We start from the raw sequence: 284,547 nt of genomic DNA, 5'->3' as shown, positions 1-284,547 counted from the left end.
ACTAATACAGTTATGTAAACTTTAAAAATAAAATAAAATTAAAAAAAAAATAAAAAATAAAATAAAAGCAAAGAAGAGTCACCAGTGGGTTGAAACAGGGTAGGGCCACGTAAGGTGACTTGCATTTCTAACGGATCATCCAGAGTTAAGAGACTATCCTGGTGGTTTGAGCCAGAGATGGGTGACTTGGACCAAAACAGCAGCAGAGATGGAGGGAAATTATTTGATCCCATGTGCATAACTAGGAACCCACTCCAGTGTTCTTGCCTGGAGAATCCCAGGGATGGGGGAGCCTGGTAGGCTGCCGTCCATGGGGTCACACACAGTCGGACACGACTGAAGTGACTTAGCAACAGCAGCAGCATAACTAGGGGCAGAGTCAACAGACCCTGCTGATGAGTGGGATTTAGGGAAAGAAAAGGGCAAGACAGGAGGCAGAGTGGTTCCTGGGTGTGGCAAATGGAGAAGGAGCATAATTAGTATCTTAATTGCTATTGATCATCAGCTGCTGGGAAGAGTCAGGAGTGAAGTGTGGCTGGAGGAGTGGCAGGGGAGAGAAAAGCTTCCAGCCAGTTCTGAAAACACATGAAAAGCCCCTCTGTAGTCCAGAGTTCCCTGAACACACAGGCGCCTGCTTTTCTGTCCTCTCCCTTCTCATCTTGATGCAGCCCCTCCCTTCCCTTTCGAGGGGTGGAGGGGGAGACCAGTTTCCAGTGGCCAAACTTTCCTAATTACCTTCACAGCAGCTCTCGGGTCCCTGGGTGACTCTCCTGAAAAAGAGAAATCGCCTCTGGATGCGGGCCCCAAGCAGGGAGCAGGCCTGCGATTGGCCCAAGATAATTGGGCTGTTGTCTGGGTCTCGGGGAAAGGTCTGTTTGGGAACATTAGCTGAGGCCGCGGGCGTCTTGCTGGGCTGGGGCGTGCAGAGAGGCAGAAAGAACCAAGTGGGGGAATGTTCTGGTCATCAGAAACGCTGCTGGGGCCCAGGGCCGCCTCGGGTCCACTAGGGGTGGGGGTGGGGGAGGACTGAACCACCAGCCCTGCTCAGGGCTACAGCATCCTCTCTGGTCCCTTCTCTGGACAGGCATGTTCCACTTCTCTGTTGGCTCTTCAGGGGTGTAGTGGACAAAGCATTGTTTTCCCAGAAGCGCTAAAAGACCTGGGATTCCCCACCTGCTGCTCAATCCAATTCACTCTCCAGAACCCTCATTTTCTCACCTGTAAACTGGAGATGCGGATGCTACATTACTGGTTTTGGTCAAGGATTAAAGGAAAATGCTATGGTTTTTCCAGTAGTCATGTACGGATGTGAGAGTTGAACCATAAAGAAGGCTGAGCACTGAAGAACTGATGCTGTCAAATTATGATGCTGGAGAAGACTCTTGAGAGTCCCTTGGACTGCAAGGAGATCCAACCAGTCAATCCTAAAGGAAATCAACCCTGAATATTCATTGGAAGGACTGATGCTGACGCTGAAGCTCCAATACTTTGGCCACCTGATGCAAAGAACTGTCTCATTGGAAAAGACCCCAATGCTGGGAAAGACTGAAGGCAAAAGGAGAAGGGGGTGTCAGAGGATGAGATGGTTGGACAGCATCACCAACTCCATGGACATGAGTTTGAGCAAACTCCGGGAGATGGTAAAGGACAGGGAAGCCTGGCATGCTGCAGTCTAGGGGGTCTAAGAGTCAGGCAGAACTTAGCGACTGAACAACACAAGGGAAATGATGAATGTGAAAGTGTCCAGAAGAGTCTCTGGGATGTCCCATAAATATTACTTCCTCCACTCTCTACTTTTGATGGAGCCACTCTTTTTTTTTTAACATTTATACATGTTTATTTATTTGGCTTCGTCAGGTCTGAGACACAGCACACAGGATCCACAGTTGCCACATCTGAAATCTGGTTCCCTGTACGTGTGCATGGAACCACTCAGTTGTGTCCAACTCTTTGCAACCCAGTGGACTGTAGCCCACCAGGCCCCTCTATCCATGGGATTCCCCACAGAAGAATGGAGTCAGTTGCCATTTCCTACTCCAAGGCCCTACTCCAGGGAATCTTCCCGGCCCAGGGATTGAACCCATATTTCCTGTGTCTCCTGCATTGACAGGCAGATTCTTTACCACTGAGCCTCCTAGTTCCCTGACCAGGGATCAAACCCTGACCCCCTGCACTGGGAACGTAGAATCTTAGCCACTGGACCACCAGGGAATCCCCTGATGGAGCCACTCTTAAGATGCCTTCTTTGTCCCAGCACCCAGCCCAAACCACAGGAACCCCCAGGCTCTTCCTGGATCTCAGTGAGATTTCTCTCCCCTGCCCTGAGCCCTGCCACCTGCCACCAGTTCTTGGCCAAACTTCCGTATTGCCTCCCAGCTCCTACTGAAGCCCCCTGACAGGTGATGCACCAGGGACCCTAACAGGTCCCTGTTAGAACAATACCTAACATCACTCTGTGTTTACAAGGCACCAGACACTGTGTTGGGCCTTTCCCAGGTGCTACCGCAGGAGGCAAAAGCTATTGCCACCCCCCGTTTCAGCAGTGGGTACAGGAAATCTGCCATAACCCTCCAGAAAGCCAGAGATGTTTGTTCCTTGGTGTTCTCTCTCCTCTCAGCAGCCTACACATCCTCCCTGGGTATCCCAAGGCACCATCCACATCCCAGTCTCAGCCACCATCCATCTCCCAACCAAACTCATGGGGCTCTTTGAGATTCAGAGATCCTTCTTTCTCATTGGTTCACTTCTTCCTTATTAAACCCAGCTCTGCCACCCTTTACCGGAGAGCATGCCCAGAGGCCCCTCTGGTTTAAAGATGAGATCATCATCAAAATGGCCTAATTGCACCCTGGGGAGCAAGCGTGGAGTCTGATCACTGGCTTGCTCCTTACTGAGGAGTGGTAAGTAACTCGTCATTGGAAAAGACCCTGATGCTGGGAAAGATTGAGGGCAGGAGGAGAAGGGAACGACAGAGGATGAGATGATTGGATGGCATCACTGACTCAATGGATAGGAGTTTGCGAAAACTCTGGGAGATGGTGATGGACAAGGAGGCCTGGCATGCTGCAGTCCGTGGGGTCGCAGAGTCAGACTCAACTGAGCAACTGAACATCAACAAGTAACTCATAGATTTCTTCCAGAGTCCCTGCTCCTGTAGAGTCTGGAGAAGGACTCCTTGTCCACTCCAGAAGAGGCAGATCCTCCAAACTCTCTCCCACTTGAAGAGCCCATTGTGCTTTGTCAACCCATTCATGTTGGCTCCAACATGGCATGTTTGAGTGAGTTTGCAGCCCATCTCTCAACCAACCAGAACACCCATGCACTCTCGCGAGAGGACACCTCACCATCCTCACGCACTGCAACTGGCTGAGACATTAACAAATTTCAGAAAAAAATGGGTTCTATGCAGATCCAAGTTTCAATGGGAAGGTCATCTCAGCAGCAGTGTCAAATGAGAGATGAATGAAGTGTTTTCCCTGGAAGTGAGTCTGAATCATAGGGAAAATCAGAAGACAGAACCAAAGTGATGTATCCACCAGTTCATCTGAGATCAAAGTGAGCTCCAAACCAAAGCAGTCTGAGCTGGATTACTGGGGAAACAACAGAAACCAGAGTCCACGGTGGGTCACATGAACAGCTCTGAGAGGTATTTAGGTGGGGAGCAGTACCCATCACTCGCCGTGGTGTTGCTCCGTGTTACTCCACGACCTCACCTTGGCAGCCTGAGATCAGCCATGCTGGGAGTATATACACCACAGTAATTGACAACCTCTACAAATCAGAATTTTGATTAGTTTTGTTTTGGTTTTTGGTTTTGTTTTTTGCAAGAAGCTGGTTGTTAAAGTTTACCAGCACACCAGTGGTAGCATGGCAGAGTGGTTAAGATCACAGGGGTTGTAACCAGACAGACTGGGAAACCTGAGTATGTTATTTAACCTTACTGAGCCTTGATTTTGTAATCTGTAAAAAGGATTGGGTCACTTTAAAGGAATTCATCAGATTAAATGTTCTCCTTGTACAAGACATGGAAGAACTCTTAATGTCCATCAACAGAGAAATGGATAAAAAAGATGTAGTACATATAAACCATGGAATATTACTCAGCCATTAAAAAGAATGAAATAATGCCATGTGTGGCAACACACTGGAGACTGTCGCAGAGTGAAATAAATCAGACAGAGAAGGAGAAATATCACATGACATCCCTTATATGTGGAATCAAAAAAGAAATGGTACAAATGAACTTATCTACAAAATAGAAACAGATTCACAGACTTAGAGAATGAACTTACGATTGCTGAGGGGAAGCATGGGGGGACGGGATAGTTGGGGAGTTTGGGATCAACATGTAGACAGTGCTACATTTAAAATGGACAACCAACAAGTACTTACTGTGTAGCACATAGAACTCTGCTCAATGTTATGTGAGCAGAGTTATGTATGTAACTCAGAGTTATGTATCTGGGAGGGGAGCTTAGGAGAGAATGGATGCCTGTATATGTATGGCTGAGTCCCTTCTCTGAGTCCACCTGAAACCATCATGACATTGTTAATCAGCTATACCCTAATACAAAATAAAAAGTTTTAAAAAATAAAATAAATGTTCTCCTTATACAAAGCACTCAGTCAATGTCAGGCAGTCAGGAAACCCTCTCTGATCATTGTATCACAAATGCCATGCTCCTGGGCTACTGCAACAGAGTTAAAGGCTTCTTTTCCCGTGTTGCCTCCCACGGTCATGCCTGACCAGGTTAAAGAAGACAGGCAGCTCAGAAACCATAGAAAGCTGAATACACAGAGATGGTTTCAGAGGGGCCAGAGTCGAGAGGAAAATGTCTATGTCTCACCTCTGCCAGCTTAACTTTTTTGGGTGTTTGTTTCCAAAAAGGATAGAGTTAGGAAAGCCAAATCATTCTAGGAGAATTTTTCAATAATTGCCTTTTTTTCCTTCAGATGTTCAGAGGTGATCTCCACCACCGTCAAGATCCAGATAAAAAGGAAGTCGAGTGTCTCAGTGCAGAGCCCGGCCTGCCTCATGAACAAGGAGGTTATAATGAGAAGACAGCTGTCTCTAAGAAAAGCTAGTCCACCGTTTTCACGTCCAATCTTTACGGATCAGGCCCGTGTGGCGGAGGTTGAATCACTGTCTCTGAAAACAAATGCAAAAACCTTTCAAGTTCATTCAAAGTCATTACAGCACTTTCCAGAATTGAATCCATTACCGTAACCTCCGTGGGTGTGTAAAATATGAAATTACCAGCACCCTCACATAGCCAGAGAATGGGCAAATTAGCAGAAACTGATTATGGAAGCTTTGGGAGCAGCCCCTGGTGTATTAAGTGTCTCGATGACAAACAGCAATATATTATTTGTGACATTTTGTTTGATGAAATTGTCTTGAGCGCTAATGGGGCTTCACTTTGCTGATCACAGATTCTGCCGTCTAACAAACTGACATGGGGGCTGAGCTTACCATGTTGCGACTGATGAAAACAAGAGAGCGCCATGGTGGTGATATGTCCAATATCCATTTTGTGTGACAGTCAGGATGGGAATGGAGTCATTCCAAACAAGCTGAGCATGGTTTCTCCTCCCTCCACCCCGTGGGTCCTACTTTCAGAGCAGACTATCATTTAAACTTTTTTGCCCTGCTCCTCACTCCCTTCTCACACCCTATTCTTTGCTTCTCTTCCCTCTTTTTATATTATGGATCCACTTCTGAGCCAACTTTGTTAACAGGCAAGATCAAGGTACCCTAAAAGATAAGTCAGCCCAACGCGGTCCTTTCTCCTAGCTCCTGGTTTCTGGTTTATGTTTATATATATATAATTTTAATTGTTTTGAACTAATTTATTTATTTTAGCTGTGTTGGATCTTCTTTGCTGTGCAGGCTTCTCACTGCACTGGCCTCTCTTTTGCAGAGCACAGGCTCTAGGGCGTGATGGCTCAGTAGTTACAGCTCATGGGCTCAGTAGTTGTGGCTCCTGGGCTCTAGGGCACAGGCTTGATGGTGTGGCACACAGGCTTTGTTGATCTGTGATATTTGGGATCTTCCTGGATCAGGGATCGAACCCGTGTCCCCTGCAATGGTAGGCAGATTCTTTACCACAGAGCCACCAGGAAAACCCCTGGCTTATGTGTTGATTTGAATCAAAGCTAGTTGGTCTTTGCTGGGAACGGAGAAGGAAAAACAGCAGTCAGATGAAGCATTCCAACATTCCAACACTAGCTTGCTGAGACCTCTTGGGATGTCTTCCTGGCTCACAATAATGTACCCTCTGGAAAGAGGTGCGACTCTGTGACCTCCCCTTCTGCCAACTTGCTGCTGCTAAGTCACTTCAGTCGTGTCCAACTCTGTGTGACCCCATAGACGGCAGCCCACCAGGCTCCCCGTCCCTGGGATTCTCCAGGCAAGAACAGTGGAGTGGGTTGCCATTTCCTTCTCCAACTTAGCCATGACTGAAAGACACCAGGCATGAGCACCTGAGCAAAGCTGGGCCCTTTGGTTCCCTTCTAGGACTTCGCTACTTGGAAGGCTAAGTAGGGGCTGTACATCTCTGAAGCTGAGTCATGGCACTCCGGGCTTCCCTGGTAGCTCAGCTGGTAAAGAATCCACCTGCAATGCAGGAGACCCCAGTTCAATTTCTGGGTTGGGAAAATCTGCTGAAGAAGGGATAGGGCTTCCCTGGTGGCTCAACTGGTAAAGAATCTGCCTGCAATGTGGGAGACCTGGGTTTGATCCCTGGGTTGGGAAGATCTCCTGGAGAAGGGAATGGCTACCCACTCCAGTATTCTGGCCTGGAGAATTCCATGGACTGTATAGTCCATGGCACCACAAAGACTCGGACACAACTGAGCGACTTTCACTCACTCACTCATGGCACTCTAAGAGAAGCATCATGGAATCTTGAGCTTAGGTCATGTGGCACACCTGGTTGGCTTGTGTGAGCTTAGTTCCTGAATCAGGGATTGAACCTGGACCCCCAGCAGTGAAAGCACCAAGTCCCAAACTCTGGACCACCAGAGAATTCTCAGTTCTTGCCTTTATTGATTCTTTGTTATCTACTACTTTCTGGGGTTCCTTATGTTATCACCTAGTTCCTCCTCAATAAAACCCCTCTTTTTTAACTGTTTGCTACAGTTCATTTCTGTTGATTATAAACCAAATAGCTTTAATACAGTAAATACAGAGAAGGTATAAACAATCAAATTGGACTGAGCAATATGGCCAGTGATTTCCACACTGTTTATATGGTCAGTGCAAAAGAGTCTGGGCTTTCAAATCAGACCCAGGTTTGATTCTAGTTTGACTGCCTGTTGGCTGAATATTAGAGTCGGTTCCCTCATGTCTCTATGCCTCAATTTCTTCATCTGTAAAATGGGGATAAAACTGCTAAGCTCTTGGGGCTAATGTCTTTTAATTGAAGTATAGTTGATTTACAATGTTTCTGGTGTACAGCAAAGTGATTCCATTTGTTGTTTAAAGGTGCAGGAAAATGGTACCTAACAGACCCCTCCTCTTAGAAAGGTTAGTCCTCCAGAGAATAGCATGATCCATACTGAGAAAGCTGACATGTTCCCCTAACCACTGGCGTGTCCCTTTAGAAAGACATCTGGGCACCTTCGAGCAGGAACGAAAAGCAGAAAGAGCTCAGGTAATGAAACTCAAACCACTACACACGTTCAGAGCCATCAATGACCACCTGAAACCTACATGTCTAGCCTCCCCATCTCTCCAACTTCCACCATACCCTGGAATTCAGCCACATAAAAGCAATACTCCCAGTTCCCTGGTATGCAAGGTGTGGGTTAAGTTAGAACACATGAACATTCTTCCATCAATATTTTAAACTTGGGACATGAAGACATTATGTGAGAGAAACCAGACACAAAGGGACAAGCATATGATCCTATTTGTATGAAATGTCTGTAGACACAGAAAATAGAATTGAGGTTGCCAGGCTGGAGGGAGGAGGGAATGGGCTTCTTTCTGGGGTGATAAAAATGTTCTGGAATTAGATAGTGATGATGGTTGAACAACTGTGTGAATGTACTAAAAACCACAGAAGTCATGCTTTAAAGGAGTGATTTTTTTTTTTTTTTTTTTTTTTTTTTTGGTGGTGACACGCAGCCTGTGGGATCTTAGTTCCCGGACCAGAGATCGAATCCACACTCCCTGCAATAAAAGCTTAACCACCGGACTGTTGGGAAGTCACTTTAACAGGGTGAATTTGATGATATCTGAATTATATCCCAATTTTTAAAATTAGGAAAATAGTGGAAAATGGAAAAGAAGAAGGAAGAAAAAAGTAGAAGAAAGAAAGGGTTGGATTTAGGTTCTTGGGGTGGTGGTAGTCTTGTAATCCCATGTACAGTATACTAGCAGGCTCCTCTGTCCATGGGATTTCCCAGGCAAGAATACTGGAGCGGATTGCCATTTCCTTCTCCAGGGGATATTCCCAACCCAGGGATCAAACCTGCGTCTCCTGCATTGCAAGCAAATTCTTTACCACTGAGCCACCAGGGAAGCTTCTTAGGCTCTTGAGAGTGGGAGAGAACTGTTGGAGTTAACTTTTAGGGAAAGTCAGAGTTGATAAGGGTGGTGGTTCAGTTCAGTTCAGTCATTCAATCGTGTCCGACTTTGTGCAACCCCATGGACTGCAGCACGCCAAGCTTCCCTGTCCATCACCAACTCCCGGAGCTTGCTCAAACTCATGTCCATTGAGTCAGTGATGCCATCCAACCATCTTATCTTCTGTCGTCCCCTTCTCCTCCTACCTTCAATCTTTCCCAGCATCAGAGTCTTTTCTAATGAGTCAGCTCTTCGCATCAGGTGGCCACAGTATTGGGTGGTGGTTAAGAGTGTGAATTCTGAAGTCCTACTGCCTGGGTTCAAGTCCCAGCTCCTTTGCTTACCAGCCATGCATTTGGGACAGGTCACTTTACCTTCTTCAGCCTCACTCCCCTGGAAGTAAAATAGAAATGATTTGGCAACAGTTGGGAGGATGAAACTAGATAATCCATGTAAAGTGCCTAGCGCAGTACTTGGCACATACTCAGGGCTTCAGTAAATATTTGTTTGTTTCCTTAGAAAAGGAGGAAATCATTGAGTTGAAGGGAGAAGAGAAGTGAGGTAGAAGAAAAGAAGAGGGAAGATGAGTTGGGAAGCAGGAGGGGAGGAGGTTGGGGCTCTCTCTGAGGGATAGAGAAAGTCTGGGGAAGAAGCTTGCTCGGAGAAACAGACTGGTGCCTGCAAGAGAGATCAGGGCAGCCCCAGTCCAGACACGGCAGTCAGAGCTCTCACCTTCCTGCTCCTGCTTGAATGAGATGCTCAAAACCCAGCCCTCGAGCAAGGACCCTAGCCCTCCAACCTCAGCTCATGTTTTCCAGACTGCTTGCGGGGCCCTGGTGAAGCAGGAACACAGAATGTCTGTCCTCTCCCTCTCCTAAGGTAAAGCTGGGTTGGAGGTGGGAACAGGAGAAGATGGCAGGGTTTACTGAGCTCTCACCAGCCCGGGTGCCTTTCCATGCATGACCTTGGGGTTCAGTTTTCCTTTCCTTTCGATATCATGAGAATGCATTACATCTCAGCCTTCCGTGTCCCCAAATCGACCCTGTGATGCAGGTATAGCCACCTCCATTCTATGGAAAAGGAAACTGGGACTCCGGAAGATGAAAGAGCTTTATCGATTCCTTCACTCATCCATTCAATCCATTCAACAATATTTATTGAGCACCTGCCTCATGCCAGACAATGTCTCCAGGGCTGTGGCTGCAGCAGAGAAAAGACAGAGTAGTTTACATTCTCCCAGAGGAAAAGAGACAAGAAGCAGGAGATAAATCACTGAACACAATGATTACAGATGGTGCCAACTTGGGGAAGGAAGGAGAGAGACAGGAGCACCGCTTTTACTAGGGTAGCTTCTCGGAGGAGGTGACATGAAAGGGTGAGATCTGAAGGTGAAACAGAGCTGGGGTGTCCAGATCATGGGGAAGAGCATTCTGGCAAGTGCAAAGGCCCTGAGGCAGAACCAGCTCACCTTGCATGATACAAATGGCACAGTACAAAAGCCAGCACTGTGTTTAACTCTGAAGTAAAGTGAACTGAAGTCGCTCAGTTGTGTCCAACTCTTTGCAACCCCATGGACTGTAGCCCATCAGGTTCCTCCATCCATGGGATTGTCCAGGCAAGAGTGCTGGAGTGGGGTGCCACTGCCTTCTCCAGGGGATCTTCCCCACCCAGAGATCAAACCTGGGTCTCCAGCACTGCGGGCAGACTCTCTACCATCTGAGCTACCAGGGAATCCCTGTTTAACTCATAGCAGGTACACAAATGGTATTTAATAAATATTCATCACTCACCGTTCATCTCAAAGGTTTTTGCAGCTTTCAAACCCATAAAACCAAAAGCAGCAAAGGTCTTCTTTCCATCTGTATGCTCGGGACCTGGCATAAAGTGGAGACCTCTTACCAAATGGCTTGATAAGGAGTCTGTGTCATTGGCTACTCTGTTCTTGCTAAATTTAGATGTCAAGGAGACCCAAATTCAAACCCCAACTCTGCCTGTCAGTGCCTGTGTGATTCAGGCCTGTCAGTGCCTGTGATTCAGGCCTTATCCAAGCCTCAGTCCCCTCACCTGTGAAATGGGCATGAAATTGTTGTAGGAAGGGGGAACCCCTTCCAGAGCCCCAGACCTGGCTCTTGTCTAACACTTGAAAATGAACTGTCCAAGGAGACTCTCCTGCTGACAAAGGAAGAGACTTTATTGCGAAGGGGTGCCCAGGTGGAGAGCAGGAGGGTAAAGGAAACCAAGAGAACTTCTCTGCCACATGGCTTGCAGTCTCGGGTTTTATGGTGATGGGATTAGTTTCTGGGTTGTCTTTGGCCAATCATTCTGACTCAGGGTCCCTCCTGGCAATGCATGCATTGCTCAGCCAAGATGGATGCCAGCAAGAAGGATTCTGGGAGGTGGTAGGACACGTGGCATCTCCTTTGGGCCTTTCCTGAACTCTGCCGGTTGGTGGTGGCTTGTTAGTTCCGTGTTCCTTACTGGGATCTCTTGTCATAAAATAATTCACACAAATGGTTACTACAGTGCCTGGCCAGGGTGGGCGGTTTCAGTCAGGGTGCTTCACCTAACACAATGGATACTTCCCCATGATTTCGTTGTTAGCACAAAATGAGAAAATGTATGTAAATCCCAAACAAGATGCCTGGTCTATGATAAGACTTTTTCGGTCATGAGATTTTTCTGACTTTAGCCAATCCACACTGAGCTCTTTATTCTGAGCCTACATTAATTCCCTCTCCTGTGTTGTCTTTGAATCCTCACATGAGACCATTAAGGGAGGTAGTGTTTTTGCCCCACTTTGCAGGAAAAGGAAGCTATGCCCAGAGAGGTTAAGGAACTTGCCTAAAATCACACAGCAGTCAACAGCTAATAAGCAGGATCTGACTTCAAATTCACCCCATTACCCTTCCTTTTCCTTATAAAGAGTAGCAGGGGTGCATTCTGTGAGATATTTATTTTTAGCAAGTTATTATTTTCCCCACCCCATCACCTCCATGAAATCTGTCAAGCTGCTTGTTTCATGATAGATTCTGCTATGAATTTACTCACCAAAAATGCATGCACATATACACACTCTCACTTTCTGTCTTGCTGGCTGCGTGTGTGCTAAGTCTCTTCAGTCATGTCCAACTCTCTGTGACCCTATGGACTGAAACCCACCAGGCTCCTCTGTCCATAGGATTCTCTAGGCAAGAATGCTGGAGCAGGTTGCCATGCCCTCTTCCAGGGGATCTTCCCAACCCAGGGATCAAACCCAGGTCTCACTACATTTCCCGCATTGGCCAGCAGGTTTTGTGTGTGTGTGTGTGTGTGTGTGTGTGTTTTGTTTTTTTTTTTTTAACCACTAGCGCTACCTGGAAAGACCTCTCTTGGAGGAATCCTTAATTTCTGATAAGGCAGTTGCACCTGGCTTCCACCCACTGTCCCCCCCGCTTCTCTGCAGACGCCTCCATGCTGATCTAGTTAATAGGCCCTGCTGCCCCTTTCTGACCTGCTCCTTCAAAGCCAACAAGTACTCCCAAAGCATCCAATCATCGCTTCCCCCACCTCTTGCACCGTGGGGAGTGTCTCAGAAGGAAGCTGGAGCAGAAGAATGAGCTTCTAGGGGAGCAGGACAGACTTCCGCGGATCAGAGGGGAGCGACTTGGCTGCTCCTGGCTTTGTTAACATAATGAGGGGATAACCTGGTATTTAAATCGCAGCCCAAGTGGTAAATCTGCATTGTCAGCCTTCAACGTGATTTACAAAATAATTTTAAAATGCATGAACCTTCTTCTTGATAAAGCAGAAGGGGGCGGGGGGTGCTATGGTAGCTTCTAAATATTTTATCTCCCAAGGTGAGCTGTTTGCCTTGTGGCCATCACTCATGCAGCTAGCAAGGGGGGCTTGAAGTGTGTGAGCTTCTGAAGACCCTCCTTCATCAAGTTCATTGCCATCAATTGAGTAGGGGGAGGGTATGGGCAGTTTATGTCGCCTCTGGTCCTTGGAATCATGCTTTGGCTTGTCATCTTTCTGGAAAATGGCTGCTTGCAGGCATCCCCAGCAGACTAAAGGTGCTTCACTCATTAGGACCTAGCCAAAGATCGCTGATTTTGAGGGTCTACCTGGGCAAGGATGTCTGGAAGGCTAAGGGGAACCTGCAGGGCAGATGCGGGGTGGGGGGGTTGCCACTTAGACGAGCACTTTGGAGAACAGGTAGGGAAAAGAGCAGCCTCTTCAGCATCTTTGCAACCTGGAAGATGACCAGGGTGAGAAGCAAGGACAAAGATTCCTTCAAACTGGGGAGAGAAGAAATGCTTCTTGAAATAAGTAGCTGCTGTTTTGTTTTCTTGTATCACTAACTTCTTAGTCAAAGCAATGGTCCTGTGCATATCCCTGAAGCTAAATGTTGTCCCACACCGATTCTGAGCAGGACTCCCAAAGCCATCTTTGTCTGTGGGACTCAAGTGAGAGCTCTTATAGGCCGATGGGGTGGGAGAGGTTCAGGAAGAAAGAGAACCGGGTGTGGCTTTCTTGACATAAGAGAACCTTTTTTTTTTTTTGCCATGTGGTTTGTGAGATCTTAGTTCCCCCACCAGGGAGTGAACCTGGGCCCTTGGCACTGACAGTGGGAAGTCCTAACTACCAGGGAAGCCCCAAGACAAGGCATTTTTGACCTAAACCATTTTCTGATCTAAGCCTGGTCTCAATGCTTGCCCTTGAACAGGTCTCAGTAATTAATGATCTTAAGGGAACAAAAGGATTCAGGAACAAAGAAAAAGCAATTAAGAAACAACAGTTCCCAGATAAAACAGAGTCCTAGTTCCTCCTCAAGGGAAATACATTACAATCCAATACAAATCTTTGGGTTCCATAAGAACTAAGGCCCCTACCCAGGTGCAGGTAACTTCAGGCTGAGATCCCAGGTTGATCAAAACCTCAGTACTGATGGTGTTGACCTTTTCTGACCTTCGTGACTTGAATCAACTAAAGCTTGGATTCTGTCAACCTTTGCCCTAATTCTAGGCTGAATTTTCCTCTGCCCAAGCCCCTACATAAATATGCATGTACCCTTAGCTTCTGCGTGTGTGCTCAGTTGCTTCAGTCATGACCCCATGACCCCACCCCTCTTTGTGACCCCATGGACCTGGCAGGCACCTCTGTCCATGGGATTTTTATAGGCAAGAATACTGGAGGGCCATTCCCTTATCCAAGGGATCTTCCTGACCCAGGGATCAAACCTGAGTCTCCTGCGTCTCTTGCATTGGCAAGAGATTCTTTACCATGGTGGCACCTTTAGCTTAAAAATTCCCCAATTTTGCCATTCAGGAAGATACTGCTTTGGGAAAGATCCCCAGTGTTCCCCTTATTCACTGCAAGTGATCAATCTTTTCCATTTCCTTTTTCCTTTTCCTTTTCTTTGGCTGACTGTGTCTTTTGACTCAATACCCACAAAGAAGTGAACACAGTTTTCAGGTAACACCCTGTTACGTGGACATCAACCCATCACCTTGGATCTGGCTTCTTCCTGTCACTGGAAGAGAAGTTGTGGCTGGGCAATGGGCCATGGAGGAACGGAATCAGAATATCTGGGAAGACAAGCCCAGGAACCAACAGTTTCTGCAGTGGTTCTCATGCACACTAAAATTTTAGAACTTCTGAGCTACAGAGCTTCTGAAGAACACTAGAGCTTCTGAAGAACTGTGTCTGGACATTAGAATTTGTAAAGGGCAAGTTTTAAAAAGTACTGATGCTCCAGATCCCAGCCCCCAGAAATCCTGATTTAATCGATGCTCCATGTCGCTTGGATGTGAAGAGCTTTAAAAGCTGCCCCCAGCTGAGGTGCAACCAAGGTTGACCTCTATGGAAGCAGAGGAACTTTAGGCTCTTACATTCCCCTAAATTCGTGTCTGCATTCAACTTGAACTCTAAGTAATGGCATGCTCCCCACTTTACCTGGTTGTTCATCCCTTGACTGATTGTCTGATTGTGAGACTTTATACCTCCAACTGAGCTGAAACGTCACCTCAATTCCACTTGCTGATCCTAACCGCCTTGAGATCAGTCATCTCAAAGGACAAACTCTAGAGTTGATGAAATTCACATTTGCTGAAATTGATGAGGTTGCACTCACTTTTCCTTGTTAAATTTCCTCTCTCAGGGCCCTCACCTCTTTCCCACCCTCTAATCCCACCTGGAAGCCAGGGTCCTAATCTCTCTCCCTCCATGAAAACACTCTCAAGGAAAGTGTCAGAGATGAGTCAACTGCACCTTAACATGAAGGAGTTGTTGGAGGGGTGAGTGTTACATGTCAGTGACCTGGCGCCAGCTGGTTCTACTCATGTAGGATCTTGGATGTGACCCATTCACTCCCTGGGCTTCCGAGTTTCCGACCTTAAAACAAGGAAGGGTTCATCTAGATTCATCTTTGGCTCCTGCAATCCAATCTGGGAAAGGTGGGAATAATGGCTGATGTAGATGACCGATAGAAAGAGAATGATGGGGGTAGGTGTGGGGGAGAAGGAATGAGACAAGAAGGGAAGGAGGAAAGGAAGGTAAGAGACAAGGAAGGAAGGGAAGGAGAGTCAAACAGGAGATGAAGGATGGGAGGGAGGGAGAGAAGCAGAAAATGGGAGGAGGGAGGAAGGAAAGGAGAGAAGGAGGAAGGAAGAAGGAAAGAAGAGAAGGAGGGAAGGGAGGGAGGTAGGGAGAGGAAGAGGGAAGGGAGAAAGGAAGGATGGACCCCTGGAGTCCTTTGAGAACTTTCTAAGGCATCAAGTAAAATATTTTGAAACTGTAGACAGCACGACTCTTTATATAGTTACTTATTACACGGTGCTGGTGTGCTGTTTGAATCACAAATTGCATGCTAATGGTCTAATTCATAAACCATTGACATTCTTTATGAGTCCTTAGCATTCAGAAATGAAGAATTTGTGTGCAAAATGTAATTTGCATTGCAAAATCCAATAATTTAGTTTCTCATATTCATTAATGCCTAAAACCACAACACATAACTTATCCCATTCCAACTCCCTCTTTAGGACGCTGGGAAAAGAAGTGGTTCAGCCAAGATCTCAAGTACTGCCTTTTAGGGCCAAGTAGGGAACAGCTCTGAGAATCATCACCAGGGGCAGCCATGCTTTCCTTAAAGAGTGGACCCTGGAGGAGTCGGCACACTAAGAAAATAGAGCTAGGAGAGCCTCTTCAGCACATGCTTGTTTCAACCTCGCAACTGAAGAAACCCCATCTGAGACTTGCCCGGCTCAGATAGTAAAGAATCTGCCTGCAATGCAGAAGACCCAGGTTCGATCCCTGGGTTGGGAAGATCCCCTGGAGAAGGGCATGGCAACCCACTCCAGTATTCTTACCTGGAGAATTCCAGGGACAGAGCAGCCTGATGGGCTACAGTCCAGAGGATCGTGAGTGGGACACAATTTATCAACTACAATAACAATGAAAAGGAACCACATGAGTGTCATTCAAAGCTGTATTCCCAGCACCCAACCTACACATGATACATGCTTGAGAAATAACCCCCATTCATTCAGCAGATGTGCTCTGAACACGGACAGTGTGACGGGCTACCTCCAAAGCAGTGAAGATGCAGTGAAGAACAACACAGATCAAGCTCCTACCTCTGTGGGGCTTCCATTAGAGTGGAAGAAACAGGCAACAAACAAGTAAAGCCCACATAAATGAATGCAAGCAAAGAAGCTCAAATAGTGATAAGAGCTGATAAAACGGGCTTCCCGGATGGTTCAGTGTTAAAGAGTCAGCCTGCCAATGCAGGAGACTCGGGTTCTCCCATAGGAGATGCACGTTTGATCTCTGAGTCAGGAAGATCCCCTGGAGGAGGAAATGGCAACCTGTTCCAGTGTTCTTGGTGGGAAAATCCCATGAACAGAGGAACCTGGCAGGTTACAGTCCGTGGGGTCTCAAAGAGTCAGACATAACTGAGGGACTAAACAAGAGCTGATAAAATAAGGTGATGAGATGGAGAGTGGTAGGGATGGGCTATTTAGATTAGGCGCTCAGGTTTGTCCTCTCTGACAGTGGAGGCAACATTTAAGCTGAGATCTGGACCAACAAGAGGCAGCCACGGGAAGATGTGGAGGCAAAGCTGTGGAAAGAGGGCGCAGCAAGTGCAAAGGTCCTGAGACAGAAACATGTCTCTGTGTGTTCATAAAAGATGAGTGAAGACCCAAATGGATGGAGTATTGTAACCGAGTAGGTTAGGCGGTCAGAGTAGCACTGGGAGTGGATTATGTAGGGCCTCCCAGGCCCCTGGTCAGGAGTTAGGAATTTATCCTAAGTGTGACAAGAAACTCTGGAATGTATTAAGTGGCACAATCTGGTCCTTAGCTCTAAAGACGCCACTGGGATGCTTCATGGAAAATTGAATGGTTGAATGAATGGGGGTACAAAATATCTCCTCTGTGCACCTGGGAGGGTGATGCCCACCCTTGAGAAGGACGAAGTCAAACATTTCAGAAACCCAGCATGACCCCTGCTATGATGGCATCTGGCCAGGAGAGCCACTGCCCCACCTGGCACCCAGCTCCTCAGTGTGAAGCCAGGAGTGACTCTCGTTCCAAAATTCACTCAACATTCGCCTCCTCCCATCTCTGCACACTCTACAGCCTTGTGAGACCAAGTCATTCATCAGCAAATCTAAAATATTTACTAGGCATATTTTAAAGGCCAAAGTGCTACATCACTGAGCTCTGCCCAGAAGGGGACAAGCCTTTGCGTTGCCAATGACCAGGATGAGGACGTGCCAGATGAAATTGCAGACAATTAATCTGAACAAATGGAACTCTCTTCAAAGGGAACTGAAGGATTCACTTAGGTGCCAGAGACAAACCAGCCTATAATGACCACCATTAAAATTTAATGCAATTTGCTTATTTTGAGAAAATGAAATTCCTCACGTCCTTTATGGCCATCACTTATCCTGCAGAGGAAACGTGAGAGACAGTAGGACTCCTCTGAGGGCAAATCTTGAACCAAATTCTTCAAGGAGGGTCTCTCCAGAGGCATCGACATTGGTAGATGTTCATCCAACGCTACTTTTTCTCGGGGAGAGGTGAAATAAAATGTGTAAGTCCTTGGTGGAGGTGTTGGAGGAAGAGACACTGGTGGGCAAGGTACACAAGGTGGTGAGTGTTGCTGACCTCGAGCAAAGTCTCTAGTCTTCTCTAAGTCTCAGGATCCTTATTTATCAAAATGAGGTGAGAGGAAAATCTGTTCTGTGGGGTTGTGGTGAGGACTGAACAGGATGGCACATGCAACAGGCTGAGTACTGTGCTTGGCACCTGGTCTCATTGGATCCACATAACCATCGTCATGGTTACACTGGATCCACGTAACCATCATCATAGCCAGTGGTGGTTGGGGTGCCATTGTTACGGATGTACTACCTAGAGAGCAGCTATGGGGCTTTGGGCAAATCTCCTAATCTTCCCATAAAATAGGGATACAATTGTCTCTTCCCTACGGAGTTCTTGGGAAGATTAGACAAGGCAACATATGCCAATACTTAAGACCGAATACAACTCCAGCTGTTCCCATCATTATCACCATCTTCATCATCTTCAGAGACTGACTTCATCCTCATTCGGGAGTCATCTTGGAACTGAGGCTGGTGCTCAGATGTTGTCAGAGTGGAATCAGGCAGTCGGAAGTCTCAGCATCCAGGTGTCTGCTTTCCCTAATCCCTATGCTTCTCCATACCTCAGTGCCCCCAGTCGATATATCAGCAGTCATATTGGACCCACAATTTTCATTAGCACTGTTTTCAAACAAAATGCAAGCATGGATACTAAGGACCTTTGTTGTTGTTTAGTTGCTAAGTTGTGTCCAACCCTTGCGACCCCCTGGACTGTAACCCACCAGGCTCCTCTGTTCATGGGATTCTCCAGGCAAGAATACTGGAGTGTATTACCATTTCCTTCTCCAGGGGATATTCCTGACCCAGGGATCAAAGCCATGTCTCCTGCATTGGCAGGAGGATTCTTTACCCCTGAGCCATCAGGAAAGCCCACCTAAGGCACTAGAAAGGTTTAAAAAAAAAAAAAACTCTCTATAAATATAAGGTGTGGATGGTTATTATTTATTAAGTAAAGAGGAAGATTTTTTTTTTTGCTATTATTTTGATTCTTCCAGCCCTGAGATAGCAGATAAATCAGAGCAACATCAAGTCAGAGTGAAACATGGGTTTCCAAAATCCAGGGAACCAAGTTTCATGGGGACTTTTTTTTTTCTTTTGGCAATCTTTGCTGAAAGACATTTGAAGTGAAGTTAATAATTGAAATGTAATGAATAATTGCAGTTTGGGGTCCATAGCACAATCATAATTGCCAGTTTATTACTTTTTTAATATATTTGCCGAGTATTAATAATATTGAAATAATGCAAGAAGATCATGGGGAAAAAATGAAATATATCATTTGTCAAGGAAAAAGGATTTCCAAACTGTAGGCACTGCTCTTATGAGTTCTGTGATGAATGCGGCAGGACGCCGAATCCTTCATCATAGAGACATCACCTGCAAATTTGGGTTCCTGCAGAATTCTCATCAAGTCAAATCAAGGTGAAGATCCAGAAGGTTCCTTGTGTAGACAGCCCTGCCATCTTTTATGTGCTTCTAGTGGTGGGGAGGGTGTTGATTATGGTGCCATAGAAAGTCCCTGAGAGAGGAAGAGCCCTGGCTCTTTGCTCTTGGACAAGTCCCTCCCCCAAAACAGGTCTTCCTGGAAAGTGGATAAACAGCATGTAAAGTGGAAAGCAAAAACAGAAAAATAGGATAAAGGGATTAGGAACTTCTCTGCTGATCCAGGGATTAAGAACCTACTTGCCCACACAGGGGACATGGGTTCGGTCCTTGGTCCAGGAAGATCCTGCAGGCCTCGAGGCAACTAAGCCCGTGCATCACAACTACTGAGCCTGCACCCTGGAGCCCACGCTCTGCAACCCAGAGAGAAGCCCCCACAAGGAGAAGCCCACGCACCGCAACTAGAGGGTAACCCACACACAGCAGCGAAGACCAAGCATAGTCAAAAATAAGTAAATAGCAAATTTTAAAATGACACAGCTTGGAATAAGATCCTGGATCCCAACTCTGTTATCTCTAAGAACCCATTTTATTATGAACCCATTTTATTATTTTTCACACACACACACCCCACCCCCCACCCCTGCCCAGGGACTGCCTGTTTTGAAAGTTCTTCATATACTAATTTGAACTTGACTCAACCCACAAATTATACTTTGCCCACCTGAGGTGAGGAGCTGACTCATTGGGAAAGACCCTGATGCTGGAAAGATTGGGGGCAGGAGGAGAAGTGGGCCACAGAGGATGAGATGGTTGGATGGCATCATCGACTCAATGGACATGAGTTTGAGCAAACTCCAGGAGATGGTGAAGGACAGGGAAGCCTGGCATGCTGCCAGGCCCATGAAGTAACAAAGAGTTGGACATGACTTAGCAACTGAACAATGACAATTCACAAAGGCTTGTCTCTGCTAGAGGAGCAGTAGAGGGAATATGCATCCTCATCTGTCAAGTGAGCAGGTTGATTTGGGCAGAGGCATCTCAGCACTGGAAAACCATGGCTAACGATGGGGAGGTCACAGCTAGTTTATTACTACAATCAGCTGAAGTGATGATGTCTGCAAATGAGGCTCTAAAACAAGTGAGAGTGGATTTGAAGATCTCTCTGACAAAGCCATTCCCACTTCTTTATGTACAGACATTTTACCTTTTATCTGCTATATGTCTAAGGCACTTTTGATATGCCCAGCACCCAGGAAGGAGATGGGCTTACAGCTGAGGTTCCTAGGACCACCACCATTCCTGGTCTGTGTCTTCCATCCTCTGCTGCTGCTGCTGCTGCGAAGTCGCTTCAGTCGTGTCCGACTCTGTGCGACCCCATAGACGGCAGCCCACCAGGCTCCCCCATCCCTAGGATTCTCCAGGCAAGAATTCTGGAGTGGGTTGCCATTTCCTTCTCCGATGCATGAAAGTGAAAAGTGAAAGTAAAGTCGCTCAGTCATGTCCGATTCTTTGCCACCCCATGGACTGCACCCACCAGGCTCCTCCGTCCATGGGATTTTCCAGGCAAAGTACTGGAGTGGGGTGCCATTGCCTAAAGGGTTGCCATCCTCAGCCTATAGTAAAAGGCAGTACACTGGGTCTGGAGGGTGGGATCACAGCCCCAGTAAGCCTGAAGGATAGAGCCTTGAGCCAAAGAGGATTATTCTCCAGTCTTAAGATTTCATGGAATTTGTCTCATAGTTTGGACTCCCTTGAAATCTTGTTTTGCTTTTTTTCTTATTTTCTATTTCTCTCTTTGAGAATAGAAATGTCTGTCCCACACTTGTCCCAGCATTTCTTATGATGAGCTCTGCACATAAGTTAAATAAGCAGGGTGACAATATACAGCCTTCATGTACTCCTTTCCCAATTTGGAACCAGTCTGTTGTTCCATGTTCAGTTCTAACTGTTGCTTCTTGCATACAGATTTCTCAGGGGGCAGGTAAGGTGGTCTGGTAGTCCCATCTCTTGAAGAATTTCCCAGTTTGTTGGGATCCACACAGTCAAAGGCTTTGGCATTGTCAGTAAAGCAGAAATAGATGTTTTTCTGGAACTCTTGATTTTTCTATGATCCAACGGATGTTGGCAATTTATTTGATCTCTGGTTCCTCTGCCTTTTCTAAATTCAGCTTGAACATCTGGAAGTTCTCGGTTCATGTACTGTTGAAGCCTGGCTTGGAGAATTTTGAGCATTGCTTTGCTAGCGTGTGAGATGAGTGCAATTGTGCAGTAGTCTGAACATTCTTTGGCATTGCCAAGTTCTAGCACCATGGATTAGTTTTGCCTCTTCTCGTAATTCATGTAAATAAAATGATACAAGTTTGTCATGCTGTCATGTCTGAATAATTTGTTCTTTTTATTGCTGTAGAGTATTCCATGATATGATTATACTAAAAATAATTTAACCATTCTCCTGTTAATGGCCACTTGAGCTATTTCTAAGGTTCTTGTTGTTGCCGTTGTTGTTACCCTAAAGAAGATGTGGTACACATGTACAATGGAATATTACTCACCCACCATTGTGTTTTAGAAGCTCATCATTTGTTGGATTTCACATGGCTCATGCTAGAGAGCAATTTGTCTCAGGATGACTCAGACCTGGTGTCTCTCCTATCTCTAATTGAGGTGATGCTTAGATGAGATTTAGGATTTTAGACTTGAAAGTTGATGTTGGGATGAGTTAAGATTTGGGAGCTGTTGGGATGTAATGAATATGTTTTGCAGGTGAGAAAGACATGAATCAGGAGGAACAGGAGTGGAATGCCATAGACTACATATTTATAGCCCCACCACCACCACCAAATGATACCAAAAGCTCAGCTTCTCTGTACACCAGTGTGGAACTGAATCTCAGAGACGGCTTTGGGTGAAGTAGAAAAGGGGCGCTTTATTACTTTGCCAGGCAAAAGGGAACGCAGTGGGCTCATGCCCTCAAAATTGTGTCTCCCAACTTGGAGAAGATAGTGAGAAGTCTTAAAGTAATGATTCAAAGAGCGCATGATCATGTCGTGGACATTCTTCTGATGAGTTGGTGGTGAGGTAAGTAGGAGTCAGCATCATCAACCTTCAGGTCCAACTGTTGGTCCGGGGTCTACATGCCTACGGGCAGTCATACCATCATTAATCTTTAACTTCTCCCACCTGGAGGGCATTTCAGTATCTGAAAAACAGCTCAAAGATACTGTTGTGGGTATCAGTCGATGGGGAAACAGGACCCTGCCCTAAGGTTGCTCTTGACCATTTCTCCCTGGTCTCACATCCCCTCCCTTCCCTAACTAACAACTGCTTGAATCTGCCCAGTAGAACTCAAGGAAGGCCATGGAGGCTGAATGAAGGCTGCTTAGCAAACGAAGCAATGGACAAAGAATTAATCTCAAAAATATACAAGCAACTCCTGCAGCTCAATTCCAGAAAAATAAAAGACCCAATCAAAAAGTGGGCCAAAGAACTAAATAGACATTTCTCCAAAGAAGACATACAGATGGCTAACAAACACATGAAAAGATGCTCAACATCACTCATTATCAGAGAAATGCAAATCAAAACCACAGTGAAGTACCATCTCATGCTGGTCAGAATGGCTGTTATCAAAAAGTCTACAAGCAATAAATGCTGGAGAGGGTGTGGAAAAAAGGGAACCCTCTTACACTGTTGGTGGGAATGCAAACTAGTACAGCCACTATGGAGAACAGTGTGGAGATTCCTTAAAAAACTGGAACTAGATCTGCCTTATGACCCAGAAATCCCACTGCTGGGCATACACACCGAGGAAACCAGAATCGAAAGAGACATGTGTACCCCAATGTTCATCACAGCACTGTTTATAATAGCCAGGACATGGAAGCAACCTAGATGTCTATCAGCAGACAAATGGATAAGAAAGCTGTGGTACATATACACAATGGAGTATTACTCAGCCATTAAAAATAACACATTTGAATCAGTTCTAATGAGGTGGATGAAACTGGAGCCAATTATACAGAGTGAAGTAAGCCAGAAAGAAAAACACCAATACAGTATACTAATGCATATATATGGAATTTAAAAAGAAGCTAACGATAACCCTGTATGCCAGACAGCAAAAGAGACACAGATGTATTGAACAGTCTTTTGGACTCTGTGGGAGAGGGCAAGGGCAGGATGCTATGGGAAAATGGCATTGAAACATGTAAAATATCATATGTGAAACGAATCACCAGTCCAGTTTTGATGCATGATACAGGATGCTCGGGGCTGGTTCACTGGGATGACCCAGAGGGATGGGATGGGGAGGGAGGTGGGAGGGGGGTTCAGGATGGGGAACACATGTACACTCACGGTGGATTCAAGTCAATGTATGGCAAAACCAATACAATATTGTAAAGTAAAATAAATAAATTAATTAATTTAAAAAATAATAAAATTTAAAAAAAAAATAGGGGACACAGAAAGGCTTTGTGCCCAGGAGACTCGCTGAGTCCTGATGGGTATCACAAATTCATATGCTGAAATTCTAACTCCCAGGGTGATGGTGTGTGGAGGTGGGGCCTTTGGAAGGTGATTAGGTCATGAGTGTGTGGCCTTCATGAATGCAATTAGTACTTTGATTTAAAAAAAAAAAAAAAAAGACCCCAGAGAGCTCCTTGTCCCCTTCTGCCTTGGGAGGACTCAGAGAAGACAACTGTCTATGAACCAGGAAGCAGACCCCCATCAGACCCCAAATTTGCTGGCATCTTGACCTTGGACTTCCAGCCTCTAGAACTATGAGAAAGAAATGTTTGTTGTTTATACCCACCTGGTGCCTCAGATGGTAAAGAATCTGCCTGCAATTTGGGAGACTGGGGTTTGATCCCTGGGTTGGGAATTTCCCTGGAGAAGGGAATGGCAATCCAGCCCAGTTTTCTTGCCTGGAGAATCCCCATGGACAGAGTAGCCTGGCGGGCTACAGTCCATGGGATCACAAAGAGTTGGACACAACTGAGTGACTAACACTTTCACTTTTTCATATATATCTCCCTGCAGTACAGGAGACCTGGGTTCGATCCTGGGTTGGGAAGATCCTCTGGAAAACAGAATGGCAACCCACTCCAGTACTCTTGCCTGGAGAATTCCATGAACAGAGGAAACTGGTGGATTACAGTCCTTGCACAAAGAGTTGGACACGACTGAGCAACTAACACACACTATGTCTTACACAAACATGGTAATATAGGTGCTCAAATATAATCTGGTTTTTTTTTCCACCAGTTCTTTTCTATCCCAGGAACTTCTTTTCATGACAGCAAAGCCCTGCAGAAGTTTTCCATTGTATTGGTTTACTATTAATAATTCACCATTGACATCCCCACGGCTATCAAAAAGTAGCAGGAAAAAGAACATGAAAGCTTTTCTGTGTACTTACAGGGAACAATCTTTACGATCAGTTGTTAAGTGTAAAAAGCAAGGTTAGAACAATGTTTACTTTGCTCCCATTTGTGTAAAAATAAAAAGAAAGGAAAAGTAAGGTGGAGTAGGAAGAATATATAAACACACCTGCTCTGGAGAACCTAAAGGGACAGTGCTGGGTGGTTTCTGGGAGAAGCCCCAGTGGGCAGGGACCTGAGGCTGGAGAGAGACCACACACTACAGACACGAGTCTATCTTCTGAATTTGGGGCCATATGATTGTATTAACCCAGACAAGACACATGTGTGTTGCGTTTTTCATGTTTTATACACTTCACTGTGTATGAGTAAGGTTTGGGGTCTGTTAGGATATAATGATCAGAGAAGGCGATGGCATCCCACTCCAGTACTCTTGCCTGGAAAATCCCTTGGACAGAGGAGCCTGGTGGGCTGCAGTCCATGGGGTCGCGAAGAGTCGGACACGACTGAGCGACTTCACTTTCACTTTTCACTTTCATGCATTGGAGAAGGAAATGGCAACCCACTCCAGTGTTCTTGCCTGGAGAATCCCAGGGACGGGGGAGCCTGGTGGACTGCCGTCTATGGGGTCGCACAGAGTCGGACACGACTGAAGTGACTTAGCAGCAGCAGGATATAATGAATGTATTCCAAGTATGAGAAAGACGTGAATCTGGGGGACCAGGAACGAATGCTATAGATTAGATGTTTGTCTATAGCCCTTTAGGTTCTCCAGAGCATATATGTTTATATATTCTTCCTACTCCACCTTTCTTTTTCTTTCTTTTTATTTTTACACAAATGGGAGCAAAGTAAACACTGTTTTAACCTTGTTTTTTACATATAACAACTGATCTTAAAGATTGTTCCCTGTCAGACAAAATCCACCCAGTGCTTACTGACCACTCAGTGTATAAAAACATCATTTTAGACAGGGTGCTCAGGGCTGGTGCACTGGGATGACCCTGAGGGATGGGATGCGGAGGGAGGTGGGAGGGAGGGTGAAGATGGGAACACATATACACCCATGGCTGATTCATGTCAATGTATGGCAAAAACCACCACAATATAGTAAAGTAAACAGCCTCCAATTAAAATAAATTTTTTTTAAAGAAACATATTTTAGATGACACAAACGAGCTTATCTATTAATATGAAACAGACTCACGGGCATAGAGAAGACTTGTGGTTGCCTGGGTGGGGGGGGTGTGGGGAGGGATGGATTGGGTGTTTGGGGTTAGCAGATACAAACTATTGTATATAGAATGGATAAACAACAAGGGCCAATTGTATAGCCCAGGGAACTACATTTGTGCTGAGTCGCTCAGTCGTGTCCAGCTCTTTGTGGCCCCACTAGACTGTAGCCCGGCAGGCTCCCCTGTCCATGGGATTGTCCAGGCAAGCGTACTGGAGTGGGTTGCCATTTCCTTCTCCAGCGGGGAACTACATTCAATACCCTCTAATAAGCCATAATGGAAAAGAAAAATAAACTTTTTTTTTCTATTTCTACCTATTCTCCTTTTTTTAAAATTCTCATCAACTTCTACCATCTTCAAAAGATGATTCTGGTGACTATTCAAAAGATGACTGGTTGACTATAATTATTCAAAATAAGTATGTAAAAGCAGCAAAATATATCATTTTAATATAATAGAGAAATTTGTGCTATATTTAAATCATACCATTTATATCATATGTATTTGAGACTTAAAAATATATCCCCCCCAAAAAAAATATTACCCCAGTCACTGTATCCCCACTCCCCAACCAAACCTAGAATATAATGAAGGGCTCAATAAATATTTATTGACTAATTTAATCCCTGGATAGATTAATATGTTGATTACTAAAATACCATATTTGTGAGTTGCTATTTTTTCCACCGTTACTTCCATTCTCTTTAAACTTGGAGGTTTCGTCACCATCTGGCTGTCATCTGTGTGAACAATATGGGGGGGATGAACAAAGGTTTGAGATCCCTGAGCCATTTTTGCTCAGGCGGTCCAGGGTTCCAGGACAGTATCTGAAAGACACGAGAATCAGGAGTCTTTTCCCTTGTGGGATGCTTGGGGAGGAGGGGAGGGGAGGTGGGGGCGTGGCTGGGGAAGAGGATGGGGTGAGGCTGGGGGTGCTGTACAGTAGGACCTTGCTGGTTATCTATTTTATATATATGTAATGTGGATATGTTAATCCCAAGCTCCTCATTTATCCTTCTCCCCTTTCCCCTTTGGTAACCACATTTCATTTCTGTTTTGCGTGTAAAGTTTATTTGCATCATTTTATTTAGATTCCACATACAAGTGATAACATATTTGTCTTTCTTTGGCTGGCTTACTTCGTTTTGTATGATAATCTCTAGGTCCATTCACGTCACTGAAAATGGCATTGTTTCATTCTTTTCGGTGGCTGAGTCATATTCCATTGTATAAAATTCACCCACTTCTTACTGACCACTTGGGATGCCTCATCATTGCACTGGGTACCAGGAACCAGTGACAAGCAAACGGGACACAGCTCCTGCCCCCTTGGTGCTGACAGTCTGGCAAGAGAGATGAGCATGAACCAAAGGATCAGCAAACTGAATGGAAAAGCACTCCAGCGTCAAGTTCTACAGGAGCGAGGTGTACTACGCTGCAGGGGCTGATAATGGGGGATTTGATCTCACAGGAGGAGTTGGGGAAGGCTTCCCTGGGGGTGATGTTTGAACCAAGATCTGAAGATTAATTAAGAATTATTCAGGTGGAAAAGGGAAGCAGCCAGTGGCCTGAGGCAACTCGACAAAGAACCGAAGGAAGTCCCAAGTTGCTGGAGAGAGGCTGTGTAGGGGAGTGCAGTGGGGAGGTGAGGCCACGAGATAAGTATGGACCAGGCCTCTGCAGAGTCTAACGACAGTAATGACCACAGTTATGATGGCAGCGATCATATATTAGTCACTTGCTGTATGCCAAACACTGTGCCAGCCATGTCACTCATCTAAACTCCTAATAACATAAAAATAGTGTTACTCTTGCCTGGAAAATCCCGTGGACAGAGGAGCCTGGTAGGCTGCAGTCCATGGGGTCGCTAGGAGTCGGACACGACTGAACGACTTCACTTTCGCTTTTCACTTTCATGCATTGGAGAAGGACATGGCAACCCACTCCAGTGTTCTTGCCTGGAGAATCCCAGGGACGGGGGAGCCTGGTGGGCTGCCGTCCATTAGGTCGCACAGAGTCGGACACGACTGAAGCGACTTAGCAGCAGCAGCCTCAGTGTTACTATTATCTCCTCTCTACCAGTGAGGAACCAGGCTAAAGAGAGGTGTTGTGCTCCAGGGTTCATTGCCACACTCTTTACAATAACCAAGACATGGAATAAAGAACATAAAGTGTCTACCAACAGATGAATGAATAAAGATATGATACAAACATATAATGGAATATTACTCAGCCACATAAAAGAATGAGATTTTCAGCAACACAGACGGACTTAGAGATTATCAGACTGGGTGAAGTAAGTCAGACAGAGAAAGACAAATACCGTATGATATCACTTATATGTACACACAGACACACACACACATGAAATCTACAAGATGACACAGATGAACCCAGCTATGAAACAGAAACACACTCACAGACTTAGAGAATGAACTTCCGGTTGCCGGAGGGGAAGGATGGGAGGAAGGAATAGTTAGGGAGTTTGGGATGGACACACACACACACTGCTTAATTTAAAACGGATAATCAATAAGGTCCCACTGTGTAGCACAGGAAACTCTGCTCAATGCTATATGGCAGCCTAGATGAGAGGTGAGTCTGGGGGGAGAATGGATACATGTAATAATATATTAATGGCTGAGTCCTTTTGTGTCCACCTGAAACTATCAAAACATTGTTCACTGGCTATAGTCCAATACAAAATGAAAAGTTTAAAACAATAAAAAAAAATTTTTAAAGCAAAATTTACACTCCATGGGGGGAAAAAAAGTGCTGTGGTGTACGAAGAACTTGAACCGGTTATGTCTAGTGCAAAAGTCCTTGCAGTCTTGGACTCAGAAGGCCATATCATTTGTCACCCAAATAGGAACAGCGATCATTATCAATAATGCCAAGAACACAGACATAAACGAAGACCGTCCCAGGCCATACTAGAAAATATCTCAAGATAAAGAAAATGAAAGGACTTTGTAAACAATCCCGTCTTGTAAGAGACAAGAGACTTTATTACGCGGAGCGTGGGGTTCAGGGAGGGAAAACTTAGAGTCACCAGAAGATGATTTCTTGAACCAGTTCTTCCCTCTGCTACAACAGGAGACCCTGTTCTACTCTGGTCCCACCTCTGAAATATCCTTGACATTTCAAAAAAAAAAAATTCTGTGTCAGTTTTATTAATGTTGTAAAATATAAATTAAAAATGTGACAAATGAATGAGAAACAGCAGTCTGTTTTAATGAAAATTTCATACTCTCCATCAATAAATCATAGATCAGAGAGAACCCAACATGGGCCACAATATTTCTTGCCTGTCAGGGTAGGGGTTACTGGAGTTTACTAATGTTAACCTGGCAGGATTCCACTTGGGGACTGGGAATCGCTTGTCCCAGGAGGATGGGAAGCCGGCCCCCTCCCACCCCCTGCACCTCAGTGCCCCTGGTCCAGACTCTGTTCCAACTTGAGGACCTGTTCCCCAAGTTTTCATCCAGAACCTCTACTAATATTTTGTCTTTTCTTTTTTGAAGTCTTATAAAACATGCTTTGGGCTTCCCTGGTGGCTCAGCAGTAAAGAATCCGCTTGTAAGGCAGGAGACACAGGAGACAGGGGTTCGATCCCTGGGTCAGGAAGATCCTCTGGAGGAGAGCATGACGACCCACTCCTGTATTCTCACCTGGAGAATCCCATGGACAAAGGAGCCTTGCAGGCTACAGTCCATACAGTCGCAGAGCTGGACACGACTGAAGCAACTTAACACGCACTTGGAGGGTCTTTAGTTGCGGCGTTTGGTATCTCTAGCTCTGGTGTGTGGGATCTAATTCCTTGATCCCAGGAATAGAACTTGGAGCCCCTACACTGAGAGCACAGAGTCCTAGCCACTGCACCACCAGGGACGTCCCCATCCAAGCTAGCTTTTAATCCCAAAGTTGGCTCCTGCCTTCAACCCCATCTTGGAAAACCTTCATATTTGATCTGGGGTTTACAAAGAATTGAGTCAAGGAGTTCCCTGGTGGTCCAGTGCTTAAGAATCCGCCTGCCAATGCAGAGGACACAGGTTCAATTCCCGGTCTTAGACGTGACCACGGGCCATTAAGCCTGTACGCCACAATCACGGAGCCGGCCCTCTAGAATTCATGAGCTGCAACAAGAGAAGCCACCACAATGCAACGAACAGTGGCCTCCACTCAGCGCAACTAGAATAAGTCCACTGGCAGCAACCAAGACTCAGAGCAGCCAAAAATAAATAATAAATAAAATTTTTAAAAACTCAATTAAAAAAAAAAGGCAACAAATGGAGTCAATTCACTGTGTTCCGAATTAGCTGTTGGAAAACTTTAAGTATACAAGAATGATTTGGGGAAAGCAGGGCAGCTGAAAATGCAGATTCCTGGGCCAAAGTCTTATAAATGCTGATTCCCTGGGTTGGGGGAGTGGGGACCAGGAGTGTGCCTTAGACACAAGCATTCCACTGGGTCTAATGAAGGTCATTTGAAGACCATGCTTTCAGAAGCTCTAAGCTGAACAAGCCTTGGCGGGAGCATGAAGTCTGAAACCTGGGTGGGCGGGGGGGGTGCTTGAGAAAACTGGGATATTTCCCAACAGAACCACCTCAGTCTCAGCTCTCCAGTCTTCCTCGACTCTTTCCTCCTTCTACGCCCGAGTTGAGCAAACCTCGTCTTCCGAGGCCAGATTGAAATGCCAGAATGTATGGAGATTAATCACAGAATAATACAAACTGCCGCTTATCATCTCCCATATATTTGACATAATTACCCTACAAGCAACATGAAAATGTTATACTGTAATAACTCCCAGGCAGAAGAAAAAGCAGTGTTGCTGATAACATGAAAATAGAGAAGACAGAATAGAGCCCTTCGAAAACTTTTAATTAATTTTCTCCCCTTTCAGCATAATTGATGTCAATTCAGGCTTCAGAGTTTTCAAAGAGCTTGGCCTCGGAGCAAAGGAATTTAGGGCTGGTGGAGGCTAGCTACAGAGCAAAGTTGGGTCCTCCTGCATTTCTGCATCTTTTTAAATTATTCTATTGAAGGATAGTTGATTTGTGATGTTGTGTGATGTTGTGTTAATTTCTGCTATATAGCAAAGGGATTCAGCTATATGTAAATATACATTCTTTTTCATATTATTTTCTATTCTGGTTTATCACAGGATATTGATATAGTTCCCTGTGCTATATAGTAGGACCTTGTTGTTCATCCATCCTATATATAATAGCTTGCATCTTCTAACTCCAAACTCCTAATTGACCCCTCCCCACCCTCCCCCAACTTGGCGCTCACAATCTGTTCTCTATGCCTGTGAGTCTGTTTCTGTTTGAACATTCGTTTGTCTTGTACTGTAGATTCCACATATAAGTGATGTCATATGGCATATGTCTTTGTCTGACGTACTTCACTTAATATGATAATCTCTAGGTCCATCCATGCTGCTTGCAAATGGCATTATTTCATTTTTTATGACTGAGAAATATCCCACTAAGGGCTTCCCTGTTGGCTCAGCGGTAAAGACTCTGCCTGCCAAAGCAGGAGACATGGGTTTGATCCCTGGGTTGGGAAGATCCCCTGGAGAAGGAAACGTCAACCCACTCCAGTATTCTTGGCTGGAGAATTCCATGGACAGAGAAACCTGGCAGGCTACAGTTCATGGGGTTGCAAAGAGTCTGACATGACTTAGCGACTAAACAGCAACAACAATATATGCTGGTAAAGAATCCACCTGCAATGCGGGGGACCTGGCTTCGATTCCTGGGTTGGGAAGATACCCTGGAGAAGGACATGGCAACCCACTCCCATATTCTTGCCTGGAGAATTCCATGGACAGAGGAGCCTGGCTGTCTACAGTCCATGGAGTCATAAAGAGTAGGACAGGACTGAGTGACTAACACTTTCATTTTCTGTGCATATAAAGAGGAAAAACACACAGGTCTCCTCATTGAAGGAATTCTTCGTCTTCTGGGAAGCAGTCATGATTACAGAGCAATGCAGGAACCTGACATGATGGAGGCGTGTCCTGGGTACCATAGGAGTAAAGAAAGCAAAACGTGAGGCTTCCTGGGGAAGTTGGGAGGGGCTTCCTGGAGGGGGTGGTGTTGAGTGGGGTCTTAATGGACACATAGGAGTTCATCAGTTTGCTTCAAGAAAGTGCAGTGATATTACAGGGGGACCACATACGAGATGGAGGGGTCAGTAGGCGACAAGCCTGTTAAGACAAGGAAGGCTAGATCATGAAACGCACAGAGGCAGACCCTGCTGCTGAGTTTAGATTCTATCCTACGGGCCACTGGCCTATAATAACTGTTTTGCATACCAGGATCCTGTTTCAATGTTCAGAAATTTCACGGCAGTAGTTTCATTGCAAATTGTCTGAGAAAACATATCACAGCAAAAGTTATGGTAAGCTCAGTGATGCATTTAAATTAATTTGTACTTTGATCAGCCCAATCAAATCTACAGACGTTTGAAAAATAGCTGTACCCAGCAAAACATACGCTGTTCTCCTCGTAGCTATAAATAAAATATGACTGGGTCTATTCTACTCAGTAACCCTTCTCCCCAGCATCTTACATGGTGAGACTCAGCACTGAAGTACTACAATCTCTGCGTTATGTCTTTCTACGTGGTACCCACGTGTGGACTGCTTCTATCAGATGCTTCTCTCTTTTATTTAATTAGGCCTGTTCTGCACCTTTTCTCTTCTTTATAATTGCTTTCTGCTTTCTTTCATGTTCTTTCTGGATAATCTGTTGTCAAATTGCACTCTGAGGTGTTCATCTAAATCAGTGGTTCTCCAACTTTCCTGCTCATCAGCATCCCCAGAGGGCTGGTTAAAACACAGAGAGCCCAAACTTCCCTGGTGGTCCAGTGGTTAAGAATCTGGCTGCCAATGCAGGGGACACGGGTTCAATCCCTGGTCCAGGAAGATTTCATAAGACTCAGGGCAACTAAGCCTGTGCACCACAGCTTCCTTAAGCCCTGGAGACCTAGAGCCCACGTTCTGCAACAAGAGAAAGAAAATGAAAGTGTTAGTCACTCAGTTGAGTCCAACTCTTTGCAACCCCATAGACTGTAGCCCTTCAGGCTCCTCTGTCCATGGGGTTCTCTAGGCAAGAATACTGGAATGGGTTGTCATTCTCTTCTCTATGGGATCTTTGTGACCCAGGGATCAAACCCAGGTCTCCTGCATTGGAGGCAGATTCTTTTACCAACTGAGCCACCAGGGAAGCCCAAATGGCTACACCCCAATACAAGATAAAAAGCTAAATGTTTGTTTTTAATTTAATATAGAAAATTAATTAATTAATTTTTAAAAATACAGATTGCTGGGCCCATGCCAGAGTTCCTAGTTCAGTGGACTGGGACCTGAAAATGAGCATTTCTAACAAATTCCCAGGTGATACCGATGCCACTGGTCCTGGGGCCATTTATTTACATTATTTCTCTTCTACTTTATTATCAGCCTGCCTATGGTTTCATGGATTTCTGACATAGTTTTATCTTCTTAAAATTTTCAAACTCTTGATTTCCTAAGGAAACACTCAAAAAATATGAAATAAACGGGTTAAAAAATAAATGTCAGGCAGTACATACAATCCTTTTAAGAGTTTTACATCTGCTTGATGTTTTAGATGGATGGTACATATCCCTAAGAATTATAATGTTGCAGAAACCAGCACCCAAGAAACCAAGCCCCACACCAGAGAGTTGGAGAACTCAGGTTTATTGTGCTGGCGGGCCCAGAGGAATTACCACTCCAAGCTCTGAGCCCCAAACAAAGGGGTTACAGAGTTTTTATAGACAGACTATAGTGGGAAACACTAGCTGCTAATAGGCTGGTTTAAACTAAGGGGTTTCACTAGCAGGAACAGAGCTTAAGATGGGGAGGGGGATGCCTGAGCTTTACACAGACAGGCATGATTAAGCAGGATTGCAGGAGTTAGGCAACTGCAAAGAGCAAGACAAGGGTGAGTGAGATAAGCTCCAGTTCCTAATATTAGTGTAAGTCCCCACTTTCCGAGACTACATGACCTACGTGATCTAGACTTTGCAAGGAGCAAGCTGAGTTACAGAGGCAGAAGGAGCAGGGGGTTATGTAAAATTTTAACTTTTCCTCTTCAGTAGGAATCCTTAACTCATTTCAAACTAGGTAAATAAATGCTTCTAATTGTATTACCTCTGTCTCCGGTCAGTATATGGAAACATATACATCTATTAAGAGCCAAAGTTTTCCTCTGATCACTCTGTGTTTATATATTCATTATGGGAAAATGAATACACAATGACCAGACCATATTTAAAAGATTTTTCTGCTCTACTCAGCTCTCTGTAATGATCTATATGGGAAAAGAATCTTAAAAAAGAGAGCGGATATATGTATATGCATAACTGATTCACTTTGCCGTATACCTGAAAACTAATACAATATTGTAAATCAAATACACTCCAATAACAGGACTTCCCGGTGGTCCAGTGGTTAAGACTCTATGCTTCCAGTGCAGGGGGCACTAGTTCGATCCCTGGTGAGGGTACTAAGATCCCACGTGCCAAACAATGGGGCCAAAAAAAAAAAAACCCTATAATAAAAATTAAAAATACAATAAATAGAGTTCTGACCCGCAGTCTACAGCAACCAGCCCTGGAAACCATTCCATTATCTACACTAATCTGGCCAGGAAGCCAGCCTGCTCTCTATATAAGTACATACATTCTGTAGGTCAGGCTGCAGGAAGTTGGAGCACTATCTCTAGCAGCCAGTCCAGAAAGGCAAAACTTTGTAATGGCCTCAAATGATCAGGAGTTGATTAACAACTGACATCTTCCCTAATTGTTGTCCATTCTGGAAACATGGGACTAACCAGAGAAAGTTAGATACACCCCTAACCATCCACATAAGATGCCCTACTTTTTAAGAATTTTTAAAAATATTTATTTATTTGGCCGCTCCAGGTCTTAGCTGCAGAACTGGGGATCTTAGTCGGGGCATGTGGGATCTAGATCCCTGACTAGGGATCATGAAGGAGGAAACAGACAGAACAGGCTCCATCTTGAAAACAGGACTCCATCTTGGGCTGGACTGTGGACTTTGAGCTATACGCCCAGTATCTGCGGAAACAACATACCAACTGGAAAACCAGACCCTCCCAGATAGAAGAGTCCCAGGGCTCGTACGTACCTAGACCCTCCAGTTGCCTAACGTGAAAGTAAAAGTGAAGTTGCTCAGTCATGTCTGACTCTTTGCGACCCCATGGACTGTAACCTACCAGGCTCCTCAGTCCACGGAATTTTCCAGGCAAGAGTACTGGAATGGGTTGCCATTTCTTTCTCCAGGGAATCTTCCCAACCCAGGGATTGAACCCAGGTCTCCTGCACTGCAGGCAGACACTTTACCGTCTGAGCCACCAGGGAAGCCAGTTACCTAAAAGAATACCCTAATTATCTGTGTAATCAAATAGAATCATACATTCTATTATGCGTATTGGGGTATGACCACAGGCCTATTGATAATTGTCCACTGTTAACTACCTAGGCTTAAGGCATATGAATCACAGGTCAACTTTGATTGTATCTTTCTTTTCCTTTGCTCAGACTAGTTTCAGGGAATTTAGGGAGATGGGTTTGAACACGAACACTTAGGGTATATAAGGTTTTCACAAAAATTGGTCAGGGTCCTTGGCTAAGAGGAGACTCTGCCTTGGGCCCGCCGGTGTAATAAACTGCACTCCACTATCTGCATTGTCCTTCTGAGTGAGTTTGTTTCCCGGAACGTGTGGCTACAACAATCAAATCCCAGACCCCCTGCATTGGGAGCCTGGAGTCTTGGCCGCTGGAAGACCAGAGAAGTCCCAGTGCCTCACTTCCAAGCAGCTCATCCCCAGCCTCCCCATGCCAACAGCCTCCAACCTGGGCACATCTGAAGCCTCCCCCTTTTCCTCCTACAAAGCTTTCCCACTCCTCTGCCTGCCTTTGAGCCTCTGCCAAAACACAAGGGAGTCAGCCTCCATCACTTGTGTTTTGTCAAGCTCCGAATAAATAGCCTTTTCTTGTTCTCATCTGGCTGGTCTTTGTTTATTTCCTGTTAGCTGGAGGAGTTGAAGGAAAACCACAGTCAACTGAACCCTGGGGGAAAGTGTTAGCTGCTAAGACATGTCTGACTCTTTGCGACCCCAGGGACTGTAACCTGCCAGGCTCCTCTGTCCCTGGAATTCTCCAGGCAAGAATACTGGAGCAGGGAGCCATTCTCTTCTGCAGGGAATCTTTCCAACTCTGGGATGAACCTGGGTCTCCTGTATTGCAGGCAGATTCTTTACCATCTGAGCCACCAGAGAAGCCCTTAGGCATGTGGGGGGTGGTGTCTCTAAAAAGCATTTCATGAAAAGAGTTAGACTTGTAAGACCCATGAGGGTATTTTTCCAGACTATACAATAGTGTTTTCGGGCCCTTCTTTGTAATTTATGTTAAAGGATCATGTGGCCTCAGGGATGGCAACCATGACTGTAGGCAAGGGGAAGCCCTCTAGGAATTTTTGAGCTGAGACATGTATGATCGGTGAGTTGAAAGCACCATCTTAGCTGTGTGGAGGATGAAGAATAAGGAAGAACAGGATGAGTCAACCAGGGTTTCTTAAAGGAAACAGAACTAGAATTCTAGATGAATCCTGTATCCAGGGCACCTTTCCCTGTCCTGACAGGCATTCCCATTGTCCTTGGAGAGCCAAGCTTTCATTCCTGATCAGAAAGGGTGGGGTCATTGTCTCCCCAGGCTTTCCCATTGTCTTCTTAGGGTCTTGAGTGAAGCTACATGCAGCCCCAGGCCACAGTCATGGTTATTTAATTAGCAGGGTAGATTTGCAACAGGAAGCCAGGGGCATATTCACAGCTGAGAATCCCCTCTTAATTGCTGGGTATGGGATACGCATCATTCCTTTGATGGGAGTGAGGCTTGCTCTTTTGACCTCCAACATCCTGCCTCGCTGGGGCCCTGGAAGTGATTCCAGGCTTGGTGATTGGAAACCCAGGAATAAGACTCCCTAACATTTGGCGAGACTTTTTAAATTTCATGAGAATGGGAAATGCACACTTCACACTCTCAGAGACGCTGCAAGCAAGACCCCCCAGAAAACCCTGCATATAACTGCATCTGCGTGCGTGCTCAGTCGTTTCCGACTCTGCAACACCATGGACTGTGGCCCGCCAAGTTCCTCTGTCCATGGGTTTCTCCAGGAAACAATACTGGGGTGGGTTGCCGTTTTAACCCTGATTTCCCAGTAAGGTCAGATGTCCCCAAGTTTGATCCAAGCCTCAGCGCTTAGCAATGGCAAGATCCTGAGGGTGCAAGCGCCTCACCCCTCCACCCCTCCACTTCCTCATTTATAAGATGTTGCAACGTGAACATCTGCCTCTCAGAGAGAGACGGTGGATCTGAAGGACTTGGTGGCCTGGCCCACAGCAGATGCTGATGACACACACGTCTCCAGTTCTAGGTGACACTTTATGGCATCCCGCAGTTGAAGTCAGCAATTCCCAAATGCCAGCCCCTCGGGCACAAGAAGATCCACAGCAGCTCTTCATGACCTTTTATTTACCATCACCTCCCCCAAAGAGTCTTCTAGACTTCTTTTCTTAATTGCCACCCCACCTGTGAAATTTTAATAGCACAGATACGCTGTACATTTATGGACTATTGTTCTTTGGAGAGTCAAAAGGCATGAATTTTTTCACCTTTAAGAGCCAATTTTTCTCAGCAGAGATGAAATCTTACATGCATTTTTGACTCTTCTCCCCAGTCAGAGGGAAGTTAGCAAAGATTCACTGTTATCGATACATGTGCAAAGAATATACGCACATGTATGGATGATGGTAGCTTTATTTTAATTAACAGATATGTTAGGGGAAGCACACTGATTGAAACCGCCCACCCTGGCCAGGCATCATAGTAACCATTTGCATGAGTTGTTTTATTTATCGGGAGATCCTGATAAGGAATACGGAACTAAGCCACCACCAACCAGAAGAGTTCGGGAAAGGTCGAAAGGAGACACCGGTTGTCCGTCCACTTCCCAGAATCCCTCTCCCTAGCATCCAACTTGGCTGAGCGATGCGTGCGCCACCAGAAAAGACTCTGAATTAGAATGATTGGCCAAAGACCACCCGGAAACTAATCCCATCACCATAAAACCCAAGACTGCGAGCCACATGGCAGAGCAGTTCTCCTGGGTTCCCTTACCTTACTGCTCTCCACCCAGTTGCCCTTTCCCAATAAAATCTCTTGCTTTGTCAGCACATGAGTCTCCTTGGACAATTCATTTCCGAGTGTTAGACAAGAGCCCAGTTTCGGGCCCTGGATGGGGTCCCCCTTCCTGCAACAGATATGACAATGTAAAATATTTACATTTTACATAGTAGAGGAGCCAGTGTTAAATAAAGCACCTCCTAAACTTTAAAATTAAAAAATGTCCATTTTCGCTCATGCTAAGACTGCATGGGGACTTCCCTGGTGGTCCAGAAGTTAAGACTCCAAAGCAGGGGGCCCAGGGTCCATCCTGATCTGGAAATGAGATCCCACTTGCTGCAACTGAAGATTCCGTGTGCCACAAATAAGACCCAGCACAGCCACATAAATACATATTTTTTTAAAAAAGAAGTTACATACTGTATGACTCCACTCATGTCATCGTCCCTAAATGTCAAAACTCTGGTGATGGAAAATGTGACCAACATGGGGCAGTGGTGGATATGCGACTCGAAAAATGTAGCACAAGGGCGTTTGTTTGTGACCGGGGGAAAGTTCTGCATCTTTATTATAGTGGGGATGCAGGAATCTATATGGAGGAGAAAACTGCATAGAACTATACATTAGGGGCTTCCTTGGTGGCTCAGACAGTAAAGAATCTGCCTCCTACACAGGAGACCCAGGTTCAATCTCTGGATCAGAAAGATCCCTTAGAGAAGGGAATGGCAACCTACTCTGGTATTCTTACCAGGAGAATTCCATGGATAGAGGAGCCTGGTGGGCTACAGTTCATGGAGTCACAAAGAATTGGACAGGACTGTGTGACTAACCGGAGAAGGCAATGGCAACCCACTCCAGTACTTTTGCCTGGAAAATCCCATGGATGGAGGAGCCTGGTAGCCTGTAGTCCAGGGGGTCGCTAAGAGTTGGACCCAACTGAGCAACTTCACTTTCACTTTTCACTTTCCTGCATTGGAGAAGGAAATGGCAACCCACTCCAGTGTTCTTGCCTGGAGAATCCCAGGGACAGGGGAGCCTGGTGGGCTGCCGTCTATGGGGTCGCACAGAGTCGGACACGACTGAAGCGACTTAGCAGCAGCAGCAGCGTGACTAACAGTTTCACACACACATACACACACGTGCGCGTGCAGAAATGAAGTCTGTACTCCCTCTTGCATTGCACCAATGTCAACTTCCCAAGCTTAACATTGCACCCCCATAACAGGGTGTCAGCCCTGGGGTTCACGGGACTCTGTGCACTATTTTTGCAACTTCCTGTGAATCTATAATCATTTAAAAATACAAAGTAAAAGCCCCAGCAAAAGACAATGGCCGTTGCACCAGGCTTCTCTGGAGTTCTCCAACTCTGAGACTTGAAGGGGAATCCTTGCTGGATAAGCACCAGCCCCTGCCCTTTCTGCAGCCCCAAGTCAAGGCTGACACAGCTCTCAGCCAGCTGTGCTGTGAGTCCAAAGCGCCTTTGATCCCTCCCTCTCCATCTCTCATCACTTAACACTGCCTGTTTCACGCTCCCTGACTGATCTCCATCGTTTCATCCGGGCCCTTTGATGACTTAGCTCTGGCCACTCGCTAATCCAGCCAAGCTTCCTGCCTCCCACCAGGTTTTCTTCCATCTTCTCATCATCTCCTTTGTTGCTGGCCCTTTGCTGGGCTGAGAGGCCATGACCAAAATGCCAGGAGACTGAGGAACTACTGACCACAGCTGGGGCCTCCCTCTGGCCTGAGGAACACTAAGCTGACCCCAGGACTTTGGCTCACCAATTTCGCATTCCCAACCAAGACTTATGATTTAATGGGCATTATTTCATAATACTTTGAAATCGGAGTGCTGGGAAAATCCAGAAACAGGTGGTTCCTTCTGTGGGTACTTGCGGCCAGAGAACTCATTCAGGAGCACTACAGAGGCTGCTGAGTTTAAAGAATCAGGAGGTGGGGATTCACACAGTCGCATCACCATTTGCCAACAAGTGGTTACCTCTCCTGGAGACAGAAATAACTCGTTCTGGACCTACAGATGTGCTCCAAGCTGATGATAAGACAAAGGTGGGAAAGGGATCTGCAAACAGGACAGCACTTTGCTAATCAAATTTATAAGTTACTACTCTAGCGACTTCCTTGGTGGTCCAGTGGCTAAGACTCTGTGCTCCCAGTTCAGGGGGCCTGGGTTCAGTCCCTGGTCAGGGAACTAGATCCCGCATGCTGCCACTAAAAGAACCCACATGCCACAAGGAAAGATCCAAGATGCCATGTCCTGCAATTAAGACCTGGAACAGCCAAATTTCTTTAAATATAAAAAATAAAAGTTAGTACCCTAGTTTCATCTTTCTCTTCTGAGAACATTTTTTTGCAGTTGCCTCACTGGCGGTTCCATCAATGTCTTTCTGTCATTAGACAAATCGAAGATGTCCCATCTAAAGGCAAGGAAGCTGGAGAATCTACAAGCTCCACCCTGTTGTAGGTTGAGAGATGCTCCCAGGGACCCTAATCCCCCTATGCTTACAGCCTAACCCAGGTATTAGGCAAGCAGACGTCTGAGGACAAAGAGAGGGTCATGGATACTAGATACAGAAAACCATCGGTCCATAAAGAAATGGTGACAGCCGAAAGGAGACGAGTGGGCACTGACGGTCTCTGCTGTAAACACAATATTCCACAGAGTGCTGTTCTACGTGGCCTCCCCAGTGGCTCAGCAGTGAGGCATCCATCTGCAATGCAGGAGACAAGGGAGACTTGGGTTTGACCCCTGGATCAGGAAGATTCCCTGGAGGAGGAAATGGCAACCCACTCCAGTATTCTTGCGCGGACAATCCCAGGGACAGAGAAGCCTGGTAGGCTACAGTTCATGGGGTCCCAAAGAGTCAGACACAGCTGAGTGACTGAGCAGGACCACAACTGTTCTATGTATCTAGTGCTGCCTAAAAAACCACCCCGAAACAGAGCGATCTATCACCACAACCGCGTTTGTTTTGCCCGTGAATCTCCAAGTCGGCAGGGCTGGGTGCAGAGGACCAGTCACTGCTCCACTCAGCCTCAGCTGGTGGTACAGCTTGGAGGGTGGGATTTGGAATCCTCTGAACGGTCACTCCATCACACGTCCAGGGGTTGATGCTGGCTGTCGCCGGGACTGCAGCGGGAACCAGAGCTGGCATACTGCAGATGCTCCCTCCACGTGGCTGCCTGGGCTTCCTCGCAACATGGCAGCTCAGTTTCAAGGGCACAGAGAAGCCGGGAAAGGGGAAACCGCGCAGAAACCGCGCAGAAACCGCAGTCTTTTATGACCGAGCCTCAGAACTCATGCAACAGTACTTCTCCTGCCTGTTGGTTGAGAGCAAGTCATGAGGCTAGCCCGTATTTAAGAGAAGAGGGGGACTCCCTGGTGGGCCAGTGATTGAGCATCCACCTTCCAATGTTGGGGATCAACATTTGATCCCTGGTCTGGAAGCTAAGATCCCACCTGCTGCAGAGCAACTAAGCCCACATCACAGCTAAAGAGAGCCCGAGCACTGCAATTAAGACCCAGCACAGCGGCCGAAACTTTTTTTTTTATTTAAGAGAAAAGGAATTAGATTTCACACTTTCAGAGACTCTGCAGACGTATTTTAGAACCACCACACTGTACGCTTCCATTCCGTTTTACAAACACAGAGCATTTCCTCTCTGTCAAGCATTTTGCTGGATACCAAGGTGACAGAAATGGACAATCCATTTCGAAAAGAGATTTTAAAAAGAATTCTGGAGTCTGAGTGTTTAGGCTCATTGCCGCACTTATCTCAATAGTAGTTTTATAATTTGCATGAATTTTTGATTAATGCTGATTTCTTCAGAAATGATTCAGAAATACGTACGTTGTTCGAGAATGCTTTTGTGCTCAGGGCCAACACTTACGGTGGGGCAGGTTGAGCACGGCACAAAAGCACCTTCGCCCTCCCCAAGGAACCAAGGTCGGGAAGAAATCCAAGTTACACCTGCTCATCAGACTGCGCCCTGCTGCTGGGCTGGTTCATAAAAGGGTGTTTTCTGGTTCCATGTGCTAAGCCATTCACCCCTACCTGGAGGGGGCATCTTTTATTTATTTACTCAAAGGTAGCAAAAATAGAACATAAATGACAGAAGCAATATTATAAAAAATTTAATAAAGATTTTTTAAAAAGAAATGTGTCCAAATATTAATAGATGTCATCACTGCATGGTGAACTATCAGATCAGATCAGTCCCTCAGTGGTGTCCGACTCTTTGTGACCCCATGAATCACAGCACGCCAGGCCTCCCTGTCCATCACCAACTCCTGGAGTTCACTGAGACTCACATCCATCAAGTCAGTGATGCCATCCAGCCATCTCATCCTCTGTTGTCCCCTTCTCCTCCTGCCCCCAATCCCTCCCAGCATCAGAGTCTTTTCCAATGAGTCAACTCTTCGCATGAGGTAGCCAAAGTACTGGAGTTTCAGCTTTAGCATCATTCCTTCCAAAGAAATCCCAGGGCTAATCTCCTTCAGAATGGACTGGTTGGATCTCCTTGCAGTCCAAGGGACTCTCAAGAGTCTTCTCCAACACCACAGTTCAAAAGCATCAATTCTTCGGCGCTCAGCCTTCTTCACAGTCCAACTCTCACGTCCATACATGACCACAGGAAAAACCATAGCCTTGACTAGATGGACCTTTGTTGGTAAAGTAATGTCTCTGCTTTTGAATATGCTATCTAGGTGGTGAACTATACGAGGCTTTTATTCAGTTTCTGTTGCTTATGTGTATTTTTCAAATTTTCTATAATGAACACATACTATTGTTGTGAAGAAAAAAGTAATAATAAATTCTTAAAGTCATCTGACAAGACCCATTCAACTGTACCTGTCAAAGTGTCCAGGGAATGGGGCAGAAAAACCCCCTTGAACTTGGATCTGACCCGAGACCCTAGTTTGTGACACTGAAAACACTATCTTTTTTCTCTGGAAAAGTTTCTTCATCTTAGTTTCTTCATCTGTGAATGGGTGAACAACACTCCCCATCTTGGGTATTTTTGGGGACTCCCAAAATCTCAAAAGAGATCTCAGAAGTGAGTGAGCTTTGGAAGCCATAAGATGCTCTACAAATAGGAAGAACTGCTACTGCTGCTAAGTCGCTTCAGTCGTGTCTGACTCTGTGCGACCCCATAGACGGCAGCCCAGCAGGCTCCCCCGTCCCTGGGATTCTCCAGGCAAGAACACTGGAGTGGGTTGCCATTTCCTTCTCCAAAGCAGGAAAGTGAAAAGTGAAAGTGAAGTTGCTCAGTTGGGTCCAACTCTTAGCGACCCCCTGGACTGCACCCTACCAGGCTCCTCCACCCATGGGATTTTCCAGGCAAAGTACTGGAGTGGGGTGCCATTGCCTTCAACCCAAATACCCTCAAAGCAAAGGGTAGGTCCAGCAGGGGCCCACAAGGATCAGAACTAGAGTGAGGCAGCAAGCCACTGGCCCTGGGTGCAAAATCTAAGACCACCTCCACGACTCGCTCATCTGGATAAATAACGCAGCCGTGTCCTGCTCTTTTTAAAACAACTTTAAACTTTTTATTTTGTATTGGACTATAGCCAATTCACAACGCTGTGATAGTTTCAGGTAGACAGCAAAGGGACTCAGCCGGACATATACACGTATCCATTCTCCCCCACGCTCCCTTCCATCCAGACTGGCACAGAGCGTTGAGCAGAGTTCCCTGTGCTATACAGCACGTCCTTGTTGGCTGTCCATTTTAAACACAACAGTGTGTACATGTCCATCCCAAACTCCCTAACTACCCCTTCTCCCATCCGAACTTCCTCCATAAGTTCGTTCTCTGTTTATGAGCCTCTTTCTGTTTCGTAAGTTCATTTGTATCATTTCTTTTGAGAGTCCACTTTTAAGGGATGTCATACGATATTTCTCCTTCTCTGACTTACTTCACTACTGTGACAATATCTAAGTCCATCCATGTTGCAGCAAATGACATTATTTCATTCTTTTTAATGGCTGAGTGATATTCCATTTTATGTATGTACCATATCTTCTTTATCCTTTCCTCTGTCAGTGGACATCTTAGGTTGCTTCCATGTCTTGGCTACACCGCAATGAACATTGGATGCACTGCTTTTTTAAGCCTCCAAACAGCCATGGTGAACAGAATAGCAACATCTGTAAATGAAGACAGGATCTGACTTAGCACCTCCACCAGCCTCCCTCTCCTCACCCTGGTCTCGACCCTGAGACCTGGACTCCAGAGCAGAAGTGATTGGAGGTTTAGCGTCCAGGAGGGCAATGGCCTGAACTCCAGGTTATCCTTCTGGTTTGGAGGTCGAGCCTGGACTAGGGTCCAAGCCTTTAAGCAGGAGTATTTTCCATCATGCCAGGTGGTACCCCCCCCACCCCGCCAGGTTGCTTTATGGAAGATGTGTGTATTGGGTGTGTCCCCTGTCTCCACCATCTATGCTAAAATCAACCTGAACAAGCAGGTGGTTTTCTCCAGAAAAGCCAGGAGGTTTAAGGAACAGCTTTAACACTGACCCTGTTTCTCCACATTCTCATCCACATTTTGAGAACTTGGTGTTTCAATCCAAAGCTGAGCTTGAAAAGACTGAAGCCCCCTTCAGTAGAAATAGCAGGCCCTAAGACTGCTTCACAGGAATCCTTTCTCCAGGATGATGAAAGATGCATTGGAGAGGGTTTCCATCCTTGACTTGCTCCCTTAGTGGAGGGTCAGGCCCTGCAAACAGCTGTTGCTGAGTTGCCTGCAGAAGCTGCCTGCAGCTGAACGGAGAAGGCAGCTGAACCGAGGAGTCTACATCCCAGCTTCTCTTGCCCTTCATCACAGTGCTTGTCTCCATCTGTAATTACATGTGTGACATTTGATTAATATCTGTCTCCCCACCCCGCCCCAAGCCCAGGCTTTCAGCAGGCCGGGATCTGCCTGCCTCCTGCTCACTGCTCCTCTCCCAGGGGGAGCATGGAGTAAGGCTCCTGGACATATTTGCTGAATGTATGAATCATGGAGTTAATTAAACCCATGAACTAAGGCAAAGTCCAAGGTCTGGAAATGAGTAGAATACTAAGAACAGCAACCCCGATTTACACTTTCAAATGAGAAGCCCGGTCTGAAGCTCTGTGCGGCAGAGACGCATGTAATCGCCACAACTCTCTCGAAGGCAGGTACCACTGGGAGCCCTGCCTGTCTTAGGGCTGAGGAAGTGGAGACATGAGAGGCTTAAGCCGTTGGCCCTTCACACTCTGCGGTCCCTCCCCGGCCACAGAGTCCAAGCAGAAAGGTGATGCTCATGGCAGGTGAAGAGAGGGAGATGGGGGTAGCAGACCACACCCTGATCTGCCTTCTTCTGGGCTTGTCCCTCCTTCCTCCCCCCAGTCCCTCCTTCTTGATGAGTCTGGTGGTCTCTGCTGGTTGTGCCCCATTGGAGCTGGGGCACAGACAAAGCAGGCCTCTCCGCTCTCACACCACACTGACCCTCTGAGCATCTCAAGGAGTCCAGAGGTTTACACCACCCTCTAGATACAGACTCTCCAAAGCACTGGACCGAGTAGTTCTCACCAGGATCAACTGTGCCCCCACCCCCAGGGGACATCTGGCAATGTCTGGAGACATTTGTGATCGTCATGCCTGAGAAAGGGATGTAATTGACATCTCCTGGGTAGAGTCCTAGACAGCATATTTAAAAGCAGAGACATTACTTTGCCAACAAAAGTCCATCTAGTCAAAGGTATGGTTTTTCCAGTAGTCATGTATGGATGTGAGACTGGACTACAAAGAAAGCTGAGTGCCAAAGAATTGATACTTTTGAACTGTGGTGTTGGAGAAGACTCTTGAGAGTCCCTTGGACTGCAAGGAGATCCAACCAGTCCATCCTAAAGGAAATCAGTCCTGAATATTCATTGGAAGGACTGATGTTGAAGCTGAAACTCCAATACTTTGGCCACCTGATGCAAAGAGCTGACTCATTTGAAATGATCCTGATGCTGGGAAAGATTGAAGGGGCCGGGTGACAGAGGATGAGATGGTTGGATGGCATCACCGACTCAATGGACATGAGTTTGAGTAACTCCGGGAGTTGGTGATGGACAGGGAAGCCTGGCGTGCTGCAGTCCATGGGGTCGCAAAGAGTCGGACACGACTGAGCGACTGAACTGAACTGAACTGGGTAGAGTCCAGAGACTGGACTCCACCCCATCAATGCACAGGGTGGCCCCCACAACACACAGTGACCTGACATCAGACATCACTAAGGCTGAGGCTGGGAAGTCCTAGCCAATCTGACCCTCTGTGCTGAGAAGTATTCCCAGGAATTCCCTAGCAATCCAGTGGTTGGGACTCTGTACTCCCAGTGCAGGGAGCATGGTAGTCCCTGGTGGGGGAACTCAGATTCCACAGGCAGCACAACACAGCCAAAAATAATAATAACCTGGAAAGCAATGTGCACATGTGTGTGCTGTCGTGTCTGACTCTGCGAACCCATGGACTGTAGCCCGCCAGGCTTCTCTGTCCATGGGATTCTCCAGGCAAGAATGCTGGAGTGGGTTACCAGAGGATCTACCTGACCCAGGGATTGAATCTGCATCTCTTGCATTGGCAAGTGGGCTCTTTTTAAAAAAAAAATTTATTATTTATTTGGCTGCTCCAGGTCCTACTTGCGGCACACAGGATCTTTAGCTGTGTCCTGCAAATTCTTACTTGTGGCATGTGGGATCTAGTTTCCTGACCAGGGGTTGAACCCAGGCCCCCTAGCTTTGGGAGCTCAGTGTCTTAGCTACTGTACCAACCCGGGAAGTCCTAGAGGGTGGATTCTTTACTACTGCACCACCTGGGAAGCCCTTTCAAAGCAATGCATAATTAAAAAAAAAAAAAGGATTCCCAGCTGCCTCCTGGGTGGGTCCACTTGGACGTCCCCCAGGGTCTCAGTGTCCTCCAGAACGAAGTCATACTTTGCATCCCTCCTCCAGCATCACCAGTCGGCTGGCCTTCCGGCATTTTCCAGTTCTGGAAACGCCAGTTCCACTCGCATTACTATCCCACCTGGGAAACTGTTATCACCTGGGCACTTCAGGCACCCACCCACTTCAGTAACCCCATCACCTAAACGCCAGCTCTGAATTCTTGCCTTCCCATCACCTCCGCCCCACCTGAGCCCCCACGCTCCCTGCACCGACCAGCCTCTCTGTTGGCCTTGATCCCTGCAGCTTCACCACCACCCACTCTAGCCCATCACCCACGCAATGAGCAGAGAGATCCTTCTCGAGCCTGAAAGTGTCACCTCTGGGACGTCCCTGGAGGTTCGGGGGTGAAGACTCTACATTTCCATGCAGGGAGCACGGGTTCAATCCCTGGTCGGGGAACAGAGTTCCCATATGCCCCACGACTCGGCTGAAATATAAAAAATAAAAGCATCACCTCCTCCAGAAAAATCCCCATTTAATACAGGATTTCCTTCTGGAGTGATAATAATGTTCTAGAATGAGATGGTGATGCTTGTTTAACATTGTGAAGATGCTAAATGCCACTGAATTGTGTGTTTTAAAATGTTTAAACTTTACTCTGTAGATATTTTGGACCACAATTTCTTAAAAACTGCCCCCTTGACCTCTGGGCTCCTCTTTGTGGCTTCCACAGTCTGGCCTCTGCCTCTCCCTCTAGCCTTCTTACTTGCTAAGGACTCAGATCAGTCACTGGGCTTTGCTGGGGACTGGAGCAGGGCGCGGGGAGAAGTAGAGATGCCTGAGATCTTGCAAGCGGAAATAGTGAAGCAGTGAGATTAAGAAAGCAAATTAGACTTCCCTGGTGGTCCAGTGGTTAGCACTTTATGTTCCCACTGCTGAGGGCCCGGGTTCAATCCCCAGTCGGGGAACTAAGATTCCACAAGTGGTGTAGTGCAGCCAAAAAAGAATAATAAAGTAAATGAAAAAAATTTAATTAAAAAAAATGTAGAAACTTCCCTGGGAGCCCAGCAGTTAAGAATTCACCTGTTGATGCAGGGGACACAGGTTTGATCCCACAGGCCAAAGGGCATCTAAGCCTGAGACTAGAGCGTAGCCCCTGCTCAAAGACCACAAGAGAGAAAAAAAAAAAATGATGCCTGCTGGTTTTAGATGCTGCTTTTGGTGTTATGAAGCAACAAAGAAACAGGCAGCTGGTCAGCCAGCCTCAACCCGTGTGCCAGACCCACCTCTCACCAGAGGTGTGTGCTTGGGCCATCATTTCCCCTCTGGAAGCCTCAGTCCAACTTCCCTAGTGGCTCAGATGGTAAAGAATCTGCTGCAACCCGGAAGACCTGGGTTCAATCCCTGGGTCAGGAAGATCCCCTGGAGAAGGAAATGGCTACCCACTCCAGTGTTCTTGCCTGGAGAATTCCATGGACAGAGGAGCCTGGCGGGCTACAGTCCACGGGGTCACAAAGAGTCAGACGCTACTGAGTGACTTCACTTTAGCCTCAGTCTGCTCGTCACGGAGGAGAGAAAAACAGCACATGCCTCACAGGTGTCTTTGGACAGAAGAAGAGAAAGTACGCTCAGCAAGTGACAAGCACTTACTAGTGTAGCTGCGGTTACTATTCTGATGTGTTTTTTAAAGTACGGATTTGGCTACACTAGGCCTTAGCTGCAGCATGTAAATCTCTAGTTGCAGCACGTGGGATCTAGTTCCCCAACCCGAGATGGAACCCCAGCCCCCTTGCACTGGAAGTGCGGAGTCTTAGCCACTGGACCACTAGGGAAGTCCCTATTCTGATTTTTCAGAACAACCCTGGTTATAGGGCCTGTATTCATTTCCCAAGACCACCATGACAAATGACCCGAAACTGGGCACCTAAAAACAACAGAAATTTATTCTCTCACAATTCTAGAGGCCAGAAGTCTAAGACCAAGGTACCAGAGGACTTCCCTGGCGGCCCAACTTTCACTGCCAGGGCCCAGCCTCAGTCCCTGATGGGGGAACTAAGATCCTGCAAGCTGAGTGGCATGGCCAAAAAAAAAATTTTTTATGAAAAAAAATAATAAGATCAAAGGTCAGGAGGGCCACGCTCCGTCTGAAGACTCCAGGGCAGGATCCTTCTTCTCGTCTCCGGGGGCTCCAGGTGTGCTTTGGCTTACGGCAGCATCGCTCTGTAAGCCGGGTCCCCTCTCTGTGTGTCGGTGGCTTCCTCTGGCTTCTTACGCCTGCCAGTGCAGGAGACAAAACAGACTTGGGTTTGACCCCCAGGCTGGGAAGATCTGCTGGAGGAGGAAATGGCAACCCACTCCAGTATACTTGCCTGGAGAATCCCATAGACCTGGTGGGCTACAGTCCACAGTGTCTCATAGAGTCGGAGATGACTGAAGTGACTCAGCACACACACACATGGCTTCTTATAAAGACACCAGTTCCTGGATTTACCCTGGTACAGTGTGACCTTGTCTTAACTAATTACACCTCCAAAGATTCTCTTTCCAGATGAGGTCGTGTTCACAGGTACTGAGTTACGAGTTTTGGAGTATACCCCTGAGCCCACCTGTGTGTGTGCACACATGTGCCTGTTCACCTCCCATTCTTTTTTGACCTCATGGACCATAGTCCACCAGGCTCCTCGGTCCACGGGATTGCCCAGGCAAGAAAACTGGAGTGGGTTGCCATTTTCTCCTCCAGGGGATCTTCCCGAGCCAGGGATCGAACCTGCATCTCCTGCATTGGCGGGCAGGCTCTTTACCACCGAGCCACTTGGAAAGCCCTTGAACCCACAGCAGTCCCTTTGCAAGTAGGCGACTACCTGAACACACACGTCCCCTCTCAGGGCCTCACGGGTGAAAGGTGAAGGTCAGGTGTGGACATCAGGCCATCTAGGACTGACGCCAGCTGGTTCCATGGTGCAGAATCAGGACCACGTCCTCGGTGAGGAGGAAAACCGACAGCTGGCTCCAGGCATCACAGGTGAGGCCTCAGCTCACCACTCGGGCTCCCCCAGGCTGCTGCTTCCACGCAAGGACTCAACCACCCAGGGAGGCGCAGGAGGGAGCAAGCCCCACAAAGGAGCAGGGAGGCAGGGGACACGGGAACTCAGCTCTCCCAGCGCATAAATATTGTATTAGTCATCCCAGGTTTGTTCCTCCTCTGGGGCTCTGAGTATTCCATTAAATTAAGCATTTCTAATTGAGGAAATAGAAAGGAACACGGAACAAATGCCAGTGTTCTGAGAAAATCCCCATATCCTCCTGACGGGGAGAGGTCTGCTCCCCAAGCTGTGGTTGGAATACAGGCAACTTAACCTCTTGCTGATGAAAGGGCAGGATCTCCAGGGACAGCTGCATCAGGTGCCCTGGGGCAGGAGGATCCTCAGACCCCAAGGAGGGTGGAGGCGAGGCAGAAGCCCGTGGCTCGGTTGAGTGATCAGAGCAGCAGTTTTGGGTCTCAGTCCCGGCCCATGACCTTGGAGCGTCCTTGGCCTCGCTGAGCCTCTGCTGGTGTGCATCTGACGGTGGGAACCACAGAGGACGCCCCCCACCCCCACCCGCCTGCCCCTTGCAGGACAGCGGCAGGGGTCAGATGGGAGCCAGGAATTTAGGAAACTCTCAAATGCTCCCAGGTGTAAGTCAGTCATGTCTGCTGGGTGACCTACCTTCAACGGTGCTCCCAGGAAGTTTCCAGAAGAGGCCAGAACAGATGACCCGCGATTGGGCCCAGCGCGGACGCCTCCTACGGACAATCGGGGACATCTGAGCAGCCGGGAGGCTATGTGCTCCCTCTCCACCGGCCAGTCCTCCTGAGAAAACCTCAGACCTGCCGGGGAGGTGAGAAATCGAGACCCGAACACGAGAAGGGACTTTCCCAAGTCACCTGTCCAGGAAGCAAAAGAGCGCATTCCCAGGAGCACGGCGGCCCAGGCACAGCCCGCAGCCTCTCGCTGCCTGAATCACGCTTTCTCCCCGCCAGCCTCAGCCCCACTTACAGAGTCTCTTGTCCCCTGGCTGGACCCCTGCTTATGAGAGAGGGTGACAGGGTAACGGCCGCCAGAGAGCCAGTAGAATAGGGGATGCCATTTCCCTAGGCGGGACTTCCTCGACCCAAAAGTCACATCCACACCTAGGGTTTCGCAGGACCTCGTGACAACCTGTTTGGCTGACTGGTGTGTTCCCAGTGCCTGGCTGAGGACTTGGCATGAAACAGCTCTCAGGAGAAATTTGTGGGATTGAACTGGATGAAATGGGCTTGGGGAGGATGATCGGTGTGCCCATTTTATAGACAAGAAGACTGAGGCCCAGAGGGAGCCAGGGACTTCCCCAAAACCACGCCCCTGAGCTGGAAGAGGTACATCGGCTGTTCCTGGCCTTTCTCAGACCTGATATTTCACAGCTCCCCAGTCTCAGCTGGGCTTCCTGAACCTCCCTAAGCCTCTTCCTGTTTTTCCCTCTTCTTTCTCTCTGGACTTGGCTCCTTCATTCTCTGTCTGTCTCTGCCTTCAGTCCACTCCTCTCTGTCTCTCTCTCCATGCCTGCATGTTCAGCGTTGTCTGACTCTGTGCGACCCCATGGACTGCAGCCCTCCAGGCTCCTCTGTCCTTGGAATTTCCCAGGCAAGAATACTGGAGTGGGTTGCCATTTCCTTCTCCAGGGGATGTTCCGACCCGGGGATGAACCTTCCTCTCTCACACCTCCTGCATTGGCAGCAGGTTCTTTACCACCGCACCACCTGGGAAGGCCCCTCTCTGTCACTACCTCTGTCTTTATCTCTTTAAAGGTGTCGATATGTTTCTCTGAGCCTCGTGTCTGTGTGTACGTGTCCATCTGTCATTCTGTCCTCTCTCCCTCTCCCTTCCCCTATCCTCCAGATGCTCCAGGAGTGGGGGTTGGGGGTCCCCAGTTGTAAATATTTGGGGAAGTTCAGGCTTCCCAGGTGGCACTAGTGGTAAAGAACCTGCCTGCCAACGCAAGAGATATGAGAGATGCAGGTTCAACCCCTGGGTCGGGAAGATCCCCTGGAGGAAGGCATGGCAACCCACTCCAGTATTCTTGCCTGGAGATTCTGATTGACAGTGGAGCCTGGTGGGCTACAGCCCATGGCCCGGTTGACACAACTGAGCAACTAACACTTTCACATTCACTTCATAAGTGAGTGAAAAAGTGAATGAAGAATATGAGTGAATCACTACATATTGATAAATGATGAACATATCTGTGAATGGCTGGATGGAGGGTGGACAGTGAGTCAACAAATGAGCGGATGAATGAATGAATGAACTTTCTCACCAGGCAGAGCCATCCTGAGTGGGGAGTGGATCAGTTTCATGGACCATTCACATCAGAGGGTCCAGCCAGGTCTGGACTGAAGGACACAGGTCCAGGCAGAGCTGCCTCTGCAAAGGGGAGGCAAGTACTTCCTCCCCCTCTTGTCCTATTTACTTTTCTGACAGTAAAAGCCCCCTCCCCTCAACCCCCAAAGCCCACCCTGAGTCCAAGCCCCGCCTCCCCCCGGTCCGAACACCCTCATCGCCCCAGATGATGGGAGAAGCCCCTCCTCCGTCTGCTCTCCACCCCCCAGACCAAAGGAGCTTCTGCAGGGGTTCTCACCCCACCCCTGCACAGCACAGTCACCTGGGGAACTTTTTTTTAAATACCAGTGCCTGGGCCCACTTTCGAAGTTTGGATTCCTTTGGGTTCAGTTGTTAGAAGTTTGGTTTTATTTTAAAGCCCCTGAATGATGCGAATGTGAAGCCTGTACTGAGAACCACTGGCTTAGAGCCGACGCACCTCTGCCGCCCAGACAGCAATGGAGGGACTTTCCTGGTGGTCCAGCGGTTAAGACTCTGCACTTCCCCTGCAGGGGGCACAGGTTTGATCCCTGGTCAGGGAACTAAGACCCTGCATGCTGCACTGTGTGGCCAAAACATTGAAAATATATTCAAAATAGGGAAGGAATGAAATGGAATGGGGTGCAATAGGACAGAATCCCAAACACAGCTCAACCATGAAGAACCTCCTTACCATGGACCAGAGGGAACCCCTAGCCCTGTTCCTCTGCCTCCTCCTCACCTTTTCACCTCCTACCGCCATCCCCCAACACGCCTTCCTTCCCTCCCTCAAACACCTAAGCCTGTTTCCCACCTCAGGGCCTTTGCACGTGCTGACACCTGCCTGGTCGGCTGTTTCCCACATGGAGGGGCTCCTCATCTGAGCCTCTGCACAAATGCCACCTCCTCCCAGAGGCCCTTCATACTGGTTCACACGTGCTCCATCGGTTTCCATGTAACACCAGGGATCTTGTCATCCATGCCCACGGAAGTGTTTTCAGACCTCAGCACAGTTTTCAGCATGTAACAGTTGTTTGGTAAGTATTTACTGAATGAATGAAATTCTTTACAGCTGTGTCAATGGCACCCCACTCCAGTACTCCTGCCTGGAAAATCCCATGGACCGAGGAGCCTGGTGGGCTGCAGTCCATGGGGTCGCTAAGAGTCAGACACAACTGAGCGACTTCACCTTGACTTTTCACTTGCATGCATTGGAGAAGGAAATGGCAACCCACTCCAGTGTTCTTGCCTGGAGAATCCCAGGGACGGGGGAGCCTGGTGGGCTGCCGTCTATGGGGTCACACAGAGTAGGACTCAACTGAAGCGACTTAGCAGCAGCAGCAGTCAGTTCTTTGAAAACACAGGTGCTCTCTCTTTATAATTATTTCTTTTCATTCCCACAGCCGGGTTTCTCACACTTGGCGCTTTGACAGGTGGGACTAGATCTTTCTTTTGGGGGGGACGCGGGGGGACGTCTCATGCCCTGTGGAAGTTGATCAGCGGCCCTGACCTCTGCCCACCGGAGGCCAGTAGCACCCGTCCCCAGTAACCACAACCAGAAATGTCTCCAGATAACCCCAAACGCCCCAAGTGGAGAGGGAGCGGCGAATCGCCCCCAGTGAAGAACCCCTGCCCTGAGTGTTTAACCCACTGAAAGGCTGAGAACAAATGGCTTTGGTCTGATTTGAACATCAAAGCCAGCCTCTGGTGCAGTTCCCCCATGTGACCAGAAGGTGGCAGCAGAGACCGCCATCTCACCATCACAGTTTGCTCCCGCTTTGTGAAAACTTTTTCATCTTTCTCCCCAGACTAGAAACTGATTTGGGGAAAAGCACTCACCCACTGCCACGAGGACTTGTGACCAATCCACTTTATTTGCACTTTTTCAGACTAGACAGAAAGGGAAGCAGCAGCAATGATTTGAATCCAGAAGTGTGCTGGAATCAGGTAGATGTGAATTTCAGTCCCAAATGTACCCCCTTTCTCTCCTTAGTTTGGGGGCTTCCCTGGAAGCTCAGCTGGTAAAGAATCCACCTGCAACGCAGGAGACCCCAGTTTGATTCCTGGGTTGGGAAGATCCACTGGAGAAGGAATAGGCTACCCACTCCAGTATTCTTGGGCTTCCCTGGTGGCTAGGAAGACCTGGGTTCGATCCCTGGATTGGGAGGATCCCCTGGAGGAAGGAAAGGTGACCCACTCCAGTATTCTGGCCTGGAGAATTCCATAGACTGTATAGTCCATGAGGTCGCAACGAGTCGGACACGACTGAGTGACCTTCACTCTCTCCTAGCTTAGTCCATCTGTACCTCAGTTCTGACCTGTACGCACTTTGCACACCTCCATAGTCATCACCATCAGCCATATATTTCACCTGCCTCTGTCCTCAACCATGTGGCAACTCAGGGAGCAAGGGCTCACTCTGGTGGGGTCACCGCCCCTGGTTCCTAGCATAAACGGCTGGCCCTCAGAGGTTTGTTGAACGACTGATGGATGGGTTCACTGGACGATGCAGGGGCAGAGTAAGCAATGACTCAATGGGTGTCAGCCGTGACGATGACCATGCCCTACTAAGGATGCCCTTCTTCACGATGATGGCCATGCCACAGTGAGGGGAGGACGTCATAGTGAAGGCAGTGACGTGGCAAAAGTAGTGATGTCATGGTAGAGTGATGTCATGGAAGAGTGATGTCATGGTAGAGTGATGTCATGGAAGAGTGATGTCATGGTGAGGATGATGATGTTATGCAGTTGATCTTAATGTTCTCATCTTACATCCACACCAGTGGTCCCCAAACCTGAACCATCAGCCCTTCCTGAGGAGTTTCTTTAACAGGTATTTTACTTTGTTTTTAGCCATGCCATGCAGCAGGTGGGATCTTAGTTCCAAGACCAGGGATCGAACCCGCACCCCCTGCATTGGAAGCAGAGTCTTAACCACTGGACCACCAGGGAAGTCCCTCCTGGGGAGTTTCTTAAACCTGTAGCTCCCCGGCCCTCTGCACATCTCATGACTCAGAATCTTACAGGAGCGGGTTCTCAACCTTAGCTGATGTTGAGTCATCAGAAGAGGTCTTAACAATTATCAGCACCTAAGCTGCCCCACTGGAGACCATCAGAGCAGAGGTTCAGCCCCGGCATCAGGCCTCGTGATTCTAATGGGCAGCAAGGCGACAGCCAGCCCTGACACTTAACAAACTCCCCAGTTCAGTGTGATACAAAGGGTGGTCCCAGGCCAGGAGTGTCTGCAGCACCTGGAAACTGCTTAGAAATGAGCCCCACCCAGACCCACCGACTCAGAGACCCCCTGAGTCAGGAAGACCCCCTGAAGGAGGGCATGGCAAGTGGGTCTGGACTCCCGGTGGACTGACATGTGAGCAGCACTGCCCCGGGGGAGTTCAGACACAAAGCCACTCTGGGGACCCCCATCCCCACGGGCCAGAATATCAGGAGGAGAGAGGAATGGAATTTTCTGGAGGAGGGAGGAAGAGTTAAGATTAGTCCCCAGAGATCGCCCTAGCCATTGACCAACTCCTCGGGGACCTCCCAACTCCCTATTCTAGACTGAACCTCCCCATCACACGAGAAAATGCCAAACTACAGTGATTTTCACCCCAAAAGAGCCGAGTCTTCTCTGAAGAGCGTTCAGTGCCAATGGGGCCACGGAGGTGGGCACAAGTCCCCAGGCAGACCCACCGGGGCCACACCAAGGAAACGCCTTCCACCTCCAGTCACAGAACTGCGATGGGGTGTTGTTTTTTCACAGAAGAAGAGTTGTCATATGTCCCCACGACCTGGCCTGTGACGGCAGACCTCCCGTGTTTGCAGAAGCAGCTCACAACCCCCACTGCTCTAGAGGAGACTGTGTGTGTACGCAGTGTGTGCATGTGTGCATGTGTGTTTAGTCACTTCAGTCGTGTCTGACTCTGCAACCCCACGGACTGCAGCCCACCAGGCTCCTCTGGCCATGGGATTCTCCAGGCAAGAACACTGGAGCGGGTTGCCATGCCCTCCTCCAGGGGATCTTCCTGACTCAGGGGTGGAACCCAGGTCTCCCAAATTGCAGGCAGGAGAATCATCGTACCAATGAAGCCTGTTCTGCTGAAGGCTCGGGATGGGACCAGGTGAGCATGAGCCTGGCTGGGGCAGGTGAGGCAGGACACATCCACCGCCTGGCTGTTGAGGAGCCCACGTCTCTGCGGTCTTCCCCCTGGTTCCCCACGGGACCTCCTGCCTGGCCCCAGGTCACGGGGAAGCCTGAAGCCCAGTGTCTGAGGTGCAGCCGCCTCCACACGCAGGATCCAGGTCGCAGCCAGTCAGCCAGAACCACCCGGAGAAGCTACGATGTCGGAGAATATGCCTCTAGCTTGCGGTGTGTTTTTCCAACACTTACCTAACCTCTCAGGTCCTCCATTTCCTTAACAGAGAGACTCATCCAAAGGGCACGTGTGAGGATGCAGTGAAGCCAGAGGAAGTGCACGGAGGCTACAGTGATGCAGGGGGTGCTTTTTGTGGTTTCACGGGTTCTGGCTCCTCCAGGCCACAGACACACAGGTGCCTGGACACAGCATCCCCCACACCAGGTAGCGCTAACACGACCGCCAGGCCCGGAGCTCAGCCCACAGCGGGCTCTCTGGTGGTGGCCTCAGACCAAGGGGAAGCCGCAGCCCACCAGGATGGTGTCCCTGAGCACCGGCCCCTCCAGTCCAAGCCGCTCCCTCCACCCTTGAGCCAGAGCCCGCCCGCGTTCAGATGGCCTGGTCCTGCCGCCGTCTCAGGCTGAGCACACGGGCCGCCGCCAGGAAGGTGGCCCCAGCAAGCAGCTCGGCAACGCAGCTGACCCAGCCCAGGGCCAGGGACCAGCCGAAGCGGATGTCCACCTGGTCCAGCAGCGTCTTCTCCTGCAGGAGACACAGCGCCTCCTGGAAGGCGGCGGCCGAGTAGGCGATGTAGACGCTGATGCCGGCGAGGGTCACCAGGGCTGCAGTGGACAGAGGAAAGCTGGTGGACCCCACACACACCCAGCACCACCCCTCCTTCCCTCTGCTGCCTGTCCTCTGTCCCATCCCCTCCTGCCCCTGGTAGCTCCTCCCCATCCATCTTTCACGCGCTCGCGTGTGTCCCCTCTGTCGAGGGGATTCTCCAGGCAAGAATCCTGGAGTGGGTTGCCATGCCCTCCTCCAGGGGATCTTCCCAACCCAGGGATTGAACCTGCATCTCCCCCAAATTGGCAGGCGGATTCTTTACCACTGAGCCCCCTGGGAAGCCCCCATCCATCTCAGCTCGTGTCAATTCCTGGATGCCCTCCCCCCAACCCCAGAGCTGGCCAAACCACCCCCTCCCACGGTTTCACAGCGTCTCACAGCGCTCCATCACTACCCAGGTCAGAACTGGAATTTTGCAACTGTTTGTGAACCAGCTAATGTCCGTCTGCCCCAGTGTGAGTCCCAAGGGGTCCGCCCTGGATTCCCCAGCACCCAGAACAGCACCCTGCACACGGTTGGTCCCCATCCCTGTGTGATTAGGGCCCAATGTCCAGTCTAGTAGTCGACGGTCCCGGGTGGCTATTTAAACACATTAACCCCAATCTACATCTCAGCTCCACGTTGGCACCTGCCACGTGTCAAGTGCTCATTGCCTGGTCTCGTGGCAAATCAGAGATGAAGACTTCTCCTGGGAAGGTGCTGTTTGGAGAATTCATCACTGGGCAAATTGTTAATGCCGATATTCTTAGTAATATTACAGTGGATGGGATTCTCACCTCCAGGCGCCACTTTGCCGTTCCCTCCATGGATTCCGAGTGTCATCCCTGCTCTTGTTTTGTGTTGTTTCTGTGACTGTGCAGGGTGTTTAGTTGCAGCATGTGGGGTCTAGTTCCCTGAGCAGGGGCAGAAGGCGGGTCCCTGCACAGAGAGCATGAAGTCTTAGCCACTGGACCACCAGGGAAGTCCCTGTTCTTGTTCTTTTTTAAGGACCATTTCAAATGACCCAGGAAAATTCCCCAATGGCCCAGTGGTTAGGACTCCACACCTTCACTGCCAAGGGCTCAGATTCAATCCTTCGTCAGGGAACTAAGACCCCACAAGCCATGCAGCGTGGCCAGTAAATAAGTAAATAAGCAGGAGGCTATAAAACTACCGGAGAAGGCAGTGGCACCCCACTCCAGTACTCTTGCCTGGAGAATCCCATGGATGGAGGAGCCTGGTGGGCTGCAGTCCATGGGGTCGCTAAGTGTCGGACACGATTGAGCGACTTCACTTTGACTTTTCACTTTCATACATTGGAGAAGGAAATGGCAACCCACTCCAGTGTTCTTGCCTGGAGAATCCCAGGGACGGGGGAGCCTGGTGGGCTGACGTCTATGGGGTCGCACAGAGTCGGACACGACTGTAGCAACTTAGCAGCAGCAGCAGCAAGTGCTAGATCCCATCTTTGAAACCCAGCCATTGCCTGACTTGCCTGATTTTAATCAATCAAAGTAAAGCAATGTGTCAGGATGGCAGGGGTGCATGAGACGGCAAGGGTCTCCCGCCAGCCCGTGACCCTGACCCTGAAGCTCTCGGGACTCGGCTTCTTTTATGAAACAATGAAGACGATTCTCAGAACCTGCTCTCATTCCCAGGCTTCTCTCCTGGGACCACAGACCCAGGGACCCTGGACAGGAAACCCGTTCACCCCTTCCAGCTAGGAGATCACAGTGGGGCAAACCGAGCCCCAGAGGCGATGCGGTCTCCCCTACCCTCCTTCCTTCTGGGGGACCTTGCACGGCCCCTCCTGGCACCCGGAGCCCCATGCCAGGCAGGCACCTACCTCCAAAGAAGAAGAGGGTCCCCGTGAGCAGGAGGAGGCAGGAGGCTCGCAGGAGGAAGCTCAGAAAGCCCATCATACCCCCGAAAACCATGAGGATCAGGCTGAGCGGCAGCAGAATCACGAACGTCCCATGCATGGCTTAGGGGAGACAGAAGGAGGCAGTTACTAACATCCTTCAGTCAATCAACAAACACCTACTGAGCACTTCCTGTGACCAGCACCCAAACGCCGGGGGGAGGCGGGGAAATCGCCACTAGTACTGCCGATAATGGTGATGATCTGGGCTTCCTGGTGGCTCAGGGGTAAAGAATCTGCCTGCTAACACAGGAGACACAGGTTTGATCCCTGATCTGGGAAGATCCCACATGCCACAGAGCAACTAAGCCCATGCACTATAACTACTGAGCCTGTGCTCTGGAGCCTAGAAGCTGCAACTACTGAAGCCCGTGCTCTGAAACAAGAGAAGCCCTGGAACCACCACTAGAGAAAAGTCTGAGCAGCAACGAACCCAGCACAGCCTAAATAAATAAACAAAATTATAAAAAATAGCCATGATAATAATATGATTAATGTGCTGTGCTAAGTCACTTCAGTCGTGTCTGACCCTATGAACTGTAGCCCGCCAGGCTCCTCTGTCCACGGGATTCTCCAGGCAAGAATACTGGAGTGGGTTCCCGTGCCCTCCTCCATGGCATCTCCTGACCCAAGGATCGAACCTGCGTCTCTTATGTCTCCTGCAGTGACGGGCGGGTTCTTTACCACTAGAGCCGCCTGGGGAGCCATTAATATGATTAATAGCCACGGTTATCGAAGCTCAGTTATGCCAGGCCTTGTGCTGCGTAAGTACCATCTCGTTTAAATCCCATGCACCCTATAAGTAAGTATTGTCCTTGTTCATTCGCTTATTCACTCAGCACATGTGTATCGAGTACGTGCTGGGTGCCAGGCTCTGTCCCTAGATTGGCAGATGCATAGGCAAATTCACCAAGGCTCCTGCCGTGTGGGGTCAGCAGTGAACAAGTAAGTGATGAAGTTGAGAAATGGTGACAAATGCACGGGGAAGGGCGTGAACAACGCCGAGAAGCGGGCAGGGCAGTGGCTCTACTGAGGAAAGACCTGAAGGAGGTGAGGGAGGCAGCCGTGCGGGAGGGGCAAGAACTGAGGGATGACAGGGGAGGATGGAGCAGGCGGGGAGTCAGAGATGGGAGGGGGTGTGCCCAGTGGGGCTTCCTCCGGGAGAGCCAGCGAGGGTGGCTGGGGGGAGGGAGAGTGAGGATGTGGGGAGGGGAGATCGTTCACAGCAGGTCGCGTGGGGCTCAGGGCTCCGGAGCCATCACGAAGACTTTTCATTTCTCTCCGAATGAGAGGGCTTCCCTGGTGGCTCAGATGGTAAAGAATCTGCCTGCAACGCGGGAGACCTGGGTTCGATCCCTGGGCTGGGAAGATCCGCTGGAGGAGAGCATGGCAACCCACTCTAGTATTCTTGCCTGGAAAATCCCCACGGACAGAGAAGCCTGGCGGGCTGCAGTCCATGGGGCCACAGAGAGCTGGACAGGACTGAGCAACTAAGCGCAGCCCTATTTAAGATGGAGGCCACCAGACTGTCTTGAGGCATGAGAGACACGGACGTTAACTTCACTTTCTACAGGTCGCTCTGGTTGCTATATTGCGAGTGGCCAGCAGAGGGGTGTAGTGGGCTGAAAGAAGGCTCCCAAGTTCATGTCCAGACTTCTTTTCTTGGGCTCCAAAATCACTGCAGACGGTGACGGCAGCCGTGAACTTAAGACACTTTCTCCTTGGAGGAAACGCTATGACCAACCTAGACAGCGTATTAAAAAGCAGAGACATCACTTTGCTGACAAAGGCCCGTCTAGTCAAGGCTATGGTTTTTCCAGTAGTCATGTATGGATTTGAGGGTTGGACCAGCAGGGAACACCGCCAGAGAAGATGCAGGAGTTCACATCTGGAAGGGTCTGCCCCAGCCATGACCCACTCCCTTCCCAGCCACTGGAGGCTGAAGAGTGACAGGTGGTGGGGCGGGGAGGGGGAGGGTTGAGCAGGAGAGAGGAGGGGGAAGCCAGAGAAAGAACCACTCAGAAAAGTGCCACCAGCATCCATCCCCTCCCCCTTCTGTCCCCAAACTCCATGTCTTTTGTGAGTCGCTTCATTCCTCAGAAGCTCCGTTTTCACGTCTCTGACCTGGAGGTCATGAGATCCGGTTTGCTGTGTTACCATAAGGACAATGTATGTGGAGGAAATGGAGAGGCCCATAGAGCCCAGATTAAATCAACCATGACCCCACCAACCATAAAGATGATGAAGGTAAGCATCCGGTCTGCCTTCCCCTGTGATCACACCCCTTGGTCTGCAAGCCCCTAAATGCCAGCAGCCTTGGCAAGTCAAGGAGACGAGGCTCATCTCCTTCCTGGGGCTGTCACAGGACAAAACGTGATTCCAGGGCACGGGGACCTGGCGTCTTTCCTCCTTTGCTCCCTCCCTCTTTTCCTTCCTTTCTTTCTCAAGGCAAGATCTTGGGCAAGGAAGCACAACAGCTGGTGTGAAAACCGGGTTCTGTTAAGATCTGTCGGCTGCACAGCATTGCCTCCAGACGCTGGCTGAGAACTGAAATCATTTCTCATTTAGAAATTAATGAGGTTTCCCGGAGTTGGTTCATCCCCGCAGCCCCACGTGTGAGCTCCCCAGACACGCGGCCGGCTGAGTTCCTGTACATGTTCAATTAAATATCTGGACAAGAACAGTGCTCCCCCTGGGAGAGTTCTAACATTTCCTGCTGAAATTTGGTTTAGTACTTTTTTTTTTATGTGCCTTGGTCTTTTGTTAGTTTTTTTTATTTTCATGACTGCTGTCTGGGGACATAAATATTGATTCTGAGTTCTGTTCCACTTGGAAAGGTCCCCAACTCCAGGTACATCTCATTCAGAAACGAATGTCTAAGGGCCCCATAGAGCCTGGGCATCAGCAGGGGACAAGGTCTCTAACCTCACGGAGATCACAGTCCAGGAAGGAGACAGACTCTCAGGAAAATAAAGGGGATGATTACAGACCGAGTGTCACAAAGGACATGAGCGTGATGATGTGGAAAAAAACAAGGTGGCCACTTCTATAGCTGAGATGGCTGTTTTAATTTCCTAAAGCTGACATCATAAATTACTACAAACTAGGTATCAGGTATGGATGTGAGAGTTGGACCATAAAGAAAACTGAGCACTGAAGAACTGATGCTTTCAAACTGGGGTACTGGAGAAACTCTTGAGAGTCCCTTGGACAGCAAGGAAATCCAACCAGTCAATCCTAAGGGAAATCAACCCTGAATATTCATTGGAAGGATTGAAGCTGAAGCTCCAATGCTTTGGCCACCTGATGCGAAGAGCTGATTTGTTGGAACAGACCCTGATGCTGGGAAAGATTGAAGGCAAAAGGAGAAGGGGGCGGCAGGGGGTGAGATGGTTAGATAGCATCACAGACTAACTGGCTATGAGTTTGAGAAAACTCTGGGAGAGAGTGAAGGACAGAGGAGCCTGGCGTGCTGCAGTCCATGGGGTCAAAAAGAGGCAGACTTGACTTAGCAACTGAGCGACAACAGCAGATGTCTTAAAAGCAGGAGGAATTTATTCTCTCACGTCAAGGTGTCAGCAGGAACTTGGTCCCTGCAGAGGCTCCAGGGAAGACTCCTTCCTGCCTCTTCCAACCTCTGGTGGTTGCTGGCAAGGCTTGGCATTCCTTGGCTGGTGGCAGCATCCTTCTGATGTCCACCTCCATCTTCCTATGATTGTCTCTCCTCTTCGATTCTCCTTTTCTTACGAGGACACTTGTCATAGGATGTAAGTTAGTCCACAGTGATCTTGAGAGCTTTAACTAAATTGGCAAAGATATTTTTTTCCAAATCAGATCCCATTCCCAGGTACTAGGATCTGTGAGGACATGGTCACATTTTTCTGGAGGGTGATACCCTTCAATCCACTACAGCGTTGGGACTTCCCCAGCAGTCCAGTGGCTAAGACCCTGCCCTTCACGCAGGAGCCTGAGTTTGATCCCTGGCCTAGGAAATAAGATTCCACATGCTGCGTGGCAAAAACAAAAGAATCAATGAACCCAATCCAATTCAGGGTTTACAGTAGGAGCACAACCCAGGAGAGCTAAGATTACCATCTAGAATTAATCATGGGCTTTCCTGGTGACTCAGTGGTAAAGAGTCTACCTGCCAATGAAGGAGACACAGACATGATCCCTGGACCAGGAAGATCCCACGTGCCATGGACCAGCTACAGCCTGGGAGCCTCAACTACTGAAGCCCGAGAACCCTAGAGCCTGTGCTCCACAACAAGAGAAGGCACCGCAATGAGAAGCCCTCGTGCCGAAACTAGAGCAAAGCCCTGAGCAGCACTGGAGACCCAGAAGAGCCATAAATAAATACAATTACTTAAAATAATACTAATAATCGTGTTGGCGATCAGGAAGACGACGAAGGTGCAGTCCCAGTCCTCCAAGGAGCCACATTCTGGTGACAACAGATTCGAAAATTCACAAAAAATATAAAAATCCACTTCCTTACCAGGTATAATAGGATTGAATGTCTCTGAGGATCTCGTGGAGTCTCCAAGTCACACTGACAAGGTTTGAAACTAAAGATAGTGATGTTTTCCCCTTTGGGAAATGGTTCCTGAGACTTTCTTCTTTTGCTAGCACTTCTGATGTTGTTGGAGAATGATACCGCTCTGCTCTTTTAGCTTCTCTGATGGCTCAGTGGTTTAAAAAAAAAAAAAATCTGCCTGCAATGCAGGAGACGCAGGCTAGACCCTTGGGTTGGGAAAATTCCCTGGAGAAGGGCATGGCAACCCACTCCAGTAATCTTGCCTGGAGAATCCCATGGATAGAGCAGCCTGGTGGGCTACAGTCCATAGGTCACAGAGTCGGACATGACTGAGCACACACGCAACTCTCTGCTCTCTGTAACAAAAAGACTATTACTTCGTTAACTACCCTGGGGCTTTCTGACCTCACAAGCATTCCGGAAGCCTGCTGTGCCCATCAAGCTATTCTTTGAACAGTGCGATAATGGATCATTCACGCAGTTATTCTTGGCATGAACATCTTGGCTTTTCTCTGGGTTTGCTTTTCCTTTGCAACAAAGCATTTCTGAATCAAAAAAATCTCTGGCACCTGGGTACCTATTTGCTCTTGATGAAAAAATGACCTGTCAACATTATTAGTATTATTAATTCTACATGGTAATCTTAGTTCTCAAGTGTTGAGCTCCTACTGCAGGCAGTGGAGAAGATCGGGGCTCTGAACCCAAGAAACAGGCTAGGAATTTTACTTCCGGTCTCAGCACACTCACATTATACTGAAATTACCCTTGGTGTAGCATCATTCTAAGAGAGTAGAAACTGCCTGTGTTCAAATCCCAGATCAACCAGTTACTGTCCAAACTTTGGTCACGTACCCAACCTCTCCATGCCTTGGTTTCCTTGTTTGAAAAGTGAGGATAAATCACAGTACCTGTCTCATGGGACTGTTGTGGAGATTAAATGGATGGAAACACGTGAAGACCTCAGGACAGGGTCTGGCACACAGCACCTGCTCTGTAAGCACTGACTGTTATTTTTACTGCTCTTCAACCACTCCACAGAAAGGGGCCCCACCTCCCTTTACTGCATGCCCCTGTTTTATTTCCTTTGTTACAGCTACTACTGTTTGAAACCATTTTATGTTTATTTATTCCCTGCTCACCTGGTGTTTATTATCTGCCTCCTGCACTAGACATGAAGCTGTATGTGGCAAGCACCCCACCAGTCTCACCATGCTTTATCCCCAGCATTAAGTAAAAAAAAAAAGGAGTTTGCAATGATTAGCCCCATTTTAGGGCAGGAGGAAAAGGGGACGACAGAGGATGAGATGGTTGGATGGCATCATGGACTCAGTGGACATGAGCTTGAGCAAACTCTGGGAGATAGTGAAGGACAGCGAAGGCTGGCGTGCTGCAGTCCAGGGGGTCACAAGAGTCAGACACAACTTTGCAACTGAACAACAACGCCCCATTTTACAGATGAGAAGCCTGAGGCCCAGGGAGGTAACATGACTTAACGCAGGAGAAGGAGACCGCAACTCCCCTCCTGTTTTGGGTAACCTAAGCTGGATGCTTTACCATCTCTGAGCGACTAAAACAACTATGCTGGAAGCTTTGCTTTTATGACCTCATTTCATCTCAGAGCAGCCCACTTATTTTTTAAATTTATTTTTCAGTGAAAGTGAAAAGTGAAGTCGCTCGGTCGTGTCCGACTCTTTGCGAGTCCATGGACTGCAGCCCACCAGGCTCCTCAGTCCATGGAATTCTCCAAGCAAGAGTACTGGAGTGGGTTGCCATGTAACATTAATTACTGCTGTACAGGAAAGTGACTCAGTTATCATATATATATGTTCTTTTTCATATTCTTTTCCATTATAGTTTATCACAGGATATGGAATATAGTTCCCTGTGCTATACAGCAGAACCTTGTTGTTTATAAAACAGCCCATTTATGGAAGCAGATGACTAGCCAGAAGTTACAGAACTGGTCAGGGGGACCTTATCTATGATGAGGTTGACCCCACCCCATCTTGTTGAGAGAGGCACATGACTCAGCCTGACCAATCAGCACACTCCTTGCCCTCGGCCATATTGATTGGCTCAGTCCTAGGCATGTGATCCTACCTGATCCAATGAGAGACCTACCAGGAGTTGCAGAATGATTGGGCAACAGTCTCCTATTTTGGTTGCTGAGACTGGAGAGGATTTAGTTGAAAGCAGAATCCCAAGGCAAAGCCCAGAGAGAAAAAGAAAGAAATTGTGTTTAACTCTTTAGGTCCTGGGGTGCTTGAGCTTTTCAGCTCCATGGACCAGGAATTCCGTGTTTTGTTTCAACTAGTATGATTTGGGAGCTTTCCCGGTGGCTCAGAGATAAAGAATCTACCTGCAACACAGGAGCTGCAGGAGATGCGAATTCGATCCCTGGGTGGGGAAGATCCCTGGAGGAGGGCATGGCAACCCCCTCCAGTATTCTTGCCTGGAGAATCCCATGGACAGAGGAGCCTGGTGGGGTACAGTCCATAGGATCACAAAGAGTCAGACACAACTGAAGCGACTTAGCATGCACGGACAGTATGATTTGAGTTTCCATCACTTTCAAAAGGCTGATACAGCTAGCCTGAGTGGCTCTAAACTGTGGCTCTTTTATCTAAACTGTGCTGGGACTTCCCTGGCAGTCCAGTGGTTGAGACATTGAGCCTCCAATGCAAAGGGCGAAGGTTCAATCCCTGGTCAGGGAACTGATATCCCACATGCCATGCAGCAGGGCCAAGAAAATATTTTTAAAATATAAAAGTAATAATAATAAACTGTGCTGAATTTGAAGACTGCCTCTCTCTGCCAAAAAGAATCCCAGTCCCTAGCCAGGGAACCAAACCCTTGACATCCCCAGAGCTAATCAAGAAGATAAAATATCCAAGCAAGGTGGAGTTTTACTGGGTACAGAAGCAAGCTGCCCGCATGGGTTTTCTTGGAGGAAAAATCAGTGGTTCTTCCCATCCACCCTCAGGAGGGGCTCTGTCTAGAAGGCTGCCTCACAGAGCATGCAGCTTGTCACTTGGCTTCTGTCCTCTGTGACTCTTCTGCAGGTCCAGAAAGGAACACAGCCTCTTTGTGCAATAAAAGAACTTGGCCAACATCAAAACTCTTTCTGGGGATAAAGAGATTCTGGGAAAAAGCTGTCTCTGGGGGTGATTTTCAGTGAGCACGAGGTCTGAAGGGCCAGCCTCCTCTCTGATGATACAATGGTACTAAGAGCAGCTAACACTCAGGGTACACTTACAGGGCCAGACACTGCGTGAGGCTCTGGAAATACACTCTCTCTTTTCACCCTCGACTGTTCTTATAAGGAGAGATGAGAGTTATTTTCAATTTGCCCATGAGGGAACTGAGACTCAGAGAGGTAGAGGAATTTGCCCAAAACCATCATGTATGGATGTGAGAGTTGGACCATAAAGCAGGCTGAGCACCGAAGAATAGATGCTTTCAAATTGTGGTGCTGGAGAGGACTCCTGAGAGTCCCTTGGACAGCAAGGAGATGAAACCAGGCAATTCTAAAGGAAATCAACCCTGATTATTCATTGGAAGGACTGATGCTGAAGCTGAAGCTCCACTGCTTTGACCACCTGATGTGAAGAGCTGACTCATTGGAAAAGACCCTGATGCTGGGAGAGATCAAGGGCAGGAGGAGAAGGGGTGACAGAGAATGAGATGGTTAGATGGCTTCCCCGAGTCAATGGACATGAGTTTGAGCAAACTCTGGGAGATACCGAAGGACAGGGAAGCCTGGCGTGGTGCAGGCCATGGAGTCACAAAGAGTCAACACGACTGAGTGACTAAACAGCAACAACATGCCTGGTTGGTGGTGAAGCCGGGGCTTAGACCTGGGGCAGAGGGTGAACAGAGGTGCAGACTGTGGACGTGGGTTTTGCCTGTTTCTCAAAACCCTGGACCATGCAGGGCTGCTGCATTAACAAGCTTCACGAAGAGGCCAGACCAGTGCTGACTGCTTAGCCATCCAGTGTACCCACTTATGTGATAAGTAGGCTGAAGGCCAGCATGCAGCCCAGCAAAGGGCCACAGATGTGACTGCGTCTAAAAGAGGCTGGAAGGAACGGTACAGAGGACTAGTGTTTACTGATCACTCAGTACGTGTCGAGCATGTTTACATCAAATCATTCTTTGATGCAACAGGGAGATCACACAACAACAGGCACTAAGCCAGGTGCCAGTAAATGTCCATCTTTTCATCCAGTTAGTTCGTGGAATCCTGACCCCACACCCCTTTAGGGTTTTGTTATCTCGTTTGGATAAATATGGAAGCTGAGGCTCAGAGAGGTTAAGACACCAACCCCGGGATCACAGAGGGGTCCTGGTAAAGGTCTAAGCTGGGCTTTGACTTCCAGCCCTCAGTTTACAGGCAAAAATTCTTGATTATTCTCCCCCCCAACCCCCGCCATGGGAAAACCCTCTTGTTTACTTGATTAAACAAATAAACAAAAATAAGCTGGGGCTTCCCTGCTGGTCCAGCGGCTAAGACTCTGCACTCCCAATGCAGGGGGCCGGGGTTTGATCCCTGGTCGGGGAACTAGATCCTGCATGCCACAACTAAAAAGATCCCTCATGCCACAACAAAGACCCAAATCCTGTGTGTCGCGACTAAGACCAGGCACAGCCAAATAAATACATTTTTAAGTTTTAAATAAATAAATAAGCTGCATAGGCACAATTTTCACGTGCAAAGGGACACCCAACTTTGTTTTAAGGCTGTAGTAACTGATACAGCAACTCCTGGTTACATTCTCCAGCCTTCTCTGTGGACCAGTGTGATCCATTCAGAAGCCTGCCTGCTAGCTAACACATAACAGGAGTTTTTGAACGGGAATTCCTAATGATGCTTGAAATGCTCTGAGAACACCCAGAGGTCTTCCTGGTGCAACTTGGAGCTGATGAGAGAGTTCGTGAGATCCCTTCCTTTCCTCCATGCCCACCCCCCTCAGTTTCTAAGCACCTAGCGGATATTCCCTTCAGTGGGACTTCAGGCAGTGGTGTGCAGGTGGTGGTTTAGTCGCTAAGTCATGTCTGACTCTTGTGACTCTATGGACCGTAGCCTGCCAGGCTCCTCTGTCCATGGAATTCTCCAGGCAAGAATACGGGAGTGGGCTGCCATTTCCTTCTCCAGGGCATCTTCCCAACCCAGGAATCGAACCTGGGTCTCCCGCATTACAGGCACGTTCTTTACCAACTGGGCTACAAGGGCAGCCCGTGGTGTGCTGGAGCTGGATTATATCAGAGTTGTTCTATTGCTAAGTCCTGTCCTACTCTTTGTGACCCCAGGGACTGAAGCACACCAGGCTCCTCTGTCCTCCACCATCTCCCAGAGTTTGCTCCAATTCACGTCCATTAAATCAGTCAACTGTTAAGTTTTCAGGAATACGCGGAACCAGTGGACGTCATGTTGACAGCTTGAAATTGACCGCAGTGGGAATATTTACTCCACAGAGGTTGGCAAATGCCACAAATCAAGATGCTCCCCTCCCCCAGAGAGCCAATTGTTAAGCATTTTCCAGCACACCAGTGGACTTCAGAGAAGCAGTCTGGTACTCATGTACTCATTTATTCATTCAACAAACATGGATTGAGTTCCACCTCTAAAAAATAGTTTAAATTCACTCTCACACCTGCTTAGCCAACCTTGGCTCATGGGCTACTCTGTGCCAATGCTGTGTGTGCTAAATCACTTCAGTCACGTCCGACTCTGCAATCCTATGGACTGTAGCCCGCCCAGCTCCTCTGTCCATGAGATTCTCCAGCCAAGAGTACTGGAGTGGGTTGTCATGCCCTCCTCCAGGGGATCTTCCCCAACCAGGGATCAAACCTGCATCTCCTGCATTGGCAAGCAGGTTCTTTACTGCTAGCGCCACCTGGGAAGCCCAGGCTCTGTGCTAAATACTAAATATTCTGTGCTAAATTCCAGCTGTGGCAAGAGAGACATGGTCCCTGCTGGCATGGAGCTTGTTTAGTGAGGGGGTCAGCTTTTAACTCTAAAAATGTCACACAACCTGTACTGTGAGTAGGAACTGACTAAGTCAAGCTGGCAGGATGGGAGCAGGGAGACTCTGAGTGGAGGCAATGGCGTGTGCAAAGTCCCTGTGGTGGGAGGAAATGTGCCACCTTCCAGGAACTGGTGCCAACACAGCCGGAGAGGAAAGAGAAAAGGGGAGAGTGGAGCTGAAGAGGGGCCCTGGCAGCCCTAGTGGGCCATGCCAAGGACTTGTCTTTATTCTAAGAGTCCCATCCCCAACCCTCAGTAAGTCTATCAAAAGCTGCCCATACTTTTCAAGGTCTATGGAACTCAGCTCTCATTTCCTCATCATTTACTTTGTATGGCACCTCTCTCTCTAGGCGTGTTTCCTCTTTGGAAAAGTAAAGATTAAGATGGAGATGACAAGAACTTTGTAGGAAGGCTGTGAGGATTAAATGAAGGCTGAAATGGAGTTCAGCTCCAGGTCTGGCCGCTGGTGAACTGAACTATGGCTCTGATTTTCCCTCCTCCCTCCAGTGTTTATTCAGCCCCTTTGCTTTCCCGAATTCTGTCCTCAAATCCTGCCGGCTTTTCTGACTTCGGAGCACCGTGCCAGGCACTGGGAAGTCAGCCAGGAACAACAGACACAAGGCCCCTGGGAATGGGGAGCTGTCCTTGGACTCCTGGTTTTCCTCTCTTGGATCGTTCAGCCAATATTTACTGCATCCTTGGTGCTGCCAAGCGCTTGTCCTCAACAGCGAGGATGCAGTGACGGCTGACCATGGGGTGTGCCAGTCAGCTCCCCAGGCTGGTTAAGGTGTCTCCTCAGGCTCCGAGTCCCCCTCCCCCGTGCTGCTTGCCACTCTGAAATGGAACTGCGCACTTCCCCCTCGGTGTCGCCAGCTAGCCTCTGCGCCCCGAGCGCTAGGCCTGGGGCTTGGAGCTCAGCACCCCGCTGCCCCGCGCACCGAAAGCCTGCAGCCAACGTTTGTCGAATGAATCCCCAACCACACAACTTCACCCGTGGAGCCAGAGGGTCCCACCTCCTTCTCCTATACCCCTTCCCCCGCTCCTGCCCGTGTCAGAGGCCACCTCGGTGGCCCTCTCCTCTGCAGGGCCCCCGCCCCCTGTTTGGATAAAAGCTCCCAAACTGGCGTCCAGCCCCGGGTTCCGCCCCCCATCTCACCCTCCCCGAACTCACTGAGAAGTTGCCGGCTCGAGTCACTGACGGTCACGTTCTCCTGCCAGAAGGGGTTCATCAGCGGCGCGCACGGGCTCTGGACTGGGGGAGGGGGGGCAGAGGAATCGGTGGGCGTAGGGGCTGGGGGGGATCCCCGGGGGTTCAGACCCAGCCCGCGCCTTCGTCCCCACTTCCCTCCTGGATGTCCCACCCGGGGGGTGTAGGGTCGCGGAGCAGCGGTGGGCTGAGCGGGGCACCTCTTTATAGGGGTGATGGCAGCCCCAGGACCCTGGGCCACCTCCCGTCCGGCTCCGGACCTCGCGTTTCACGGGCTCCGGGGCTTGAGAGCGGAGTGCGCGCAAAGCAACAGGTCCGGCCACCGCCCGGGCTCCCCGGGTGCCCCCTTACCCCGGCAGGTCCGCCAGAGCCCGGAGTGCGAGCTCAGAGGCTCGAGCTGGCTGCGGTTGGCGGCCCCCGCCGGGCCCCGCGCCCCCGGGCCGCCCTGCTCCAGGCGCTCGGTGTCGATGATGTACCAGAAGTCGGTGCCGATGGCCGCCGCCAGGAGCACGAAGCTGAGCGCCCCGGTCAGCGCCGCCGCGCCGGCCAGCGCGCCCAGGTGCACCCGCATCGCTGAGCCGCGACCCTGGCCGCCGCCCACAGTTCCCAGTGCCCGCAGCTCGCGCGCCCCTGTTCTGGGAACCAGAACTGGGTCCTCGGGACCTCGATCCCCGCCTCCGCCCCTGGCTCCGCCCCTCAGCCCCTCACCTGCAGGCTGGGACCTGCACCGCCTCCCCGCTCAGACCCCATCACGATCTAAAAACCCCACCTCGATCAACACTGGCAGCCCAGAGCACCCTTTCGCTCCCGCTCCTCAATTGCTCGCAGACCCTCCTCCCACCTATCCACTCCTGCACTCCGCGCTCATCCCAGCTGTTCCCCGCTCTGCCGGGCCTCGCCGTTCCTCCCAGCCCCGCCCCGCGACCCCACCGCCCACCCCCAGCTCAGGGAGTCTGCCCTCCGACGCCCTTCCCGCAGCTTTGAGCTCAGTGGACGCGCGCTCCTCCTCTGTGCACAGCGCCCAAGCGCCCCGCACAGAGAAATGGGCAGGATGGTACAGAGCGGAGGGCGGTCTTCCCACAAAGGGGGTGAGGGGGTGGGGTAGGGGCGGGGGGATTAGGAAGGACAGCTAGCACCTGTCCTGTTTCCAGGTCATCCTCAATAGCCTCTCCCTCCAGCTTCAACCACCCTTTCTCCAAAATCTCCCCTTTCAGTTGATTTTTCTAGGCTCGCTACAGAGAAAAAAGACAGATCAGGTTTTTATATAAAAATTCTTTAATGGATAATCAACAAGGTCCAACTGCATAGTAAGAGGAATTATATTCCGTATTATCCTATGATAAACCACAATGAAAAATAATTAAAGAAGAATGTGTGTGTGTGTGTAACTGAATCATTTTGCTGTAGAGCAGAAATTAAGAAAACATTGTACATAGAAGCAGCAGGCGAATGGATAAAGAAGTTTGGTATATATATGAATAATGGAATATTACTAAGCCATGAAAAGGAATGCATTTGAGTCAGTTCTAATGAGGTGGATGAACCTAGAGCCTATAATACAGAGTGAAGTAAGTCAGGGAGAAAAACAAATATCATATATTAATGCATATATATGGAATCTAGAAAGATGGTACTGATGAACCTATTTGCAAGGCAGCAGTGTCCATGGGGTGGCAAAGAGTTGGACAGACTGAGTGACTAACAGTGGAGACAAAGACATAGAGAACAGACTTGGACACAGTGGGGGAAGGAGAGAGTGGGACGAATTGAGAGAGTAGCATGGAAACATATATTTATACATTTCCAAATGCAAAATTAGAAAGCCAGTGGAAATTTGCTCTGTGATGCAGGGAGCTCAAATCCTGTGCTCTGTGACAACCTTGAGGGGTGGGATGGGGTGGGAGGTGGGAGGGAGGTTCATGAGGGAGGGGACATATGTATCCCTGTGGTTAATCCATGTTGATGTATGGTAGAAACCAATGCAATATTGTAAAGCAACTAGACTCCAATTAGAAATAAATAAAATTTTTAAAAGACCACATTGTAAATCAACTATCCGTCAATAAAAGAGAGTCTGGTTTCTAGTCTAGGCTCCTGGTCAGTTTTGAAAAGACTAAGTGAAATGTTGTAATTTACATTTTTTTAAAATCTCTCTTCCTCCCGATTTTATTGTGGAGCAGAGACTGTCGGGAGACAGCACAGGAAGCAAGGAAGCCAGTTAGGAGCAACTTAACAACAGAAGCACAAGAGATGTTTGGATGGTCAGGCCACAGTGGTGGTGGCCGGGAGTAGGTGGAGAAGTGAATAGATTATCTTTTTAATTGAGAGGGGTTGACTTGATAGGATGTGGTGATAGACTAAGGCTGACAACTACTCTTTCCCTTGTTTAATCCTCTCTTACCAACACCATCCTACTCTTCATCACTAGCGTCCTCATCTCCATCAGCAGCAGCAGCACCCTGAACAGAGCCATCACCAGCAAGAACGCATGCTCCCCTTGATTTTACCACCCCGTTCTGCTCTAGAACCCCTTCAACCACCATCTGAGTAAGACTGATATCTCCCGTAACCATCCCCTTAGTTATCCCAGGTGGCACAGTGATAAAGAATCTGCCTGCCAATGAAGGAGAGGCATGAGACACGGGTTCGATCCCTGGGTCGGAAGCATCCCCTGAAGAAGGAAGGCAATCCGCTCCAGTATTCTTGCTTGGAAAATTCCACGGACAGAGGAACCAGGTGGGCCACAGTCCATGGAGTCACAGAGTTGGCCATGACTGAGCATGAACGCACGCAGTTAACCGTCCCCACTAAAGAGTTTGCCTTCCACTCTATCATGTTACTATCGTTATCTTCAATTACACCATCATCCAAACAGTCCTCAACTGTTCCATCGACATTTGGGAGCCTAACTGAAGGTACAATTCAATGAGGTGGGTCCCAGGACCCCCTAATAACGTCTTTAAGGTTTAATCTCTTCTCTCTCCATTCCTCTACATCTCTCCGTTGTTTGTCCTCTCCCGGCTTTGTTCTTACTCAGATTCTCATTGGTTGGAACCCCAGGAGCTACTTTTTTCATCACTTAGCAATCCCAACAAAAAGAACAAATGTCTTTCTCAGTGGTGCAAGTCAGATTTCCAGGATTCCCATCTCTGACCCAATCTCTAGGAATGACAGGAGTAGAAGGCACCGCCTGGCCAAGCCTGGATCAGTCACCCGCCTGCTCCTGAAACCAAGGGAGGGTGAATCGGTCCCATCATCACCATTTGAGTTAAGAGACGTCCTGGCTGCCAGATGTAGCAAATAAAAACAGAGGTGCCCAGTTAGTTACATCTGAGGCCTTCCCAGGGGCACTAGAGATAAAGAATCCACCTGCCAATGCAGGAGACTTAAGAGATGCAGGTTCGATCTCTGAGTCAGGAAGATGCCCTGGAGGAGGAAATGACAACCCACTCTGTAGTATTCTTGCCTGGAGAATCCTACAGACAGAGGAGCCTGGCAGGTTGCAGTCCATGGGGCCACAAAGAGCCTGACACGACTGAGCACACACACACACACATACACACACACACACACACACACACACACACACACACACAGAGTTACATTTGAATTTCAGATGAATAATAAAATTTTAGTATAAATATGCTCCATGCAGTATGTGGGAGACACTTATATTTTTAAATTGTCGTTGGACTTCCCTGGTGGTCCAGGGGAAAAGAATCCACCTGCCGATGTAGGGGACACAGGTTCAATCCCTGGTCCAGGAAGATCCCACATGCCATGGGGCAACTAAGCCTGAGAGCCATGACTGCTGAAGCCTGCAAGCCCTGGAGCCTGTGCTTCACAAGAGAAGGCACAGTCGTGAGAAGCCCATGCCCTGCAACTAGAGGGTAGCTGCACCCACCACAATTAGAGAAAGCCTGTGTGCAGCAATGAAGACTCAGTGAAGCCATTAATTAATTATTTTAAAAGGAAAATTAAACTGTTGTTGCTGTTTAATCTGAAGTTCAAACTTAACTGAGCATCCTGTCTTTTCTCTGGCAAATGTGGCTGGCTCCCCAAGGGACAGTGAAAGTCACTCAGTCATGTCCAATTCTTTGCGACCCCATGGACTACACAGTCCATGGGATTCTCCAGGCCAGAATACTGGAGTGTCCCCAAAGGACAACCAAGGAGCTATGACCACAGCCAGGAGAAGGGGCGGGGGCAGGGTGGATGATATCCCCTCCGCCTGGTGCAGGCACTTTCCTTCACTGGGTCCCACGTCCCTCATCCCCATAAGGAGACCTTCTTCCATGCCCCATTGCAAAGACAACCTTGTAGGCTTTGATCATTCTATTTTTTCCTGAGGATTTTGATAGAATCTACCTGAATCATGCTCAGTCACTGTAAAATGAACAGAAAGTAATGTTTTTCAATGAATCTGGGGCAGGGGAGGGGGCACATCAAACAACGGATGCTATGACTACTCAGCCAGTCAACTAAAGAGGCAGGATAAAACCGGAAGGCTTCCGAGGCAGAAACCAAACAAAGCACCACCTTTAGGATTAAAGCCACATGCTGAACCCCGAGCTGGTAGAGAAGGGCTTTGCACAGGGGTTCAGGAGGCTGGTCTTGAGTCTTAAATCTGCGTGAGCCCTGAGAAGTTGCCTCTCTGAGCTTCAGTTTGTGTTGTTGTTTTTTTTTTCCCAGCTATAAAAAGCGGGTAATCGTACCCACCAGTCCCAGGAGGGCACTACGAGGGTGTCAGGATGGTGGGTGTAAAAATACTTTGTGACCAGGTTTCCAGTTAAGAATGCGCCTGCCAACCCAGGGGACAAGGGTTCAATGCCTGGTCTGGGAAGATCTCACCTGCCTGGGGGCAACTAACACAACTACTAAAGCCCGTGCACCCTAGAGCCCGTGCTCCGCAAGGAGAGAAGCCACTGCAACGAGAAACGGGCGCACTGCAGCTAGAGGGTAGCCCCTGCCGCCGCAACTAGAGAAAGCCCACGAAGCAATGAAGCAATGAAAACCCAGTGTGGCCGAAAATGAATGAACGAGAGAAAGAAAGTCTGTTTTTAAAATTTTTTAAAAAGTACTTTGTGACTTAGGCAGAGTCATGCCAATATTATTATTAGAAGAAGTGAGAGACACTTTGAGAAGCGGGGAGGAGTGCGTTTCAGAGATGCAAGGAACAAATATTTAAAAGAAAGAGAAGGGAAGGAGGGAGGAAGTCAGGATCCTGGAAAGAAGGGTTTCCTTTCATTATGAAGCATCGAGTGTCATGGGAAAGCCGATATTTTTTTAATCGGTGAGCTCTGGATTTGTGCAAGTGTGTAGCCCTGAGGCCCTGCCAGCCTCGCCAGCCTCACACACCTGGACCTCGAACACATGAGGTTCGTTCCTGCCTCTGAGACTTCGCACATGCTGTTCCCTTTAACTGAAATACTCTTATCCCCACTTTTTAAAAAATATCTCAACTTAAAAATTACCTCTTTGGAAGTGAAAGTGTTAGTCGCTCAGCTGTGTCCAACTCTTGGCCACCCCATGGATTGTAGCCCGCCAGGCTTCTCTGTCCATGGAAATCTCCAGGCAAGAATACTGGAGTGGGCTGCCATTCCCTTCTCCAGGGGATCTTCCCGACCCAGGGACTGAACCCAAGTCTCCTGCATTGCAGGCAGATTCTTTACCATCTGAGCCACCGGGGAAACCTCCTCTTTGGAAAGGGCTTACCTAATCCCCAACTTAGGTTAAAAGCTCTCGGGATATGATGATTTATGATGATTTAGGTAGGGTTAATGCCCATCATAGCTCCTTAGGTTCTCAACCACTTAGTGCATTTCTACAGCACCCACTACACACACCTGTGTCTTTCCACGAATGGACTTCTCTCCCCAGGTAAGAAGGCTGGAACTGATGGAGGGCGAAGACCCCCCAGAACACCAAGCATGAAAAAAGTTGGAAGATAAACAGCCTCAGCTATCTCCCTCCTTCAGGGAGGGAAAAGCTCTGAGGCCTGTCCTACTCCACCCCCCAGAGTTTCCCAGTGGGAGTGAACCCCAGCTGCCCACGGCAGCGAACTCTTAACTCTTCAATTGATAGCCTTCCTTCTTCATCTTAATTCCCTACTCTTGTACTAGTATGTCCTAGGATCACCCACCCCAATAAAATCGCTAGTCTTAAATCCTTATCTCAGAGTCTACTTCAAAAGAAACCCACACTAAAACACATGATATCTTGGCAACAACACTGTCCCCATAGTAATTAATGGTTTTTGAGCAATGAAGTTGTTTTCTACCATCTGTTCCTTTGGATATTCAGACAGGATGGTAGATACTATAGGATGGCTCATTCAACACCAATCTGATCCATCTGCCCCTTCACTTCTCTAGGTACCTTCTAGCCAGTGGTGGCCACGTGACAGACATAATCCTAACCAATGACTTAGAAGCAGAGTCTGTTGGGAAACAAAAAAAAAGACCAGGCCCTGGGAGGAGAAGGCTTTTGATCCACTTGGGATAAAGATGTAATGTCTGGAAGCACAACAGCCATCTTGCAACCATGAGGTTAAACCTCCTAGTGAGTGGCGAAAACAAAAGATACAGAGTCTGAGGCTCTGATAGCATCACTGAACAGCTGCCCCATCCTTGAATTGCCTACCTCAGGAATTCTTATTAGAAGATAAAACTAAGCCCCCATTTGTTTAAGCCACCCTCTCAGGATTGTCTGTGTTTGCAGATGAATTCCTTGTGAACCTCTGCAGACACAGATGGTGTTGGTCCTATCCCAAGTACATAACTGGCTTTTAGGTTAGTGCATGATACACAGTAGATGTGTAACAAAGATTTGTTGATTCAATAAATGAAAAGTCTTCCCAAAAGTCTCTTCTTGCAAGCACAGAGCTTATTTTGTGTGGCAAACTCATAAGGAACCAACTCAAAGTTATAGACATATAGCCAAGATATCGGTACGGTTATTAAGATCACCACACTAGAAGGAAATGGCCTCTGTCTATTAAGTCTCATGAGGTCATGATGTTGTTAGGAGTCATTTGACTCCATGGACCTGACCTGTGCATAACTGTTTAAGTTTAAAGCCTCCATCTGTCCACTAGAAACTTCTGGAGGGGCTGGCTGCCACTCTTCAAATCCTATATGATGTAATTAATTTTGAATGAAAAGGGATCAGTAATGCACTGGTCTAATTTTCCAAACACATGTCTGGCATGATACCAAGAGATGAAGGCTAAGCAGCCCTTTTTTCATTTCAGGGAATCTCTTCCCAAATTGGAATAAAAATCCCTCAACCAGAGAGAAACCGCTTCTGGGAGCAACGTGGTAGGGAAAGAGCTAGGACCATGAGCCAGTGCGCCTGGATTCTAGCACCACCACGAGCCTGCTGAGAGATCTGGACTGGTTGCTTCCCCTCTCTAAGCCTCAGTTTCCTCATCTGTAAAAGGGGCTAGCACAAGTGCTCTTCTGGGACTCTATTCCTGCAACAGCTTATATGCGGCATCGCTACAATGTGGAAGGCATCACAGTGCACGCATGCATGCTTGTGTGCTCGCTCAGTCATGTCTGAGTCTTTGCAACCCCATGGACTGTAGCCCACCAGGCTCCTCTCTCCATGAGACTTCCCAGGCAAGAATACTGGAGTGGGTTAACATTTCCTTCTCCAGGGGATCTTCCTGACCCGGGGATCGAACCCAAGTCCCTTGCATCTTTTGCACTGGCAAGTGGATCATTTACCACTGTGCTACCTGGGCAGCCCATGTATATAAGCAACCTTCTCCAGTATTCTTGCTGGGAAATCCCATGGACAGAGGAGCCTGGCAGGTTATAATCTATGGGGTTGCAAAGAGTTGGGCATGACTTAGCAACTAAACCACAAGTAGATATACAAATTTGTAAAAGCCGGACTTGCCTAGGCTTGAACAAAAGGAATTTTCCAGGCAATAATACATTTTAGGCATTCTAAAGCTGAACTGCAAGACACCTGGCTATACTTTCCACCCTGTTCCCCAGACCAACACCTAACATGCGACGTGGGGGGAAGAAACTGGGTAGCTGATGTCCACAGGCACTCCAGGCCACTTGTCCCTGCAATTCCTCATCACTGAGACAGAAATAGTAGGTTAGCTAGAAGCTTCAACAGTTCAGCTGAGGGGACTTCCCTGGCAGTCCAAGACTTTTCCATCCAATGCAGGGGGTGCAGGTCCAAGTCCCTGGTCTGGAAGCTAAGATTCCCACATGCCTCGTGGCCAAAAAAACCCCAAACCATAAAACAGAAGCAATATGGTAACAAATTCAATAAAGACTTGACTGAAGATCCTGTGTGACTCAACTGAGACCCAGTGCAACCTAATAAATAAATATTTCCAAAAATAAAGCAAGCAGGGGACTTCGCTGGTGGTAACTCAGCCGGTAACGAATCCACCTATTCAATAAAGACAATGATACACACACACACAAAAAGTCTTTAAAAAAATAATAATAATAAAGTGAGCACATTAAGGGACTTCCCTGGTGGTCCATCGGCTAAGACTCCACATTCCCAATACAGGGTTACATCCCTGTTCAGGTGACTAGACTTTACATGCTGCCACGAGGACCGAAGATCCCATGTGACTCAACTAAGACCAGTGCAACCTAATAAATAAATATTTCCAAAAAAAAAAAAAAGCAAGCAGGGGACTTCCCTGGTGGTAGCTCAGCTGGTAAAGAATCCACTTGCAATGCAGGAGACCCCAGTTCGATTCCTGGGCCAGGAAGATCCACTGGAGAAGGGATAGGCTACCCACTACAGTATTCTTGGGCTTCCCTTGTGGCTCAGCTGGTAAAGAATCTGCCCCAATGCGGGAGATCTGGGTTCAATCCCTGGGTTGGGAAGATCCCCTGGAGAAGGGAAAGGCTACCCACTCCAGTGTTCTAGCCTGGAGAATTCCATGGACTGTATACGGAGCGACTTGCACTTTCCCGGGTGGTAGAGTGGATAAGAATCCGCCTTGCAATGCTGTGGGCACGGGTACGAGCCCTCCTTCAGGAAGATCTCACATGCCTCAGAGCAACTGAAGTCCATGGGCCACAACTACTGAGCCTGCACTGTAGACAGCCCACCAGCCGCAACTACTGGGACCACGTGCTGCCCACTGCTGAAGCCCACGGGCTAGAGACTGCGCCCTGCGGCAAGCGGAGCCCCTGCAGTGAGAAGCCGCGCGCTCTGCGCAACGAAGAGCGGCCCCCTTGCTCACCGCCGCTGAAGCGAGTCCGTGCACGGGAATGAAAACCCGGCGCAAACAAAATTAATTAATTTTTTTTTTAGGTAAGCACAATTCTCTTTTCTCCCTCCCTCCTTCCATTCTTCCCTCTGGCCCTGGGGTTTTGTTGAGAAACACCTTTCCATTGTTAAGAAATCTCTCTTTTCTACAACAACCTAGGGAAATGAGATGTCTAGACACAGGCCAGACGAGCCTGGCCTTACCCAACCTCGGCTATGACTTAAAGTCTGAATAGAATCCCCCAGAGAATGTGTAGACAGGGACTCCTGGGATGGGCTGGACCGGGGAGGTGTGGAAATGTTCAATATAAAAACCGTGTGTAACTTTTTTTTCTTCTTGGGGAAAAGGGGGGAAATTAAAGTTGTGTATTATCCAAGAGCTGGAGAAACCTCTATGAACCTGCCATGTGCGTTTCTCATTTTTTTTCTATGAATAAAATCAGGATAGTAGCATTGATTAAGCTTTCTCCAGGGGCAGGGCCCTGCTCTAAGAGTTTTACATGCTTTGCCCCAGTTGTCACGGAGGTTCTATGAGGTAGGTGCTGTACCATCCACTGTTAACAGGCAGGAAAATCGAGACAAAGAGAGGTGAAGCAATAAAATGATAAACAGAGCCAGGATGGTGGACAAAAAGCACAAGCTTTGAGGGCAGACCACCAGGAGTTCTTTTCTTTTTCTCTAACTTTATGTATTCTTTGTGCAGGTAATATCAACACAAGTTGTGAAATACACAGGTTTTAAAATGCAAAAGATATAGGGACTTCCCTGGCGGTCCAGTGGCTAAGACTCCACGCTCACAATGCCGGGGGCTTGGGTTCGATTCCTCGTCAGAGAACCAGATCCCACATGCATGCACGCATCCCTAAATTGTGTCTGACTCTTTGCAACCCTACGGACTGTAGCCCACGAGGCTCCTGTCCATGGGATTTTCCAGGCAAGGACACTGAAGTGGGTTGCCATTTCCTTTGCCAGGGGATCTTCCCCACCCGGGGATCGAACCCTGTGCTGGCAGGCAGATTCTTTACTACTGAGCCACCTGGGCTTCCCCTAGTGCCCATAAGCCTCACCTGAGAGTTTGCATGCTGCAACTAAAGATCCCACATGCCGCAACGAAGATCAACGATTCAAGTGCCACGGTAAGACGTGGGGCAGCTTTTAATTCAAATGTTATAGAATGCCATATCCGAAAAATCTCCTTCCCTCTCCTCATTCCAATCACCAGGTTCCCTTCCCCGGAGGGAATCACACTTAGCAATTTTTTTGTATGTTCCCGGAGATGTACTGTGCAAGCAAATACGGTTTTGGACACATGTTTACATGTGTGTGTCTCTGCACGCCATTTCATTTTGCACAAACTTGCAGTCTACTCTCTACCTTGCTTTGTTAATTTAACCGGTTATCTCACAGGTCATGCATCAGTCAAGGGTGGGTTCTAACTTATCACGTGCATAGCTCTGAGAAGATATTTAACTAGTTCTTCCTGAAATAACACAGGTAAAAACATTTAGCTGGAGCCTTACCCATAGTAAGCGCTCATGATATATAAGACCTAATTATTAGAATTTTAATCATGCTACATGCAGCATTTTCTCTTCAACTGTCATTACATCATTCAGTTGGACATCATTTGCAAACATATAAACCTCAATCTGCACCTTGCACTAGATAGAAAAATTAATTCCAAAGGGCTCATAGGCCTAAGTGCAAAAACTAAAGCTATAAAACTACTGGGGACTTCCCTGGTGGTCCAGTGGTTGAGAACCCACCTTCCAATGCAGGGGACGTGGGTTTGACCCCTGGTTGGGGAACTAAGCTCTCACACGCCACAGGGCATCTACTGAACCCATGTCCTGTGACAAGGGTCTTGAGTGCTGTAACTGAGCCCCGACACAGCCAAAAATAAATAAATATTTAAAAAAATAGAGGAGGACATAGGAAGAAATCCTTGTGGCCTTGGAGTAAGCAAGATTTCCTAGGCAAACACAAAGAACACAATTCACAAAAGAAAGAAGTGATGGTCCCCAGTGAGCCCACCTTCATGTAATTCCCATCTTTGTGACTGTGAGTGAGACATGGGACTTGTGTCTAACCAGCAGAATGCAGCAAAGGTGGCAGGATGTCATTTCTCTGGTTATAAGAGACTGTGATGATCTGCTGGCATGCTTTCTCCATTTGCCTTCTCAACCTGCACACTTCATGTTGCAAAGGCCAGCATGGCCAGCAGCTATACATGGCCCTCCAACTAGTGAGGAAATGAGACCCTTAGCAAACAGCTCTGGAGGAATTCAGTCCTGCCAACAACCCGAGTGAGCTTGGAATCAGATCCTATCTCAGTGGAGCTTTCAAATGAGACCCCAGCCCCAGTCAACAGCTTGACTGTAGGCTTACAAAAGACTGAAGCAGGACTTCCCTGGTGGTCCAGTGGTTGAGAATCCACCTGTCAATGCAGGGGACACGGGTTCAACCCCTGGTCAGGGAAGATGCCACATGCCACAGGGCAACTAAACCCATGCATGACATTTACTGAGCCCAAGCTCCAGAGCCCATGTGCCCTGGAGCCTGTGCCCTGAAAGAAGAGGAGCCAATGCAATAAGAAGCCTGCACCCTGCAACTAGAGAGTAGCCCTCACTCACTGCAACTAGAGAAAGCCCAAGTGCAACAACAAAGACCTAGAACAGCTAAAATAAATTAAAAGAAAAAAAAAAAAAAGACTAAAGCAGAGGCCCTAACCTATCTACGCCTGGGCTCCTGATCCACAGAAATGGTGAGATAATAGAGATATGCTCTTTAAGCCACTAAATTGGTGGTGATTTGTTACATGGCAACAGATAACTAATACAACTGGCAAGTTTCTGAAGAGCAGTCAGGGGCTGTGTGTTGAGGACCTTAATGAGGGCATACTCCTGATCCTGAATTTCCACTTTGAAAAATAGAGAAGCAATTGCTCCAAAAGGTACATTCAAAGATGCTCATCACAGAGTTCCCTAGTCTGAGAAAAGTATCTGATGTTTCATGAGGACCTGCTGTTACAGAGTCCAGGCTCACTCTGTTTGCCACATGACAGGCCAATTAACCAAGAGATGAGGTGTTGAGGCAAGGAAAACGACTTTATTCAGAAAGCCTGCTGACGGGGAAGATGGAAGACTAATGTCTCAAAATAACCATCTTACAGGGTCTGGATGCCATTCATCTTGCAAATGTGAATGGCATTCACATTCACATTCACATAGGCCATTCCTAGAATGGCCAGTCTCAGGGAGGGGATGTGTTGATTTCTTCCTTCCTGTAGCCATCCACAGGTGGACAGGGTCCCAGACAAAGGCATTTTGGTTTAACCTTCAGGGGTCGCACAGAGTCGGACATGACTGAAGTGACTTAGCAGTCAGGCAGAGAGGCAGGGTTCCCTGAGGCAGGCTGTTATGTATGGACAGTATACTTTCAGTGAACAGAAGCAAAGGTTAAAGTAAAAGAGACAGTTCCAACATAGAGTCAGTTCTTCTCTGTGACACCACTACGATATGCCAGGCACTCTGTATGTTTTACTTACTTAAGTCTCCCAACAGTCTTACTCTTACAACATTATACCTGCTTTGAAAGTGAAAGTGTTAGTCACTCAGTTGTGTCCAACTCTTTGTGACCCATGGACTGTAGCCCACCAGGCTCCTCTGTCCATGGAATTCTCCAGGCAAGAATACTGGAGTGGGTAGCCATTCCCTTCTCCAGGGGATCTTCCCAACCCAAGGATCGAACCTGGGTCTCCTGCACTGCAGACAGATTCTTTACTGTCTGAGTCACCAAGTCAGAACACACCTAGTTTACATACTAGCAAATTAAGTCTCCAAGAGATGAAGCAACTTACCAGAAACGAATCAGATAATGTTCATCAAATTCTTAGCACTGTGTCTGGCCAAAGGGTAAGTGCTCAATAAATCTCATACTGTTTATCCTCATTCAGTTTCAAGTTGCAGAAACCTAACTTAAAGAAGTCTAAACTCAGGGACTTTCCTGGTGGTCCAGTGGCTAAGACTCCAAGCTCCCAATGCAGGGGACCTGGGTTTAACCCCTGGTTGGGGAACTAGATCCCATTTGCTGCAACTAAGACCTGGCACAGCCAAAGTAATTAATTAAAATAAATATTTAAAAATATTTTTTTAAATAAGAATCTAAGCTCAAAAGAGCTCATATAATTGGGGAGGTCTGGGTGCTTAGCTCCAGCCATGGCTGTATCCAGGAGCTGGAAGGATCTCTATCAGCAGGACTCTGTCTTTACCAATCTATGAGCTCTGCTTGCTTCTGTTTTTCAGGCTCTGTCCACATGCTTCCTCCTGGCCTGGCAACCCTAGGAGAACAAAAGCATCCATCTCCCCAAATCCACAGGCTAATCTAAAAGGAGAATCTGATTGGCCTGATTACATCACCAGGAGGCTGGCGCTCTATGACTGGCCATCCTGGGTCTCATGACCATCTTCCAGGGACAGGAGTGTCATGGTTAACGGTCCCACCCAGAACCCAGGTCCACAGAGTGATTTAAGGCAGGCATGTTGGGGACAGAATGAGCATAGCTACCTCCATTTAGCAATTATGACTCCCTGCTTTGGGCCTCACGTCCTTCCCATTATGTACGCCTCATCTCCCACCTCCCCACTTTAACCTTTTCACACTTCACACTGTCGGCTGGCCTGAAAAACACCTCCTCTGCCTGACAGTATGCAGTGAAGAAGCGGCTCATAAAAGAGCCTTGGTGAAGGGAAGCTGACTGGACGCAAAGGTCAGAGCAGGTGGGGTTGACGTGCCCGCTCGTCCTTGCACATCGGGGCTCCAGGGCTACGAGCATTGTCAGCGAGCTCAGGAGAGGGTCTCTAGAAGGCTGAGGGTCTTCTCCGTGTCCCTGCTATTGTTATTTAGTCACCAATCCTGTCCGACTCTTTGCGACCCCATGGACTGCAGCCCCGCAGGCTCCTCTGTCCCTGGGATTCTCCAGGCAAGAATACTGGAGTGGGTTGCCATTTCCTTCTCCAGGGGATCTTCCAGATCCAGGGATCGAACTTGAGTCTTTTGGGTCTCCTGCATTGGCAGGTAGATTCTTGACTGCTGAGCCACCAGAGAAGCCCTTTCCATGTCCCTACCCAGATGATTAACAAAACGACCACAAATCAGTAAATACTGAGTGCTTGCTGTGTCCCAGGCCCTGTGAGAAATACTGTACCCACATTGACTCCATCCTCACAAAAATCCTATGAGGAATGTGCTAGCATTATTCCCACTTTACAGATAGAGAAACTGAGGCACACAGAGGAAGTGATGTAATTTGCCCAGAACCAACACTCCTAACCCTGCAATCCTGCTGCAAAGAGAAGTGAGGTGTTCAGAGCCCACTAGAAAGACCCCCATATCCCCCAAAAAGCTCTACTTTAAGTCAGGAATATTTTCATAGGCATTACCAATGATGCTCCTTTCTGACTCATGATAGAGGGCCAAGGGGAGGGGGTTCCCTGTCTGACCCTGGACACCATGTCCTAACACATGATTGTAGGTAAGGAAGATGCTAAATGGGATGCTTGCTCCTTGGAAGAAAAGCTATGACAAACCAAGACAGCGGATTAAAAAGCAGAAACATCACTTTGCCGACAAAAGCCTGCATAGTCAAAGCCATGGTTTTTCCAGAAGTATGGATGTGAGAGTTGGACCATAAAGAAGGCTGAGAACTGATGCCGAAGAACTGATGCTTTCAAATTGTGGTGTTGGGGAAGGCTCTTGAGAGTCCCTTGGACAGCAAGGAGATGAGACCAGTCCATCCTGAAGGAAATCAACCCTGAATATTCACCGGAAGGACTGATGCCGATGCTGACGCTCCAAGACTTTGGCCACCTGATGTGGAGAGACGACTCAATGTAAGATATCCTGACACTGGAAAAGATTGAGGGCAGGAGAAGAAGGGGGCAACAGAGAATGGGATGATTGGATGGCATCACTGAGTCAATGGACATGAGTTTGAGCAAACTCTGGGAGATGGTGAAGGACAGGGAAGCCTAGCATGCTGCCGTCCATGGGGTCGCAAAGAGTCAGACACGACTGAATGACTGAAAAACAAAATCTGCACTGAACTCAAAGGCACCCTGCTCTCTGCTTGCCAAGACACTTCATGGCAGAAGGGCTTCTGGGGCCATGATGAGAGTTCCTTGGTGGAGATCTGGATGAGAATGTTGTAGAAAAAAACAGAAATGAGTGAACAGCCTTTGGCATATGCCAGCCAAACAGGCCTGCAGGAGTTAAACACCATTGGCGGCCACTGCTGCTAAGTCGCTTCAGTCATGTAGTCTTTAGCTATCGCTACTAATGAAGGCTTGCAGCTAGACTTGTCCTTCACAAAACTAAACAAAGCTAATTACTCTCAGACACCGTGTGAACTGTGCTCTGCACCCGGCATTGTTCACCTCCTACACTCTCTGGCAGCATTCTGCATTTCAAAAAGAAGGTCAAGGGCCGATAACTTCAGGGACACTAGACCCAGCTGCTCAGCCACCTGATGCCAGCTTTGACAGTAAATTTGCAGAAGAAAAGAAATGCAAGAGCTTCATTCCCAGAAGCCCCGGCTATAAAACCTCTCCCTACTTCCCACCGAGAGGGGCACAGTTCTTGAGGCAATAGCCTCCTCTAGTCCCTCTTTGCCTGGCAAAGAATGAAGCTACTCTTTGCTCGTCCCCCCGAACCTCTGCCTCCCTTTTGCTTTTGGGCATCAGTGCACAGCGGGCCAAGATTTTGGCAGCAAACCCTGCTGTTGTTGTATCCTGTGAGAAGCCACAAAGGCAAAAGAGTGGGCTTGGCTGTTTGCCAATAAAATGTGCCAATAAAACATTATTCACAAAAGCCAGGCTGGATTTGGCCTGAGACCAGAGTTCTATGTGAACTGTTCAGGGACTGAAGAGAGACAATTGTATTTATTGAGCAAATACTATAAACCATGGACCAAACTGGGCTGTTCCCTTTAATCCCTGGAACCACTCTGTCATGTGGAGGCGCTCCTTAACCCCATTTTACAGATGGAAGAAACTGAGGCTCTGAGACATAACTTGCCCACATTCACATAGCTTGTTAGCAAAAGAGGACTTGAATCCAAGACTTCAAAGCCTGGGCCTTGGGGCCCACATGGCACTGCCTCCCCTGGGGATGGCTGTTGATTCTGAAACCACGTACAAGCCCCTGTGTCCTTGTCTTTTGAAGTAAAGTGCTGACTTGAGAGTTAATGACTGGGAAACATGAAAAGGTAAGGAACAAAGACTTGCTGTTGGGGCTGGGGCACTGGTAACAGTTTAGACTCTAATGCTGCCCCTTAGCCGAATCACAGAACTCCCAGTTCCCCAAAAGCTACAGATAAAGGCCTCACACACATTCCTGAGTTGCTTTTGCAGGAAGCTGACCCCCTCCAGATGGAAACTGCTGACCACAAGAACACAGACCCTAGACTGGTTGCAACCAGAAGGCTGATGAGGCTTGAAGCTTCACCTTGATGCCAACCAATCTGAGAGATGTCCACAGGCTGATCACACCCTGCTCCTTGAATGCTACAAAACTCCTCACTCCCCACTCCAGGGTAGGTCACATGGTCTTCAGGGCTTTAGCCCGCTGTGGCCTCTTTTGCCAGCCAAAGCAATGAAAGCTACTCTTAGAATTCTACTACACCCAAAATTCTTGTCTCCACGTTTATTTTTTTAACTATTATTTATTTTTGGCTGTGCTGGGTCTTCATTGCTGTGCATGGGCTTTCTCTAGCTGCAGTGAGTGAGGGCTACTTTTCATTGCAGTGCACAGGCTTCTCACTGCGGTGACTTCCCTTGTTGCGGAGCACGGGCTCTGGGGCACGTGGACTTCAGTAGTTGAGGCTCTTAGGATTTATATCATGGGCTCTGCAGTTGTGGCTTAGGGCCTCAGCTGCCCCAAAGTATGTGGAATCTTCCCGGACCAGGGATCGAACGCGCGTCTCCTGCACTGACAGGTGAATTCTTTACCACTGAGCCACCAGGAAAGTCCCTGTCTCTGAGTTTCTATTTTGGCACTAGGGAACGGAGGCTAAGTTTGGGCAACAGTTCCCATACCCAGTTCCAGGTCTCTTGTGGGTGCCCCCCTCCCCACAGCATCCCAGCCTCTGGATCCAACTTAATCCCAGACAACGTGCAGCACCTCCTGCTTGCCTTCCCCTCCTGCTTGCCTTCCTGCCAGCCCACCTTCCCAGAACCACCCCCGCCTCCCTGACTCTCTTGTTCTTTCCTTCTCCACTGAGCTCAGCGCTGCCCTGAACTGCAACACATTTTCTCAACTGGGAACGAAGAAATCGAAATTTTTGTTTTTGTGCAGAAGCTGCCCTTTTCAACTGTGGCTAAAATTCCCCCACAGAACAGGAAGAATAGCCACGGTCACACCAAACGTCAATACTTATTGAGCTGGCACCATGGCCAGAAGCTGGCTGGAGAGAGGAGGGGCAGACCACAGCGCAGCCTCCTCTAGGAGCTGACAGAAGGAAGCCCAGGGCCCCCTGTGGGAGCACAGAGTCCCCTTAACTCAGCCCAGTGAGGGGATGGGGAGGGATGGAGAGCTCCAAGGATGAGGAGGTACTAATTAACGGCCAAGGTGCAAGGGAGGGCATTCTGGGTACCCAGAGTGAGAGCATGGTCTTTGCAAAACCACCAGCACCCTGATATGCCTGGCACACCCGGAGTGGGAAGGGACTCTCGGTGAGCATCTGGGGTTTGAGGCTGCCCAGCACCATTCTCCTTCAGGCAATGGTACCCTAGCTTTTCTTAGGGGAACTAACTGCTCCGTTGCGCAGCCCTAGGGGACTGTCAATCAAGGTGCCCTGTTTACTCACGGCAAGGTAGACCAATTAGATGCTCCTCTTTCCAAAATATGCATTATGAAGAGAGGACTCAATGAAGGAAAGTCCTTGAGGCTACAATTACCCCATTTCTAAGGTAAGGCCTTGAGCCAGGACCCTTTGCTTCAGTTCTAAATTTCCTGAGCTCTCTGGATCCTGTCCCTCTGAAGGGCTGGCTTTCCCAACTTTTCCATTTGTTTGATGCTAGAGTCCCCAAGCACATGGTCACACTTTTTAGTGTATTTTTGCCATTGCTGGTTTCCAGGGCTTCCAATCAAGCCATCAAAAGAGGTATAGGGCTGGGACTTCCCTGGCAGTCCAAAGGTTAAGACTCCATGCTTTCAATGCAGGGGGGTTGGTGGGGCGGGTAATGGGTGCGATCCTTGGTCAGGGAATTGGGATTTCCCATTCTGCTTGGCACAGCCCAAAATTTTAAAAATAAAAAAGAAGAGGTACAGGAATATGGGCTTTCCAAGTGGCTCAATGGTAAAGAATCTGCCTGCCAAGGCAGGAGATGCGGGTTTGATCCCTGGGTTGGGAAGATCCCTTGGGGAAGGAAATGGCAACCCACTCCAGTATTCTTGCCTGAGAAATCCCATGGACAAAAGAGCCTGGTGGGCGAGAGTCCACAGGGCTGCAAAGAGTCGGACATAACCAAGCACACGCACACACACATAAGGCTATGCAGGGTCAGATGCTCTAGGAAAGCAGCAGAGTGGATTAGACATTGGAGGAGTGAGTCTGTCGTCAGAAGATCATCTTGGATTATCTCTTAGGGCCCTAGATCCAAAGGTTCTTGTAAGAAGAAGAGAAGATGTAGACACAGTAGAGAAGACCACGCAAAGATGGAGGCGGGGACTGGAGTCTACAAGGCAAGGAACACCCAGGGCTGTCAGCTGGAAGACAAGCGTGCAGTAGACCTTTCCCAGGGGCCTTCAGCGGGAGCCTGGCCCTGCCAACACCTTGCTTCTGGGCTTCTAGCCTCTGGAACTGAGAAAAAGAGAGAGAGAGAGAGAGTGAGAGAGAGAGTATGTGTATATGTGTGTGTGTGTGTGTGTGTGTGTCTGTGCCTCTGGAACTGAGAAAGAGAGAGAGCATGCATATGTGTGTGTGTGTGTGTGTGCGCGCGTGTGCGTGTGCGCGTCTCTGGAACTGAGAGAGAGAGAGAGCGTGCGTATGTGTGTATATGTGTATGCGTGTGTGTGTGTGTGTGTTTAGTCAGTAAGTCATGTACGACTCCTGCAACCCCATGGACTATAGCCCACCAGGCTCCTCTGTCCATGGGATTTCCCAGGCAAGAATACCAGAGTGGGTTGACATTTCCTCCTCCAGGGGATCTTCCTGACCCAGGGATTGAACCCGGGTCTCCTTCATTGACAGGCGGGTTCTTTACTGCTGACCCAGTGGGGAAGCCCAATCATGAGAGAAACTCCTTCTGTTGTTCTAAGCCGCCTAGTTTGTGCTCCTTTCTTACAACGGCCCTAGGAGACTCCTGCACTTGTCTCAAGGCAAGAGAAAGACTGTGCCGTGACTTCTGCCCTAGGGTTCCCTGTGGGATCGGGCTGAGGCTGGCCTTCCGCCTGACCTCTCTCTCCTGCTGGTATTCTCGCCTTCCTTGTCCTGTCTCCCTCACTCCCTTCCCAATTTCTCCCGGAAACACTTCCTTGATAAATCACTTGCCCGTGAATTCTCATCTCTGGGGCTGCTTCTGGGAGAACATGATCTAAGTGGGGGAGGAGGGGCAAGGACAATATTGGCCCTGAGGCTGCCTGACTCCAGAAAGCTGGAAGCACAGCTTAGAAGATTCCCTTGACTTTTCCAAACCACTTTTCAGGGTCGGACTGAAATGAGCAGGACCCTGTGGTCCTTGCCCTGCCCTCCCCCATACCATGCCCTCTGCCTGCCTTCTGTCTGTGCAAAAACTTTAATCAAAGAATAAGTTTAATCAGAGAAGTGAGAAATGCTGAAAAAACGGAAACAATCAAAATAAAAAAGGAAACCAAATAATAATGATGTAGTCATTAAACATAGGGACCTTTAGTTCTTTCTCAAGGGCTACTGATAATCTGAGCCACATCCTGCGAGTTGTCTTATAGATACTAAACACCAGGTGGAGAAGTTAACGACATGGTGACCAGACTGTACCCAGGACATGAGCTGCCACAATTCTGAGAACTGACCACAAAGAAAGGGGAACAAATGGACTCTGGAACTGAAAATTAACTGTACCTAAAACCACCAAGATGATGCCGGTCAGACCACCGATGACCAATCTGAAGATGACTGTCAGATTCTGCATGTAGTCCCCCAGCCCTGACTTCTGTCTATAAAAGTTCATGCCCCACTGGTTGCCAGGGGAGGGAAAGTCAGCCTTTGGACAGATGTCTACCACCCTCTGCGTCCCCATCCAGTGGCCAGCATCTGAAATAAAGCCTTTCCACCAACCTGGCCTGTTTATTGGCTTTTGAATGGTAAGCAGCCAGACTCCACACACTTTTCGGTAATAAGACCCATCTGGGCCAGCCCCCTAGGAACTGAGTGACTGTGCATCTCCCAGCCTCAGTTTGCTGGTCTGCAAAATGGGGCCAGTCTTGGTGTCTCCCTCTTAAGGCAGCTTGGAGAATAGGAGATGATGCATGTAAGCATGCAGCAAGCCTCTGAGCCAGGGTGCTGTGTTCTGCACTGCTTCGTGGGTCCAGGGTGGGTGTGGCCAGCCAAGTGCGAGTTCCCAGGCAAGGGCACCCTCATCCGAGGCAGGGCTCTTAAAGGAGGCCCTGGAAGACATGGACCTTCCACGAGCCCTCTGCCACTCTGTATTGATTAGATCTGGTTCGCTAAATTTTCCGAGATAAAAGGATCTGATGATGGTGAGCCATATGATCAAAGCGGCTCTGTGAGATCTAAAGGCTCACGGAGTGTCGTCAGCTAAAAAAGAGAAATTTCGAGTTGGAGAAAGGTGGGGGGGAAAAGATGACAAAGGCTGGGAACAGAATCAAAGGGATCCATCTGCAACCTGACTCTCCAACAACTCTCTACTCCTGTTCTGGGGGCAGGGGTGCCTACATGAGGGTGGCAGGGGGGAGCACTGCAGGGGATAAGGCATTAAATCAGCCTGTTCTGGCCCACCCAGAAGGAAGCCAACGCTCAGCGTGGTCACCCAAAGTCTCACAGGTGGGAGCCGAAGTCTCATAGGTCTCCTGGAGTGCAGAGCCCAGAATCTCGACCCCTGCCTCCCTTAAGCTGCCTGAGACCCCTCCTGACCCCAATTCCGTGTTTTTCCTCCTCTCCAGCCTATTCCCTATCCGCCAAGTCCAGCATTTCAAACCACAACACGTTCTAGGAAGTCCTTACTAAATACAGCCACAGCCCCCAGAGGACTCTCAGACAAGAGAGACTTCCTTGGTGGTCCAGTAAGTAAGACTTTGCCTTCCAACACAGGAGGTGCTTGTTCAATATCGGGTTAGGAGTCTAAGAACTCACATGCCTCAGGGCCAAAAAACCAAACGTAACACAGAAGTGATATTGCTACAAATTCAATAAAGACTTTTAAACGGTCCACATTTTAAAAAAAAAAAATCTCAAAAAAAAAAACAACAAGAGAGCCTCTCTCTCTATGAGAGGAGTCCTGGGCATCCATCAAAGTCACCTGAATGTCGAGACCGTGACTGCCCACCTGTGCATCAGATTTCAAGGCACTGGGAGAAAAAGGAACTATAGCTTAGATGGAGAGGTCCCTGGGGCTATGGATTGGGGGTAGGGGGAGCAGTTTTCAGGGGACGTACTGAATCTAAATCTCTGTAACTTTCCATTCAATTTTGCTGTGAACTGCTCCAAAAAAAATAACATTTATTAATATTCTTCATGTTTTAAGAAAAGAAGGATGGAAAGGAGGGAAAGAAAAGGAAAGGAATGGATGCTAGGCCCATGACTTAACCCCCCTGACCTCTTTGTAAAATGGAAACAATACTTCTCTCACAGAGTTGTGAGAATTAAAAGCGATTAAAAAATAAAAAGTGATATGGCTGGCACAGCCTCCATTGGTTCAGGAATTACTAACCAGGACATGGCTTCGAGTTCCAGATTTGCTGCCCCTAACATAGCTAGCAAAGATCAATTCCTGCCCAAACTTGAAGGAAATAGATATATGTTAAATAAGATGAAGTAGGAGCCAGAGAGGAGACCCACCAAAAGAGGCTGTTGGGGCAGAGACAGTTGAAAAGCAGCTCTAGGGTCTCCCTGGTGGTCCAGTGGTTAAGAATCCACCTGCCAATGCAGGGGACACAGGTTTGATCCCTAGCCCGGCAAGATCCCACAAGCCACGCAGCAACTAAGCCTGTGCACCATAACTACTAAGCCTGAACTCCAAGAGCCCGTGCTCTAAAACAAGAGAAGCTACTGCAATGAGAAGCCCGTTTACCAGAACAAGAGAGTAGCCCCCCATGCACTGCAACTCGAGAAAGCCCACGTGCAGCAATGAAGACCCAGTGCAGATGAAAATAAGTAAATAAAATGTTAAAATTATAAGCAAAAGAAAAGCAGCTACAAGATAATTTTTTAAAGGGAGGAAGGAAGAAAGGAAAGAAAGAAGCTAATTCTTCCCTGGGTGGGGGGGGATGGTATATTAGTTCCCCTCATCCCCCAATACTGCCCCCGCTCTTCAGAGGATGTACCCCACTAACTAGACCCCACTGATTCCACTGCTTTGCTACTACAATAAGGGCCAAGATACAGCGATCAGATACCTCGTGAGGAGACAGCCATAATCAGAAGAGGGAGGGAGCCTTGCAGGGAAGAGAAGGTGCCATTCAAGGTCTTCCCCCAACATCCTGGGTCTGGGGTAATCTGGGGAAAAAAGGAAACAGAGCAGGCATGTGACACTTGGAAATATTCATTACTCTCCCAAAGCCAGACACGGGAAGAGAACAGGGTGACTTCTTAAGCTGATCTCAAAAAGGGAACATTTTGATCCACTCCGACTGGGATTTTCTTTTCCCTGCCACACACAGGGAGTCATTGGGATGTCAGAGGGCAGCTTCTCTGAAGCTACATCCTCCCCATGACACATGGGGGCAACAGAGCCTCCGGAGGCGCTCTGAAGGTCTCCAGCCTCTTGTTCATCCTGCAAAGAGCCCCTTATCGCGCCCCATGTACTCAGGATAACAATGAGGCAGGCAGGCCTGGCCCTGCTGTCTCGCATCTTACATTCTAGTGCAAGAGACAGATGATAAACAAGAAGAAATTAAATAGCAGGTCATTCTGGAGCACCACAGGCTTAGGAAGAAAATAAAACAGGTGTGCAACAGAGATAATTGAGTGGATGGTTGGTGTTGTTTAGCTGCTCAGTTGTGTCCAACTCTTTGCGACCCCATACACTGTAGCCCGCCAGGGCTGTCAGAGGACCCCATGGCTGTCCTCTGTCCATGGGATTCTCCAGGCAAGAATACTGGAGTGGGTTGCCATTTCTTCCTCCAGAGGACCTTCCTGACCCAGGGATTGAACCCACATCTCCCGAGTCTCCTGCATCGGCAGGTGGAATCTTTACTACCGAGCCACCTGGGAATATGGAACTGAAGGTTAATTGTACTTAAAATGATCAAGATGATGCTGGTCAGACCACCACAGAACCAATTTCAAGATGACTGTCAGAGCTCACTGTGCTGTCTCTACAAGTAACCCCTCCCTCTGTCTATAAAAGCTCTTGCCCACTGGTTGTTGGGGGTGTTGGGGCGGGGGCGGGGGGTGTCAGCCTTTGGACAGGTGTCTGCCCTCCTCCCGGTTGCTAGTATCCAAAATAAAGCAAACTTTCCTTTCCACCAACCTGGCCTCTTTATTAGCTGTTGAGTGGCGAGCAGCCAGACCCCCACTTTTGGTTACAGGAGGGCGCTGATGGGCACAGGGTTTGTTTGAGGGTGATGATCCCATTCTGGAATTAGACAGTGGTACTGGCTGTGCAATGCTGTGAATACACAAAATCCACCCATTTTTACACTTTAAAATAGTGACTTTGATGGCATATAAGTTATCTCTTGGGCTTCCCAGGTGGCTCAGTGGTAAAGAATCTGCCTGCCAACCAAGCAGGAGACACGAGTTCAATCCCCAGGTCAGGAAGATTCCCTGGAGAAGGAGATGGCAACCCACTCCAATATTCTTGCCTGGAGAATCGATGGACAGAGGAGCCTGGTGGGCTACGGTCCATGGGGTCGCAGAGTTGGACACGACTGAGCGACCGAGCAGCAGAAGCAGCAGCCTGTTATACCCTGGTTCATTCTAGCTGCTATCATGGCACACTTCAGCCTGGGCAGCTTATAAACAACAGGAATTTCCTCCTCACTGCTCTGGAGGCTGGAAGTCTGAGATCAATGTGCCCGTCTGGTCAGGTCAGTGTGGACTCTGTGTCTATCTTATATCTCAACTGTCTTTTCCCCAAGGGTTTCAACATCCATTGATGGTTCTCATCTGATCGGTCATTATCAAGGTGATTTTAAGAGTGATTTTCTATTACTATTCATCCTTCCATCCACAGTTTCTCACTGAAGCTTTCCATCCATGCCCTCCTTTTTAAAAAGTCTTTGAGGACTTCCCTGGCGGCTCAGAGGGTAAAGCGTCTGCCTTCAATGTGGGAGACCTGGGTTCGATCCCTGGGTGGGGAAGATCCCCTGGAGAAGGAAATGGCAACCCACTCCAGTACTCTTGCCTGGAAAACCCCATGGATGGAGAAGCCTGGTGGACTACAGTCCATGGAGCCACAAAGAGTCAGACATGACTGAGCAACTTCACTTTAGCTATTTATTGTATAGTATCCAGTTTTAAAAAATAATAATAAAAAAAGTTTAAAAATAAAAAGTCTTTTAGTTTCATTATGAATTCATGGATTTTTTTTAAATATTTATTTATTTTGGCTGTGCTGGGTCCTAATTGTGGCATGCAGGATCTTTAGTTGCAGCACAAGGGATCTTTTTTCTTTTCTTTTTTTTTTCAGTTTCAGCATACAAACTCTTAGTTGTGACATGTGGAAACTCGTTTCCTGACCAGGGATAAAACCTGGGCCCCCTGCATTGGGATCAAGGAGTCTTGGCCACTGGACCACTAGGGAAGTTCATTCATGGATTTTTTTTTTGTTTGTTTTACTAAAGTAAAACTCATATAAAATACATCATTCTAAAGTGTAACATTTAGGGACTTATGTGAACCCTGGCCCAGTGATTTAATCTGCTTTGCAATGCAGGGGACGAAAGTTCGATCCCTGGTCCGTTAACTAACATCCCACGTGCCTCGGAGCTACTACACCGGAGAGCCGCAACCACTGAGACCGCACACTAAATTAGAGAGTCTGTGCCCCACAACAAAAGATCCCACGTGCCGCAACTAAGCCCTGATGCAGCCAAATAAATTTAAAAAAATAATAAAGTGTACAGTTCAGTGGCATTTAGTACATCTACAATGTTGTATAGTCACTCTATCTGGTTTCAAGCCATTTTCATCACTCCCAAAGGAGTGACCCATCAAGCAGTCTCTCTCCACTTTTTCACTCTCTCCTGTCTGCCTGCTGTCTCTGTGGATTTGCCTTTTCTGGATGTTTCATTACACGTGGAATCTTACCGTGTGTGTGCGGTCTTTTGCGTCTGCCACAGTTCACTGAGGGTCACTGTCCATCCACATCGTAACACGTATCAACGCTTCCATTTTAAGGCTGGATAATTTCCCCACTATATGGAGAGACCACATTTTATTTTTCTATTTTTCAGTCGATGGACACATAGGCTGTTTCTTTTTGCTACTATGAATAGCGATTTACCAACACTTGTGTCCAAGCATTGGCCAGAATGTATCACGCCAGGAGGGCCTTCACCACAATCATGGTGGCACCCTGATCTCAGACTGCCAGCCTCCAGAGTGGCCATTGTTTATAAACCACCCAGTGTACAGTATGCTGTTATGCAGTTTCAACAGACTGAGACACTTTTGTTTGAGTACCTATTTACACGGATTGCTTTTATTCAGTGTGTCGTGTTTTGTTCTCGCCAATATATATTCGCAGAGGCTCCTGTGCTCAGTCGCTCAGTCATGTCTGTTTCCACGTTCTGTTTCACTCCTTCTCACAGTAGCACTTCAAGGTAGGTGGTGTTATCATCAGTACTTGAGAACTTAGAAACTTAAGTTTCAAAGAAGTAACTTGCCCGAGTGCCTAGCATGTGAAAAGCTCTCCACCATCAGGCATCAAATGAGTGTCTATGATTACTCAGTGGCCCAGCTGGGATTTGAACCCAGCTCATTGCACACCAAGGTCAGCTAGGTGCCTCCCTACACAGAGCCAGGAGCCAGAGAGGCATTCCTGTGCCTGTGTAGCAGCTGCTGCCAGAAGCTGGTGGGAGGTGGGGTGGGGCTGGGGACAGAATTATAATCACCTGCTCTCAGCAGATCCAGGGGAAGAGCTGTCTCTCCAGGAGGACAAAATCTAGGGCCGATGGGGAAAATGCAGCAAGCGTTTGGTAAATGCACGACCTTTGGAAAAGTGGCGACTCTGAATATCCAGGCTAACAATGATCACCTAATAGCAATTTCCTGCAAGCCGGTTTCTTTCTACACATCTGGCAGTCTGTCCGCTTTCCTCCGTTGCATACATGATCTGTCATTAGTCCAGGCAGCACGGGTGATGTGCGATCCAGGATATGGGAGTTAGCACAGTAACCCTTGCATCGCCAAGCCTAGGGGAGCCTCTCAAAGGAAAAGACGTGCCTGGGATGCCAGAAAGGGCTTTTCACTCTAAGGCTCCATCCAACAGACTCACAGGGTTGTTTCGCAAACCTGAGTCTGCACCCCAGCTCTGCCACTCAGTGACCGGCACTTTGAGCAAGGCACCTCACCTGTCTGAGCTTCAGGGGTGGTTGTGTGTGTAACTGAGACTCAGGTGCCTGGGGGGCCACCTCTCCCTAACCTGCAAAGCTCTGCAAAGAAGGGCAGCGTTTCCTTCTCCCCTACTCTGAGCATTGGTAGCTGTGTTACAAGTGAAAGTAAAAGTGTTAGTCACTCTGTGATGTCTGACTCTGAGATACTATGAACTGTAGCCCACCAGGCTCCTCTGTCCATGGGATTTTCCAGGCAAGAATACTGGAGGGGGTTGCCATTCTCTTCTCCAGTGGATCTCTCCAACCCAGGGATTGAACCCCAGTCTCCTGCATTACCGGCAGATTCTTTACTGTCTGAGCCACCAGGGAAGCACTGTGTTGCAAACTACCCCCAAATATAGTGGCATGATGCCCCCAGGGGTCCCCAACCTGCAGGATCTAATCCCTGACACTGAGATGGAGTTGATGTAATAATAACAGACATAAATGCATATTAAATATCACGTGCTTGAATCATCCCAAAACCATCCTCCCAGTCCATGGAAAAATTGCCTTCCATGAAACCAGTCCCTGGTGCCAAAAAGGTTGAGGACCACATAGACCATAAGAACATTTCTGCTATGTTTACGGATTTTGTGGGTCAGGATTTGAACACAGCAACATGGGGCTGGCTTTTCTCTGCCCCGCGATGTCGAGCAAGAGGATCCCGATAGCTGAGGTGACTCATAGCTGGGAGCTGAAAAACAAGGTCTTCAAGCATCCTTTCTAAGACATTTCCCACTGGGAGTCAAATTATGCCCCACCACCGTCCCCCGCCGCTCAAAGATGTGTTCAAGTCCTAGCCCCAAACCTGTGAATGTGACTGTATTTGTTAATAGGGTCTTTGAAGGGTGAGCAAGTAATTATGAAGTCATACTGAATTTTGCTGTTGTTGTTTAGTTGCTCAGTCCTGTCTGACTCTTTGTGACCCCATGGAGGTAGCCTGCCAGGCTCCTCTATCCATTGGATTCTCCAGGCAAGAATACTGGAGTGGGTTGCCATTTCCTTCTCCAGGGGATCGTCCCAACCCAGAGACTGAACCCATGTCTCCTGCATTGACAGGCGGGTTCTTTGCCACTGAGCCACCAGGGAAGCCTGGTAATGAATTAGGAGGCCCTGATCCAACAACTGGTGTCCTCAGAGAAGAGATGTGGAATAGACACATGGGGAATATGGCCATGTGAAGATAGAAGAAACTGTGTCATTGCATCTGCAAGTCAGAGGTCACCAGGAGTCACTAGAAGCTGGGAGAGAGTCAAGAAAGGCATTATGGACTGAATGTGTCCCCCCAAGTTCGTATGTGGAAGCCCTAACCCCCAATGTGGCTGTATTTGGAGATGGGACCTCTAAGGAGGCAATTAAGGTTAAATGAGGTCATAAGGATGGGGCCCTGATTTCATAGGATTAGTGTCCTTATAAGAAGAGACAGCAGGACTTCCCCAGTGGTCCAGTGGTGAAGACTTCAGCTTCCAATGCAGGGGGTTGTGGGTTCGATCTTTGGTTGGGGAGCTAAGATGACACATGCCTTGTGGCCAAAAACCCCAAACATAACACAGATAAAAATGGCCCACATCAAAAAAACAAAACTAGAAGAAGAGAGACACCAGAGAGCATTCTCCTTCTCTCTCTCCTCACACACTCAAGAAGTCACATGAGGACGCAGTGAGAAAGTGGCTGCCTGCAGCCCAAGGGGAGATTCCTCACCAGAACCCAGCCACGCTGGCACCTGCATCTTGGACTTCTGGCCTCCAGAGCTGTTAGAAAACAGATTTCTGTTGTTTAAGCCACTCAATCTATGCTATTTTGTTATGGCAGTTCAAGCTAATACAGGAGGATTCTTCTCAATAGCCTTCAGGGAGAACTCAGCCCTACTGACACCTTGATTTTGGACTTCTGGCCCCCAGGACTGTGAGAAAATAGATTCATTTTGTTTTAAGCCATGAAATTTGTGAAAATTTGTTACAGCAGCCATAAATATTAATAATTTCCATTTGCAGGGCCTGGCCGGACGGTGAACAATCAATCAAGCTGAACCTATTCACCAAAGGGTCTCACCCACCCCCCTAATGTGCCTGGTGTTAGGCAGAATGAACTACATACAATATAAGAAATAATATAGTAGACCTTTGTACAATGCAGGGGTTGGGGGGCACCGATCCTCTGCACAATCAAAAATTCAAATATAACTTTACAGTCTGCAGATTCAAACAACCATGGATTGTGTCACATCACAGTACTTATTTAGTGGAAAAAAATGCTTCTATAAGTTGACATATGATGTACAGTTCAAACCCATGTTCAAGGATCAACTGTAATAGTCTAAAAGTACCGTGGCTATATATTGAGTGCTCACAGCATGCAAAGGACGATGCTAACTGCTTTACAAGCATCATCCAATTTTTCCCATGCAGATATGGACAAATTTGGTATGAGTTGCTGATGAAAACTAGCAGCTGCTCCTGCTGACAAGGCACTTCAACCTGGTTGGGGGAGTCACAAGCCCTCTGATGGGGAGACCAGAGAGGACTGGGCAGGCCCACAGACTCATCAACATGAACTGGCAGAGGAGGAATCAGGGAAGGCTGCCAGAAAGAGGTGACCCGCAAGCAGGGTTGCCACTCTGCCATAACTTAGTGTAGGGAGGGCCCTCAGGGCAGATCTGTTTTGGGCTTCATGAATGAGGAAGGGACAAAGTATCAGGGATCAAGGACTCCTCAGCTTCCTGCTTAAGAAAGGGTGCCAGAAACTGCTCTATAACACTTCCCCTTACATTCCACTGCCTTAATCCCATTGGTTTAACCCCATGACTTCACTCTACTGCAAGGGAGGCTGGGAAATAGTTTTTAATTTAGAGGACTTTCCTGGTGGTGCTAGTGGTTAAGACTCCATGTTTCCACTGCAGGGGGCACAGGTTCAATCCCTGGTTGGGGAACTAAGGTCCCCCATGCGGCCTGGTGTGGCCAAAAAAATAAAGGATGAGAAGAAAAAAATAACACACACACACACACAAACTGAGGGAGAGGCATGTGCCCAGCAAAATATTATACAACTATGGGAAAAAGATGAGAATGGATACTGTCCATGCCTTGGGGCACAAAGGTTAACAGGGTCCAGATAGAAGAGTTTGAACTTGACCCCGAGGATTGTTAGGAATCCTGCAATGACGGGAATTCCCTCAACATCACAGTGAGGGACCCAGACCCTCAGCGGCTCTCCAGCTCCCTGACACATCCCATCCCTCTTTCTTTCCCTCTTTCATTCGACAAATTGAACTTTCTGAGGAGTTCCAATGTGCCAAGAGTGCCTGGGTGGGGAGAGATGGTTATTTTAAATAGGATGGTCAGGGAAGATCTCGCTGAGAAGAGGATGCCTGATCACAAGCCCAAAGGAGGTGAGGGAATGGGGCAGGGCAGATGGGTGTCCTGGGGAGATGTACCCTTAGTGAGCAGAACAGTCAGCGCAAAGCACATGAAGGGGAACACAGCTGATCAGGGTGGCTAGAAGGGAGCACAGTTGGGTGTGAGATGGGATCTCTGCCCAAGGTAGGGGCCTCCAGGGGTTTCAACAGAGGACAGATGTAATCTGGCTTTTGTTTCTAGAAGATGACTCTGCCTGCGTTGGGGGCTTTCCAGTGACTCAGGCAGTAAAGAATCCACCTGCAATGCAGGAGACCCGGGTTCAATCCCTCAGTCAGGAAGATCCCCTGAAGAAGGGAATGTCAACCCACTCCAGTTTTCTTGCCTGGAGAATGGGGGGCTACACAGTCCATGGGGTCACACAGAATGGAACACGACTGAGTGGCTAACACTTCCACTTTCTGCCTGCTCTATTCTCACAAGTTTTTAAATAAAACAACAACTCCAGAGGTGTCTATGCCATCTTCCTCAGTGACCTTCCCTCTTTCATTCAGCAAATTGAACTTTTTGAGCAGCTCCAATGTGCCAGGAGTGCCTGGGTGCCAGGAGTGCCTGGGTGCCAGGAGTACCTGAGTGCCTTCCACCCAGACATTCCCTGAGAACAACCCAATCAAGACTAGAATGGGGTCTCAAGATGCACAGACAACTCTTCATGTACTGTTCCGGGGAGTTCAGGAAACAATCTGTTTCCTTTGAGAATATTTATGTTGTTTGGTCACCCTATTAACGCCACACCAGTTTTATCCATAAAACTTACGTTAATACTCCATAAGTGAAGTAAAAGTGTTAGTCGCTCAGTCGTGTCCGACTCTTTGCAACCCCATGAACTGTAACCCGCCAGACTCCTCTCTCCGTGGGATTTCCCAAGCAAGAATACTGGGGTGGGTTGCCATGCCCTGTTTCAGGAGATCTTCCCCACCCAGGGATGGAACCTGGGTCTCCTGCATTGCAGGCAGATTCTTTACCATCTGAGACATGGGGGAAGCTGAAGAATTACACGTGTGCACTCTTTACATCTGTGGTCCTATGTGCTTGGAAATTTACTGAATGTGCAACAGCTGAACCAGATTTCATTTCCTACTAGATGCCAATTAACACGGAGGTTCTTCACTCACCTGATATTGGAGACTTGATAAGTGGATGAATGAATGAAACGAGTACCAGCTATTATATTAATGAGTACTAAGAGCAAGATGACACCACACTTATGGCAGAACGAGAAGAAGAACTAAAGAGCCTCTTGATGAAAGTGAAAGAGGAGAGTGAAAAAGTTGGCTTAAAACTCAACATCCAGAAAACTAAGATCATGTCATCCGGTCCCATCACTTCATGGGAAATAGATGGGGAAACAGTGGAAACAGTGACAAGCAATTTTGGGGGCTCCAAAATCACTGCAGATGGTGACTGCAGCCATGAAATTAAAAGACACTTGCTCCTTGGAAGAAAAGTTATGACCAATCTAGACAGCATATTAAAAAGCAGAGACATTACTTTGCTAACAAAGGGCCGTCTAGTCAAGGCTATGGTTTTTCCAGTAGTTATGTATGGATGTGAGAGTTAGACTATAAAGAAAGCTGAGCGCCGAAGAATTGATGCTTTTGAACTGCGGTGTTGGAGAAGACTCTTGAGAGTCCCCTGGACTGCAAGGAGATCTAACTAGTCCATCCTAAAGGAGATCAGTCCTGAATATTTATTGGAAGGACTGATGCTGAAGCTGAAGCTCCAATACTTTGGCCACCTGATGCGAAGAACTGACTCATTGGAAAAGACCCTGATGCTGGCAAAGATCAAAGGCGGGAGGAGAAGGGGGTATGATAGAGGATGACATGGCTGGATGGCATCACCGACTCCATAGACATGAGTTTGAGTGAACTCCGGGAGTTGGTGATGGACAGGGAGGCCTGGCGCGCTGCAGTCCATGGGGTAACAAAGAGTCGGACACGACTGAGCTACTGAACTGAACTGAACAGCAAGGATAATTAACAAATACCTAGCACAGCGCAGGCTCTAGAGCAGTATTAGCCGGTTCGAATCCAAGCCTCGCCACTTAGCTGGGTGACCTTGAGCGAGTTACCTAACGGCTCCCGCACTCGCAGGTCCATCCCACCCAGGCCAGCCACCATCCCGCCAAACCCGGGCAGGTGAAAGCAAACCTGCGCAGGTGAAAAACGAGCTTCTTCCGGGCTGCCGCTGACAGCAACGCTGGCGCGCACGCGCGATTCGGCAGGTGGGCGTGGCCACGAAGCGACGCAAGGAAGACGGGTCGCGGGGCGGTGGGGCCGCGCCTGCGCAGGCCGCCCCGCTATGGCGGCCGCCTGAGCGCCGTGGTGAGAGGCTTGGGTGTGACTTCGGGCTGCGGCCGGCGGCGGGTAAGCCCTTTGGAGGAGCGGCGGCACGGGGAAGGATGCATGGGACCTCTCGGCACCGAACCTGGCCTTGAAGCGCGGGCTCCCCCAAGGACTTGAAGCCTGGGTCCCCAATCAGCCTCAGTTTCCCTAAGCGAGGATGTAGGGGATAGGAGTCCAAGCCTGCCTGTGGGTTTCCGTTTGGGGTCCAGGCAGCCCCCTGGGTTTCGGATTAGGAAGGGACGACGATGCTGGAGCTGTGACTCCTGATTGAGAGGGCATGCGTAGCCCGCCGGCTGGAGTCTTCGGAGGCGGCATGGCAGAGGGAACGAAGAGCCCCAAGGACCGAGGACCCTGGAGCCCCCGACTCTGACCCGCGCCGTGGCTGGGTCAAGTCTCAGGCCCCCAGCCCTGGGCCTCGGCTGCAGAATCGCGCCCAGCTCCCGGTCATTGATGACCCTGTGACACCTGGCAGAGAGAGCCTGGGAGGGAGGCAGGTGGTTCAACCCCCAGATCCCGGCAAACTGCTTTTAGCGGGCAGCCCTGGCAGGGTTAGGATGACAGCGTCGGCGTCTGGCCCCATAGCCTAGCAGAACCAACGACACGTGTCAGCAACTCCTGTGAGATGAATGTACAGCACGAAGGAGGGGGCGGAGGGCCCATCTGCATTTGGGTGTCCTTTCCCTCCTCCCCAGTCAGGAGAGGGGACTGAAGCCCATCCAGCCTCAGAATTCCCAGACCGACCATGAGTCAGCTGTTCCTCAGTAGAGAAACTGATTATTGCCTTTTCCCATCTTCCAGCACATCCTTTAGTTATTACTCTTATAAATGCTATAATGATGAAAGTGAAAGTGTGAGTCACTCAGTCCTATCTGACTCTTTGCAACCCCATGGACCATAGACCCTTCCAGGTTCCTCTGTCCATAGATTTCTCCAGGCAAGAATACTGGAGCACGTAGCCATTCCCTTCTCCAGGGGACCTTCCCGACCCAGGGACCAAACCCGCGTCTCTTCTCTCTCCTGCACTGGCAGGCAGGTTCTTTACCAGCTGAGGCACAGGGTAAGTTGAGCACTTACTATGTATTGAACCCTGAAAGTGATCGTTGTCTTATTTAATGCTCACGTAGACCCTGAGACGGGTCCAAGGTGCCCCTGTAATTCCCAGAGATCTGGTTCTAGGAAAACCCCCTTAAAGGGAATCCCCTTTACCTAGTACTCCATTGTAGAGTGTTTCCTGGAAGGCCGGGGCAGGTTGGATTTCAAAATAGAAATGTCAAGAAGTCTAGATCATACCACCTGAACGTGCCCGATCTCATCTGATCTCAGAAGCTAAGCAGGGTCGGGCCTGGTTAGTACTTGGACAGGAGAAATTTCAACTGCAGGTTAAGAATACAAGCTTATTTTTTTTGTCTATATTTACAAGTATTGGTGTATAACTGCAGTGTTAAATCTTTCAGTCCTCAGGGAGCCAAATCTGCCTTTAAAACGATTGATCATGGTTGATCTACACTGTGTTTAGACTGGATATTCTTCGTGGATCCATCCTAATTTTTCCAGTCCTCATTGTTTGAGGGCTTTTGCCTGTGAGGCAACAACCCTCCCCACCCACCCACCCCTAGCATTTCTCCTCCATCACTTTCATTGACACCGTGAAATCTTGCATCCATTTATCAGATTCACAGCTTCACCTCACAACCCACTTACTTTGTGCTGGCTTGTCGCATCAGATAGAAAAGCCAGCGTGGAGTGACTCTTTTATAGAAAACGTTTGTGTTGATACTCTTGCTTCCCCCTGGCAAGTGCATAAATGTAGGAACTCCGGTTATGTGGACTCAGTTTGTAGACTGTGGCTTATGACGATCCCATTTTCCAATTGAAGGAATGGAGGCTCAAGAGGTTTCATGACATTCATGGGGCACACTGCTAGTGCACACATCTACCCAGATGGGAGGGTCAGGGATTGTGGCAGGTTTGTGTCAAACACCTGAAACCAACCCCATGACAAGAAAATTGTGGGGTTTATTAACAATTGCTGTGCACCAAGGACTCTGCTCAGTGCTTGACACACAGCCTCCACATCCTGCTGCCCCCCAGCCCTGCGAGCTGAGACTAGCTGAAGAAACTGGTCCAGAGAGGTGAAGTAATTTTCTCAGGGTCAGTGAGGAGGTTGGAGACCAGATTTAGCACCCGCTCCGCCCAGCATCACAGCCCTAGGCTCTGTCTACATGCTGGTGCTGTTTGATGCTTTTTGATGAGGTGGAACATTTGAATGGAGGAAGAGCCTTCCTGTTTTTGTTTCTTTTCTTTTTTTGGCCATGCCTAATGGCATGTGGGATCTTAGTTCCCTGACCAGGGATCAAACTCACCCCCTGCATTAGAAGTGCAGAGTCTTAACCTCTGGACTGCCAGGGAAGTCCCAAGCCTTCCTGTTTTGTTTTGTTTTTCCCACATTTTAGAAAAGTTTATTTTTGTGTGTGTATGTTGGTTTCTGCCAAACATCAGCATGAATAAGCCACAGGTATACTTATGTCCCCTCCCTCTTGACGCTCCGTCCACCTCCCTCCCCATCCCTCTAGGTTGTTACAGAGCCCCAGTTTGAGCTCCCTGAGTCATACAGCAAATTCCCATCAGCTCTCTGTTTTACATATGATGATGTCACCCTTTCCTTCCTCCCCTACACGCCCCCCTCCACCATGTCCAGAAGTCTGTTCTCTATGTCTGTGTCTCCATTGCTTCCCTGCAAATAATTTCATCAGTACCATCTTTCTAGGTTCCATATATATGTGTTAGTATATAATATTTTTTTCCTGACTTAACTTCACTCTGTATAATAGGCTCTAGGTTCATCCACCTCATTAGAACTGACTCAAATGTGTTTATTTTTATGGCTGAGTAGTATTCCATTGGCTATATGTACCATAGCTTCTTTATCCATTCATCTGTCACTGGCCATCTAGGTTGCTTCCCTGTCCTGGCTACTGTAAATACTGCTGCAGTGAGCATTGGGGTACATGTGTCTTTTTCAGTTTTGGTTTCCTCAGTGTGTATGCCTAGGGGTGGGATTGCTGGGACATGTGGTGGTTTTATTTCTAGTTTTTTAAGGAATCTCCAAACTGTCTTCCATAGTCCAAGCCTTCCTGTTTTTAAACCATTTTGCCTCCAGCATGAGTTTCCAAATTTTAGTTACTTTAGTTATATTAGTTATTCATAATGTTTCAAAACCTATATATCACCTGTACAATGATTCCTTTAGTTGATTTTGCTTTAAATCCACTAACTTTTTTAAAGTTTAAAAAGACGATTTTAAAACAAATGATATGTGGGCAGCTGGAGTCAATTTCTAGGAAGAAAAAAGATTATAGGGAAAAAAACTACTAAATGTGATGTGTAAATTGTGATTAAATACTGCTTTAGGAAAAACTAGCTGCCAGAGACAATTGTCTAATGGAGAAAACGGACTGTGAACTGGGTTTTAAATGATATAAAGGAATCCTTAGTTATCTTAGGTCTGCTAATGGTCTTTAGGTTATGTAGGAGCATGTTCTTACAAGACAGAGATGCTGAAGAATTATTTAGAGTTAAAATGTTACGGTGTCTGGAAGGTGCTCAGTTCAGGGGAGAAAAAAAAACCTAGATTGATTGATCACATATGACAATGTGAATGATCATTGAATCTAAGCAGTGGGTATATGGCTGTTTATTACACTGTGCCCTCACCTTGCTAGTATTTGAAATTCTTCATAACGAAAAGATTGGAAAAAATAAAAAGGGTAGGAAAACTGTTTTCAGTATAAATGGAAATTTGGATCCCTTGCCATAAATAAAAGGTTACTATGAAAGTCAACACAGTGCAAGACAGAGTAACAGTTCTGTTTATTATCTTGCCAGGGCTGAGACTTTGACCTGCAGGATTATGAGAGGACTAAAAAGAGAAGCCTTTCTTCCAGGGTGACCGGGAGCGCTCTGCCCCCTGGGTGGGTCGTTCACCCCGCTTCCCCTGCCCCCCGGGAGCTGCTGTCTGAGGACTTGCTCTCGCCCCTCAGGTGCTGCCGTCCATGGTCACTGTGGAGCCCGGGCCATGGTCACTGGCTCCCGCACCGGCCATGGACGAGATCACCTTCAGAAGCGACACCGTGCTGTCAGACGTCCACCTGTACACCCCGAACCAGAGGCGCCTCATGGTGCGGCTGAACGGCATGGGGCAGCCGGGTAAGGAGCCCGCTGTGTTTTCTGCGTCCTCACAGAAAGGACGGGGAGGACTGGCTTGTCTGACTTGCCCTCGCACCACTTCTTCAGAGCCCCTGTCTCACGGAGCAAGCCCCTCAGCTTTCCTGAGCACCTGCTTTGTGGCAGGCCTGATGCGATGCTGGGAAAGTAGAAGGAATGGGCTGAACTCTGCCCTCGGGAGCCCACGGACCAGTCGGGGAGAGGTGGCCCTCTACCAGGCTGGCTCCACCTACCAGGGCTCCCTGGTTTTCTTCCCACACCCTCCCCCACTCCTCTAGCCCAAGGGATCTTTTCTTTCTTTCTTTTTAATATTTACTTTTATTTAATTATTTGGCTGCGCCAGGTCTAAGTTGCAGCACACAGGTTCTTTGCTCTTCTTTGCCATATGCGGGATCTAGTTCCCTGACCAGGGATCGAACCGGGACCCTCTGCACTCAGAGTGCAGAATCCTAGCCTCTGGATCACCGAGGAAGTGCCCCAGGGGATCTTTTGAAAAATGCAGATCACACCACCACCCAGATTCAGACCCTCCGGTGGCTTCCCGTGCTCTCAGAATGAAACCAGAGTCCTCACCTTGGCCTTTGAGGCCCGGCCCGACCCCTGCTCGAGTGCCCACACCTCCCTCTCCCGCCATCAGTACCCAGCAGCCACTTCCAGGTCCTTTCTGTCCCTCACACCAGGCACACACCTTCCTCTCTGAGCACCTTTGTGCCTGCTCTTCACTCTACCCAGAACGTGCTCCCCTCCCGGGACCTCCCTGGCCACCGTCCCCAGCTCCTGTCTCCCTGTGTTTGCTTATTGCTCTGTCACAAATAGTCACTCTCCCTTTCCCTCGTGTCCCCGTTTGGATTCCAGGATTCAGGAGACTGGCTCAGGACAGATGAGCTACTTGCCCCGGGGGTCAGACAGCAGGGGCGGGGAGGACTCTGGCCCAGGACTGCCCACTGAAGTCCTGGGACCCCCTCCCTCCAGCCTGGCACCGTACTCTTACCGAAACCTGTCCCGGTGACTCTCTGGGCCCCAGGTGGTAAGGGCCCCGGCATCCATGTCCCAGCCTGCAGACCTCAAGGCAGGACGGTACGGCAAGGAGGGCAGTGGCCCAGGGGTCGGGGAGACTGGATTTGGATCCTGCCTCAGCCATACCCACAGCTGTGTGACCTTGGTCAGCTCACGTAACCTCTGAGCCTCAGTTTCCACGTCTGTAAAACGGAGCGCCACTGTTGTGTTCACGGCTGCTGTGAGGAGTCAGTGAGAGCACGTGAGCTGAGTGCCTGCAGCGCAGGTCAGAACGCGGCTGCTCTCAGGGCCACAGCTTCACAGCCAAGGCACACGGGCCTTTTCTGCTGCCGTCACAATGTCTCCACCTGGTGTGAACATAGTTCCCTCTGCTGTGCAATAGGACCTTATTTGTCTCCTCCCCTCTCCCCCCACCCAGCCTTTAAAACTCTTTCCAGGTGGAAATTGAGGAAAAGAAATACAAAAGGAGACAGTGTAGAAATACTCTACTTGTGTGTTTCGCTTTCAGTCTTCCTGTCCCAGTTCAAGCTTCTATGGGACCGAGACTCTCAGACTGACTCGGGGGCCGAGGGTGGCGACCACACAGAGGGGACCCCTCCCGCCGGCGCCATCTGCAGCCGCATGGGGGCCTCCCTCCAGGCGGGGGCCAGCACCACCAGCCCAGAAGGGTTGGCGGCTCAGCTGGATGAGGATGGGGACTTGGACGTCGTGAGAAGACCCCGGGCTGCCTCCGCCTCCGAGCCACCGGGGCCTCCGAGAGACAAGGTACATCCCACCATTCTAACGCAGGAGGAAGACGACGTCCTGGGAGACGAAGCCCCAGAGAGCAGCCCCTACAATGTCATCAAAATAGGTAAATAAAGGGCCACTCACCTGCCGCCAGGGCAGCGCCACAGTGGGTCAGGGCACACGGCCCCCTGAGTGTGGGCCGGGTCAGTGGGACCCGCGCGTGGACACTGGAGCCCGCTGGGGAGCGTGCCAAAACGTGGTCTGATCCTCCTCCTACTCCAGGCTCCTCGGTAGCTCCCATTGCCCTCAGGACACAGTCCGTGTGCTCAGCTTAGCTCTGCCCACCTCCCCAGCCTCAGTTCCCACCACCACCCACTCTCTCACCTTCCCTGCGCTTCCTCACCTGCGTGCCTCTGCTCAAGCAAACCGCCATCCTGGAGGGCCTGCCCCTCCCCTGCTTCCCTGGCTGACACGTTCCAGTTGTCGTAGTCCGAGTCCCAGCTTGGCAGTCAGTTGTTATAGAAGCCTGCTGCCGCCGCTGCCACCTACATGACTGCCCGGCTGTGGGTTGGGGTTGTCGGTGGACCACTGGGCCAGCGGGGGCAGGCAGCAGGGAGCCCTGGCAGATTGCAGAGCCGATCGGGGCAGAGGAAGATGAAGAGGGAAGTAGGTCCATAGTTAACCTGGAGGAGCAGGTGGGCCGATCAGATGGCCCCGGGGGTGGGAGCTAGAAGCTGGGGGGGTGGTGTAGACACAGCGGCAGGAGAGGCGGGGCGGAAGGGGGTCTCAGCAGGCCCTCAGGCAGGGCCCAGAGCGTCCACACCTGCCCGGGGTTGGGTCAGAGGGCGTTGGCGGAGCAGGGATTTTGATTTCTGGAAATGCCAGGAGTGGAAAGCGGCCAGGACAGGAAGTAAGCCAGTAATATGAGGCACCTGTTGTGTCTTGATGTCCACCTTCATCACCTCTCGTGGGCTTCACAGCCTCTCCAGGGCGTGGTTCAGATGAGGAAGTGACAGGCTTGAGGCCGTGCCGTATGGGGCCAGTAAGGGAGGTTCTGAACCCATGTGGACCATCTCCACAGGCAGGGCTCCAGCCACCCCAGCCCTCTTCCTCTGTGGGGAGGAGCTCTGATTTGAATCTGTTCATTGAGATCCAGAGTCCAGGTGGTGCCTGAGGTCCCAGGTAAAGGCCTCCCTCGATACTGGCCCAGGTGGGGCCTGGGGTCCACTGGACTCGCTCAAAAACCCTAATAGAACAGCCACTCTGATTGATGGCAGCCTGGTCAGCAGCCCAGCAGACAGTGAGCGAGTTCCTGCAGGTCCCTGGCCGGCTGGGTCTGGATCCCCCGGTGGGGACCCTTCTCTGTCTTCTGTGGAGTATCTCTAGTCCCTGTGGCCTTCCCAGGGATGAGTATTCCCATTTCACACAGGAGGGAACTGAGGCTCAGAGAGGTTGAGGTACTTGCCCAGGTCACACAGCTAGTCAGTGGCAGAGCCTTGACTCACACCGGGTGTGTCCGACACCACCGCCCATGTTCCCTACCCACATCATGTGATCAGAACATTGGAAAGTTCTGTTGTCAAAAATCTAACATTACTCGTGGACCAGCTAGGAATTCACAGACACAAGGTTCCAAGTAAATTATGAGCATTTCCCCCATTTTATAGATAAAGAACTGGAACCCAAAGAGAATGCAGAAGAGGCAGGGCTGGAACTTGGGCTGTCGGATCTCGAGTCACTTGCCTTTTCCATTGTCCTATGACTCAGGCAAGTACTTTAACCTCAGAGCTCAGTTTCCTTTTCTGTGAAATGGGTATAATCTCCCCGGTTGTAAGGAACAGAGGGAGCTGGCCCACATTGAGCTCTTAGCACAGTGCCTGGCACATAGTAGGTGCTCAGTAAACATGAGCTGCTGTCAGCTTTCATTCCTGGGGACCAATCTGAGTGCGGAGGAGGGAGGCTGAGGAGGAGAGTCTGGGTTCCCACAAGTCTGGAGACTGTCCTGCCAGCCGGGAACCCCTCAGACACTGAGACTATTTGCCTCACCCCCTTTGCTAGCCCTGGGGTTTCTCATGGGGCTTCCTGGGTGGCTCAGTGGAAAGAATCTGCCTGCCAATGCAGGAGACTCGAGTTTGATCCCTGGCTCAGGAAGATCCCCTGGAGGAGGAAATGGCAACCTATTTCAGTATTCTTGCCTGGAAAATCCCATGGACAGAGGAACCTGGCAGGCAACAGTCCATGGGGTCACAAAGATTTGGACACAACTGAGGGACTGAGCACGCATGAAAGTTCCTCGGGCTGGGCTTTTATGCTCTTATGAGGCCACTGGCATTGTTTAAGTATAAACTGGCTTTCCCGTGAAGCAGGAGCTCCCCACCCTTGACCCTGGTTAGGGAGGCCTTTGAGCCCACAAATGAGGTGATGTTATTTCTGCATCTTGTGAAGGAGCAAACCATGGCTCTGGTGCTGAGGTAGTTGGTGACTCATGCCACCAGCCAGATCCGTGACCGAGCCTGGGTCACCCTCGGGTCTGTGAGCTCAGTCCACGTTCTCTCTCAAGGGAAGCCAAGCACCCCTTAAATGCAGCCGGAGGCAAAACTTAAGTCCACGGGACCTCTGGGAGAAAAGACCAGGCTCAGACTATTGAGATCCCCATGGGAGGGTGCCCCTGGCTTGGCCAGGCAGACTGGAAGGAGGCAAAGAAAGATGGGATGAGGCCTCTCTGTGGGGGGACCCGAGTCACGGCAGGGACAGTGGGCCAGGGACTGTGCAGGGGCCACAGAGACTGGGGAGGAGGTGGGGTGGGGTCTTTGGACTGAAGGTCCAAGGCAGCTGGAGAAGAGAGCCCCCTGGGGAAGGCCCCTTCTCACACACACACCCCTTCAGCCTCGCTGTTTCTTCTCCCACCCTTGCTTCCTGCTCCTGGTTTGATGTGAGTCAAGCTGCCCTGCTGTGCATGTGTCCTGGTATTTGATTTGCTGGCCGTCACCATCTCGCTTCAAGATGCAAGAGCCGGTTCTCCTCTAACAGGAAAAATGTTAGCCGTCACTCTTCTTGATCTCATAGTTCTGTGCCCCATCTCGACCCTGGTAACCGGCACTAGATTGTGTTCTGCGTTTGAGAGTACTTCAATGGAGGGTGGGGTATGTGTTTGTGGTTAAGTTGGGCCGAGTCCTCTTGTGACTGGTGTGTGCAGGCTTCAGTAATCTGAAGGAGAGGAATGCTCATCCCGCCCTGTAGGCTAGCGGATGGCCACGTGGCCTGTATTTCTGCTGCTGTTTAGAATGCCCGCCTCCAGCCCCCGTCCCACCATGTCGGCCACCTCCCCCATACCCCATCTGTGTTCTGTCCATCCCTGTTTTCACGGTGGCCCTTTCTCTCTTGGTTTCCACCCCCTCCAGAGCACACCATGGCCACCCCCCTGGAGGATGTTGGCAAGCAGGTGGGTAGGTCCCGTCCACTCCCCGCGGCCCTGCAGGGTCTCTTGATTGCCTCCAGTCACCCACTGTTTCTGCCCCCTCTCCCATCCAGGTGTGGCGGGGTGCCCTGCTCCTGGCAGACTACATCCTGTTCCAGCAAGACCTCTTCCAGGGTCGCACAGTGCTGGAGCTCGGGGCGGGCACTGGGCTGGCCAGCATCATCGCAGCCACTGTGGCGCAGACCGTGTATTGTACAGGTAATGCCCCGCCATCCCAGGCTGGGGAGCGCTCTCCCCCCAAGGGTGTGCTGACTGGGTACAAAAGGGAGGGAGGGAGACTGGGAATCTGACCTTGGCAGCTCTTGATTCTGCCCTCCTCCTGGGCTGGTTTTCTCCACCCTCCGCTGTTTTCCCAGCAATCCCAGGGTGCAGGACCAGCAGCTTGGCTGGTACCTGTGCTCACACCCCCTCAAGAGAGTAAACACCTCAGGAAATCAGGAAGAATGTGCCTCTAATAAGGCTTAAAGATGGGCTTCCCAGATGGCACTAGTGGTAAAGAACCCGCCTGCCAACACAGGACACATAAGAGACACAGGTTCAGTCCCTGGGTCGGGAAGAGCCCCTGGAGGGAGAGACCGGCAACCCACTCCAGTATTCTTTCCTAGAGAATCCCCACGGACAGAGGAGCCTGGTGGGCTACAGTTGCAGAGTTGGACATGACTGAAGTGACTTAGTATAAGGCTTCAATTCAGTTCAGTTCAGTCGCTCAGTCGTGTCCGACTCTTTGCGACCCCATGAACCGCAGCGCGCCAGGCCTCCCTGTCCATCACCAACTCCCAGAGCTTACCCAAACTCATGTCCATTGAGTCAGTGATACATCCATCTCATCCTCTGTTGTCCCCTTCTCCTGCCCTCAATCTTTCCCAGCATCAGGGTTTTTTCAAATTAGTCAGCTCTTCACGTCAGGTGGCCAAAGTATTGGAGTTTCAGCTTCAACATCAGTCCTTCCAATGAACACTCAGAACTGATCTCCTTCAGGATGGACTGGTTGGATCTCCTTGCAGTCCAAGGGACTCTCAAGAGTCTTCCTGCAACACCACATGCTTAAAGACAGTTTAGTATTTTTTTCCTGATTATGGAAGTCTTGCCTACTCTCTATGGAAAATTTGTAGAATAACAAATAAATTTCCTCATAATTTCACAATCCCCAGATAGTGTCAACAGTGTGCAGGTCACTGCACACCAGACATGGGAAACCTGGGGGGAATGAAGCAGATCAAGTCACTGTACAAGGGAAGCTTTGGAGTCTATTTTTTAACTGTGTCAGTTATTTTTTACAGTCTTTTCCTTTGTGTGTACGTACATGTTCCCATATAACTTAGATCAAACTATATATATTCAGTGCTTTATCCTGTCAAAAATGTCAGAAAATAGAAAGCACGTTTTCCATTGTCATTAAAGGGAAAAAGGGAAAGTGAAATCGCTCAGTCGTGTCCGACTCTTTGCGACCCCATGGACTGTAGCCTACAGGGTTCCTCCGTCCATGGGATTTTCCGGGCAAAGGTACTGGAGTGGGGTGCCATTTCCTTCTCTAGAGATCTTCCTGACCTAGGGATTGAACCCAAGTCTACCTGCATTGCAGGCAGACGTTTTACCCTCTGAGCCACTAGGGAAGCTCCTGAGTTACTTATAAATAACTTTTAATGACTGATTCATGTCAGTGTATGGCCAAAACCACTACAATATTGTAAAGAAATTAGCCTCCAATTTAAATAAATAAATTAATTTTTAAAAATTAACTTTTAATGATCAAACAGTATTTCATTTCTTTTCTCTTTTTTTTTTTAAACCACTCTCCTATTGCTAGATGTTTGGCTGTTTTCATTTGGTATGGTGTTTTTTGGGGTTTTTTTGGTTTTTTTTTGCTTTTCTTTTGCACTGCAACCAATACCTTTTTGCATCTTCGGTTGATAATCCTTAAACCAGATTCTTAGAAGTGAGTGGGACCTTTCTTAAGCTTTTGATGTAAGTGTGTTAGTCACTCAGTCGTGTCTGACTCTGCCACCCCGTGGACTATAGCCTACCAGGCTTCTCTGTCCATGGGATTCTCCAGACAAGAATATTGGAGTGGGTTGCCGTGCCCTCTTCCAGGGGATCTTCCCAACCTAGGGATCAAACCTGGGTCTCCTGCATTGCAAGCAGATTCTTTACCATCTGAGCCACCAGGGAAGCCTGTACTTACTGTACTTAATGATTGCTTTTTTAAAGTTCTATTTTGAAATAATACTAGATTCATACAAAAGTTGCTAGAACAGGACAGAAAGTGCCAGGCATCCTCCGCCCAGCTCCCACCATGATAACATCAGGGATCACACCCACAAACTGACCCAGGGCAGTACTACCAGCTACGCTCCATACTTGGCCAGCATGCTTTCTCAGGGACAGTCTACCAGTTTATAAGAAAGTAGGATCTCAGCAGGCGATTATTATTAATGTTATTATTTTTTAACTCTTTAATAGCCGCTAGGCAGAAAGTGGTGTCTGCTGACACGCTTTGTGTTTCATCAGATTCTTAGTTTATGTTCCTGTGGCGTCCGTCTTTTGCGTCTGAGCTGAGGAAGGGGAAGCCTGGGAGGCAGTTGTCCTGCTCAGATACCCTGCATCAGCCACTGGTCAGGAGTCTGCAGCGAGGCCACTCTGTGACTCCTTGACAATTGGGTGTAAATGGCCAGTGAACTTCAGAGTCAAGCCACCAAGCAGTGCCCGAGGGCTGTACTCACGCTTGGAGCCTGACACCAGCATCTCATCTCTTAGTAGTTATCTTCCCCTTGAGAGGGTGTGCATGCAGGCAGCATTTTGCAGTTAGTAAGGCCTTTTCTTGAGCACCGGCACCTGCAAGCTCACCGCGACACCAGGCAGCCTGTCACCATCCCCTCTTTCCAAACGGGAGGGGCTGAGGTCAGGTGGCTGGCCCACGGTCACCCAGGGAGCCGCCTTGGGGCCAACTGAGGGGTGGAGGGCAGAGGCAGCCCCAGGGCTCTGGGTCTCCCTCCCCCACTCAGCCAGCACTGCCCCTCTCGAATCTGCTTGGCATGTTAGAATCCCACAGCAGATGTTCTGACAAAAGTGCCATAAAGGCTTAAAAACTGCTGACCCAGTCCTGTGCTGCCAGGCACATGCCTCAGTGTTCTCTGCTCCCAGAGCCCCAGGAGCAGGGACAGGGCGTCCTGTGACCCCACCCCCACCACCCCGGGGCTCTGCATGGTCCCTGGGTTGAGACAGTGGTCCAGGCCCAGGCAGGTCTGGGGCGGGGACAGCGGGGGGTGCTCTGTGGTTGCAGGAAGCCCAGGAAAAAGAGTCACAAGGCTTCCGGTGCCCTCCACATGCTCACTCTCCTGATTGAAAGTTAATTTTGGCAAAGCACTGCCCTGGCCCCCATCCAGGGCTCACTGAGCTACAACTCAGTTTTGCTCATGTGGCGGGAAGCCTTGCCTGGTCAGAGCAGCAGGCAGTGGGGAGACGCGATGGTGGCAACAGTGAGTTGGGCCCCGCGGTGTGGCCGTCAGCCCGCTGACTCTGCTGTGTCCCCGCCAGTCACATCCAGACGCCCTCCTGGCTCATCCGTCTTCTGGGGCATCAAAGAGCAAGCCTCGATTTGGAGTCAGAGACGCTTGGGTTCAGACTTTCCTGATGGTCTAAGGATCCACTAAGGATCCTGCCAGTGCAGGGGACACGGGTTCGATCCCTGGTCCGGGAAGATCCCACGTGCCGCAGAGCAGCTAAGCCCCAGGCACCACAGCTACTGAGCCTGTGCTCTAGAGATACTTGGGTTCAACTCCCAGGTCTGGTTCCACCCAACCACATGACTCTGCCCCGGCCACTTTGTCTGTGACGGGACTGTGACGCCAGCTCAGAGTCGTTAGAAAGGTCAAGGGTGGACTCAAGAAGGGTATGCGTGTTTCATGAGCTCTGAAGATGCTGGGAGCTCTCATTCCTCCTTTCTGGAATGCAGAGTCTGCCCCACAAGGACAGTCTTCTCTAAGGAAGACATCATGAGAAGGAGCCTTAAAGTGAACATACTTCATTTTGGCATAAAACACATGGGAGGAACGTTGGTTTTCATTTTGCATGTCTCTGCCCCCGGGCCGTGGACAGGAGCTCTCTGCAGGCCAGAGCACGGAGGTGAAGGGCCGTCGCGGCCGGCGCTTCATGGCTGCCCTCTGTCTCCCCAGATGTCGGTGCAGACCTTTTGGCCATGTGCCAGCGAAACATCACCCTCAACAGCCACCTGCTCGCCTCTGGAGGTGAGGCCTGGTGGGTCCCCGCCCGGGAGAGGGGCTCCCCTGTCTGGCAGGTGGGACAGACACCCAGAACCGGGGCACTGGGAGGCGGGGTTCTGCCCGCACCCATGGACGCCCCAGACAGTGGAGGGAGCAGACGTCCTGGCCTCGTGTCCCTGCAGGTGTGCGATGGCTCTGTCCTTCCTCCTCTCTGCCCACGCCTCCGCTGCGGCCCACCACCGCCCTCTCTTCCCCGCAGGCCACAGGGCCCCCGCCAGGTCTCCCCAGCTCCTTGTCTGACCACTTCCCTCCCCACTGAGCATCTTCCAGGGGCAAAGTCTGAGCTCCTCCTCTGGCTCCAGACCCCCTGCTCTGGCCCAACCAGCTCCTGCCCACTGTCCTGACAGCCGCACCGTCCAGCCCCGCGCCCAGTGAGCCACAGACTCACCTCGCATGCCTTACCTTCTGCCCTGGTGGCCCCCAGCCCCATCGGGCTGACCACCCAAAAGAGGAAGCTGCTGATGAGGCACACCCCTCCCTCACACAGCCGGGGGGATTTACCAGACTCAGGCAGGGTCAGCCAGTCCCACAGGCTTCAGACCCTTCAGAGATTGCCCATTGCTCTTGGAGCAAAGACCCAGCTCCTTTGCTCTTCTGGATCCTGTGGGGTCTGGTTGCTGCCCATTGGCAGTCCCTACCCTACCTTCACTCCAGACATCCTGGCCTGGCTGGAGACTTGGTGCCCTCGGGGCCTTTGTTTGGCTCTTTCCTCCTGTCTGTGTCCCTTCCCTCTGCCTCCTGTCAGTTCCTAATCGGGCTCAGGCCTCCAGCAAGGTCACAGACACCCCTTTCACCCTGAGCCATTGTGTTTGGACATCTGTCCGTGTGACTAGTTGATAGGCATCTGCCATCGCATTACAGCTCCCACCCCTGAGGGCAGGGCCCCATCTGTGGTGGACCCTCTGTGTCATGTTTGCTGAGCGCCCAGGACAGAGCAGGCCTGGAAGGGAGGAGCATGCATAAAACACCTCCTTCTGGAAGCCCTCCCTGACGCCCCGTCCACACGAGAGCCCCTCTCCTCCCTTGCACCTGGCACGTCCTTTTCATATCAGCGTCTGCTGCCTGCCGGTCTCCTGGGACAGGGACGTGCCTCGTGAGACTGCTCCCTGGGCCAGCACCAGGCCTGACACTTAACGTGAAAAGCGCGGGATGGGGGACTTCCCTGATGGTCCAGTGGTTACTGCTCCACGCTTCTGCTGCTGGGGCCCCAAGTTCAGTCCTCAGTCAGGAAACCAAAATCCCACAAGCCACACAGCATGACCAAAAAAAAAAAAATAGTGGGACGGGTGGATCGTGAGGTGAAGTGTGAGGTTCATCTTCCCTAACTGTGCTCAGAGTTTGGGGGATTCCGCTTACATTTGTCTTGCAGGCGGTGTGGTTAAGGTCAAGGAACTGGACTGGCTGAGAGACGACCTCTGCACGGGTGCGTGGCCTCCTCACTCGGGCCCCCGTTCGTTCGTGGCTCCTCGCGCCACATTGAGGCTATCCGCCCTGTGGCCTTGACTGGCCAGCAGGGTTCTTTGTCCACTGGCTGATGAGCGACAGCTGCCCGCCTGGCTGCCACGTGCCAGGCGCCCCACACTCGTTCTGTCGTTCGGACTCACAGCATCACCGTCCCGTCTGTCCTGTAGTCTCCGGGTAACGGGGAAAGACGGGTGCTCAGAGAGGTGCGGTGCCTGCCCAGGGTCACAGGCACCGGCCGGGCAGGGTGGAAACCCAGGTCTGTGGGGCTCCAGGGTTGAGACCGTTTGCCTGCAGGAGTTGGCCCATGGGGGTTCAGGGTCCGCTGGGCGGGGGAGATTGCTAAATTTTGCTTTTTAAGTTTCTTATACAGACTAATTCACACTCACACCCTTGCTCTTTTTCTTTGTACAAGAACTTTTCCTGCCAGATGCGGGGTGAGGAAAACCATTGTTGTTGAGTGCTGCCAGCGCACTTAAGGCCCCTCAGTCTCCCTGACAGTCCTTGTCAGGCCCGTCCTAGCATGAACACCACAGCCCAGAGAGGTGAAGCGCTTTTCTCGGGGTCACACAGCAAGTCCGCGGGGCCAGGAATGCCATGGACGGAGGGGCAGCCCCTGTTCTGTTCAGGCTGCCGGCCGAGGCAGCAGGTCAGGCCCCTCGTGGCTGAGGCAGGCCCAGCAGAACCTCCTGATGGGATTCAGGGCTGCCCGGCAGTGCCCACTGCACCCAGCCTCACCCACCCCGGTTTCTTCTCCTAAAGCTTACTACAGTCCATCTCGGTGAGAACTGGTGGCCCACAGAGCAAGGGCTGAGCCCACGGTATCCTTCCGCTTTCACAGACCCCGAGGTCCCCTTCAGCTGGTCCGAGGAGGACATCTCCCACCTGTACGGCCACACCACCATCCTGCTGGCGGCCGAAGGTGAGGGCGCCTCTGCCTTACCGCATGTGGTCCTCAGGGGGTGGGCCTCAGGGGTGGCCTCCCACCACAGCTCCTGCCGCTTCCCTTCTGAGCTGTGACTGTTCACGTCCATACAGATTCTATCCCAGGGTCCTTGGGATCCGCTAAGGGATCCTTCTCCCTGACGTTTGCCTGTTTTCTTCCCCTCAGTGTTTTATGATGACGACCTAACTGATGCTGTGTTTAAAACCCTCTCCCGACTGGCCCACAAGCTCAAGAATGCCTGCACCGCCATCCTCTCGGTGGAGAAGAGGTGAGCTCCGCGCGGGCCAGGCCACCCTCACCTCCCAGATGAATCCATCCATGTCATCCTCGTCCCTTCCTCATCCACCGCCTGCTGTCCTTGACACACAGCCTCGTGTGACCCCCACTCACCAGCGTGTGTGCCGGCGCCGCCGCCCCCGCCGCACAGCCACAGGGAGGAAGCTGAGACCTCAGGGCTGGAGCTCTGGGGACCCGTCCAGGCCCCGCCGGGCAGTGGGCATCCCAGAGCCTGGATGCGTGGCCGCTGTGCTGGCCGAGACACTGCCCGTCTGTGCCCCGGGCCCCCGTCCGTGCTGGCTGCACTCTCAGCCCCTCCAGGGCATTTCCGCCGGGACGTCCTGACATGCTAGGGCTCCCGTTGCGGGAGTGACCCTCATGGTGGATGCAGCGCGGGGCCCGCTACACACATTTCCCTCTAATGCATAAGCTAGCCCACAGCTCTCCTGAAGGCGGTTTAGAATCAATAGCAAAAGTCAAAACCGAGCAGACCGACTGACCCAGCAGTTCAGCTCCTAGAACTGGCCCTGTGTCGGTGGTCGCGGCCGGTGCAGAGGCGTCCAGCCGGGCATGGCTGCTCCAGCAGCTCTTACCCCATGAGGCCCGGGGCGCCCGCCTGCTTGGTCCCCGTGACCTGTGGCACCTCGTGGACCTGATCACTTGGTTTGAACCTGGACACCTGCCCCTCCCCTCTGAGCCCCGTCCCGCGGGGGTAAGTGGAGGTGGTCACTGAGCCTCCTCCCCGGCTTCCTGCTCAGCACGCGGAGGCGCTCGCTTAAAATCCGGCGAGACAGAAGGGGCCGAAAGCTCCGGGGGTGACGGCGCACTCTCCGGTTGTGCACAGGCTGAACTTCACGCTGAGGCACCTGGACGTCACGTGCGAGGCCTACGACCACTTCCGCGGGTGGCTGCGGCGGCTGGAGGGGCTGGCGGGCGGGCGCCTGCGCTTCGCGGTGGAGCCGGTGGACGCCTCATTCCCGCAGCTCCTGGTGTACGAGCGCATCCAGCAGCTGGTAGGTGTGCACGCCGGCGCCGGGTCTGGGCGAGGCCGCGGGCCACGGGCGCAGGAGGCGATGAGCTAGCTTTCCGGGTCGGGCCCGGCCCGAGCTCTCCCAGTTGATCGCTGCACTGGGCCCTCCGGGTCTGGCGAGGGCCCGCTGGGTGAATGGTCACCCGGCTTTAGGGCACGTCCTTTCCCCGCAGGCCCTGCGGACTCCAGGGGAAGCTGGCAGGCGGGGCAGGGGGCGCTTGGTTGGGCTGAAGACCAGAGCTGACGGCCACGTCTTCACTGTGAAAGTGTGTGGCCTCGCGGGCTAGGGGGGCGGGTCTGATGGCCCAGGGCCCTTCTAACTGTGGCAGGCGGGGTCCTCACGTGGGCCTTTGAGCGGTCACCCTGATGACAGGCGCCAGGTGCTGTCTGGCTCCCGGCCCAGGCAAGGTGAGTTCCCGCGGGAAATGGCCTCTGTGTGTGCTCCATCCCTCAGTCATGTCTGACTCTGTGTGACCCCAAGGACTGTAACCCACCAGGCTCCTCTGTCCTTGGGATTCTCCAGGCGAGAATACTGGAGTGGGTAGCCTTTCCCTTCTCCAGCAGATATTCCTGACCCAGCGATCAAACCCAGGTCTCCCACATCGCAGGCAGATTCTTTACCAGGGAAGCCAGGGTTAACCCTATAGACATGTTGCTTCCTATGATGGTTTTAAAACAAGCACTGGGGGGAAGTTTGAAAAGTTTAAAATCCCCTTAAAAATCCCTTAAAATGCCCAGGAGCTGAATTCATAGAAGTCCCAAGGGCTTTCGTTCCCTTGGCCCCTTGTCTGCAGCCACTCTTTCTCTGGGCCTGTGAAGACCAGGCCTGGCTCCAGGAGGAGGGATCCTGCCCCCTCCGTCTGTCCCGCCAGCAACCACAGCGTTGGGCGCACTGCTCCCAGAAGCAGGAGCTGTGTGACCTGCTGCCATCCTGGCCCCGTAGACCATGGGCAGCCTCAGCTTCTCCGATCCGGGACTCAGCATGTAGCTCCTCCACGGAAGAGCCCAGAGCCATCCGAGGGGGCACCTGCTCCAATAGCTTCCATGCTGCCCAGTGTTCACGTCTTGTTGGGGCTTCTCTTTTGCCAATTTATACCCCTTTGTGAAACTAAAGTCTCGTTTGCTTACCTGGGAATCCGTCCCTCCGTTTGCTGCAGGAACTCTGGAAGATCTTTGTGGAACCAGTAACGGACCCCATCATGTCTGTAGACACAGCTTCTCAACCATTCTCGTGACATTTCTAATAAAATTGAAAGCTCACAAAGTCATGTGCTTGAGAATTTTATCATTGATTTTTTATCATTTAAAAAATATGGTAAATGGATCTTCTATGACCCAATACAGTTTTAACTCTTCATAACCAAAATCAGGGGTGTTTGGAGCAGACGTAAAAGCCACCGCCTGGCTGCCCAGGGTCCGGGCCCCCACAGCCATCTGCCTCGTGGGCGTCTCCCTTTCTCAGCCTGGGCTGGTCCCCCCTCCCCTCTTCTCTCTGCGTCACCTGCGTGGGTGTCTGTCTGTGTGGTCTTTAACCCACTTCCCTGGGCCTCTGCTGCATCTCGCCCCCTCACCTTGTCATCCCCGCTCCTCCCACCCCCTCTCTCCCTCCTTCACTCTCCTGCTTTCCAGTTTGAGTCCCATCTTCCCTCCCCGCGGTCCTCTCCCCCCACCCCGTCGATGTTCCTGCACACTGTCCACCCCCCCGCCTCGGGTGAGCACGGCCCCGCCCCAATGCCCCTCCAGCTCCAGCCCAGCCACCCCTGCCCATGTCACTGCCCCCCAAGCACAGGTCACATTTCTGTCCTGACACGGTGGTCCAGGCTTCTCAGGTCTCGATTTTCCCAACCACTCTAGTTAGTCAGCAGCCTGGTTAGACCAACCCATTTAATGGTTAAGAAGACTAAGGCTGTTGAAAGGGAAAAGTCTCCATGAAGTCAGAAACCTGTTTGTCTTACACACCAATACATTCCTGCCGTCTGACCCTGGCCCAAAGCAGGGGCTCAGTACGTTTTATGGAATTAATTGTTTAGAGGAATTGTTGCTTAGGATGGTGTTTTTCAGTTGTGGGTGCTCTTGCTTCCAGGGGCATTTGGCTAAGTTTGGAAACATTTTGGGTTGTCACACCTCGGGGAGATGGGTGCCCCCGGCCAAGGAGGCTGCTAAACATCCCATACCACAGGACAGCCGCCACAGCAAAGAACAGTCTAGCCCAAAAAATGGTAGTGGTGCCGAGGCGGAGAAACTGTGACCTGGAAGAAGAGGATCAGCTACTTGAGGAAAGAAAAATGGGCCTCGGTTGAACCTGCCATGAAGGCGACGCAGAAGAATGAGTCTCAGCCCTCCCCATGGGGAGTGGAAGGAGATGTACATGTACCATCTTTAAGTCTTACCAAGACCTTGAGAGACAGAAGGATCCCTATTTTAAATGTGAGAAATCTGAAGTTCACAGAGGTTAAGCAACTTGCCCACCACCACACAGCTACCATGTGGCAGAGTCAGGCTCCCAGCCCAGGCCTGAGCTCGCCCCTCATCCCCAGTGTGGTTCCCAGACCAGCAGCCCTGGCAGTGCCATCTCCTGGGAGCCTGTTAGACATGTAGCAGCAAGCCCAGCCCAGACCCGAGTCAGACGTGCATTGACAAGACCCCGGGCGATTTGTGAACACAGAGGTTTGAGAAGCCTTGCCTTTGAGATTTTCCCCTTTTTCAAGGATCCTATACACATAAAAAAAACTTCCCTGATTGTTAATCGGCTATACCCCGATACAAAATGTTTTGAATATTAAAAAAATTAAATTTTAAAAAATAAATTTAAAATTGTAAAAAAAATAAAACTTCCCTGATTGACTTGCCATAATCAAGCAGAGTAGCGGATCAAGACAGGATTCATTTATATTTTGATATGGATTTCTGATATAATTCCACAGTGGTAAGAGAACAGACTCTGTATAATTTCAATACCTTTAGACCAAGAAGTTTTTGCACCTTGTTTTATGTCCCTGAATATGTTCCAGTGTCTCCTGGTGTATAGTCTATGGGAACTTGAATTTGTATCTTACTGTTGTGTGAAAATTGTATAAATCTTAATTATGTTGAATTAGCTCATGGTGCTTTTCAGGTCTACTATATCCTTCTACTTTTCTGTCTATTCTAATAGTTTTTGAGAGTTTGATATTGAAACTCCAAGTAAAAGTCTTAATTTATCTATTTAAATAATTGTAATATATAGTGGAACTATATGTACCTTGAAGAGGAAATAACCTCTTGATGAAAGTGAAAGAGGAGAGTGAAAAGGCCAGCTTAAAACTCAGTCTTTAAAAAACTAAGATGATGGCATCCAGTCCCATCAACTCATGGTGACTAGAAGGGGAAAAGGTGGAAGCAGTGACAGATTATCTCTTCTTAGACTCTAAAATCACTGCAGATGGTGACTGCAGCCATGAAATCAGAAGACAGTTGCTTCTTGAAAGCTATGGCAAACCTAAAAAGCAAAGACATCACTTTGCTGACAAAGGTCCATGTAGTCAAAACTACGGTCTTTCCAGTTAGTCATGTATGGATGTGAGAGGTGGACCACAAAGAAGGCAGAGCATTGAAGAATTGATGCTTTGAAATTGTGGTGCTGGAGAAGACTCTTGAGAGTCCCTAGGACTGCAAGGAGATCCAACCAGTCCATCCTAAAGGAAATCAACAATGACTGTTCATTGGAAGGACTGATGCTGAAGCTGAAACTCCAATCTGTTGGCCACCTGATACAAAGAACTGACTCATTGGAAAAGACTTTGATGCTGGGAAAGATTGAGGGCAGAAGAGAATGACAGAGGATGAGATGGTTGGATGGCATCACCAATTCAATGGACATAAACTTGGGCAAACTCCAGGAGATGGTGAGGGATAGGGATGCCTGACATGCTGCCGTCCATGGGGTCGCAAAGAGTCGGACACAAATTGGTGATGGAACAATGACTTTCATCTTTTAAAAAAGGGAAAAGGGGGAAAAAAAGACAGGATTTATTAATAATAAGTGTTCAAAACAGAGCACCACCAGTGACTTTTCCAGCACTCCTGGGGACAAGCCTATCAAGGTAATTGACACCAAGTGATAGCGTTGTCATGCCTCTCACCTGGTGCATCAGGGGACATGCTTTTATGTGCAAACCACTCGGCCTGAAAGCTTCCTCTAAGTGGAGCCTGGAATTAATCTTGATTCACTATAATTCAAAGCATCATCAGATTATCATTCCTCAGAGTCAAAATGCACACATATCACCATGTTTTACAGCTTTGCTTGAACTTCTGGAAGTGCCTGTTTGGCAGTGATAGTTCAGAATCATCAGACCATCGAGATGTTGTACTAGGGTAGGGAATTCATCCAGGCCATTGGACTCAATTTTTTTTTTTGGACATATTCTAACATTTTCAGAAGATATACAGCCCAGGGAGGGGACTTGATGGTTCAGGCCTGCCTGGGAAATATTTGGTAAAACCAACAAACAGGAATTATATGGGCCCAGCACTTCTCAAATTCTATGCATGCGAATCACCCAGGGTTTTGACAGACACAGCTTCTCAGTCCCTAACAGGCTCCTAACAGGCTCCCAGGTGATGCTGGTGCTTCTGGTCAAGGGACCACAGGTCATCCCTTCTTGAGAGCACAGACTCTGGGGTCGGGCAGAACTGGGATCAGTCCTAGCTCTGCCATGGACCAGCCAGGTGACCTTGGACAAACGACCTAGTCTCTCTGAGCCTCAGCTTCCTCATCTGTAAAATGGTAAGACCCCCATCTTCATGGAGTTACTGCAAAGGTGATAATAGATAAGCCGAGGAAGACGCACCAGAAGTCCAGTGGCTGAGAATTCGCCTTGCAGTGCAGGAGACATACGTCCGATCTCTGGTCAGGGAACTAAGATCCCGCGTGTCCTGGAGCAGCTGAGCCCAAATGCCACAACTGCTGAGCCCGAGCGCCACAACTAGAGTTGCTCCCATATGATTCCGTTCCACGTGCCGCAACTGAGAGCTGACACCGTTGAATAAATAGTTAAATATATATTTTTTTAATTTTTTAAAAAAGATGAACCGGGGAAGTTTTCACTAGATGGCAGGTATTGGCCCAGTGCAGACTTGCTGGGGTGGGAGCATTTTCAGTTTGTACACTGTGGCCTGCATGATCTGGTCTGATTGTCCTCTTCTGCTGGATGGAATCACCGAGAGCCGTCTCTTCCTATCTGTGTCAGTAAGAGGGGTCCTGGGAATTCCCAGGTTGCCCAGTGGTTAGGACTCCCTGCTTTCACTGCCATGACCCGGGTTCAGTCCCTGGTGGGAGAATTAAGATCCTGAAAACCGAGCTGTGTGGCCAGGGAGAAAACAAAAAAAAATCCAGACACAATAGCTGGACAGAGAGCAAATCTGAAGAGTCACATTATACAGACCTGCCTAAAATCCCAGGCTCCATGTTACACACAAAAGTCACTTTGGAGGACTTGGGTGGCTTTAGAGGAGGAACAGGCAAGTCACCCTCGACACCGCTGGTAGGGGAACCTGCTTCCTGGGGAAACGATCTTGGGGTCCAGGTATCTCATACAGTAGCAGTGGCCCCCAAACTTTTTGGCACCCAGGGTCGGGTTTCATGGAACAAAATTTTTCCACATATTGAGGCAGTGGGCGAGGGGCGGGGGCTTAGATGGTTTGGGGATGAATCAAGTGCATGACATTTGTTGTGCACTTTATATTTCTATTATGATTACATCAGCTCCCCCTGAGGTCATCAGGCATTAGATCCCGGAGGTTGGAGACCCCCGTCATACAGGGTGGAGCTGAAGTGGGATGTCGTATCTGCCCATCTGTGGTGAGACCCTCATGTATGGGGCTGACCATGCACTGGCAGGCCGATCCTGGCCCTCTGTGACCCTGGCATAAAGCTCCTTACAGGAGCCCCAGCTCACTGGTCTCTATGTCAAGGTGACCCCTAGGCATCTGGGCGCTCAACTGCAGCAGCTGTCCAGGGCGCCCCGGCACTGATCTCCTGAGGAGATGACGGTGCTGCACATGCTGTGTTCCCTGCCCCGCAGCCTTCTAGAAAGCCACACAAGAGTGGTATTAGATCTCAGGAGTGTGACTACAGGGTCAAACCCACCTCAGCCACTAGACCAGCGCACGGGCTCAGGTGCTGAGCAGGCTGTCACCCCACAGATGAGGGAAGAGGCAGCAGTTCACCCCTGGTCCCAGCAAGAACCTGGGAGAGGCCCCTCATTCAGGGCCGTTTCCCATCTGGCATGGCGGTACAGTTCCCCAAAGCCGGTATCTGTCAGGACTTGTGGATCCGACCCTGATGAGTGATTCTGCCCCGAAACACTGGATGGTTTTGAAATCTGCGAACTTTCAAATTATGTTATGGTCTCGGTCTCGGTCTCTGTCTCTGTCTCTCTCTCTCTCGCTTCCCTGGTAGCTCAGCGGTAAAGAATCCACCTGCAATGCAGGAGACACAGTTTCGATTCCTGGGTTGGGAAGATCACCTGGAGGAGGGCATAGCAACCCACTCCAGACTTCTTGCCTGGAGAATCCCATGGACAGAGGAGCCTGGTGGGCTACATACAGTCCAAAGGGCTGCAAAGAGTCAGACACAACTGAACAAAAGCATGCACACACGCAAGGTCTGTCTACCAGCAGACTGAGAAATCAGCCTGATGGCTTTGTGCATTTTAACCCTCTGTTAAAACCACAGATTTCCTTGGTGGTCCAGTGGCTAAGACTTTGATTTCCCAATGCAGGGGCAGGGGAGCGCAGGTTTGATCCCTGGTTAGGGAGCTAAATCCCACATGCCGCAACTATGGGTCTGCATGCATAACAAAAGATCTAGCATGCTGCAACAAAGACCCAGCACAGCCAAATAAAATATTTCTAAAAAAAAAAAACCACAAAGGGCGAGGTCAGCCCCTCAGACTAAAAAGAGACCTGTGGGCTTGGGTGATGGAAGCAGCCCTAAATGCTCAGGCCTCTGTCCCCTCACAGGCACTCTTATCAAAACAATCTGGTACCTGGTGACTGTGATTTCTGTGCTGATCAGAAAATGTTGATGGATGATTGGAAAGAGCATAGGAATCAGAGAAAGACACAATCCCACCATTGATGATTATACGCATAGGAATAAACCAATGAAGTACAGTGGACAAATGAATTAATGGGAAAAAATCAGTCTCTGTTGATTGATAGATGCCTGATCCAAATGGGTCTTGAGTTTGTTTCCCATAGGGCAAGCTTGCTGACTTTAAGCAGCAGAGTTATAATGATTAAAATCTAACTTTATTCTTAAGCTGCCCTCTGTATTATGTGTGCGAGTGTGTGTTAGTCACTCAGTCATGTCTGACTCTTCGAGACCCCCATGAACTATAGCTCACCAGGCTCCTCTGTCCATGAAATTCTCCAGGCAGGAATACTGGAGTGGGTTGCCATTCCCTTCTCCAGGGGATCTTCCCAACCCAGATATGGAACCCAGGTCTCCCGCATTCCAGGCAGATTCTTTACGATCTGAGCCACCAGGGAAGCCTGTCCCATGTTGTAAAACCTTAATTAATTAGAACTCAACCCACTAAACTTGCTTCCCCATCACTTCCAAGGCTCAAGCCACTGGGAGTTAAGCATAATATGGGGACTTGAAAAAAGATCATAGCACAGAAGTCCCTAAACACCTGGGCAGGAAGGAGCCACCTAAAAAGATGGTGACCTCAGAGCATGAGAAAGCCTGAGCCAGGACTTCCCTGGTGGACCAGTGGTGAAGACTCCCCCTTCCAATGCAGGGGGCATGGGTTCAAGCCCTGGCATGGGAATTAAAATCCCCCATGCTGCCAGGTGCAGCCAAAATAAATAAAGAGAACTCTTTAAGTTTAAAAAAAAAAAAAAAGAAGATTTTTTTTAAAAAACCATGCTTTAGATAGATCGGGAGTTTAGGATTGACATGTACACTCTGCTATATTTATAATAGATGACAAGGACCTACTATATAGCAGAGAAAGCTGCTCAATATTCTGTAACAACCTAAATGGGGAAAAGAATTTGAAAAATAATAGATATATGTATAACTGAATCACTTTGCTGTACATCTGAAACTAACACAACATTGTTTTTCTTAATAAATTTTTAAAGTAATTAACACATACTGTTAAGATGAGATGCAACAGAGAATGAGATGGTTGGGTGGCATCATCGATTCAACAGACTTGAGTTTGAGCAAACTCCGGGAGATAGTGAAGGGGAAGCCTGGTGTGCTGCAGTTCACAGGGTTGCAAAGAGTCAGATGCGACTGAGCAACTGACCAACAACAACACATATTGTTAATAAACTATGCTCCAATATTAAAAAAAAAAAAAAAGACCTAAATAGACTGCTCCTCTAGGAGATTCGGACGAATGAATGAACCGCTTGGGAACCAGGGCTCCCGGGCCTCTCTGCTCAGCCCCAACCCAAGGTGACAAAGGAGTTCTGAAAGCTCCCTTTCTCCTCCCGCCTCGCCTCCGAGCTGGCCCCTGAAGGCCTTTCGCCACGAGGTGGCGCCCCCGCCTCATGAATCCACAGCAGGACACAGTCGTCTGTCCCCTTGGCCACTGGCAGCCTCTCCCATGTGGGCCCCAAGAGTCACAGGGGACTCTCCACCCAACCCATGCTACAGAGCAGCCAGAACGCAGCTAAGCCCATACCCTAATTTAGATCAAGCCTGGCTTCCTTGTGGCTCAGATGGTAAAGAATCTACTGACAATGTGGGAGACCCAGGTTCAATCCCTGGGTCAGGAAGATCCCCTCTGGAGAAAGGAATGGCTACCCCTCGTCTTCTTGCCTGTAAAATCCCATGGACAGAGGAGCCTGACAACCTACAGTCTTTGGGGCCGCAAAGACTCAGACACGACTGAGCAACTAACACACCATGGCTCTCATTTATCAGCCCACCAACCCTGAACCCATTTTAGAGGTAGGTAAGCTGAGGCTCAAAGAGCACACACAGGCTGAGGTCACACGACTCTGAAGTAATAGGAGTGGAATCTAAGCCCAGGTCTGCCTGGCTCTGTAGCCAGCATTCTTCCAATTACCCTCTTGCCCAAGGTGGGGACTGTTTGTCTGAAGGCAAGCAGGAATCCTGTGGATTGGAGACAATGTTATGACGTTGTGCTGGGATAGATCCAAGGGTCTGATAGGCCCGGACTGAGACATGATTCTGCCTCAGGCTTTAGGAAACAGTGGACATGGGAGCCACACAGGACCATTCCTCTGGGGCCGTAGTGTCTAGACCAAGGAATCAAGCTCAGAAATGGGTCCTGTGGGCAGATCGAGGCATTTCCAGCTTCCAACTTACCACAAAGAGAGCCTGGAGCTGATGGTTTGGCTTGCAGGGGTCAGGGACAAAAGGAACTGAACCTTCTTCCCCCGACCCTCCTCTGCTGGCGGCTCCTGAAAGGCAATAAAGATTGGTGGCTAGAGCGTGGCGCCTGACGTCTGAACTGGGCTCAAAGCAGCCCAACACTCGTCTCTCTGAGCCTTGATGTTTGTGTCTCTTAAAGATGGCACTTGATAATACGGGTAAGGCATGTGGCACACCCCCGATTCAGGAGAGGCGAAGGAGCCGCGGCCATCGTTTTCATCGCCACTGCCAACACCATCACCAGCATCACTCTTATAAGTGTCCACTGTCGCATCTCCATTAACCACCTGTCTCAGTGGGGGTTGGAAACTCCCCAAGCAGCTAATGATGTAAAACCATTTTGCCTAAGTGTTGTTTGACTGACAGGATGGGTTATTTTGGGGAGGAAAAAAAAAATCATTCGAGCTCTTGAGTGCACCATCCCTGAAAGGTTTCCACGACAACGCACCCCTGGATGTTCCAGGGGGAAGGCAGCCACGTGGGGGAAGAGCGAGAACGAAAATCAAGAGATGGGGAGGGGTCCCCCCTACTCCACCTATTTTCCTGGCTGCGTTTGTACAGCAGGATGCGTTACACAGGTTCTCTCTTTTACACCTCGTCAGGACCTTCAGGACTGAGCACTATTACATTTTCCAGATGAAGAAACTGCAACTCAGAGAGATTAAAACTTGCCCAGGCCGTGCTTTCCTGGTGGTCTGGCGGTTAGGGCTCTGAGATTCCACTGCAAGGGACACAGTTCGATCCCTGGTCTGGGAACTAAGATCCCACATGCTGCCCAGTATGGCCAAAAAAAAAATATATATATATATATATATATAAACAGCGTTTCCCTCGTAGCTCAGTGGTGAAGAATCCACCTGCCGATGCGAGAGACTTAAGTTTATCCCTTATTCAGGAAGATCCCACATGCCACGGAACAACTAAACCCACGCACCACAACCACTGAGCCTGTGCTCTAGAGCCCAGAATCTGCAATGACTGAAGCCCGAGTACCCAGAGCCTGTGTTCCTCCAGAGAAGCCACTGCAGTGAGAAGCCCGAGCCCTGTAACTAGAGAGCAGCCCCTGCTCACCACAACTACAGAAATGCCCTCATAGCAACGAAGACCCAGCACACCCCCCAAAAAAACAAAAACGCACACACAAAAGACTTGCCGTTTGGGGCCAGATAGCTCTTTGTTGCAGCCCATCCTGTGCACTATGGATACTGAGCAGCATCTAGGGCCTCCTTGCACTAGTTTCCAGCAGCACCTCCTTCCTCCCCTTCTCATGACAACCCAAACCTGCTCCAGACACAGCCAGGCATCCCAGTTGCTGACCCTGGGCTAGGTTAATAGTCTTTGCGTACATGTGTAGGGCACACTCCATCGGTAAAGCTCTGTCAGAGGACCTGCCTCCTGGGATCCCATGCAATCGTGTGACTTTGAGGTCTTTTAATGGTGAGGATCCTCGGAACTGGGGGTGAGCCCCGTGCCTGAGCCAGTGGACGGACACAGGAAATCAAAGGGAAACTCAACCATCTAACCTCCTTGCTGGGCAGACACATCTTGCAGTACCACCTCTTCTTATGGGCAAGGAAACAAAAGGTCAGGGTTTCCCAGGTGTCTCGGCAGGAAGGAATCTGCCTGCCAATGCCGGAGACGCGGGTTCGATCCCTGGGTTGGGAAGATCCCCCGGAGAAGGAAATGGCAACCCACTCCAGTATTCTTGCCTGGAGAATTCCATGGACAGAGGAGCCTGGCAGGCTATACAGTCCATGGGGTCACAAAGAGTCAGACGTGACTGAGCAACTAAACAAAAAACAACAGCAAAACTGAGAGTCAGGGAGGAGGAGCAGCCCCCAGGGGTCCCCGGGCCTGTGAGCGGCAGGGCTGGGTGGGCACCCAGTGAGTGGTCTCCACTGTAGCCTCTAAGGACTCCAGACCTCAAAGGTCACATTGGTTCACACGGAACCACCCAGCTCCACTTGCTGGGCGGTATCACAGACTGGAGGATGGGCCAAGGAGGTGAGGGTCACGGGCATTCCGCTCAGGACCCAGCGTGGTAGATGTCGGGCCCTTGGTGACACATAGGACCATGGCGTGGGGGGTAGGGCTGTCGCCTGCCCGTGGCTGCAGAGAAGAGTGGAGGATATTTCAACGTTACATGCTGCAACAAAGATGGAAGTTCCCTCCTGCCACAACCCAGAGACCTGGTGCAGCCAAATAAAAAATATCTTGAAGGAAAAAAAAGATATTAAGGAGTTCCCATCCTGGGTCTCAAAAGGCACTTGCTCCTTGGAAGAATGGCTATGACAACGTAGACAGTGTATTAAAAAGCAGAGACATCACTTTGCTGACAAAGGTCTGTATAGTCAAAGCTATGGTTTTTCCATTAGCCACGTACAGATGTGAGAGCTGGACTATAAAGAAGTCTGAGCACCAAAGAATTGATGCTTTGAAACTGGTGTTGGAGAAGACTCTTGAGAGTCCCTTGGACTGCAAGGAGATCAAACCAGTCAATCCTAAAGGAAATCAACCCTGAATATTCACTGGAAGGACTGATGATGAAGCTGAAGCTCCAATACTTCGGCCACCTGAAGGGAAGAGCTGACTCATTGGAAAAGATGCTGGGAAAGATTGATGGCAGGCGAAGGGGGCGACCGAGGATGAGATGGTTGGATGTCATCACCGATTCAATGGACATGAGTTTGAGCAAACTCCGGGAGTTGGTGATGGACAGGGAAGCCTGGTGTGCTGCAGTCCATGGGGTCGCAAAGAGTCGGACATGACTTGGTGACTGAACAACAAATCCTGGGTCTCAATCAGCCCCTGGAAGACATCTGGAGCCCCAAGGAAAACGGTGGGGCTGTGGGAAATGCAAGCAAAGCTAAGGTGAGCAGGGCTTTCTCCACCTGCCAACAGTTTTCTTCACAAGTGTCACAATGAAGCTATTTGAGAACCAGCTTGCGAAGCACCTGGCTCTAAAAATCCTTCTCACAGGCTCCCCCAAGCAGAAACAATGCAGCGCCTCCTGAATGTCCTACGCCAGGCCCTAACCCGCAGTGATGCTCCATACGTAGACGAATGAATGAATGAACATGAATGAAGACGACGCCACCCACTTTGTCTCCCCCAATTGCCTTAGACCAGGGCTTGGCAAACTTTTCCTGAAAACGCCAGATGGTAGATATTTTTGGCTTTGCAGACTGTGTGGTCTGTGTCGCAACTGCTCCTTGGCTCTGCCGGGGTAGCACAAAGACAGCCACAGACATCCAGAAGTGGGTGGTGCGGCTACGTTCCAGTAGAACTTCATGCACAATGAAATGTGAATTGTATGCGATTTTCTTGCAATACAAAATATTCTTCTTCTTTTCGTTTTTTTTCCTACCATTTACAGTGTAAACCTCATTTTATAGCCCAGATTGCAGGTCATGTAAACTGATGGTGGTTGCATTTGACTTACACTTTTGCTTTTTGTTTTTCATATTAGCTATTTGTTCTTAGTACAAAAGCAATGTGTGTGTGTGTGTATATATATATATACATAAAATGAGACATAAGTAACATGCAGATACGGAGAAGGCAATGGCACCCCACTCCAGTACTCTTGCCTGGAAAATCCCATGGACAGAGGAGCCTGGAAGGCTGCAGTCCATGGGGTCGCTAGAGTCGGACACGACTGAGCGACTTCACTTTCGCTTTCTACTTTCATGCATTGGAGAAGGAAATGGCAACCCACTCCAATCTTGCCTGGAGAATCTCAGGGACGGGGGAGCCTGGTGGGCTGCCATCTATGGGGTCGCACAGAGTCAGACATGACTGAAGCAACTTAGCAGCAGCAGCAGCAACATGCAGATAAAATTATAGTCATCCACAATTTTAACATGCAGAGATAACTACTTCTGCTCTACTGCTGCTGCTAAGTCGCTTCAGTCATGTCCAACTCTGTGCGACCCCATAGACGGCAGCCCACCAGGCTCCCCCGTCCCTGGGATTCTCCAGGCAAGAACACTGGAGTGGGTTGCCATTTCCTTCTCCAATGCATGAAAGTGAGAAGTGAAAGTGAAGTCGCTCAGTCGTGTCCGACTCTTAGCGACCCCATGGACTGCAGCCTACCAGGCTCCTCCGTCCATGGGATTTTCCAGGCAAGAGTACTGGAGTGGGGTGCCATTGCCTTCTCCTAGTGGGCATTTATTTTTTTTTTTTTAGTCTATTGATCTATGTATCATCTATATTGGTGATCTCCAGTGTGATAGACAGGAGCTTCCCTGGTGGCTCAGCAGTAAAAGAATCCACCTGCAATGAGGGAGACATGGGCTCGATCCCTGGGTAGGGAAGATTCCCTGGAGGAGGAAATGGCAACCCACTCCAGTGTTCTTGCCTGGGAAATCCCATGGACAGAGGAGCCTGATGGGCTACGTCCATGGGGTCATGAGAGTTGGACCCAATTTAAGGACTAAATCACTACCCCCACCAATGTGTGACTATTTAACTTAAAAGTTAGATAATATTTTAAAATTCCATTTCACAATCAACTAATGACATGTCAAGTGTTCCATGCCTACCTATGGCTGGTGGCTACCATATTGAATAGCACATTTCCACCATCATGGAAAGTTCTATTAGACAGCATTGATTTATCGATATCTATTTATCTAGATTTACCAAAAATAGAACATCAAATAAGCTTTTTTTGGCAAATATCTTTTACTCACTTAATATTTTGCATAAACCATTCACTATTCAATACCTATGTTTTATTTAATTCCATACCATTCAATATTCACCATCTATGCTGTATTGGAGACGTCTAATTTCATGCAACAGATGTCCTTTCTGAGTCCCTGTTGTACTCAACTTATAAGTACTTATTAGTTGTTTCTAGATTTTTGCTACAAGAAACAAAATGACAGTAAACCACTTTATCACTAAACTTTAGCACCTTTCATTGTTTTAGGATAAATTCATAGAGGCTTAACTGCTAGGTCAAAGGGTAAGCTTATTTTTCAGATTTTTTGAATAGGAATACTCAGTTTCTTCCCAGAAAGGCTTTGAACATTGATATTCCCTACAGCAATTTATGAAATTGTCCACTTCCTTGAAACCTCCACAAATAATGCTAATTATAATAATAAAAACAAGGCCATTCTGGTAGATGAAATTTTCCATCTCTTTAACTTGTCAATTTCTTTGGCAAGCCTTCCTTTCTTCCGCATTTACTGACCATTTTATTTCTTTGGACAGTGAAAGGGATTATCTGCATGGCTTGGGTTTTAAGGAAAAATTTGTAACCCAGGCCTCATAAAGGTCTGCAAGGTGACAGCATTAACATACCAAAGAGACTGGCAAAGCTCTCAGTTTTAGCAGAACTGTGGTTCAGTGGTATGTTCCATCCGTTCCTTTGTATTCTTCTTCTTTGGGGCTGCACTGGGTCTTCGTTGCTGCACTCGGGTTTTCTCTAGCTGCAGTGAGCCGGGGCTACTCTCTAGCAGTGGAGCAGCGGCTTCTCACTGCAGTGGCTTCTCTAATTCTGGAGCACAGGCCCTAGAGCTCGCAGGCTTCAGTAGCTGTAGCCCACGGTGTTAGTCGCCTCTCAGCATGTGGGATCTTCCCAGAGCAGGGATTAAACCCGTGTCCCCTGCATTGGCAGGCAGGTTCTTAACCACTGGACCACCAGGGAAGCCCTCTTTTGTACTATTCTTATGTATTGTTTCTTTTGGTCCCTGGAGTCACAGACCACACTAGAGGGCAGGTGGTTTGTTCGGAGGTTTTTAAATGTATTCATTCGCTTTGGCATGCTCAGTTGCTTTAGTCGTGTCCGACTCTGTCACCCCATAGACTGGAGCCCGCCAGGCTCTTTTGTCTATGGGATTATCCAGGCAAGAATACTGGAGTGGTTTGCCATGCCCTCTTCCAGAGGATCTCCCCAACCCAAGGATGGAACCTGAGTCTCCTGTGTCTCCTACATTACAGGTGAATTCTTTACCCACTGAGCCACCTGGGAAGCCCCCCCCCCCCAACTTTTTGTTTTGTTTTGTTTTATATTTATCTTAATTCCCAGGACTATAGTCTTGCTCACCTAATCGGAGATAGGGCAGCCTGGATTCAGGGAAGACAGGAAGGAAGGAACTCAGGGTTTTGCAAGATGCAAACAAAGGAAATAGTTACCTGATCAGGCTGAGTGGGGAAACCCAAGCTGAATTCTTTCCTGGCATTTTTAATTCTGTAACAGCTATTCATCATGCGCGCTTGGTGAGCTCTTGTTTTCTGATGGGTAGTTTCCTGTGTCTTTGATTTTACCATTGAACGAATGCATCCTCTTTCCAAATACCTTTAGAAAGCTACTGGGCTAGCAGTTATTCACATTTCAGTATTAGCTAGTCTTCATACCGGAAAAGGCAATGGCACCCCACTCCAGTACTCTTGCCTGGAAAATCCCATGGATGGAGGAGCCTGGTGGGCTGCAGTCCATGGGGTCGCTAAGAGTCAGACACGACTGAGCGACTTCACTTTCACTTCTCACTTTCATGCATTGGAGAAGGAAATGGCAACCCACTCCAGTGTTCTTGCCTGGAGAATCCCAGGGACGGGGGAGCCTGGTGGGCTACTGTCTATGGGGTCGCACAGAGTCGGACACGACTGAAGCAACTCAGCAGCAGCAGTCTTCATACAGCACTTCAATTTTTGTAAAGGCAGCTTCATCACATCTACCCTCTCACTTGTGCTCATGAAGGAGGTGTTATCACTGCTATCTCCACTTACTGTTGAGGATCAGAGAGGCAGAGTGACCTGCCCGAGAACATGCAGCAGGAACCATGGACGCCTAGTCCAGTGATTTTTGCACTGCCCCAAGGATGCACTAGCTGGGAGGTGTTAAATGAATGGCCTCTCAGAGAACTGAGAGCGAGAAGGCCCTGAGCACTTGCATGGAGGGAGGGTGTGCGTGGGCGGGGGGGGGGGAGTGGGGGGGGTGGGGAAGGGTGGAGGGAGACCCTATGCTCTTTCGCCCTCCCTTTCTTACGGAACCTTGTCTAACTCTGAATCTAGGTTTCCCGGAGCCCGAGATCTAAGGCTCATGGTGCAGAGGGGGCAGCTACACACGTCTGCAGCCCCCAGTATCCAGAAAAGGGGCAGGGGGCAATTAAGGTCTAGGTTAAACCAGCCTATAGAGCCTCCCCGCCTCCCGCCCTCCATTTCAGAGACAGGCACCTCACACCCCAGCTCGGCTGGGTCTCCTCGCCGCCGCGGTCGCAACCCGGCTCCTCCATCCAGGCCCTCGCGGCCCCTCCTCCGGGCCCCCGGCTCCTCCGCCCCCGGGAGGCCGGACTCTGCCCCCGGCCCGCCTCCCCCCGCCCTCCCGGGGGCGGTGGCCCGTGGCGGGCGCGCTCATTGGCGGTGGCGCGCGAGAGGGCCGGGACCCGCATCTCTGATTGGCCAGCGCGGCTCGGCGGAGCCCAGGAGCCCGGCGAGTCGCTGGGGGAAGCGGGGCAGAGACCGGGCGCCGCCGGAGCGCAGGGCGCGGATCGCTCAACTCGGAGCCCGGCGGATCGGAGTCTGCACATTGGAGCAGAGGCCTGGAGGTAAGGACCTGGCGCCGGGTCGCGTGAGGCGAGCCCTTGCGCGCTAGCTGAGATGGAATCCTGTGGCCCTGCCCCCCAGGGAGCAAAAACGGGGCATCTTCTCTTAAGAGACCGAGCCCTCATCTTTCCGAGACGCGGGTCCCTCTGTCCCGAAAAGACAGAGCCGTCCACCGTCCAGAGAGCAAAATAGTTTCCTTTTCCCTTCGGATATGGGCCCTTCCTTCCTGGCCCCCCGGCTCTAGAAATAAGATTGCTCTCCCCACATTCCCCCTTGGAATGGAACGTGCTTCCCTCCGCCCCCAAAGTGGGTTCCAGCCTCCCCGGGTTTCTAGGGCCCATCATTTCTTTGGAGACGCATGCCTCTCCCCCGTCCCTAAAAAACTAAGTTTGGATTCTTCTCCCCACCCTCCCTTCTCAGCTCGGAGATAACGGGGTGCTTCCTCCAGGAGGGAAAATAAGCCCCTCCCTAAAAGAAGGATATGGCTGGCCAGAGACTCTGTATGTATCCCTCAAGTGCGATACAGACCTCCGTGTAACCCACCCGCCCAACTCAGAAACTGGACTCAATTCCCTGTCTCCACCCCCAGTCCCCCTTCATCCATCAGAGACAGCAGACTGATTGCCTTGAAAACCTTTACATTTAAGGCATTTGGGAGATTACTCCTCTTTCTCAAGATGTGGGCAAGGGTCTGGTCACCGGTTTGGACAAAGCCACACACCTCACCCCACCCCTTTAACCCTTTCGCACAAATCCCATCCCATTAACCACCCCCCCTACCCTGTCCCATCCCTCCCACCTCTCTACTCCACCTGATCCCATCTCTCCTTTCCTCTCCCACAATTGCCAGAGATAAGAGCAGAGGTTGAGGTTTAGTAAGAAGGTTTAGAAGACTGAAACCCTTAGAGCTGGGCTCCTCAGCCTAGAGATCATTCCTGGAGCCTCCAAACTGCCAGCAGAGATGGCCTCTGAGGCAGCAGGACCAGTGAGGACCCCCACACACACACACACACACAAAGGACTGTGTCCCACATATCCTCCCCTGAGACAGACCAACCCCTCTCCTGGAGAAGAGGGTGTCCATGCGGAAAGAAGGGCCCCCATTTGCCTCCAGGGGCTCCCCCTTCCTAGCTCCTGTGGACATTGCCCGGTGGAATTCCCTAGGCCCTTAGCCAAGAGAGATGCTTGCAGGAGCCATCCATCGGACTGGCTTCAATGAAGCTGGACTGAGGGACAGGTTGGTGGTGACCTGACAGGGGCAGGGAACCGCTTTGATCCGGCGGGTCAGAGTAAGGGGTGGCAGCAGAGGAGAAAAAGCAAGGAGCTTCGCTTTGGAGCTGCAGCCGAGAGGTGGAGAAAGGAGAAGTGTGTGTCCCAGACGCCCAAAGAGGTCAGCCCGGAAAAGAGAGAAATGGCGCTACCTGGAGACCTTAGACCTCCCAGGGACTTGAGACCAAAGATCTTGCTCCTTCATTTGACAGTTGAGCAAGCAGAGGCACCAAGATGGGAAGAGACTTGCTCAAGGTCACCCAGCCAGTGGGTGGTGAAGCTGATCACAGCCTCTCTGGGACTCGTGGACCGGCAGGGTCCAGAATACTACCTCCCATCCTCACATTTAGAACCAAGGTGGTTGGGCACCAGGCTCCCCACTTGTCAGAGATGGTGCAGAGACTCCGCCAATGTCACTCAGCTGGGAGGGGACACAGCTGGAACTCGGTGCCGCCCCCCAGCAGGTCGCTGTATAGAATCCATTCCCGGGCCCCTGCACTTCCCCGCTCAGCCCGTAGCATCTTTTTATTGAGCCAACTGCCAAGTCTAGGCTTGCCAGAATCCGAATGGACTCAGGACGGCAAGTGAGATCAGTTGTATTAGTCTGGAGCTGCTGCTGCTGCTGGAGTATCTGTTGCAGGCGAAGCTTGCTCCAGGCTCTTTGAACAGCACCCCCACCCCCACCCCTGCAATGGAAGTCACAGTCCCTCCCTCCAGGGCCCCCTCCCTCTCCATCCCTGCCTTTTCCCTGTGACCCCAAGTTCTCTGCTGCCATCTCCCACCCTAGCTCAGAGCCTGCTTCTTTTCCTGAGGCATTGAACCCCCACAGAGCAGCAGCAACCAGGTCCCTACAAATGGGAGGGTCTTGAGGTGGGGACTCCCCACTGCCTCCAGCTGAGGGCTTGGCAGTGCTCCAAGTTGGAGCAGGGATCCAAGTTCAAGGTGCCAAGGTGAAAGTTCACAGTATGAGGGAGAAGCTTAGTGCAATGGGGGTTGAGGGATCCATCTCTGGCCCCTCTATTCAGGGTCAGAGCCCAGATTTGCTACTTAGTATGTGTCTTGGTGGAATTATTAACCTCTCTGCAACTAATTCCCTTAGTGTCCTTATTACGGTAAAATGAGTTCATCTTGGTAAAGTACATAGCATATGGCAAGTGAGGGGAAGCAGTGATTATGACAAGTCATAAAACCTCTAAACCTGGGTAGGGGGCTTATGCTTTTAGGTAAGACTCACAATGTAGATCACCTGTCAGGCAGCGAACAGTCAGCTCTTGCTTCGAGACTAGGATGGTGTCTTCCCAGAGAGATGGTGTGGGATGTGGAATGCACCCCAGACCCTAAAGTCAGATGGAGCCGGGGATCTACTTCTGTTACCGCTGGCTGGGCAACCTTGGGCAGGTCATCCGCCTCTCTGAGCCTCAGTTTCCTCATCTTTGAATTGGGCTTGTTGGTGGGGGGAGAGGCTAGGCATCAGATAAGAGATAGGTCTGCTGCTGCTGCTGCTGCTAAGTCGCTTCAGTCGTGTCCGACTCTGTGCCATAGACGGCAGCCCACAAGGCTCCCCCGTCCCTGGGATTCTCCAGAGAGATAGGTCTAGAGCAGGGCAACAGTGTTGCCATTTGGGGCCGGATCATTCTGTGTTGCCAGGGGCGGGGGAGGGGGGCTGTCCCATGCATTGTAGGGTGTGGAGCGGCATCCTTACCCTCTACCCATTAAAGCCAGTCACAACCGTTTCTAGTGATGGCAACTAAAATAATCTCCAAGCATGTCCTCTGGGGGGCAAAATCCCCCTCCCCGCATTGAGAACTGCTGGTCTAAGGTAGATTCTCCACTCATAGTGCATGATTGATGTTAGGAGAGCATCCTTCTTACTCAGGCTCCTCGTTCAGCTTTGTGCATCATAGAGGTCATGTGTCAACTGCTGAGCCTCCCGATGTTGAGGGCAATATTAACCAACCCCTCACTCTGGAAAATCCAGAGCACCTCCATGTGCATTACTGTAGGTTTCCCATTTTACAGGTGAGCTGAGGCCCACAGAGGTTAAAGGACTCTGCTAACAGCATTACCCCCATCCTTGCTAGAAGTCAAAGCAACTGTCCCTGCTGGAAGTCAAAGACAGTTTTAGAAATAACCTAGTTCTGGAGCCTTCTCAGTTCCTTTAGCCGTCTCAGAATTTTAACTGCAAGCTCTGGGGCCCAGCCATCCCTCAGCTAAGAAAGAATCTCCTGTAGAAATGCTAGGCCAATGCAGGAATGTTCACCCAAGGGCTTGGCAATCCAAGATGGGAAGGGGTTACATTATTGGAAAAATGAGCCGTCTTTTTAGGAGAATGGGGTGGAACTATACTCCTGACCTGGAGAGATCTCTAAGACATCATTTACTGAAAATGATAAAGTCACAGAATCAATATATAGGTATTTTAGTAAGTATATGTACATACATATAGGGAAGCGAGAAACATGAAAGGGGCCTCTGTGTGTGTGTGTGTGTGTGTGTGTGTGTGTGTGTGTATGTGTCTATCCATGGGGGGAAAGAGGAAACAGGATCCTTTAGCCAGCTTACTGTGCATTAAAGGTGAGCCAGGCACAGCCCCCAGAGATTGAGACTTGCTCAGAGTCCTTTAGCCACGAAGATGGCAGGGGATGACTGTGTCCCGAGCTCTGCACACCAGGCTGGGGCTCTTTCAGCTGCCTGGCCCCCAGGAAAGAGAGGCAGGCAGGATCTGAGGACTGGACATTCCTGCACACCCAGTCCCTCTTTCCTGGGAAGTGGTCATGCCAGAAGCTGCCAGTGACTGGAACTCAGGCCTTTGAGCTTCCTAAGAGTTCTGGAGCCAAGAGACAGAGATCTGAGGCCTCATGTCCACAGGCTGAGCCTCCGCCCTGCCCACAGGGGACTCTTGTCACCAGCATCCTGGTGGGGCCTGAGGTCACACTGACCAGAGCTGAACTGGGCTTCCACCAGCATGAGGGGGGCTTCCCTGGTGGCTCAGATGGTAAAGAATCTGCCTGCAACGCGAGAGACCTGGGTTCAATCCCTGGGTGGGGAAGATCTCCTGGAGAAGGGAATGGTTACCCACTCCAGTGTTCTTGCCTGGAGAATCCCATGGACAGAGGAGCCTGGCGGCGCTACAGTCTATGGGGTCATGAAGAGTCAGACACGACTGAGCCACTAACACGTTCACTTCACTTTGTACCCTCACAGCATGACAGCCTAGGCCATGGCCATTCTGTTTGTTAGTGTCACATTTTCCCATCTTTAGAAAGGCAATGGTAGTTGAAAGAAAGGAAAGAAGGAAGGAATAAAGAAAGAAAAGAACGAAAGGCAGAAGGAGGGGGGAGGTAGACGGAGGTGCAATGGAAGAACGCAGCTCTGAGTTACTGTGAGGATTGGCTGAAACCCTTGTTCAAGCACCTGGTACCTAGTCCCTCTTCAGTAGTATGAGCCCTGGCTCTCCCCATTCCTCTCTCTCTCCTTGTCTGCCCTCCTTGCCAGAAAGCCGGGGACAAAAGCATCATGGGTGACAGCTGGGGAGCCTGAGGGCTTCCAGAATGCACCACCCGCTCCCCACTGCACCCCTACAGAAGGCCCAGGAAGTGGTTCTGAGCTGCATGTCCTCCTTTGTCTCCACCACGTCTGACTAGCCTCGCTTTCCTGGAGGCACCAGGCATTTTAAACTGTCTTACCCATCCCAGGAATGGTATCGCCTGATACAGCCTCTGATCACACATCCTCTCTGTCTTGGGGTCGACTTCCCAAGGGCAAATTGCCCTCCTCCTTCAAAAGCTGTCTCCGTGACCCTTCCTGCCTCCAGCCTCCCCCAGCGAGGATCCGTTTATCCTCAGAACTGAATGCTTAAACATCCGAGGCTTCCTTGGGTCTGTAACTGTTGGCTGGGTTTCCTCCCCATCTGTCTCCCTGGGGAGTAGACATACATTCGAGTCTCTTTCACTTCCGTCCTGAATGCAGAGCACTGTCCCTGCCACACAATAGAGACTGGATGAGCGTTTACTGCGCAGTGTGTGCAAGAGAGTGCTTGTGTGCTCATTTGTATCCGACTCTGCAACCCCATGGACTGTAGCCCACCAGGCTCCTCTGTCCATGGGATTCTCCAGGCAAGAATACTGGAGTGGGGTGCCATTTCCTTCTCCAGGGGGCCTTCCCAACCCAGGGTTTAAGCCAGCGTCTCTTGCATCTCCCCCATTGGAAAGCGAATTCTTTATCACTGCACCACCTGGGAAGCCCCAGGTGATTAAAAAATATGTGTATGGGATCTTAGTTCCCTAACCAGGGATCAAACACATGTCCCCTGCATTAGGAGTGAAGAATCTTAACCACTGGACTGCCGGGTAAATCCCTAAATAATTTTAAAAGGTACAATTCAGTGACATTAAGTACTTTCACAATGTCATGCAATCGTCACCTCTCTCTAGTTCCAGAACTCTTTTATCATACCGAAAGGAAAACTTGTCCCCATGAAGCAGTCACCCTCCCTTCCCCCAGCCCCTGCCAACCATTCGTCTGCTTTCTGATTCAATAGATTTGCCTGGTCTGACTATTTCATATAAATGGCATTATCCAACATGTGGCATATTGGTCTGACTTCTCTGTGGTAGCATATATCAGTACTTTGCTCCTTTTCATGGCTAAATAATATTCTATCGCGTGGATTATACGCCAGTTGGTTTATCCGTCTATCAGTTGAGGGACATTTGGGCTTCCAACTTGACGGCTATGAATGATGCAGCTGTGGACATGTGTGTACAAATTGCAGCTTGAAGATCTGCTTTCCGTTCTTTGGGGAGTGGGACTGCTGGGTCCCATGGTAGCTCTTTGCTTAACCTTTTGAGGAACCGCCATGCCAGACTCCACCATTTTACAAGCTCACCAGCAATGTGTGAGGGTTCCAATTTTTTCCACATTTTTGTCAACACTTGTTATTTTCTGATTACTAGTATTACAATGTATTACCTTATTCTAGTGGATATGAAGCAGTATCTGATTGGGGGGTGGGTATCTTTTTTTCTTACTTTTTCTCACTGTGGTTTTGATTTACGTTTCCCTAATGGAGAAGACTCTTGAGTCCCTTGGACTGCAAGGAGATCCAACCAGTCCATTCTAAAGGAGATCAGTCCTGGGTGTTCTTTGGAAGGAATGATGCTAAAGCTGAAACTCCAGTACTTTGGCCACCTGATGCGAAGTGTTGACTCATTGGAAAAGACTCTGATGCTGGGAGGGATTGGGGGCAGGAGGAGAAGGGGACGACAGAGGATGAGATGGCTGGATGGCATCACTGACTCGATGGACGTGAGTTTGAGTCAACTCCAGGAGTTGGTGATGGACAGGGAGGCCTGGCGTGCTGCGATTCATGGGGTCGCAAAGAGTCGGACATGACTGAGCGACTGAACTGAACTGAATTGAACTGAATGATTAGTGATGTTGAACATCTTTTCACGTGCTAATCGGCCTTTTATGTATCTTCTTTGGGGAAAGGTCCGTTTAAGTCCTTTGCCCATTTTTTAATTGGGATGTTTGTCTTTTTGTTGTTGTATAAGAATTCTATATATACCTAAGTACATCTTTGTCTTGCTATTTCCTTTTGCATTTAAACATTCACTTAGCTCCTGGGGGTCAGGCCCTGTCTCGTGACTTTGGGATGTCCAAGTGACAGTTCCTGCCCTCCAGGGGTTCCTAGTTTAGAGCAAAGTTTCCTTTTCTTCTTTTTTGCCACACTTTGCAACTTTCAGAATCTTAGTTCCCCAACCAGGAATTGAACCAGGCTCCAGCATTGAAAACACCAAGTCCTAACCACTTAACCACCAGGGAATTCCCAGAACAAAGTTTTTTTACAACACTCTTGCCACGGCTGGGGTGGGGTGGGCATGGAGGCAGGTGGGGCGTCCTGTGTACTATGGGATGTTCAGCGGCATTTCTGGGTTTTATCCCACTCAATGCCAGTAGCACACTTAGCTCCAAGTTGTGGCAAGCAATAATGTCCCCAGACATTGCTAGACATCCCCTGGCTGGAAATCAGTGGTTTAGAAGCTTAGACAGGCATGTCTATCTGCAACTTCCTGTGCCTAACAAGATGCCTAGTGGGCATTCACAACTTATCTGTTGGATGTTGGATGGGTGGGTGGGTGGATAGATAGATGAAGTAATGAATGCAATTTACAGGGTCTGGACATGTGCCTGAAAGTCGACTATGTGAAACAAAACATTGTTCTTCCAACTGGAATCTGGAATATTCTACCCCTTTCTGCCTAGCACAGTGGTTCTCAGACTTGCACATCAGAATCCCCTGGAGGATGTATTAAAACAGAGATCGACAGGTCCCACCACCAGAATTATCACTCTGTTGAATCACCGACCTAGCAGAATGCTCCCAACCTGGTTTCCATGTCCCTTGGGAACCCTGCACCTGACTACCCCCGCTCGCCAACCTGTCCATCCTCGGAGTCTCATAGTCTTAACTGTCAGCCTCTCCCACTTGGGCACTAACATTTATTACTTTGAACGATCAGCAACCAGGGCTTCCCCAGTGGCTCAGCGGTAAAGAAACTGCCTGCAATGCAGGAGATACAGGAGACGCGGGTTCGATCTCCGGGTCAGGAAGATTCCCTGCAGGAGAGAATGGCAACCCATGCCGGTAATCTTGCAGGGAAAATCCCATGGATAAAGGAGCCTGGCAGGGTACAGTCCATGGAGTCACAAAGAGTTGAACACGACTGAAGTGACTGAGCACACAACACATCAGCCACGTACTGGTTATCTGTCTTTCAGCCACTGCTCGGAGAGTTCCTGCAAAGCTGGGACCCACTGTGTCGTGGCATCTTGCTGCTGAAAGTGTGGTCCAGCGCCCAGTGGCATGACATCGCTGGGGAGCTGGGGGGAAAATGTGGGCGCTTGGGCCCCACCCAGCATCCTACAAAATGCAGTCTGCGGTTTAACACTATCCTGGTGGGACGAGGGGGTTCGTGTGCACCTTCAGGTAGTTTAGGAAGCTCATCCTTGGCCATCTCTGTAACCTCACAACTCAGAGCTAACCCCTGTAGCTTCGCTGATGTGTTACCTTGACAGCATCTGTTACATTGTAAATGGTGCCTGAGCAGAAACATCATTAGGGTGTTACTGGCCATCCGTATCTCCGCCTGATGTATTTTATCTCTTGGAATGCCTGAACTGACCTTGCTTCACCCATTGGAAAGCCAGAGGGGTGGCGTCTTGCTCAAGGTCAGGCGATGACCATAAAGCAGAATGGAGAGATGGCCATCCGTTTCCTAGAGGGGAGCAGTTGAAAGGCCATGGTTATGACACGTGAAAATACAGGGCGGGAGGGTAGCGTTCAGGGGCTGCTGGGGTGCTTTTCACACGTGGCGAGCTGGGAGATGATTTAAAAGTGGGCCAAGAACAGGAACTGAAATGGTATTTTTTAATTAATTAATCTGTCTTTGGCTGTGCTGGGTCTTTGTTGCTGTGCAGGTTCTCTCTAGTTGAGGTGCGTGGGCATCTCATTGTGGTGGCTTCTCTTGCTGCAGAGCACAGGCTCCAGGGTGCATGTGGGCTCAGGACTTGTGGCTCTGAGACTGGGCTCATAGGTTCAGGAGTTGTGGCTCACGGGCTTAGTTGCCCCGTGGCATGCAGTCTTCCTGGACCAGGGATCGAACCCGTGTCCCCTGCATTGGCAGACGGATTCTTAGCCACTGGACCACCAGGGAAGTCCTGAAATGGTATTTTTTTTTTTCATTTATTCAGCCAGTGTTTGTTGAGTACTTTGTAGGTGTCGGACATTGGCATCCCGTGTACAGTATTAACAAGGAAAACAAGGTCTCCCTCTTAGTGGCTTCTGTCTAGGTGGGCAGTCTAGCAATCTGCATTCATTCATTCCTGAGTGAATGTGCCCGTTTGTCATACAACTCCCACTTGTCTTATACACTAATGGTAGGGTGTGTGTGTGCATGGTAAGAAGAGACAAACACCCAGCTTCCACACCAGAGGATCTTCTAGGCTAGCTGTCAGGATGTACTGTGTGTGCTAAGTCACTTCAGTCGTGTCTGACTCTTTGCGACGCTATGGACCATAGGCCACCAGGCCCCTCTGTCCATGGGATTCTCCAGGCAAGAATACTGGAGTGGGTTGCCATTCCCTTCTTCGGGGATCTTCCCATCCCAGGGATCGAACTAGAGTCTCTTATGTCTCCTGCACTGGCAGGAGGGTTCTTTCCCACAAGTGCCACGTGGGAAGCCCAGCTATCAGGGAACAGGCCCATAAACAACCAGTCAGAGAGAAGAGTACCAGGAAGGTGGGAGTAGATAGAGGGAGGAGCTCAGAGAAGGAAGAGGTTCTCTGTCTCTGTACCTGGGCATGCTGGGAAAGAAATTTCTGGAGGAAAAGGCAGAAAAGACAGGAAAGATATTCTCAACAGATAGGACGCAAACAGGGGCTCACAGACTTCATGGAAAACTCTTAAAATCTTCAGGAAAAAGTAAAACGGGGGGTGGTGATAAAACCATGACTCCCTTAGAGATACAAAGATGAACACTTAATGATTCTGTAAAGCTCATTCAATGAAAGAACCAAGCAGATGTTGGAAGAGGTTCAAAGGAAAAGTCAAATAAAGCACAGTTGTCTATGGAATAAAGGAATGGTGAAATCCATTGCAAATGGAGGCAAAAAAATGACTGGACAAGACAGAATTGGCTCCTCTGTGAGATTCCTGGGCTTCCCAGGTGACTCACTGGCAAAGAATCCACCTGCCAGTGCAAGAGACATAGGTTCGATCCCTGGGTTGGGAAGATTCCCCTGGAGGAGGAAATGGCAACCCATTCCAATATTCTTGCCTGGAAAATCCCATGGACAGAGAAGGCTGGCAGGCTACAGTCCATAGGGTCGCAATGAGTTGGACCGACTAAGCAGCTGAGCATGTATACACACATCAGATTCCTACAACTTAGAAAGAGTTGGGAAAAAAAATAGCTTGAAGATAATGTAATGAACAAGGCTAGAATCGGATATCTTAAAAGTTTGTGTGGTATGTAAACAATGCATAGTTTTCCATTGAGATGGCTTTTTAAATAAAAAACCAATGTTCAGAGGATGGGGGAGGTGTTTGGCAGAGGCTCCCCAGAGTGGATGGCTAAGAAGAGGGGAGCTGTGAGAAGGCCAGATCATAAACAGCCTGGTGACCCTTGATGCTGAGTTTAGACTTGACCCAGAGACCCCTGGGGAACCTGGAAGGCTTTTAAGTAAGGAGGTGACCTGATTTGATTAGCACTTGAGAAATACTCTTCAGGAAGCTTCATGGAGAGTGGACTGACTGTAGGAGGAGCCTGTTTGTTAGAAGATGAGATGGTGGGGGCTTCACGTAGAGTCGGGCTCAGCAGATTTTTTTTTTAAGGGGCAGATAGTAAATATTTGAGGCTTTGTGGGCCATGCAGCTATAGTTACAACCACTCGACTGTACCGTGAAATGTAAATGAATGGATGTTTGTGTGCTAATAAAACTTTATTTACACAAACAGTCTGGGGGGGCCGGATGTCTCCCGCCTCCCAACCAGTTTGTCAATCCCTGACCTAGAGCGGCTAGAGTGGTCCATGGTTTTGACAGGTCTCCTGTATCCCTTTCTCTAGATGTTTGGAGTCTACAGGCAGCTATTGGTCAGGCTTCCCTGATGGCTCAGCAGCTGTGAGTGGGAGCAGGGACACAGGTCCCCTGATTTTGCATGTGGGTTCCCTGAGGGAATCAGACAATCGCGGGGGCGGATCCCTGGCCTTTCAGCAAAAGCTTTCAGGACCTCGAAGCTCCTTCAGGGCTAGACTGGCTGAACAGCCTCTTAAAGCAGCCAAAAGAGCAACCCACCAGCACCTCAGCAGGGCCATTCCCATGCGAGATCAGAGCCTGCCTCCCTTCTCTTTGCCGAGAGCTGTAAATAGCTCTCTGCTGGCTTTGCAAGCCGAGCGCCGTTCTGGGGACAGGCTGGAAATGAGCACACCGAGGAGCATTTGTGCAAATTACTGCCTGCATGCGGATTTGCATGGCTGGCGTTCTGCCCCAGTCGTAAGTGCACAGTCCTCCCAGGGGCTGAAAACAGGACTCAAAGAAGAGCCACCCACAGAAGAGCATGGACACGACGACCTAGGGTCAGGGTCCCAGAGGGATCCAGGGCTGGGCTGCCAGGGTAATGATAAGCTTCAGGGACAAGAGCAAACATTCAGAGGACCCTGGACAGACTTTCAACTTAGGCTCTGTCCATCCTATTGCAACGGCCCATAAACACTGGCAGCTCATATTTGCCGAGCATTCAGCGGGTGCTAGGGCTGTTCTGAGGGTTTCATGTGTATTTGCTCATCTCATTGCTCATAACAACCTAAAGAGGAAAGACTGATCAGGTTTCAGAGGTGGAAAATGCAGGCTCAGAATAGATGATTGACTTCAGGCTCTCATAATAAAAACATCAAGTCTAGAGAGAAACCCAGGCATACAGACCTGGACCTTTGCTAATACTAAGCCCCATGGATGCCGCTGTTTACTCTGGCCTCAGTTTACTCATCCATCAATGGGAATAATCTTGTCTTATCCTTTGATGATCACAATAGAGTTTGCGAAGACCAGCTGCGACGGCAAATGAGAAAGCAGTGTTCAAAAGTACAAAATGCTGAATAAAGCTAGTGGTGAGTGGGTTCAAAGTTCAAAGCACTTCCAGAGGCAGCCAACAACTTGGATCATTTGCAGTAATTGATCAGATTCAACCCTGTGCAGCCCCTTGACATCCTGTTATGGGCTTAGGTTGGAGTCTGTCGCTTAGCTGTTCCTTTGGGGGTCAAGGAAGAAGTCCTATGTTTGGAAAGCAGCTGTGTAGCTGGCCTCCTGAGCTCCCTGCAGGTTGTGACTTCTGGGTCTCAGTTTCCTCATCTGTAAAATGGCAACAATACTGCCTTTTGAAATAGCATATTTGTGGTTATTAGGGCTACCCTGGTGGCTCAGTGATAAAGAATTTGCCTGCCAATATAGGAAACTCGAGTTCAATTCCTGGCCTGGGAAGATTCCTTGGAGAAGGAAATGGCAACCCACTCCAGTATTCTTGCCTGGAAAATCCCACGGACAGAGGAGCCTGGCAGGCTACAGTTCATGGGATCGCAAAAGAGTCAGACACAACTGAGCGACTGAGCACACACACACACACACACACACACACAGATTAGATGATAAGAGTGAGTGGTCGGATGCTTTCTACCTGCCAGGCACTGGGTTCTATTTGGATTATCTCATTTAAAGCTTTCAATAATCCAGGTGGGAATGACCTTCTTTGTGGACGTGGAAACAGAATCAGAGAATTTTAAGTTTCTTGGCCAAGATCACAGAGGAAAGAAGGGCCAGAAACTGAATTCGGTCCATAGCAAGACTATTATAGTGTTGTCATGAACATTCTAGAACAAATTGGTTGCCCCATTTAGACTCTGCCAACTGTGTGTATGAGGAGTCCCCTTCCTCCATACCCTCTCCAGCTCAAGCACCTCAACTTGCTATTATATTTCAGCCATTCCAGGAGTTGTGTATTTTTTTTAAACATTTCTCTACTAACTGAGTTCATCACCTTTTCTATATTATGTATGTTGACTACCTGAAATTCCTGTTTTATGAAGTGCCTATTAAGATCGCTTGTCCATTTTTCTTTGCATTTGTCTATTTTTCTTTTTCTTATAGATTTGTAAGAGTTTTCTTAATCTATTTGGATAAAGCTCCCTCTGCCAGTTATGTGTTATGGATCTTCTTCTACTCTGTGGCATGAATTTACTTTTCAATGGTGACTTTGGGTTATTGGGACTTTAATTTTTAGATGAGCTCATATTTATCTTTTTTTGTGGTTTTGTGTGCTAGTTCAGAAATTTAAAGTCATTCATGTTGCCCCTCTATTTTCTAGAAGCTTTCACATTTAGTTTTTCATATTATCTCTATCATCTGCCTGGGGTTGATTTTTAGGTATTGAATGAGGTAAGATCATGATAAATTTTTCTTTCCATATGAATAATCCCACTGAGCCAATATCATGGACTCTTTAATTAATTAATTTATTTATTTTTGGCTGTGCTGGGTCTTTGCTGCTGTTCGCAGGTTTTCTCTAGTTGTGGCGAGCGGGGGCTACTCTTCATTTCGGTGGCCTCTCTTGTTGCAGAGCAGGAACCCTAGAGCGCAGGCTCAGTAGTCGTGGTGCACGGGCTTAGTTGCTCCGAGGCACGGGGATCTTCCCGGCCCAGGGACTGAACCCATGTCCCCTGCATTGGCAGGCAGATTCTTATCCCCTGGGCCACCAGGGAAGTCCTAGGGTTGCTTCTATGCTGGGGAATCTGTTACCTCTGTAGTAACACGTGGGTCCTGTGGCCTCATCCCACAGTTCCTGGCTCTGAGCATCTTGGTTTTGCTGGCAGTGCAAGCGACAGTTTTTCCTCGCAGGCAGCCCGGGTTCCGCTGGCGATAGCATCTGCCAGGCTCGACATCAGGTCTGGAACCCTTCTGTCCCCGCCAGCGAGCATGTCCTGCCTGCTGGGCATTTGCAGGACGAGCCTGAGGCAGGCCCTGCGCCATGGACCTGAGCCACTGCTCTTCATTCATTGTCATCTCTGCTCATCACCCCACGGACGAGCAAACAGCAGCCCAGAGCACTCAAGCCACTGGCCCAAGACCACACAGCTTCCAAGGGGCAAACATGACGGTTTTCTTTCTTTTTTTTAATTTTATTTATTTCTTATTTTATTTTTGGTTGTGCTGGGTCTTTGCTGCTTTGCACAGGATTTCTCTAGCTGTGGTGTGTGGGGGCTACTCTCTAGCTGTGTCGTGCGGGCTTCTCATTGAGGTGGCTTCTCTTGCTGTGGAGCACAGTCTCTAGGCTCACGGGCTTCAGTAGCTGCGGCTCTAGATCGCAGACTCCATAGTCGTGGTGCACGAGCTTAGCTGCTCTGTGGCATGTGGGATCCTCCCGGACCAGGGATCAAACCCAAGTCCCCTCAATTGGAACGCAGATTCCTATCCCCTGCGCCACCAGGGAAGTCCATGACAGTTTCCAGCTTGCTACAAATTTTATTTTCTAAACTTGAATAGTACTTTTTTCCCCCTCTTCAAAATGGTGGATCCAATTCTTCAGGAATTTCACCTGAAGAATTCCAACTTTGTTTAGAGTCTGGATTCTAAAATATCCCCAAATCTCTGCCTAAGACCCCTCATTCTGCCCTTGGCACTGCTTTTTCAATTTTGTACCCAGCATGGGGTTTCATTTCTTTCTGCACCGCGTAGAAGAATTAAGAAGATTTTAATGTGTCAAGATACATGTCTGCTGGTTTTTTACAGAACTGGAGGAGGAGGGAGAGAGCTCTATCTATACTGGCACTCAAGATCTCATTAAATGGATCCATCCCTGTTTTGGGAGGACTTCCCTGGTGGCGCTAGTGGTAAAGAACAATGTAGGAGATGTAAGAGACTTGAGTTCAGTCCCTGGGTCAGGAAGATCCCGTGGAGGAGGAAATGGCAATCCACTTCAGTACTCTTGCTTGGAGAATCCCATGGACAGAGGAGCCTGGTGGGCTACAGTCCACAGGGTTGCAGAGAGTCGGACATGACTGAAGTGACTTAATACGCACTGTTTGGGGATGGGAAATCCAGACAGAGCTGACAAGATTGATGATGTTTTCATGAAACTGGGCATCTGTTGTGTTCCTTGTGGGTTCTTACTGAAGGAATTTGCTGGCGAGAGGACAAAGAAGCAGAAACTTTGGAGTCTGGAGAGATGGGGTAGTTTTGGAATAAGGATCCGCTTCCCCCTCCACAGTGGGATGCGCGGGGGGTGGAGATGACTACGCTACCACACTACAGATTTCCATTAGTCCCTCCATTTGCTAACCGTGCTTCCCATACTGGCTCCCACTTCTGTTTTCTGAGCACCTACTCTGCACGGCAGAGTAGGCAATGGCACCCCGCTCCAGTACTCTTGCCTGGAAAATCCCATGGACGGAGGAGCCTGGTGGGCTGCAGTCCATGGGGTCTTTAAGAGTCGGACACGACTGAGCGACTTCACTTTGACTTTCACTTTCATGCATTGGAGGAGGAAATGGCAACCCACTCCAGTGTTCTTGCCTGGAGAATCCCAGGGACGGGGGAGCCTGGTGGGCTGCCGTCTCTGGGGTCGCACAGAGTCGGACACGACTAAAGCGACTTAGCAGCAGCAGCAGCTCTGCATGGCAGTGTGCTGGGTGCTGCAGCTACCCTCTCCTTATAGTTGTTTAGTTGCTAAGTCATGTCCAACTCTTTGCGATCCCGTGGACTGCAGCCCACCAGGCTCCTCTGTCCATGGGATTCTCCAGCCAAGGACACTGGAGTTCCCTTCTCCAGGGGATCTTCCTGACCCAGGGATCAAACCCACGTCTCCCTCATTGCAGGCGGACTCTTTACCACTGAGCCACCAGGGAAGGTCACCTCAAAGAGAAATAAAGCAACTATACTCCAATAAAAATTAGTTAAGAAAGAAAGCTGGCCTTGGGCCACATCCGGGCTGGTGCTCATGGACAGAGAAGGAGAAAGAAACTCTGGAAGCCACCGCATCCTAACACTAGGGTTCCAACTGGGGACCCCCAGGGGGTGAGTTCACACAGCTCTGTGCCCTGTTCTCCACCCACATGGCGCACATCCCCGACCTCCTCCCCGTCCCCCACCGAAGACTGTGCTCTGGGAGCCACTGAGCTGGTACTGGGAACGCTGGCATCCACCTGTGTCTACTCCGAGTTCGTATCCAGGAGAACTTTTTCCCCACATCTCTTCAACTCTGTGAAATGAAGAGTCCCAGGTTTGCTTGGGGACATCCTTTGGAAAGAAGTGGCAGTGCCACATGGTGATCGGGGGAAGTTGCTGAGTCTGCAAGGCATTGCCGCACTTGAGCTGGTGATGGGAGTGAGAACTCCTCGGAGACGTCTGTGAAAAGACAGGAATGAGAAGCAGATGGTTCCTAGTGGCTGCAATAAGAGGCCAGTGACTTGCTGTATGTCTCATTTTCTGCAGGAGCCAAATGATGGTAGAGATTATGTTTCTCGGCGAGCATAGTGTCACCCCATAGCACCGTGCTTGTGATTCTGCAGAAAAGCAGGCCCCATTGTCACTTACTCAATACAAGGTGGAGGGGGGTGGTGAGACTTAACCTTCTGTGGGTCTCAGTGTCCCCATCTGCAAAAAAGCTCTGCCTTTGCCTCACAGGATGTTTACAAACATCATTGATCAGAGAGCAGAGAACACCAAGGGGCACTTCAGCTTTCTTTGCCTTGGCTTTCTCATCCACTGAATGGGAAGAAGACGTCCTTGTTGTGGAGCAATTTTTTTTTCCTGTGCTGGGTCCTCGTTGCTGTGCATTGGCTTTCTCTAGTTGTGGCTAGCGGGGGCTACTCTCTAGTTGCGGTGCACGTGCCTCTCATTGCGGTGGCTTCTCTTGTCGCAGAGCACAGGCTTTAGGGCTCAGTAATTTCGGCACTTGGGCTTAGTTGCCCTGAAGCATGTGGGGTCTTCCCAGAATAGGGATGGACCCCGTGTTCCCTGCATTGGCAGGCGGGTTCTTAACCACTGAGCCTGATGCCCCGGCCCCAGAGGTGTCCACATCCCAAGGACTGAGCAACACTCAACACAAATTATATTTTGCATCAACAGTAAGAGAGAGGTGAAGGGGAGCTTGCATCCTGGGGCAGGGAGACAGATGTATCCATAAACAAATGGGAAACGGCGAAGGGCCTCAATGAAAATCAAATTCCGTTATTTGAATTAATGGGAGTCAGCAAGGCCATGTGAGAGTCGGACCATAAAGAAGGCTGAGCTCCAAAGAATTGATCCTTTCAAACTGCTATGCTAGGGAAGACACTTGAGAGTCCCTTGGACAATAAGGAACTCAAACCAGTCAATCCTAAAGGAAGTTAACCCTGAATACTCATTGGAAGGATTGATGCTGAAGTTGAAGCTCCAATACTTTGGCCACCTGATGCGAAGAACCAACTCATTGGAAAAGACCCTGATGCTGGGAAAGACTGAGCACAAGAGGAGAAGGGGGTGACAGAGGATGAGATGGCTGGATCACATCCCTGGCTCAACGGCCATGAGTTTGAGCAAACTCCAGTAGATAATGAAGGACAGGGAAGCCTGGCATCCTGCAGTCCATGGGGTGGCAAAGAGTCGGACACGACTGAGCAACTGAAGAAAGGAAGAAAGGCCTCTCTGACTGGGTGGTTTCTGAGCTGACAAAGGTGCCAGTTGTTCAGAGCCAGGGAAGCATGTTCCTAGGTTGGGGGCTAGGCTCTGCAGCAGGTGCACACAGGACCCAGTCCAAGGACTTTGAGGTTATAGTGAGAAGGTTGGGTTTTATCCTCTTTGCAATCAGACACCGTTGGTAGGTTATTAACCACGGAGTGACGCAATCTGCTTCACTTTAAAGTAATCTCTCTGGGTTCAGCCCTCGCTACAAAACTGGTCCCTGGTGCCGGAGAGGTTGGGGACCACTGCTCTACAGTGACCTACAGTATTTACAGCAAATAATACCGCCTTCCAGACACAAGAGTGATGTACAGGTTTTCACTTAAAATTTGTCCTGGTCAAAAAGCAAGATGGGGGGCTTCCCTGGTGGCTCAGTGGTATGGAATCCACCTGCCAATGCAGGAGATGTGGGTTCGATCACTGGTCCAGGAGATCCCACAAGCCACGGAGCAACCAAGCCGGTGTGCCACAACTACTGAGCCTGTGCTCCAGAGCCTGTGAGCTACAGCTATGGACGCCCAAGTGCCCTAGAGCCTGGGCTCAGTAACAAGAGAAGCCACCGCAATGAGAAGCCCGCTCACCGCAACTAGAGAGCAGCCCCACCTTGCCGCAACTAGAGAAAAAGCCTGCACAGCAACGAAGACCCAGCACAGCCAGAAATAAATAAACAATTTCTTAAAAAAAAAGCAAGATAGGATGTCCCTGGTGGTCCAGTGGTTAAGACACCACACTCCCATTGCAGGGGACTCCGGTTAGATCCCTGATCAGGGAACCAAGATCCCACAGGCCACACGGAGCAGCCAAAGACTAGGGAAACAAAAAAAGCAAGATCACGTCAAGGTGGGTGGTGGGGGAGTCTTGTAAAGGTTGGTCAAGACAGAAGAATGGGGCAGACAGCAAATGCTGGCTCCGGAGAAACACACTCCTCCAGCGCTGCCGGTGTGTTAGCGGGAAAAAGAGCCCGTGCCTGCTGCAGCGGGTGGCACGGTCAAACCCGCGCAGCGCGCTTTCTCTACAGACTGAACCCTGAACCTGGATACGTGTGCGTCACCGCTGAGTCCTAAGGAAGATAGGATCAATCTGTGGTTTCAAAGCTTGGAAAGCTTGCATCAGTCAGTGTCGGCTAACTTTTTCTGGAAGGGCCAGATGGCCAGTGTTTTCCGCAATGCGGCTACATGCTTTCTGTCGCAGCCACAGAAACGAACGAGCAGAGATGAGTCTTCATTTGCAAAAATCACGCAGCTGGCCACAGTGTGCAGACTCATAGCCTAGAATTTGAATCCCCGGGCTGCCAGGCCTCAGCACATGCTCTTGCCTGGCCTTCCAGGAATCCCAGGTTTCCTTTCCCAAGCTCCCCTTTCCTTCTGTGCCTTGGGATGAGTCTAGAAGTTTCGAGCTGTGGCGACAAGATGTGCCCTGTGCTCCCTGACCCTGCTGACCTACTTTCAGCTTTCAAGTATTTTACACCCGGGATCAGAATCCAGTTTGACCTGGTTCAGTGCCAGAGAACAAACGTCCTCTTTGGAGTCCATCTGAGAGCTCATCTCTTCCCACGCCTTCGGAAACCAAACTGAACACAGATCAATGTCCCAGTGCCGGTGAGGCTCTCTGTGAATGCCAATAATGTCAAGTTATCCAGCACTTATTTTCCTGCGATTAGATGTCTAGACACATTCGGCTGCCATCAACACAAGGCTGCCCGTGTTATAGTTTCTTTCTGTGTATTATTAGAGAAAGAGAGAGGCTGCTTTCAGATCATTAGCAACGATTCAGAAAATACCAAGAGGTGGAAAAAAGTAGACTTCTCCATAGCCCCATATGCAAGGCAAAATGGTGTTGAACAGAAATTTCGTTTCTTTCCAGCCTTCCTTTTTCATGTATTGGTTTATGGGCTTGTTTTTGCGTCTGTATGAAATTCTGGCCAGACTGCATATAAAATTTTATGGTCTTTTCACTCTCATTTACATAACTTCAGAAATCGTTCCCCTGCCTTTTTACATGGTTTTCAGTAAATAATTGTCATATCACAACTTATTTGACCAGTCCTTTGCTGTTGCTTGTTCACATCGTTTTTAGTGGTCCACTCTTCTAAAAGACACTGTTCTGAACAACAGAGCCCAGAACTGTTAAATTATTTAAGATTGACTGCATTAGCTATGTTTCTGGGGGTGGAATTATTTGGGATTCAAATATTTACTATCTCTTGACTCTTTGGGGCTCCATTGTTTTCTAAAAGTGTTGAGCTCAGATACCATACACCTCAGTGTGTTTGGAGAGAGAGCAGGCATGATGTTCTGACTGTCAGATCAGACATGCAAATAACGTAACTCCCAGGTGCTTGCTTGCTTGGTTGGTCTACCTTCTGGGTCTTATTTCCAAGAGAGAGAATTGACTCCATAGTTAACACACACCTTTAATTTCACAGGTGCTATTTCTTGAGTTTAACTGTTTGCTAGCAAATTGGCCACATTTCTAGAACTTCTAGACCGGTTGGGTTAGGATTTTGCACACAAGAGGATGTCATTCATTTTTTTTCTTTTCCGTTTTAGTTGACTCTAAGATGTTGAATATAGTTCCCTGTGCTATACAGTAAGACCTTGTTGTTTATCTATTTCATATAAAGTAGTTTGTATCTGCTAATCGCAAACTCCTCGTTTATCCCTCCCCACCTCCCTTTCCCCTTTCGTAACCATACATTTGTCTTCTACATCTGTGGGCCTCTTTCTGTTTTGTAAAGTTCGTTAGTATCATTTTTTAGATCCATATGTAAGTGACATCGTATGATGGATATCAATAATTTTGTGATATAGTTGTGTCATTTTGGAGAAGTTTGTTTTCTTCCAAGTCCTGAGCTCTCTCATCTATAAACTGGGAATAGTAAGGATCCACTCCATATATAGTGCTCGTGTGCCAGGCACTGTGCTGGGGACCCACCCCTTCTCTGGGGAATGGGGAATGGCCTGGAAGACACAGATTAAGAAAATACACAGGGCTTTCCCAGTGGTCCAGTGGTTAAGATTCCAGCTGCCAGTGCAGAGGATCCCTGGTCTGGGACGACTCCAAATGCCACAGGGCAACTAAACCCATTCAGCACAATTGCTGAAGCCCACGCTCTCCAGAGCCCATGTTCCACAACAGGAGAGGCCACCACAGTGGGAAGCCCATGCACAGCAGCAAAGATCCAGCACAGCCCAAAATAAATAAACAATAAAAATTTTTAAAAAGCAAGATACACAAATAAATGTAGATGAGCAATCTGTGATAAATGTGAAGGAATAATAACACAGGGAGTGGTGAGAAATTCCAGCAGGATAAGCATATTTCCATGAGGTTTAAAAAAAACAAGCTTCTCCAAGGAGATAACATGTGATGTTGGAGACCTCTGTGTTTGTGTGTGTGTGTGTGTGTGTGTGAGCTCAGTTGTATCCAACTATTTTAGACTCCTTGGACTACAGCCCACCAGGCTCCTCTGTCCATAGGGTTATCCCAGGCAAGAATACTGGAGTGGGTTTCCATTTCCTTCTCCACAACTCCAGTATTCTTGCCTGGGATAACCCTATGGACAGAGGAGCCTGGTGGGCTGTGGTCCACAGGGTTGCAAAAGGGTCAGACTTGACTTAGCAACTAAACAAAAACAACTTTATATATAACCTTAAAAAAACTGGAATCATTGTATCAACTCCCTAAAGAACATAATGCTGTCATCAGACCACTTTTCATATATATCCTTCCATACTGAAATCCCCCTAAAAACAACGGGGTTTACCTCATTGTCATTAAAGGATATGAAAGAGAAAACCAAAAAAAAAAAAAAAAACAATACTGGAGTGGGTTGCCATTTCCTTCTCCAGAGGATCTTCCTGACCCAGGGATGGAACCTGTGTCCCCTGAATTGCAGGCAGATTCTTTACAGTCTGAGCCACCAGGGAAGCCCCAAATAGGGCATAAAACTAACTTTAAAATTTCATCTCTTTCCCATTTTTGGTAACATGTTCAGTAGGGGGAAGAAAAGTTTTAACAGGGATATTCAGTCATTTGAGAATGGCTCAGGTCTTTTTTTTTTTTAATTTTTGTTGGAGTACAGTTGATTTACAATAGCTAAGTGAATCAGTTATACATATATCAGCTCTGGTCTTTATCGTGTCTTATTTTAGATGTTAGGTGATCTATGAATTTCCCAATGATTTATATCTTTTTATTTATTTTTAAAATTTTATTAAATTATAGTTGATTTAATAGAAAATTTTAAATTACATACCTGGCTCGCATTTAGAATTGACCCTTGACCAACAGATTGAACTGCACAGATTGTTTTCAATAAATATAGAACCTAGAGACTTCCCTGGCACTCCAGTGCTTAAAGACTTTGCCTTCCAGCGCAGGGGATGTGATTCAATCCCTTGTCGGGAAGTTAAGATCCCACATGCCTTGCGGCCAAGAAATCAAAATGTAAAACAGAAGCAATATTGTAACAAATTCAACAATGACTTTAAAATAATGATCCGCATCAAAAATATCTTTTAAAAAGTACAGTACCTATATTTTCACTTTATAGGTCTTTGAATTAACTAAGCGTGGTGGAGAGTTTGTGCAGGATTAGAGCTCACAGTATGTGGAATACAAAAAACTAAGGTTTGAATCCTGAATCTATCCACATATGTCAGCTTCCTGCCCTTGGGTGAGTCATTTATGAGTTCTTTTGTTTTTGAGGCAGAGAGAGCAGTACGCAGATTTTGGACTGTGGGGGTTGGTGACCGTGACCCCCATGTTGTTCAAGGGTCAGGTGTATATTTTTAACTGCACTGCTCTAAATGGGCTCCCCAGGTGGCACAGTGGTAGAGAATTCACCTTCAATGCAGAGGTCACAAGAGATGCAGGTTTGATCCCTGGGTCAGGAAGATTCTCTGGAGAAGGAAATGACAACCTGCTCCAGTATTCTTGCCTGGAGAATCCCATGGACAGAAGAGTTTGGTGGGCTACAGTCCCTGGGGTAGCAAAGAGTCAGACACGACTGAGTGACTGAGCATGCACACACACAAAGTTCTGACTTAAGAAGTAGGAATGATTAAGGAATGAGAAAATTGTGGACTCGGCAGCCAGAAAGATTTGGGGGTACCCGGGTAGCACCCCTCTGTTATCAGGGAAGCTTGCTAACCTGTCTGTACCTCTTTCATATCTGCAAAATAGGAGGAAAAATCCCTAACAGAAAGGAGTTGTTTTGGGCTTAAAAGAGATTATATAGGAAAAGTGCTTACCTTAGTCCTAGACACAAAATAGGTGCTCAGACAGAAGCAACAGGTACAGCTTTTGTTCCAGCTGCTTAGGGGTGTTTGGCATTCAAAAGTGGGCTGAGCACATTATGGAGAACAGTATAAAGGTTCCTTAAAAAAACTCAGCATTCAGAAAATGAAGTTCATGGCATCCGGTCCCATCACTTCATGGCAAATAGATGGGGAAACAATGGAAATAGTGAGAGACTTTATTTTTGGAGGGCTCCAAAATCACTGCAGATGGTGACTGCAGCCATGAAATTAAAAGATGCTTACTCCTTGGAAGAAAAGCTGTGACCAACCTAGACAGCATATTACAAACCAGAGATATTACTTTGCCAACAAAGGTTCATCTAGTCAAAGCTATGGTTTTTCCAGTAGTCATGTATGGATGTGTGGAGAAGGCAATGGCACCCCACTCCAGTACTCTTGCCTGGAAAATGCCATGGATGGAAGAGCCTGGTAGGCTCCAGTCCATGGGGTCGCTAAGAGTCGGACACTACTAAGCGACTTCACTTTCACTTTTCACTTTCATGCATTGGAGAAGGAAATGGCAACCCACTCCAGTATTCTTGCCTGGAGAATCCCAGGGACAGAGGAGCCTAGTGGGCTGCCCTCTATGGGGTCGCACAGAGTTGGACACGACTGAGGCGACTTAGCAGCAGCAGCAGCAGCATGTATGGATGTGAGAGTTGGACTACAAAGAAAGCTGAGCACCGAAGAATTGATGCTTTTGGACTGTGGTGTTGGAGAAGACTCTTGAGAGTCCCTTGGACTGCAAGGAGATCCAACCAGTCTATCCTAAAGGAAATCAGTCCTGAATATTCATTGGAAGGACTGAGGCTGAAGCTGAAACTCCAACACTATGGCCACCTGATGCAAAGAACTGACTCATTTGAAAAGACCCTGATGCTGGGAAAGATTGAAGGCAGGAGGAAAAGGGGATGACAGAGGATGAGATGGTGGGATGACAGAGGATGAGATGGTTGGATGGCATCACCAACTCGATGGACATGAGTCTGAGCAAGCTCTGGGAGTTGCTGAAGGACAGGGAAGCCTGGAGTGCTGCAGTCCATGGGGTCGCAAAGAGTCGGACACGACTGAGCGACTGAACTGAACAAAAAAACCCCTAAAACTAGAGTTACCACACAATCCAGCAATCCCACTCCTGTGCATCCCAGTGTTCATAGCAGCACTGTTCACAATAGCAAGACAGGGAAACAACCTAAACATCCATCAACAGGTGAATGGATCAAGAAGATGTGGTCCATGGACACAACAGAACACTACTCAGCCACGAGGAAGAATGAAATCATGCCGTTTGTAACAACATGCATGGAGCTAGAGATTATCATGCTGAGCAAAGTCAGAAAGAGAAAGACAAATACCATATAATACCCCTTATATGTAGAATCTAAAATGTGACACAAAGGAACATATCTGTGATACAGAACTCACACAGAGAACAGACTTGTGCTTGCCAAGGAAGAGGGGTGTGGGGGAGGGAAGGATTGGGAGTTTAGGATCAGCAGATGTAAACTATTATTTATAGGATGGATACACAACAAGCTCCTACTGTATAGCACAGGGGACTATATTCAGTGTCTTGTGATAAACTATAATGGAAAAGAATATTTTAAAAGAATATACATATACACACGCATATAGGTGTAACTGAATCACTGTAGTGTTTGGCAAAAATTAATACAACATTGTAAATCAACTATAATTTAAAAGGAAGTGGGCTGGGGCTTTCCTGGTGGCTCAGTGGTAAAGAATCCACCTGCCAATGCAGGAGACAGGGATTCGATCCCTGGTCTGGGAAGATCCCACATGCTGCGAGGCAGCTCAGTCCCGGCACCACAGTTACTGAGCCTGTGCTCAGAGCCCGGGGCCACAACTACTGAAGCCTGCACACCCTAGAGCCCATATGCTCCGCAACAGAGAAGCTGCTGCAATGAGAAGCCCACTCACTGCAACTAGAGAGCAGCCCACACAGCAACGAAGACCTAACACAACCATAAATAATTTTAAAACAACTAAAAATAATAAAAAGAAGTGGGCTGAGTAGATCTGAAGGTAACTCCCTGGGTATAGCAAGATGGCTTCGGGATATGCTTTTCACCTCTATCACCACCTTTGATCTTAAGAACCACCCTGCAAGGTATAGTCAGCCCCTTGCAGAGCTGGGGAAACTGAGGCACAGAGGCCCTGCAAGGTCTGCACATGACCTCAGACCAGGTGTCCTCCTGTCAACCCCGTCGTGCTCCCTTGAAATTTGCCACACCTCTGAAGTGTGTTCCAGTTTTTGCCTCACCCTGTGGTTACGTATGGCGCTAGTGGTGAAAGAACCTGCCTGTCAATGCAGGAGACTCAAGAGATAAGGAAATGGCAACTCACTCGAGTATCTGGCCTGGAGAATCCCATGGACAGAGGAGCCTGGTGGGCTACAGGCCATGGGATCGCAAAGGGTCGGGCACAACTGAGGAACTAAGACACATTCTGTCGTCCTCCTGAAACAGGGAAGAAGACCATCATCTAGTACCAACCAGCCCCTGCAGGGCTGACCTTCCCTGAGGGTGCAGTGGGGGTGCTATGTGTTTTCTGGGGAGGCTCACAAAGCAGGGCGGCGTTTCTCATGAAGAGCTGGTGTTGACACTCGTGACTGCTCATAAAGCCATGTTCCCCAGACCCACTGGTCCACTTAAGTCTCAAACTAATGTGATACCCAAGTCTAAGAGCTGCTGGGGACTCAGGGGACATTGTCCCATACTGCTCCTTTGCAACTTCTTTGGCTTAGATTTTGATCAGTTGCTCTCACACGTATTTGTAGAAATGTGTGCCCCCACCAGCTTGATCAGATAGTTCATGATCAATCAGCGTGGAGAAAGCAGAGGGAGAGTGAGATGGCAGCTGGGAGGCCAGTCAGGAGGCTGGGGCAGCTGTCCACCTAAGACACAGTGGGGACCACAACTTGGACAGGAGAAAGAGGAGAGGGTGGAGGCTGGAGCTGGTGTGGAGGGGAAATGCCAGGGCCTACTACTGAGTGAAGGGAGGGAGGGAGGGATCAAGGCTGTGTCTCGGGTTTCCGGCTTGAATAACTGGGCAGACAGTGGTTCTACTTGCTGCTATGCTAAACACAGGGAATGGAATAGAAGTGGTGAAGGGGAAAAAAATAATGGTGTTTAGCTGGAAATGTATCGAGCTTAATGTGCAGGACTCGGTTGGGACAAGGAGGAAGATTCAGGGATGGGGAATCGTGTGGAAACCATGAGCGCACATGAGCACTCCCAGGGATGCATGGATGGATGGATGGTGGGTGAACGAGTGGGAGACTGGGTGGGGGGATGGATGGAAGAAAAGATAGATAGGTGGACAGATGGATGGATGTATAGGTAGATTAATGGGAAACTGGGTGGGTGGATGGATAGAAGAAAAGATAAAATGGGTGAAGGCAACTGGAAGTATGTAGAAAAGCTGATTTGTGTAATGATCTTTGAAAATTTCTGATATAATTTGAATATTTTTTTTTCAAAATCAATACTCTGATACTAGTTTTGAGTTGAGGCTCATATATATCTAAATCTGAACATTGTCTTTCTATTTCCCTTTCATGTGAAACTTGTTAATTATGTATTATACAAATATTTTTCTCCTAGATGGACCTCGAAGGTATGTTGCTAAGTGAGTAAGTCAAACATAGAAACCCAAATACTGTATGATCTCACTTATACGTGGAATCTAAAACAAAAGTACCCACCAAACTCATAGGAAAAAGGGTCAGACTTGGAGTTGCCAGAGGTATGGGCTACAGGAAAGGAAAATTGAAAGAAGGCAGCTGAAAGTTATGAACTTCCAGTTATAAGATAAATAAATACTAGGGATGAAATGCATAAGGATGACGATAGTTTACACTGCTGTATAATATACAGGAAAGTTGTTCAGATAGCAGACCCCAAGAGTTCTCATCCTAAGGAAAATTTTTATTGTATCTATGTAAGACGATAGATGATAACTAAACTTAATACGGTGATTATTTTACAGTATATGTAAATCAAACCATCATGCTGTATACCTTAAACTTAGTGATGTATGTCAGTTATTTCTCAATAAAACTGTGGAACCTTTAAAAAAAAAAGATAGATGGGTGAATAGATGGATGGATGAATGAGTGGGAGACTGGGTGGGTGGATGGATGGAAGAATAGATAGATGGGTGAATAGATGTTTAGACAGATGGGTGAATAGATGGATGGACAGATGGATGAATGAGTGGATGGATGGATAGATGGATAGAAGGATGAGTGGGAGGCTGAGTGGGTGGATGGATGAATGGATGAGTGAGAGACTGGATGGATGGATGGATGAATAGATAGATGGGTGAATAGATGGATGATGGGTGGGAGGATGGATGGATAAATGAGTGGATGGATGGATGGATGGATGGATGAATAGAAGGATGAGTGGGAGACCGGGTGGGTGGATGGATGGAAGAAAAGATAGGTGGATGGATGGATGGACAGCTAGATGACAAACAGAAATCTAGACTGTATTCTATTTAGACTGAATCAGGTGGAATTGCTGTTTTGGTTGTTTAAAATGATCAAATATTTAATTTTGTGCAGGCCGAAGCACTTGAGGGGGAAGGGTACTGATGTCTGCAATTTACTTTGAAATGCATCAACAAGTCAGGAGGATTAATGGATGGAGAGAGGGGTAGATTCTGTGATGAAGTGATTATGGCAAAAACGTTAACAGCAGAAGCCAGGCTGTGGGTGGACAGGTATTCAGTGTCAAATTCATCTTTGCTTTATGTTAGGAATTTCCATAATAAATTCAGGGGAAGTGTTTTCCAGTGGTCAAATGTTGACATTTTCGTGTCGTTTCACCGAGTGTTTACTCCTCATTTCACCAAAAGATTCTTCCAGGTTTCCTTTCTGTGTCATCAACAGATCTGCCTTGCTGAGACTCCTCTAGCCTTATTCTTCCCAGAATTGGGGGCTCGGGGCAGGGGTTATTGTCCCCCACGCCACCCCCAAAGTTCAGGTTGAATTGCCCCAACGTGCTGATTACCGCCCCAAGTTCGCCGGTATCTGGCTTGTAATAATTATAGATTTCCTCTGCGATTTGATCTCATTGGTTGCCACGGCAACGGCGTAATAGCTCAACTGAAGCGCTGTCACGGTGATTTAGAACCAACTCGTCTCTCTTGCATCCTCCGGTCTGGGCGACCCCACCTCCTTGCAGTCGTCATGGCAACTGATGAGCAGCATGTGATAGAAAGCTCTGGGCTCCCCCCACTCAACCTCCCCATCTTGTGACCATTGCCACGCCCTCTTCTGGCCCACCCTGTGGACAGGCACTGACCCCAGCTTGGGCTGTAATGGGGAGGCTAGAGTAATCCCTCAGACCCCCTTCCACAGAGAGGGGTCAGATGGACTGTAAGGACCAGGGCAGCCGCCCCTCCCCCTGGCCCCGGAGGTCTTGGAGATGACCTGGCATTCCTCAGAGCCCCTCAGGGCTGTGACACAGGCTGGTTCTGCCACCACCGTCCAGGGGAAGCCATTTAGTCTTCCGCGGCCTTGGGTCTGTGCTTTGTAGCTTCAGGAATTCCTGAGCTGGCTAGAGAAAAATCAAGAGAGAGGTTCCTGGAAGAGGTCAAGGGGACAAAAACAGCCTATTTCAGAAAGTCCCAGAGCAGGTGGTTCGTGTGGATCTTTTCCTTTCTGCTTCTGTCCGGAAATCTTTCTCTCTGAATCCATCTTTCCACCTCACGCTCTCTCTCCCTTCCCTCCTCCTCACCTTCTCCCCATCCCTCTCCTCTAAGCGCTTGCTAGGAGCCAGCTGAGCGCATCCTTTTCCAAAGCTGCTTTGCTTCGGAGGAGCCCTGTTCCCCCTCCAGTATCTGAGCCAATGTTCTGGGGACAGCCTGGGAGTCTAGAGCATCCTCCCAAGGGGGGAACTGGTACCCAGCGGCGCCTCTTAGGATGAACCAGCTGACCGCGTCCCTGAAAGTCTGCAGGATGGCATAGAGGAGACATTGTGAGCAGGCAAGAGCTGGGCTTGCTGCAGGACCCTGACGGCCGGGCACTGTGAGTGCAGACGTGTGTGTGTGTGTGTGTGTGCATGTATTTGCACGTATTGCACGTATCTGCTGACATATGGAGGTGTGTCACTGTTATCTGTGGTAGTGGGTGTGTAAGTGTGTACCCCGTGGCACACGTGCAAGTGTGCCTGTGGGTGACTTTCTCTCTGAAGGACACACAAACCGGCATGACAGATTTTTCAAGGATATTTTGCCAAGAGAACATGGCAGGATGAGCCCTCCTATTTTAATTTTTTATTGAAGTATAGTTGACTTTTTTTTTTTGATGTATGAGCCCCTTTCAAATGATAACAAGATAAACAAAGATGGATGTTAAAATGCTAAGTAAGGAATTGAATTTGCATCAGTAGGTTGGCAGAACCACTTCTGAATGCATCTGCCTTCTGGCCCTAGAAAATGAAGTGAGGGTCACCTTGAAAGGGCATTTTTGCTCAAGCCCCCCAAAGAGATCCTTCCCTTTTGTCATAAAGGCTAAAACAGCACATACGCACACACACACACACACACACACACACACAGATACATACACGTACACACACACACAACTTCCTCTTTGAAACTCAAAGGCTCAGGGGCCCCCTTCAGGGCACATTTCACTTTCTTCCTCCACAAGACAGGAGGGGTTTGCTTGACATATGGGGGGCTTATGACAAGGAGATGTAGGAAACTTTGGCTGGAACGTGCTCACAGTGTTTATTTCTGTGGTCGATTAGAAGTTCCTTTTGTATTTTTTGACCGAAGCAGCCCAGGCCTCAGGAGGCAAGCAGGTTGAGAAAGGGAGATTTAATTTGCAGGGCAAGATGTGGGAACCCTGGCAACTTGCCGTGTAAGATCGAGCGGTTGGTGCGTGAGGGCAGGCGGCCACGTCGCCCCCTGGAAGGGAATTCTTTGTGCTTCTCCATTCCTGAATGTTTGGGAGGCTTGGCGGCCAGTATCTGCGGGTGAACGCTGCTGGTGGGCTGGGCAGTGCCCTTGGCATCTTGAAGGAAAGAACAGATCCGAAGACAAGGACCAGCCTCAGGAAGGTTCCAGTGTACATAGGCACAGACCCTGCTTATTCAGCACCTCGCCCTCGAGGCCTCGCTGCTACTCATGACTCTAAGTCGCCGCCCTCATTCCCCTATGCCACGGCCTCTGTCTGCAGAGGTCCCGCCACCCTGGCCCACCTGCCAAAGCTCTAATCACCTTTAAACATCCTCCGTCACTGCTTCCGGGAACCTCTTAGACCCAGGTAGACCTGATGCCCTATGTCCTCCTCTGCAGGCCCCCAAGTCTCCTGCACCTCTGGCATCAGGTACCCTGTAGACCGCTTTCTGCATTTACCCATGAGCTACAGTTAATTTTACAAGGAGTCAGAAAAATATAAAGACATTCAAAGTGACCAGCCTGGACTCTTAAAATATCAGTGGCATTAAAGGCAAAATGGCTGAGAAATGGTCCCAGGTTAAAAAGAGATGAAAAAAAAGAAAAAAATGAGAGAGAGAGAGATGAAAGAGCCTTGCACATGAGTGCAGTGATGAGTGGTTCCCAGGGGGAGTTTGAAAAACAGAAAGAGCCACCAGAGATGTTTTGGGGACAAATGGGGAAATTTGAATACAGAAAATATTTGATACTATTATGTAAAGAATCCACCTGCCAGTTCAGGAGACACAGGTTCTATCCCTGGATTGGGAAGGTCCCCTGGAGAAGGAAATGACAACCCGCTCCAGTATTCTTGCCTGGGAAATCCCATGGACAGAGGAGCCTGGTGGGTTACAGTCCATGGGGTTGTGAAAGAGCTGGACACGACTTAGCAACTAAACAGCAACAAATTATGTCAATGGTGAATTTCCTGAAGGTGACGTATCTTGTATCTCAGATCATTTGTACTGAAGTTCTATGAGACAAAGTCTCATTTTCAGAATGTACAGACTGGAGGATTTAGGGATGAAATATCACAGAGTCTGCAAGTACCTCTCAAAGAATTCAGAAGAGAGATAATCAGTACATTGATCGATAGATGGGATAGGTACATATGTGGCTCAGTGTTAACGGTTGGTGATTCTGTGATTACAGGTGGTTGTTGAGTAACTTGCAACTTTTCCATAGGTTTGAGATGGTTTGAAGCCCACCACGTGCTGGACATTCTGCCTAGCTCAGTCCATGGATGGCCTTACGTAATGCTCAGAGCAGCCTCGGGATGGGGGAGCTCTGTCATACCCATTTTTCAGTTGAGAAAGCAGAGGCAGAGCCAGATTCCAGCAAAATCCACACAATGCCACTGCTCTACTGCCTCCCTTCTGGAGAAATTACGAAGGGAAGTCTTGCCTACTTCCAGTCTGAATCTGAGTGAGTTCACATCTTCACTCTGGTGTAGAGGTTAAGAGCACTGGATCAAGAGCCAGCCTGGGCTTATAGCCTGGCTCATCTACTTAGTGGTTCTGTGTTTTGGGGCAAGTCACTTAACCTCTCTGTACTTCCATTTATTTTTTGGTAAGAGAGGATGATAATTGTAACTGCTTCAGAGAGCCATTCTAAAAATTAAAAGCCCTAGTATATGGAGAAGGAAATGGCAACCCACTCCAGTGTTCTTGCCTGGAGAATCCCAGGGACAGGGGAGCCTGGTGGGCTGCCGTCTATGGGGTTGCACAGAGTCAGACATGACTGAAGTGATTTAGCAGTAACAGTTAACAGTATATGTAAAAGCTTGAAACAGAGTTTGACCCAAAGCAAGTGATCCCTGGTGGCTTAGATGGTAAAGAATCTGCCTGCAGTGCAGGAGATCTGGGTTTGATCCCTGGGTTGAGAAGATCCCCTGGAGAATAGAATAGCAACCCACTCCAGTATTCTTGCCTGGAGAGTCCCATGGACAGAGGAGCCTGGCCGGTTACTGTCCATGGGGTCACAAAGAGTCAGACACGACTGAGCAACTAACACACACACACACACACACACACACACACACACACACAAGTGACCACTAAATATTGTTGTTGCTATTTCTCTTGTAAACCCAGCGTCCTTGCCTCGGCCAATGATGGATAATCCTAGAGGGGTCTTTCTCTTCCACACCCAGGCCTGGCTTGCTTTCTAGACCCTGGCAGTCTCTGCAGAGATATCAGGCTGGGGTTGGGGGGTGTGGTAAGAGGCCATCTTATCCCACCTCTTCCCAGCAGAACTGCCCTCCACAAGTCACCTGCGAACCAGTTTCTCAGGCATGCTGTAAAGACCTCCAGGAAATATGCACCAGTTTAGTCAGAGCTCATAAGCCCATGAGCTCACCAGAGACTTCAAAGTCCATCCCCAAAGGCTGGAAGCAGGCGCCTGTGTTTTGTCTGTTGGGTGTCGCTCTCACCGCTTGACGTTTTAGGGGCAACACCTCGGGGTGATCGAGAAAGAATCTCGATCGGGAGTGTTTATCCGTTCCCTCATGGCCTTTCGGTTTTGTGAACCAGATGTTCGCACTCTTGAAAAGTCATCCCAGAAGTGGACTGTGGGGGCCGGGGGTGGGTGGGGGGTCGTGTCTCAGTCCTGAGCAGCTGGGGTGGATCCTCAGTCACCCTGGTCCCCATCCATGTCCCCCTTTCGAGGTGTGGGAAAGGAAAGGACTGTTACCATAGTGACCACAGAACCCAGGCTGCCTCAGCGGGACCCTGTGCTCGGAGCATCCAGCGTGTGACGTGCTGCTCGGTGCTGGAGGTGATGGGACGAACGAACGGGCTGCTCTCTGTCAAGGGATGCTGATGACTCTCATCACAATGGGAAATTACCTTGTTTATTTATTTATTGTCTGTCTCTTCGGCCGGAACAGAGGGCAAGGACTCTGCTGTCTGGTCCCACCACCCCCACCTGGGTCCTCGGGATTTACTGTTGTGTCTTTAGGTGACAGGCGGTCAGGAAATAGCAGAGCCTGATGGCAGACCTGTGAATGAATGAATGAGTGAATACATGCATTTCACAGGCTAAAGGCAGAGACAGGGATTGTGAACATATTGTCACAGTACCAGTGAACATGCGTAAGCATATGTGTATTAATCTGTGGCTAATCTAATCATGACAAATATTGACAACTGGAACAAGGTGATAGGTAGAGCTAAGTTCGTCTTGTGTGTTTGCTTTTTTTTTTTGCACAGGGGGGCCCACACCATTCAGCTTGCAGAATCTTTGTTTCCCAACCAGGGACTGAACCTAGGTCCCCTCCAGTGGAAGCTCAGAGTCCTAACCACTAGACCTCCAGGGAATTCCCCTGAAATTTTTTATTAAAAAAAAGAAAAGAATGATTGCTGAGATTTCCCTGGCGCTCCAGTGGGAAGCAGGGGGCGTGGGTTCCATACCAGCTGAGGAACAAAATTCCACATGCCTCAAGGTGCAGCCAAAAAAAAAAAGAATGATTGCTGGAGAAGTACAGATGAGTGGTGTCTAACCCTGAGCTGAGTGTCAGGAAGGCTTCTTGGAGTTGGTGGCCAGAAATGGCCACTCTGAAAAAGCACCCAAGATTCAGGGAATATCCACAGGGGGAGGGGGCAAAGAGGACAATCCAGCAGGCAGGATCTCGTGAGAGATGACCTGGAGGCAGCAAAGAGCAGAGTATATGTGAGTCAGCGCCCAAGGGACAGGGGGAGGGACGGGACATACAGGTTGCAGGTAGGGGTGGGGGTGGGGGGTACCCAGATAAGCAGCTGGGCTTTATCCTGGGGGTAGCAGGGAGCCAGGGAATGTTGGGGCACCCGTGTAAACTAAGATGATTTCAATATAAAGCTTTTAATTCCTTCCTACAACCCTTACCTTTTTGCGTGGAGGATGGCTGGGGGTTTTGTACACGTCTCAAGGAGTATCCTTCCCTGGTGGTTCAGTGGTAAAGAACCCGCCTGCCAATTCAGAAGATGCAAGAGACTTGGGTTCGATCCCTGGGTTGGGAAGATCCCCTGGAGGAGGAGGAAATGGCACCCCACTCCAATATTCTTGCTTAAAAGAGAATCCCATGGACAGAGGAGCCTGGCAGGCTATCCATAGGATGGCAAAAGAGTGGGACACGACCGAGTGACTGAACAGAAGCAAGGAATATCATTTTAGAGATGTGCTTTTTTTACTTAGCAAGTCTGTTTTCCTAAAATTGTCTAAAGGCATAAAATGGAGGCATTTTTCTCAACGGGAGGTAAGGTAGAAGTAAGACAGAGAATGACTGCTGATGACGGAAACCAAAGGAGGTTTGGACACCTGGGTGGGTTTCTCCTCCAGGGAGCATGCCAACCAGGATAAATTCCATCCCAGGTTTTTTTGTTGTTCTTGTTGTTGTTGTTGTTTTGGTGGGGTGGGGGGGGGAGCTGTGCCATAAGGTATACAAGGCTACCTCAGTGGCTCAGCAGTAAAGAATCCACCTGCAATGCAGGAGTTGTAGGAGACTCAGGTTCAATCCCTGGGTCAGGAAGGTCCCCTAGAGCAGGGCATGGCAACCCACTCCAGTATTTTTGCTTAGAGAATCCTATGGACAGAAGAGCCTGGTGGGCTACAGTCCATGGGGTCGCAGAGTCAGACACGACTGAGCGACTGAGCATGCACGCATGCAGCATCTGGTATCTTAGTTCCCCAGCCAGGGATAGAGCCCAGGCCCCCTGCAGTGGACGCTCACAGTCTTAACCACTGGACCACCAAGGAAGCCCCCATCCCAGTTTTATTTACTCTGAATATCTGGCTCTATGTGGACAAAAGACAGGAGAGGTGATTGATATTTTGCACTTGCTTGACACTCTACTTTGCACACTGATAATCACCAGCAGCTGGGATCAGCCTTCCTCCTCAGGTTCAGGTCCCAGCCCTTTCTTTGGTGCTCTATTTTGTCCTCGGGGTCCCCCTCCTTTCAATAAACAAGCTAAACAAGGCATTGCAAGCTGTAGGGTTAAGAGCTTCAGCCATCTGCCCTCTGGTACCTTGGGAAGCCTCCCTAAACAGACAGGCTACATTTGATGTCTTAGATGCTGCCAGACTGCAGGGGACATCAGGGGAGGTGGATAAGACTGGCATGAGGATCTTGGAAATCAACACACGTGTGTCATCCAGAAGGCCCCAGGTCTTGGCCAGGGTCACGTGATTGACGGCCATTGTGCCAGTCAACAGCTTGATTGGTTCAGAAGACAGTGTTTCAGGGGCTTTTTCATGACTGTGTCCTTTGATCTCCCCTCCTCTTTGTTGTCCCTCCCGCACCAAAATTTTGAAAGCATAGGCTAGAAGAATTAGGAAGCAAGAAAAGGTAGGCAAACTCTTGGTCATATATTGATTTTTTTTTTAATTTTATCTTTTGGCCATTCCACATGGCATGTGGGATCTTAGTCCCTGGACCAGGGATCGAACCCACGGCCCCTGCATTGGCAGTGCAAAGTCTTAACCACTGGAGCACCAGGGACATCCCTCATATACTGATGTTTGAAATGTGCCGGCAGCATTCTCTGTTACCTGGAGCTGTCCTGAGCGCCATAGAGTCACAGAGATGTTGCTTCTTGCACACCAAGGACCTTACGTGCCTTAGGGTAGGATAGAGTGCCTTGTGGAATTCAGACCTCTGCACCCTGAAAGGAAAGGTGGGATAAGAATTGGGATGTAGGGAAAGTGCCAAGTGTGGGCTGAGGTTGGAAATGAACATGAGGCCAAAAGATGAAGACTTATTTGTTCTAGCTCTGTGAAGAATACCGTTGGTAGCTTGATAGGGATTGCACTGAAATCTATAAATTGCTTTGGGTAGTATACTCATTTTCACTATATTGATTCTTCCAATCCATGAACATGGTATATTTCTCCATCTATTAGTGTCCTCTTTGATTTCTTTCACCAGTGTTTTATAGTTTTCTGTATATAGGTCTTTGGTTTCTTTAGGTAGATATATTCCTAAGTATTTTATTCTTTTCGTTGCAATGGTAAATGGAATTGTTTCCTTAATTTCTGTTTCTATTTTCTCATTATTAGTGTATAGGAATGCAAGGGATTTCTGTGTGTTGATTTTATATCCTGCAACTTTACTATATTCATTGGTTAGTTCTAGTAATTTTCTGGTAGAGTCTTTAGGGTATTCTTCACAGAGCTAGAACAAATAATTTCACAATTTGTATGGAAATACAAAAAACCTCGAATAGCCAAAGCAATCTTGAGAAAGAAGAATGGAACTGGAGGAATCAACCTGCCTGACTTCAGGCTCTACTACAAAGCCACAGTCATCAAGACAGTATGGTACTGGCACAAAGACAGAAATATAGATCAATGGAACAAAATAGAAAGCCCAGAGATAAATCCATGCACATATGGACACCTTATCTTTGACAAAGGAGGCAAGAATATACAATGGAGAAAAGACAATCTCTTTAACAAGTGGTGCTGGGAAAACTGGTCAACCACTTGTAAAAGAATGAAACTAGAACACTTTCTAACACCATACACAAAAATAAACTCAAAATGGATTAAAGATCTAAACGTAAGACCAGAAACTATAAAACTCCTAGAGGAGAACGTAGGCAAAACACTCTCCGACATACATCACAGTAGGATCCTCTATGACCCACCTCCCAGAATATTGGAAATAAAAGAAAAAATAAACAAATGGGACCTAATTAAAATTAAAAGCTTCTGCACAACAAAGGAAATTATAAGCAAGGTGAAAAAACAACCTTCAGAATGGGAGAAAATAATGCAAATGAAGCAACTGACAAACAACTAATCTCAAAAATATACAAGCAACTCCTACAGCTAAATTCCAGAAAAATAAACAACCCAATCAAAAAATGGACCAAAGAACTAAATAGACATTTCTCCAAAGAAGACATACAGATGGCTAACAAACACATGAAAAGATGCTCAACATCACTCATTATCAGAGAAATGCAAATCAAAACCACTATGAGGTACCATTTCACGCCAGTCAGAATGGCTGCGATCAAAAAGTCTACAAGCAATAAATGCTGGAGAGGGTGTGGAGAAAAGGGAACCCTCTTACACTGTTGGTGGGAATGCAAACTAGTACAGCCACTATGCAGAACAGTGTGGAGATTCCTTAAAAAACTGGAAATAGAACTGCCTTATGATCCAGCAATCCCACTGCTGGGCATACACACTGAGGAAAGCAGAACTGAAAGAGACACGTGTACCCCAATGTTCATCACAGCACTGTTTATAATAGCCAAGACATGGAAGCAACCTAGATGTCCATCAGCAGATGAATGGATAAGAAAGCTGTGGTACATATACACAATGGAGTATTACTCAGCCATTAAAAAGAATACATTTGAATCAGTTCTAATGAGGTGGATGAAACTGGAGCCTATTATACAGAGTGAAGTAAGCCAGAAAAAAAAACACCGATACAGTATACTAACGCATATATATGGAATTTAGAAAGATGGTAACAGTAACCCTGTATACAAGACAGCAAAAGAGACACAGATGTATAGAACAGTCTTTTGGACTCTGTGGGAGAGGGAGAGGGTGGGATGATTTGGGAGAATGGCATTGAAACATGTATAATATCATATATGAAACAGAAAAAAAAAAAAAAGATGAAGACTTTCTTGGGACTTCCCTGGCAGTCCAGTGGTTAAGACTCCATGCTTCCAATGCCAGGGGTGTGGGTTCGATCCCTGGTCAGGGAACTAAGTGTCCACATGCTGCAGCCAAAAAAAAAAAAATATGCACAAACAAAAAAAGATGAAGATCTTTAAGAAGACTGCAAACAGTGATAGCTATTAAGTTTTTTTGTCCCTATAAAGGAAGTGTTTGTTGGTCTCAGTTGATTGATGAGGTTTCTGGGTAAGGACCACAACCACCAAACTGGTAATATTCCCAGATCTTGGTCTTCAAGCCCAGAGGGCCCTGGTTCCAACCCAGCTCCACGATCTCTGGCTGTGTGTCCTTGTGCAAATGTCTGAACCTCTCTGAGCCTGTCCCCTCACCTGAAAAATGGGAAGAGTAGAATTTGCATTTGGGGAGTAGGTGTGGGTCACGCTTGGCACAGCAGGCATTTGTTAACTGAATCATAGCAGACCCTCCATCAGATCCTTTGAATTTGTGAAGCTAAGGCATTTCCAAGGGATTGTAGGAATACTGTCAGGCATAGGTGGTAACTCCGATCACCAAAAGAGTGTTTCCAAGTCGCCCTCGGTGCAGACTGGGGAGAAAATAAATGGCTTGTTTGTAACACACTGTGGTATTTGCACCCTCAGCAGTTCCTGGAGTCCTTAAAATGATTTGGTTTCTCTGAACAGGGTTCCCTGTTCAGACGTGTCTCCTCTCATCACGCGGGCCTTAATCTGCTGGTTTTTCCTGTCCGCCCCCCCCCAGCCCCCCACCTCTCACAGGAACACTGGGTCCCCGGGGCAGAGCAGAGCATGTGCTCACTGGACCGACACCTGGTAAACATTCGTGAAACTGAGCAAACAGCGTTGGCACAGCATCTTTCCCAGCCCAGATTCTGTTCTCTCACTCCCGCTCCCTTGTGGGGTCAGAAATCCGAAACTCACCCGGCACTTCCAGGACGTGTCTTTCCGCTTATGTCTTGCCTCCAGATCGAAGCCTCTGCCCCTCCCATTCAGGGCTTGGATTCGAAGCCTTGTCTGTTATTTTCTCCTTTATTCTAGAGACGCCATGTCCATGCTGCCTGCGTGCGGGATTTAAGTTCACCTTATTCTTCCTGACGGGGCTTCCCAGGAGGCTCCATGGTGAAGAATCCGCCTGCCAGTGCAGGAGACACAGGTTCGATCCCTGGATTGGGTAGATCCCCTGGAAGAGGGCATGGCAACCCACTCCAGTATGCTTACTCAGAAAATTCCATGGACAGAGGAGCCTGGCAGGCTACAGTCCATGTGGTCGCAAAGAGCTGGACAGGACTTTGTGACTGAGCACGCACGCACACATTCTTCCTGATAGAGCCTAGGGGGCTGGGGCAGTGTAGGCAGGTGAACTGGGAGACAGAAACCTAAGGATGGAGAGATTGGGGCAGACCAGCTTCTGTCTCATGGAAGCTACATCTTCAGGCTCGAGCAGAGCCACAGATTTGTGCACACAAATGTTCCCTCCCAGGACGTCAGACTGTAGAAGAAATGCCTTCCCTACAAGGTGGAGGTTTCTTTGGAAACTGAGAACGTGGCCTGCGAGGAGCAGTCTCTTCTACGTCCTGTGTGCAGGCTTCAGTTGGCCAAATTCTGTGCCTCATGACCGCATGGGTAGGTTTAATTCTTCCCATTTCACAGATGAGGAAACTGAGGCCCTGGTGAGCTGAGCAACCTTTTTTTTTTTTTGGCCATGCCATACAGCTTATGGAGTCTTAGTTCCCCAAAAAGGGATTGAATCTGGACCCTCAGCAGGAAGAGTGCTGGACCACTAAGGAATTACTGAACTGAGCAAGTTGCCCAGTCATCAAGCTACTAGATGGCACATTTGAGCCCAGTTTCTGGCTGACGTTACTTTCTCAACTGCACCCTCGGTCTGTCTTAGGAGTCAACACTTGCCTGTTTCTAAGAACAGTATTCCTCTCCTCTTATACAAGTCAGTAATGATTGTATGGTGTTCCACCAGCAGGTTATAGGGAATCATGAATTCGTGAATGCAGGGAGGAAGGGCCGGGGTCTGTTTTGCAGAGAAAGCTGGGGTGGGGAGGGGGGGCTGGAGGAGGGAAGCCAGGTCCGAGATAAAACCTTCTGTCCCAAGGCCATCATCACAGGCCTTTGAATGGGGCCCTGTTAGCCGTCTGCAAAGGCCAGGCCTCTGGCTTTATTGGTTGCCATGGCGACCCCTGGCCTTGACAATGGAGGCCCACTTAGCTTGAGCCCGTCATTGCGTCCCACTGAGTCCGCAGAAAAGCCGACAGTTGGGGCTGCAGACAGGGAAAGGAATGTCCCCAGCCTCTGCCAGCGTTTCTGTCTCCGTTCCAAGAGCAGATAGAAGAATGAGAAAGAGTATTTGGGGGAGCCTCAGAGAAGTCCAGGGGTTCCATCTCCAGCCAGTGACATATGCAAATGGTAGAGAGATGAGTCCGTCTTCATCGGATGGTTTGGAGCGTTTATTATGTATGTGATGACTGTTTGCAGTGCGGCACTGGGGCTGGGGATAGCCGTTCACCCGCAGCTAGGCCATGAGTCATGTACAATTGGGGTTGTCCCCATTTTACAGAGGAGGAAGCTGAAACCCAGAGAGGTTACTTAAGGTGCTCAAGGTCACACAGCAGGCAAAAGAGACTGGTTTCACATCAAGCACTCCAGCTCCCCAAAGGGCCACCTTGGTCTTCATTTTTTTCTCTTCTTTCCCATCTTTGGAATGTTTACCTTTCAAAGCCATTTCCAAGGACTTGGGGGCAGTGCAGACCCAGGTCAAGTGCAGGGCCCACCGTCTACCCCTTAGGAAGGTGGTTGTAACTCTGCCTCAGGAGCGTCGCCAATCCCAGGCCACACTCGTGGGCGTCCCCGGAGGGAGGGGGTGTCATAGATGGAGAGCTCCCCTGATTCTTGCCGGCAGCGAGGGTAAGAAGCATCACTGGCTTTTGAGCCCCAAGACCATGGGGAGTCATTCACCTCTGAGCCTGTCACCCGAGGCGGACACAAAATGTCACACAGAAGGTACAGTGCACACAACAGGTGAGCCATAAGCGGCAAGCAATGCTGTGATTGTCGTTGTTCAGTCGCTAAGTCGAACTCTTTGCAGGCCCATGGACTGCAGCATACCTGTCTTCCCTGTCCTTCACTGTCTCCCAGAGTTGGCTCAAACTCATGTCCGTTGACTCCATGATGCCATCAACCATCTCATCCTCTGTCCCCCTCCCCCCATACCTTCTCCTCCTGCCCTCAATCTTTCCCAGCATCTGTGTCTGTCTTTTTATTTTCTATGACTTTTTATTCATAGAAAAAAATCAGAAGGTTTTTTTTTTTGCCCTTTCACCTGAATTCCTCTCGCCCTATTGATTTACACATTGCTTCTGCCCAGCCCACCCTCCAAATGCACCAGAAAGATAAGAGGCAGCGGAGAGAACTAATTAGCATTTTAATTAAAGGAACCGGGATAGGGAGCGGTGGGTGGAAACCCAAGGACTCCAGTATCTGGTGAGACCAGGGTTTCAACTTGTTTTCACTGAAACGCACACTGAGAAACAGGTTCTTTGTAGGGGCTCCACGTGTCTGAAACAAAGGTCACCCCCCACCTACCGTCCGCTCTGATGGTTTCTATTCTCTTTAGTTTATTGATTGATTGAAATTCTCTTTTGGTTCTCATCATGGCAAGCAGAAAAGTTCCTGTCTGATGCTAGCCTGCTTTTAACACCTGTCTGAGAGCTGCTTGGGGCCCAGCAGAGGCTGGAAACCTTGGGCAGTCAACCACATCCAGCTTTTAATTTGACAACCTGCCTTGATTTTATTACATTCTTTCCCTGATCACTTTTATTTGCAGCAAATGAAACTTTGAGGAAAGGATGCTGGGGAGTGATTAGTAGGGGCTGTTGTTGATCAGTCATTCAGTTCTGTCCGACTCTTTGTGACCCCATGGACTGCAGCTTGCCAGGCTTCCCGGTCCTTCATTGTCTCCCAGAGTTTGCTCAGACTCATGTCTATTGAGTCAGTGATACCATCCAACCATCCCATCCTCTGTCACCCCCTTCTCCTGCCCTTTATCTTTCCCAGCATCAGGGTCTTTTCCAGTGAGTCAGCTCTTGGCATCAGATGGCCAAAGTATTGGAGCTTCAGCATCAGTCCTTCCAATGAATATTCAGGGTTGATTTCCTTTAGGATTGAATGTTTGATCTCCTTGCAGTCCAAGGGACTCTCAGTCTTCTCCACCACCAGCTGTAGGAAAGTAATTTTAAATAGGAAAGCTAAAAAAGCAAGTTGATCTTAAGAAGTACATTAAGTGGGGACTTCCCTGGCAGCCCAGAGGTTAAGACTCTGTGTGTCCACTTCACAGGGCATGGGTTCAATCCCTGGTCAGGGAGCTAAGATCCCACATGCCACGTGGTGGGGCCAAAAAGACAAGGATTTCAGGGACCAGGGGTGCCTGGCAAGCAGCCTGTTTCCATTCAGAGTCAGGATTTCTCCAGCCCTACGTTGGTCCCAAGCCTCAGGGTGGGCTGGTACTCAGAAAGCTTCCCCTCCAGCCTGGGATCTCTCAGGCCTCCCCATCCCTTTTCCAGATGTGCAGCAGATTGCAGATGGGGGGACCCGGTGGAGGGGAGGCTGGTACCACTTCTGGGGTAGGAGTGGGGGCCGGGAGTAGCGCTGCAAGGAATTCTCCATAAACTGCTCCTCAGATGCTTCTCAGAGTCAGAAGGGGCCTTAGAAACGACATGACCCAACACCCACGTTTTACACACAGGAAATGGAGGCCAGAAGTGGGGTGTGTCTTCGATTCCAGAGCCAAACAAGGGCTGTGGTGGACAGGCAGAGACTCAGTGACTTCAGAGTTGGGGGAGGGGAGTACTATTATTAAATTGCCGTTTTAACATGAATTTTAGGCCTCCTCACTAATTTTATTGTTTTTTTTAATTATTACTTTTGTTTTTGGCTAAGCAGGGTCTTCATTGCTTTGCACTGGCTTTTTCTCTAGTCGCGGAGTGTGGGGACTACTCTCTAGTTGCCGGGTGGAGGCTTCTCATTTCAGCGACTTCTCTTGTTGCCGAGCATGGGTTCAGTAGTTGTGGCTCGAGGGCTTAGTTGCTCCTCAGTTGTTCTGTAGGATCTTCCAGGACCAGGGATCAAACTTGTATCCCCAGCATTGGCAGGCAGTTTCTTAACTACTGGACCACCAGGGACATCCCTGGATTTGCCTATTATCGAAGTTTCAGACATAAACAGAATCTTACAATAGGTGACCCTTTATGTCTGGATTCTTGCACTTAACAATGTCTTTAAGGTTCAGCCATGCTGTATCAGTGCTTCTTTCTTTCCTTTTTATGGTGAATAATAGTCCAAGGCATAGACAGACACATGTTGCTCATCTGCTCATCCATCGGTGCACACTGGGTTATTTCCACCTTTTGTGATTGTGAATGGTGCTACTGTGAACACGCGTGTTCATGTTTTTCTTCACGTTGCTGTCTTCAGTTCTTTTGGGTGTATATTTAGAAGTGGAATTGCTGGACCATATGGTAATTCTGTGTTTAACATTTTGAGGGACCCGTAATTCTCAAACCACCAGCTCTAAGGCTAGGGGTTTAGGAGTTGGTCCCTGGCTTCTTCCTCCCCATCAACTCCCACCCCACTTGATGTTCTCCACTCAGCTCATCCCAGCAAGTCCCCCTCCCCAACTCATCAATGACCCCAGCATCTCATTAACATCCCGAGTACCTATTCCCTCCTTGCCCTCTGGGACTTTGCTGAAGAGGTTCCTTCTGGATAAGACAAGAGCAACTGGCACCTTCCTTCCTTCGGAGGGTCTCTAGTGGGTTCCATCTGGCAATTAGAAGATTTTTTTTTTTTTGAATATTTGTTTACTTGGCTGCACTGGGTCTGTTGTAGCATGCGGAATCTTTAATCTCTATTGAAGCATGTGGGATGTTATAGTTGCCGCTTCCGGGGCTAGTTCCCTGACCAGGGATAGAACCCGGGCCCCCTGCATTGTGAGCATGGAGTCTTAGCCACTGGACCACTAGGGGAGTCCCGTGACCTAATTCTGTGCATCTTCCATTTCAGTGCTCTGAGATATCATGCTTGAGTCCATGGGCATTCCACATCCTTTCATGCCTTTGAGCATTAGCTCAGCTTCCCAGGTGGCCCTAGTGGTAAAGAACCCTCCTGCCAATGCAGGAGACATACACGATGCGAATTCGACCCCTGGGTCAGGAAGATCCCCTGGAGGAGGGCATGGCAACTCACTCCAGTATTCTTGCCTGGAGAATCCCATGGACAGAGGAGCCTGTTAGGCTATGGTCCATGGGGTCACAAAGAGCCCGACACGACTGAAGCAACTTAGCATTCATTTCTTCATTCATTACTTCCCCTTTCTGTCTATGGCTTCTGGAACTTTGCAGCTTTTCAAGGGGCAGCACCCCCCCACACACACCTAGAATTAATTTCTCTGTTCCCCTGGCAGCTTGTTTATACCAGAAGGTAAAGATTCCATTCCGTCTTATGTAGAATTAGCTGTTGACAGTGAACAGGGCATTTCTTCATCTACATATCCTGCCAGGTTATTTTAAGGATTTATTGACATGATGGGTAAAGCAGTTACTACATTAAATTCTCCTGTTTTCTCCCCCTCATTCCTCTGACACTAAATTATGAGCTTTAGAAAGAGAGCAGCATTTTATTTATCTTCATTTTCTCCTGTGTCTAGATAATGCAGTGCCTTCCGTGAAACAGGTACCTGATTAATTTTGTTGATTGGATTAGGGGGCCAGAGAAAGTGAATGAATGACATCAACTCTTCTGATTGTTGGAAATATATTGTGCTGAGAACCAACGTCTGATAGAGATCAGGTTTCGTTATAAGGTCAGTTTCAGCTGCGGGCCACTGAAATATCACCCAGATATATTTCCCAATGTGACATTTTGTAATTGAAAGTGTACGGGTGTGACTTTCACTTTTGCAGAGCATTCAAATGTTAATATTCGAGTTCTCCGAGATTCTCGCATTTTCAAACACACATCTAATGGAAATTGAATTGTGTGGAGTCCTTAGTGCTCCCATTTGAGACAAATAGTCTTCAAAGAGAGATAGCAATCGCTCTTTCTGCCTAGTTGTTGTGTTGTGCTTAGTCACTCAGTCGCGTCTGACTCTCTGCGACCCCATGGACTGCAGCCCGCCAGGCTCCATGGGATCTCCCAGGCAAGAATACTGGAGTGGGTTGCCATTTCCTTCTCCAGGGGATCTTGCCAGCTCAAGGACTGAAGCTGAGTCTCCTGCGTCTCCTGCATTGGCGGCAGGCCTTCACCACTATCACTACCTAGTTACCAGGCTGCTAAATTAACAGGGCTGCATTGAGTTGGCTGTTCTGGAATAGATTTTAAAAATTCATTGAGTTATCACAGAAAGAGTCTGCTTTCTCAGTTAATTTATGGTCACACTTTCCAAGACCATGCTTTTCTCAATAATATTTTCTCAGGTGAAAAGCAGCAAGATTTCCTCTCTTAACAGGAACATTTGTATTCATCAAGCCCCTTGCTTCTATAGTTAGGTGTTTTGTTAGTCACTGAATTAATCCATGTTGTCGTGAGCAAAGAAAGGTTTGGGGTTAGGCAGTCCCAAGCAATCCTATGATCAAGGCTAAATACCATGACCTCTCTGAACTTCTATCTCCTCAGATCGGAAATGGGGAGATACCCTACTCCCTGGATGGTTGAGCAGATTGAGGGGGATCAAGTACCCTTCAAAACAGTCACTTCTTGGAGGAGGAAATGGCAACCCACTCCAGTATTCTTGCCTGGAGAATCCCATGGACAGAGGAGCCTCACAGGCTACAGTCCGTGGGAATCACAAAGAGTTGGATGTGACTGAGCATGCACACACATTAATTAAACGCATCAATACGTTTTTAGAGAGGGATATGATCAATTAGTTTGAGAAGCACTGCCCTGGGGGTCCTCTGGTCTCATTTATTTCTTTCCCACACCTAGAGTTGCTAATATTTCCTACCCTATCTCTTTTGAGTTTTTTTTTTTTTTTTTTTTTTGGTGGCAAAGGGAAATAATAACATTTCAGCAAAAGATGGAAAATTTCAAAATCACTCCTATTTAAGCTTCCAGATAATAGTGGTCTCCATTGTGTGTCTATGTGTTCTCTTCTAATCTTTGTCCACATGCAAGATATATTTTTTCATAGAAGCCTTCTGTTACAACATTGAAAAAAAAAAGTCACTTCCATCCTGGAGGATTCTGGTGGCTCAGACGGTAGAGAATCCATCTGCCGTGCAAGAGACCCAAGTTCAATCCCTGGGTCGGGAAGATCCCCTGGAGAAGGGAATGACTTCCCTCTCCAGTATTCTTGCCTGGAAAATCCCATGGACAGAGGAGCCTGGTGGGCTACAGTCCATGGGGTCACAGAGTCAGACACGACTAGTCACATACATGCCACACCACAGCAGAAACCAACGCAGCTTTGTAAAACAACTATACTCCAATAAAAATAAATGAATGAATGAATGAATACATATACAATGAGAATCAGAAAAAATAATAAATGAAGGCATCCCATATTCATGTGATTGCCATTTTTGTGAATAAAAATTCTATTAAAAAAAAAAGGCAAAACCTGAAAATTCCACATCCTGGAACCCTCTTGGTCCAGAACACACTCAGGGTGGTTGATTGTGCTGGAGAAGTCCACCCCTCAAAATGGGCCCCGGGTACTGCTCTGGATCTGCAGGGTTCCCAGCGACCCAGCCACCAACATTCTGTATGTGAACAGGGCAGGGGCCTCCTGGCCTCCCCCACTGAGCGGTCACCAGAATGTCTGCTCTAGAGTTTCCTCCATCTGAGTTTTTCCATCATGTAGGATGCAGGCTACTTTGCTTATCCAGGTGGACAAGGCCCTCTCACCAGCTTGCCCACAGAGGGTCCTCCAGCCAACTCTGTCCTCTCTCTTTGAAAGTGGGTGTAACAATCCTACCTAGATACAAGGTCAAGAAAAAGACAATGTGGGGTACTTCCCTAGTCATCCAATGGCTAAAACTCCAGCTCCCAATGCAGGGGGCTCAGGTTCAATCCCTAGTCAGGGAACTAGATCCCACATGTCACAGCTAAAAGTTCGCACGCTGCAACTAAAGATCCTGCATGCTGCAACTAAGACTCAGAGCAGCCAAATAAACTAAGAAAATATTAAAAAAAAAAACACACACACACACACACAAGGTGAACAGGCTTTGATTTAAAGTGTATATACTCTGGAGACCTCCCTGGCAGTTAGAATTCTGCGCATTCACTGCCATGGCCTGGGTTCAATCCCTGGTTGGGGAACTAAGATCGTGCAAACCACGCAGTCAGAAATTTTTTAAAAAATAGTGTAGGCCTTCCCTGATGGTCCAGTAGTTAAGAATCTGCCTGCCAATGCAGGGGATACTGGTTCAATCCCTGGCCCGGGAAGATCCCACATGCCGGGGAGCGACTGGGCCCAAGTGCCACAACTCCTCAAGCCTGTGCTCCTCAACAAGGGAAGCTGCTGCAGTGAGAAGCCTGCCCACCGCAACTGAAGAGTAGCCCCGTGGCCTCCACTAGAGAAAGTCCTTTAGTTGCACAGCAGGGAAGACCCAGCAAAGCTAAAAAAATAAATTATAATTTTTTTAAATCATAAAAAGTAGAGTGTACCTTCTGCATGAAAGCAAAGGATCTGATATTAGCAGATCCTTCTCTACCATGTGGGGAAGTGGTGGGGAGTGGGAAACTTGGCCAGCAAGGGCGTGGCCTCTGTTGGCCTGACTCTGAGTTTCTGGTTTCTTTCAGGGCCAGAGCGTGTGACAGGGGTCTCTGTTCCCAGCGGAGGGGACCATGGCCTCCATGTTGCTCACCCAGCGGCTGGTCTGCAGCTTCCAGCACAACTACCGCCTGTTGGTGCAGGGTAAGCCCTGGGGGATGTTGGCAAGGACTGCTCCTAATGGAAGCTGCAATCCAGACTAGAGACTTAGGGGTCTGGAAGAGTTCTTGGGGACAAAGGGACCTGCTATCCCACCCACCCCCATTAAACTATCCCCTTGGCCGCCCCTCCCATCTCCAGCGTGTGCTCCTGTGCCCGGGAGGACAGCTCAGCAATGGGCAGGGAGCTAATCTGCCCTGGAGCCGCTCTGCTTGCCCCCGAGGCCAGAAGGGCCCAAGCCATCCCCACAGGGACTGTTGAGGGAAACACAGAGCTAGGTTTGCTGCCAAGAAACAAGGAAACTACAAAAACCCTTGTAATTCACCTAAAAGCTTCAAGGACACTAGAGAGTGGGCCCTATCCAAGGAATGGCCACACTGCCTCTCCCTCTCCATTACCTCCACTCACCCCGCACCCAAATGGCCAGCAGCTCATGCTGTCACTCAGCCCCTCTCAGTTCAGTTCAGTCGCTCAGTTGTGTCCAACCCCATGGACTGCAGCACACCAGGCTTCCCTGTCCATCACCAACTCCCGGAGTTTGCTCAAACTCATGTCCATCAAATCGGTGATGCCATCCAACCCTCTCATCCTCTGTCGTCCCCTTCTCCTCCTGCCTTCAATCTTTCCCACCATCAGGGTCTTTGCCAATGAATCAGTTCTTGCATTTGGTGGCCAAAGTATTGGAATTTCAGCATCAGTCCTTCCAATGAGTATTCAGGACTGATTTCCTTTAGGATTGCCTGGTTTGATCTCCTTGTGGTCCAAGGAACTCTCAGAGTCTTCTCCAACACCACAGTTCAAAAGCATCAATTCTTCAGTGCTCAACTTTCTTTATGGTCCGACTCTCACATCCATACCTGACTACTGGAAAAACCATAGCCTTGACTAGACAGACCTTTGTCAGTAAAGTAATGTCTCTGCTTTTATATGCAGTCCCTCTCAGATGCTTCCATTTCTCTCCGCCTCACTGAGTGCAGGCAGCATAGCCCAGTGAGCACCCTGCCTGTGTGATCTCAGGAGACCTCCCTCCAGAGTTCCCACAAGGAAGGAAAAGGTGAATCCCAGTTTACAGATGAGAAAACTGAGGCTCAGAGAAGCCAAGTCACGCAGCCCCTTGAATGCAATTCAGATGTGGGAAATAGAGCCCACCGACCCAAACCCAAGGAATGGACTTGGAGACACAAGATGCAGTGAGAAGCAAGGCTTTAATGATGATGTTGCCAGATCAGGTGTCTGGTGGGCAAGTTACAGTGGGGTTCTTATCCTCTTGGCACCCAAGCCCCTCCCCCAGCCCCTCATTGGTTGTGTACTACGGGGTTAACAATCTTCCCCACAAAGTCACCTGGATTTATTACTCCCCCTTTGTCTGGATTTTCCCATGCAAGTATCCTAACGGCTATTACATCAGCAAGCTGTCCCTCTAGGCTAGTTGTCCTTGAAAATGGACCACTTTTAAGTTTTTCTTACATCAGTCCAGCTCCAAACACTGGATTATTATCCACCCCCTCAATGTGTCTCCTGGGCTTCTCTGGTGGCTCTGTGGTAAAGAACCTGCCTGCCAATGCAGGAGACGAGGGTTTGATCTCTGGATGGGAAAGATCCCCTGGAGAAGGAAACGGCAACCCACTCCAGTATTCTTGCCTGGGAAATCCCACGGAGCCTGGCAGGCTGCAGTCCATGGGGTTGCAGAGAGTCGGGCATGACTTAGCGACTGAGCATGCATGCAGCTTGCATCCCAGCAGCTCTGGTAGCCTGCTTCGGATGCCTGCCCCTCCAGGTTGCCCCCAGTTCTCAGAGCTCCATGCTTGTTATCACGATGTCTCCTTCTTATTGTGCGTCCCGTCTGCCTTCTGAAGACAAATTGTCCATGGAGTCCTTGGTCTTCTTGTTGAATGTTGCAGGCGTTTCTATCTTGAGTGTGATAAAAAGCAGGAGTGTTGTCTCCTCTCCCACAGGCTTTATTTTTAAATAAACATTTATCTTGGAATATTTTAGATGTGCAGAGAAATTGCAAAGACAAAGAGATCCCACATGCTGTTCACCCAGTTTTCCCCAGTCTTATCATCTTACATCACCAGGATGCATTTGTCATTGCTGAGGAACTGACCTTAGTACTTTGATCTGAACCAAACTCTAGACTTGTATGTGAATTTCAGCAACTTTTTCTCAGGGCCTCCTTCTGCTCCAGGGTCCAATCCAGTTTCATCGTCTCCTCTGGTCTATGAGTTTCTCAGGTTTTCCTCTTTCTTTTTAAACCTTGATAGCCTTGAGAAGTTATTAGTGGGTTTTGAGGGTTTGTTTTATTTAATTAGAAGATAAGCATATTAATGCTTACCCCTAATTATGTAACAAATAAACTCCAAAGATGCAGGTCTGTTGTGTTCCAAGTAGAAGGGAGAGTCATTAGCATGGAAGATTCATCAGGTCTTAGCTGCGGCTCATGTACTACCTACCTGGCACAGGCTTAGTTGCTCTGTGGCTTGTGGATCTTAGTTCCCCTGACCAGGGATTGAACCTGCATTCCTCACATTGGAAGGCAGATTCTTAACCATTGGACCAGCAGAGGAGTTCCAAGTGTTTTGTTTTAAGCAAAAGCAGAGCAAATAACTCCAGTTGAACTTGATCTTGACTTTGGCTAGGCTCACATAGAGAACCCTTGCTGTTTGGGAAAATGGCATTTATTCATTGCTCTCAGAAGAAGATCTAGAGGACATTAAAAACATCAGACGGCAGCTTTTACAGTTTGGAGTTAAAAACTGACTGTGGATTGGCTCAGACCCAGGGGATTGGGTTGAATTTACCCACCCTGCCTGGTCTTGCCTGTCAGGGCACACTCCTGCCCTCTGGGTGTGCTATTTTATTCATGAATGGAAATGTTGGGTCATTCAGTGTTGATTCAAACTTCTTCCTCCTTTTGGTAGTAATTTGCCTTTGGGAGAAGTGAGTTGTTTTGCTGCGAATGTTTCATTTCAAAAACCCACACTAGATGAGATGGACTATACATCCATGATGCTCACAGCATCTGGGAAAGGAGAGGTCCAGTGGACAGACTGCCAGCTTCACCACTTTCCATCTGTGTGGCTCTGGGAAAATTAATTGACCTTTCTGAGCACAGTGTCTCCTTTAACGTAAGACTCATAATAACATTTACCTCCAATGGGGTTGTGAGGATTACGCGAGGTAATCCATGGAAATTACTCGGAATGATGTCCAGTATGTTCACCGTGAGTGCTCAATAAATGGACATCTGCTCACACAGCTTGATAGAAGGGATACTGGAAAAGGCTTTCTTGATCATTCAAATCTTGTTCTTTTTTCTTGTGGTTTATAGCACTTTATGTCATCATTAAGTGTTGTATTGGCATTTGGTCATTTTCCTCTACAAAAAGTCACAATTGAGATATAGTAGGAAAAGCACAAGTTTTCTGGACTCAAGTTCTGGCCTTGCAAACTTACTAGCTATGTGACCTCAGGAAACTCACTTAACCTCTCTGACCCTCATCTGTGAAATGGGGACAGTATCTGCTCACAAGAAGGTTGTGGATTAATCAAAACAATAGGTGGGGGGCTTCCCTGGTGTTCCAGCAGTTACGACATCACCTTCCAATACAGAGGGGTCAGGTTCGATCCTTGGTCAGCAAGCTGAGATCCCACAGGCCTAGGGCCCAGAAACACCAAAACATAAAACAGAAGCAATATTGTAACAAACTCAATAAAAACTTTAAAAGTGATCCACATCAAAAAAAAAAAAGTCTTTAAAAAAAGAATAAAATAATAGGCGAGCATTTGCCTAAATATATATGAGCGTCTCCATCTTCCTTTTTCTGATAGCACATTTGCAAAAAAAAAAAAATTCAGCAGACTCTGATTTTCAGGATTTCTGCCCAGCATTTTTGTCCCTCTCCCAGCCACACCCAGAAAGACTTGGAACACTGTAGGAACCAGTGCGGTTCCTGACCCAGATGCATCTGCCTCGCACCTGGCCTTGGCATCCCCCTCTCATGCCCCACCCATCTCCGCTGTGTCTCCCAGGTCCTACCCTGACCCCGCCTCCCAGCCCTGTTTACTCATGGTCCCGGCATCCTGGCAACCACAGCTCCCCGAGACCTCACATGCTCGGCTTCGAGGTCCTTTCAGCTGCAGGTCCCACTGCCAACTGCCTCCACCCCTGGTATTCCTGCAGCCCCCAAGAAATCTGATTGCTACAATGCGATGTCAAGACATTTTCTGGAGAAAGGAAGAGAGGACTTGTGTGTCCTCGTGAGAGGATGACTTACTGCTTATAGATTTTTCACTGTCCCCCCTTTTCTGGAAACAAAGGAAGAATGGCAGGTTAAGAGCCCTATTTATCCAAATAGACCTGTTGAATGCAGGTCTGGTTGGAATCAGTCTTGACCAGTAATGCTGAGTTCAGGCCAAGGAAACAAGAAACAGTTGAGTGTGTGTGCGTTGTTTTTTTTTTAAGTCATCAGTATGGTCCATGATTTTTAACTCTCTGCTGTTGGAATAAGATCTTTAGGAATTCCTTTTTCATTGTAAGATCAAACAAAAGATAATAAAGCTGGTATCTTCACGCCTGAAAATAAGGGTGGTATTGGATTTTAACTGGATTTTATGTTCAAAGGGCTCCACTTAATTGCATAATTAATTCAGAAACCTTTGATATTCCAAGCAATTGTGAAAAATTAAGAACTTATGTTTTCTAATGTCATGGCTTTTTATAGTTTGGCAGGTCGTGTGTGTGTGTGTGTGCGCGCATCAGCGTGTATGACAGAGAGACACTAGTATGTTTTAGTATTTGTTTCCTTTCCTGTGTAATGCAATAAATAGCAACTACCCCTCAGAGTTGTGGAAAGATGAAATAAGATCACATACATGATTTTTTTTCTTTTTTAAAAAAATTAATTTATTTATTTTAATTAGAAGCTAATTACAATATTGCAGTGGTTTTTGCCATACATCAACATGAATCAGCCACGGTGTACATGTGTCTGTCCATCCTGAACCCCCCTCCCACCTCCCTCCCCACCCCATCCCTCTGGGTTGTCCCAGAGCACCGGCTTTGAGTGCCCTGCTTCATGCTTCGAACTTGCACCGCTCATCTGTTTTACATATGGTGATATACAAGTTTCAATGCTATTCTCTCAAGTCACCCCACCCTTACCTTCTCCCACATAGTCCAAAAGTCTATTCTTTACATCTGTGTCTCTTTTGCTGTCTTGCATAGAGGGTCGTAGTTACCATCTTTCTAAATTCCATGTATATGCGTTAATATACTGTATTGGTGTTTTTCTTTCTGACTTACTTCACTTTGTATAATAGGCTCCAGTTTCACCCACCTCATTAAAACTGACCCAAATGTGTTCTTTTTTTATAGCTCAGTAATATTCCATTGTGTATATGTACCACAACTTCCTTATCCATTCATCTGCCGATGGACATCTAGGTTGCTTCCATGTCCTGGCTATTATAAACAGTGCTGCGATGAACACTGGGGTACACGTGTCTCTTTCAATTCTGGTTTCCTCAGTGTGTATGCCCAGTAGTGGGATTGCTGGGTCATATGGCAGTTCTATTTCCAGTTTTGTAAGGAATCTCCTCACTGTTCTCCATAGTGGCTGTACTAGTTTGCATTCCCACCAACAGTGTAAGAGGGTTCCCTTTACTCTACACCCTCTCCAGCATTTATTGTTTGTAGACTTTTTGATGGCAGCCATTCTGATGGGTGAAGATCACATACATGATTTATATGAAACATCTTATTGTTTAGTCACTAAGTCGTGTCTGACTCTTTCTGACCCTATGGATTGTAGCTCCCTCTGTCCATGGGATTCTCCAGGCAAGAATAATGGAGTGGGTGTGCCACACCACTTTCAGGATCTTAGTTCCCCAACCAGGGATTGAACCCTGGCCAGGGCAGGGAAAGCATCAAAGTCCTAACCACTGGACTGCCAGGGAGTTCCCATCGCCTGGATGATTTTTAATTGACACAACTTGGAGCACAACTCGAGGAGATGCCACTGACCTCTAGTGGCTGGAGGCCAGGGATGCAGCTAAACATCCTATACTACCCAGGGCAGCCTCCCACAGCAAAGAACCATCCAGCCCACAATGTCAGCAGTTCCAGGGCTGACAAATTTGAGTCTATATATACATATGGAGGAGACACAGGTTTGATCCCTGGGTTGGGAAGATCCCCTGGAAAAGGAAACGGCAACCCGCTCCAGTATTCTTGCCTGGAAAATTCCATGGACAGAGGAGCTTGGCAGGCTACAGTCTATGGTGTTGCAAAAGAGTCAGACATGACTGAGCATGCACACACAATACATATGGATATAGATAAAATTTTTTTTACAAAATTTGGATAATTTTTATTAGGGATACATAATATTCCCAATATTCTGCTGTCCATGAAAATGGTGGGACATGGCACATTCTATTTACTGACCTTCCTTGTTGGACATTCAGGCTGTTTCCTCTCTGTTGTTGTTAGAAACAATGCTATGATGAGTATTTTTAATCTACATCTTTTTGCACTGGTCCAATTATTTTCCAGATGAATCCTGAAAACTGAGGTTGCTCAGTCGAAAAGACTAGGAAGTCGGCATCACCTTAGCCTCACAACAGTGGGATGTGAGCATGCCTGCTTGCCTACGGCATCACTGGCACCAGGCTTTCCCACTTCTTGAAATCCTCAGGGTGCTTGTGGTACCCATATCTGACCACACTCAGAGTTCTGGGATCGTCAGGCTGGCGTGGGTCTCAGGCCCTGGCACTGCCTCTGTTGGGGACTCCCAGTGTTGTAAGGGCAGGATTCTCATATCCTCTGTGCTCAGGGGTTTCTCACCACCTGTGTTTACTGCAGGATCCAGACACATCAGTCAGGCTGCAGCTAAAGTCGACGTTGAATTTGACTATGATGGACCTTTGATGAAGACGGAAGTCCCAGGGCCTAGATCTCGGGTGAGTTGAGCACACTTGAGTGGTGTGTTTCAGAAAAGAGCAAAAAGGGCCCATGGGGCAAGAACACAGCCATGCTGAGGGCCCTGTATCCTTAGTTGCTTTCAGAGAGTTCACCACTAGAGATCCAGAACTTTAAACCAGGCCATCCTTCCATAAGAAGTCAAAGAAGTCTTCTTAGAGGATATGTATCAGTTATCAATTGCTGTAATAGTGCTGCATAACAAACAGTCCCAAAACCTCAACAGCATACAAGTTGCTCATGCATCCATGGTTAACTGGCAGTTGGGTAGGCAGCTGTGTTGGGCTCATCTATGTGCCTGAGGGATGACTGGCCACCAGTTGATCTATGTTAGGCTTGTCTTGGGTCACTGTGGTAATGTGGCTCTGCCTCATGGGTCTCTCATATTCCAGCCAGCCAGCCTGGGCTTGTTCTCATGATGATGGAAAGGAGTGCTTGCTCTATGTCTCTTGAGCCAGGCTCCCCACTGACCCACCATTACTTCCACCTCGTTCTGTTGGCCAAAGCAAGTTACATGGCTTGTTTCTGAGTCCAGAGTCAGAGGCTGGGGCAGAGCATCCCACCAACAGTGAAAGAACCTGACTGTGTGATGTGGCACAGGGTGTGTATGGCAGATGCCTCCCTGAGCTTGATCTTGAAGGGCCACAAGGAGGAACTGGCAGGAGTGCATCCTGTTCTAGGTGAGGGGAATGGGGACAAGCCCGCAGGGTGACAGTGCATGGTGTGTGAGAGACTGTGGGCAGCTCAGAATCCATGGAATAGATGTTAGAGACATGGCGAGGGGTGTTGCGGCTTCTCCCCAAAGAAGCTACAAAATCTGCATACACCACGCTTTGCAAGTCTGGTTAGCCTTGATTCTGGGTTGTGAGTCCAATACTGTTTCTAATGTTTGCATCTAAAAAATAACAGTGTAAACCTTTGTAATACAAATTTATTTTTTCTCTGCATATTTTGCAGGTTTTATCCATACACAGTGTCTTTGTTTTTTAAAAGTCAAAAGATGTTTCTTTTGACATTGAAACTATTTAATAAACTAGAAGTCTTTGTGCTGATGTAAATGATTGTAGCTATTTTGCATGGTTCTTTGCTAACAAAAGAAGACTTTTTTCATGCATATTTCTATTGGTGAGGGGTGAATTTTAATTTAATAATAGTAAAATAGCTGGAATAAATTTCATATTCTTATCATGAATATTATTTTGTATTTTTACATGGAAATATATGATTTTATGACACTAATTGCTAAAGTTTACTTTCTGTGACTTCTTTTCAGAAATGAAATCCTTGTAAGAGTAAAACCCCTGGTTTATAATTCCCAGTTGCTATGTATAATTGTACAAGTGATTTATGGAATATTCAGATTATAATTATAAATGGTGCAGATTTCTATTTTCCTAATGGTGTGTTAGAGCTTTTTTTCCCCTAAGTAAAAAAAGAACCCATGCTTTTCTGGACATTAGATAAATATCTTCAACTCAATTTTTTTTGGTTAAATATTTTAGTTTTAAAATATAACTTGATAACTTGATTGTTATCTTTGAAGTGTCCGACCCTCCAACCTGTCTGTTGTACTGGTAATTGAACTGGCAAGAATCATTTCCCACCAACTATTTCTCTTAGGGATTTAAAAAAATATGTATAATATTGTTGACTAACTATTAGGTTATTGACATGAAGGGGGAAAAGCCCCAAGACTTGGGAAAAGGTGAAAGATTTTAAGCAAGTGTATGTCCTTGCTATGATGCTTTTTTTCTTCTCTCCTGCAGGAGCTAATGAAACAGTTGAATATAATTCAGGTAAGTGGGGAATCCTATCTTTGCTTCTTGGTTACAACTTAATCTGTGCTTATTCTTTTTATAAAACGTGCTTTTGTTCTAAACCTTTTTTTTCCCCTTAATTTCATCTGTTATTTCTTCTTTGACTCGTTGGGTTTTTTTGTTTTTGTTTTTGTTTTAATTTTTTATTTGGCTAAGCTGGGTCTTAGTTTCAGTACGCAGGATCTTAGATCTTTGCAGCATGGGGGATCTTTAGTTGTGGCATGTGGGATCTAGTTCCCTGACCAGGGATTGAATCTGACCCCCCTGCATTGAGAACATGGAGTCAGCCACTGGACCACCAATGAGGGGTGTCCCTCATTGGTTATTTATATAGTGTAATTCCTACATTTTGGTGTACTTCCCAAACTTCTGAGATTTCTAATCTCCTTCAACTGGGGTTGGAAAACTTATTTGGAATGATTTCAATCCTTGGAAATTTATTGACCCTTTATTATGGCCTAGCATGTGGTCTATTCTAGAAAATGTTCTGATGCACTTGAGAGGGACATATACCCTGCTGTTGTTGGGTGGGGTGTTCCACATGTGTTTGTGAGATCTGCTGATTCTGAGTGTTGTCCACATTTCTTTCCTCATTAATCCTCTTCCTGGTTGTCCTATCCATTATTGAAAGCCAGGGACTGAAGTGTCCAACTAGTCTTATAGAATTATCATTTCCCTTCAGTTCTGGCAGGTTTTGCTTCATGTATTTGGGGCTGTATATCAGGTTTCCCAGGTGGCTCAGTGGTAAAGAATCCGCCTGCAATGCCGGAGACATGGGTTCGATCCCTGGGTCAGGAAGACTCCTGGAGGAGGGCATGGCTACCCACTCCAGTACTCTTGCCTGGAGAATCCCATGGACGGAGGAGCCTGGTGGGCTGCAGTCCATGAGGTTGCAAAGAGCCAGACATGACGGAGCAACTAAACAACATCAGCTGCTTACATGTTTATGGTCTTCTTTGTGGATGGACCCTTCTGTCATCATAAAATGCCTCTCTTTACCTCTAGGAACATTTTGTTTGTTTACCAGTTTCATCTGATATTAGCATAAAACATCCAGCTTCCTTATGATTACTATGAGAATCATGTAGCTTTTCCTATCTTTTTACTCTCAACCTAATTTGTATTCTAGAATCTAAAATATATCTCATGTAGATGGCATATCACTGAATCTTTTAATCCAGTCAGATAGTTTCTGATTTTTTTTTTTGACTTGCTTAATCCATGCACACTTAATGTTACTATTGATATAGTTGTATTCACAGGTTCAGTTTTATTTTCTGGTTTCTTTAATTTATAACATTTGCTTATTTGGCTGCACTGGGGCAGTGGTATGTGGGATCTAGTTGCCTGATCAGGGATTGAGCCCAGGCCCCTTGCAGGGGGAGCAAGGAGTCAGCCGCTGAGCCACCAGGGAAGTCCCCTGTCTTATTTTTTCTTCTCTCTCTTTCTCTTGTCTTTTTTCTTCCTCACCTCGGTTTCTACTAATTTTTGGTACATAATGTGAAAATCTTCTAGTGTACCATTTCCATTCCTTTCACTATATACTATATATATTATATTATCAATATATAATCACTATTGTTTTTTAGTTTTCTTAGGCCCTAAGACTTACCATATATATCTTAACTTTCCAGAATTTTCTTCAGATTTATTTTTCAATCTTTTTTGTTGGGATAAATAGAACACATACAGGGGAAAAAAATCATCAAATACAAATTCACAGCATCATAAACGACTATAAAGCAAATCACCTATGTATTGATAATTACCTGCAGGGCAAAAAAAATCCTACATTTTCAACACCACAGACACCATCCACGTGTCTTTAAATGGTCAGGACTTGGTGTGAACCCAGGTCTCCTGCACTGCAGGGGCTTCCCAGGTGGCAGTAGTGGTAAAGAACCCACCTTCCAGTGAGGGAGACATGAGAGACACGGGTTTGATCCCTGGGTCAGGAAGATCCTCTGGAGAAGGGCATGATAACCCACTCCATTATTCTTGCCTGGAAAATTCCATGGAGGAGGAGCCTGGTGGGCTACAGTCCATGGGGTCACAAAGAGTCGGACACAACTGAAGCATCTTAGCACACATACTCCTGCATTGCAGGCAGATTCTTTACTGTCTGAGCCATCAGGGAGGCACTTTACTTCAGCAGTTCAAGCTTAGTCCTGAAAGACTGAGGGTCTAGGGAATTTCAGTGACCCTGATCCAGTCTCTTCTCTCCCCAAGAATGCAGAGGCTGTGCACTTTTTCTGCAATTATGAAGAGAGTCGAGGCAATTACCTGGTGGATGTGGACGGCAACCGGATGTTGGATCTTTATTCCCAGATCTCCTCGGTCCCTATAGGTAAGAGCTGGAAAATAAATCCTTGGATGGAGCTTCTCTCTGTGTTAGTCATGGTTATCTGGACTTCAGTCACTCCTTCCAAGAGACACAACCTTGTGTGTGTGGCCAGACACTTCCCTCAAGGGCAGAGGAAAAGAACAAGTCATTCGCAGAGGGTGTATTACAAAAGGAACTTTACGTGTCTTTTCTCATTTACTCCTCCCCCAAAACCCGAGAAGTATGGGTCTGGGTGAATATACCCGTTTTGTAGGTAAATAAGCAGAGCTTGGAGAGGAAGCACAGGCAGGATGTGAACCCGTGGCCAACGTCAGCAGTCTTAGGACTCCTGGAAGAAGGTCGGAGGTGGGGATTCAGTGACAGTGGTTAATTAAGGGAGAGCTGGGTGGGGGTGGCACAGAGCTGGGGGAAAGGGGAGGGAGAGAAACAGCAGAGAGCAGAGGGCAGGTGAAGAAGGATGAGGTCTCAGCCAGAGACCAGCCACAGCCTGATTCCACGGGGCGGTGGGAGTAGGGGCTCTGGAATGTGAATTGCAGCCCAAAGTCAATCCCAGACCAATGCGAAGAGGCTGATCTTTTGGTCCCCCTGGGCCAGTCGGGTCATCGTGCATCAGCTGCCAGAGGGAAGGATGCCATCTTTCAGGCAACCTGGCTTCCATTCATCAAGGGCAATTTGCCAGAGGAGGTGGCTGGAACCACTTTCAGTGTCCCCCTCCCCCCAGTATACATGCACCCAGAGCAGCTGGAAGAGGGGTGGCTGGCCCAAGAAAGTGTCTCTCTCAGCAGGCTCACCTCCTGGCCATCCAGAGCCAGGCTGTCCTACTGCAGGAGGGAGAGGCAGGGCTGATGGGCACAGGCTGTTTGTAGCTTGGCTGGTCCATGTTTCTTTGGTCGATGGAGTCCTCACAGCATCCGCCAGTCTGTAGGCTGAGTATCTGTGAAGACTGTCCCTTCGTGGATAATCCTGGAGCATTTGCAGCTCCCCACCCCCCTCCAGCCCCCTCCACTCACCTCCAGCCACCTCCACTCACCCGCTTAGGGTCTTTCCGCAGAGATCCACCCCACCATTAGGTTTCCACGCCTCCTCTGCTTTTGCCAAGTTGGGTCCCTCAAACCTATTTATTTCCCATGAAGATGAGATCCAACAGCAGGCAGATAGATGACTCATTGTTTCTGGTAAGTTCATCATTCAGAGATGCCTTGGCCTCTGAAGGTGACCTGGAGTCTGAGATTTACGAATGTCTCTCCACGTCCTACCAGAGTGAAAGGGGTAAAATCTCGCATTATCCCAAAACTGTGGGCCCATCTCTTCCTGGCTAACCCCTACATCCTCCCCACCACCACCTAGGGCTCCTTCAGCTCAAATCCCCAGCCAGCCAGCATCTCTGTGGGGGCCAGTGGAATTGGGCTGATCAGACTGGCAGCAGTTGTTAAAAGACCAGAAGTTCAGGGCTTCCCCGGGGGCTCAGTGGTAAAGAATCCACCTTCCAATACAGGAGACACGGGTTCGATCCCTGATCCAGGAAGATCCCACACGCCCTGGAGCAACTAAGCCCGTGTGCCCCAGCTTGTGAACCCGAGCTCTGGAGCCTGTGCCCCACAGCAAGGAAAGCCACCGCAATGAGAAGCCCGCGCATAACAACTGGAGAGTAACTCCAGCTCTCCAAAACTAGAGAAAAGCCCACACAGCACGAAAACCCAGAGCAACCCAAAATAAATACATAAGTTAAATTATTTTTTTTAAAGGCCAGAAGTTCTAAAAGTTTTGTCTCTGGCCACCTTTATTTTACACCTGTAGTCATTGAAATAATTTTTTTTAACTAATGATTATTGAAAATTTGCTGTCTGGCATAGTGTCTTCCAAGGGCTTCTCAAGTGGCCCTAGTGGCAAAGAACCTGCCTGCCTGTGCAGGAGATGTAAGAGACTCGGGTTGGATCCCTGGGTTGAGAATATCCCCTGGAGAGGGGAATGGCAACCCACTCCAGTATTCGTACCTGGAGAATCCCATGGACAGAGGAGCCTGGCAGGCTACAGTCTATGGGGTCGAAAAGAGTCTGCTGAAGCAACCTAGCCCGCATGCATAATGTCTTCCGTGTTCTCTCACTTAATCCCTACAACCATCCTATAATGTCGGATCTTTTAATATCACCTCAGGCCCATCAATAAGGAGTCAGGTTTCAAGGGGTTTCAGGGTTCCCCCGGCTGTCCAAGGAGCCTGAAGGTTTGCATCAATGACTCTGCCTCCTAAGCTTCTATAATAGCAGCCTCCAGACAGCTGCCCCTGCCCTGCAGTGTGGGCAGGGGGTGCCCCATGACATCAAAGACTCGGGTGTGCAGGGACTTCCCTGAGGGTCCAGTGGCTAAGACTCTGCACTTCCACCGCAGGGGGCACAGGTTCAGTCCCTGGTCCGGAACTAAGATTCCACCTGCTGCTTGGTGTGGTTAAAAAAAAAAAAAATCCAGCAATAGGATTTCCTGATCAGAGGGGCTAGCTCTGCTTTCATCTTTCTTTCTGAAGCCAATAAGAAAAGCTGCATCTGTGGCTTAATGTGATTCCCTGACACTGCCTTTATCTACTGAGGCAGAAAAGTTATCAACATCCAGGCAACGTGGTAAGAGTCAGAGCTGAAAGACCTCTGGCCACAGGTCAGTTGGAAAGACCCCCAGAGTGTTCCTTCCTGGCGGAACAAGCAATTCCCAACCTTGGTCCCGGCACCCCTGGGCGTGGGGTGTGTGGTGGAGAGACTGAGGAAGAGTGTTAATCACTCTTTCCCCTGGTCCTCACACCACTGCCCCAGTCCACACCCGCTGCATCCGACAGAGTGAAGTTACAGGGCTTTTCCCAGACAGGGCCCCAGGAATGGGCCTTTGTGTGTGAAAAGGGTTGCAGGGTTGGAAGGGAAAGGAGGGGGCAGGCGATGGGGTGAGGGGCAGGGGACCCCCGGATATGATGCTGGTCTCTAACTGTATCTTCCTCTCCCCAGGTTACAACCATCCTGCTCTCATGAAACTCGTCCAACAGCCTCAAAATATGGTGAGTGCCCGGGGTTGTGTTCATGGAGATTCAGAGGGTGACTGGGGCAGCCTTTGGAAATGGTCCATCCATTCAGTCCTCCCTGAAATATTTGTTGAGTCCATACTGTGTGCTAAGCCCTTGGAACGCCTTGCCAACACCGCACCCTGCTCCCACAGAGGCAGCCAGTTAACCACACACATAAGCAGAGAATCGCAGCCATAGGAAGCACTACCGAGCGAGACAATCAGTGCTGTGTGGGCACAAGACAATGATCATGATAATAATGAGCAATAATTAAGAGCATAATACGTATAAAGACTGTGGCCGGCACAGATCAAACATTGCCAAGTCTCTGAGGCAGCTACTGTTGTTATTCCTGTTTTACAGATGAGGGAGCTGAGCACAGAGAGGTTAAGTATTTGTCCAGAGTCACACAGCCAGAAGAGGTGCTGGAGATAAAAAACCCAAGGGAGCTGGGCTTTTTTAGGGATGGACGGGCTGGGGGTTGGGGGAGAGTGGTCTCTGTAGGGAGTGGAGGGTGGGAGGGAGAGGTGCAAGGAGCTTCAGGAACAAAAGAGGGCAGGGCAGCCGGATCGGAAGAGCCAGGAAGGGTCCAAGAGTGATGGGGTGGCAGGCAGGGGCCGGGGCAATTTCCCATCCTTGGCATTGCTACCATTTGGAGGCGGATTCTTCTCGGTGGCGGGGGCCGTTGACTGATGACGCTGGCTGTAACACACATGGAGATGTGCATACACACTAATGTGCATACACACTAAGCGTGCTGTGTGCGTGCATGCAGTCGCTTCAGTCGTGTCTGACTCTTTGTGATCCCATGGACTGTAGCCCACCAGGCTCCTCTGTCCACGGGATTCTCCAGGCAAGAATACTGGAGTGGGTTGCCATGCCCTCCTCCAGGGGATCTTGCCGACCCAGGGATGGAACCTGGGTCTTCCCGGGTTTGCAGACAGATTCTTTACCATCTGAACCACCAGGGAAGCGTACTACTGAATGAATTTTCCCCTGTAACCCAGTGTTTCTCAACTTTTTCTTCCCATTATCACTCGCTTAAGGAGCCTTTTTTTTTGGCCACACCATTCTGCATGTGGGATCTTAGTTCCCCAACCAGGAATTGAACCCACACCCCCTGTAGTAGAAGCGCAGAGTCTTAATCACGGCACCACCAGGGAAGTCTCTCCAGAGGCTTTTTAGACATTATTTCTCTAATTATCCTCCCCAAACCACCCTGTTTTAGTTTCCTGTTGCTGGCATCACAAACTACCACCAGCCTAGGGATTTAAGACAACAGCCGTTTGGGGTCTCACAGATCTTGTGTGTCTAGAATCCGGTGAGCAAAGCTGAATGCTCTGCCTCGCAGCTCACAAAACTGACGTCAGCTCTTAGCTGGAGGCTCCGGGGGAGGATCTGCTGTGGGGCTCATTCAGGTCGTTGGCAGAGTTCGTTTCACGTGGTCCCTCCAACGTCAAGCCAGCAATGTATGATCCTGCTCTCTTTGTATCCCTTCGCCTCTGCCCTGAGCAAAGGGCTCGTGTGGTTGCAGTTAGCCCACCCAGAAGATCTAGGACTGTCTCCTTTCTGAGCTGAATAGAAAGCTTAATAAGATCTGCAAAGCCCCCTCTGCTGTGTAACATAGTCACAGTTGTGGGGAGGGGATAAGAGTAGGGTATCTTCTTGGAAGCCATAATGGTGCCCACAACACACCTATGATGCATGGTATGTCTGTACGTATGAAGAAGGGTGAAGCGTTAGTCACTCAGTCGCGTCCAACTCTTTGTGACCCCAAGGACTATAGCCCACCAGTCTCCTCTGTCCATGGAATTCTCCAGGCAAGAATACTGGAGTGGGTTGCCATTTCCCTCTCCAGGCAATCTTCCTGACCCCGGGATCAAGCCTGCATCTCCTGCATTGCAGGCAGATTCTTCACCACTGAGCCACCATGGAAGCCTCCCCTTACTTCTAACAGCACTTGGACAGAATGGTACTGCGTGTGCTCTTTATCACGTCGGGCTTATCTCACTCAAAATCCATCTGGAGTTGTGTCCTTGGTAGCCAAAGGGCATCCATCCTCCCGGCTTTAATCGTTCCATTGTGTGAACACACTGTAATTAGCATCCTACCTACCTTGGATGAGCATCTGAGTCACTTCGCACAAAGGCCACTGCTGTGGACCTTCCAGTGTGTCTGTTGGTGACACAGTCTTGCATTCCACGATACAAGACATAGACAAAGCCAGTCCACCTCTACAGCAGTGTGCACACACGGTGAGCCTCATCAGATCCCCAGATCCCTGGACAGTTTTCCCTCTGGCCACTCCCCAACCCACCCCCCTACCCCAGGCACCACGCGTCATTAGGGCTTCCATTTTTCTTAAAGTGTGACATCATGTCCACACATAAGGAGTGTGATTCCCAAAAAGAAAGCAAAGAAAGACAGGAGGACTGAAAGCCTGACCCCGGCAGGAACCAACTCTTATTTTTTTATAATATTTGTATATTTGACTGCCTTGGGTCTCAGATGCAGCACGTGGATCTTTGTGTGCGTCATTCAGGATCTTTGGTTGCAGTGCACGGGCTCCCTGGGCTTCCCCCCTTCATGGTTCAGTGGGTAAAGAATCTGCCTGCCAATGCAAGAGTCGCAGGAGCTGCAGGTTTGATCCCTGGGATGGGAAGATCCCCTGGAGGAGGGCATGGCAACCCACTCCAGCATTCTTGCCTGGAGAATCCCACGGACAGAGGAGCCTAGCGGACTACAGTCCATGGGGTCGCAAAGAGTTGGACACGACTGAAGCGACTGAGCACGCACACACTCTCTAGTTCAGTGTGCAGGCTCTACAGCTCAGGCTCAGTAGCTGGGGCAAACCTCCACGTCATGTGGGGTCTTAGTTATCCAGCGAGGAATCGAACCCATGTCCCTGCACTACAAGGAGGATTCTTAACCACTGGACCAGCAGGGAAGTCCCCTCTCCAGCCATAAAGAAGCAGCAGAAGGTAACAGGAAAGAACTCAGCTCCTCTTTACCTGTGGGCCGGTGTACCTGCCTGGGAGGGACCTGGGGATGGTTCTCACCTCTGATGGGTTGACAAGTTCAGGGGCTGCTCTGGCAGAAGCCTTGTCCCCCCACCCCCCAAACCCAGGGTGTCTGGAGAGGCCTGTTGGTGTCTCCGAGCGTGTGTTTACATTCAGAGCCCGGCTTTGTTTCGAAACGTTCTGCGGATCCCAGATGCCTCAGCAGTTGGTGCTAAAAAACTGTGTCAACAAACACGCCAGACACATTTGCTGTGTCAGCTGCTTCCGGAGGCAGAGTGGCCCCAACAGCACGTGATTTCCAGGCCCAGGGATTCTGATTTGCGGGGGCAGGGGCGTGAGGAATGCCCTGCGTCCACCTATCCCTGCCAAGAACCTGGGCACCACCCTTCATCCTCCCTTCCCCCACCCAAGCGGGGACCAGTCCTAGCTCCCCCTCTTCCAGTTGGAGTTTCCCATCAGCCCCTCTCCATCCCTTCCTCCCACCTCCACGTCCATTCTCACCTCCTCCAAACCATCCTCCAAACTGCTGTGCCTGGAACGCGCTCCTGGTACCCACTGCCTTCAGGATGCCTCCCAGCTCCTCCTCTTCACTTGCAAAGCCCTTTGTGATCTGGCTCCTGCTTCTTCAGCCTCGTTTCTTTCTTTTTTTAAAAATTAATTAATTTATTTTTATTTTTTTGATTGCACTGGGTCTTCATCGCCGCAAGCAGACTTTCTCTAGTTGCAGCGATCGGGGGCCACTCCTCCTTGTGGTGCGCAGGCTTCTCAGTGCAGTGGCTTCTCTTGTTGCAGAGCACAGGCTGTAGGCACAAAGGCTTCCGTAGCTGTGGCGCGTGGACTTAGTTGGTCCTGTCGTGTGGAATCATCCTGGAAGAGCAATTGAATCTGTGTCCCCTGCATTGGCGGGCGTATTCCCATCCATTGTACCACCAGGGAAGTCCCAGCCTCATTCCTTAACATCTGTTCACTTAATGATGGATGGAATACCTACTGTGTGCTGGGCACTGTCTTTGGTGCTGACCTCGATGACAGGATCACAGTCTAAGTTACAGTCCAGAATAGTCTGGACCAGTGTCTGGATCACAGATCAGATCTGCCTAGATTGCCACCCAGACCGTAGTCTGGATCAAGGTCTAGATCACAGTCTGAGCTGATGTCGTTCTTGCAGAGGGCTGGGTGTGGGGCAGGGAGACTGGCACAGCCTCAGAGAAGTGACCATTGACCGCCGCAAGCTCAGCAGAGTATATCTGAGGCATCAGACAGGACGACCTCGATTGACGTCTTGGTGGTCATGGTGTTTTACCTGTCCTGGGCAGGCTGTTGCCAAGTCATTGAAGTCCTGAGACGGTGCTTATCAACCCTTTCATACCCCAACCACATCATCTATAATTCATGTCCAGGGTCACCTGGATCTAACCGGTTGCAGTTAAAACTTCTTATGTCCCCGGGGCGGCCTCATCACACTGCTCACGGGCTATACAATAATCACTGGTCATTGCATGTGCCTGGTCACTGCAATGAACGATGAGTGCCGACTGACATCCGTGGTACTTTGGCTGGGCTGGCCGTAGGGCAGCTGACCTTATCAGCTAAGACATCAGTGTGACCTCCAGGCCTTTCCACCTGCGTGATTCTGTCCTTCAGGACTAGCTCCTGCCTCATCCGTAGGCTGTGTCCTCTCACTGGCTCTTGACGAACACCCAGGAAGGCGGCCTCATTTTCTCAAATAAGGACTAGAGAGGTTAAGTGACTTGCCCCAGGTTGCACAGCCACTTAAACCAAAGCCCATTCTCCTCCTTCTGCACTTTACAGCTGCTGAGTCTGATGGCGAGGATTCTAGAAACCTGTCCTCAATTGATTCTGCTACCCAGAGTCCCAGATACCTTCTGTTCTTAATGAAGGCCACGCTTTGCCGAACAAGAACACCACCCCCACATCTTGCCTGGGCCCAGAGAGGCAGTCAGCCCAGCCATCTACCTGTGCTGGCAATTCCCCTCCACCCTGAGCTCATGACGTGTTTGATTTCCTCAGAGGCACATTGACTGTGTGTGTGTGCGCTTAGTTGCTCAATCGTGTCTGACTCTTTGTGACCCTATGGACTGTAGCCCGCCAGGCTCCTCTGTCCATGCGATCCTCCAGGCAAGAATACTGGAGTGGGTTGCCATTTCCTTCTCCAGGGGACAGAATGAATGTCTTGAAGCCAAAACAAAAGACTGCTCAGCGCCTCCCACAGGCCACTCACGGTCTCCGGTCTCTGCCAAGCCTACTTACCAACAGCATCTATAGTTTCAGGTGGAGGCTGCCTGCAGTGCTGGCAGAGGATGGGATCGGAAGTCAGCCAACCTGGGTTTGACTCATGGTTCTGCCTCTTTCTATCTGTGTGACTTGAGGCAGGTTGCTTGACCTCTCTGGTCCTCCATTTCCCCGGCTCTACAATGAAAAGGGTTAACTCCCCCCATTGTTATTAGACCTATCCAGCTAGTCACAAAGAAGAAAAACCAACAGAGACACAAGGCTACCACGAAGTCTAGCCAGCCACGCCGAATCGCAGTGCCACGGAAGAATGGGTGCTGGGGCCCGCCTCTCCTTGCATTTCCTCCTGTTTGGATTTGCACTGAGTTTGTTTACACAGCTGAGTCTGAGAGAGAGGGGTGCCTGAGAATTTCCAGGCTCAGTCAATCCTTCCTTAGTTTTCAACTTGACTCGCATAGTTCCTGGACCAGGCATTGAACCTGGGCCCCTTGCATTGAAGGGCTTCCCTGGTGACTCAGATGGCAGAAAATCTGCTTGCAATGCAGGAGATGTGGGTTCGATCCCTGGGTCAGGAAGATCCCCTGGAGGAGGGAATGGCAACCCTCTTCAGTATTCTTGCCTGCAGAATTCCATGGACAGAGGAGCCTAGTGGACTATAGCCCCATGGGGTTGCAAACAGTCAGACATGACTGAGCAATTAACACTTTCACTTGCTTTGAAACCATTAGTCTTAACCACTGGACTATCAGGGAAAATCCCCCAATCCTTTTCTGATGACCTCATTGCTTATCCGCTGTACAGCCCCCACTCAGACTCTTGCTGATCCTTCAGGGGGCACTGGCTGCACCTGGAGAGACAGATCAGCTCTGTTCTTATCCCCATTTGCATTTCCATTTGCATCTTTTCCATAAGGGTGGACACATGTTGATACGTTTATCAACAGCCACAGAAGGTTCACCACTCAGTGAACCCTAACATACAATGGTGACCTTTGCACATGCCATTTTACCAGCGACACAACATTATCATCAGTGGATGTGCCTTCGTTTGCTTAACCTAATTTTGGCATTTAGAGTGGTTCTCCTTTTTGTTGAGTGACGCTCCCTCGTTTCCTGGGTTTCAGAAGCGAGTGTCTGTGTAGCGTCAGATATGCACTGTAGATTTCCTTACAGAGGGAATCCTTCTCTAGACCTGCCTCTCAAAAAAAGGGAGTTTTCTAACACTACTTCTCTTCATCGGCAGCTCTTTCATTAGCCAGCTTCTTCATCCGATTGCTCTCCTACACCTCACTCTCTTTAAAACTTAGTTACTGAGACCTCTTTCCCGTTTTTGTTTTTTTTAATTAAAATATAATTCACATGAGGTCAGATCCATCCTTTGCCATATACAATTCTATGGATTTCAACAAACCCATAAACTGGGAATTCCCTGGTGGTCCAGCATGGTTCCACAGCAGGGGGCATGGGTTTGATCCCTGGTCAAGGAGCTAAGATCCTACAAGACACTTAGTGGGACCAAAAAATAAATAAAGCTTAAATTTTTTTTTCAAATTTATTTGATAATTTTAAAAATAATTTTATTTATCTATTTATTTTTTGGCTGTGCTGGGTCTTCATTGCTGCACAGGCTTTTCTCTAGTTGCAGGGAGCAGGGGCGACTCTGTAGCTGCAGTGACAGGCTTCTCATTGGGGTGGCTTCTTCTGTTGCAGAGCACAGGCTCCAAGGTGTGCTGGGAATCTGGAAAAGCAGGTGGGCAGTTCGTCAACGTGAGGCTGCCGTCAAGGCATCCTTCTTAAATAAAACTTTTTGGTGTTGTTCAGTCGCCAAGTCGTGTCCTACTCTTAGCGACCCCATGGACTAGTATGCCAGGCTTCCCTGTCCTTCACTATCTCCCAGAGTTTGCTCAAACTCATGCCCATTGAGTCAGTGATGCTATCTAACCATCTCATCCTCTGCTGCCCCCTTCTCCCGTCTTCAATCTTTCCCAGCATCAGGGTCTTTTCCAGTGACTCGGCTCTTCGCATCAGGTGGCCAAAGTATTGAAGCTTCAGCTTCAGCATCAGTCCTTCCAGTGAATACTCAGGGTTGATTTTGTTTAGGATTGACTGGTTTGATTTCTTTGCTGTCCATGGGACTCTTAAGAGTCTTCTCCAGCACCACAGTTCAAAAGTGTCAATCCTTCAGCACCAATTCTTTCTTTATAGTGATAGCGCAGTACCCCAGCCAAGAAACTGACACTTTGTTTTCAACCCAGAGCCATCCTAGTGGATTTCTCTAAAAGTGCAGGAAAATCTGTCATTCCTGGAAGTGTGAAACACATCCACTCTGAAAAGCATCGCCGGTGGGCGGGACCTGGGTCAGGCAAGAAATCACTGCTGGCATCCTGGCTTTTTTGCAGAGCACATTCATCAACAGACCTGCCCTCGGAATCCTTCCTCCGGAGAACTTTGTGGAGAAGCTCCGGGAGTCCCTGCTCTCAGTGAGTGACTCCATGGGGACAGACTGCAACATGAGGACCCACCTCCGCCCTCCCCACCGCTGGCCCTTGGCTCTGATCTTCAGGAAGCCAGAGTAGCTGGGAAGGAAAGGGTTGGCATCCGTAGCAGTTAAGGATGGGGTGTTTCTGCATTAGTCTCACTCTTCCTGCTGTTTCTTTCAGGATGAGTCTTTTTAAATTTTTCCTTGGAAGAAAAGCTGGGATCCCTCGCGTGCTAGGGGGTGGAGTAGGGGGAAAGGGAACCCAGGGGAACTTAAATTAGCATGGATCCCACAACTGGAGCTTTGCCTGTGTCCTTCAGTCCTCCCTGACTTTGGGTTTCAGTGGCCACAACAATCAGTGTCCTTCGGAATCCTGGCTTCCCACCTGTAAAATATACAGGCAGTGGCGGGGAGGGCCATCAGGAGGGACCTATAGGCTTCATTCACCTTTTTCCCTCTCTGGCCTCCAGTCCCCAGGCCTTTCTTGGCTTCTCGCTCACCCTCCCAGTCTGGCTGCATCCAGGACTCCATACCTGGTTCCCTGCCCGCATGTAGCGGCTCAGCTGGAGGGAGGGGGGAGTGGGGAGCCCACGACTGTTTCCCTCCCCATAGGTGGCTCCCAAAGGGATGTCCCAGCTCATCACGATGGCCTGCGGCTCCTGCTCCAACGAGAACGCCTTCAAGACCATCTTCATGTGGTACCGGGTGAGATTTGGGGCATGCATGTGTGTGCACGTATGCGCACACACACACACAGAGACTCCTCAGCTCCCAGCCGCACAGTCAGCCCTTATCCAATTATTCATCCCAGTTGGCCGGAATATTGGACATCAGTGACCATGTCCAAAATCCAGGGAGGGCCACTGGCTAGTCAAGCCTTTCTAAACATCCCAGCAGAGAATGGTACAAAACCTCCCCAGTGTGCTACGCTAGTTTACCTGGAATAACATACCATCTCACAGATCTTCACTGTTGCCAATAGAAGGATGAGCCTTATGCGTCCATCTGTTTCATCGCGAGCACTATGAACAGTCTCGTGCCTCCGTCCATACATGTAACATTGACATGTGTGAGCAGCTCTTGAGAAAGCACCCCCTCGTAGCCTAGATGTGGGTGCAAAGTGGCAGCTCTATCTGCCCCAGAGCATCTCTGAGAATCTTTTCTGTTCCATTTGTCAGAGCAAGGAAAGGGGCCAGTCGAGTTTCTCCAAAGAGGAGCTGGAGACGTGCATGGTCAACCAGGTGAGCCCAGCACCCACTCCGTGCAGACCCTGGGGCCTGGGGTGTGTGGGGTCCTGTCCTCCTCAAGTCAGAGGGTGTCTCGGTTTGTAAAAAAACAAAACCCCACAACATCTGTGAAGTGCAATCAAACAAACTGCATCTCATATCACATTTGGAGATGAACAAAGGAAAACGACCAGAGGGTATTCTGGAGTTTGTGGGAGAAGGTGCTGGAGTTTTTCCTGGGAGTCTCGGGGACCCAGTGGAGTTGAGCCAGGTCAACCTCCCAGAGACTCAGGGGCCCCCAGGGTGGCCTCTGCAATGTCCCCAGCAGCTCTTCCTGAGTCGCCTGGAGGCAGGTCTGATTTCTTTGCTGAGTGGAGGGTCAGAAGGCAGTGCTGCTGTGCCGTTCACTTAGGGCCAGGAAAGGCCTGGGTGTTCGTGAATTCTTCCTGCTCCCAGGGGCAGCCCTGGAGGGCCAAGGAAAGCTGGTGTTCCTCCCCTCCTGCTGATCCAAAGCCTGGGCATGTCCTGTGCGGGGCCCAGCTCAGCATCAGGTCATGGGCGGCAGGTACCACCCCCACACCTGGCCCACCTGTGGGCTGTGGGAGCCAGAGCCACCAAAGCAGGGAAAGGAGAGGGGCTGGGAGGAACTTGAAGGGCCCGTCGACAGCTGGGGTGGTGATGGAAAGGAGAAAGGGGGTGGTGGGGGCCCTAGGGCAGCACGCCCACCCACCTTCAGGCTTGGCCAGGAAAGATGGGCGCCCGTGATACAGAACTTGTGAGAAGACAGAGGTTCAGAAATGTATCTCATGAAACCCCTTGATTTAAAAAAAAGAAAAAAATCCACGGGCTGGATTTTGACCTCTGGTATCCAGTTTGTAACTTCCCCCTGCGAAGGGACCCTTGGTTCCTCTGAGATTTCATGCTCCTCGAGGTTCATGGGAGCAGCCACCTAGGTCCCTAGTTCACAATCCTGACCGATGGTTGTTTCCTGGTTCCAGGCCCCTGGGTGCCCTGACTACAGCATCCTCTCCTTCATGGGTGCTTTCCACGGGAGGACCATGGGTAAGGAGGGCCGTGGGATCTGGAGGTAGCAGGTAGAGTAATAATAACAACAATAGCAATAGCTGCCTCTGATCGGGCATGGCGGCTTCTACTTACGGTCTCCTTGATTGCACACCATTCCCTGCGGACTAGGGGTGGCTGTTCCCACTTTGCAGATGTGGAAACTGAGGCTCAGCAAGGGAAGGAACATTCAAGGCCATTCAGTGGCAGAGCTAGGATTTAAACCCTTGCCGCTCTGCCTTCAAAGTTAGTCTGTGATAAATCAGAAAGCAATGACACACACACACACACACACACACACACACAAAGACACAAGTGTGCCCCTTCAGCTTCAGGATATTCCCAGAACTGGGGTTCTGCGGGCACCGGGTCTCCCCAGGCTGCCCCATATCATTCTCAAAAACAGTCTGGCAGAAACCAACACAATATTGTAAAGCAATTTTACTCCACCTAAAAAGTAAATTTAAAAATAATTAAAAAGCGTTTGCTGTGGTCCTGCTTTATTGAAGGTACCATTCACTGAAGGCACAGTAGTTCTGAAATGAAAAAAGTACAATCTTTGCCTTAAAAAAATCTAATAGATAAAGACTTTGGGAATTAAGAGTGTATCTTGACCTGCCCTAAAGTTTTTATAACTACTGTGATTAAAACCAGGCATTCATGAAGGTTTAGAGAGACCATGTCATGGATTTGTTGTTGTTGTTCAGTCGCTAAGTAGTATCTGACTCTTTGCAACCCCATGGACTTCAGCACACCAAGCTTCACTACCTCCCAGAGTTTGCTCAAATTCATGTCCATTGAGTCGGTCCTATAGTGATGTAATGAGTCAGTGATGTAATGATGTAATGGATAGAGGGGTTAATTCTGTTTCTGAGAAGCCCAATCTTCATTTTCTGTGATCCAAAACATAAAATTTAATAAATTCACAAACTTTGAAATTCTTAAAAAAAAAAAAAGAACGGTCCACCCTCCTTCCCCAAGCCAACCTCTGCTCTTCTGTTCTGCTGGGCTTAGGTTGCTTAGCAACCACGCACTCCAAAGCCATTCACAAGATTGACATCCCCTCCTTCGACTGGCCCATCGCACCGTTCCCACGGCTGAAATATCCTCTGGAAGAGTTTGTGAAAGAGAACCAACAAGAAGAGGCCCGCTGTCTAGAAGAGGTAACACCCGGACCCTCTCGGTCCTCTCCTCAACACCCCGTCCTGACCCTCAGCACCCTGAGAATTAGCCCAGATAAGAGGAATACACACAGAGTGTCTGGGGATCCATGTGGCACTCCCTGGGTGGGTCAGAGGGACAGGAAGCCACGTGTCCCGATGTTCCATGTTAGGAAAGGCAGCAAGACACTTATTTTGCCACCCAGCCTCCATCACCCAGCTTCTGGTACCAACTTCTGTATCATTTAAGTTTCTTTGGGGACAAGCTTCACTGACTCCAGAATAAGAGAAAATGAACTGATAGAAAGAATATGGGACAGCTCATAGGAAAACTGATTCCAGGGGGTCCTCTAGTCCACTGTGTCTCAGTCTTCGCCAGAATCCTGGGGCTTTTGGGGAAGCCCTGGAGGTTGCAGGGTGGGAGGCTAAGGATGGGCAACCCTAGTCACCACGCCTTCACTTCAACCAACAGCCCCACCTTGATCTGTCCCAGATATTAGGGTTCCATGTAAGATGTTGAAAGGATTCTGTTGTTTGAGGGGGCAGGTGGGGAGTGGCTATCACTGTTCAGATTTGGATTTGAGCTCAGATAAGGCTGGTTTCCCTCTTACCCACAACTTTCTTTTGAATTAATAGGTTTCGCGTACTAGGTGTGAAGCTAGGTGCTAGGTGTTTCGTTGTTGTCGTGGTCTAGTCACTAAGTTGTATCCGACTCTTTTGCGACCCTATGGACTGTAGCTTCCCTGGCTCCTCTGTCCATGAGATCTCCCAGACAAAAATATTGGGGTGTGTTGTCATTTCCTGCTTCAGGGGATCTTCCCAATCCAGGGATCAAACCCACATCTCCTGCATTGCAGGCAAATTCTTTACCGCTGACTCACCTGGCTATTTAGTGGTAAATAAAAGAAGCAAGATGATGGAGTCCAAGCAAAATAAGGCCAGCCACATGTCCCCACAGCCTTCCTAGTCATATTTTTAAAAAGTAAAAAGACCTGGGAGAATAATTTTAATAACATTTTATTGAACCCAGTGTATCCCAAAATATTACTGTGTCAACATGTCGTTAATATTTTTAAATTATTGATGAGATATTTTTATATGCTTTTTTTGTGTTGAACCTTCAAACTGCTGGGTGTGTTTTAGACGTAAAGTACATCTCAGTTTGGACCAGCTGCATTCCAAGTGCTGGATAGACATGTGTCTCTTCTGCATCTGATCAGAAAGTGCAGACTAGTCAGAAACACAGCGCTGGACAAATAAATGAAAAAATAGCCATGCCATGACAAATTGCAAATGACACTCAAAGAAAAAAAAGCATCTGACCACTTCCGTGGGGCCATTGGTGAGGCAGAGACTACATCATTCACATAGATGATTTTCCTTTAATTCTGCATAACAGAGAAAGATGGCACTTGTTACTCTATCTGGGTATGTGGTTTGGGTTTTTTAGATTAAGTATAATTATTAAATTATTAATGAAGTATCACAATTACTATTCCTTAATTATTTATAAGATGATGCCTGTTTTAGAACAAGACTCCAAGAAATATAACCACTTGGGGAAAATCAGATGCTTTTCTTACTACTCCATCACTGTTAACAGTTAAAAACTTTTTTTTCTTGTAATGACCTATAGGGAAGGAGAATCAGAAAAAGAATATGTGTGTATGTGTGTGTGTTTGTGTGTGTGTAACTTAATTTGCTTTATACCAGCAACTAACACAACACTGTAAATTAACTATACTTCAATGTCTTTTTAATGATTTTAATGTAGAAGGGTGCCCATTACTCCACATCCTCTCCAGCATCTATTATTTGTACACTTTTGATGGTGGCCATTCTGACTGGTGTGAGGTTGTAAATTACTGTACTTTTGATTTGCATTTCTCTAATAATTAGTGATGTTGAGCATCTTTTTATGTGCCTGTTGGCTATGTGTATGCCTTCTTTGAAGAAATGTCTATTTAGGCCTCCTGACCATTTTTTGATTGGGTCATTTGGTTTTTTGTTACTGAGTTATATGAGTTGTTTGTATATTTTAGAAATTGAGCCCTTGTCTGTCGCATCATTTGCAAGCATTTTCTCCCAGTTCATTGGTTGTCTTTTTGTTTTGCTTATGGTTTCTTTCACTATGCAAAAGCATATACATTTGATTAGATCCCGTTTATTTATTTTTGCTTTTATTTCTATTGCCTGGGAGACTGACCTAAGAAAATGTTGCTAAAATTTATATCAGGGAATGTTTTGCCTATGTTCTGTCCTAGGAGTTTTGTGGTGTTGTGTCTATATCTAAGTCTTTAAGGCATTTTGAGTTTACTTTGTGTATGGCATGAGGGTGTGTTCTAACTTCACTGACTGCCATGCAGCTGTCCAGGTTTCCATGCACCACTTGCTAAAGAGAAACTGTCTTTTCTCCACTGTATATTCTAATGATAAGACACCATGACATCATCAGCATAACTTCCAGGGGTCCACAGCACCCCCCATGCCCATCCTCCTCGGGGGCTGCCCAAGAGCCCCCACGAGCCCTTGTCCCGGCCCCCTTTGGAATCCAGGTGGAGGACCTGATCGTGAAATACCGGAAGAAGAAGAGGACGGTGGCCGGCATCATTGTGGAGCCCATCCAGTCTGAGGGCGGAGACAACCACGCCTCGGACGACTTCTTCCGGAAGCTGAGAGACATCTCCAGGAAGGTCAGTGCCCGGGGCCAGTTAGTTGGTTTTCCAGGGCAAAGGGTGAGCCTGGACTCCTTGTAAACTTCCAGATGTTTCCGAGGCTACCTGTGGGCCTTGTGGATAGAAAACTTGGGGTTGACGGCAGGACAGGGAATTCTTCCCTAAAATCTTCTTCCAAAGTCAGCCTCCAACCTGCCATCTTAGGTGGTGGTGGTGGTTTAGTCACTAAGTCGTGTGCAATTCTTGCGACCCCATGGACAGTAGCCTGCCAGGCGCCTCTGTCCATGGGATTCTCCAGGCAAGAATACTGGAGTGGGTTGCCATTTCCGTCTCCAGAGGATCTTCCCAACCCAGAGATCAAACCCGGGTCTCCCGCTTTGCAGGCAGGTTCCATCTTAGGGACACTCTCAAACAAGAGAAGGTCCCAGGGAAAGCCTCAGCCCCTTCGTCCCTTTTCTTTCTGGGGATCCCACCTCATCTTTCAGCCCATTGTGGTTCACTCTCCACAGAAACCAAATGAACAAACTTTAATATCATGTCTATTTTGGGCTTCCCAGATGACCCTGTGGGCTTCCTCTGTGGCTCAGCTGGTAAAGAACCCGCCTGCAATGCAGGAGACCTGGGTTTAATCCCTGGGTTGGGAAGGTCCCCTGGAGAAGGGAAAGGCTACCCACTCTAGTATTCTGGCCTGGAGAATTTCATGGATTGTGTAGTCCATGGGGTCTCAAAGAGTCGGACACAACTAAGTGACTTTCACTTTCAGATGACGCTAGTGGTAAAGAACCTGCCTGCCAATGCAGGAGACATAAGAGATGTGGGTTTGATCTCTGGGTTGGGAAGATCCCCTGGAGAAGGGAATGACAACCCTCTTCAGTATTCTTGCCTGGAGAATCCCATGAACAGAGGATTCTGGCGGGCTACAGTCCACAGGGTTGCAAAGAGTCGGACACGACTGAAGCATTTAGCATGCCTGCATATCTATTTTAATGTGTCTTGGTCCACCCAAGCAGTCAGTTTACAGATAAAGGTGATAAAAATTGATTTAAACACATATGCTAAGTAAATAATAGTCCAGGTGGACTTCCCTTGTGGTCTACTGGTTAGGACTCTGCGATTCCACTGAAGGGGCAGGCATTCGATCCCTGCTCCGGGAACTAAGATCCTGCCTATAGCATGGTGTGGCCAAAATTAAGACCAATAATAACAATAGTCTGGGTGCTGATCAGAGCTGGCAAACATGGCACCTGAAGTTTGGGAAACGGAGCCGCCTTATCATTGGGACACGCCTCCTTCTGAGCACGTTGGCCTGCTCAGGAACCAAAGCCAGTGGTTCAAGGAGACTTTGATGTTCCGATTTTGTTCCAGTTGGGCAGTGGGAGGCCACGCGCAGACACAGCCCTGCAGGAACTGCCCTCCTAAGCCTTCGTTTGGTTTTGCACAGCCTGAGAACACGGGCTGGGTGTGAGGTTCAGAAAGCAGTGGCTCTTGCGCTGGATTCGGGGATCCGAGGTCCGAGGTGGGCGGGCCCGAGGTGGGCGGGGTGCGCGCGGTGTTCATGTCTCCCTCACCCCGCCTGCGCCAGCACGGCTGTGCCTTCTTGGTGGACGAGGTTCAGACTGGAGGAGGCTGCACGGGCAAGTTCTGGGCCCACGAGCACTGGGGCTTGGATGACCCTGCGGACGTGATGACCTTCAGCAAGAAGATGATGACCGGGGGCTTCTTCCACAAGGAGGAGTTGCGGCCCAACGCTGTGAGTGGGGACCCCGCCTGCCTGCCCCCTCCCCACCTCTGCTTTCCAGGGCAGGGGGCGTTGCTTTCTCTTAACTGCTTCTTTCTCACCAACAAGGCACTCAGTAAATACCTAAATGTCTCACAGAAGTTTCAGAAGCCTTATTTCTTCTCAACCTAATTTAAAGGCAATGGTTACAGTCACCCCAGCTCTCTCTGCAGGGTTGACTTTATAGCAGTCTATCTTCAGGCTTCTGATTTTTCTCTCTGTGCACAAGCAAAAATATTGTCAATAGCTGCTGCCGTGAACAGCGCCTTTGTCTCTGACCCAGTTGTAAATACTCTGCTTGTACTTTTAATCCTTACAACATCTAACCAAGTAAATGTTATTTTTCTCTCCCATTTTGCTAATGAGGAATCAGGCACAGAGACATTAAGTAAGTTGTTTAAGGTCACACAGCAGGTTAAGTGACAAAGTCAAGATATAAACCCAGAGCTCATGCTCTTAACCACTTTACTGGAATGCCATATGTACATACAGATTCTCTCTTTCTCTCTCTCTCTCAGGGCCCAGGGTCCCTCCTTCCATCATTCCTTCATATAGCTTCTACCCTCAAGGTCACCTCATGATCCAAAATGGCTACTTGGGCTCCAGCCCTCAAATTTCAATTTTAGGCAGTAGGAAGGAAAAAGGAGGCAAGGACAGAGGGCCCACTTCTCATCCTTAAGCAGCTTTCCCAGAAATCCCACAACGTTTCTGTTTCTCCTGCTTTTGCCTAAGATCTGCTCACGTGGCCACTCTTAACTGCAAGAGAGAATGGGCAGTGTGTTTCAGCTGGGCTGCATTGACGCCTGAAAGAGGAGTAAAGCGAGCGGCCTTTAAGGGCCAGGCTGCCATCGGTCCACTCTTGACTCCACCAAAGTGCTGTATGTTCACAGACAAATCACTTCACCTGGAACCCCAGCTCATCCTTTGTGAAAATAAGAATTGTTGTGATGAGGAGCCAACTGTCTCAGTTTCCCCAGGACTGAGGGATTTTCCAGGGCCTGGATGAGTTGGTATCCCTAATAGTAGTAACTAGAAGACCCACAGGGCTTCCCCAGGGGCTCAGCTGTAAAGAATCGCCTGCAGTACAGGAGATGCGGGCTCGATCCCTGGGTGGGGAAGATCCCCTGGAGGAGGGCAACCCACCCCAGTATTCTAGCCTGGAGAATCCGGTGGACAGAGGCGCCTGAAAGGCTACAGTCCGTAGGGTCGCAAAGAGTCAAACATGACTGAAGCAACTTTAGCACACACGTGTTTAAGACCTACAAGATTGCTGTGATGGAGAGAATTTGATGAGACCATGTGTTATCCTCCCAGCCCTTAGCAGCTGCTCGCTGAGTTGATCTCTCTCCTCTTAAACGGGGAGAAGTATGTCTGAGGCTACGTCTGGAACCTTTCTGATACCCAGTGATATCTGATTCTGATTCCAGCCTTACCGGATCTTCAACACGTGGCTGGGAGACCCGTCCAAGAACCTGCTGCTGGCTGAGGTCATCAACGTCATCAAGCGAGAGGACCTGCTGAACAATGCAGCCCATGCTGGGAAGGTCCTGCTCACGGGACTGCTTGACCTTCAGGTACTCCGCCACCCCGGCCCCACCCCAACCCTCCAAGACCCCCACCCATGGCCCCCCAAGGCCCCTGGGGCAACAGCTGAGCCCTTCAAGGTGGCATAGCACCACGGTCCCAGCGATTCTGAATGGGCTGAGCCATTTCTGTAGGGAGTGCCTTTCTAGCCCTCATTTCCAACCTTGTTCCCGATTCCTGAGTTCCTAGTTTTCTGCTAACATCCTCCTCTGAGTTCAGACATCCCTCCTTTGAGAAACCTCCCCAACACTCCTCTCTCCTTCCCACCCATGTGCTGCCTGTTCCCTCCCCTGGACCATCTTCTACACCCTGATCACTCCGTAGCAGTGCTCTCCAGGGGGACAGATTGCAAGCTCTTGTCGTTGCTTAGTCGTGTCCGACTCTTTACGACCTCATGGACTGCAGCACACCAGGTTTCCCTGTCCTTCACCATCTCCTGGAGTTCGCTCAAATTCATGTCCATTGAGTCGGTGATGCCATCCAACCATCTCATCCTCTGTCATCCCCTCCTCCTCCCGCCTTCTTCAATCTTTCCCAGCATCAGGGTCTTTTCCAGTGAGTCAGTTCTTCGCATCAGGTGGCCAAAGTATTAGAGTTTCAGCTTCAGCATCAGTCCTTCCAGTGAATATTCAGGGTTGATTTTCTTTAGGACTGACTAGTTTGATCTCCTTGCAGTCCAAGGGACTCTCAAGAGTCTTCTCTAGCACCACAGTTCAAAAGCATTAGTTTTGCTTACAATCAAGATTGCAAGCTATACACATAATTTCAAAGGTCCTGCTGCTGCTGCTGCTGCTAAGTCGCTTCAGTCGTGTCCGACTCTGTGTGACCCCATAGACGGCGGCCCACCAGGCTCCCCCGTCCCTGGGATTCTCCAGGCAAGAACACTGGAGTGGGTTGCCATTTCCTTCTCCAATGCATGAAAGGGAAAAGTGAAAGGGAAGTCGCTCAGTCGTGTCCGACTCTTCGCGACCCCATGGTCTGCAGCTTACCAGGCTCCTCCGTCCATGGGATTTTCCAGGCAAGAGTACTGGAGTGGGGTGCCATTGCCTTCTCCATCAAAGGTCCTAGTAGCCATGCTAAAAGTTAAAAAGAAGGAGGTGAAGTTAATTTGAACAATATATTTTACTTGACCCGTCATATCCAAAATATTATTTCAACATGCCATCAATATAGAAAATTACGTGATATTTCACATTCTTCTTCTCATAAGTCTTTGAAACCCAGTACGTATTTTACACTTAGTTGTTGTTCGGTCGGAGAAGGCAATGGCAACCCACTCCAGCACTCTTACCTGGAAAAGCCCATGGACAGAGGAGCCTGGTGGGCTGCAGTCCATGGGGTCTCGAAGAGTCGGACACGACTGAGCGACTTCATTTTCACTTTTCACTTTCATGCATTGGAGAAGGAAATGGCAACCCACTCCAGTGTTCTTGCCTGGAGAATCCCAGGGACCAGGGAGCCTGGTGGGCTGCCGTCTATGGGGTCGCATAGAGTCGGACACGACTGAAGTGACTTAGCAGCAGCAGTAGCAGTTGTTCGGTCACGAAGTCGTGTCCTACTCTTTGCAACCCCATGGACTGCAGCACAGCAGGCTACCCTGTCCTTCGCTATCTCCCAGAGTTTGCTCAAACTCAAGTCCACTGAGTTGGTGATGCCATCCAACCATCTCATTCTCTGTTTCCCCCTTCTCCTCCTGCCCTCAGTCACTTAGGGCACACCCCAATTTGAAGTCACATTTCCACAGCCACATGTGGCCCGCTCATTGGACAGTAGAGCTCTCTATTATAGTTATTTGCCTTTGTTGTGTCTATTCCCTGCACGACACACTCTCCTAGATTTGGGGGTGGGGGATGTGGCTGGGAGGAACCACAGTGTCTCCAGGAGGAGAGCTGACCCTCCCCAGATGGCTGGACAGAAAGCGCCCTTCCTTCCTCCGGGAGCCTGAAGCATCCAGTCCCTGGTGAGCTCAGCGGAACCGCTGATGGTGATGGCGACGCTGACAGCGCTGTTGACCTTGAAGGGAGGAGGGACGGTAGTGAGAACAGCGTCCACTGATTGAGAGCCTGCTCCCCCAAGTCCTCTCACAAGGGGCCTCGTGCATTCCTGTTTTAAGTCCAGCAGTCACGCTAGTGATGGAGACACCACTATTCTCCCCATTTTACAGATGAGGAAACTGAAGGGCAGAGAGTTATTAACTTGTCCAAAGTTACACAGCTTCCACTGTGCTTCTTTTTCTTTATTTTTAAAATGTACTTATTTCTTTGGCTGCACCGGCTCTAAATTGCAGCACACAGGATCTTTAGTTGCAGCATGTGGGATCTAGTTCCTCGACCAGGGGTGGAACCCAGGCCCCCAGCATTGGAAGTATAGAGTCTTGGTGGCCTCTGGACCACCAAGGAGGACTTCCACTGGGGTTTGAACCTGACTTTGGTGGCCTTCAAAGTCCATGTTCTTTGCCAGTGTTCACCTCTTTGACATGATCAAAGACATCATCCTTTTAAATTGTTTTTCCATCACTTGAAACTTTGCTCTGTTTAAAATTATTTTTCCATCAATTGAAAATTTGCTCTGTGCCAAGCATTGTGTTAAGTGCATTATCTCATTTAATCCTCAGAATAGGATTACTGCATTTCAAGGGAAAATAAATGCAGGATCCCCCAGTTACATTTAAATTTCACAAGTCCAAAGCCCAGGGGAGAAAGGCAGGTAATAGACTTGGTTCCCATCACAGGGAAGAGGCAGGAGCTTCAGGGACCAACTTCCTCCTCCCCGGATAGGGATGTGAGAGTTAGCAAATTACAATACAAGACTCTCAGTTAAGTTTTTAAAAGATGGGAGTTAATTTTTTTTTTTTAGCACACATATATCCCATGCAATGTTTCGGACATACTTACACTGAAAAATTAGAAGTTGCTTGTCTGGGGCTTCCTTGGTGAGTCATTGGTAAAAAATCCACCTGCCAATTCAGGAGACTCAGGTCCCATCCCTGATCTGAGAAGATCCCACATGTCAGAACAGCTCAGCCCACGCGCCACAGCTACTGAGCCTGTGCTCTAGAGCCCGGGAGCCGCAACTGCAGAAGCCTCCCTGCCTGCAGCCCGTGTTCCGCAACAAGAGTTCGTTCAGTTGTTCAGTCGTGTCCGACTCTTTGTGACCCGGTGGAGTGCAGCACACCAGGCTTCCCTGCCCATCACCAACTCCTGGAGCTTGCTCAAACTCATGTCCATCGAGTCGGTGATGCCATCCAACCATCTCATCCTCTGTTGTCCCCTTCTCCTCCAGCCTTCAATCTTTCCCAGCATCAGGGTCTTTTCCAATGAGTCAGTTCTTTGCATTAGGTGGCCAAAGTATTGGGGTTTCAGCTTCAGCATCCTTCCAATGAAGGAAATGGCAACCCACTCTAGTACCCTTGCCTGGAAAATCCCATGGACGGAGGAGCCTGGTAGGCTACAGTCCATGGGGTCGCAAATAGTCAGACACAGCTGAGCGACTTCACTTTCCTTTTTCCTTTCCTGGTACGTGCTCTAGAGATATCTGTTCTTTACAATCTCAAATCGGGGATAAAGATATACAATGCACAGTCTTCAATGTCAAACCTTCAGGCCTTCCATGACTCTGTTTAGCCCTTCGGCTAGTGACACCCTTTCTCAGCAACTCCCTCAAGGCTCTGGGAACAGTCACTATGGTTTTCCATCAGTCACATCAGTACTTCACCATCTTGTTTTCAAGATGTTTTTCCATGATGTACTTTTTACTGCTCCCAGCCCTTCGCCTGGGGGCGATGAGAAAGTCATTCTTATTTTTCAAAGAAGCTCTGTTAATTATAGTACAGGCCTGTGCATAGCATATTCCCTACAGTACTCCGCAGCAAGAGAGGCCACCACAATGAGAAAACCACGCACCACGAGTAGAGAGTAGCCTTCCACGCACCGAAACTAGAGAAAAGCTCGCACAGCAAGGAAGACCCAACACAGCCAAAAATAAATAAATAAAAGTTAAAAAAGAAAAGAACTTGCTTATCTGAAATTTATCTGGGTGTCTTGTATTTTTTTCTGGCACCCCTAAGCCAGAACAAGTTGAAGTTAGAAGAATATAATTCTCATTTTCTGGATGGGAATGGGGAGCTTTAAACCCAAGTCTGCCTGATTGTAGATGCTGAAGGGGTTAAGTTTGGCTGCTGAGACAGCTGAGCCCCTCCAACTGTGCTGCATGTAGCTCGAAGGGGGATTTCTTTTTCTTTTCTTGGACTGGATTTGCATTTAGACTGAGGCTGGGTGGGAGCAGGTGCTAGAAAAAGCCTCTGGGAAGGATGGGAGCAGAAGGACCTTCCCTCCTCCTGCCCGTTCCCTCCCCCGTTGCCAGGGTGGCAGGGAAATGTCAGACACTTCTGTGTCCCCTGGGGGGACAGCTGGGCCCCAATTGCAGTTGTCGGTGCCGAAGTGTGGACGTGCCAGGGCCGGCCGGGCTCTGCAAGGATCCTGTTGTTCTGAGGCTGTCCCTGCCCTGAGCCGAGTGGCCATGAGGTCCACGTAGACTGATGGCTGCCTTGGCTCTTTTCTTTTTTACTGCACCGGGTCTTTGTTGCTGCATGGGCTTTCTCTAGTTGCAGTGAGCAGGGGCTAACCTCTAGTTGCAGCGTGCAGGCTTCTTGTTGCGGTGGTTTCTCTTGCCCCGGAGCACAGGCTCTGGGATGCGGGCCTCAGTCATTGTGGTGCACGGGGCTTAGCTGCCCCGCAGGATGTGGGATCTTCCCGGACCAGGGATGGAGCCCATGTCCCCTGCATTGGCAGGCGGATTCTTAACCCCTGGACCACCAGAGAAGTCTTGCCTTCCTTTGCACTGATGCCTGCCTTGTCTCCCAACTGCAGGCCCGGTTCCCCCAGCTCATCAGCAGAGTCAGAGGGCGAGGCACCTTCTGCTCCTTTGACACTCCAGACGAATCCGTGCGGAATAAACTCATTTCAATAGCCAGAAACAAAGGTAAGGCAGCTGGGCAGCGGGGGGCAGGGAGGCGGGGGGAGTGACCACAGTTCCTGGTGGGGGACCCAATAAGGGCACAGAGGTGAACCTTCACAGGACTAAAAATAGTCTGAATCTCCTTTCTCAAAAGAAGAGAAAGTTACCAGGGAGCTTTATTTGTATGTTGATTCATGTGGCAATATTCCCCAAGGTAGGTGGTGCCTATGCTGGAAAGGATCAGGAAAACTTCCTTCAAGGAGTTTTCAGTCTAGCAGGAAGGGGTGACATCGAAGAGAATATTTCAGAAACAACCTATTACAGTTTTAAGTCCTAGGATGGAAGAAAAGGAGCTAGAGAGCAAATAGATGGGGAAAATGTCCAGGAGATCAGGGAAGGCTTCCTGGAGGAAGCAGCATTTTGCTGGATGAATAGTGGTTGGCCAGGTGAAGAAGGTGAGAAGGAGCATTTTGGGCAGAGGGAGGGAGGTGTTCCTTTAGCTGGGTGAGACGGGGCTTAGAGTGTGACAAGGGACAGAGGTGACGGCGGATGAATCAGGTTCAGGTGGATAAGGTTCAAGAGTCCAGACTTTCTCCTGAGAGCTATGGGAGCCCTGGAAGTTTTAAGTGGGGGAGATCAGAGTGCCTGCTGGGTGTCTAAGCCAGTGTCTTTCATGTGGACCATCTTAGAGGATCCCAGCAGCAACCCTGAAGGGCAGGGTAATTCATCTCCTCTTGAGAATGGAAAAAAAAAAAAACAAGTTTCAGAGACGCTGTGCAACCCAGGCAAGGACCCCAATCTAGTCAAAGGTGAAGTCACCCTTTAAAATAAGCACATTTTGGGGACTCCCTGATGGTCCAGTGGTTAAGACTCTGCGCTTCCCCTGCAGGGGGCATGGGTTCTGTCCCTGGTCCAGGACACTAAGATTCCCGCAGGCCATAAATAAATAGATTTTTAAAGTAAAATAAGCAGATTCCAGGAATTCCCTGGTGGTCCAGTGGTTAAGACTCTGCGCTTCCACTGCATGGGGCACAAGTTCAAACCCTGGTCCGGGAAACTAAGATTCCCACAGGCCATAAATAAATAGATTTTAAAAATAAATTCCAGGAACTCCCTGGCGTCCAGTGGTTAAGACTCGGCACTTTCACTGCTGAGACCACAGGTTCCCTCCCTGATTGGGGAACTAAGATCCCGTATGCTAAAAAATAATAATAAGCAGATTCCGTATCTTGGACATGCTGCTGACCTGCCCACACTTTTGTAACTTACTTTTTTTCATAATTGTATTTATTCAGTTACTTTTGGCTGCACTCAGGCTTCCTCTAGTTGCAGGGAGCAGGGGCTACTCTCTATCCGCGTGGTGTGCAGGCTTCTCACTGTGGTGGCTTCTCTCGTGGCGGAGCACAGGCTCTAGAGCACGTGTGGCACACGGGCTTAGCTGCTCCATGGCACGTGGGATCTTCCTGGACCAGGGGTCGAACCCGTGTCCCCTGCACTGGCAGGCCGATTCTTAACCACTGGACCACCAGCGAAGTGCTGTAATTTAGTTCTTTACTTATTTTCTCTCCCTGCCGCACCGTGAGTTCCTAGAAGGCAGGGAGTTGGTCTCAGGGTTTCTCTATCAGCAGGGCTAGTTTGGGGCAACAGAGCTGGCATTCGCAGTTGGAAGGGAGGGAGGGAAGAGACAAGGGTGGGTGAGCTGGGCGATGGGAGACAACGAGAAGGCTGGATGGGTGGCTAGCGGAAGGATGAAACAGTCCAGATGGATGGTAGCACCCCTGTGTGACCGTGCCCCCAGGGGACCCGCAGCAGGTGACTCTGAGCCCGAGCCCCTAACCCACCCACCCCTTGCCTCTCCTTCCAGGCCTGATGCTGGGGGGCTGCGGCGACAAGTCCATCCGCTTCCGTCCCACTCTGGTCTTCCGAGATCACCATGCCCACCTGTTCCTCAATATCTTTAGTGACATCCTAGCTGACTTCAAGTAAAGAAGCCCTCTCCCTCCATGCTCTGAGGATGGCCCGACCTCAACCGTTGTCCAATTGATTAGTTCGCCTAATTCATGTTTTCACTCAAAGTTACAGAGGTGAAGGCATAAACTGGAAGGTTACTCATGAAGAGGAGGGGATGTCTCTGGTGGCTTGGGGGCAGGGAGGGGCTGGTTGGGGTCTCCGTCTCCGCGGAGCCGGTGGCGCACATTGGTTTTCAGCTCAGAGATTCTGCTTGAGCCCTGGACTTAGTCTTAGGATGGTCCCTGGGGGTCCTGGCCACGTAACTGCTCACCAGGGACCCCCCCCAATACCTTTTGAAGCCAGTCAAGGGAATGACACCTGCTGCTAGGGCTGGCGGCTGGGACTCCTGGTTCCGTTCCACTCGAGGGACACATTCAGAGAGGGGAGGATGCTGGTTCTCCCTCCCCTGTCCTATGCAAACAGACTCGCGTCCCCCTCATCCCCCTCTGAGCATGTGCCATGGGCAGTGCAGTGATGGGCAGGACAGAGCATGGAAAGGCCAGGATGGCAGGGACATGGGACTGAGCTTTGGGCTGTGGGAAGGGGGTCTTCTAGCCACTCCCCCGATGCATCTGGGGATTCCTCTCCAAACTGTGAATTCTCTCCTTGATGGGGCTTCGTCCTGGGAGAATCTCTGGGTGGCATCACCAACCAGTCTTAGTCACCATCCTCATTCCCCGAGTCCCCTTCCTCCTGTTAGGCATCAGCCCAGACCTCCCTCCTGGAAAGGAAAGCTGTAGCCCATCACCCTGGGACACACTCTCGGGAGTGTCAGCCCAGGCCGAGGACAGCAGAGATTCCCCCGTTCCTGTCCTCCCAGCTTCTGGGGTCTGACTTTGGACCCCTGGTCGGGGGGAAACCCTTTCTCTAGCTTCTCTCATCCACCTCTGCCCCACATGTGAGCAGCGCCCCAGGAACGGCTTTTCCGCTCCGTCAGAGGGACTTGGTTACAGGACCAGGTTTCTTCTTGCAGGAGGCGTCATGCATTAAACGCACAGAGCTCCAGGCAGGAAAATGCAGCCTGTCAGGGCGCGGCAATTCCCTTGTCGTTATTGCTCTGAGTCAGAGATTTTCCCGCCACGAGTGAGTGTGAGAGGACCAGGCAGGTGATGCTTAGAGGATGCTTCACTGGACAATGGCTGAGGTTCAGGGGGGTCTCTCCTGGAGATGAGACAATTTGCAACTGATTTGACTTCAGATGCTTCTAAAACAGAGCAGCAGGTCATCCTAGAGCAATGAGGTGTGGTTTAGCGGTAGATGAAGGAAGTCTGTCCAAAAGGAAGCCACTGGGGTCGACCCATGCCTTGGTTGACTGTTTTGGGGAGCCGGGCAGATCAAGAATCTCAATTCAGCACTTTTCTCTTTTAATAACTAATCATCCAAAGATCTCAAAGTACTTTGGTTTTTTTCTTCCCGCTTCCACTATTCAGCAGATTTGGTCATCAACCTATCTTTGCCGAGAGTGAAAGGCAAACTCACATGTTTAACAAGAACATGGACAGATCCGTGAATACTGGTTCACCCCACATCCTGCACTCAGTGCTAATCTGTTGCTTTTAAGGAGCTCTGCTGTGTCCAAGGGCATGCGCACTGCCAGCTAAGTGGAGTGCCCTCTCTCTACAACTTTCACTCACTTGTAGATTCATTTATTTATCCAGTCATTCATTCATGAAACTTGTATTAAATATCTGCTCTGTCCCAGGCCCAGTGCTAAGCACCAGAAATCCAAAGGTGAAATCAAACCTAGTCCCTGCTCTCAAGGGACTCACCCTCCCATTGGGAACAACAGACTTAAACCAACAATCAACGCAGAATGGCAAGTGCCATAACAGCAGTATGTGTGGGAACATCAGGAAAGCAGAGGGAGTGACCTGATCCACCTAAGGGTCAGAGGAGGGTCCAAGGAGAAAGTGACATTCAAGCAGGGTTTTGCAGGATGCGTAACAGATCACCTAGCAGACAAGGCAAGGAAGTGTTGCAGAAAGGGAACAGCATATGCAAAGACACATCCGTTCACAGCCTCACACCTTTCACAGGGGATCCAGATTCCACAGGCAATATCCCTAGATTCAAGGCCTTATTTAACAAACAAGCAAAATGCAAACCAAACCATGCTTCACATATGCTTTCTCTGGAGAAACTTAGCATCGGATCCAAACATGCAGTGAGGTTCCTGGAGTCCAAAAGGTTTTTAAGCCAGTGCACAACCAGAAACATGGCTCTCTTTGGTGGAGAGAGTGGCTCCAATATTTTGTTCTCTCCCCATAGGGCATGGACAAATAAATGAAATCTTTTTTTTTTTTAATCTGGAGAGTCACGACCAGACTTATTCACTCCTTACCAAGGGAAGTTACTTCTTAGAAAACTTTTTAAGCCATTTATCAGCCAGTTCTCATTGACTCAGGGCTGAGTGAGTTCCTGAGACATCCTCTTTTGGGGGTGGGGGGTCTAGCTGGAAGAACTTCAAGGTAAAGATTCTCAGCAGTGTTCAAGAAACTTGTCAGAGGTTAGTGGAACACAGGGAGAGCAGAAGACAGGTGCAGAAGAGTTTTTGTGACCTATGGTCTGGAAATGAATCCATCCCACAGTAGTGCCATGGAGTTTAGTACGTGTCGCTAGGAAATCTCATCCCTTTTACAGAAAAACGAGGTCCAGTAATAGCAAATCTTAGCACATCCTCACTTTTATTATAAATGGGTGTTTTTTGTTTTTTTTTTTTACAATTTTTACTGACACTCAGTAACCATGCAAAGTTGTGTACAACATTCATCTGTCTATATATCTATACATGTCTATATCTATCTATATATCAACTCATGGTAGAAAACCATAGCTAGGGAACCTCGCCGACTTACCCGCATACAAAATGATCTTGTTTACAGTATTCTGTTGACAGTGCCAATAAATGATAAAGAAATTAACGCGTCACGATGTAATGGATGACCCTATGCCCAGTTCCATGAATTCAATCTGTTTCCTGTGTTCATCAGTATTCTTAAATTAAAAACAAAATGTTTATAATGGAAACATCTGCATATAAGTGGTCTTTTTGGTTAGAAATGGTTTTGGTAAGGACTCATTTGACAGGTTCTTATTAAGCATGTATGATAAGTGCTTAATCATAACTCTTCAGGATGTCTTGGGGTAATTCTGTGCCTGCGTTAAGTCTGCCTTGGGCTCAGGAAGTCTGTTGAGGCCATTCAGTTCATCAGAGTTCATCCAAGGTATACCACATGTCAGGGGTGGACAAGGCGTGGTCCTCGGCTCACCTGCCATGGGCCCGTCTAAGGACCAGGATACAGGAGGATGCTGTTTGTGAAAAAAAGACAGGCCCGAGGCATGGTGGAAGTTAGGCCCCTGAATTTCAACTTCACGATTGAGTGAGAACGGCTCCAATGACTCAGAGAAGGGGTAGAAGGCATTCCAGACCAAGAGAACAGCCAGCTGAAGGCTGGGTGAGGCAGGCAGGTCTGTGGCATTCAGCATGACTATATCACAAAGACAGGGAGATGGGAAGAGCCTGGAGACCAGGCCAAAGAAGAAGGCAGGGCACAGATCCAGAGGGCCTTCTGAGCCAGGCTGGGCCTGCCACACAGTGATGGAGCCACCGAAGGGCTGGGGTAAGGGGGTAATCAACGTGCATTCTCGAAAGAATGTCCCGAGTGCCCACTGTGAACATCAGAGCGCCTGGACCACCAGGTGGGAATCTGTGGCCTCGAAATGACTGGGTGGCCCGACCAGGACAGCCGTAATGGGCTGGATGGGGAGAGGACGAGCACAGAACCCACAGAGCCCAGGACACTGACAGTCCACACTAGGTACCTTGTGTTGCTTCATTTTTTAATATTTTTTAATTTATTTGGCTGCACCAGGTCTCCATTGCACCACGTGAGATCTTTTTTTTTTTTACCTGTGCCGTGTGGGATCTAGTTCCCTGACCAGGGATCGAACCCAGGCCCCCTGCCTTGGCAGTGTGGAGTCTTAGCCACTGGGAAATCCCAATACTGGACGTACTTTGGAGTCGACCTAAAGAGCTTTGTAAAACTCCTAATGCTTGTGCCCCACCCCAAACCAATTCAACCGCATTCTTTCTGCCACCGCTTGAGGTGGTTAAGTTGAGGACCAGCTGGCACCAGCTCGCAGGCAGGTGCAACATGGGAAAGCGGGGAAGAGATGCTGAGTCAGCACCTGTGGGGGGAGGGGTGGGGGCGGGCGGGGGGCAGGGCCGGGGAGCGGAGAGAGAGAGAAAAAAAAAGTCTGCCTCTCTGGTCTTCCTGGTGTCCTGACCTGGAACCAGGCAGGGTTGTGGGCTCCTGACTCGCTTCTGCACCCAGCTGGCTCCGTACCCCTACACAGCCCTTATTTTTCTCACATGGAAAATGTATGGTTTGGATCACAGGATTTTCAGTGTTCCTTCTGGCTGGGACACCCAACACATCTATGAAATAATTGCACTTGGAAAGTAATATCTACCATTAAATGTGCTTTTAAGAATAATCACAGGTAATGACAATATTTATCATTTGTTTGAGCATCTGCTACCTGTGAGCATGTTCTGGTGAAAGTGAAAGTGTGAGTCACTCAGTCATTTCTCAGTCTTTGCCACCCCATGGACTATAGACCTCCAGGCTCCTCTGTCTATGGGATTCTCCAGGCAAGAATACTGGAGCGGGTTGCCACTCCCTTCTCCAGAGGATTTTCACTACCCAGGGATGGAACCCAGGTCTCCTGCATGGCAGGCAGATTCTGAGGTACCATCTGAGCTACCAGGGGAGCCCATATTCTGCTGGGGCTTTGTAATTGTCACAACACGCCTGTGCATGTGGCGGCCTGTTTGTAAAATGAGAAGCCTGATGCTCAGATAGGTTGGAGACGCTGCTGAGCATCATGCAGCCTGGAAGCAGGGATTTGAGACACGGCAGTGGGGCGGTGGTGCGTGCACACACTCCATCAGCATGGGGTTGATGGAGGAGCGACCCCTCAGGACACTTCTCTCTGCCGTTCTGGCCACTGGCCTAAGAAAGTGGACTTGAACTGGCCAGCATTAGTGTAAGCTCCTGAATGTATATCCCTAAGGCAGGTAGGTGGAAGGTGCCAGGACTTCTGTTAAAAACAGTTACTGTTTCCATTTTTCTGTCCTTCTTCCCGCATGCCCCCAGGAGTAGGCAGGACAAGGCAGGAGAATGATCAGCTGCTTTCTAGCTGGGCGACCTTGAGCAAGTCCCTTCACTTCTCTGAGCATCACCCGCAGAGTGAGACTGATCATGGTAATGCAGCTGACACTTGCGGAGGGCTTTCCTGGACCAAGCGCTATTTTAAGTGCTTTTTGTGTAGGAAGTCAGTCCCTTCAACCACCTTCGGTGGGTGCTTTTAGTGTCATCAGTTCACAAAGGAAGAAACCAGGGAACAGAGAGCCATTATATGACTGGCCCAAACTCACAGCCCACGAGTGACAGGGCTGGGGTTCCAACCAGCTAGAAGTCTTGCTTCCAAACATGGTGCTTTCCATACTCGTGCAACTTCCGGCTCTCCAACTCCAGCCGTTGCTGGGGGGATTCAAGAAAAGCACATAATCATCGCCTGACACGTAACAGGTGCTGAATACATGCTGGTTCCTTCGGCCACTTGATCTCCAAGCATGGAGTTCACACATAGCTCTAAATATAAAATCTACTTCCCAACAAGGAGACAAGTCCCACCAGGTCCCAGGGTAGCTTACAACAGTTAACCAGTAAAATGGATGCTTTGTCTCTAGGGTTGGTACAGACACGGCCAGATGGTATTGGCCCTGCCTGATTAACCCTCATCGGGCAAGAATTTACAGTTGAATGAATGCTACACAGTCAAAACAAGGCCATAAAAGTTGGGATTCTGCTCAGGTTTCAAAAGGACCCTGTGGCTTTCCATTTAGGACTCGTGAGTCCTGAATTCTTAAAGCAGCCTAGGGCAAGCTCCTAGTTATCTGGGTAACTTGCCCCAGGCTGGCCCCCTGCAAGCAGCTAAGCCCATCAGATCTGTTTTGGGGATTGCATTAAATGTGCCTGTTTATGATGGGATGGGGGTGGACTACCTGGGCCTATAACAAGGTAAGGCTCAGTTTCGATAACCAAGAGAGGAAGGACAGGGCTTCCCAGGTGGAGCTAGTGGTAAAGAACCCATCTGCCAATGCAGGAAATGTAAGAGACTTGGGTTTGATCCCTGGGCGGGGAAGATCCCCTGGAGGAGGGCATAGCAACACACTCCAGTGTTCTTGCCTGGAGAATCTTCATGGACAGAGGAGCCTGGTGGGCTACAGCCCATAGGGTCACAAAGAGTTGGACACAACTGAAGCGACTTAGCACACACGCATGCATAGTAAGGACAACAGTCCCCAGCTCTGCACACTGTGAATGCCCCTGGCTGCAGCTGACTCACCACAGTCTGTAGGACCCCCTGTCTTAGCTCAGGCTGCTCAAACAGGATACCACAGGCAGGGGCTTCCCTGGTGGTGTCCAGTGGTTAAGACTCTGGCTTCTAATGCAAGGGGCATAGGTTCCATCCCTGGTTGGGGAACTAAGATCCTAAGATCTCACATGCCACACAGCATAGTCAAAAAATATAAAGTAACAATAAGAATAATAACTTTAAAAAATAAATACTAACAAAAATAGAATTAAAAAAAAAAAAAGAATACCATAGACAGGGCAGCATAAACAGCCAACATTTATTTCTCACGAGTCTGGAGGCTGGAAGTTCATGGTTGGGTCCTTGGTGAGGATCTCTTCCTACTTGTCCTCACATGGCACTGATTCCATCATGAGGGCCCCACCCTCATGATTTCATCTAACAAGAATCACCTCCCAGAGGCCCCACCTCCAAACACCATCCCACGGCTGCGGGGGCGGGGGCTATGGTTTCAACATACGAATTTTAGGAGGGGACACACTAAGTCCACAGCAACTACCATGTGAAAACATATGCTACAGGTCACCCCATTTCCTGTTGGTTTTGTTGTTGCTAATCTGGGGCACGGGGACAGCTCCTGGGTGCTGCCCTGCTGGTGCACTGCGGAGGCCCTAATCCATTTCTGTTGCCACAGGGTGACCTGGGATTGTGGGGGGCTGCAGGGGGGCAGCAGGAATGAAGGGGTGGAATGATGCATTTGCTCTGTGCGCCCTCTGCTGGTACTGTGCTAGCAAGCCACACGTCCTGGAAGTGGACTGAAGTGAAAGCTGCTCAGTCGTGTCCGACTCTTTGCGACTATACAGTCCATGGAATTCTCCAGGCCAGAATACTGGAGTGGGTAGCCTTTCCCTTCTCCAGAGATTGGACCAACCCAGGGATCGAACCCAGGTCTCCAGCATTGCAGGCAGATTCTTTACCAGCTGAGCCACAAGGAAAGCCCAAGAATACTGGAGTGGGTAGAGGTGGCTCTTCCCGCCAAAACTGGTGAGAATCTAGGCTCTCATCTCCCACTGCGCTGACACTTCTGGGCTGTGACTGTCAACCTAGATGACGATGGAAATCACCATCACCTAAGGAAGCTGGGCGTGGGCCTGGGCCTGCAGGTCTGCTCAGTCATGTCCGGCTCTTTGCAACCCCATTAATTGTAACCCACCAGGCTCCTCTGTCCAGAGGACTTTCCAGGCAAGAATACTCGGCAACGGTGTTTTTTTTAAAGGTCTCTAGGTGATTCTACACGTGGAGCCCAGGTTGAGAACCTATTCTTTAGGGGGAAAAAAAATGGCTGAGGGAAACAAAATCCACAGAGACACGTTATTCTGGTGCTTCCCATCCTGACCATCCATTTCAGAAATTCCCAGCCTGGGTGCATTGCAGAATTAGCCTCAAGCTTGACAAAAAGACTCTGGGGACCCAACCCTGGACATAATCAGAAACTCCAGGGCTGAAGCTTGCTCAGGGAAGTGCTTACAAGTACCCCAAGAGGCCTATTTGAATTCATTTTGGGTTGTAATAAGTCAAAAGTGAAAGTGAAAGTCAAAGTGAAGTCGCTCAGTCGTGTCTGACTCTTTGCAACCCCATGGACTGTAGCCTACCAGGCTCCTCCCTCCATGGGTTTCTCCAGGCAAGAGTACTGGAGTAGGTTGCCATTTCCTTCTCCAGGGGATCTTCCTGACCCAGGGATCAAACCCGGTCTCCTGCATTCCAGGCAGACTCTTTAACCTCTGAGCCACCAGGGAAGCCCCTAATAAGTCAAGGTCAAACCATTAATCCTTAAGACATTTTATAGGAACAGACTATCAAATAGCACAGCCTTGGGAAAACAGGCTCACAGGCGTTGAAGGCACTTGATGAGCAGGTGAGGGAAGGGTAGAGCCAGGCTCCGACAGTTCTAGATAATTATATAATCAAGTCTTCTGTATAACTGAATCCTCACCATAAACTTTTTTTAAAGTCTTTTTTTGATGTGGACCATTTTTTGTCTTTATTGAATTTGTTGCAATATTGCCTCTGTTTTTTGCTTGTTTTGGCTTTTTGGCTGCAAGGCTTGTGGGATCTTAGTTCCCGAACCAGGGATCAAACCCACGCCCCTTGCATTGGATGGCAGTCTTAACCACTGGACCACCAGGGAAGTCTCCACACTATAACTTCTTGAGGGTAAAGACAGAGAAAGAAACTGGAAAAGGAGAGACTTCTACGTAGAAGATATCTGGGGAGAAAAGCTTCCAGGCAGAGGAACTGTGTCATTACAAAGGCCCTGAGGCTGGAGGGTGCTTGACTATTGGAAGAGGAGCAAGGGAAATACAGCCAAGTGAAGTGATTGGCACAGAGCTGTGGATGAGGCAAGGAAGCTGGGGGAAGGGTCCAGGCCATGCTCCAGGCAGGACCTATAGACCACAGTAAGAATTTCAACTTCTATAGAAGTGATGCAATCCTCTTTTTTCAAAGGATCACTTTGGCTGCTGTGAGAACAGGCTCTAGCAGGGTAAGGGTGGAAGCAGCAAGCTGCAATAATCCAGAGGCCACAAGGGCAGCTTGGATCAGGGTGGCGGGGCTGGCGGAGGTGAGAGCAGTCAGGTTCTGGCTGTTTTAAAGTCGGTATAAACAGTCTGTCAATGGAACCACATGCCATTTACCCTGAAGAGCCAGCACTTCTGAGTGGGTCTGAAGCCCTCTGGGACCCTCCAGGCCCACCACCAGGCTCTGGGTCATGCCTTCCACTGCACACACAGCCCCTCTACCTAGGGAACCCACAGACACACCGTGGCTGACAATAGGGGTGAGGGGAGGGCTGGACAGCGTTCCCAAACATCTGAGACACACAATCACAGCCCCACCCACGCAGACCATGGCCTCTGACTGGCAGAAATTAACACAGAGGAAGAAACTGTTAAAGGAGAGATTTCTATGTAGATACCTAGGGAGAAAATTAACAGAGGAAACAACAAACCCACGATAAGCCTAGTCCTATCGCTTGTTTCATTAACTAAAGACAAATACAAATTAAAGCCGATTCCTCTTGTTCCTAAGTGCTCCCAAGCTTTCAGAGTTCTCCTCTTCTTCTCTGACCAGCAAAGCTTCCCCACAGTGATGTGGATCCAAATCAGGGTCCTCCCTGAGCAAGGGTGTCCATCCCGCTCCTGTCCAAGGCAGGACAGTCTTGCTGCTCCCGCAGCCCACCTCCTCCTCACACCTGGGGTGCCCTTCAAGGTCCGGGCCCCAGGCCATCTGCACCCCTCTCCCCAACTCGCCCCCTACTGCTGTTCTGCTTTGGACCACCCTACTCTTCTCTTGCCTTGCACATTTCCCTGTCTCTAACACACATACACTTAGCATCCGGCCTCCTCCCCACTGACACTGTCGGCCCCACAAAGGCCCCAAATCCCCTCCTTTTCTGAACTACATACAATGCCTTACACCCAGCATAAGAGGTCTGGGATGACTGGCTGACTTGGAAGCCTTCGGTAACAAACTGTGTTTGTTTGTTTGTTTATTATCTTTTTTGTTGTTGTTCTAGTTGTGCTGAGTCTTCGATGCTGTACAGGCTTTTCTCTTGTTGCAGAGAGTGGGGGTTACTCTCCAGCTGCGCTTCTCACTGCGGTGGTTTCCCTTATTGCAGAGCAGGTGCTCCAGGACATGTGGGCTTTGGTAGATGTGGTTCCCAGGCTCCAGAGCACAGGCTCAGCAGCTGTGGCGCATGGGCCCAGGGGCTACGCAGCACGTGCGATCTTCCTGGACCAGGAATCAAATCGAGCCTGAATCGTCTGCCCTGGCAGGCGGACTCCACCACTGGGGCACCAGGGAAGCCCCAAACCATCGTGAATTATATGCTTTACTTGCTTCTGTGAAATACAGTAGATTAAGAAGATCTAACTTGGTACAGTGGTAAAGAATCTACCTGCTAATGCAGGAGACCCAGGTTTGATCCCTGGGTCAGGAAGATCCCCTGAAGGAGGAAATGGCAACCCACTCCAGTATTCTTGCCTGGAAAATCCCATGGACAGAGGAGCCTAGAGGGTTACAGCCCATGGGGTCACAAAGAGTGGGACTCGACTGAGCACACACATGCAAAAAAAAAAAAAAAAAAAAGTGTTTCATGTTATCTTGACGATAAAGTCATCTTTCTCAAAATGCCATTTTTCAGTCTACACAGAGGAAGGAAACCTCTCCAAATATTTGATCTTTATCACATTCTTTACAACAATGGAAAATGGAAATCATTTAAAAGGACCAGCTACATCCACTCAGTGGAATATTTTGCAATTACTGATTTTCTTTTTTTGCATAAAAAGTATTTAAAAGAATCAAATAATCTGGGCCTTTTGTTTTTATGTATTTGTAAGGTATACTCCCCATTTTTTTCTAATTTTGAGATCTAATTGGCATATAGCATTGTATTATTTAACATATACAATATAATGACATATATATATATAGTAAAATTACAGTAAGTTAACATCCAGCATCTCGCACAGTTAACAAGGTTTTTCCCTTGTGGCTATTCTAAATGATCAACCCCTCCGGCCGCTGGGTGTACCAGGAGGCGCAGCACCGGGCGAGCGAAATCCCTCCCCGTTGCCTGGGATCCCTTCCAACGAGTCACCAGTTCTGCATCAGCAGTGACATCCAACCATCCCAGGAGACCAGGAGGATTTTTTCCCACTTTACAGACGTGAAAACTAAGGTTCTGAGAGACTTCATAACCTGGCTTTGAGAACTAACAGATCACAAGTCCCCCATACCTGTCCGATTTCAGAGCAGAGGATGGTTTGAGCAAACCTGTCATTGCTTTCTCCGAGAACCTATCAGAAACTTCTGGCCATTATCTCGATGCCACACGCAAGTCCAGTGAAGAATCTGCACTCGGGGCCTCTTTCCTAAACCCGGCTACTAACGTCCACCTTGTGAGTTTTCTCACCCCAGGGGCACAGGCATAAGTTTCTAGGCAGCCCAACCCAGTCCTTCAACCCCGCCCACACCCTCTGCCTTCCTACCGGAGCCTCCCGGCATCCACCTGGGCTCCCAGCATCCACTTGGGCTCCAGGCCATTCATTTGAGCGCGTCCAGCACCCCGAACACCTGCGTGAACCGCTCTTGGTCCAGGACGCGCCCGTAGCGCAGGGTGAGGTAGAAGGTCTGTTTCCCACTGTACTGCTGGATCCGCATGAACAGCTCCTGGGGCCGATCCGGGCTCTCCGTCATGGGGATCACGTCGGCCACGGGGCAGTAGGTGTCCTGTCGCCGGCCCCAGAAGGTCAGGTGGGCCACCCGCAGCACGGTGCCCGCCTCGTTCACATACAGGATGCCCACCAGCCTCCGGAAGAAATGGCTCATCCAGCACAACATGGCCAGGGCGAAGCCGGCGACCCCGCCCGCCAGGCACAAGGAGCTGAAGGGCATGAGGCCCTGGGAGTAGCAATAGAGGCCCGGTGGCAGGGCGGCCACCGTCAGGGCCGTCTGTGCCACCTTCAGCCGAGACAGGTACCCGAAGGCCTTGATGGCGTCGAACCGGTACACCATCTGAAACTTCTCCGTCTCTGGGCCCAGTGGCTTCTCCTTGGAGGGGGGCGGCCCGCTTCCCACCCACCTCCTGGGATTCTGCCCACCGCAGCAGCACAGCCGGTGGAGGGGCCTGCCCCAGGCGGCTGGCCCTGGCGACCGCGCCACAGCTCGGAGGACGGCAGCCTGGAAGGGAGACAGGGAGACCATTTCTCTCAGGGAACTCAACCGTGCGGATCACTCAAGGGACAGGTGCAAAGCCCCTCACACAGAGGCCAGTCCTGTGAGATCGGCATTACTGCCAGACACGGAAAGAAAGGTAAAGCCAGTGGCTTTGTTTGCTGTTGTTCGTTGCTAAGTCGTGTCTGACTCTCTGCGACCCCATGGACTGCAGCCCATCAGGCTCCTCTGTTGCTTTACCTTCCAGATCTTCAGGAAAGCTGTGCGCCACAGGAACCACCGCTTCTACTTTATCATGGAGGAAACTAAGCCCAGAGAAGGCAAGCAATGTACCCAAAGACCCACAGCCAGTCGGTGGGGCAGAGTCTGATTTTTAAAAGTGGTCCTCTTTCCTCCAGGTAGTTCAAGTAAATATGGGAAAGGAGGCACAACCTTCATTCATTCAACAGTTATCCTGCGAAAGGACAGCTCTACGCTGCCACTGAATAATCCATAGCCTGTGTGACATTTCCTCAGGCAAGAAACGCCATCAGTGTCCTAGTGGGGAACAAACCCGGGAGATAGTCATCACAATAACTTCCCAATTCTCGGTTAGATGAAAGCGTCTTCTTGGGGTCTGAAATGAAACGCTATTTCTTGGCCTAGACTGAGAAGGCGTTGAACGAAGGAGGAGGGAGGGATGGAGGCATCAACCCGCTGCGCTAGGGTTTCATGAGGCGCAGTTTCACACCTCGAATAGTGCAGTGAAAGATACTTTGGGCGGTGGAGTCAGATCTGGGTTCCAATCCCGACTGCTACAGTCACCAGCTGTGGATCCTTGGGCAAATTACTCCGCCTCTCTGGGCCTCAGTTTCTTCATCTTTCAAAACGGGGATCCAGAATATACTAAATGTGATGATGGTTTGAAAGACTTCAAAACGCACCTGATGCACTCCGAGTGCTCAGTGAGTTTTAGTTATCGCCAGCTGTTGGTCCACGTGACCGGAGGGCAAAGTAAGGCGGGAAGCAGCAAATTAAAACCCACGCGGATGTCCCTCTGGCAGATTCTCCGAATGAGAACCCCTGGCGTCTGCATACTTGCCCCAGGCCTGCCCCGGACCCCCAAAGCACGTCACCTCCCTCGCTCCCCACCAGTCACTTTCTTACCATGGTACCACTGCCCGGTGCCGGAAGTGAATCCACCTGCTCCCGGAACCGCTAATAGCGCGTGCTGGGCCCTAATAGGGCAGCGTAGCGGCGCGTTGCATTCCGGGATCTGTAGTCCAGAGCACATCCCAGAGCCGCTAGTCGCCGGCATTGTGGGAGTGGAGTCTCCTCCTCCCGGCGTGCCCTACGGCACGGGGGCCGGACCCGGAAGTTCCGGGCAGAGTTCCAAGTGCCAGCGTGTACTGTTAGGTGCGCGTGGAAACTAGGGTCATGGCTGCGCCCGGTCCAGCGCTCTGCCTCTTCGACGTGGACGGGACCCTAACGGCCCCGCGGCAGGTAAGAGGCGCCCGGCCAGTAGCTGGTGCAGAGCCCCCTACTGCTCCCAGACGGGGCTAACGACCGCCCAGGTAGGCAATCTGGGGCGGCTAGGGACCGCCCACCTCCCTTGGAGCGACTGTACTCTACTCCGTGTTCCCTGGAGGGCTGAGACGGAAGCCCTACCTCAGGGTGCTCGGAGAGATGGGACAGGCCGAAAAACTCTAAGAGAGCAAGGAACTTGTGTTGGCTTGGAAAACGCAATTCTGGACTCTCACCGTCAGCCCTGACTGTGAAACCCAGCTCAGCCCCTTTACCAGCTTGTGTGCCCTTTTCAGATGTATCACTGTGGTCTGTGCCTGTAGCTTGATGTGAAAGACAGGTTTTCAGGTCAGACAGGCCTAGCAGAGTCTCAGCTTTACCTCCTGACAACTGTGTGACCTTGAGCAAGTCACTTAACCTCAGTATCTATGGCTTTAAGTGGGGAGGTGACCTGTTCCTTGAGGTGTTCGTGGGGGTCGATTGAAATCATTTAAGTTCATGAAAGTATCTTGCAGACGGTAGGCTGGGTTCAATAACAATTAGTATTCACCACCACCAGTGCCTTCTCCAGCCCTGCAGTGGAGTGGGGTGATGGATAAGACCTAGATTGCTACAGGCTGCCTCTTGAGAGTCTCCTTGGACTCCTGGAAACTTCTCTTTTCCAGATTATGTTGCCATGGGCACAGATTTTGTGATGACGCTCATTCTGACCTCCCCCTTGCATGAATCAGTCACTGAACAGCAGCCATTCAAACTTGGGACTGGATCCAAGTGGCCTCACTGTCTTCAAGTTCTGTCTTTACCCTGCTTGGTTCGGGCCGGATGGTAGCAGTGGTGGGTGTGCTCTGGAATTCACACGCGCGAAATGTATGTGACCTTAGCCGCATCATTTTACCTTTCTGAGCCACAGGTGCTGTATCTAGTGATGATCAGATCAGATCAGATCAGTCGCTCAGTCGTGTCCGACTCTTTGTGACCCCATGAATCGCAGCACGCCAGGCCTCCCTGTCCATCACCAACTCCCAGAGTTCACTCAGACTCATGTCCATTGAGTCAGTGATGCCATCCAGCCATCTCATCCTCTGGCATCCCCTTCTCCTCCTGCCCCCAATCCCTCCCAGCATCAGAGTCCTTTCCAATGAGTCAACACTTCGCATGAGGTGGCCAAAGTACTGGAGTTTCAGCTTTAGCATCATTCCTTCCAAAGAAATCCCAGGGCTGATCTCCTTCAGAATGGACTGGCTGGATCTCCTTGCAGTCCAAGGGACTCTCAAGAGTCTTCTCCAACACCACAGTTCAAAAGCATCAATTCTTCGGCGCTCAGCCTTCCTCACAGTCCAACTCTCACATCCATACACGACCACAGGAAAAACCATAGCCTTGACGAGACGAACCTTTATTGGCAAAGTAATGTCTCTGCTTTTGAATATGCTATCTAGGTCATAACTTTCCTTCCAAGGAGTAAGCGTCTTTTAATTTCATGGCTGCAGTCACCTTCTGCAATGATTTTGGAGCCCAGAAAAATAAAGTCTGACACTGTTTCCCCATCTATTTCCCATGAAGTGATGGGACCGGATGCCATGATCTTTTGTTTTCTGAATGTTGAGCTTTAAGCCAACTTTTTCACTCTCCACTTTCACTTTCATCAAGAGGCTTTTGAGTTCCTCTTCACTTTCTGCCATAAGGGTGGTGTCATCTGCATATCTGAGGTTATTGATATTTCTCCCGGCAATCTTGATTCCAGCTTGTGTTTCTTCCAGCCCAGCGTTTCTCATGATGTACTCTGCATATAAGTTAAATAAACAGGGTGACAATATACAGCCTTGACGTACTCCTTTTCCTATTTGGAACCAGATAAGCCGGGTGACAATATACAACCTTGACGTACTCCTTTTCCTATTTGGAACCAGTCTGTTGTTCCATGTCCAGTTCTAACTGTTGCTTCCTGACCTGCATACAGATTTCTCAAGAGGCAGATCAGGTGGTCTGGTATTCCCATCTCTCAGAATTTTCCACAGTTTCTTGTGATCCACACAGTCAAAGGCTTTGGCATAGTCAATAAAGCAGAAATAGATGTTTTTCTGGAACTCTCTTGGCTTTTTCCATGATCCAGCAGATGTTGGCAATTTGATCTCTGGTTCCTCTGCCTTTTCTAAAACCAGCTTGAACATCAGGAAGTTCACGGTTCACATATTGCTGAAGCCTGGCTTGGAGAATTTTGAGCATTTCTTTACTAGCATGTGAGATGAGTGCAATTGTGCGGTAGTTTGAGCATTCTTTGGCATTGCCTTTCTTTGGGATTGGAATGAAAACTGACCTTTTCCAGTCCTGTGGCCACTGCTGAGTTTTCCAAATTTGCTGGCATATTGAGTGCAGCACTTTCACAGCATCATCTTTCAGGATTTGGAATAGTTCAACTGGAATTCTATCACCTCCACTAGCTTTGTTCGTAGTGATGCTTTCTAAGGCCCACTTGACTTCATGTTCCAGGATGTCTGGCTCTAGGTCAGTGATCACACCATCATGATTATCTTGGTCGTGAAGATCTTTTTTGTACAGTTCTTCTGTGTATTCTTGCCATCTCTTAATATCTTCTGCTTCTGTTAGGTCCATACCATTTCTGTCCTTTATCGAGCCCATCCTTGCATGAAATGTTCCTTTGGTGTCTCTGATTTTCTTGAAGAGATCTCTACTCAACTGCAAGTTCTCCAAAGGCCCTTTTTGACTCTGAGAGTCCACGATCCACGCACACTTGTAAGTTGTTAAAAACCCATAGTGGTTCAGAGCCAAGGTCAGTAATTCATTGTTTGTAAAGGGCCAGGTAGCAAATACTTTTGTGTTTGCCCACCATATGATGAGTACTAACTACTCTACTTTAATGCAAAAGCAGCCATCAACCATACATAGACACTATAGCTGTGTTCCAATAAAACTGCTGCTCAGTTTGTCCCTTTGGTTGTAATGATCTTCGGTTTACATTCCAAGGCTTCTTACACAATATCATTAGAGCCTCTTAACCTTTCTCCCTCTTTCATCCCAAGTAGGGTAGTTATTTTCATTTTAAATGAGGAAGCAGACACAGTGAAACCATGACCTTGGTTTCCATACAAGATCTGATAAAAGTCTCTGGGCCTCAGGGTATTGTTATTTGCTAAGTTTGCCATTTTCTGCCAAGGCTTCAAGGTGGAGGCTGTTCTGGTTACTAGGTGTGCCATTCAGGAACATGCTTCTGATTCCCAGAAGGAATCAGGACATATAAGCACAAAGTATGAAATAGCAGCAAAACCAGGCAACCTGCAGTGTATTCCCTTGAAACATTTGAAACATTTCTTTGGTGAACATGATTTTTACACTTAAAAAAAAAAAATCTAAGTTTTATGCACTGGGTGCTCCAGGTAAAAAATAAAGCTGATTTAGCAACAGATCTGCATTATACAACCTTTCCCTTCCTCAATAAACAACATTCTCAAACACTGATAAGCACAAGGTAATCCGAAAGCAATCAAATGGATTATCTTTTCTTGCAGCTGCTGGAACAGGATATGACCTAATCAGGTAAAATCTAACCAGTGGTGTCCAGAGCTTTGTGCATTTCAGCATGCTAGTAGAACGTTGCTGTTCTGAGTGCTTTCCTAAGAAATGCCATTGCATCTAAGAGCAGATGAGACTTCAGTTCAGTTCAGTCGCTCAGTCGTGTCTGACTCTTTGTGACCCCATGAATCGCAGCACGCCAGGCCTCCCTGTCCATCACAAACTCCCAGAGTTCACTCAGACTCACATCCATCGAGTCAGTGATGCCATCCAGCCATCTCATCCTCTGTCGTCCCCTTCTCCTCCTGCCCCCAATCCCTCCCAGCATCAGAGTCCTTTCCAATGTGTCAGCTCTTCGCATGAGGTGGCCAGAGTACCTGAGTTTCAGCCTCAGCATCATTCCCTCCAAAGAAATCCCAGGGCCGATCTCCTTCAGAATGGACTGGCTGGATCTCCTTGCAGTCCAAGGGACTCTCAAGAGTCTTCTCCAACACCACAGTTCAAAAGCATCAATTCTTCGGCGCTCAGCCTTCCTCACAGTCCAACTCTCACATCCATACATGACCACAGGAAAAACCATAGCCTTGACTAGATGAATCTTTGTTGGCAAAGTAATGTCTCTGCTTTTGAATATGCTATCTAGGTTGGTCATAACTTTCCTTCCAAGGAGTAAGCGTCTTTTAATTTCATGGCTGCAGTCACCATCTGCAGTGATTTGGAGCCCAGAAAAATAAAGTCTGACACTGTTTCCACAGTTTCCCCATCTATTTCCCATGAAGTGATGGGACCACATGCCATGATCTTTTGTTTTCTGAATGTTGAGCTTTAAGCCAACTTTTTCACTCTCCACTTTCACTTTCATCAAGAGGCTTTTGAGTTCCTCTTCACTTTCTGCCATAAGGGTGGTGTCATCTGCATATCTGAGGTTATTGATATTTCTCCCGGCAATCTTGATTCCAGCTTGTGATTCTTCCAGCCCAGCGTTTCTCATGATGTACTCTGCATAGAAGTTAAATAAGCAGGGTGACAATATACAGCCTTGACGTACTCCTTTTCCTATTTGGAACCAGTCTGTTGTTCCATGTCCAGTTCTAACTGTTGCTTCCTGACCTGCATACAAATTTCTCAAGAGGCAGATCAGGTGGTCTGGTATGCCCATCTCTTTCAGAATTTTCCACAGTTTCTTGTGATCCACACAGTCAAAGGCTTTGGCATAGTCAATAAAGCAGAAATAGATGTTTTTCTGGAACTCTCTTGCTTTTTCCATGATCCAGTGGATGTTGGCAATTTGATCTCTGGTTCCTCTGCCTTTTCTAAAACCAGCTTGAACATCAGGAAGTTTACGGTTCACCTATTGCTGAAGACTGGCTTGGAGAATTTTGAGCATTACTTTACTGGCATGTGAGATGAGTGCAATTGTGCGGTAGTTTGAGCATTCTTTGGCATTGCCTTTCTTTGGGATTGGAATGAAAACTGACCTTTCCCAGTCCTGTTTCCACTGCTGAGTTTTCCAAATTTGCTGGCATGTTGAGTGCAGCACTTTCACAGCATCATCCCTCAGGATTTGAAATAGCTCTACTGGAATTCCATCACCTCCACTAGCTTTGTTCATAGTGATGCTTTCTAAGGCCCACTGGACTTCTTAGAAGCCTGCAGAGAGAAGCAGGGCACAAACCTGGGTGGACTGTTCTCCAGCTTTCTCTCATGAAAAGCTTCAAACGAACAATCGCTGGGGGAAAAAAACAGTACCCGAAGAACCATATTCACATCACTTAGATTCAACAATGATTGGGTTTTGTTTGTTTGTTTGTTTGATTATTAGTTTACTTTTGGCCACGTTGGGTCTTTGTTGCTGCCCTCAGGCTCTCCCTAGTTGCCGCAAGCAGGGGCTACTTTTTCTTGAGGTGCAATGAGTTTTTGTGGTGGCTTTTTGTGGAGCACAGGCTCTGGGCGCATGGGCTTCAACAGTTGCAGTGTGTGGGCTCAGTGGTTGGGGTGCACGGGCTCAGTTGCCCCACAGCATGCAGAATCTTCCCAGATCAGGGATCTAACCCATGTCTCTCCTGCAGGTGGACTCTTACCCACTCTACCACCAGGGAAGTCTTCGCTCTCTTTCTTAAGCTTTGCTGCATCATTTCCGAAGCTGTAGTCGTAATGGTACTTCACCCCTGAATATTTACACCTGCAGCTCTTGACAGGGACTCTGTTGGAACCACAACTTTGTGATCACATCTGAGGAAATGATCAGCAGTGCCCTAAAGTGATTTTATACAGGGGTCAGCAAACTTTGCTCTATAAAAAGCTGCTTGTGACCACAATCGAGCATCTAAACTCCCCCAGCCCCACCACAGGAGGTAGGCAATGGTTGAGGCTCGCACAGCTGCTCGCCCCTGTCGTCATGGCTGCAGACACCACAGAGATGAACGGATATGACTGTGTTGCAGTCACTGTACAGAAACAAGCAGAGGGTTGGTTGTGGCCCGCAGGCCTGGTTTTCTGACTCTTCTTCTGCGCCTTAATTTTCCTTAATTATCCCTAGGAAGTCTTCTATATATATTTTTTTTTCCACATTAATTCCAAGTTTTGGGCTCCTTGTGTTTTGTTTTGTCTGGGATGACTTATAAAGGATTCCTTGAATTGATCACAAGAGTTATTTAGAAACATGACCCAATCAAAAATTGGGCAGAAGACTTAAACAGATATTTCTCCAGAGAAGACAGACAGATGGCCAATAAACACATGAAAAGATGCTAAACATCACTCATTATTAGAGAAATCCAAATCAAAACTACAATAAGGTATTGCCTCACACCAGTCAGAATGGCCATCTTCAAAAAATCTACAAACAATAAATGCTGGAGAGGGCGTGGAACAAAGGGAACCCTCCTACTCTGTTAGGGCTTCCCTGGTAGCTCAGCTGGTAAAGACTCCGCCTGCAGTGCAGGAGACCCTGGTTCGATTCCTTGGTTAGGAAGATTAACTGGAGAAGGGATAGCCTACGCACTGTGGTATTCTTGGGCTTCCCTGGTGGCTCCACTGGTAAAGAATCCGCCTGCAATGCAGGAGACCTGGGTTCGATCCCTGGCTTGAGAAGATACCCTGGAGAAGGGAGCATCTACCCACTCTAGTATTCTGGCCTGGAGAGTCCCATGGACTGGATATGTATAGTCTATGTGGTCGCAAAGACTCAAACATGACTGAGCGACTTTCACTTCACTTTCACTTCCTACACTGTTAGCGGGAGTATAAACTAATACAGCCATTATGGAGACCAGTATGGAGATAAAACTAGAAATAAATCTAACATATGAGCCAGCAACCCTACTCCTGGGCATATACCCTGAGAAAACCATAACGCTGCGTCTCAGTGTTCATCGCAGCACTGTTTACAACAGCCAGGACATGGAAGTGACCTAGATGTCCGTCGACAGGTGAATGGATAAAGAAGCTGAGATACATGTATACAAAGGACTATTAGTCATGAAAAAAAGAACGAATTTGAGTCAGTTGTAGTGAGGTGGATGAACCTAGAACCTGTTATACAGAGTGAAGTGAGGCAGAAAGAGAAAAACAAATATATTAATGTGTCTATATGGAACCTTAAAAAGTGGTATTGATGAAGCTATTTGCAGGGAAGGAATGAAGACGCAGCTATTACAGAGAATGGACTTGTGGACACGGAGGGAGGGAGGGAGGGAGAGCGTGGGATGAATGGAGAAAGTAGCAACAGCATATAAACAAGATGGATAGCTGGTGAGAAGTTGGCACTCTGATGACCTGGAGGGGAGGGAGGGGGTGGATGTGTGATTATGGCTGACTTGCATTGTATGGTAGAAATCAACACAACATTGTAAAAACATTTTTTTAATATATTTAATTAAATGGAAAAAGGCCTCTCTGGTGTGCGCCTCCCCCCACAAAAAGAAGCATTGTGACAGTTTTGCTGTGTGGCTACTTGACTCCATATCTCTCTCCTGCGGTGGGGGGTAGTTTACATGCTCGATTGTGGTCAGAAGCAGCTGGGTCTTATTTCCTGTTGAAAAATATTTGCTGCCACCTGGAAGGGAGAAGGTGCCTCTCTGACCCATGCGTGTTGAGCGTGTCTCCTGGCTGACCTGCCAGACCATCCAGCTCATCAGTGCTCACAAGGGTCCAGATAAAAATAAATGGTACCCTTGGGCTTCTGTGTGAAGGTGTAAGTGTTGTGTGTGTTGTTAGTGTTGCGTTTTTAATGTTCTGCAATCACAGGACTCTTCCCCACTTCCTCCCATTCTGAGCTCATGTCTGAGTACAACTTGTGGGGGCTTCTGGGGCCCGTTTTGAGTCACTGACTCAGAGGCCACTAGACTTTGCACTAGGTCAAGACTCCACCGGAAGATGTGGAAAAGATTGCACTCTCTTAGAAGCCCTTCTGCACAATTTTATTAACCATATGCATGTACTATTCTTAATGCTTTTTAAAGAAAAAGAGAAGATTGAACTCTAGATGTTTTTGTACTGAAGTTAAGTGGATTTTTTTGCTTTCGGTTTCTGGTAGCTTTATTTGTGAAGATAAGTGTACAATCACAGCTTTATTTATGAAGATATGTGTCCATGTAAGTGTACCATTAAGATTGCCAGCAGCAATAAAACAAGGGTTTAAAAGATACTTTGTGGTTTGCCTAACACAGGGATGTCACTTTGCTGCTGCTAAATCACTTCAGTCGTGTCCGACTCTGTGCAACCCCATAGATGGCAGCCTACCAGGCTCCCCCATCCCTGGGATTCTCCAGGCAAGAACACTGGAGTGGGTTGCCATTTCCTTCTCCAATGTGTGAAAAGTGAAAGTGAAGTTGCTCAGTCATGTCCGACTCCTGGCGAGCCCAAGGACTGCAGCCTACCAGGCTCCTCTGTCCATGGGATTTGCCAGGCAGGAGTACTGGAGTGGGTTGCCATTGCCTTCTCTTTATCTCAGTTTAAAATTTATTTCGAATTAGCACATGGGTTGGAATTAGCCACAACTTGAATCCATAAATGCAGTACAGTGTAGCATTTGAAAGGAATGGATCTATGTGCATTCTGGAAAAATCAGCACAGCTTAATACTGAGAAAGCAAGTCATTGTGCAAGACAGACAGTGAGTCCAACTGGTGTTTCAAAAAGTAGAACCTTTTTATATATGTGCCTACAGACAAGTGTATAAATGCACAGGGAAAAAAACAAGCTGGAGCAAAACACAACAGCTGTTACTATATTATTTGTGTGTTTTAAGCCAGGTAAAAATTTTAATTTAACAAGTTTTTGTTGTTTTTTTTTTCTGATAACTTGATGTCCCTAAGTGAAAAGTGAAAGTGAAGTCACCTAGTTGTGTCTGACTCTTTGCAATCCCATGGACTGTAGCCCACCAGGCTCCTCCATCCATGGGATTTTCCAGGCAAGAATACTGGAGTGGGTAGCCATTTCCTTCTGCAGGGGATCTTCCCGACCCAGGGATAGAACTCAGGTCTCCTGCATTGCGGGCGTACGCTTTACCATCTGAGCCACCAGGGACTCCCCAGTGTCCAAAAAGCACAGCCAAACAGTTGGTCTTACCTGTAGACGTAGAAGCAGATAGACAAGTATGAGAGTAAAGGTTGCGTTACTCTTGGGGGTCTTAATCTCCCGATTCCTGCATGTCTCCTGACTGTTTATTTTCCTTTTTGAAATGCAGAAAATTACCAAAGACATGGATTGCTTTCTGCAAAAACTGAGGCAGAAGATCAAAATTGGTGTCGTCGGCGGGTCGGACTTTGAGAAAGTACAGGAGCAGCTGGGAGATGACGGTAGGCTCTGCTTTGCTCATTAGGTTTTGGTGAAACAGTAACTTCTTGTGAGGTTGTCGGGACCCATCGCCACTTAGTGTCGTGGTTACAGCCCTGAACCCTCCTGCCTGTGGGGCAGCCTTCCTGCTTCCTCGATCAGGGAACATTTTCTCTGCCCTTAGTTTTTCTGTTTTTTTTTTTTTTTTTTTTTTTTTAATGCTATAAATACATTTCTGAAGCTGCTGGTGAAGCAGTTGGTACTCAGACACGTGGACAGATGGACCTAGAAACGTGGGTGTCTGTGTCTCGGCCTGGAATCCTTCTTGCTGATATCCATTTACTGCCTTCCTGGCCTCAGTTTGGGCACCGTCCAGACGCCCTGCTCACCTGGGTGCTGTGGGGTCCTGTGGGTTTTCACGCCCACCTCTGTTGTCCTACCGCTCAGTGTTTCCCAGAGTCACCCAAGGCTCCTCCCCTACTAGGGAACCAGAATCCAGACCCCCGGGCCCAGGAAGCCAGAGACTGACGCAGTGGATCCGCAGGGCCTGAGAATCGTACTTCAGCAACTGCCTTTGGGAGATTCTAGAGCTGCTTATGTAGCGCTGAGTATTGGAGACTGTCTGCTTCTGTCTGTCTTGAAGACTGGGACTATGGATTATTCGTCTTCATGGCCCCAGCACCGCTGGGGTTCCTGAGACGGGGCCCTGTGAGAAACAGTGGGTGGAGACCTCGAGGGCCTGAGCTTTCTCTTTGGCACCATTGATGTCCAGGGCCAAGAACTCTCTGTTGTCCGGTGCACCGGACGCTGTTGAGCAGCATCCGCGGCCTCCGCTCACTTGATGCCAGCAGCGCCCCCTCAGCCAGGGTGACAACCACACGCGCCGCCAGACACCAGAGATGTCCCCCGAGGCAGCGTCACCCCCAATTGAGAACCACTCCTCGAGATGTAATACCATCCAGTGCAAATCTGTGTGGGCTGTATGTATCCGACCGGTTACTGAAAGAGTAATCTATGGGGGACCTTTAAAACCCTCTGTTCTGGGCTTCCCTGATGGTCCCAGTGGTTCAGACTCCATGCTTCCACTGCGGGGGTCGTGGGTTCAAGTCTCTGGTTGGGGAACTAAGATCCCGCATGTCTTGGGGTGCCGCCCAAAACAAAGCTCTCTGTTCCTCTTTCACTAATTGTCCTTGTAGGTGCTCTGTTTAGAAACGCCATAAACAACATGTTGTTGTTTGTTGTTTAATTTACTCAATCATGTCCCACTCTTTGCAACCCCGTGAACTGTAGCCCGCCAGGCTGCTCTGTCCGTGGGATTTCCCAGGTAAGAATACTGGAGTGGGTTGCCATTTCCTACTCTAGGGGATCTTCCCGATCCAGGGATCAACCCTGAGTCTTCTGCATTGGCAGGTGGATTCTATACCACTGAGCCCACCTGGAAAGCCCGTATAAACAACGTAATGGGGCACACTAAGACCCCATTACCTGGTCCTGATTGCCCTTTCTGCCTCTGATCATGTATTTAACCACAGGCTCAGAGAGGTTTTGTTAGTGTAGGACAGTGTCTTACCTTTCAGAGTGTGAGTGGAAACACCAGATTCAAAACAGTCAAAAGCCAGAAGAAAGTAAAAGACCCACCTGTATGAGAATCACCTGGGGACCTCATTCAAATGCAGCACTTGGCCCCCACCCAACACACCGTGCCTGGGAATCTGCACTATAAGAAGCGCCTGAAGTTTGAGACCATCCAGATGGGTATGGGCTTCCCCTGTGGCTCAGCAGTAAAGAATCTGCCTCCAATGAAGGAAATGTGGGTTCCATTCCTGGGTCAGGAAGATCCCCTGGAGGAGGGAATGGCAACCCACTCTAGTGTTCTTGCCTGGAGAATCCCTGTGGACAGAGAAGCCTGGTGGGCTACAGTCCATGGGGTCACACAGAGTCGGACACGACTGAAATGACAGGATGAACGCAGGCAAGATTGATGTGGGTGGTCTTAAGAATCACCTGAAGAGCTTTTTTGAAAAAACATCATCTGATTTCTTAATCCGGCCCCTGCAGGTTCTGATTCAGAAACTCCGGGAGCATAGCCTCAAATTCGGCAGGTTTTCCTCACTGTCCGGATGACGCAGGTTACAGTGGGGTTTGGGAGCCATCGTTGGCTTCCACTTGCCTTTACAAATAAACAGGCGGAAGGCAGAGACACGCAGTGACCCACCACCAACTCTCCAGTCTGCAGACCAGTCATCATCTGTTAAATTGATAACAAAGCGTCTTTTAAAAAAATTTTTAAGGAGCTTTATTCCACCCTCCCAATCTGTTAAGATAGGTCAGTGTTGGAGTTTAACAGTTTTGTTGGCCACGTGTTAATGAAGAAATAGAAACACAAGGTTCAATTCATTGCATTCTAAAGTTTCTTTTGTTTTGTTGGCAGTTATTAAAAAATATGATTACGTGTTTCCAGAAAATGGCTTGGTAGCATACAGAGATGGGAAACTCTTGTGTAAACAGGTAGGTTTGTAAGTATCCAGACTACGACAGACTACTAGTCAAATGTTTTCTGGAAAGGTACTTGAATGCCTCCGGGGGCTGAGTGGTAATGAATCTTCACCCTCGTTTTTTACATTTTGGATGTTGAACCATGTGACGATCACACATTCCAAATTGCTAACTTAACTTTTATAATTGCTTTTTAAGGGTAATTAATATTTCTGTTATGGTAGCAGAGACCAGTGCAGGCTGCCTTGCTACAGACATTTTTTACGCAGTCCTGTGTAGCTCTTATTACCATTAGGATCATTCTGTTCAGACAGAAGAGGAAACTGAAGTGAAACAAATATGTTTTCTATCCGTGTCTGCAGATATTTTAATGGGATAAAAGCAGCAACAAATAAACTCTTCAGGGGCTTCCAGGAAGTACTTTGAGAGATAATGAACATAAAAATCTTGAGTAATGAAGCAGGAAATGATTCTGACTGAAGCCCTTTCTGGTTTGCCCGATGTTTTCAGCAAATAAGAAAGGGAGAGGAGGAAAGCTGGGTGTCACCCACCCCCGCCAGCTGACCTTCAGCCCGCGGTGGCTGAAAACCTGGCTTGGCTGGAAAGCCATTTGAAAACATCTCCCACTGTGTCAAGTAACATCAGCATTTTCTTTATCTAGAATATTCAAGGTCACCTGGGTGAAGCCCTAATCCAGGATTTAATCAACTACTGTCTGAGCTACATCGCAAAAATCAAGCTCCCGAAGAAGAGGTAGGTTTGCTCTTAGCAACAAAGTGCCGCTGGAGTATGGCGTCACGTCATCTGGCGGGTTGGGGCTCAGTTAACTCCACAGCACAGTGCTTACAAGGGCCACCGGAAACCTTCTGCGAGGCCCGCAGTGGACGAAAGGAAAGTGAAAGGAGAAGTGAGAGTGAAGTCGCTCAGTCGTGTCCGACTCTTTGCGACCCCATGGACTGTAGCCTACCAGGCTCCTCTGTCCATGGGATTTTCCAGGCAAGAGTACTGGAGTGGGGTGCCATTGCCTTCTCTAGCGGATCTTCCCAACTCAGGGATTGAACCCGGGTCTCCCGCATTGTAGACAGACGCTTTACCGTCTGAGCCATCAGAGAAGTCCTAGCAGTGGACAAATGATTATATAAATGATGGCGTGTCCACATGACAGGAATTGAAAGCTCCATGCTTTGAAAGACTGCCAGTCAAGGCCCCTGCCTGTGACACAGCAGCGTGGGAAACGCATCGGCCCAGCTGGGGGGCCAAAACTCTCAGCCCCTGGACCCAATCCCCCCCAGATCCAAGTTCACTCGGCCCCGCTGTTCAATACAATCTGAATTAAGTGCTGTCGTTTTTTCATTTTTACCCATTCATTCATTCGTTTATTTTTGGCTGTGCTGGGTCTTTGCTGCAATGCATGGGCTTTTTTCTAGCTGTGGCGAGCGGGGCCTACCCCAGGTGCAGTGCAGAGCACTGGACTCCGTGTGCAGCTCGAGGGCTCTAGAGTTCCCGGCTTAGTTGCCCCAAAGCATGTGGAATCTTCCCAGACCAGGGATCAAACTGTGTCCCCTGCCTTGGCAGGTGAATTCTTAACCAGTGGACCACCAGGGAAGTCCCAGGGCTGTCATTTGAAAGTCTGATTTTAAATGTCCGGGCTCCCGGTTTCTGTTGCATCTGAAGACCCAGTAGTTCAATGCCTGCCCTCAGCATGGCAGCAGCTGGCGAGGGGCACAGGCTCAGTGCTGCCCCCCCCACCACCGTCTCCAGCCTTTCACAGGCTGTGTGTCTCATTGTTCTGACCTCTCTAGACATTGATTTGTGAACCTGCCTCTTGCTCCAAACACTTATCATCTCAATTCCCATTTTTAAATAATAATAGTAACATGCACACATGCCACAATTAAAAGATTGGCAGGAAACGGACCGGATGCTAACAGTGGCTGTTTCTGGGTAATGAGGTTACAGGTGGTTCTTTGAAATACTTTTCATTCTCTTCTGTCTTCTGCACTTAATGTGTGACACCCTAGTGATTAGGAGGTGAAACATTTCTGAAAAGGCAGTTGAATCTCAAGAGATGCTGCGCTTTGAAGACTGAGTTCCTGAATCAGGTGGCCCTGCTCGGCTCCTCCTCTCAGAGGGCGGGGCTTTTGGTTTTCTCGTCTTTTCTTGTCTGTCCCAGGAAGCGGGGTGGATGAGGCGGGCGGACCTTCAGATCCGTTTTTGTTGGAACTGGGAGGTGACCTATGAGCCTTCGTTACCCTGTGGTGTTGACATTTGCGTAAATTAGAAATTCAGGTCAGTTCAGTCTTTACTTTGAGCTAAGCGTTAAGGGAAAATAAAAAGAGGGTAAGATCCACTCCCATTCTCAGGATGTCATCTAGTGAGAGACCAGCGTGCAGAGTTGCGACTGAATTAGCCCAGGGTTCCTGGTGGATTCAGGAGGCAGAGCTGAGACCCTCTGAGCAGCATTTGCCCACATTTCTCGTGGGCCTCACTCTATGCCCCGCACAGGTCGGGCAGGTGCAGTGAGATGTCAGATAGTCCAGATCTTCAGGGGGGAAGTGAATGCTTGATCGATCGCCTTAGTCCTGGTGTTAGAAGCCATTCAACAACGCATCAGCCGCCCTCCCTTTCTCAGGAATGAGAGTAATGATGTGTCCTTGAGCTGGGGAAACAATAGAGCCCTTTTACTGACAGTTTAGGACCCACAGGCCTAGGATCCCTGCCCCCGCATGATAACCATTGCCCCCCACCCCCGTGTACATGTAGACGGAGTAGGGGACCGGCTGGGCTGTACAGAGTCCAGGACAGCTGGGCGGGGGGTTGGAATAGTGTCTCCAGTATACACACGTTTGCCTCTTGCTCTGCAAGTGGAGCACAGCAGGGGAGGGTCCAGTGAGGGAGACTTTGCCGTTTTCACTTTACCTGATTGAGTATTCATTGCTAGTCAGTTAGCAAAGTACTTTTACATAAAGATTTCAGGAGCTCCTTCGGGGGCTTAGAGCGAGTGCCCTTAGCCCCTTTCTGAGGCTCAGAGCGGTGCCCAAGGTCACCTGGTAAACTGTGGCTTGCCTTGGCCTGGAATCTGGTCCCAGCCCCATGCCTGGCACTCATCTTCACAGTACTGTTACTGACCTCAGCAGCTTTTCCTGTGTCTCTTTGCTTGGTGAAAAGCAGCATTTCACTAAATCACTGGCCACGATGTCTGGATAGATACTTTCAGATTCCTCGGGGAGCGTGAAGAGCTAGTAATTGTTTCCATAGCTCTTTGCTCGCTGTAACATTCTCTGCCCAAGAGCAGCACTGTCCAGCTGAAATGTAATATATTTTTTGAGCTTTCTGTGGTCCTGGGTTTTTTGGTTTTTAGGAAAGAAAGGAACAAGTGAAATTCATTTTAATATGCTTTATTTAACCAAATATATCCAAAATACAGTCATGTCAAATATGGTCAATGTAAAGCGTTATCAGGACCTCCCTGGTAGTCCAGTGGCTAAGACTCCACACGCCCAATGCAGGGGGCCCACGTTCGATCCCTGTTCAGGGAACTAGGTCCCTCATGCTGCAACTAAGACCCAGCTCAGCCAAATAAGTAAATATTTTAAAAGTAAGGAAAGCCTTATTAGTGAGGTACACTTTTTCATATGAAATCTCTAAACACTCGTCTCCTTTCGGATCAGCCACAGTTCAGGGCTCACGGGCCACGGCCCAGCACAGCTCCTCCACATGTTGATTGCACCCGCCTCTGCCTATGGAATTGCCTGCCTCTTAGCCCATCTGTCCTTCTGCCATGTTGCTCAAATGTGTTCCCGGGACCCCTCTCCCCTTCCCCTCCCGCCCAGGGGCACTTTCATAGAGTTCCGTAACGGGATGCTGAACGTGTCGCCGATCGGAAGAAGCTGCAGCCAGGAAGAACGCATTGAGTTCTACGAGCTCGATCAGGTGAGTCTTCCTGAAATAGCCCGGGTGTGCGGACACGTGGTGTGCCTGTCTGTGGCCAAGAAAGCCTGCTGTCTACTGCTCTAGACTCGCGGTATCTTTTTGTTTTCCTCAGAAAGAAAACATAAGACAAAAGTTCGTGGAGGATCTGCGAAAAGAGTTTGCTGGGAAAGGCCTCACGTTTTCCATAGGTACCATATGTCTGAGGGGTTCATGCTGGGAGGTGGCTGTGGGCCGATGTGCTCTTGGACTTGGACTCAGTTCAAGTTCAGGGCTCATGAGCCACATGGGGCTGGTGACAGCCATACGGCCCAGTCCAAGTTCAGCTCTTGGACTCAGTGCTCAGTTTGCTGATGGGCAGCAGGATTTTACAGGTGGCCCGTCCATAAGAAGGAAAGCACTCGCCTGGGACTTCCCTGGCAGTCCAGTGGTTGAGACGCTGCACTCCCAAAACAGGGGGGCATGGGTTCAATCCCTGGTCGGGGAACTAATCCTGCGTGTTACACAGCACAGTTCAGTTCAGTTCAGTTGCTCAGTCGTGTCCGACTCTTTGCGACCCCGTGAATCACAGCACGCCAGGCCTCCCTGTCCATCACCAACTCCCAGAGTTCACTCAGACTCAAGTCCATTGAGTCAGTGATGCCATCCAGCCATCTCATCCTCTGGCGTCCCCTTCTCCTCCTGCCCCCAATCCCTCCCAGCATCAGAGTCTTTTCCAATGAGTCAGCTCTGCGCATGAGGTGGCCAAAATACTGGAGTTTCAGCTTTAGCATCATTCCTTCCAAAGAACACCCAGGGCCGATCTCCTTCAGAATGGACTGGCTGGATCTCCTTGCAGTCCAAGGGACTCTCAAGAGTCTTCTCCAACACCACAGTTCAAAAGCATCAATTCTTCGGCACTCAGCTTTCTTTATAGTCCAACTCTCACATCCATACATGACCACAGGAAAAGCCATAGCCTTGACTAGATGGACCTTTGTTGGCAAAGTAATGTCTCTGCTTTTGAATATGCTATCTAGGTTGGTCATAACTTTCCTTCTAAGGAGTAAGCGTCTTTTAATTTCATGGCTGCAGTCACTATCTGCAGTGATTTTGGAGCCCAAAAAAATAAAGTCTGACACTGTTTCCACAGTTTCCCCATCTATTTCCCATGAAGTGATGGGGCCAGATGCCATGATCTTCATTTTCTGAATGTTGAGCTTTAAGCCAACTTTTTCACTCTCCACTTTCACTTTCATCAAGAGGCTTTTGAGTTCCTCTTCACTTTCTGCCATAAGGGTGGTGTCATCTGCATATCTGAGGTTATTGATATTTCTCCCGGCAATCTTGATTCCAGCTTGTGTTTCTTCCAGTCCAGCGTTTCTCATGATGTACTCTGCATATAAATTAAATAAACAGGGTGACAATATACAACCTTGACGTACTCCTTTTCCTATTTGGAACCAGTCTGTTGTTCCATGTCCAGTTCTAACTGTTGCTTCCTGACCTGCATACAAATTTCTCAAGAGGCAGATCAGGTGGTCTGGTATTCCCATCTCCTTCAGAATTTTCCACAGTTTCTTGTGATCCACACAGTCAAAGGCTTTGGCATAGTCAATAAAGCAGAAATAGATGTTTTTCTGGAACTCTCTTGGCTTTTTCCATGATCCAGCGGATGTTGGCAATTTGATCTCTGGTTCCTCTGCCTTTTCGAAAACCAGCTTGAACATCAGGAAGTTCACGGTTCACGTATTGCTGAAGCCTGGCTTGGAGAATTTTGAGCATTACTTTACTAGCGTGTGAGATGAGTGCAATTGTGCGGTAGTTTGAGCATTCTTTGGCATTGCCTTTCTTTGGGACTGGAATGAAAACTGACCTTTTCCAGTCCTGTGGCCACTGCTGAGTTTTCCAGATTTGCAGCACAGCCTAAAATAAATTTTTGAAAAAACCACTGTCCTGCAGAATCAGCCGTAGCAGCAACTTGCCAGACTAGGAGATGAATTCCAGGCTGCTGGTTCTGAATCCTCACCCAGCAGGATTCTCCTCCAAATGCTTCTCCTGCTCAAAAACGAGAGCATCTTGCTTGATGAACTGTGTGACGAAGGGGCTTCCCAGGTGGCACTTGTGGTAAAGAATCCACCTGCCAAGGCAGGAGATGCAAGAGACTCAGGTTCGATCCCTGGGTCAGGGAGCTCTCCTGGAGAAGGGAATGGCCACCCACTCCAGCATTCTTGCCTGGAGAACCCTGTGAACAGAGGAGCCTGGAGGGCTACAGGCCTTGACTGAACACACACACACACGCACACATGTGCGCTTGAAGAGTGAGAACTTATCCGCACACCTTTGGGCAGAGGACAGCACGTGGGTGACTCCGTAGAAGAGATGGGACAGGGCAGGGGTCAGAGGGGGCCCGTTAGGTCAAGTAAGTCAAATGTGTCTGAAATCCTGTAACGTGTGACCTGCAGAGAACCTTAGAAGTCACTTGTGCTTATTTTACAGATCAAGAAACAGGGCCCAGAAAGGAGCAGGCTCTCGTCTAGGTTCCCGGAGCTTCTGCCGACAGTGACCGGCCAGCGCGGCTGTTGCTGTGTCTGATGCAGAGCCCCTCTTGCAGCGCCGGGCGTCTCCACCTTGCAATCAGGTGGAACACGCCCAGCTTTAAGCAGACAGGTTTCTACTGTCAGTGCTGGTGACCCGTTTCTTAAAGCCCTCTCCTTTCACCAGCTCTAATAAGCGAGCATACCCTTGCCAGAAAACTAGAGCTGCAGGGGGACTCTGTGTAAAAGATAAATGGGTGGGCTGTTAAGTGTCCCAACAAAGCCTTGAAAGGGTTTTTTGTTGCCCATGAAAGCTGTGTGGAAAATCGCCATCCGTGGGATTTTCATTTTCCTGCACAGCAAGCTGGGTGCATCCTGCTGTTGGGAGGATGCAGCGAGAGCGTGGTGTGGCTGGAGGTGAGCAGGGCTGCAGCAGGCAATTGGCAGCCTGCACGCCGGGCCGCTTCAGCGTCTAACCCTGCCCTGCAGAGGCAGACGTGGTTCTCACTCTGAGTCAGCATGCTGCGTCTCTTCTTCAGACTTCAGATTTTTAGATTTTAAGTGAAATGATGTCCAGAGCGGGGGAAGCGTAATGCCAAAATTAATTTCTAGGGACTTCCCTAGAAATTCCCCCCTCCAGTGGTTAGGACTTCGTCTACGAATACAGGGGTGGTAGGTTCTATCGCTGGTCAGGGACCTAAGATCCCGCATGCCTCCGGGCCAAAAAAACAAAACGTAAAAGAGAAGCAACATTGTAACAAGTTCAGTAAAGACTTTAAAAATGAGCCACATCAAAAAATATATGTATATATCCATACCTTAACTAAAAATAAAACAACCACAGCAACAATTATTTAGGGAAAAAAAAAATCCTAGAAGCTACCCCTACCGCTACTGCTGCAAAGCACTTCAGTCGTGTCCAACTCTGTGCGACCCCATAGACGGCAGCCCACCAGGCTCCCCCATCCCTGGGATTCTCCAGGCGAGAACACTGGAGTGATTGAAGTTACCCCTAAAGTATGGTAATTAGCAAGCCAGGGTAATAAAAGTCAACCTTGGGGCTCCAGTTACAGACTAGCTTGAAGTGCACGTTTTTTTCAGTGACACATCATTAACCTCCTTTGCATCTCTGGCTTGTGTGTCTCTCCCCGCTCGGCAGGAGGCCAGATCAGCTTCGACGTCTTCCCCGATGGCTGGGACAAGAGGTACTGCCTGGAACATGTGGAGAAGGATGGCTATAAGACCATCTATTTCTTCGGTGACAAAACCATGCCAGTAAGTATGGAAGGGTGTTAGCAGCCGTGTTGTTCAGTTTAGGTTGAGGGGAAGGACAGACAGAGGGGCTTTTCCCCCCCCACACTTCGCCCGGCAGCCTGGCTGACACTGGGTGGTGGCTTCTGTCCTGCGGGGTGTCTCTGAGCTCAGACACCTGCCGCCTCTGGAGGTAAGGATAGAGCCTTTCAGTGTGGCGTTGAGTGTCGCCCACCCGAGCACCTTCCAGAACAAGACCTGGGGCTGTCATCATACCCTCTTTCGTTTCGAAGCCCTTACCCTTTTTATTTTTCACCGTATTTTTCCCAGAGGCATTCATCTTGATTAGGCACGAGGAGCCCTGAATGGTAGGAGAATGGGAATCTCGTGGGTCTGACATTCAGGAGAGATGAGGTGCAGGGTCAGATCTGGGCATCACTCACGGGGTAGGGGGCTGTCCCAGGGGCGCGGTCAGGAACCCCCGGTCCAGGACTGAATCTGAACTGGGGGCTGAGAGCAGAGCCCAGTGTGGAGAGGCCAGCGCCAGCCAAAGGGATTTCCCCAGAGCCTCGGGGCTCTCCTGAGGACAGGCAGGTCTCCGCGAGCCCGACCAAGAGGCGTTGCCGCCATCAAGGCCCCGAGGAGGTGCGCCCCTAATGGCCACTGCCCCGCCAAGGGCCGCCTCCCTTCACCGTCTCTCACCTCGTGTCCCTCTGCTTCCCCACGGGCCACGCAGTGTGGTCGCTACCTTGCTGTCAGGCTCCTTTCTCAGGCTTGTGGCTGCCCTGTAGCAGCCAGTGCTGCAGAAAGACGGCATGGACGGCGTCTTCAATTCCTCCAGCAAAACACCCAGGGTTTGTGCTGTTTTACTAAAGTCTGTTCCACGTGGGAGGCTTCCAAGGTGGTGCTAATGCTAAAGAATCCACCTGCCAGTGCAAGAGATGTAAGAGATGGAGGTTCGATCCCTGGATTGAGAAGATCCCCTGGAGGAGGAAATGGCAGCCCACTCCTGTATTCTTGCCTGGAGAATCCCACAGAGAAGTCTGGCGGGCTACAGTCCATGGTGTTAGAAAAAGTCAGACACGACTGGGCAACTTAGCACACACGTTCTACGTGGACCTGCCTTTTTCAGTAAGATCTCCACGTGTTAGTCTTCCTGCAGGAAAGGGACTTCCAGATGGTATAGTCTCAAGGCCTGCTTTCTGAATCATAAAACTGGGGGACTTGCCTGGCGGTCCAGCGGTTGGGACTCCAAGCTTCCACTGCCACGGGCCTGGGTTCAATCCCTGGGCAGGGAACTAAGATCCCACAAACGGAGTGGCGTGGCCAGAAAAAAAATTATAAACCTGGGTCTCAGTGAGGTTAACCTTCCCAAGGTCACACAGCTAATGATAGAGCTGACGACCCCAGAGCCAGCTCCCCACAATGAGTATACTTCCCAGTCCACAGACCGTCTCTCCAGCGGGCACGGTTGTCTCGTTCCCCAGAGAACCCCATGCTTCTCAGGAGCTGTATCACTGAGCCTCTCTCTCAGTGATGGAGAGAAATGGTTTATAACCACCTCCTTTTGTTGAAATGCTTTGAGGCAGAAGTGCTTTTGAATTCAGGCAAAGAATTGGGGGAAGAAAGTCACTGTCTGAGGCAAAGCGAGCAAATGACATTACCCCCAGGATCTAAGAGACGGCCAGATACCTCCCCCGTCTCCCCAGCTTTGAGCCGGTCCTTTAGTATGAGAAGCAGGCTCTTCAGACGGGCCAAAACAGAATATTCTGTGACCATGGCCTTCTTGCTCTGCGTAAACAGCCATCTGAGGCCTTAGTTGGGGCTTTGCAGAGTGGAGTGCACTCCTTGAGGTAATCAATAAACTACTTCTTTGGGGAATTTTTCATGTAGGAATTAGAGAGTTTTCTGTTTAACCACTGCCTTACCACACATCAGTCTGTTTTGTGGTTTATTATTGTTGTTTTAACTTTTATTGGAGTATGTGCTGTGCTGGGCGTAGTCCCTCAGTCATGTCCGACTCTTTGCAACCCCATGGATCATAGCCCGCCAGGCTCCTCTGTCCACAGGGATTCTCCAGAATAAGAATACCGGAGTGGGTTGCCATCCCCTCCTCCAGAGGATCTTCCCGACCCAAGAATTGAACCGGGGTCTCCTGCACTGCAGGCAGATTCTTCACCAGCTGAGCTACCAGGGAAGCCCTTACTGGAGTATAGTCACTTTTTAATGTTCTCTTACTTTCTGCAGTACAGCGGTGAATCAGCTGTGTATACACACCGCCCCTCTCTTTGGGATTTCCTTCCCACTTACGTCACCACAGAGCATTGAGTAGGCTTCCCTGTGCTATGCAGTTGGTTCTCGTTGTGCCTGCGTGCTCAGTCTCGGAGTCGTGTCTGACTCTTTGTGACCCTGTGGTCTGTCACCCACCAGACCCCTCTGTCCCTGGGATTTCCCAGGCAAGAACGCTGGAGTGCATTGCCGTTCCTCCTCAAGGGATTTTCTCAACCCAAGGACTGAAAAATCCCTGTGTCTCCTGCTTTGGCGGGAGGAGTCTTTACTACACATAGTAGTGTATCAGTTACCTTCTTTTTTAATCTTACGTACCTTTAAAAAATGGGTGCTGCGAAATGGAGGTCCCCCTCCCCCTGACTCAATCCTTAATTAACAGGCATTCATTGTAGAAAACGAGAAGCGGCGTGAGGAGGCAAGTAGAAGGCGCTTGTGAGTCGCAGCTGGCACGCCGCCCAGCCCGTCTGCACGTCTGTCCATGACCCCAACTGTGGGACCTGGCACGTTCACTCCTTTCGTTGTTGCTTTTGTTCTCAACATACTTCATTCCCGCCCCTGCATCAGGGAATATATTTTGAAGACAAACGTTTGATGGCCGTATAATATTCTAGCGATTAGGCACAGTCTTTTGACCCATTTCCCTAGCAGAGGCCGTTTTGGGTTGCGGCTCTTTGCTCTTGTAACGAACGCTGTGGTGAACCCTTCTTGCGTCATCCTCGGCCCTCTTCTCTGGTCTTCTTTGTCAGTGGTTTTCCCGGAAACGGGAGTTAGCGGCCCAGCCATCTAACTCTTTGACCGTCCTGACGCACAGAGCAGCTCAGGCGCTAGCTTTACGCTTCTTTTCCTATTCGGTGACAGACATTCTGAAAGCTGTTTTTTCCCTTTGTGCCAGGCAAATGTCTTTGCTGGCTTCCAGGGAGGTGGCACCTGAGCTGAGTACTGGGTGAAAAACCATTTCCCTGCCAAGCTCAGCAGACTCAGTTTCCCTCTGATGGGATCTGACGTTGTATGGGGTCCCCTGTGTCTTCCCCGACCCCCAGCCCACCCTGAGCACCTCCAGAGAGCAGAGGGGAGAAGCAAGAGGCTGGCCTTTGCTTTTCTAAACTCTTGTCAGTGCTGGAAACCCCCTCATCCTCTCCAGCAGTCACAACAACCAGTGTCCTAAACCCAGCTCGGAGTTCAGGTTAAAGGCCCTGGGTCCAGCCCTGGGGGCCTTGGTTTGCCGTGGGGAGGGAGACAGCCAGGGCTTGGGAAGAAGACCCAGACCACTCTGCCTCGCTGTCTGGGGGGCTGCCAAATCACCCCCAGCCTTCCTGAATTCCCAGGCAACAGTGCTTCTGCTTGTTTAATGCTTTTTTTAATAAACATCTTGGCTTTAAGTCACTGCAGCATGAAAACACATCTGAACCCATTACCCACTGATGGACTCTGACTCTGCAGTTCCGCTCTGGTTGATTCAGCTCTCGATTCTCTCCTCCATGTGTAGAAAGGGCTTCAGAGAGGGGCCGGCCCAGCTAGGACCCCGCCCTTCGCAGGAGGAGATGGAGTGAACACAGCGGGGTAACAGGCTGCGTGACTGTCTAAAGACAGAGAAGTCCTCTCTCCTCACGTTTGCGCGTCCGGACACACAGGGAGTCTGAAAAGATACCCCAGAAACAAACTCCAGAGTTAACTGTGAGGGTAGGGGTGAGGAGGGGAGAGGGACTGCCCGCTGTGACCAAATCCTATTCTTTACATTTCTGAACTGCCTGAAGGTGCTATATATTGAAAACTAAAACTTTAAACTGTCTAATTGAAAAAGAGAAGAAAACGAAACTTCTCAAGTACTTCCTCAGCGCCAGACCCTGAGCTGGACACTTCCACGGGGTCTGCCCCGTCCCCACCGCAGCCAGGGAAGGCAGGGCCCCCACAGAGGATCACCCCTGAGTGGGCTCTGGAAGCCCCTCCCTAGTCATTCTCTCCCCTTACTTCCAAAGCACTGCGATCACTCTCCCTAAAACCCACGTGGTGGAGAGGGGCAGTGGGCTTGAGAGTACCCAAATCTGCGCCCCCAGAAGCCCGGCGCGGTGACCACAAGCAAGTCTGTCTCTTCCTGGGCCTCAGTGCCCTGGGCCGTCCACTGGGGCATGGGTCCCCTTCGGAAGGCTCAAGAACAAAGTGAGGTCTTAATAGGGCAGGCAGTGGGGCAAGCCTGGCCTGCATCCAGGAGCCACTGCCTTTAAGGAAGTTCGGATAAGGCTCACCTGGGGCTGAGGGCGCTTTGTGAGGTTGGGGCCCACGGGGCGGATGACGCGTCACCATTGTGAGTGGTACCCAGCTACCCTCGAGATGCTCGTAGGTCTTTAGCCACAGTCAGGACTTCCTCGCCGTGCCCAGCGTTCTCAAGGCATCTCCAGGGCCCCCAGCAAAAGCACTGTGTCCTGGGGTCAGACCCACCTCACTCACTACTCCTTTCTCTGGTGAAATCTAAGGACTAGGTCTCAGGTGGCTGATGGCAGGCTTTGTTAGCGGGGTGAGGGGAGCCCCCCGGAGGAGGTTGGACCAGATTAAAGGGTCTCAGCCTGGCCGAGAAGACCCCTGTGCCCCCGCTGAGAGGAGCAAAAGCTAGAATGGGGTACAGAGGAGCCACAGGTTCCAGGTGTCCACCGGGGGCCCGCCTTCCTTCCAGACACAACAGTCCATGGCCTCCAGGGTCCAGAGGACAGGACGGTGGCTGACTGGACCAGGCCCGAGGCAGGAGTGGCCCCTGCCCGCCCCAGCATTCCTGGTCAGGGAGAGTGGGCCCCCAGGGGGCACTGGTGTTCATAGCATCAGCTTCCCGAGCCAGGACCCCTCACAGCTCTGAACCCCTTTTTATGGATCAGAGGTAGGATATGCCAGAGCCATCAGCAGACCGGAAGGGTCAATCATCCAGGGACTTCAGCCCAACAGCCAGCTCGCTTTCCACCACCCCTGGCCAGGTCATCTTGTGTGTGCACGTTCTGTTCAGTCATGACCGACTCTGTGACCCCATGGACTGTGGCCCACCAGGCTCCTCTGTCCATGGGATTTTTCCAGGCAGGAATACTGGAGTAGGTTGCCGTTTCCTCCTCCAGAGGGCCTTTCTGATGCAGGGATCGAACCCACGTCTCTTGTATCTTCTGTGTTGTCAGGTGGCTTCTTTACCACTGAGCCGCCTGGTCATCACTAGATCTGAAACCACTGGTTCTCGGCCCTGGAGGCAACATTGGAGTCACCTGGTTCCTTTCAAAACCTCATGTCCCTGGTGCCAGGCTCTTATTATTTTTTACCCTGTTTACTTCTTTCTCGGAAAAAAAAATCAGTACATTCTCTAAGGGCATTCATTTTCAAACATTAAAGTTGTTTGAGATTGTGGTCAGATCAGTTCAGTTGCGTCCAACTCTTTGCGATCCATGGACTGCAGCACACCAGGCTTCCCTGTCCATCTCCAACTCGTGGAGCTTGCTGAAATTCATGTCCATCAAGTCGGTGATGCCATCCAACCATCTCATCCTCTGTCATCCCCTTCTCCTCCTGCCTTCAACCTTTCCCAGCATCAGGGTCTTTTCAAATGAGTCAGTTCTTCGCATCAGGTGGCCATAGTGTTGGAGCTTCAGCTTCAGCCTCAGTCCTTGCAATGAATATTCAGAACTCATCTCCTTTAGTTGGATCTCCTTGCAGTCCAAGGGACTCAAGAGTCTTCTCCAACACCACAATTCAAAACCATCAATTCTTCGGCACTCAGCTTTCTTTATAGTCCAGCTCTCATATCCATACGTGACCACTGGAAAAACCATAGTCTTGACTAGACGGGCCTTTGTTGGCAAAGTGAGATTGTTCTCACCCACGGAGAACAGCACATGTGGCAGTCAGGTGGGGAGCCCCCAGACCCACGGCCTGCTGCCCGAGCCCCGGGCGCCTGGCCCTCAGGTGGCTGGAGATACCCTGAGGTGGGAGCTCTCAGAGTTACCCAGGCCTCTGGCCCCCCATCTTTTGTTCTTTCCCAATTTTACTGATGAATTTTTTAAGCTCTTGCGGTGATTGTCACCTGCCACCAGGGGGCGAATCCCTGCTCTGGGCCGAGGCCTGGTCTTGGAGGCCTTTGTACCCCTAACAAGTAGAGATCTGCCAAGTGCCTGTTGGACTCCCCCGGGGTAAACATCCTCGTGCAGCCGCAGAGCCTGGCTATGCGGTGGGCGGGTGTCCACGCAGCCCAGACCCCCTGGAAGTCATGTCGAGTCTGTGGCTTGCAGGAACCTGGGTCAGGGACACTGAGCCCTGCTCCCCTTCTTTATCTCCAGCATCGGCATAATCAGGTTTCACTGGAACCCTCTCCCCTGCAGCCCAGACCTTGGCCTCTCTGGGATTAAATATTAATGGGCGGCCTGGGCTGAGCCGGGGCCTCTCCTTCAGGCCGGCCAGGTTCACCCCAACGGAAACACGACCGCTTATTCATCCTTCCGCCCCCTCCCTCTTCTCCCAGGAAACCAGAGCTTTGTTCTGGAGCTTGGGGAGGCTGAGTCTGGTAACCTCGGTGCATATGTAAATCCAGTTTTGAAATTTCCACCATTTCCTGTCCTCCGAAGCGTTACTACCGAAGCTGTATTTTTCTCGAGGGCGGTGCCCTCACTAGCTTGGTGTTTGGGTTCTGCTTCTCCCGACCTGCTTCCGAGTCTGGCTGGCGAGGTCTGTGCTGCCCAGGAGGAGCCTGCCGTGCTCTGAGGCCAGGTCCCCGCGGGAGAGGCCTGTGGGCGGTTACGCTTTCACAGGTGATCTGAATCTCTGGACCTTGGCTCGATACAAGCCAGTGGCTTATACAGTAGTGGGGCTGACTCAGGTCCAGAGACAGCTCCCCTACCTGCCCGCACCCCCGCCATCAGGGCTGGAGGATGCTCATGCCAAGTGAGGCTGTGGTGGGCACCCAGCTGTCCCCGCACGGGACGCCCTCCCCAGGGGAGTGGGTGTGGCGGCTCTGAGCCTGGTTACCCCAGAGGTCCTGCTCCCCAGGTGGTGTCTTCTGTCTGCCTTGCTCCCTGCCTAATGGCAGGCGCCTCCTCTGCTCCCCCTTTGGAGTCCTCACCTCGCCCCCACCCGTTCTCCAGAAGGACCCTCTAGTGATGGGAACCTGATGGTGTGAAGCCTGGCTCCCTGGAGGCTTGGCGTGAACCCCCCTCCTCCCGGCGGGTTTTCAGGGGCAGCCTTTCCCGGATGGGCGGTCACTGTCTTCTCCGTCGCCTCCCTTCCTTCAGCCCCTCCCTGCATTCTTTACAGAGGCCAGCGGAGCCGTCTGGGTCGGTCTCAGAGACCAGCTCGGAAGGCAGCCTGTTAGTGGACTTTGCCACTGTCCCTCGAGCTTCCAAGCCCAGGCCAGGCGGGTTGTGGGCGCTGCCTCCCTCCAGCGTTCCTCCAGGGTCCGTGAGTGGCGCAGCAGTGAGAGTGCCCGGGGGCGCTGGGCCTCTGCACGGGGCAGGGCTTGGTTCTCCCTTTGTTGTCAGATGCCGTTAGGTGCGCTGTGCTCGCTTCCCCACACCCGGGCGGCCCTAAGAGAAATCTTTCGTTGCATCGTAAGAATTGGTTTCACACGTACTTGTTTTGGTATTGTTTTGTTTTTCAAATATTTACTCATCTATTTATTTGGCTGCGTCTTAGTTGCGACGCTCAGCATCCTTAGTTGAGGCCTGTGGGATCTAGTTCCCTGACCGGGGATCGAACCCCGGGCCCCCTGCTTTGGGAGCAGGGGGTCTTAGCCACTGGACCACCAGGGAAGTCCCACACATGTATTTGTTTAGGAGACACTGGCCATGAAGTGGGAGCTGGCTGACCCGAGTCCTTTCGTGGGACATAAATTTGTGAGGCCCATGTAAGGCCTGGTCAGCTTCTGGGAACGCACCTTCCCCAGCACGGCTCCAAGGTCACGGCTCCCAAAGTGGCTCCACCCAGCTCACCTGGGCCCCGGCAGCTGACTGTTCTGGGTCTGTGAACCTCACCACCTCCGCCTTCTGCTTGGGGGTGGCTGGTTCTTACAAAGACGAGAGCAGCTGTAATTTCAGGTGTCAGTCGTTTAAAAGGTTGTCAGATTTTTTTTAAGATTTTTGAATTAGGCTGCTTATCCATTTTTGTAAGGAAAGTGTAGGAATTTCCATAAGAAGGAAAGCAGGGGGCAGGGCCTGGGGTGTGGAAGCAGCATTTCCCTGAGACAGGTGTGACTGGGGAGGGCGCGGCACTGGCTCCGGGGGTGGGGGGGTACCCACAATCACGGACCCCCTCTCCCCAGCATGCCCAGGTCCTCCAGACACGTGCCCTCAACTCCTGGGGACGCAGTGGGCGAGGGGAGCAAGAAAACAGGGCCCCGCACTCGCTGAGCCCCAGGGGCTGCCACAGGACCGCTCGTCCACCGGTGACCTCCGCGCCTCTGGCACGGTTCCGCCACGATCCCCCCTTCACAGACGGGGAGCCGCCCACAGCGCCCCCGTCGCTGGTGCTGGAACCAGGATCTGAGCCCAGGTCAGCAGGCTCGGTCTCCAGGCACGTGGGCCCGTTGAAGCTTAATAAGCCACATGCGTGGCCAGTCACGCGTCTGTCAGGCCAGCCACACGCGTGGCCAGCGTCAGCTCAGGGATGGACCATGTCCATGGTCCCAGGAAGTTCAAAGGCAGTGCAGCTCTGGCCTGTCTGCCCTCCCGTGACCTGTTAGGAACATATGGGTGCAGTTAAAGCAAATCGATGGCAGTGAGATTCCTGTCACCCACTGTGCCTGCTTTCTTGATAGAAAAATAAGCCTTAGACGGGTCTTCGGGAACATTGTGATTTCTTCCACAGGCATAATTACATGTTCCTAGCGGAAGGCAGTTCAAGGGAAGGTGAAAAACCCTTTCTTGGTAGCAACTGTCCCGGGTTGTTCCTCTCCTGGAATGGTAGCTGCAGAGAGATGCTCCCAATAAAACGCGAGGTCCTCATTTCTCTGGTGGTCCCAGGCCCTGGGGTGGCAGGGGCCAAGGCCCAGGACAAACCAGGTGGCGCCTGCATCCGCCTCATGTCTTCACAGGGCGGGAATGACCACGAGATCTTCACAGACCCCAGGACGGTGGGCTACACGGTGGCAGCACCCGAGGACACGCGCAGGATCTGCGAGGAGCTCTTCTACTGACCGGCCTGCACCCCATGGGAGGGAGTCGCTCCCTGTGAGAGGGGTCCCCCCCAGCCCACTCTGCAGTCCTCGCTACGGTCCCCGCTCGGCAGGGGAATGGCCCTCCGTCTCCAGGGCCAGAGAAAAAGGCTTGTCAAGAACGGTTCCAAGGACTGCCTCCAGCAGAGTTACATCCCCACCCGAGTCTCCGACCACCCCCACTCCACCCCATATGTGCAGTCACGGTGCCCCCGGGGGTTTTGTTTTTCAACTTCCCCATCATTCCAGAACGGTCCAGAGAGAATGAAATGAGTGAGCCTGGACCCTCCCTCTTCATGAGTCTCGTGGAAAATGTAACAGATGTTCATGCCAGGACCCCCTGCATCAGCACTGGAAGGGGGCTCTCTTGATGAGAAAGGACAGGACGTTTATGATGAGCCGACCCCAGCACGGACGTTTATGATGAGCCGACCCCAGCACACACGGTTAAGACATTTCCAGAAACGAAGCCCATGAGTGTCTGTGCTGGCCCAGTGACCACTGACCCCTGGGACTTTGCACGTCACTCGCTGAGGACTCGGGGTAGCTCCGTATCCACTACACATTGAAGAACCCACTGGTTCCGGGGACATGGATGGTGGAACCAACAGCCCCACTGAGAACTGGCCCGCAGGCCGCCTGAGATGCTGCTCTGAGCCCCGGCACTCGGGCCGAGGCCTTCACACTTCACTCCTCAGGGATCAGGGAAGGGCCTGAGCTGCTAACAGATCTGGAGCCCGGTCTTTGAAGAATAAGCCCGCCCCCTCCCCCCCACTCCCTCACCGACTTTGACCCCGGGGCTGGAGCAGCTCTCTCAGGCCTCTAACCCTCCCTCTCCTCCCTCCCGCCTCCTGCAAGTTCCTGTGTGGCTGGAAGGACAGCAGCTCTGACCCTCATCCAGAGCACAGATGCGAGCTTTCCAAGAAAATGGTTCACACATCTTTTTTCAGCTTTGGTCCCTCCAGACTGGGGTGGGGTCAGTCCAGGCGTGACCTCTGCTGGGGACTCTCAGACCTGAACCTGAATCTGGGGGTGGGGGAACTGGAGAGGGCTGTTCTGGCACCCCACTAGTTGGTCCCCACCACTGTGCCTTCATCACAGAGGAACCTGGATCCCCCCCTAGCCTCCCCCGAGCCCGGCTTGTCTTAGCCTGGAAGCAAGAAGCAGCACCAATCTGGAGGTCGGCCCCGCCCGTGGTCACATGCTAGGGTGACCCGTTCTCAGTGGTCCGCAGGACTCAGTAGTCCTGGGGCATCTTTCCTGGCTGGATTTTAAATGATACTGTAATGATTTTTCAAAATGAAAAGTAGCAAATTAAAGTGATTTTATTGGTTCCTGTTTCTCATTCCGATTCCTGTTTTGTCCCTGGGTGGTTCATTGAGCCGGTGCCTACTCAGATTCTGGGGGAAGAGCTCAGCCCTTTGGGACCCGAGAGTCGGTTTTTTCAATGCAGTGGTTTCCACGATGTTGCGGGATGGTAACTGCAACTGGCACAGACCCTTCATGCCTCTGTCCTCTGGGTTAGTACCCAGTGGGCCCTACAAGTCTCCGTAACTTCTTATGTCAAAACATAAAACAGTTGAGTCTTACCTTACTCAGAAAGTGGCAACCCTTATAACGAGGTGGAGGGTGTGCTCTTTCCCCGCCCTGCTTGGAGCTTCCCTGTGCAGGTCCCCAAGGCCGGCCCCATTCCCACCCCCACCCTGCACTATCAGAATTCCCTCAACCTGCTTCCCATTCTCCAGATGACTTCGGACCCCCCGTCATCCTTCTGTTTCTGTAGTCTTATCCCAGGTCCAGCCCAGCCCAAGCTCCCCCAGTCATGTCATCCATCTCTTCTTTATTTAGACATTCTCCCAGGTGGTTCAGATGGTAAAGAATCTGCCTGCAATTCAGGAGACCCAGGTTCTATCCCTGGGTCTGGAAGATCCCCTGGACAAGGGAATGGCTACTCATTCTAGTACTCTTGCTGGGAGAATCCCATGGGCAGAGGAGCCTGGCAGGCTACGGTGCAAAGGATAGCATAGAGCTGGACACGAGTGAGCATGGAGGTTCAGATGGGATTATAGTCCCTACCACACACACAACAACTGAACAGACTTTTCATAAGAGCCTTGGAAGAGTGGCAGCCGCCGCCGCTCCCTTCATCATCCCCAGAAAACCCTGTGAGGCAGAGCTGTGAACCCTGACAGGCGAGGGAAGTCCCTCCCTGCCTTCGAGGTTCCAGGACGGTAGACACTGTGGCAAGAGATGTAAACACAGTAGCTCAGTGTTGAGCAAGAGGGAAGCAGAGAGGTCACCCCAGGTCAGCCTGGGGCTGTTAAGAAAGCTTCCCGCCTCCCTCTTGCCCTTCCCCAGGCCCCACCCCACCCCCACCCCCAGCACTCTGGAAGCTGACCTGGGCTCGAGGGCACAGGAAACAGGGGAAAGACCACACCAGCAGCTACCGGCGCCAGGAAGGCCCTTATGAACCTCGGTGAGGAGCTTGAACTTGATCCCAAGGGAGGGATCTGCGTGACAGGTCTGTCAAGCTCCCTGGCGGGGAGTGACCGGAGGCCCAGCCGAAGAACCAGTCAGGTAGACCGGGCACTGGGTGTGTCTGGGCGAGGCAAGGCGGCCTCGGCGGCCCAGATTCACTTCCTCTCCTGGGGCTTCTTTCCTCGTCTCCCCAGGCAGGGCCCCCTCGGCCGGGGCTCCATGTCTGCCCAACCCGCCTGCCAACCCTCCACAGACCCCAAAATCCCTTTCTGCAGCTCCTCCTATCCCCTGCACCCTGGCTGCCACCGAACCCTCCCTCATGCTAAATGCCAGCTCCAGCCTCTCCCTGAACAAGTTCGATGGGCTGGTCATAATTTTTCCTAATGTGCCCTGGCCATCAATATGCTCTTACATTAAAGATGTTCGCCTGCGCACCACCCCAAAGTCATCACCTGCCTCTCGAGAGGCAGGGGGCCCAAGGAAGACCTTCCCAGCCTCTCCTGCCCCCCTGCATTCCCCCTACCCACCCCCATGCCCTTGGAAACCCCAAACCTGGGCCGCCTCCCCTGTCTGTGCACGTGCTCACATCGGAAACAGGGAAATGCATCAACAGGGCACTTCACAGCTGGCCAACCAAGTGGCATTTTCTGTTGTCACGAAGCCACATCCCTTTGCTCAGCTCACCTACATACGAGGGTACTGATTAAGGAACAAGGCATGGGTGATCCCACTTTCTTACTCATCCCCCCAAAAAAGACTGAATGACTGTATCAGCCTCCTTTGGGGAGATGAACCCCCCTTTCCCGCCCCCCCCCCCCACCCAACCTGCTGGCTTCAAGAAAGAACTCCCCGGAGCCAGATTCCACCTTGACATAGAACGCCAGACTCTCCAGCAAAACAGTTTATTGAGAAAGGTGCTGGTGAGAGGAAAGACCTGGAGTCAGGAATCCAGATTCTGTCCCCAGCTCGGTGGCCAACACCATCCATCCTCCTAGAGCCTCTGGGATAACTCAAGATTCTGCTTTGAGTGGGGAGGGGTCCCTTCCAGCCCTCACGACACAAAGTAAGAATGGAGCATTTACAAAGGAGTCTCCCAGCGAGAGGACCCACATGTCACCTGGAGGAGCAGATCTGACTTCCAGCCCACTAGCAGGCTGGTGGGGTCACATGGAGCCCCAACCATGTACCAGGGTGAGGGCAAGGCAGCTGAGTCGCCTGAGGGAGCGGGTGGCAAAGATGCAGGCTCTCAATCTCAAGGATGGGTCTCGGGGGACGTGACTTCACTCAAAGTGTGGTCCATACCCAATAGACAGGGGTCTCTGGGGGCCACCTGGGGACCATCCAAGGCTGGAGGGGAGACGGCCACTGCGGACCAGCAGAAGGCAGAGTGGGGAAGACCCTTCAAGGGGGCACTACAGGCCGGGAAAAAAGATCAGCTTCCTTAACTGTGACGTTTCATTGTGCACTTGTAACCAACACTTGCTCGCCTACTTAAAAACAACTCCAGGGGTCATTTCGTGATGTATGGAAATATCAAATCGCTGTGTTGTGCACGGGGAACTAACATTGTGTTGTAGATCAGGTATACTTTAAAAAACACACACAACTCCATTGGTCCTCAGCAAAACAGCTCTGGCCTCCGACCCCCTCGCAGAAATTCAGATACACTGGAAGAGGCCCCACTATCTTTCAAGGGCTCATGCCTCCCTGTACTGCCAAATGGACCCTTGACTACATATTTCATGGGTGTGGCCACATATTTCAAGATGTGTGAAATATGTTTTTCCCATATTTCCCAGCTATTTCTATTTTTAAATCACAACTAAAGCCGAACCAAGCCACACCAAAGGAAAGCCTTAAGGATCTGTTTACTGGAAATATCCACAAAGGTCTGCAAAGTCAACAGCAAAGTGCAAACAGAACTGGCTCCGATGAGAGCTTGAGTTCTTAAAGAAAAAAAAAATTCTAAGCAGTTCACACCAGTTTTCCTGAAAACACCACCAAAGGCCTATTTCTCCTTCAACTTGTGACTTCGCCAGGCTCCCAGGAAGCAAACCACCTGCTCTTTTCTAGATGGATCCCGAGAAAGGTCCCTTTGGAAACAAAGACCCGCCCCCCCTCCACACTCCTCACCCCTCCCCTCCACCTCCCGGATGGGTGGCTGAGCCAGGATCGCTCAACCACAGACAGAGAGGACCAGGCTTCAAAGAGAACGAGGACTCGCCTCTGAGCACACGGCTGCCACATGGAGGACTTAGGGCTGCCAGACGCCCAGCTGTTCCACCTCCTGCTGCAGAGACATCAAGACCCCCGCGCTCCCCGCCCCCAGCCCCTTGGAACAACCAGCTCAGAACCAGAAAAGTCTGCCCAGGGCCAAGGAGAGACTCACGCATGTGGGCGGAGGGCGGGGTGGTGCGCACGCTCCGGGTGAAAATTCTTCCTGGGAAATCACTCAGGGTCCATGTCACTACCCAGAGGACCAATCTGGGGATTCTCAGCCTTCAATTCCGCGGCGGGGGCGGGGGGAGCGGTTGTGGGAGGAACTGCAGGCCAGGGAAGACTCCCGACCCAGCCCCTGGGCAGGGCTCAGACCCTCCACTCAGCCACCAGGGAGCGCCTCTCCTTTTTCAATGCTTTTAATGTTTTTCAGATGGTGAGGTGTTGGTTGCGGTGGTCGGAGGCTTGTTGGTGGCCGAGGGCACCCCCGTGCCTTCCCCTGTCTCCAACCCCTTCCTCCAGGAGACACTTGACAGGGACCACGCTCCCCCCCCTTTCAGATGCCCCATCTCAAGCGGCACAGTTGTCCTCTCCCGCTGGTCCCGCCTCCTGCCCCGGGTGTCTCCCCAGAGCCGGGGAGCCAGGGTGCCTCCGGCCGCTCCTAGGAACTGACGACGTGGCCGGACCAGGTCTCGTGCTTGGTGCCCGGCGCCAGGTGGGTGATGACCACCTCCACGGCCTGCAGCTTCTCGTTCTTGGGCGGGATGGAGCACATCTTATAGGTGACCTCGTCGCCTTCCATGGGGACGTACTCCCCCTCCACGCTGCGGGGCGAGGAGAGACACTCAGGGCTGGCGCTGGAAGAAGCCGGGACACCAGCCCTGGGGGAGGAGCTGCCCTCCCACCCCTGCCCCTGGGGGAGGAGCTGCCCCCTACCCTGCCCCACCACCAGGCGGAGCCACTGGGGCCCTCGGTCTTGACTGAGGGTCCCCTGACCCAATCAGCTCCTTTCCTGGGACCTCGGCTGTGGAGACAGAGATGGAGCCCCGCCCCCACGGATGCTCACAGGGCAGTTACACGTGGGCACCCTGGGGCTTATGGATGGAAGAGCCAGGAGAGACAGTCTTGAGCCTGAGAATCAGAGTTGGGGGATGACCCCGCGGGGGTTTCCTGAGCAGCAGCCACAACCTCTTGCCCGGTCCAGGAGTCCTGGACACCAGGCTGCACCTCTGCTGTTCAGCTCCTCAGAATCCCATGGAGCCTTCCAGAAAGTCCTTTTCCCTCTTTTTCTACAGGACATGAGCCACCATCTCACCCGGGATGAAGAGGTCCCCATCTTGATGCCCCCTTGGCTTTACCCACTGCCCCCCACCCCCCAGGAGGAATATCCCCTTCGGATCCTGAAGGCCAAGTCCAGTGAGCTCTCCCCTGGGACTATAATATGGCCTTGATTGAAGAATCACATTGCAAATGGAGCTGCCCTCTTTGCTGTAGCCACCAGGAAGCTCAGGAGTAAAGGTGCAGCCCGCTGCTAGCAGTGAAACCAAATGCCATCTTTCTTCTCTGCCCCAACCCCCTGCTTTCCTTACTAATTTTTCTTGGCGCATTGTGTCTATCCTTGTCAACCACTCTAACTCCTTCCAGAATAAGAGGCAATATAGATATGTATTTCTACATCCACGTATGATTCATATGTATGTCAAAAGGCGTTGCTTTAGCAGTGTCCTCGTGTCTACATTGTACAGGGGGTCTATGAAGACCAGGCATGTAGGGATGTTGGAAGAGAGTAAGAAAGGGTAACTCTCCCATCTCAGCAGACATTTGCAAAAGGAGCCTAATTTCAAAACATGGTTTCTACATATTGTCAGGCCTGCTGTGTGGGGTACTTTGCCTGCCACTGACAAAAAGATTGGGGTGGGGGTTGCTGAGGTCAAAGATGGGGATGGGGTAGGGGAGCCGATTAGGTCCCCACAAACCTGCAGGCTGCTTAGAAGACCAGAGGTGGAGGCCAGCCTGCAGGGCGCCCTCCAGCCCCAAGGCTGAGGATGTGTGGGCCCCACCCTGGGTGCCCCCCACCTCCTCTCCCCGCCAGGGTTTTCAGACACTCAGGAAGGAAGGACATCAGTGAGCAAGAGGCAGTAGAGAGGGTCCAGCCCCACACTTCCTTCCTGGAGCAGAGTTCAGTCACCCCCCAGCCTCACCAGGGCAGGGCCCCCGGGGCGAGTGCAAGCACCCACCCTCAGGCCAAACACAGGCTCACAGGACTCCCAGGGACACCCAGGCCTGCCCGCCAGACACACACAGGCATTCAGACCCACCCCAAAGTGAAACTGAAAGTCACTAAGTCGTGTCCGACTCTTTGTGACCCCATGGACTACAATCCATGGAATTCTCCAGGCCAGAATACTGGAGTGGGTAGCCTTTCCCTTCTCCAGGGGATCTTCCTAACCCAGGGATCAAACCCAGGTCTCCCACATTGCAGGCAGATTCTTTACCAGCTGAGCCACCAGGGAAGGCCAAAGGAGGTTCTCACCTCACACGCACATACACACAGAGACACGCACACATGCAGAAACACACACAGAGACACGTGCACAGACATATGCACAGAGACACACACGTGTGCGCACCCACAGACACACACACACACACAGTCACCTCCAGTGTCTCACACGCTGCCACCACCATGTAGACTCACACCCTCAGCCCTGAACACTGTCACACAAGCCTGGCCCACACAACCTCATCACACTTGGCACCCGCCCAGCAGAGTTCACACACTCCCCCTGCCTCCTCCAGGCCACGGCACCCACCCTAGCCCCAGAGCACCCGGATCAGCCGCTGACTCACTCGGAGATGTGCAGGAAGATGTCAGGGCCACCGTCAGCCGGGGTGATGAAGCCATGGCCCTTGGACCGACAGAAGCATTTGCAGACTCCTTTGTAGACCGGGCCCTGGGAAGCCCGCACCGTCCTGACAGAGAGTGTGGAGAGCATGAGGGGCCCCCACTAGCCCTCTAGGACAGCCCCCTGCTCTCAGGGGCACACCCAGCTCTTCCCAGTTCCCACCCACAGCTGTGCCCCAGGGCATTCTGGGCAGGGCCGCCATGTACAGTTGTGCAGGTTACGCACTGCACAACTCTGGGAGCCACTCAGAGACCCTGGTGACAGTGACTCTCTGAATGATGCTGGCAAACTTTTCTCAGGCCTCAGTTTCCCTGTCTGAGCAAAATCCCCCTGAGCATCCCTCCCTCTGAAGGCTAACTTAACAACAGCCTCCACATGTTGGCCTGAGCTTTGCACCTGCCAGGCGCCATGTGGGTCTCCTGCAGCACAGTGGCCACCCTGCTACCGTCCCCGTTTTGCAGCTGATAAGGTCAAGGGCTCCCAGGGAAAAGGGGCTTGTGGGTGGTTAAAGCCTGATGATCTAAGACCCCAGCGATTTCCTATCCCTGGCCACCCTCATCCCTCACCCACAGCTCACGACAGGCTCAAGGAGGGGCCTGAGGGCAGTGCGGTGCGGGGTTTACAAGGTGCCTGCCCAGCTTCTCACCATCAGCCCCTTCCCAATCCATAAGTTTCCCATGTGATAGACAGGGATGCAGAGGCGACCTGTCTGGGGAAGCCCGAGACTCACGCTGAGAAGGTCCTGGTGCGGCGAGTAGGCAGTGGGCTCGGCACCACGTTGCCCCGAAGCGGGGACGGTGAGCGATCCCGGGCCTGTTGGGTGTCCAGTAGCCCAGTCGAGGACTGGTGGGTGGGGGGCTGGGATGGAGGAGGAGGCTCAGATGACATGGCTGACCTGGAGAGAGACGGGGGGCTCTCAGGGACTCACGCCTTGCTAGGGGGGCTCTCCAGATGCCTCCCCACGCTCACGCCGGACAGAGTGTCATCTGAGACTTGAATATTCCTCTGGCTGTGGAATGCAGGCTCCAGGCTCACTCAGCGTGGATGTCACCTGCTCCAGAAACGCGCCCGCTCGTCCCAGTCGGGGCAGGCGCCTGGTCTGCGCTCCTGTTGCAGCAGTGTGCCTCCCTCTATGACAGCTCCTCACAAAAACGCCACGAGGACACCACTGGCCCCCCTTTGTCCCCAGGATGCACAGCACAGGCTCTGGCACACTCAGCGTGCGTGCGAGCTAAGCTGCTTCAGTTGTGCCCGACTCTTTGCAACCCTATGGACTACATAGCCCACCAGGCTCCTCTGTCCATGGGATTCCCCAGCAAGAATACTAGAGTGGGTAGCTATTCCCTTCTCCAAGGGATCTTACTGACCCAGGGAACAAACTCGAGTCTCTTAGGTCTCCTGCATTGGCAGGCAGGTTCTTTACCACTAGCGCCACCCGGGAAGCCCTGGCACACTCAGGCACTTGGTAAATTCTTGTGAAAGGGAGGGAGGGAGAGAGAGAAAAAGGAAGGAGAGAGAGAAAAAGGAAGGAGAGAGGGAGGGAGGCAGACAGGACACTCAGGAATGCTTCAGTGCCAACCACATGGATGAGGACTCGGCCACTCATCAAACATTTCCCAACTCCTACTAAGTGCCGGGCACTATGGGGAAGGGGAAGCGAAAAAGGGACCCGCACTCAGCGCTCCTTCAGGAAACTCGGGGACACAAATCAAAAAGGGCTCGGACCCCAAGTCAAGTCCGCGTCCAGGAGAAACCCCGAGGGGGGCAGGGGGAGCGGGCAGGGGCATTTCAAAGGCAGCATCTCCAGCCACCAGGCCCCTGACTCAGATCCAGGCCTTAAAGTTCATTTCTACCCAGCCTGAGTCTCTGACTGCTGCTGAGAAATGGAATTCCCTCTGTGACCCCTAACACGCATCAGACGCCAGGGGCAGACCCAGCTGAAGAGAGAGGATCTACATTCCTGTCTTGAGAGCAGCACATGGCCACTGTACCCAACTTGCTGGTGGCCTTGGCTCAAGGCCATGAAGAAAGAGCCAAAGCCCAGGACCCAAAGGGCCTTGGCTGAGTCCTTTCCGCTGTCTGGGATCAACTGTGCCCATCGGTGCAGCTGGGTGGGCATCACGCAGCACCTGCTCAGGGTTGGTGTTGGGGGTTCAGGGTGGCAGGTGCGGACCCCCTGGCCCCAGGACGGAGAGGAGCCTGACTAGATATCATCCCCCCTTCATTCCCAGGGTGTCACCACCCCCCCATTCACAGGGAGTGGTGGGGCAGGAGCAGCTCTGCTGGGTTCTGAGAGGTTCACACAAGGTTTTCATATTTAAAGCACGAGCTATCTTTTAAACATCCCAGAGGTTTGCCCCCCCCCCTCCCCGGCTCCAGGCAACGTTTCCAGCTAGGTTTGAGAAATCTAGCAGCTCTGACAACCAGAGCCTCCAGCCCACCTCCCCACCACCACCCCTATCCCCCGCCACTGCCCTGGCTTTCCTGGTCTGCAGGCATTTATGTGGCCCAGGGCACCAGCTTTCAATCTGCATTGCCCAGCAATGCCCCTCTGCCCCCAACCCAAACTGCCTGAGAGCCAGGCCTGATTCCTCAGAGGACAGGCCCACCTCTGCCCCCCAAGAAGACGAACTGGCTCCCTCCATGTGGCCCCGAAGCCCCCTACACACTCCCCTTTCAGGACTCAGCTCCGTCTGGCTGGGAGGGGAGACAGCCAGCTGGCTCCCTGGAGGAAGCGACATAGTACCTCCTGACCCTTCTCTCAGCTGCACCCGCGGCCAGGGAGGACCGCGAGTCCCGAGAGCCCCCACCTCAGAAAGGCCCCGGCGGCTTGGGGTCAAGGCTCCAGCATGACCCACCAGCACAGGTCATAGAGTCCTAGAATGTTCCAATGCCTGGGGTTCTGGGAAGGGGGCCGGTTCAGAAAAAGGGAGGGCCCCACACCCAGGACAGCCGGTAGGAACCACTGAGACCTGAGGACACCAGGGTGAGGTGGGGAACAGCCCACCCAAAATCTCCCTCTTTCCCCTGCTGTCAGGAACCTCTGACTTTAAATCCCACCCTTCCAGCTGTGTGATCTTGGGCAAGATACTTGACCTCTCTGGACCTTGGTTTCTGTATCTGGAACCTGGAGATTTTTTTTAACAGTCCTGACTTTACACCAGCGTCAGTAAGTTGAAATGACATAATACATGTTTTAAGCATTCTGCACACGCTCCGCCCAGAACGAGTGAGCATTTAAGGATCAGCTACAATTGTTGTTATAACCGTAATCATAAAGTCATTGAACAAACATGCGCCTGATGGCAGGCCCTGTTTTTAGGCAGTAGAGACTCAGACAGCAGGGCTTCCCTGGTGGTCCAGTAGTTAAGAATCCACCTGCCAGGGCAGGGGACACAGGTTCAATCCCTGGTCTGGGAAGATTCCACATGCTGTGGGGCAACTAAGCCCACGAGTCACAACTACTGAGTCCGTGCTCGGCAACAAGAGAAGCCAACGCAACAAGAAGCCCGTGCACTACAAGTTAGACCCAGCAAAGCCAAAAACAATAAGCAAACAAACAAGAGTGGGCCATTTGTAAAACAGGGGCAGGTTCTCCCAGTGTGGAAACAGCCTGTGCAAAGACCCCAAGGTTGGCAGGGGCAGGTGTGACTAAAGGCCAGCAAGGAGACTGGGGGTTGGGGGGTCGCTGGGGAAGGAGGGGTGAGAGGCAGGAGATGGGTGGGTGGAGGGGCAGGCCAGCTCAGGAATTAGGGCATCATCGTCATCCCCACGGGTCTCCACTCTTCTTGCTCATGTCCATCCATCTGACTGTTCCCCCCTTCCCCACCTCCCTGTAAAGCAGGTCTCAGCTGGGGCCCCCTTCTCTCTCCTCCCCAGCCCCTTTGACTCTCCCAGGACACCCAGTCCCGCAGAGATTCCAATGGAAGCCCCCGGCTTGGGGACAGAGCAGGGTCCCCCTGACCAGCCTCAGGACCGGGAGCCGCCACTGACGTTCACGTGCACCGTGAGCTGGGCGCCCGGCACAGTCGTGCTGCAGGTCAGGGCTGCGCGCATGCGCACTTGGCAGTGGGAGAAAATGAGGCACTGAGGGATGCAGAGCCTCCGGGAGAGAGTCGGGGAAGGGAGCAAGGGCTTCAACCACCACCCTGCCCGCGCCTCCAGAGGGCCATCCGTGCAGAGCACAGCTGAAGCCTGGGTAGACCTGGACGGGAGCCAGCCACCCCCACCGGCCTGCGGGGATGGGGGGCGGGGACAGGGAGGAGTGAAGGGCCTCTGTGTGGGAAGGCCTGGGTTAAAGTCCAGCTATAAGGAAACCAGCTCGCGGAGCGGGGAGCCAGTCACCCAGATGCCGGCTCTGGGGTCGGCTGCGGCGCCCCCAAACACAGATGGGGGCGCTGGGACTCTCACACTTCCAACCAGCAACTGCTCTCCCAATAACGCCAGCGGGGGGCCTTGCAGCTGGCCCTGGAGGAGGCAGGGCCCACCCTCTGCCACTAGCCCCTGCTCCGGGACCTCTCACCTCCCTATAGCTTCATCAACTCCCTACAGCTGCAGGCAGTCTGCAGAGGGTCGCCTGAGACTGAGGCTCTAGGCCAGACCTGAGATGGCTTCAGGCTTGCAGCAAATTCAGACCAGGTGTCATGCCCAAGGCCTGTTACGGCTGCTGAGCTGTGTGCACACATTTCTGCATGAGTGCATGCACATGTGTATATGTGTGTGGTTGTGTGTGTGGTGCACGTGTATGTGTACACATGCATGTGTGTGAAGCCAGGCACACAAGCACGTGCATACATGTGAAGACCAATGGACTGAGCAGGGAGGGGTGCAGGGAGCCACCCAGCCCCCAGCACCAGCAAGGCCTTTACCCTGGGAAAGGGCAGGAAGGGGGCCTCAGCCCAAAATAGCCTGGGAATTTCCCACAGGCCTATGGGTCCTCCAGGAAGGTTCACAGAGCTCAGCTGGGCACCAGGCTCTGGTCTTCCCAGCCCCTCTTCCACCAGCCCACGCATCCAGAGACTGGAGACCTACCCAGTCCTGCAGAGCCCCTGCCATCCTGCCCTCTGGGCCTCAAGCCCCACCAGTCATATCAAGGGCAAGTCTGAAGCTTCCCTGGTGGCTCAGTGGATAAGAATCCACCTGCCAATACAGGAGACACAAGTTCGATCCCTGGTCCAGAGGAGCAACTAAGCCCGTGCGCCAAAACTATTTAGCCTGTGCTCTAGAGCCCAGGAGCCACAACCTCTGAAGCCCCAGTCCCCGAGAGCCTGTGCTCCACCACAAGAGAAGCTAAGCGACAATGAGAATTCCTTGCACCACAACCAAAGAGTAGCCCCCTCTCACCTCAATGAGAGAAAAGCCCGCGCAGCAACAAAGACACAACACAGCCAAAATAAAATAAATAAATAAGGACAAGTCTGTCTTAAGCCGTGTAACCGGTTGCTGACTCCAGGAAGGGGTCCTTGGCAGTGCTATCAGTCATTTACACTCTAGTGAGACGTTTGCAGCTCGTTTCACAAGGCTCCTCCATTCTTGGTAGCTTTCAGGCCCTGGAGGGCAGAAAGATAGGGGTGGGAGAAAGAACTGAGCTTCTTTCTCAGCCTGGCAGCAAAGCCAGATCCCATCAAGCCTACTCTGAAAAATGGGGTGTGGAGCCTTCCCTGGGTTTCTGGATGGGGGAGGCCAGGGCAGGGTACCATGTTCAGATACCTCCTAGCCAGGAGGCCAGGCCCCTGCTGGCAGGTGGGAATGAGTTCCACCCCACACGATGGATGGGAACAGCACAGAACACTTGCTTAAGACAGGTATGAGGTCCCACATTCTGCATTTCTAAGGAGCTCCCCCCAGCAAGGCAAGATTGACATGGAGTAGTACTGGTTATGGGGTTACTGGCCCGGCCCACCTCTCAGCCTGCATAAGAGGGCCACCAGATGAGTCACAAAGTCACCCTAGTCCACCCAGGTGCCTCACCTGTAAACTGAGGCAGAGACGCCGCCCTTCCCCTCTCCACCTCCAGCGCAACTGAGGTCCAACCCCGCAAATTGGGGGCACTTGGGCCAAACGGGTCAGTAGGACAGCGGAGTCCCAGGAAGCAGGAAGAGGTTCACGAAAAGAGTCCCGAAGTGGGCCTGGGCTGCATTGCCCTCCGCTGCGCTGGGGAGAGGTGGGCTCAGATCGGGGAGAGAGGGGTCAGGGGAGAGGGGGGAAGAGAGAAGGGGAGGGGAGGGGCCAGTGGGCGGGGGCAAGGCGAGGGGCGGGGCGAGGGGCCAGAAAGGGCGTGGCCAGGTAGAGGGGCAGGGCTCGGGGCAGGAAGGGCGTGGCCATGGAGGGGCGGGGCTCGGGGCAGGGGAGGGGCGGTGCCAGGGAGAGGGGAGAGGCTCGGGGCCAGGAAGGGCGGGGCCAGGGAGAGTGGCAGTGCCCGGGAGAGGGGCGAGGACTTGGGAAGGGGGAGTGGAGCCTGGCAACGGGAGGTGGGAGGGGTCGAGGGGAGGTCGGGGGTCGAGGGGAGTTGGGGGGGTGGAATCAGGGGAGGGAGCGCGAGGGAGAGGCGGCCTGGCTGGAGCTGGCCGCGCCCGCAGCAGAGAGAAATACGAAGAAGGCACCGAGGTGCATCTGAGATGTCCGTGCCCGGGGTGGGGGTGGGGGGCAAGCCCAGCTGGGAACTTTTCGGCCGCCCGGGAGTGCTGGGAAGAGGCCGGAAACCCTAGGACTAGCGACCGGGAAGCCAAGGCGCCCTCCGGCACAGGCCCGCCGTTAGCGTGCCGGCACGGCCCGGCCCTGCCCGGCCCGGCCCCCGGCCTGGGAGGCGCCCAAGCCCCTGTGGGTAACTCGAGGCCGATTCTGCATCGCCATCCCATCGCCCCCACTGCCAGCCTTCCTGTATTCCATCTTCGCCTCCATCCAGGGCTTCGATCAGACCTGAGTCTCAGGCCTAATTGTGCTCTTCGCTCCCTCTGTGACCCCCACTGGCAAGCGACCTCCGCCGTTCCCGGCCTCAGTCTCCCCATCTGTCAAATGGGACGGTCCTGGTGTAGCCTCCCAGCCTGGCGGACTGAGGGTGTTGTATAGGAGGGTACCAGATACAACGGCTTCAGGCAACAATAGTCGAGCCGCTAATGGTAGCACTGCCAGGTTCCGGCCGTCTAGAATAATCCCTCCCACGTCCGTCTCTGCTGATGGGACACAAACCGAATGCCCTGAATGCCCTGACTTTGCCACTCGGTGAGACAAAGACCGTTCCCCTCCCGAGAGGGCCTCCCTCTTCCCTCAGAGCCCGGCAATGGGCCTGGCCCAGCTTTTCCCGAGCTTTTCTCGGGGCCGGGCTTCGCGATACTACAGGCCCTGTTTCTGCTCTGTTGGGGCTCCGGAGGGTGATAAAGACCGCAGCATTAAGAACCCACGGCCATCAAGGCAGCCCGGGAAAGGCGAGGATAGAGGGGGTTTGGAGAAGGTCCCTGGCCCCGAGGAAGGGGCGCCTGCTTCAAGCCCTACAGGGGCCATGGGGAAGTCATTCCTGGCAGAGGAGTCTGCAGGGGCACAGGCTCAGGGACAAGGAGGGAGGGCGGGTGCCAGAAAGGGGCTGGGACAGTCTGGCTGGGGGATGGAGATAACAGAAAACTCTGGTGAAGAGTTTGGGACTGAAACGACAACGAGGACATCAATAGGCGATTTTAAGCCTGGGGTTGATTTGAACCTGTTTTTACAAGTTCCCCCTGTGTTCAGGGTAGAGAAAAATATTGAAGGGGCAAGACTGGGAACGAAGAGACCAAGAAATATATATATATATATTTTAAAGCAAGTAAAAAATGTAACAGTAGCTAAAGCTCCCCCACCGCAGTCTTGGGTCAGCCATCTCCTTTTATTCTCACACACCCCGTTACGGTAGGGAAACTTACATCCCCAGCCTACAGATGAGGAAACGGAGGCTCAGTGAAGCCCTCTATGTTGCAGTGAGACCCTCCTGCCTGTGGGAACGGAGATCGTGCCTGGAGGGGGCTGAAATCCGGCCCCCCCACCCTACTCCCAATACATACATCCACTCCAACCCCAGATAAGCTGTTGGGGGCTTCCTTTTTAGAAATCAAAACAAAAAACCGTTGCATTTCCGGCCTGAAAACTTGGGCTGCCAATGAGGCCGGCAGGGAGGGAGCCCGTGGGCGCGAGTGAAGTTTCTCTGCACCGCCTCAGGGGGCCCCCCCAACCGGACGCAAACACCCCGGGTGAGCGCCCGGCGACTCCTCCTCCCTAGAGGCGGCCAATCGCACGGCGCCAGGATGTCCCCGCTCCCTCCCCAATCTCCTCGCCAGGCCTGGCAGCGGTCCCACCACCGAGCCCGCAGCTGGCGCGGCCAGGCCTGGCTGGGGGCTGGCTCCACCTCCCCGAGCGGGGCCCCCGCCCCGCGCGCCTCGCCCCAGCGCCTCGCGAGTCACCCCATCCAGCTCCATCCAGCGAAAGCAAGGGGAGGGGTGGGGGTGGGGGCGCGGGAGGAGAATAGGGTTTTTTTTTCTGCACCAAGAAAACAGGTGGTCAGGCGGGAAATGCAACCAGACGTCCGCCCGAAATCCCTCGGGCTGCTGCCACACCCACCATCCTCCAGGCAGGGATGAGTAACCCGCGCTGCCCAAACAGGCCACTGCCGCCCGGCCATTTCCGAGGGGCCCAGAGACCCAGCCGGAGAGCTGGAAGACCCTCCAGAGTGGGGGTAAATGGGGGGCAGCGGGGGCAGAAGAGGCCGAGGTCCCATGCCCGAGGATCTTGGGCCTCCATCGGAGCGAGGGCACCCCCCACCACGCCCTTTCTGGGGTCCCCAGAGAAGCTCCCTACCTGGCTATCCGCTCCGCTCCACCAGGCGCTCAGCTCCAACTGCGGGGAACCGAGCTGGGGAGGGGGCGTGGTTGGCGGGGCGGGCTTGCCGCGCCCCGGCCCCTGACCCCGCCCCCTGGAGCTCTCGGCCAATGGGGACGCGGCCTCGAGGAGGGGCGGGGCGGGCGGGACCAGTCCCTACGGGACCTTTGTGTCCGCGCGCGGGACTGGCGGGAGCGCGGGGCGCATGGCCTGGGGCGGGTGGGTGGGGGGTGGCCCGGGCTCTCGTCTGTGCTGCACACCCCCGGCCGGAAGTCTCCCGAGAAAAAAGGAGAGCATCTGGTCGTCGCGCCCGAGCGAGTCCCTCCCCGAGCCGAGGGCGTCGGATTTGGTCCCCGACCTGACCTTCGCTCCAGAATCCTGATGGGCCCCGGGAACTTCCTCCGTTTTAGCAGAAAGAAAAAGATACAGGTATGAAGAGAAGGGATGAAGAGAGTGGCCGAAGGGAGAAAAAGCAAACCAAAAAAATTCAAAGAAAGAACAACAACGAAACTGGGAGAACTGATTTCATCCCTTTTGTTTTTAGTTTCAGCTCCTTGAGTCCTCTGTGTTTGCAGGTAAATGAACTTACTCCCATCTTACAGGAGAGAAAACCGAGGCACAGACAGGTGACCCATCTCCTCACACCCAGCAAGTCAGAGCAGGCCCTGAAAGGAAAGTCAACCCTGGATGGAGGCTCCAGCTGGTAGTTGAGGGGCGGCATGTGGGGAGGGATCTTCTTAAGGGTCTGGGACAACAGGGCCGAGGAATTGGGGTAGCACAGGGGTCCTTCCTGGAACCCACCAATTCTCCCTGCCTCTCTTGTATGGTCAGGTTAGGGGTTCCCTGGAGAAGAACACAGGTATGGCTTCCTTGACATAAGAGAAGCCAGTTTGGGCCTAAGCTTTTTTATGATCTGAAGCCTAGCCACAGTGTTTGTTCTTTAACTGGGCTCGATAATTAATGATTTTAAGGGAAGTGAGGGAACGCAGGAACGAGGGAAAAAACAGTTAAGAAACAATAGTTCAGCCATAAAACAGAGACCACCTCAAAGATATGAAGATGTTGATCTTCCTGATATCTGTCAACTAAAACATGGCCTCTGTTGACCTTTGCCCGAATCTGATGCAGTACTCGCCTCTGCTCAAGCCTCTTCATGAATAGGCATGTACTCTTAGCTTAAAACTTCCCCAGGATTTCCCAGGTTGTCCAGTGATTACGACTCCGATCTTCCTGAAAGTCAGGAATTAAACAGACAAAAGGACATTCCTGAGAGCGATGAGAGCATGTACAAAGGCCCTGAGGTGGGAAGGAGTTTGGTGGGGCTGAGAGAGAAAAGGGAGCGTGGGGTCAGAATGCACCAAATTCAAGTGTCTCAATTAGGGACTGATGGCAGCCAGGAGAGAGCTTAAGGCAGGTATGAATGGAGACTTCTCCCTCCAAAGTGTGCCCCATGTCTGCCCACTTGTACCTATTTCTTCCCCCCATGACTTGAGCCTCTCCCATCTCACCAGGAGCAGCAGCCTCCACCCAGTTGCTCTACCTTCCCCCTAACATCCATGCCTACGCTCCAGTTTTCTTTGCAGCAGGCAGAATGAGCTTTCTAAAGCATTTATAAAGCCAACCATTGTTAAAGAAAAGA

The 284,547-nt window shown here is 49.6% G+C and overlaps 6 protein-coding genes and 1 long non-coding RNA gene across 21 annotated transcripts; 3 read left to right on the top strand and 4 right to left on the bottom strand.

Annotated features, from left to right (window-relative positions):
* Nucleotides 1-54,110: 54,110 nt before the first annotated feature.
* On the bottom strand, nt 54,111-103,567 carry TMEM114 (transmembrane protein 114). Of its 8 annotated transcripts, XM_045164304.1 has the most exons (8): nt 103,491-103,567; nt 96,636-96,742; nt 93,779-93,878; nt 70,874-70,954; nt 59,063-59,200; nt 57,133-57,233; nt 56,337-56,591; nt 54,111-54,289 (listed from the first exon to the last, which is right to left on the bottom strand). In XM_045164304.1, exons 3-8 carry the CDS (start codon nt 93,795-93,797, stop codon nt 54,245-54,247), a joined length of 639 nt encoding a protein of 212 aa, XP_045020239.1. In that variant the 5' UTR covers nt 93,798-93,878; nt 96,636-96,742; nt 103,491-103,567; the 3' UTR covers nt 54,111-54,244. The 8 variants fall into 8 exon arrangements, 7 of the variants coding, with proteins under 7 accessions (XP_045020239.1, XP_045020240.1, XP_045020242.1 ...); XM_045164305.1 differs by lacking the exons at nt 96,636-96,742; nt 103,491-103,567 and adding an exon at nt 103,328-103,484; XM_045164307.1 differs by lacking the exons at nt 70,874-70,954; nt 96,636-96,742; nt 103,491-103,567 and adding an exon at nt 103,328-103,484.
* Nucleotides 103,564-122,394, top strand: METTL22 (methyltransferase 22, Kin17 lysine). 2 transcript variants are annotated; one of them, XM_006063379.4, is made up of 11 exons: nt 103,564-103,706; nt 107,726-107,891; nt 109,435-109,779; nt 113,057-113,097; nt 113,187-113,331; nt 117,306-117,377; nt 118,783-118,836; nt 119,716-119,796; nt 119,986-120,088; nt 120,941-121,109; nt 122,284-122,394. In XM_006063379.4, the coding sequence occupies exons 2-11, from the start codon at nt 107,738-107,740 to the stop codon at nt 122,359-122,361; spliced, it is 1,242 nt and encodes a 413-aa protein (XP_006063441.3). In that variant the 5' UTR covers nt 103,564-103,706; nt 107,726-107,737; the 3' UTR covers nt 122,362-122,394. The 2 variants fall into 2 exon arrangements, with proteins under 2 accessions (XP_006063441.3, XP_006063442.3); XM_006063380.4 differs by lacking the exon at nt 103,564-103,706 and adding an exon at nt 104,695-104,742.
* Nucleotides 122,395-126,205: 3,811 nt separating this feature from the next.
* LOC112581750 lies at nt 126,206-137,835 on the bottom strand. The gene is made up of 3 exons (XR_003106363.3): nt 137,718-137,835; nt 130,464-130,558; nt 126,206-126,436 (listed from the first exon to the last, which is right to left on the bottom strand). It is a non-coding gene; the product is annotated as an uncharacterized LOC112581750 (long non-coding RNA).
* Nucleotides 137,836-137,954: 119 nt separating this feature from the next.
* On the top strand, nt 137,955-226,912 carry ABAT (4-aminobutyrate aminotransferase). 4 transcript variants are annotated; one of them, XM_006063382.4, is made up of 17 exons: nt 138,007-138,088; nt 176,597-176,711; nt 185,372-185,486; nt 192,367-192,464; nt 194,250-194,279; nt 196,530-196,647; nt 199,629-199,678; nt 207,356-207,436; nt 208,048-208,140; nt 208,614-208,676; nt 209,660-209,723; nt 210,738-210,886; nt 213,439-213,576; nt 215,141-215,308; nt 216,763-216,909; nt 221,788-221,899; nt 223,740-226,912. In XM_006063382.4, exons 3-17 carry the CDS (start codon nt 185,417-185,419, stop codon nt 223,859-223,861), a joined length of 1,503 nt encoding a protein of 500 aa, XP_006063444.4. In that variant the 5' UTR covers nt 138,007-138,088; nt 176,597-176,711; nt 185,372-185,416; the 3' UTR covers nt 223,862-226,912. The 4 variants fall into 4 exon arrangements, with proteins under 4 accessions (XP_006063443.4, XP_006063444.4, XP_006063445.4 ...); XM_006063381.4 differs by lacking the exon at nt 176,597-176,711 and having other exon boundaries at nt 137,955-138,088; XM_006063383.4 differs by lacking the exons at nt 138,007-138,088; nt 176,597-176,711 and adding an exon at nt 166,524-166,989.
* A 6,931-nt stretch (nt 226,913-233,843) lies between these two features.
* On the bottom strand, nt 233,844-237,198 carry TMEM186 (transmembrane protein 186). Its single transcript, XM_006063384.4, has 2 exons — nt 237,152-237,198; nt 233,844-236,011 (listed from the first exon to the last, which is right to left on the bottom strand). Exons 1-2 carry the CDS (start codon nt 237,152-237,154, stop codon nt 235,376-235,378), a joined length of 639 nt encoding a protein of 212 aa, XP_006063446.2. The 5' UTR covers nt 237,155-237,198; the 3' UTR covers nt 233,844-235,375.
* A 100-nt stretch (nt 237,199-237,298) lies between these two features.
* Nucleotides 237,299-267,808, top strand: PMM2 (phosphomannomutase 2). Of its 4 annotated transcripts, XM_044936268.2 has the most exons (9): nt 237,299-237,487; nt 246,728-246,839; nt 249,248-249,324; nt 249,974-250,065; nt 253,146-253,245; nt 253,358-253,433; nt 256,918-257,033; nt 265,573-265,802; nt 266,344-267,808. In XM_044936268.2, the coding sequence occupies exons 1-9, from the start codon at nt 237,422-237,424 to the stop codon at nt 266,729-266,731; spliced, it is 1,257 nt and encodes a 418-aa protein (XP_044792203.1). In that variant the 5' UTR covers nt 237,299-237,421; the 3' UTR covers nt 266,732-267,808. The 4 variants fall into 4 exon arrangements, with proteins under 4 accessions (XP_044792203.1, XP_044792204.1, XP_006063449.3 ...); XM_044936269.2 differs by lacking the exons at nt 265,573-265,802; nt 266,344-267,808 and adding an exon at nt 260,785-261,082 and having other exon boundaries at nt 237,305-237,487; XM_006063387.4 differs by lacking the exons at nt 265,573-265,802; nt 266,344-267,808 and adding an exon at nt 259,678-260,677 and having other exon boundaries at nt 237,307-237,487.
* Nucleotides 267,809-269,827: 2,019 nt separating this feature from the next.
* Nucleotides 269,828-283,039, bottom strand: CARHSP1 (calcium regulated heat stable protein 1). The gene is made up of 4 exons (XM_006063388.3): nt 282,888-283,039; nt 274,795-274,959; nt 274,009-274,131; nt 269,828-271,982 (listed from the first exon to the last, which is right to left on the bottom strand). Exons 2-4 carry the CDS (start codon nt 274,950-274,952, stop codon nt 271,820-271,822), a joined length of 444 nt encoding a protein of 147 aa, XP_006063450.1. The 5' UTR covers nt 274,953-274,959; nt 282,888-283,039; the 3' UTR covers nt 269,828-271,819.
* Between the last annotated feature and the right edge of the window lie 1,508 nt (nt 283,040-284,547).

Source organism: Bubalus bubalis, chromosome 24 (assembly GCF_019923935.1).
Source record: "Bubalus bubalis isolate 160015118507 breed Murrah chromosome 24, NDDB_SH_1, whole genome shotgun sequence".
Taxonomy (NCBI): Eukaryota; Metazoa; Chordata; class Mammalia; order Artiodactyla; family Bovidae; genus Bubalus; species Bubalus bubalis.
This window is presented reverse-complemented; position numbering and strand designations above follow the sequence as displayed.

What these genes read in the sequence shown, in the direction of transcription:
- PMM2 (XM_044936268.2), top strand. Translation starts at nt 237,422, where the DNA reads ATGGCTGCGCCCGGTCCAGCGCTCTGCCTCTTCGACGTGGACGGGACC. An exon ending in AGTTCTACGAGCTCGATCAG is followed by an intron (nt 253,246 to 253,357) that starts GTGAGTCTTCCT and finishes TGTTTTCCTCAG; the next exon opens with AAAGAAAACATAAGACAAAA. An exon ending in GAACCAGGATCTGAGCCCAG is followed by an intron (nt 265,803 to 266,343) that starts GTCAGCAGGCTC and finishes ATGTCTTCACAG; the next exon opens with GGCGGGAATGACCACGAGAT.
- METTL22 (XM_006063379.4), top strand. Translation starts at nt 107,738, where the DNA reads ATGGTCACTGTGGAGCCCGGGCCATGGTCACTGGCTCCCGCACCGGCC. An exon ending in GAACGGCATGGGGCAGCCGG is followed by an intron (nt 107,892 to 109,434) that starts GTAAGGAGCCCG and finishes TTTCGCTTTCAG; the next exon opens with TCTTCCTGTCCCAGTTCAAG. An exon ending in CTACAATGTCATCAAAATAG is followed by an intron (nt 109,780 to 113,056) that starts GTAAATAAAGGG and finishes CACCCCCTCCAG; the next exon opens with AGCACACCATGGCCACCCCC.
- CARHSP1 (XM_006063388.3), bottom strand. Translation starts at nt 274,952, where the DNA reads ATGTCATCTGAGCCTCCTCCTCCATCCCAGCCCCCCACCCACCAGTCC. An exon ending in CGCACCAGGACCTTCTCAGC is followed by an intron (nt 274,132 to 274,794) that starts GTGAGTCTCGGG and finishes ACTCTCTGTCAG; the next exon opens with GACGGTGCGGGCTTCCCAGG. An exon ending in ATCTTCCTGCACATCTCCGA is followed by an intron (nt 271,983 to 274,008) that starts GTGAGTCAGCGG and finishes CTCGCCCCGCAG; the next exon opens with CGTGGAGGGGGAGTACGTCC.
- ABAT (XM_006063381.4), top strand. Translation starts at nt 185,417, where the DNA reads ATGGCCTCCATGTTGCTCACCCAGCGGCTGGTCTGCAGCTTCCAGCAC. An exon ending in TCCCAGGGCCTAGATCTCGG is followed by an intron (nt 192,465 to 194,249) that starts GTGAGTTGAGCA and finishes TCTCTCCTGCAG; the next exon opens with GAGCTAATGAAACAGTTGAA. An exon ending in TCCAACAGCCTCAAAATATG is followed by an intron (nt 199,679 to 207,355) that starts GTGAGTGCCCGG and finishes GCTTTTTTGCAG; the next exon opens with AGCACATTCATCAACAGACC.
- TMEM114 (XM_044936271.2), bottom strand. Translation starts at nt 71,480, where the DNA reads ATGCGGGTGCACCTGGGCGCGCTGGCCGGCGCGGCGGCGCTGACCGGG. An exon ending in CTCGAGCCGGCAACTTCTCA is followed by an intron (nt 59,201 to 70,873) that starts GTGAGTTCGGGG and finishes GTCTCCCCTAAG; the next exon opens with CCATGCATGGGACGTTCGTG. An exon ending in CAGCAGAACAGGCTTCATTG is followed by an intron (nt 54,290 to 56,336) that starts GTACGATGATTC and finishes CCTGCGTTGCAG; the next exon opens with GTGGATTCTTTACCAGCTGA.